The sequence below is a fragment of the Ictalurus punctatus genome, chromosome 11 (assembly GCF_001660625.3).
Source record: "Ictalurus punctatus breed USDA103 chromosome 11, Coco_2.0, whole genome shotgun sequence".
Lineage (NCBI taxonomy): Eukaryota > Metazoa > Chordata > Actinopteri > Siluriformes > Ictaluridae > Ictalurus > Ictalurus punctatus.
The window spans coordinates 24,738,699-24,996,198 of record NC_030426.2 but is presented as its reverse complement, the minus strand read 5'-3'; the positions used below and the strand labels follow the sequence as shown (position 1 = coordinate 24,996,198).

At 41.1% G+C, this 257,500-nt stretch overlaps 16 protein-coding genes and 2 long non-coding RNA genes across 26 annotated transcripts; 17 read left to right on the top strand and 1 right to left on the bottom strand.

Moving 5' to 3' along the window:
• Positions 1 to 25,275: 25,275 nt before the first annotated feature.
• ip6k2b (inositol hexakisphosphate kinase 2b) lies at positions 25,276 to 31,466 on the top strand. Its single transcript, XM_017480132.2, has 5 exons — positions 25,276 to 26,146; positions 28,783 to 28,996; positions 29,092 to 29,240; positions 29,673 to 29,848; positions 30,019 to 31,466. The coding sequence occupies exons 1-5, from the start codon at positions 25,867 to 25,869 to the stop codon at positions 30,544 to 30,546; spliced, it is 1,347 nt and encodes a 448-aa protein (XP_017335621.1). The 5' UTR covers positions 25,276 to 25,866; the 3' UTR covers positions 30,547 to 31,466.
• Positions 31,467 to 39,761: 8,295 nt separating this feature from the next.
• LOC108272045 (ghrelin) lies at positions 39,762 to 42,398 on the top strand. Its single transcript, XM_017480141.3, has 5 exons — positions 39,762 to 39,856; positions 40,397 to 40,580; positions 41,117 to 41,203; positions 42,080 to 42,191; positions 42,293 to 42,398. The coding sequence occupies exons 1-5, from the start codon at positions 39,777 to 39,779 to the stop codon at positions 42,304 to 42,306; spliced, it is 477 nt and encodes a 158-aa protein (XP_017335630.2). The 5' UTR covers positions 39,762 to 39,776; the 3' UTR covers positions 42,307 to 42,398.
• Positions 41,307 to 49,657, bottom strand: tatdn2 (TatD DNase domain containing 2). 5 transcript variants are annotated; one of them, XM_017480133.3, is made up of 7 exons: positions 49,231 to 49,657; positions 48,576 to 48,658; positions 47,112 to 47,432; positions 45,916 to 46,938; positions 44,353 to 44,480; positions 44,076 to 44,259; positions 41,307 to 43,040 (listed from the first exon to the last, which is right to left on the bottom strand). In XM_017480133.3, exons 3-7 carry the CDS (start codon positions 47,418 to 47,420, stop codon positions 42,900 to 42,902), a joined length of 1,785 nt encoding a protein of 594 aa, XP_017335622.1. In that variant the 5' UTR covers positions 47,421 to 47,432; positions 48,576 to 48,658; positions 49,231 to 49,657; the 3' UTR covers positions 41,307 to 42,899. The 5 variants fall into 5 exon arrangements, with proteins under 5 accessions (XP_017335622.1, XP_017335628.1, XP_017335626.1 ...); XM_017480139.3 differs by lacking the exon at positions 48,576 to 48,658 and having other exon boundaries at positions 47,112 to 47,928; XM_017480137.3 differs by lacking the exon at positions 48,576 to 48,658.
• A 1,985-nt stretch (positions 49,658 to 51,642) lies between these two features.
• sec61a1 (SEC61 translocon subunit alpha 1) lies at positions 51,643 to 61,358 on the top strand. Its single transcript, XM_017479914.3, has 12 exons — positions 51,643 to 51,799; positions 54,068 to 54,135; positions 54,237 to 54,302; positions 55,786 to 55,864; positions 56,120 to 56,251; positions 56,512 to 56,621; positions 58,048 to 58,201; positions 58,432 to 58,592; positions 58,681 to 58,878; positions 59,387 to 59,578; positions 59,683 to 59,759; positions 60,386 to 61,358. The coding sequence occupies exons 1-12, from the start codon at positions 51,793 to 51,795 to the stop codon at positions 60,570 to 60,572; spliced, it is 1,431 nt and encodes a 476-aa protein (XP_017335403.1). The 5' UTR covers positions 51,643 to 51,792; the 3' UTR covers positions 60,573 to 61,358.
• Positions 61,359 to 63,387: 2,029 nt separating this feature from the next.
• On the top strand, positions 63,388 to 79,515 carry uroc1 (urocanate hydratase 1). Of its 2 annotated transcripts, XM_017479915.3 has the most exons (19): positions 63,389 to 63,577; positions 64,704 to 64,834; positions 66,884 to 66,977; positions 67,363 to 67,422; positions 68,920 to 69,048; positions 69,134 to 69,195; positions 69,330 to 69,396; positions 70,005 to 70,148; positions 70,533 to 70,621; positions 71,880 to 71,942; positions 72,017 to 72,196; positions 72,791 to 72,888; positions 73,055 to 73,127; positions 76,769 to 76,958; positions 77,051 to 77,149; positions 77,547 to 77,646; positions 77,762 to 77,843; positions 78,594 to 78,693; positions 79,220 to 79,515. In XM_017479915.3, exons 1-19 carry the CDS (start codon positions 63,452 to 63,454, stop codon positions 79,358 to 79,360), a joined length of 2,028 nt encoding a protein of 675 aa, XP_017335404.1. In that variant the 5' UTR covers positions 63,389 to 63,451; the 3' UTR covers positions 79,361 to 79,515. The 2 variants fall into 2 exon arrangements, with proteins under 2 accessions (XP_047014324.1, XP_017335404.1); XM_047158368.2 differs by lacking the exons at positions 64,704 to 64,834; positions 66,884 to 66,977; positions 67,363 to 67,422 and having other exon boundaries at positions 63,388 to 63,577.
• A 1,378-nt stretch (positions 79,516 to 80,893) lies between these two features.
• On the top strand, positions 80,894 to 86,916 carry si:dkey-197j19.6 (actin nucleation-promoting factor WAS). 2 transcript variants are annotated; one of them, XM_017479916.3, is made up of 8 exons: positions 80,894 to 81,523; positions 82,065 to 82,214; positions 83,644 to 83,730; positions 84,152 to 84,239; positions 84,334 to 84,424; positions 85,215 to 85,452; positions 85,557 to 85,611; positions 86,396 to 86,916. In XM_017479916.3, the coding sequence occupies exons 1-8, from the start codon at positions 81,446 to 81,448 to the stop codon at positions 86,404 to 86,406; spliced, it is 798 nt and encodes a 265-aa protein (XP_017335405.2). In that variant the 5' UTR covers positions 80,894 to 81,445; the 3' UTR covers positions 86,407 to 86,916. The 2 variants fall into 2 exon arrangements, with proteins under 2 accessions (XP_017335405.2, XP_017335406.3); XM_017479917.3 differs by lacking the exon at positions 82,065 to 82,214 and having other exon boundaries at positions 80,895 to 81,523.
• A 7,983-nt stretch (positions 86,917 to 94,899) lies between these two features.
• On the top strand, positions 94,900 to 137,214 carry col28a2b (collagen, type XXVIII, alpha 2b). Its single transcript, XM_017479880.3, has 36 exons — positions 94,900 to 95,140; positions 96,986 to 97,165; positions 99,753 to 100,327; positions 110,032 to 110,052; positions 111,264 to 111,323; positions 112,447 to 112,500; positions 113,555 to 113,599; positions 113,711 to 113,737; positions 113,942 to 113,986; positions 114,111 to 114,155; positions 114,827 to 114,880; positions 116,803 to 116,871; positions 118,292 to 118,360; positions 118,480 to 118,548; positions 119,989 to 120,057; positions 122,280 to 122,348; positions 123,618 to 123,686; positions 123,986 to 124,054; positions 124,381 to 124,452; positions 124,861 to 124,929; positions 125,109 to 125,180; positions 125,271 to 125,339; positions 127,396 to 127,464; positions 129,032 to 129,100; positions 129,217 to 129,285; positions 129,363 to 129,431; positions 129,686 to 129,754; positions 130,097 to 130,165; positions 130,256 to 130,336; positions 131,428 to 131,463; positions 131,749 to 131,785; positions 131,888 to 132,445; positions 132,700 to 133,328; positions 134,377 to 134,554; positions 135,133 to 135,324; positions 135,408 to 137,214. Exons 2-36 carry the CDS (start codon positions 96,991 to 96,993, stop codon positions 135,410 to 135,412), a joined length of 3,996 nt encoding a protein of 1,331 aa, XP_017335369.2. The 5' UTR covers positions 94,900 to 95,140; positions 96,986 to 96,990; the 3' UTR covers positions 135,413 to 137,214.
• Positions 137,215 to 139,136: 1,922 nt separating this feature from the next.
• On the top strand, positions 139,137 to 147,360 carry klhl41b (kelch-like family member 41b). Its single transcript, XM_017479881.3, has 6 exons — positions 139,137 to 140,331; positions 142,071 to 142,228; positions 143,774 to 143,881; positions 144,557 to 144,742; positions 145,204 to 145,350; positions 146,505 to 147,360. The coding sequence occupies exons 1-6, from the start codon at positions 139,234 to 139,236 to the stop codon at positions 146,614 to 146,616; spliced, it is 1,809 nt and encodes a 602-aa protein (XP_017335370.1). The 5' UTR covers positions 139,137 to 139,233; the 3' UTR covers positions 146,617 to 147,360.
• A 3,123-nt stretch (positions 147,361 to 150,483) lies between these two features.
• On the top strand, positions 150,484 to 164,246 carry ppig (peptidylprolyl isomerase G (cyclophilin G)). Of its 3 annotated transcripts, none has more exons than XM_017479884.3 (13): positions 150,484 to 150,719; positions 154,011 to 154,075; positions 154,166 to 154,240; positions 154,874 to 154,981; positions 155,124 to 155,168; positions 155,633 to 155,720; positions 156,300 to 156,329; positions 156,451 to 156,590; positions 158,391 to 158,577; positions 158,758 to 158,988; positions 159,223 to 159,304; positions 160,630 to 160,781; positions 161,127 to 164,246. In XM_017479884.3, the coding sequence occupies exons 1-13, from the start codon at positions 150,586 to 150,588 to the stop codon at positions 162,088 to 162,090; spliced, it is 2,301 nt and encodes a 766-aa protein (XP_017335373.1). In that variant the 5' UTR covers positions 150,484 to 150,585; the 3' UTR covers positions 162,091 to 164,246. The 3 variants fall into 3 exon arrangements, with proteins under 3 accessions (XP_017335373.1, XP_017335371.2, XP_017335374.1); XM_017479882.2 differs by lacking the exon at positions 150,484 to 150,719 and adding an exon at positions 150,999 to 151,138; XM_017479885.3 differs by lacking the exon at positions 150,484 to 150,719 and adding an exon at positions 151,069 to 151,144.
• Positions 164,247 to 170,180: 5,934 nt separating this feature from the next.
• On the top strand, positions 170,181 to 173,242 carry LOC128628720 (circumsporozoite protein). The gene is made up of 4 exons (XM_053683766.1): positions 170,181 to 170,645; positions 170,782 to 170,886; positions 171,120 to 171,151; positions 171,262 to 173,242. The coding sequence occupies exons 1-4, from the start codon at positions 170,492 to 170,494 to the stop codon at positions 171,862 to 171,864; spliced, it is 894 nt and encodes a 297-aa protein (XP_053539741.1). The 5' UTR covers positions 170,181 to 170,491; the 3' UTR covers positions 171,865 to 173,242.
• Positions 173,243 to 174,854: 1,612 nt separating this feature from the next.
• LOC108271656 (CMRF35-like molecule 9) lies at positions 174,855 to 177,576 on the top strand. Its single transcript, XM_017479371.3, has 2 exons — positions 174,855 to 175,114; positions 177,194 to 177,576. Exons 1-2 carry the CDS (start codon positions 175,009 to 175,011, stop codon positions 177,574 to 177,576), a joined length of 489 nt encoding a protein of 162 aa, XP_017334860.3. The 5' UTR covers positions 174,855 to 175,008.
• A 5,632-nt stretch (positions 177,577 to 183,208) lies between these two features.
• On the top strand, positions 183,209 to 191,032 carry LOC108271657 (polymeric immunoglobulin receptor). Its single transcript, XM_017479373.3, has 6 exons — positions 183,209 to 183,521; positions 184,898 to 185,221; positions 185,378 to 185,719; positions 186,988 to 187,092; positions 189,846 to 189,877; positions 189,995 to 191,032. Exons 1-6 carry the CDS (start codon positions 183,416 to 183,418, stop codon positions 190,088 to 190,090), a joined length of 1,005 nt encoding a protein of 334 aa, XP_017334862.2. The 5' UTR covers positions 183,209 to 183,415; the 3' UTR covers positions 190,091 to 191,032.
• A 2,513-nt stretch (positions 191,033 to 193,545) lies between these two features.
• LOC108271658 (polymeric immunoglobulin receptor) lies at positions 193,546 to 204,531 on the top strand. The gene is made up of 6 exons (XM_017479374.3): positions 193,546 to 193,810; positions 194,040 to 194,363; positions 194,655 to 194,996; positions 200,981 to 201,085; positions 204,119 to 204,150; positions 204,255 to 204,531. The coding sequence occupies exons 1-6, from the start codon at positions 193,777 to 193,779 to the stop codon at positions 204,351 to 204,353; spliced, it is 936 nt and encodes a 311-aa protein (XP_017334863.2). The 5' UTR covers positions 193,546 to 193,776; the 3' UTR covers positions 204,354 to 204,531.
• Positions 204,532 to 211,529: 6,998 nt separating this feature from the next.
• Positions 211,530 to 213,024, top strand: LOC128634024 (uncharacterized). Its single transcript, XR_008397224.1, has 3 exons — positions 211,530 to 211,637; positions 211,885 to 211,916; positions 212,026 to 213,024. It is a non-coding gene; the product is annotated as an uncharacterized LOC128634024 (long non-coding RNA).
• A 6,291-nt stretch (positions 213,025 to 219,315) lies between these two features.
• On the top strand, positions 219,316 to 221,583 carry LOC128634023 (circumsporozoite protein). The gene is made up of 3 exons (XM_053683728.1): positions 219,316 to 219,415; positions 219,675 to 219,706; positions 219,819 to 221,583. The coding sequence occupies exons 2-3, from the start codon at positions 219,686 to 219,688 to the stop codon at positions 220,209 to 220,211; spliced, it is 414 nt and encodes a 137-aa protein (XP_053539703.1). The 5' UTR covers positions 219,316 to 219,415; positions 219,675 to 219,685; the 3' UTR covers positions 220,212 to 221,583.
• Positions 221,584 to 230,342: 8,759 nt separating this feature from the next.
• Positions 230,343 to 233,560, top strand: LOC108261833 (polymeric immunoglobulin receptor). The gene is made up of 3 exons (XM_053683547.1): positions 230,343 to 230,654; positions 232,413 to 232,757; positions 233,364 to 233,560. Exons 1-3 carry the CDS (start codon positions 230,552 to 230,554, stop codon positions 233,558 to 233,560), a joined length of 645 nt encoding a protein of 214 aa, XP_053539522.1. The 5' UTR covers positions 230,343 to 230,551.
• A 73-nt stretch (positions 233,561 to 233,633) lies between these two features.
• LOC128634022 (uncharacterized) lies at positions 233,634 to 235,584 on the top strand. Its single transcript, XR_008397223.1, has 3 exons — positions 233,634 to 233,746; positions 233,994 to 234,025; positions 234,138 to 235,584. It is a non-coding gene; the product is annotated as an uncharacterized LOC128634022 (long non-coding RNA).
• An 18,589-nt stretch (positions 235,585 to 254,173) lies between these two features.
• On the top strand, positions 254,174 to 256,622 carry LOC128628729 (CMRF35-like molecule 6). Its single transcript, XM_053683727.1, has 5 exons — positions 254,174 to 254,514; positions 254,682 to 254,783; positions 254,903 to 255,007; positions 255,259 to 255,290; positions 255,403 to 256,622. Exons 1-5 carry the CDS (start codon positions 254,388 to 254,390, stop codon positions 255,583 to 255,585), a joined length of 549 nt encoding a protein of 182 aa, XP_053539702.1. The 5' UTR covers positions 254,174 to 254,387; the 3' UTR covers positions 255,586 to 256,622.
• The last annotated feature ends 878 nt before the right edge of the window (positions 256,623 to 257,500 follow it).

Genomic DNA, 257,500 nt, shown 5'->3' with positions numbered 1-257,500 from the left:
TATATATATATACACACACACACACACATATATATATATATATATGTGTGTGTGTATATATACACACATATATATATATACACACACATCTATATATATATATATATATATATATATATATATATATATATATACACACACACACATGCACATAAATATATATATATATATACACACATACATATATATATATATATACATACATATATATATATATATATACACACACACACACACACACACATATATATATATATATATATACACATACATATACATATATATATATATATACACACATACATATACATATATATATATATATATATATATATATATATATATATATATAAGCAAATGTATGGAAAACAGGTTGTGATGTGAAGAGACAGGGAAAAGCTATTCAAAATACACTGAATCACTCATGGTTCACAGACGTGCAAGAATAATAAAAATATGTGGATTATGATTGCTGAGCTTCACATTCTTTATTATCTTAGAGATTCTCATTGCTCGGTCTCTTTCTAAGTGCATTTTGTTAATAATTAGCCGCCTCTAACCAGCAGCAGGCCACGTGTGCTGCCTTATCTCTGTGTTAATAACTGTATACGGAGTCATAATCTGTTCAGGAGTCAGTTTACTTAGTGCAAGGATGAATGTGCAAGCTAAACCATAATCACACGGGATCTGCCTGGGGTTATTACATGCATTCAAACCCGCCCTGCTACTAAATCTCAGTACAGCAGAAACATGTCATGATACATGGCTGGGTAAAGAACCGCATACACTCATGAGTGTGTATGCCTCAGTCTACTACTGCAAAACCCAACCAGAAAAAAAAAAGTGAAAACCATAATAAAAATTCATTGCATAAAAATAATAACGAAGAATTCTTGCTATATGTGTGACAAATCACATAACTTCAAACTTTTTCTGCTTCTACAGGAAGGAAATGTGCAGATGCTATTCCTAGAAATAGGTGTGTACTCAGTTTCCTGGAGGAACCTGAACCCTGTGGACCTTTAAATCTAACACGTGTGTGTGCAAGCACAAGAGACAACGAGGCACAGAGACAGAGTGTGTCACTGAAGTTAAATAAGACATGTCCAGTTCACATCAGTTTGCAAAATAGGCAGGATGAAGTCAGGTCTGGAAGAATAAAACATAAATAAACCGGAGAGTCCGGTACAGTTCTTTAATAAACACGGCCAAGAACTGCATACTTTTACAGACAAGATCTTATTTACACACCGCTAACTGCTTCAAGCAAAACTTATAAACTTACGTCAGTTCTGTGATTATATCTTCCTGCCAAAAACGAGCACATGGATGTGCAGAGAGCCTTGAAGATCAGATCGTAGCCTTGACGATTCTTAAGCTTGTGGCCAGAAAAGTGCACAAAATATATCAAGTGCTCTGTATCGTGTGGATGGATGAATTAGCCACGAATAGCACTACTGTGATGAGAATGACATCTCTGTGATACTGTATTATTTAAAAAATTGTACTAGGTTTCAGCTGTGAAGGCTGCGTTTGTTGTTAATAAGGATAAACCAACATGAAGACCAGAGAGCTGTCTATGGGAGAGAAGCAAGCCATTTTGAAGCTGAGGAAAGAGGGAAACTCTATCAGAGCCATTGCACAAGCATCGGGCATAGCCAATACAACAATCTGGAATGTCCTGAAAAAGAAAGAATCCCCTGGTGTACTAACAACCAGACATGGAACAGGTTGGCCAAGGAAAACAAATCAAACAACAACTGAAAGAAGCTGTAGTACAAGCCTGGAAAAGCAACACACGCAAAAGAATAATGCAACAGTTTGGTGATGTCAATGGGTCAGTGAATTTACTTTAAGGCTATCTGTTCCATTACTTTTGCTCACCTAAAAATTGGGTGGTTTGCCACAAAAGGTGCCATGTTCTAAGTTGTTTAACACGTCTAGATGCAAATATGAGGAAATCTGAAATTCTGATCTGTCGTCTCATATTCATCTTTTGATCTCAAAACCAAATGTCTTCAACGTATAGCGAAAATAAACGAATTAGCCTTGCTGTTCCAATATTTTCAGAGGGGACTGTATTTTAGTTCTATTACCAAGGCCAGCTTGGGTAAATGTCCTACAAGGGCTAAGCCCTCCGTCTCATTCAAGCACAAAGTACTCCGTTTCTGACATCCACATCATTACTGACTAGGCTGAAGTGGATTCTTTAAAAAAAATAAAATAAAATCAAAATTTGTGGAAGCAAAAGCACATACGATAAGAAACACAATTTTATGAAGAAGCGAGAAGCTGGGCTGGGCCTGATTTCTTTCTTGCCCAGACTATAGATTCCTGCAGCTTGTCCGTGCCAATCGTGTCAGGTGTTTACACAGAGTAACACACCCCCTCGATTTGAACACACTTTGTCCGATGAAAGTACAAATTACGCAATAGGACAGACGACAGAACCTTTTGGTTTGAACGAAAGGCTTATAACTGTTCCGTTCATCATGTTTGGTGTTCAGAGAAACAAGGCATGGACTCAGTAGAGCATTAAAGACTTGAAACACTTCTGTCTTTAAGTGTGTCTCATTCTTAGCATGCCACTGATGAGACCTTGATATACGATGCACGGCTTAACCCGAGCACTTTGATCATCAAGCGTTGGGCGGCTGTGGATCAGGTGGTAGAGCGGGTTGTCCACTAATCGTAGGGTCGGCGGTTCGATTCCCACACGACGGCCCACGTGACTCCACATACCGAAGTGTCCTTGGGCGAGACACTGAACCCCGAGTTGCTCCCGATGGCATGTTAGCGCCTTGCATGGCAGCTGTGCTACCGTGAATGAGAACCAGTGTTAAGCGCTTTATAAGTGCACACCATTTACCATTTTAACCGCTCTTGAAAAATCATGTGACTGCTAGACATCTCAGCTAGTCATAAATAACGAAAACAACAAACTGCATACAATCTCTATGCTTCGGAAATGAACAATCATAATGCTTACACTCAGCACTGTACTACGAAATCCATGACTCAGCAGGTTTGTGTGTGTGTGTGTACGAGTGTGCGGTGTTTCATATCAGTAATTCCACTAAGCTTCTCGCGTGAGCATTTTATTTAGCTTTATTGCGCAACATGCACAACCATTTTTTTTTTCTTTCTGAAAGGATGTCCTCAGTGTGCAGAACTGTTTATATGAATATACTACATGAAGTCAGCACTTAACGTGTGTTCTTTAGCGCTATAATGGTGTTTATGGTTACGTGGTGATTATCTGTCGGAGGGGTTGCTGATGTGGCCTTCCTACAGGTAAACACATCAATACACACACACACACTTACATTTATAGGCACAGGATACATAAACAGTAATCTTTCCAGAATATTCTGTTGATGTCTGAGTTCTACTTTCATCTGCTGGTAAAAACAAAACATGTCAAGACTGCTGACACACTGAAAGTGGGTAAGAGGTTAAATGTCCTCAAGGTGGGTAAAGTCTAAAGTTAGCCTGCCATATTACGCATATTTTCGCTGGAAAATGCTGTGTGGGGGAGAAATAAGTCCCTGATGACTTCACATTTATTTTTACCACTCCAGTGTCCTGAGGCAAGACTGTAGCTATAGAGTAAGGACGTTAAGGCAAGACATTAACAGGTAGAAACAAACAAACAAACAAAAAATTGGTTATGCCAATCATTTCTCATTAGATTTTGGATAAATTGCATCGATAACGTTTAGTAATAAAAATCTCATACCCGACAGAAAAAATCTGAAAACCTAGCAACTTTGATGAAGGATTTAAGCTCCACCCACTTCACATTATGACGTACACATACACCAATTTTCCCATGAACCACAGTTATTAGAGTGTGTATTTTGGAATAAACAACAACAACAACAGCAACAACAAAGTAATTTCCCTTTTACATTCAGAACCAAAAAGTTCTAGATTAGCTTCATTCATGAAATTCCTCGTCCTCATTCCCATCCCGTATTCAGTAGATTATAAAAGAGGAATTTCCCAAAATGTCAATTAGATCTTGGTGTTTTTCTTGTTTTTAAACAATGCATTATCATTTAGTGCTGGATGGTGCTCGTAAACAAACTATGAATCCCTACAAGTGTTACGAAGAAGCTGGCTGTTCTTGTTGTCGTAGACGTAGTCATTTTTTGTGAGACTTTGTGTGAGGGCAAAAGCGGTCCTATTATCAGTAGTGACAGTGTTGGACAAATCATAAATTCGTTAGCTAGCTCAAAGTAAACGCTCCAGTGTGCTTCCTAGTCCTATATTTTGGTTATCTGAGTCGGAAAACCTAACTCACCCAGCTACAAAGTGTTAGCTAACGATGTAATAATGTATGGAAGGCTAATTCGCTAGTCACGTGCGTGAATCCAGACATAAATCTTTTTAGAAACTCTCACACTTTGGAATTGACGTGGACATTCTTCTTTTTCTAAGAAAGTGGTGTGAAAAATGACACAGCGTGTTAGCAAAGTTAGCAAAATTTAGTGTTTCTTTTCACATCACACATAAAAGTCTAGATGGAACCTTTTTAGTAAAAGCCAGTGTGTGTAGTGCAGCAGGTGGCGGGATTCCGAGCAAAATAGAGTTACAGCACCTGGGTACAGTACGTTGTACGACTGTGAAACACATTTTGTTTAAATATACATACGAAATATAAACATTTGTTTGGAGAAAGTCAAAAGCGATTAAAGTTTTTTTTTTGTTGTTGCTTTGCGTGGGTGTTGAAGAAAGAAGAAAAAACTAGCTAGCATACTAGCCTACAGAATGAATTAAAAGCTAACAGACGACCAAATCTCTTTTTTGTCCGTTCTTGAGTACAAGGATGGTTGGATACCAAGGTAAATGCACGTAAATTATTGTTAACCATTATAAATAAAAATATTAACACACACACACACACACACACACACACACACACACACACACACACACACACACAACTAGACAGAAGACATGGTTAATGACGTGTGCGACAGACTACTAAAGTAAAATATGACATTGATGCTATACTGTCATTTACTGTCTGTCCTAATACGAGCCCTATAATTGATTACACACTTAGTATTACCTGACACACACACACACACACACACACACACACACACACACACACACACACACACAACCTTTGCTTATAGTTATTTCGAAGGGACTTTGCTCTTTCCTTGAGGACATGAGGTGAACAGAAACTGTGAGAGTAGGCCATGTAAGAAATGCACAGATGCTAATCTTACAGTCAGACAGAACTCGTGTTATTTAAGACTCCTCGACACTTCTTCCCATTCCATGACATTGTCAGGTCCTCATTTTAACATTGTTAGGGTGATTCCATGACTGTCCTGCCATTCAGTCCTTGTAACTATTAAAAATTTAACTTAAAAAATGACTTTCTTTTCTTCTTTAAATAATTTAATAAGTTGTGTTAGCCAATTTCGAGCAACAACATCTCATTTTTAGATTGATCGATGGATAGATAGATAGATAGATAGATAGATAGATAGATACAGTTTCCTCTGAAATTATCGGGACAGCAAGGCCAGTTTAACCCAAACACATTTGGGTTTGAGATCAAAAGATGAATATGAGACGATAGATCATAATTTCAGCTTTCATTTTTTTTTCCATATTTATATCTAAATGTGTTAAACAACTGAGAACATGACACCTTTGGTGGCAGACCACCCAATTTTGAGGCAAGCAAAAGTATTGGAACAGATAGTCTTAAAGTAAATTCAAGTTAATTACACTTAATATTTGGTTGCATGTCCTTTGCTTGCAATAACTGCATCAAGCCGGTGACGGACTGACATCACCAAACTGTTATTTTCTTCTTTTGCGTTGCTTTTCCTGGCTTGTACTGCAGCTTCTTTAAGTCGTTGGTTGTTTCGATGAGTTTCTCCCTTCAGTCTCCTCTTCAGGAGGTGAAATGCTGCTCAACTGGGTGGGTGATTGACTTGGTCAGCCGAAAAACCTTCCACTTTTCCCCTTGATAAAGTCCTTTGTTGAGTTTGTGTTGTGTTTTGTGTCATCATCTTGCTGCATGATAAAGTTCCTCCCAATTAGATTGGATGCATTTCTCTGTAATTTGCGAACAGAATGTTCCTGGAAATTTCTGAATTCTAACCATAACTCTAACCCTAATCAATGAAGATTAGTGAGCGTGTTCCAGAAAGAGCCATACACACCCAAGTCCCGACACTACCTCCACCATGTTTCACAGATGAACCTGTATGTGTTGGATCATGAGCAGATCCTTTCTTTCTCCACACTTTGGCCTTCCCATCACTTTGGTAGAGTTTAATCTTGGTTTGATGCTCCCAACACATGCTTCCCCGTAGGGAAGGTGTTCTCTTAGTGATGTGCTGTGTTTTTTTTTGGGTTTTTTTTTTTGCGCCAAACATATATTTGGTGTTATGGTCAAGTTTGGTTTCATCAGACAATAACACATTCCACATGGTTTCTGGAGATTGGATGTATTTTGTTTTTATTCATTTTTTGGTTAAAAAAAAGGCTTCTGTCTTGCCATTCTACCCCATCGCCCAGAGATACGAAGAATTTGCGAGATTGTTACCACATGTACTGAACAACCAGTAATTGCCAGAAATTGCTGCAGTTCTTTAAATGTTGCTGTAGGCCTCTTGGCAGCATCGCTGACCAGTTTTCTCTGGACATACCTAAAACATCATTGTATATTCCACTAATATGGCTAGCTTTTAATAGCGATCTGTCCCAACTTCTAAACAACCGCATCGCTATCATATCCCACATGTCCACCAGTCATTACATTACATTTACATTTAGCGGACGCTTTTATCCAAAGCGACTTACAAATGAGGAATTACAAGCAAAGCGATATATCAAGCGGAGAACAATACAAGTAGCGCTACCGTACAAGAGCTTTTAATTGAGTTCTAGTCCTGCGTGGTTCCCTAACTACTGGATGACCATGAACATGTTCTTCTGTTGTTTTTGAGCGAAATAAGCTTCAGCTAATTCTGTTAAATGACCTACCTGTTAGTGATGTTTCATTTCCAATATAATTTCCTCAAGAAAAAATTTGGAATGCGTTTTCCATTTTTTTTTTCCATATTACCCTTCATGCTAGATTATTCAAAAATATATATATATTTTTTTTGTACTGTGAGTTACAATGACTGATAGAAGTGATGGATCAGCAATTAAGACCCTGGGTTACTGATCAGAACGTCAGGGATTTCGAGCCCCAGCACCACCAGCCCTTGAGCAAGGCCCTTAACCCTGTCTTCTCCAGCGGTGCTGTATCGGGTCTGACCCTGTGCTCTGACCCCAAATTCCTAACAAGCTGGGGTACGTGAAGAGAAGAATTTCACTATACAGCGATGCACAGGTGACAAATAAAGGCTTTCTTCTCATTTCGTTCTTTCTATTTGTATACAAAAAGTTTAAAAACACACACGCAGCTGTACAGCTGCACAACTTTGAGACGAATCCTCCTCTGATGTGCCAGAGAACACAGTTAATAGAATTAAATGTTAAAACGGATTACATTTAAAGCACAAAGAAAGTACCTGAGCGCATTTCTCAGACTGCAAGAGAAAGCTGCTGAAATCTGACTCTGATAACAGAAGCACACAAGACTTATTTGTGGTGCTTGAGAAAGAGACTCCTGTCTGTTTGGAGCCAATGATGGAACATCTGCTTTGGCAAGCTCGGTCTTGACTGCTGGGTCGTTGAGTTCAGTCACTAATCGATCAGGTTTTGTGTGTTCTGGCGGGTATTATGGAAAAACGCCAACAGAGTCAAAGTGCAAAATCACAGTATAAAGTATATAGAGCTGCGCTGCTCTTCACATGTCTAATCTAGTGGATGTAAACAAGCATGCTGCAACTGGAATGATCTGAGACTGCTGGAACAAAACTTCACGGCTGAACCCGTATATTTTAAATGACACATCTGTTTAATTAAACCCATTACTGGGTTTTTCCTGGCTTGAAATGCCTCCATCGTTGTGCCTTCACGTTTAGATTTTGCAGATGAGGGCGACAGTCTGCCATGTTCTCATGAGTAGAATAGATTAAAATATACCTTTATTGTGACAAGTCGTCTATTGTCTCCATGAAAATATTTCCGAAATGTAGAAAATGAAATGTGGGTGTTCTGTAACAAGACAACCGTCCAAGACACAACGTATTTCAGACATTTTCTGCCCCAAAATACAATACAATACATTTCAGTATAATAATATTAATAATAATAATAATAATAATAATAATAATAATAATAATATGGACACCCATTGTTCCTTTTTAACATAAAGCAATACGTTTAAAATGCATAAGCAATACAGAAATAGATTTTGGTTTAACGTTGGCCTACAACAGTCTACAACAGCAACTGACTAGACTACCGGTCAAAAGTTTGTGGACACCCGACTGAAATGTTTCTCATGATGGTCATGATGGTTGAGCTGAAGGTGTGTGATTAAATGTTTGAAATCGGTGTCGTAGATACATACGCAATCGTCCCGACGTATTCGTTTCTTTCATTAGGAAACTAACATTTTATTTACAAATTATATTTTTTAAACGGACGACTCGGAGAGAAATATTTCCCGAAAAGCAGCCGATAAGAGTCCGGCGGTCGGTGTGAACTCCTTTTAATACTGCTTAAAAAGCATCTCGGGGAAATTCCTCAAGAAATCGCTCGAGAAAGCGCCAAGAATACATTTCTGGAAATTCTAGGCGAAAAGGGCGTCGACTTTGAAGATGCTAAAATATAAACATTTTTTACATTTATTTGGGATTTTTTTATTTCTTTTTATCACAACACGATTCCCATAGTTCCATCTGTGTTACTCCAGAGTTTTGATGACTTTATTATTATTACGAAATGTGAAAAAATTCAAATAAAGAATGAGTGTGTCTAAACTTTAGACCGGTAGTATATGTTCGTCCAGTGTCTGAAAGAAGCAGTCCATGAACATTGTTTACGTTGCCTTACGTCGTTTGTCTAACGTTAATAGTAACACATTATCATCTAGCTGTCTATCTCATTGCCGTATAACTTTATTTGAAGGAAAGCAGGAGACTGGATCAGCGAGTTCTGCCCGTTGTAGCTAGACCATTCAAATTTAAAATGGCATCACAAGACCAGAATATCCAAAACAACATTTTGGGTCGTTACCAAATTAACACGATAATAAAGCCAATAACCCAACTGAATTACCCAATATGTGTAACCCAGCGGCTTGTTTAAAATAAACATCCCGACTTTTTCTTAACAGTGCACCTAACGTCTAGGGGCGTGTCTGTCCGCGATGCAGGATAGACTGGTATGAAATAGACTGGTATTTGGAGCATTCCCTCTATGACTCCCTCTATCTTGATTAGAGCCCCAGTCCCAGCTGAAAAGAAGCAGCCCCATAACATGATGGTGCCACCACCATGCTTTACCGCTTTACCATGGGTATGGTGATGTGATAAGCTGTCTTGTGTGTGTACCAAACATATCTTTTAGAATTATGCCCAAAAAGTTCTAGATGTGAGTTCATCAGACCATAACACATTTTCCCCTCATGGTTTGGGGTTATTTACTGTAGGTAGGCTTGGATGGTTTTTCGTTTTGTCTGTTTGTTCGTTTGTTTTTTCATGAGAAAGGGCTTCAATCTAGAGATTGTTGTCACATGCAGGGAGTGAGCAGTACCTCCCAGGTATTCCCGCAGCTCCTTTAATGTTGCTGCAGGTCTCTTGGCAGCCTCCCTGATAAGTTTTCTTCTAGTCTTTTCCTCAATTTTTTGGAAGGACATCCTGTTCTTGGTGAAGTCAACCGGCGCGTCACATTTTCTTCAACGTTTTGGGAATTCTTCTGCACCCCTCTCCTGACTGATCCATTTCGACGGTGCGTTCCTGTACATGCTTTGCAAGCTCTTCGGCTTCAGCAGTCAGATGAAACCGAGAAGATGTCAAGATAATCTTACAGAAACATCTGATCTTTTGATCGGAATCGCTTCATCGATGTCAGGCGTATGATGATTACGCCTGAACATACACTTGAATGTGATTGGTTAATTCTGAACACGCATGCCCCGTTATACACTTATATACACTTGGTGTACACTTATGTAACCAGATCATGTTTCTTTTGCTTCCTTAAAACATTTCTATTTGTTTTTGTTTTTTTTACTCGACATTTGTTGATATGATTATATCTTGGTTTCATTCTTTACATCACAGAAACTTGCAGTTTAAAAAGGGGTGTGTAGACTTTTATATCGACTCTATCGACATAAGATACTTCTCATTCATGCATGCTGTATAAGATGGATTAACTCCCTAATTAGTGCTCTGTTTTGTAGCACACCCCCCTTTAAAACTCCTCTCTCATTCACCGCGTGTGTTAAAGACAGGGAGGAGGTGAGAGGCTGAGATTGATGTATTTAGTAGTGCAGGGAGAAAATTCCATGGTGTCTGTCGAAGTGAGCGTGTGAGTGTGTGAGTGCGTCGCTGGCTGACTCACCGTATGGACTGCAGTGGAAATTTACCGAATCCTCAAGCTTAGTGTGTGCTGCATTTTCTTTCTTTCTTTCTTTCTTTCCCCTGCCAAAAAAAACCCTCCCAAATAACAGAGAAAAAAAGGTTTCCTTGTGCTTACTGAGATTAAGCAAAGGTCCTCACAATGATAATAAGACAAATGTGTGTGTGTGGGTGTGTGTGAGACAGATAGATTCTGTCTTCGGGTAAGAATGAAGTTTTTTTGAGTCACAGTGGGATTGGGTCTGTGAGCAGAGTGCGAGCAGTGTGTTCTCTGCACAAACACACTGCTGTGAGACATTATTCAAGCATTCTTAGTCACATTATCCCACCTCTGGTGCTGATCTGTAAATCCAGCTAGTCTTCTTGTCCCTCTTTTGTGCTCGATCTGTTATTAGTGCACTGTGCTGTTCTTTGTCGCCTAATCCACGGTCTTAGTGCGTTAGTACCGGACATTATGTAACCCTGACCCCAAGACCCCGTCACACACACACTCTCTCACCAATACAGACATAACCATAACCCCACAGGCTTTCCACATCACCTCTGTGTGTGGTGTGTTATTTAGCCTGGATGAATAATCCTGCAGGTGTGTGTGTGTATTTATTTAAATACTATTCGAAGATCCCCATTTACATGTAGTCATTTACACTACATGTATCATAATGTTCTCTCTATCTGTGACATCCATCTTCTATACCGCTTATCCTTTTCAGGGTCACGGGGAACCTAGAGCCTATCCCAGGGAGCATGGGGCACACCCTGGACAGGGTGCCGATCCATCGCAGGGCACAATCACATACACATTCATACACCCATTCATACACTACGGACACTTTGGACACGCCGATCAGCCTACCATGCATGTGTTTGGACTGGGGGAGGAAACCGGAGCACCCAGAGGAAACCCCTGCAGGTGTGAGGCGAACATGCTAACCATGCTAGCCACCGTGCGCCCTTATCTGTGACACGTTATAGGATTATTTATTGTAATGCTTGTATGAAAAAAGGACGGTTTTATTCATCATACGTTACAGTAACAAATCTATTATGCCAAATTTCTACCATTTATTTATTTATTTTTTAAATTTCCAACAGCACTGTACGACAATCAGGTTAATTACGTGATCCTCCTTGCCAGGTTACAGTGAGTGTCAAACACGGGCATGTGGGTGGAGCTAGAAATATCGCAGATTATTGATTGGCCAAACACAAATAAAGTCCGCAGTCAAGCTAGTATTTTTGGCATAAAACAAAAAAAAGACTTTTGGGACACCTGGTAGATAAAAACAGTATTATGTGCTAGTTCTTACAGAACCGTACGACATTACGGTCTTCAGTCGGGTCAAAAATCTTCCAGTTGCGTACGATTCATGTAAAACCAAATAAGATCTCGACGTGCTGGTGTAGGTTTTTAATTTGTAGTTGGACAAGTGGATTCAACAGTCAGAAAAAGAACTTAGTATATTTCAACTTAATATTCTTCACGGTGGTGTGATTCACCTTAATGGGATCCCACTACACACATCAGCCGAGGGCCGATCTGTCTGTCTGTCTGTCTGTCTGTCTGTCTGTCTGTCTGTAGAACAGTTTTTACTAGGCGGACTAATTAGTGTACACGGATGACAGATTTTCAAAATCAGAAAGTCAATAAAATGCCGAGCTATAACTCTCCTGCTAGAAGTAACAGCCAGTGATTTGCAGAAGGAACAAACACAGTGTGATACATGCGGAACTTTGTTAGAAGAGGACGAGGATCGTGCACTTGTTCGTTTGCCTTAGTCTGCATTAAACGCACTTAACGAGCTCGTCATATGTTCTTACGTTATGTTAGCTACGACTTCCATGGAGTTCTGTTGGGAATCCAAGGCCTATGAAGTGAGTGTGTATATTGAATGGAAAATGTTTTGAGGTGGAGAAGCACTAAAATGTGTGTGTGTGTGTGTGTGTGTGTGTGTGTGTTAATATGTCTGTGTGAGAGTATATGTCACTAATGGCGCTGACAGTAGGTGCCATTATCGAATATATGCAGTGAGAAGTTATACTGCGGGAGTGTGTGTGTGTGTTAGTGTGTGTGTGTGTGTGTGTGTGTGTGTGTGTATAAAAAGTCGATTTTGCAGCCTCGGTGCCCTTGTGTCCTCAGTAGCAACAGAATTTCTGCTCTGTTCCTGAAAGTCTGCAGTCTGAATCATTACTGCACTCGCACGAAGTGCGTCAGCTCGAAGATTCACACTGACGTCAGGCGCCCATGCTGCAATGTCACTATAGTCACACACACACACACACACACACACACACACACACACACGTATACACACACACACACTCCCGCAGTATAACTTCTCACCACATATATTCAATAATGGCACCTACTGGCAGTGCCATTACTGACATATACTCTCACACAGACATATTAACACGCACACACACACACACACACACACACACACACACACACACACGGTTTTCTTACTATCCTTATGAGGACCTCCGATTGACATAATTAGCAGTACAAATAATTAATGTTAAGCTAAATCTATCTATCTATCTATCTATCTATCTATCTATCTACAGTATATATATATATATATATATATATATATATATATATATACTGTAGATAGATAGATAGATAGATAAAACTCTAGGCATAACCTCAGTAACCTTTTTAAAAAGTAAATATTTAATTTGTTTTATTTTTAAAATATATATATATATATATATATATATATATATATATATATATATATATATATATATAGATAGATAGATAGATAGATAAAACTCTATCCATAACCTCAGTAACCTTTTTTAAAAGTAAATATTTTGGCTGTTTAAATTTTAAATAAAAGCTTCAGTTTAAAAACTAAACAAAACCCAGTCATATATTCATATATATGTCATATATTCCTGTCCTTGTGGGGACATTTGGTCTCTACTCACAGAGACGCACGCGTAAATAATTAACCTTACATCTATTTAACGATATGAAGTCATATGATGAATTTGTGGAAAAAATGTACGTTTTTTTTTTTTTCCAGGTATTGTTTATTTTTATTGTTGCTTTTAATGTCATGTTTTAGACAATTCATTTATTAGCACGTGTTCATATTTCACATATAGGGACTTTTATTTATCACATACAGTATATGATGCGTTTACTTGAGTTCACATGCACAATCACACATTACTCGCATAATCGCACGTGGAAAGAAAAAACACGCACATTTTCCATCGAGGCGTGCTCATAGCTTGAAATCCTCTGCGATCTACAACATCTCCTACTCCTCACGTGAACGTCGCTTAACGTGTTTAATGCAGACGCGCTCGCATCTCGCCTCGGCGCTCTAAATATAGCAGTGCAGCACCGCGACGCCGTGAGACGCATTCAGATGCGATCGTTCCTCTCTAAACAGGATTCGACCGCAGAAGAAAGGAGAAGGACGGAAAACCGTAACGCTTACGGACATTTCACACGTGCCGACGGACATTTCACACGTGCTGACGTTTTTCCACTGTAATATGTGATCATGTGACAAACATATGACAAATAAAACCCCATGCCCTGCATATGAAAATCAAAATTGTGAAATATGAAGTGAATAAAAGCCACGTGTGTGTGTGTGTGTGTGTGTGTTACTGAAATAAATATTAATGAAAGCAACAGCGCAGCGGAAGTGGTGTACGACTAAGCGCATTCGATGTGTGAGAAACAAACGATCGACGGTGACACATCTCCCAAAATGAGTATTTAGTCTTGTTAATAACACGTACACGATGAAGGATGAGACATTCCTCTCCCGTGTGAATGGACGATGATGTCAGTGTGATGATGTCCATATGAATGATAAACACTGAAGGATTATCCCAGTGTTTCCGGGAAGTTCTTAACCCACGGTACGTGTAGTATGGGTCGTTATTACAGGTAGGAATTACTTTGAAGATAAGTGATGTGATGTGAGAGTATTCAAAAAAAAAAAATGAAAGAGCATTAAAGGTGTGAGGATGAGACAGACATGAGTGAAAATCTTTTCTACGTATACGCCAGCGTGTCAGGAAGTCGCTTGATGCCGGAGGACGCTATTTGCCTGTCTGAAAGGGGTGAGGGGTGTGAGATGTGAGCTGAAGGAAAGTGTAAACCGCACATTTTGTGTGAACGTACATGATACATGTGTGAACTATGCAATTTGTGCATTCAGTTCTGACTGTATGACAGACAGAAATATTATGGCGCGTGTGTGTGTGTGTGTGTGTGTGTGTGTATTTATTTTATTTGTGCCCGTCATCAATCTGTGTGTGGCTTCCATTGATAAAAAATCGTGTGAGTGATGTGGAAGAGGAAAGGGAGGAGAGCACGGTATGGCGTGGGACGAAGGGTCTAAGTCGGAGGGTCGTGATTTTAGACGCAGGATCGAAGCGTGTAGACGAAGCCCGCTTTATCAGGATTGATCAGAGCGCTAATCTTCTAAGCGTGTGATGAAAGACTGATTGGGGGGGGAGGGGGGGGAGCAATTTAACTAGGAACTGAAAAACAAAACACAAACCGACACGACACGACACGGAGAGAAACACAAAAGGTTCAAGAAAAATGCTAATGAGGGGTACTGTGAGGAGCCGGTGGAGACACTTGGACGACCATGAGAACAGAAAACAAAAACAGGAAAGATTGACCATATAAGGAAAGTGGTGCAGGGAAAAACGAGACATTTCGTGGTATAACATCAAATACAGTTTTCATTTCAGGTACATTAGGATGCACCGTATACACCAATCAGACATAACTTTAAAACCATCTGCCTAATATTGTGTAGATCCCCCTTGTGTCGCCAAAACAGCTCAGACCCTTTGAGGCACGGACTCCACAGGACCTCTGAAGGTGTGCCGTGGTGTCTGTCACCATTTCCTGTAAGTTGTCATGAGGGGCCTCACTGCATCGGACTTGCTTGTCCAGCACGTCCTGCAGATGCTTGATGAGATTGCGATCGGGGGAATTTGGAAGCCAAGTCAACCCCTTGAACTCTATTATCGTGTTCCTCAAACCATTCCTGAACAATCCAACTGAATTAGGGGAAACCCGTCGAGCCGTAGACCCCCTCGCCGGTTCACTGGTTGTCCTTCCTTGGACCACTTTTGGTAGGTATTAACCCCTGCATACCGGGAACACCCCACAAGACCTGCTGCTTTGGAGATGCTCTGACCCGGTCGTCTAGCCATCGCAATTTAACCCTCGTCAAAGTCGCTCAGATCCTTACGCTTCCAACGCATCGCCTTTGAGAGCGGACAGTTCACTTGCCGCCTAATCTGTCATCCCACCCCTTAACAAGTGCCACCGTAACGAGATCACCGATGTCATTCACGTCACCTGTCAGTGGTTTTAATCATATGGCTGATAGGTGTATGTAGGCTATTTGGCTATAAACGTAAGAATGCCCCAAAAACAATTCAGGTAGCTGATCTGAATCAACCGGAAAAGCTGTTGATGATTAAAACATGACATGGATATGAATCAAATAGCGTATATGGAAAGATTCAGCCTTTTTGCATGATTTGTGACATACTTGTACTGTATATTATGATTTACGTGCATATGATTTGTCTTGAGTCTCTTCGCTTGGGAGCGGGAGCAAAGAGCGACGGATTTAAAGAGTGAACTGAGGTTAAATTTAGATTGGAGCTCATGACAGACCTCATATTTACCTTCAGAGCTTTCATGCCAAAGACCTCGTATATATGTGTGTGTGTGTGTGTGTGTGTGTGTGTGTGTCTGCATGCGCCCCAGTGCTGATTCATCATTCCTGTTATGCGCTCCTTTAACTCTGTGGTGCGCCGGCGGTCCAGACCAGTTGGATTGTGGGTATATTCCGAGTGTAACATAATGTGCTCTTGACTTTTGGCTCGGAGCGAAGACTCCAGACTCTGGTTATGGATACTCGACTCCTATCCTGTTCTGCCTCATTAAAATATTCCTCGCTGTCACTTTCATGACCTCCTTTTAAAATGATTAGTAGAGGAGCAGTATATTTTAGGTCAGGTCATCTGTCGTGTGTATCATCCTGTTTTGTGATTTAAAAAAAACAAACAAACAACTTCATGTACTTTTACCATGTAGAGGCACGCGCTGCTTATTTACCATATGCTCCAGGGCCATTTTTATCTATTTACTACTACATTTTGAAATCTTGATGTCCTGGGGTTGACCGGCGATGTAACAGAACACATATATGCATACGTTTACACACATACGCCCACAAGACAACCCATGTCCAAGTCCAAGGATTTCCAAGAACACCAGGAACTTTTGAACATCTGTTAAAAACACATACTTTTCCAGCTGGCTCAACAGAACACGACACACACACACACACACACACACACACACACACACGCTGGCTTTTCTTTTCACCTCCTATGTATCCTCATGAACGTCTTTGTGTACACAGTTGCTTTTTAATGATCTTCCCATGACCTCTTGTCTGTCAAAATTCTTTGCTGAAGACACACACGTGGCCCATGGTTCTGCACGTGCTCAGAGTGTTTTCATAACTGCGGGGCATGTGTGGATCCAGTTAATGTACAGTTCCACAAAATGATTATCGAGCTGCCAGAGCTGTGAGATAAAGGGGTCACTGGAGACATATGAGGAAAATGCATGAGGCAGAGTGGCTTGTGACATTAGAGTAGGGCTGTAACCAAATACAAACACATTATTCAGAATAAACACACACACACACACACACACATACATATATATATATATATATATATATATATATATATATATATATATATATATAGGCACACTATTATTATTATTATTATTATTATTATTATAAAAAAGCATGCAAGAGGAAGGTTTTTACTTTCATATGGGTGAGTGGTCATACAGAGTGGCTTACAAAAGTATTCAAGCCCCCTGGAATCCATCAGACTTGTCTGCGTAACAAAAGATAAATACACACATTTTTCTTGTCGGGATTTGATTAAAAAATTAAGCGAATTAAGACTTGCAGAAATATTGGCCCCCCCCCACCACCCCACCACCCCCGACCACACCTAGATCCAAGGAGCTCGGAAAGAAAGATATTGCTTTTACAATGCCAGGCCATACCGCAAAAATAACAGCATCTCTACCGTAAAACTATCTGCCAGGAAGAACGGGCGTAACAGACGGAGAAAGAGATCGGCGTCGCGTTACTTCCATACGTAAAACAAAGAGACAAAAAAAAAAAAAAAAAAAAAGGAGACCGTGGTGAACCTCTGTAATGATGGGCAAGTATTATATTTGTGCAGTACTCACGTCGCCTTTCGGAATGAAGTATTCGCACATGCATATTAATATTTCATAAACAGTTAATAACCTGGTAGCGCTGCTATGGCGACTAGTTGCTAGCTACACCTGCAGAACACCCGACACTGTCAGAGCGAAGAAGAAAACTAGCATGGCTACTAAGCAAAAACTCTCTCCTCCATCTCCCTAGCCGTGGATCATCCCGCTTATACCAGTATGTCATTAATGTTTGCAGTGCAAAATTTGACTGGAAGGATAAAAATAACGGTTGGTTTTCGTTCGCTATTTTGAATTCTGCCGCTCGAAATCATACGCAGAGATTAAGTAGTGCGATACGATTACATTTATCTGAATGAACTATAATGCGCATGTGTGTATTACCTGCGTCTGTGCCGCATCTCTACTAATAAATACCGAAGCTGTGAGTTTAACTGTACGTTACTATGGTTACAGCTGTTTATAGGCAGTGCATTAATTTAATTAATTAAACTGACTGGAATTATACGGTTTTAGCGAACACCTTCCAGCCAATTAGAATCGAGTGTTCAGACAGAGCAGGATATGAGATAAAGATAAACTCATAACTTTATAATGATCCGAGAAACTCTTTTTTTTTTTTTTTTTTTTTTTGTGCAAAAATTTTGCTCAAACTGCATTGGCACTTGCAATTGGTCAATTTATAGGCTGAATCTATAGACTGTAAAACCGGCTACGTTCAATTAACTCCCAAAATTTGAGGAAACTAATGACCTTAAAGTTTTTACGTTATAAATAAATCCATTTCTTTTTAATTTCTTAAGGTAATTAGTTTCCTCAAAATTTTTGGAGTTAATTGAGCTGAGCCGGTTTTACTGTGTATCTGGACAAATAGGAAGTTTGTAGTTTGCGTGCAAGTTGTTGATCAAAGTGACTGAAATAGTAGTTTCCACAAGCTTCTTGTAGGAAGAATGTAGGAAGACACGCGCGCACACACACACACACACACACACACACACGTCAGTGGAAAAGCAGTGGGTGTGACTCTGTCACAAGGAGAGATAGACCTACTGTAACTGACACTATAGCTGTGACCCTACACCTTCTGAGGAAGTGAAGCAGAAGGAGCGTGTGTGTGTGTGTGTGTGTGTGTGTGTGTGTGTGTGTGTGTGTGTGTGTGTGTGTGTGTGTATCTGGAAGACAATGTCTCTGTGTCTGTGATTTTTACATGGCTTTTAGTTTTCATGCTTTATTTATTTAAACTGCCAGCTCATACTGTATGACGAAACCATGTGTGTTCTGTGTTGTGAGGGTGGGGGTTGGGGGGGGGGGGGGGGGGGGGGGGGGAGAACAAGAGAGGTGATGTGGGGTTTACGGAGGAATTGTGTTTGGTTTTCTGAGCATAATATTTGCACAAGAGTGAGAAAGTGTCAGCTGTGGTGTGACGGAGTAGGTTACTTGATATATTTATTGTGCAGTGATCATTTCCATCACAACACATGACCTTTTAGTTTTTTTTTGTAGCACGGCGCTGTTTGGATTCTGGATTCTGATTGGTCAGAAGGTGTTTATTAATTTTCTATAAAAGCTCAATAGTGGCAATAGCGCAAGTGCAAATTTAACGCTAGTAATTAAAGTTTTAACAAAGAAAAACGTGGAATTTTGGATAAGGCGACGTTTTATGTATCTATTTAACAGTTATGGATGTTAAACAGGCGACTGTTTAGCGCTGTGTAACAAAACCTTTTCTTTTAATAACACTTATTAAGCGTTCGGACGCTGAGTGAAGACACCAGTTGGTTGAGTTTAGCGAGCGGAATTTTCCCCCATTCATCCGTTATGCATTTCTTCAGCTGCGCAGCTGTACAGCGCCTTTATTGCCTTATTTTGCGCTTTATAATGCACCACACGTGCTCAATAGGAGATGGGTCAGGACTGCAGCGGACCACGCTCGCACCCGCACTCTCTGTTTACACGACCATGCGCTCGTAATCCGGGCAGAATGTGGTTTGTTGTTGTCCTGCTCTGGATGGCAGCGTATGTTGTTCCAAAATGTGTACATATCTTTCTGCATGAATGCTGCCCTCACAGATGTGCAAGTTACCCCTGCCATATGCACCGACACGCCCATATACCATGACAGACGTTGGATTATGGACCTGACGCTGATAACAGCTCGGACGGTCCTCTTCCTCTTTGGCCCGGAGAACACGACGGCTGTTTTATCCAGAAACTATTTGAAATGTCGACTCGTCGGACCACGAAACACGACTCCATTGTGCTACTGTCCATCTCAGATGAGACCGAGCCCAGATAACTGGGCGGAGTTTCTGTACAGTATTGATGTGCGGCTTCCGCTTTGCATAGTAAAGCCTTAACTCGCATCTGTGGATGCAGCGGCGGATGGTGTCAAGTGACAAAGCTTTACTGAAGTATTCCCGAGCCCATGTCGAGATTACAGACTCATGACGCTTTTTAAGACGGTGACATCTGAGGGATCGGAGATCACGCGTGTTCAGAAGTGGTTTGCGTCCTCGCCCTTTACGTACCGAGATTTAACCGGATTCCTTTCATCTTTTAATTAAGAAGAAGAAGCCTTTATTTGTCACATGTACATTACAGCACAGTGAAATTATTTTCTTCGCATATCCCGGCTTTTAGGAAGTTGGGATCAGAGCTACAGTGCCCCTGGAGCAGAGAGTGTTAAGGCACTTGCTTGGCAGTGCTGGGGCTTGAACCCCCGACCTTCTGATCAGTAATCTTATCAGCCTCAACCATTGAGCCACCACCTATATCGTGTAGAAGGTGAAATGCCCAAAATCCTACCGATGTGTCTTTGGGGAATGTTCTTCTCAAAGTGTCGGATTATTCTCTGACGCATCAGTTGGCAGATCGCCGAGCCTCGACCCGTCCTCGCTCTTGAAGGACTAGGCTTTTTTTGGAGGCTCCTTATATACTCTGATTAGACGATTACCCTACCTGTTTCACCTCACCTTCTTATTTCAACTTCTCACGTCGCTATCAGTCCTAAATCGCCCCTGTCCCAACTTTTGTGGAAAGTGTTGCATGCATCAATTTCAAAACAAACGTTTACCTTCAAAAAACTATGCAGTCGATTACGTAAAACATCAAATACCTCGTCTTTATATCGTTTTTTTTTTTTTTGTTTAAATACAAATCAAAGCACATTTACGAATCACTCCTCTTTGTTTTTATTAGCGTTTTCCATCCTGTCCCAACTTTTTCGGAATTGGGGTTGTCGACGCAGATGGAGCTCATTCGTAGGAAGAAATACAAGAAGGCTGAGGAATCTGAAAAAATGTAAATGGTTCAAACTAAGGTCGTTTCAGTGGTAACGGAATGCCGGAGCCCCGAGCCGATGGCCATTACGCTGAAAAATGACTTCCAGGAATAACACCACTGAGCTCAGTTCAACAACAGCAAAATCCCCGGAACAGCAACGATACTCTTCCTCATGCACAAACTCTCCGAGCTCTGCAATTAGACCCGAGTAGTGCAAGACGTTCAGATGACAGACAGAGAAACTCCCAGAATACAGTTTCCCATATGATGAATGGTTGGATCATCACGGCATGAAACGTATTTAAACGTACCACAATGCTTGGACAAACCCAGACATACGGTACGCTCACACTGGATATGGATATAATCAGCTGTGTATGTTGAACCATATCCTGGAAGGTGGTTTCTCCAAACGAGAACCTCATGTTGAAATGCCACAAGTTTGTTATTCTCCAGCGCCAGCATGTGATTTCGATCTGCATGTTTTCTGTAAACAGATGATGGAGGTGTACTCGTTTACGTGACCTACCGATTCTGAGACAAACACGGGAGTGTGAGAAAAAGGTTCTACCATAAACAAAAATGAGCTGAGGTGCGTTGTTTGGGTCTGGGTGTGTACGTACGCGTTTGTGCTTGTGTATGACGGGGTTTCCCAGTCGGTATCACTCTTCCTTATCTCCGATGACATCTGTTTTATATATTTTTCTCGTTCATGCCAGTTCATTACATAGTAGAATATAATCGTCATCGTCGGAAACGTTTAGCCATTTCCATGACAGTCGGCAGGCTGTATTTGGTCAGTGGTAAAAGAAGGATTTCACGGTCTACGATAGAACCAAATGACTAAGTAGCGTGTATGGTCTTGTCAAGGTCTGGTTCTTCTCAACGTTTCGTCTTATCACTTCTGTCTTTCTTATTAGGGACGAATCTAAATCTATATCAGGACATCGTAAAGCCGCTTTGTGACGACGCCCATTGTTAGAAGTATTATGTAAATAAAATTGAATTGGATTGTGGACCAGATGTGCTTTATATAATTCAAACAGCGTATGTTTGTCAATAACACACATGTAGTGGACACAATAAGCAGTGCCATTACTCCTCCTTATTCATCATGACCGAAGAGCATAGACGTCGCACCACATGACTTCCTGTATTCCTGTATGCGCTGCACGTGTGGCAAGTTGACAGAAGAAGAAAAAAGTGGAGCAACGATGTCAGAGACAACAAAAAGTGGTCAAGTCCAGCTAAACAAATATGTAACATTATAGACTCCATGTTAAATTTCCTGTTACTAAGCAACCAATGACTTAATGAATGAGTCATGTTGGAGATTCTGCAAACACAGGAAAAGATTCTCTGGTCTAACGGGGCCAAAGTTCAACTTTTTTGGCCTCGGTGCAAAGCGCTTACATGGAAATGCTACACTTGCTCATGAGCCGTCATCATGGTGAAGCACGGTGGTGATAGTATCACATTCTCGAGCTGCTTTTCATGCTTGAGGGCACGTTGGATGGAGCCAAATACAGGGCAACCCCTTGAAGACAAGCTGTTCCCGTCTGCAAGAGACTTGAGAATGGGTCAGGGGTTCACGTTTCAAAAGGACACCAAGCCTGAGCATAGTGCCAAAGCAATGCTAACCACAAGAATCTGAACGTGTTCGATTAGCCCAGACCTCAAGTTGAATGATAATCTATAGCAAGACTTGAAAATTGTCTCCATCCAATCTGACTGAGCAATTTTGAAAAGAAGAATCGGCAACAATTTCAGGATATTCGGGAAGATTTTCCGGAATAGAGACGCACGCCAGTCTAATCCCGATGTTTCCTAACGTTACAAAATGTAGAAACGTCTCAGGGGGTGAATATATTTGATCGCATCTCGCATAAGTAAAGGTTTTGTAAATATATATTCGCCGGAGGATTACACATCCGACGCCGATTACGATGCGAACGGGAAGTTCTGTCCGATGTTCTCCGATGTTTTTGGGGTCAAGCAAATGGTTGTGTGGCACCACATCACAACATTACCACAACATTTCAATAATAGGACAGGAGATGCGTTATATGTGGATTGACATAAACATTACCTGTTGTTACTGCGGTTTGTGTTTCCAGGAAACACACAACAAAATAACACGATACTATAGGTCAGCTTACACATGTAATTAAGCAGGTCTTTTCCTTTGTGTTTTGGGTCACTTTACACTTTAAAACAGAGTGCCATTACTCCTCCATATTCATCATGACCAAAGAGCATAGACGTCGCACCACATGACTTCCTGTATTCCTGTATGCGCTGCACGTGTGGAAAAAGTGGAGAAACGATGTCAGAGACAACAAAAAATGGTCAAGTCCATACTGGTCCATTTGTGCCAGTGAAAATATATAAACATGGTCTCAAAACATCCTTATCCTAGTGTCGATTAGCTGGAAGGGGAATTAGTAGTAGGGTGCGCACAAGCAGCAATTGTACCTGCGAGAAATACATACGGAACACAACACCACCCCGTCCGTGAGCATGGTGGACGCTCTAATCTGTTGTTCCTACATGCTCCTCTACCACGAGCACTTCATGAGCTGTTTATGTTGCAGAGAAGGCTCTTACGCAATATGACACACCCGTCAAGTTCTGATCAGGAAGAAAGGCAGACGTGCGTGAATCGACTGAGACATTGGTATCAAGGTAGAACAGCTATTTGTTCGATTTATTCAAGACATCTCTATTAAAGACAGATTCAAGTATAATGTCTGGGTTGTTGTCTACGTGTCCGTCCGTACAGGATTTCGCTTGTTTTTTTTTGTTTTTTTTTGTGACCGTTGTGGACAAAACTCGATTCTGCTGTCTTTTTTACAAGATCCGCGATGCAACTTGGAGAGTTTTTTGTGCTTTTTTTTTTTTTTGGAAAAACAATTTTGCGAAATTGCAATTGCGTTTTTTTTTTTTAAATATATATATAATTGTATTTGCGAAAATGTCTTTCACTGTGATGTTTGTGGGTAAACGAGACTTTTTAGCTGCACTCATGTGCGTCACACGTGAACCGAAGAGAGCTTTGGCCGAACACACGTCGTGATGACGTCACATGACACGAATCTCGACCCGAATCTGCGCGAGTTTATCGGATATTACGGATTTTCCTCTTTTTTTTTTTTCTTTTTTTTTGATTTTGCGGTAAATTTCAGCGATCCTGACAATCCTGGAGGGACTGATGTGCGTTTACGCTGATATGTTTAAGTTTGCGTGTGAAATCAATCGCGGTGTTTCCTCCATTTTACCGAAGCTGAGACGAATGAGTCCATCTTATCGATGAAGTATATTGTATAGCGTACAGTCACTGGCTGGATGAGAGAGAGAGAGAGAGAGAGAGGGAGAGAGAGAAAAAAAAGCCCTTGGTGATTTGTAAGTTTTTTTTTTTTGTCCTTCTTGGAAATATAATTAAAGTAAAAATATAAATACGGCGAAATTATAACTTAAGTATAGTAATGAAACAAAATGACTCAAGTTGTTGTCCACTCCTATGCCAAAAATTTCCACTTGGAAAGTTGAAGCTTCTCGACATCTATGCCTTCTTTTTAAATTCTAAGACGAGGGTATTAACTTAACATCTCCTTCATTCTATGCAAATCCGCGATACGTCAAAGTGAGACAGATCCGAGCACAATCGATCCGGTGTGTGTGTGTGGTCAGACGTTTCATCAGTTTCCCTCTGACACCATCAGTTCCTACATGTAACTCGTTCCCATTCACTCATCTTATCCTCGCGTACATGTACACGACCTCTCATTTAAACGTTTGTTTGTTTATTTATTTATTTATTTTATGGGACCTTTATTTAATCAGCGTAGTCACGTCGAGGGAAAAATGTGGTTTGAGGTTTTTATCTTACGCGCCGTTCTGTATCAACTCTAGATTCTGTTGAGTGTGAAACTCCCGGAAGATCGGCGGTTTCCAGCCCGTCTGGCACCGACACCCATGTCACAGTCACTGAGACTGAAACCCCTTTCCCCTTTCTGATGTTTGAGGTGAATTAATGACCCGAACTGTGTCTTCATACTTTTATGTATTGTGCTGCTGCGACATGATTGGCTGCTTGGATAACTGCATGCTTGTCCGGATGTACGCGGTGTTCCTACTAAAGTGGTTGGTGAGTCGTGTGCTTGAGCAGTTGTGTGATTATTTGAGTGTGTGTTTCAGGAGATTACAGCAGAGCTCGTGTCATGTGACTTACCATTACTGGAAATGCTGTCAGGAGAAAGAGAAATTAAGGCTAAGCGGTTGTACAGTAGGTGAAACTTTATGTCATTTGCCGCTCTCTCCCTCCTCTTTCTGTTTCCTGAGTAACGGGAAGCCTGTGCATGGAGAGAAACCATCTGAGAACAGCTGTGCACTTTCTCTTTCCTTCCTCTGCTTTGTTTGTGCTTTCCTCTCTCTCCCTCCTCCCGTTCCTCGCCTTTTGTTTGTTCAGTCTCCTTTTCTCTTCGAACCCCCACCCAACCTGACAACAGCTGCCTCGCTCTGACTGGCTGAAACCAGAGACGAGGGTGGAGCAATGTCAGTTGTTGTGCTATTTTTCCCTCTCTGCCTGGGACGGACTGCTCAGTCTCAGCAGAGCCAGTAAGACACACGGTGTAGAATTATTGTGTCCCACCGAACAGACACACAATCACCGCCTGCTGGACTTTCCTTTATTCGCTCCCTTAGTAAGAAGAATCTAGGAATTAAGGAATCTAGGAATTTTTGTTATTCCCCTATGCTCCGGTCTTTGTGCCGAGGAGATAAATGTGCGAGGACAGGAACAGGAACCCGTACCTGGAGATCGACGCATGTATTTGGAGGATGAGTCCGGCTTTAAAGGCGCTGATGGAGGGGTGTAGATACCCAGGGAAAGGCCAGAAGAAAGGTGGAGTGATGTTGGAACCGTTTGTTCATCAGGTCGGAGGCCATTCGTGTGTATTGCGATTTGGGGAGCAGACCATCTGTAAGCCGCTAATCCCTCGAGAACACCAGTTCTACAAGAGCCTGCCACCAGAAATCCGCAGATTTACACCTCAGTACAAAGGTAAATACACAACACACACACACACACACACACACACACCATTCAGGCCTGTAATAATGCTATGCTTTCACGCTCATTGTCCCTCTCTCTCTCTCTCTCTCTCTCTCTCTGTCTCTACTGGTCTTCCTCTTCCTTGCTTGTTTTGAATGTATATATGAGCCAAAAATGTATATGAATGAATGTTATTGCATCATGGTGCGATTCCTATTTACCCGAATGCATTCATTTTATTCTAAGCATACCCTCAAGATAGAAAATAAAAGCTAGAACACTAAGAATATACAATATTATTTTTTTAAAAATCGATATTATGACATATTATCACTAGGCCTATTATAAAATATCTAGTAAGAGTATACGTATATAGTGCTGTCTTAGTCATGTGAAAGGAAATGCTTAAAAGAAACGCACATCTTGAAAAACAACGACACGAACTGTTATCGTAAATAAAATCGAACTATGAACGATATTAAATATTTGGCGTGACCGACCTTCGCCTATAAAATGGCACCGCTGAGATTGACTGGCGTGTAGTTTTATAAAGAAATCGGCTGCAAAGGTTTTCCAGAATTTTGGAGAACCTGCCACAGTTCTTCTGGAGACTGGAGACCAAGAGTCACGCTTGCTTCTAAAAAACCAGAACAGCATCCGATTTGAATCTGAAATTTGTGTATAAGAATGACAGAAAATGTCTGTAACATTACATACTTAATTTTCTACTGACACAGTAATGCAGAAGACATAACACAAACCAGGGTGCCTATACTTATGCACAGTACTGTATACGTATATGTACTATCTATCTCTTTCTCTCTCTCTCTCTCTGTCTATATATATATATATATATACACACCTAGTACTGTGCATAAGTATAGGCACACATACACATTTTTATATATATGTGTGTGTGTCTATGTGTGTGTTTTTGTGCATATACAACTTTGGGATTCTTATAATACAGTCTTAGGAAGAAATGTTTAACCCTAGAACCCTTAAGGATTCTTTGGCTGTCCTTCTGGAAGAACCCTTCAAGGTTTGATGGATAGATGGAGGGATAGACGGTTGGTTAGATAGATAGATAAATATTCCCAATGCTTAGTTGTGGTGGCCCATATATTTAATTTATTAAGTTCCATATAGCAAAAGAAAACAGCAACATGCATGACAGAGATTTTTTTTTTATTATTATTATTATAAGTGAAAAAAAAAAAGAAGTGATATTTATGATAATGTCACCAAATATCAAATGTGGATACCATGGTGAAAATGTTGCACTTATGTAAATAATATTTACTTGTTATATCCTAACATCTTATAATAAACACACACACACACACACAGACTGATGCAAGATGCAGTACAGATGGAGGTTTGGGTTACACTGAAATATGGATCAATACTAGAAGCAGCTCTGATGAAGGAAATTCGGCCCTCGTACGGATTTGTGCCAAATGTTTCCAATGTGAGATCACATTCAGCATGACTTATTGATGCCATGATACACACACATATTCTGGCATCATTCCCGGTTATATGTGTGTGTGAGAGAGAGAGAGAGAGAGAGAGATGAACGGAAGGCGTCTTTAGGTCAGTGGCAATGTGTGTTGCCAGTGTCTTTGACCAACATACCGCCTAAAATAAGCCATGAACCTGACATGAACCTGGGAAGATGTAGTACACAACATGTTCTCTCTCTCTCTCTCTCTCTCTCTCTCTCTGTCTACACACCCACACAAACACAGTATTGTCGAAAACGATAATCACTCACCCACTCACACTCACACACTTACACACACAGGTTTGACTCAGCAGCTCAGCCTGCATGAGTGTGCTTGCTGAAAATCTGACATCACAGCTGGTGACATCATCAACCCATCAACCACCCTGCACACTGCAGGAAGCCTCGGGGTCCCAAAGAATGCACAGTGCACGGCTTACATATTTACACGTCTTTTGCTCTTTTGTGTTACGTAATGACTTCATTTAAAAAAAAAAGAAAGTCATCAGTAACGTAATCCAAGTATCGCAATATGAAAGTAATGTAATCTGATTACTTTTGGATTACTTCAAGGCCACATGTGTAAATAAAGTCAAGAGTAACATTGCATCCCAAAAGCTAGGGCGAACATGTTCTGTTATGTTCTGAACATATCAGATGCCACGAGTGTACCTTCTGAAATCATTCACTCGTTTGAATGGCCGTGTAATACGAAGCAATGCGATAATATGAAGTTAAACACGACCTTATATGGCCATGGGCGTTGTTGCGACTCAGGACAGCTGTCGTTTGCTGCTATTCTGAAGCGACTGTTCGACGCCGTACACGACAACGCTTCGCAGTACGCTAACGGTTGAGAGGCAGGAATTTGGCCAATAGTTGCTGCAAGGATTTTATAAAATCGACCAATCGGTGCGCAGGAAGGCGGGAATTACAGAGAGGGGGTAAAGCAATGGAATTGCTATGAACTATAATCAAGCAGCTGTGTATATCGTGTTATATCAAATTGTTAATTTCTTTGGTTATAAATGTAAACGAGTAAACTCGTCCTAGGGAAGATAATTAAGACAATGCAAGTGAAAAGATCTCGCTGTACTCACCTCATCTTTCTTTTTTTCTTCTTCTTCTTTGGCTGTAGGGGTGGTATCAGTGAGCTTCGAGGAGGATGAGGAAGGGAACCTGTGTTTGATAGCGTACCCTCTGCACAGCGATCCATCTGACCAGGAGAACACGGAACGCTTAGCCGACGGAGAACCCAAGAGCAAGGTGCTGAAGTGGAGTAAGAAGAAGCCGACAGCACTGCTAGAGAACGAGAGAACGAGACAGAGCCGCAAAGAGGACAAGAGCAAAAGGTGAGCTGTAAATATCGACTCTGATCGTCAGCGTCAATCGTGACCGTGAGCGAAAATGTCAGACTCTCACACTACTCTCTGATTCATCTCGGCAGTAATCGTGAGGATAAAGCAGAGGTGCTGTACTACAGCCTGGAGAAAGGAAACATGACACCTCAGATCAAACACAACCCCTGGAGTCTGCAGTGTCACCAGCAGCATCTGCAGAGGATGAAGGAGAACTCCAAACACCGAAACCAGCACAGTATCCTTTACGTGTTTCAAGAAATATGTACAGTCATCTAGAAACATCAGCGATAGGGCATCTGAGATAAATGAAACTGGGTTATAGTCAGCAGGCACAAATAAAAACAACTTACATCCATTTTCCATACTGAGATATCCCAGGGGGCTTTGGAGCACAAGGCAGGGGACTTGCCAACCCTCCACAGCGCACAACTGCACACACGCTCACACACTACGGGCGATTTAGAAATGCCAGTCAGCCTACAAGACATGTCTTTGGACTGGGGAGGGGTTGGACACACCAGAATACCCGGAGGAAACCCCCAAAGCACGGAGAGAACCTGCGAACGCCGCGCACACAGGGCGGAGCCAGGAATCGAAACCCGTTTCTTTTAAATGAGAACATTCAAATGAAAATGTCAAATTTCCTTTAACCCAAACCCCTTTCCAGAGTTCATTCTACTCGAGAACCTGACATGGCGCTATCGGGTTCCTTGTGTTCTTGATCTGAAAATGGGAACCCGGCAGCATGGTGATGACGCATCAGAAGAGAAGAAAGCCAACCAAATCCGCAAATGCCAGCAGAGCACGTCCTCTACAATAGGAGTGCGGCTCTGTGGGATGCAGGTAACTAGATGTTTCATACTAAGTATAAACTAGTAAAGGGCCGCTCTTACGCCGTGCATTCTCTTTCAGAATTCCACAATGATTTTAAATACGTTGTCCAAAAAGACACATTCCCCATGCTATAGTTTGTAATGGTCAGACTAATTTTTCCTCTCATTCTCCGTGTGTAGGTGTATCACAGTGTGACGGGGCAGCTGATGTTCATGAACAAGTACCACGGCCGGAAGTTGAGTCTGGCCGGCTTTAAAGAAGCCCTGTGCCAGTTCTTCAGCGACGGACGCGTTCTCCGCAGAGAACTCCTCTCTCCGGTTCTCCATCGGCTCAAGGAGATGCGAGCCGTCCTCGAAGCCTGCGAGAGCTACCGCTTTTTCTCATCCTCTCTCCTCATCATCTACGATGGCGCGCCAGCCCCTGCCAGATCCCGGCCCTCTCGTGGAGGAGAGGAGGAAGACGAGGACGAGGAGGACGAGGAGGAAGAAGGAGCGTACGGCGGCCGTTCCCAGCTTCGGGATTGCTCGAGCGGATCAGGATCGACCTCGCCGTTGGTGGACGTGAGGATGATCGATTTTGCTCACACGACGTGTCGCGATTATGGCGAGGATAGCGTCGTGCACGAAGGTGGAGACAGCGGCTACATCTTTGGCCTGCAAAACCTCATTAGCATTCTGTCGCAGCTTGAAGAGCACAGCACTGATTAAATGCGTCCATGATTAAACGTGTAATCGTGCACCGTACCCCGACCGCTATGCTAGGTTTATAGTGGTACCCTGATAAAGGTAACAGGGCTGAAGGCTACGTTCTGATCCCTCAGAGCTTTAATCATGCCCCGAAGATGAAGCACTACAGGGTCAAGGAAGGATGGAAGGTCAAATCCCAAATGGCCTTCAGGAGCTGATGGGACTGAACTGCTCACACTTTTGCTTGCTTTGTGTCGTTGTTGCAAAATCCAGTGTGGTCCCTCTCTCCTCCAGACATTTCTGCTTTCTCTCTGTCACGGAAGGACGGAGGCAGACCACCGTCCGGGGTCTGGAAAATGTCCTTATCTGCTCTCGCTCTGAAATAGAAGAGCTCTGAGTAGATTATGAAATCGAAACAAGAAAGACACACTGTTCACACACACATTCATACTTTGAATGAGATGTGGATTTGTAGCAAAGGTCTTTTTTTTTATATATAAATATATATATCATGTTAGCACAAAAAAAAGATAAGCCATTCTGACTCACAGTTCTCAGACATCGAGGTGCTTTAGAAATACCATCAAGACCAAGAGAGAGTTATTTATAAGAAAGGAAAGAAAGGGAAGAGACTCGTATTTAAAGGGAATAAGTACTTTAATGGACGGATTTCATCAGAGACACTTTAAAAAAAAAAAACCAACAAGTTGTTTATCTGCACACTTCATTCCATAGTTCACTAGATGTGATCTGAGATGCTATAAACGAACTTTATTTATTGATGAGCATACTTCTAAGATGAACCTGAAAGGATTATATGACATTCCATCCTACTGTACTGTCGTTATAATGTGATATTTATAAGAATCGATGCTGGTTTTCACTGTGCCCTGTCTCTGTTCAACACTATACAACAGAAATAAAGTCTTTGGTTGTACTAAGTACTAAACAGTGCTGTTCTTAATGCTAATAACCAAAGCTATTGGTGTGTGTGTGTGTGTGTGTGTGTGTGTGTGTACGTGCATGAGCCGTTTTAAACCGTGATGGTCCGTGATTGATCATAACTACACTTACATTTTCCCTGAAAATAATCAATGACCTGGCTTTATTCCATTCTCAATTCTGATTGGTCGTTTTTTTCTTCTTTCGCCAGCCATGGTCTGGACGATCTCTCTCAGGACTTGGTCCCCTTTTTGTCCTGTTGACTTGACTAATCCCACTTCTGACAACAATGTTGTGTTAAGCTCACACTTACAGGACAAATACAACCTTGGTTGTTAGCCATACAAAATGAAGAACAGCCACGGGAGTTGTAGATATGCAGATTAGAGCCTGTTCTAAGGGAGCGGAAGACATTAAACACCGAAAAGCAGACTACCAAAATGAATAAACTCAAGTTTGGCATGTTTTGACTGAGCGAAGTCTGGCACTTTAAGTATTCACACGGCTTTTTCATTGTGGAACTCGGTTCTTTAGAAATGTATATGTGTAAGTGTGTTTTCCCCTGAGTGTGTTTGTCTCCATACAGCCTCAGAAGAACAGCCTGTCGCTGTTCTGAATAACCCTCTGAGGATTACGCTCTCAAATCCCATATCGGAAAGAACACACACAGCACAACCGGGTCACAACCCGGCTTACCGTTCACTATTATCGTCAACTCCATAATTATTGGCACCCTTTCCTGAATGTTAGCAGAAATGAATGCGGGATACACTTCTAACGGGTAACGTTTTGAACTTTTCGACATGCATGTACACTCTACAGGCTTATTTTAACAGCACTGTTTCCTAAAAAAAAATTCAACGTTCCTTTAGTCATTCTTAAATGAACAGAACTGATATTTAGTCACTCATCAACTAGCAAGCTGGCTACATTAGTAGTACATTAGTAGCCAACTTGGCTAATACCCAAGTGCGCTATTTAGTACCCCTTCCTGTTCTTGTTTACACCGGGTGCACAGTGGCTTAGTGTTTAGCACGTTCGCCTCACACCTCCAGGGTCTGGGGTTCGATTGCCATGTGTGTGCGGAGTTCGCATGTTCTCCCCGTGCTGCGGGGGTTTCCTCCGGGTACTCCGGTTTCCAGTCCAAAAGACATGCGTGGTAGGCTGATTGGCGTGTCTAAAGTGTCCGTGGTGTGTGAGTGTGTATGTGATTGTGCCCTGCGATGGATTGGCACCCTGTCCAGGGTGTACCCCGCCTTGTTCCCAATGCTCCCTGGGATAGGCTCCAGGTTCCCCGTGACCCTGAAGAAGGAGTAAGTGGTAGAAGCTCATCTGAGTAATCTGTGTAGATTAGAATGCTAATTTGCCTGCGTGTTTGACCTATTCTTTTAAAGATGTCAACGATTTTGTCACCAAAGGATTCTTATGAAGACGAGTTTGTATATCCGTACGCTTGACTGTGGAAAAAAAGTAAGTATATTCGTTTGTGTTCATGCTCTTGAAGGCTGCCGATCATGCTAGCGCTAACTATATACATCGTCAAATGTTGCTGAGTAAGTGCTGCTGAAATTAGTAGGTTACTAGATTGATGGTCTGTCATTAGATGACTTTCTTCACGTGTTCAAGATAGCTGCAGACTGCAGACTGAGTGTTAATCAGAGTGGAAGCTTCCAAATAGGTCCTTGAGGATCTCAGTGTGCCAGGTGTGTCCCGATAAACACATAGCAACTGATGAAGAAACCAAAACAATCACAGATCCGCCTGAGATTTGAGCTAATGCTGCTACATGATGAGTATGTATGTATATGAAATGATGCACGAGCAACTACTAAAAATGATCTGCAAACATCTTAAAGATCTTAAACTTTAATCTTAAAGATCTATGAACATGCAAATGAAAATTTGTGACAGCTCAACACAACTGGAATTTCCGTCATCATATTCTCGGTGATTTAATTCACAGCAGCCAAACTTCAGTCAAAAACATGACGGCATCGCCATAGCAACCACGACTGGATTCATCACTAATAGTAGCTGAGGGAGCGTTCACACACGTTTTTCGTGTTTTGTGTACTTCTGTGCTTTTCGATGTTCATGTAGGGCTTAAAAAATTCTTTCCTTCATTGGACAGAAACGTGGCAATGGAAATAAGATAAACGAAGCTTTACCGAGTACATGTACCTGTCGAAATCTAAAAAAAATCAAAATAAAAAATCACCTGAGCGTGGAGAACATGGGCCTGGAACTAATGACATATTTAGACAATTATATAAATAACTTGTCATGTTGTGTATCGCATCCAGATTTCATTTTCTCTTTTTGTTTGTCTGTCCGAACCTCCATGTCTGCAGTGTAGCAGCTCTCCGCTTTAGCTCGGATTAGCAGCTCACATCTACAAAAAAAAAAAAAAAACACCGCAAGTTCGGTTCACTTCCTGCAGGTGAGTCGATTCCGAGTCGAATCATTTTGTCCCTAGCATACACCGGACCGAGGCCACCTCGTTCAGATGCTCTCGGAAAAGTTGTTTTGGTTCGCACACACTCTCACACACACACACACACACACACACACACACACGAGTGTGATTGCAGTGTTCTCACCTGTGTAAAGAACCACACAGAGGGTAGAACCCACCAGGAACCCACAGTGTACGTGAAAGCACTCGAAATTACAAGACTCTACAAGGCTTTCTGTACTGAGCAAAATGATCAAGTGTCAGGACACACGTGCTGCACGTGCAAGAGTGTGAATGTGTGCGTGTGTGTGTGTGTGTGTGTGAGAAAGAGAGAGAGAGAGTGTGAGAGAGAGTGGGTAAATCAGCACTTTCCCAGCTGCCGTACAATCCCATTTCCTCTCTTCTTGTTGCCATGGGAATAAGAACTACAATAGAGATGGATTGCTATGGCAACAGTGTCTGTATTTTTGAGACGGCTGCATAAAGGAATGCAGAAGATTCTGTTTAGCTTGAAAACACTGCCATGCTCCTGATGAACCTGATAAGTCATTTGCAGACATGTAGAGACAGGTGGAGTACTGTGCGTCTGTCTAATTACTCTGAAAGAGTATTTTCACACACACCCCATCCTCACCTCTGTCTCTCTCGTTCGGCTGACGCTACCTCCACCATGTTTCACAGATGAGCTTGTATGTGTTGGATCATGAGCAGATCCTTTGGCCTTTCCATCACTTTGGTAGAGGTTAATCTTGGTTCCAGAACTTTTGCGGCTCAGCTGTGTTTTTCTTTGTGAACTCGCATCTGGTTTTCCGATTCTTACCGCTCATGAGTGCTTTGCATGTTGTGGTACGGCCTCTATATCATATTTCTGCTCTGGAAGTCTTTTTCCGAACGGTGGATTGTGGTACCTTCATCCCGGCCCTGTAGACGTCGTTGGTGATGTCACCGACTGTCGTATTTTGGCTTTTCCTTCACAGCTCTCACGACGTTTCAGTCATCAGCTGCGTCGTTTTCCTTGGCCGACCCGTCGCGCTGTCTCTTGCTCAGTACGCCAGTGGTTTCTTTATTTTCAGGACATTTCACACTGTTGTCCTGGCTACACCCAGCGTTTGCGCAACGCCTTTCCAATCTTTTCTCCGCTTCAAAATGGCTTGCTTTCATCCCGTAGACAGCTCTCTGATCGACATGTTGGTTGAACCTTTTCAACAACAAAATGCGGCCTTTTGTCTACCGAGAGTAGATGTTCGGAGATATAAACAATCGATCTAACAGGACACACAAAAATGTGCTATGGTCTATGTCGTTTAACACGTCTACGTGTAAATACAGAGAAATAAAAGCTGAAATTCGAAACTCTCCTCTCATATTCATCTTTTGAGCGCATACCCGGATGTCTTCAGTGTACAGCGAAATAAATAAATAAATAAAAATGGATCGGCCTTGCTGTTCCAGTCGCGTCAGAGGGGACTGTAGCGTCTCTATTGTCCATTGATAGTTACATTTCTATTTACAAAGAGAAATTGAGAGGGCCAGACAGAGACTGTGTTCTCGGCTGTGACCGTGAACATGCCGTCCTCCTCCTCCTCCTCCTCGTACTGAACAAAGTTCACTGAAATGCTGACAGCGTTAAAGGTCAACGTATGTAGGACACACTGAAATCAACAAATATCTAAACCCATGCGCTTACTAAAAACTAAGATTAACACACATTTAGCAGGTTCTAAAACTCCGTTTTGGATCATAAATAAATAAAAAAAACACAATCCTCAAGTCAGTGGAATGAAAAGGTTTATACGGTGTGTATTCACTGGATCAGATGAGGGATTGATTTGGTCGTGGACTGCTCTTACTCATACACTCCAGCTTTGTTATATAACGCTGATGAACTTCACTAATAATGAGCGCTGCGAACACACACTAGGGGTTACACAGAGCAGGGTCGGAGAGCATGGACATTCAAAGTGGATGAAAGAAAAAGCGGCGAATCGCCTGCACACAGAGGAACGGGGGCGCGTGGGGTAGTACAGCGGGCGTGCAGAGAGGCTTCCGTGTGTGAGAGCACTTCAGCTCTGCGAGCACTGAGCACTGAGACATGCACGCTCAGAGAGATTCACTTCCTGTAAAGAAGAAACGCAGTGATACTGACAAGTGTAAGAGGAAAAAAGTTAGCTCAACGTCATTTTCCTCAGATAGACAGTTACATGGATAGATAGAAAGATAGATAGACAGATATACAGTTACACTGATAGATAGATAGATAGATAGATAGATAGACAGATAGATAGATAGATATACAGTTACACTGATAGATAGATAGACAGATAGATAGATAGATAGATAGATAGATAGATGGATAGATAGATATACAGTTACACTGATAGATAGATAGATAGATAGACAGATAGATAGATAGATAGATACACTGATAGATAGACAGATAGACAGACAGATAGACTGATAGATAGATAGATAGATAGATAGACTGATAGATAGATAGATAGACTGATAGGAGGCAGGAGGGCAGGACAGAGCATTCAAGAGCATTCAGTGTTGCAAAACAGCTTCAGATAACCTACATGAAGATTGCTGACAATACAGTGTGCGTGTGTGCATGCCTGCCTGTGTGTGTGTGTGTGTGTGTGTGTGTGTGTGTGTGTGTGTGTGTGTGTGTGTAGATGAAACCTTTTATCTGGTTTAATCTGCACTAAAGGTTGTTTACAAAGGCAGTGTGTGGATCATGTTTAAAAAGGATGGTATCTGTGTCAGGGGTGTGTGTGTGTGTGTATGTGTGTGTGTGTGTGAGTGTGTGTGTGTGTGTATGAGTGTGTGTGTGTACATGTGTTTGTGTGTGTGTGGATGCGTGTGTGTGTGTGTGTGTGTGTATGTGTGTGTGTGTGTGTTTGTGTGTGTGTGTGTGCGTGTGTATGTGTGTGTGTGTTTGTATGTGTGTGTGTATGTGTGTGTATATGTGTGTGTGTTTGTGTGTGTGTGTGTATGAGTGTGTGTGTGTGTTTGTGTGTGTGTGTGTGTGTGCATGTGCTTGTTTCATACCTCGAACACTCAGAGGCCAGTGAGTCAGTTTTAATGACAGTGACATCACTCTTTTCAGCCGCATGCCACATGACACATTTCAGGTGGGACAAGCAGACTGGCTGTGTTACAATCCTGAAGCGGTTTCACCACCGGTCCAAAGGCCATCGGCTTAACATAATGATGAGGAATTCCCTGGTATTTAAACCTGTCAGTAATTCACACCTCTGACATGATCAAACTTGTTGATGATAAGATGCCACTCGCTGAAATACGATGGTGTGAGTGGGTGTGAGACTGCCGAGAGACAAATAAAGCTACAGAAGATGTGGATACGTGACCTCACAGACCTTTTCTTTTCTTTTCGTATACACCTGTGAGAACACCTTCCGACCAATCGGATTGGAGAATTGTGGAGAGTATATTTAGAGTATATATTCACCCATTCACACACACTCACACACCAATGGTAGCAGAGCTGCCACGCAAGGTGCTAACCTGCCATCGAGAGCAACTCGGGGTTCAGAGTCTTACCCGAGGACACTTCGGTATGTGGACTCACGTGGGCCGGGAATCGCACCTCCGACCCTACGATTAGTGCACGACCCGCTCTACCACCTGATCCACAGGTGACATGACGTGCTTCCATGGTTTTACTTTGGTCCTTATGATAACTGTATTTATTGCATATTTAACTGCCGCAAATTTACTGTGGTCTCTTATGATAACTCCGGCTTGGTCGACTCTTATATCTCGATCATATTATCAGGGTTTTACGGTGGTACTTATGTCAGCTATAATGATAGTAATAGTGAAATTATGACAGACATACCATAATTATCAGAGTGTAACCACAGCTTGCAGTAGTATTCCATAGGAAAATGTATGGTTTTGTTTGCAGGTCAGAGTGGCGGTCATTGCTGACATGACAGTGGCTGACCACCACTCTCTACCACCACAGAATCTTCTTCTTCTTCTAGTTTTAAGGCGGTTGATAAATATAGTACACTTTATGGTCAAACGTCTGACCATCATACCCATATGTGCATGTTGGCCATCCCATCCATCCATCCATCCGTTTTCTATAGCGCTTGCTTATCATACAGGGGAACCTGGAGCCTATCCAAGGGAGCATTGGGTACAAGGCGGGGTACACCCTGGACAGGGTGCCAATCCATCGCAGGGCACAATCATACACACCCATACACACACTACAGACACGCCAATCAACCTACCGTGCATGTCTTTGGACTGGGGGAGGAAACCGGAGTACCCGGAGGAAACCCCCACAGCACGGGGAGAACATGCACACTCCACACACACACACACACACAGGGCAGTGGCGCGAATTGAACCCCCGACCCTGGTGGCGTGAGGCGAACGTCCTAACCACTAAGCCTGCGTGTGCCCTTGACCATCCTGTTCCAGATTTAATCCCCTTTGCTGTGATAATAAGCTCCACTCTTCTGCGAAAGGCTTTCCGCTAGATTTCTGCATGTGGCTGTGGGGATTTGTGTTCATTCAGCCACAAGAGCATTAGTAAGGTCAAGCACTGATATTGAGTGAGGAGGCCTGGAGGAGCAGCCAGCATTCCAGTTCGTCCCAAAAGTGGGATGACTTCTTTGGCCAAGGGGAACAGGGGTACCACGCTCAGCAAAGCAAGTGCCCAACTTCCAGAGTGTTAACTCGAAGCTATGATACTGAAGGGGTCACATGAGCTCACTGGAAACAACGATAACAACAACAAGCGAGGAGTCTTGGACAGAACTTATTGAGCAACCAATCAATGGGAACTCAAAACAGGTGTGCACAATGACAGGAAGTGGGTTAGACAGCAAAAGAAAAAGATGGCGTTCAAAAACAAGGATGAGGTTGCCCTCTGGTGGTCTGGAAAGGAATGGTCCGGGCAGCAAAAGAGCTTTGTTTTTGTCTGTTTCCTAGAACTAACACAAAACAGGTGAACACAGATAACAAACCAGTGGTAGAACACAGGGGCAGAGCCAGGGCAAGAAAAACAAAACACACGGGAACCAGGGTGCATAGAGGGGAATCCATGACCGATTTAAGCCACTTCAGTATGCGATTTCAAATCAGTTTTACATGGTTCAGAGCCGTAGATGTAAAACGTAATCCACAGTGATTCAGTCTCCATGTGGGGTTCTACCTAAACTTGTTATTTTCCTGCCTGCACTACATCTGTGTGTTTACCATAACGATCAGAGTCGATATGTGACTTCAGTCCAAATGAGCAACTTGAGCTCAATCCCGATGTTCTGCAGCGTTTTTTTTTTTTTTTTGCTTCTTTCTTTTACATAAAGCCTTTCATGAACATTATCCAACATTGCTTTATATTTATGGATGCAGCATTCACGCAACACTTATGAATGTCTTATGAGCGGAGTGCAAGAATTTCATAAGAACCGACTTCAAAACCATGAGACCTGACACACTTCTCACGTCTCCGTCAACGTGTGTACGCGCCGAGTGAGATGCTGAGATGCTGAGATGGTTCGGTTCCCAGACACCAGCACTTTGTTTGCGCTCAAACAAACGTCACTACGTTCCTCACGCCGTGTTTCAGGAAGTAATCTACTCACCTACACGTTTATCTCCTCATCCTGTTACTGCTAACACACACGTGGAATTTCACTGCGAAAACACCTGAAGAGCCGATATATCTTATCTTTAAACACACACACACGCACCTCAAATATTTAAACAACCCTGTTATTGCAGCGTTGGAAATATTCAGTGCATTAACAGATTGGGATTTTCTACAATGTTTGTTTTTCTACACACTCATCTTCTCGCTTTAGTCTCAGAGATGATCAGCTTCGGCATATATAAGAGGCCTGAGTGGATCAGACTTACTCATAACGCCATCCTGACATTACCTGCCTCTAGGTAAGACATCAAGCTTACAGACGTGTGTGTGTGTGTGTGTGATTTTATTCAGGATATAAAATTCAGTGTAGTACACAATGTTTCAGGAGAAACGGAAATATACAGCAGATGTCGTAAGGTCAGTTCAGTGCGCTACAATCTGTGTGGATACTTCTAGGTTGTTGGGCCGTATATATGTGTACACTGATATATATTTTCAGCGGTCGTGATATTAGACGTGAAGACTGAAATCTGATATTTATCAACAGCTCGACCGTGAAGCTATTAGTGTTGAGTAATGTGTTATATCACAACGTCTCATCGATGAGCGAAATAACAATGAAGTGGAGCAAATTATTACTCACACACACACACTTTAAGTCAGATGTACAGCCGGATCCATGATCTATGTCTGTATGGGGTCTGTATGTATTAGAACAGGGAAGTGCCTGATGCGCTTGTGGCTTATTTTGAATTACTTAAAAGGTTCTAATCCATGATGTTCGGATGATTTAAAAAAAAAAAAAAAACTTTATTAAATGCTGCTGGTTTTCTGCCCAGTTTTACTCCAGATCCTGAGAGAGAGAGAGAGAGAGAGAGAGAGAGAGAGAGAGAGAGAGAGATGCTCACCATGCTGGGTCACGGTCGTGTCGGTCACATGATGTTGCTCCTCTGCGCTTTTTCTTTGTGGGCTGAAACTGTGATGTGTGGCTCCAGCTTCCTCAGTCCAACCCAAAAACCACAGGTGAGTGTGTGTGTAGTCATGCTTTCATATCTTGCTAGGGACCAAATGTCCCCACAATAGTAATAGTAACAGATAGTGATATCTCACAGTTTTGACATTGTGGGGACATTTGGCTGGTCCCCAGTGAGAAAAACTGCAACTTTTATTGAAATAAAATGAAAAACTAAAAGGTTTTCTTTTGTTTAGTGAAGTTAAGGTTAGTGTTAGATTTAGATGAATCAATTCCAGAGTCAGTTAAAGTCAGTGACCGGTCCTCATAAGGACAGAAAGACAAACAGCTGAAGACTTGTTTGTGTGTTTATATCAGCAGTTCTATTTACAGATGATGAAGTGTGTTTCAGTCAGTTGGGATGGGATGGGATGTATGTGTGTGTGTGTGTGTGTGTGTGTGTGTGTGTGTGTGTGTGTGTGTGTGTGTGTGTGTGTGTGTGTGTGTGTGTGTGTGTGTGTGTGTGTGTGTGTGTGTGTGTGTGTGTGTGTGTGTGTGTGTGTGTGTGTGTGTGTGTGTGTGTGTGTGTGTGTGTGTGTGTGTTTAGAATCGTGGAGACCGAAAGCCACCTCGGGTGGGACGGAGGACTGCAGCTGAACTCGAGGCTCCTCTTCCTTCCGAGGAGAAGATCATGGTATGCGAACGTTCCGGCGAGAAATAAAAGGAAGAAGTAAATAAATGACGTTCTGCTTCCGTCAGCTGCACGAACCCTCAGCCTAATAAAAACACTGCGCGTGTAAACGTTCAAATCCGACATTTTATTCATCAATGAACCTTCAGTTCAGTCAATACAATACACATGCACCTCCACTCCACTGAGATAAAGCCAGCTGGAGAATGCGGTGTGAGTTAGGGAGCGTCTACAAAGTGACATGTTTGAAGAAGATGAAGAGATCAGTGCCGTGTGAACTAGGTGACAGTAATGATGCACCTCTGAGAACCTCTGGACTTTGGATGTAGAGTCAAATAATCACTCTTTACAACCACGGTGAGCAGAAGGTGGAATGAACGAGCTCTCTATGTACCATAGTGAATGACGGCTGTGTGAAAAAGTTTGCACCCCCATGGTTTTTGAATGGATGAAAGGAAAAGCGTATCTCTGTGTTGTAAACATGTACATCTGAATACAGATACAAATACGAGGCCACTGTTAGAAAGGTCCTCAGGACATCTAGAGACGCGCATCTGGACTGGGATCCCGACAAGTAAGTCCTGAGCGAGAGGGCAGATATGAATCTTTCGGGACAAACAAAGAGCGCATTCAGAGCTGTGTGAAGTATTTACAGCACTCACTCATTTATCCTTAGTAACCGCCTGATCAGGGTCACGTTAGATTCAACAAACTGCTAGTTTCTTTATATTAAAAAAAGAAAAAAAGGACTAAACTAAATTCGTTAGAAAATACCACGAGCGGAGACCAGACTTCTCAGACCGTGCGGACATTTGCGTTTCTTCCCCTGGGTTTAACCTCGTGAACTGATCAGTGGGAATTGTCCTTACGGCTGTGCAGGTGAGCGCACCGTTCCAGCTGGCCGTGTCTCTCAGTGACGCGGAATACGAGGATTATGGTCCTGTGCTACAGAGGATGTTACTGGATGTCCTGGGTGATCCGCCTACTTTGGGTGGGTTCTGATCTCTCTCTCACACACACACACACACACACACAAAAGAAGTAATACCGACAGGGTGAAGTCACACGTGCTTGTTTTTCCATTTGTTTCAGACGGCGCAAACTAACAGCATTTGAACTTAAATGATTCCTGATTCATAACCGCTCAAATTATTAAAACAAACTGTGAAATGTGAATAAAATGAAAATAAAACAACGACGTCAGTGTTCAGAGTTTCTTACGGTTCACAACACGTTTATGCGTACACACACACACACAAAAAAGAAATAAATAAAAGGATTTTTTTTTTGTCCTGCATTAGGTATGCATGTTAGCGAACTTCACTCTTTTTATTTTAAAGTTCTGTGTGCAGGGTTGCCAGGTTCTCTATAAACTCCCCCGAAAACACAGAGGAAAAACAACAAAAACAACAACAGACCGTTTTAAAAACCTTAAATGAAGAAACTAGCTAGATCCATTCCTAATCAGTTCTTCTAAAGCCAATGTTGTAAATCTGGGATGCGAGTAAATCCAAATCTAACTCGAAAATAAGTCGGCTATGATCAATCTACAATTTGAACAATTTTAATAAAAATAATAATAATAATAAAAAAAAGATGTATCAGTGAGTAGAACATTCTTACTTTAAACAAGCTTCGATAACCAGCCAAAACATTACCGTACACAGGTTATTAAGTTTAAGGGTGGAGGAGGAGGGGTTTACAGGCCGTAGATGTGTGTGGTGTTCTGGCGGACCGTTTGGATCACGGTGGAGAAGAGCTCTCCCTTCAGCACGCTGATTTCCTGTAAGGTGTGTATGCCCATCCCGGGGTGAGAGAACCTACACACAGACGGAGACACCTGCAGAGGGACAATCCAAATAACAGTAGAAACATCGGTGTCTCGCTGTTACAGGAAAATAACCAACGGCACGGTGGTGTGACGGAGCGGAGAAACGGATACCACCCTGGAGTTGATTATTTCCCTAGAACAACACATCCTTAAGTGTTTTATTCTTCTTGAAGAACACGTCATACTTTCTTTCTTTCTATTTTTTTTTTTTTATCCCAAATTGTTACAGAAAGACAAAATCTCTGGATTTGAACGTCCACGAGCGCGGAGATATACAGGAGCTTAAAATGTTCTCCAAGGAGGACTTGATCCGAGATCCAACCTTGTTACATGTTAAAGGAAATAAATAAATAAATAAATAAATAAATAAAAAAATAAATAAATAAATAAATAAAAGCCTCGGCGATGTTATTAAGTCCAGGTGGGGCTTCAATTACGCTATAAGGCCAAACGTTTGGAGACGTCTCACCGTCACACCCGTATGTATTCTCCAGCAGCTCATTCCAGATTTATTACCCCCTTTACTGTTACAACGCGCTCCACTCTTCTGGGAAGGCTTTCCAGTAGATTCCGGAGTGTGTGGCTGTGGGGATTTGTGACCGTTCGGCTATAAGACATTCTATACAATTGTGTGCTTCCATCTTTGAGGGAACAGTTTGGGAAAGAACCACATATGGGTGTGATTAATCAGATGTCCTAAAACGATCACTCAAAAAACAACAACAACAACAACAACAAAATAATCGCTACAACTACAGCGGTATCTTTAGTGCAGTCCATGTCCGTTGGAGTCTTTTGGACCTGGAATGATTAAATACTCTTTACATAATTTTAGATTCCGTCATTTTGCGGCTAAAACGAACGAACGAAGAAAAGCGGAAGCTTTCTTACTCTTTTCGGAATGAAAGATATACACGGACCGCACGTTATTCCATTTCATTAAATGCTACTAATCATAACGCAAAACTAGATCTGAATGTAAACGTTATCGTTCGGATCGATCCATCAGTGGGGGTATTAACGTGTTCTAAGGCTGTGCGAGACCTGTCTGGGTCGGAAGTAGGGTGCGTCGGTTTCCAGCAGGATTCGGTCCAGTGGAATCTTCCTCGCGGCGTCTCGGGCCTCCGCGGCGTTAGGGTTCGTCACCAACGCTGTGAAACCCACGCACAGGTTTGAGAATTCGCTCAGGAACGGCTCGATTACGGAGTAACTGTTGGTGAAACAGTGTCTGTAACACACAAACACAAGTCTGTCGCATCGGCGCGGCACGGAACCGACGACACGGGTGTGGGTTTTTTTAAAAAACTTTTTTTTTTTAAACCTGTGTATCTTGTAGTCTCGGGGAACACACTTCTTCATGATGTCCAGCAAGTCGTCATCAGCGTTCCGGCAGTGTATGACCACAGGCTTTCCCAAAGACACGGCCAGTCGCAGCTGCCGCTCGAACACCTGCGCACACAAAATCCAAGACAACTACTGTACAGCGTTTTCACTTCGGTTAATGTGTTGGTTTCTTCTATTCTTCAATAGAGAGAGAGAGAGAGAGAGATTTTAAATGCTGGACACTGAGGGTATAATCAGCTGAGGCAGATGTGACACACCCATTCGCCAGACAGAGAGAGACACATGAACTAACATGTCGTAGAGGTTTCAGAACGTTAAATACAACAAACTATAGGGAAAAACGTACGATGTGATTATCCATGGTGGAATAAAACACGTAAGGGTGCGCTGTTCTACATCAGGGTGGTAAGAGTAACTCCGCACCATGCCGACATTGATTACTTTCCTGAAAACGATATGTTTTGGATGGTGATTTTAATGTTCTGAGGTTTTAAATATTTCTAAGATAAGAAATATAATGTCACTACATGATGCAGAAATATTAGTTCATGCTTTCGTCACCTCTAGACTAGATTACTGTAATGTCTTACTGTCTGGATGTTCCAGCAGGAGCATAAACAAACTCCAGTTAGTCCAGAATGCAGCTGCTAGAGTCCTAACTAGAACCAGAAGATACGACACATCACCCCGATCTTATCCACACTGCATTGGCTCCCAGTGAAATCACGCATTGATAATAAAATACTATTATTGACCTATAAAGCACTAAACGGTCTCGCAACACAGTATCTAAGCGACCTTTCGGTTTTCTGTGATCCGCCACGCCTACTTAGATCAAAAGATGCAGGCTATTTGACGGTACCTCGGATAGCGAAGGCTACAGCAGGGGGAGGAGCTTTCTCTTATAGAGCCCCACAGTTATGGAACAGTCTTCCTATTAGTGTTCGGGACTCAGACACAGTCTCAGTGTTTAAGTCTAGGCTTAAAACGTATTAGTTTACTCAAGCCTACCCTGACTAGACTTTCTGTTACGCTAAGCACAGTCTTAATAATCTTTTCTCTCCCTCTCTCCTTCTGCCGAGCCTCACACGATTTTATGGAGATACTAGAGATCCTGATCCTCTCTGCTCTCCGGACCTGCCTGATCCGCTCGGATGTCCCGCCTCTGGATGGAGCTCTCATCTACTCCATGTCCAGATTGCTGGGACTACGGCTGCTTCTAAGGCCGTACAGACTTCATATAAATCACTAATGAACTTCCTCACACTATCCGTTGTTACCCAGATGAGGACGGGTTCCCTTCCGAGTCGGGTTCCTCTCAAGGTTTCTCCCTCTTCACATCTTAGGGAGTTTTTCCCTTGCCACCGGCTTGCTCGATTGGGATAAACTCGCGCTTTTAAAATCTGTATGGCGTGTTTATATGTTTCTGTAAAGCTGCTTTGAGACGATGTCTATTGTAAGAGCGCTATACAAATAAAATTGAATTGAATTAATATTAAAGTAATTAATTGTTATTTCAGCCATCATCATGCAGCATTACCTCTTTCTGTGTGCTGGGGTTGGCTGAATTCTTATGCGAGTAATCCAGACCGATTTCTCCAAACGCAACGGTCTTGGGGTGACGCATGGCTCTCATGATGCTTTGCTCGTGAACGGAGTTGTACTCCTTGGCGAAGTGAGGGTGGCATCCGAAAGCACCCCATACAAACTCCTCTTCGATAAGCCGTTCCCAGATGGCTTCCTTCTGCGTGATCCTCGGATTGCAGAAGTCGGTTATGCAGCCGTGAAATTCCGCAGGGAAACTGCGGCTGTATCTCTCCCGGAAGCTCCAGAAGCTTCCGCAGAAGCCCAGCTTCCCGTACAGCATATCCAGGTGACAGTGGGTGTCAATGAAGCCCAGTGAGTCGGAGTCTGACGGCCAGAGAGGCTCCGAGCCCGCTGACCTCCCGCGGATGATGGGGTCGTCGGGAAGGGGCGTCGTTAATCCGTAGCGCAAGTGCGCACAAGAGGACCGGTGTCTAAACAGTGGCGAGGACACACACAGCTCGCTCGGAGACGGGGAACAAGAGGCTGAAGATGAAGGACTTTGTCCGATCGGCTGCTTAGGACTGAGGTCCCGCCCCAGCGCCACGACTGGTTTACCGGGTGGATGCGCACTTCCGCCGACGGTGGAGTCGGCCTCCATCCACGTGCTCCAGTAGGAGGCGGTGGGCTGATGGGGTGCACTCTCCTCTTCCTCGGTGTCTAGAAAGACGTGTGGTGTGCGTGTGCGCTCCTCCGACCGGACACACGCAGGCGCCGGGTCCTCGCTGAACGAGCAGCTGCTGCGCTTTCTCTCCGGCGAGGGTTTAACAGCGAGGGTTTCTGTATGAGCCTTCCAGGGGCACGGCTTCTTGGTACCGTCCTCGGAGTGCGACGACTTCCTCGGTCTGTTTCCGAGAGCGGCACTCAGGGCTCGGAGGTAGATGACCTTTGAACCCTCCTCTGGAGTTCTGTCTTTTCGGTTCTCACCGGCAGTGGATGACGGCGACCGCAAAGGTGATTGACCTTCTGACTGCGGGTCCTGCCAAAAACATAAACGCACACAAATCCTAATTTTTTTAATCTATATCCAATATATTTTATTCCAGGATTACCACTTGCGTTTAAAAGGATATTATTTTCAAATCGTTCTAAAAAAAAGAAGGAAAAAAAAAAAAAAAAACACTAAAGGGGAGGAGCCTACGAACTGATTACCTTTGCATTCGTAAACAGTCTGCAGGGCCTGCTGGACAGAGGGTGGGTTTTCCGAGTGCTCGGTGTCGGTGACGGTGTGACGCGTTTCCCCTGAGGTGTGCCGAGTTGAATGTTCTCCAGTTCTCCCAGTCCCTCAGAGCTGGAGGAAGTGTTCAGGCTGGGACAGGAGTCTTTGGGCGATTCATCGGACGCCTCGTCGCCCCAGCGAGTGGGCTGAGCCAAACCCACGTCATTCTTCTGGAACTTCGTAGGCGAGACGAATGCCGTGTGTAGCCAACGGAACTTCACTTTCGTCCTATCGTCGGTCATGACGACGCTGAACTGGGCAGGACAGACAAAAGGAGCGCTTGTCTGAGAAATGCGCAAACCCACTACTCCGCATCGGATCTATGTATCCCTAATCGATTGCTTTTTTGGGGTGTTTTTTCCTCCGAAAGACTTGTCACGCTGTACGAGATGATCCTAATAAAATAACTCTGTAAAAACACACTGCCATGAGTTTACAGTGAAGATCCTCTGACGGTAGACCTGCGATTAAATAAAACGAATACGTTCTATTTACGCCGATAATCAGCAAACGTAGAACGTAAAGTCGGGTTTATGTTGTTGCCTCTGGAAGCAACAACAGCACAAGAATTGTGCACCAGGAGCTTCGTGAAACGGGTCTCCAAGGCCGAGCAGCTCCACACGAGCCTAAGACCACCGTGTGTAGTGGAGTGAAGCACCAAGATTGGACTCTGGAGCGGTTCTCTGGAGTGATGATGAAGTCTGATGGACGAATCTGGGTTTGGTGATGGTGTCAGAAGAACGCTTCCTGCTGGAATGTACATAAAGTGCGGAGGAGTAAAGTCTGAGGCTGTTTTTCAGGGTTTGGAAAACTCCATATTAATACCTATATAATGGTGTGGGACGTCCAACGAGCTCAGGTGTGATAATCAGGTGTCCGCATACTTTTGGCCAGATAGTGGATTTTGATATTGATTGCTAACGGCCACACACACACACACACACACACACACATTAAAAAAAACATTTCAGATTTAAACGCTGGAAATTGTCACGTAACGAAATTTTAGTCAAATAAAAGCCAGTTGGAACATTAAGAGTTGGAGTCGACTCTGTAAAGAGTCGATTCCCCAATTTGAGTCAAATCCACACAGAACAGTCCGAACATAAATTTAGTTAGATTTTGGTGCAACTTGTACCAAAAGTTAGCTACAAACTAGCTAAAGACAACTTGCTTGCACTGTATTTACTATGTATATACATATATTTTTAAAAATAAAATATACACTTTGACAGTTGAGCAACAGGAGATTTACCTCGCAACCGTAAATGAGACTTCAAAACTTCTCGCAATTTTGTTTAATAAACGTTACGTTTTGAATTTTTGACCACTCTACGTTAACTCAAATCTGTCCAGTTAAAGTAAATATAATTATCAATATGATCTTATATACATACCTTGAAGCGCTAACAGAAAACAGCGTTTGAAAACGTCTTCACGAGCAACACGGCAGGGAGTCGATTCCGTCAAAGAGTCGGTTCTCCAATTTGAGTCGAATCCACAAAGAAAATTGAATCACACCCAGTTCGTAGTACACACCAAGTAGAGTGGATATGACAGTTGCAACTTTAGCACCGTTTTATTGCAAAAACAAACAAAAAAGTTTAACAAACTCATTTTCAATGACGTGACGATTAAATAACTATCGTGGAATCGACTCTATTGGTTCACAATACTTCGATTCAGAATCGGAGTCAACTTTTTGCAATTTGGAATCAAACGACTGTTGGATAAACAGGAATTAATAAATAAATAAATAAAAATAAAAATCAGTCTCATGTTCAGGATGGTCAGGTAAAAAATGCAAATAATACTAGAGACCTTTCGCAGCTATATTTTAACATGGCTGGGTAAATAAACAACTATACATAACATTAGCTAACTAGCTAGCTAGTCATCGTCATGTGCGCAGATGCCTCTCACGTGCCAACCTCAAACTGAGCCTTAATATGTTTTTATAAGCTTGTATAAATCTTAAAATGTGTAGAAACTGTATTTGCGATGTCGTTCATGAGTGATAGGTCGTCGTTAGATTAGATAAAGAAGCCTTACCTATGCTCAGACAGACTTATAATTTAATTAACGGTCTCCTGACCTCATGACCTTTAGAGTTCAGAGGGTGATGCCGCGTTCACTGGCCTCAGAGATGAACTCATACAACGTCATAAAACGCGCAGCATTGCACGTTTTACAAGCGTTAACGTCACTAACTGGTGAAAAGCAAAAATTTCTCAACATTGTACCTGATATAAGTGCTTCCCAGACTCGATGATTGAATAGAGCAGAGTTAAGAATAATAGACTTCGCATTTTTACCCTGATCTAACTTATATTATAATAATTATAATAACAACGCTGATGAATTCTGGATTCTGATTCGTAAGAATTTATTGATGATGATTATAATTTAAAATATATTTATATATAAGATATATAAGAGCAGCTTAATTATATTTAGCGTCTATGGAAGGAATCTCCATCCGGGTCATATGCCGCGTTCACGACAACTGGGAACTCGGAAATTTCCAACTCACCACATTATAGCGTTCAGGCGAACTAAGCGGTCTGAATTCGGGAATAAACTGAATACTCACTGTAACCTGGCGATAAACTGGAAATAAAGCGCTGTTTAGTGGTTAATTTATTATTATTATTATTATTATTATTATTATTATTATTATTATTATTGTTGTTGTTGTTGTTGTTGTTGTTGTTGTTGTTGTGATAATTGATTGATGTGATAATTACATGAAAGTGCAGTTTGATCGAACTAATCTTGAAGAAACCGACTTAATTAATATTTCAAATCTCAACCTCCAAAGACAGCTTAATAACCTTAGACCACGCAGTAATTCCTTGTTCTTGTTATTATAAATTGCAATCTTTTGAACAATGAACAGACAAGGGCAATAACATTATCATCTAATCTAATCAAATGTTCTGAGAAACAAACAATACAAATAAAATAAGAGCAAGCTGTAAGAAATTCACATGTCTACAAACAAGTACAAAGAGTTACAAATTATTGAAAGTATAGATAGGCTAAGATAAGATAAAATGTTTATTGATCCCATACTGGGGAAATTCCCTCGCTACAGCAGTTCAATGACACACAACAAATAAGAAAATACACATTAAATAGGAATAGAACAGAAAAATGTATTTTATATATATGTACAGATGAATAAGAATACGAATATATACAGATGAGTAACACCTTGTTCATATACAGATAAGTGACAAATGGATTAAAAGATTTAAGGCTTTGAAATAATTTACAGGTTTTTCCCCCCGCTTTGTTGTTTTCTTGTTTCTTTCAACGTATGCAAGTAGTGACCTATTTCTATTTTTAAATGAGTAAAATTAGGGTTTTTTTTCACTCCCCATTTACATTTGTATGTGTAATGAGTATTTCACATGTACCAAATTTCGAAGTCACCAATGTTATCATAAAAACAAAGCATTTTCTTTGAGTTGTAATTCAGTGTTAGTACTATTTTTTAACAAAAAAAAAGAAGCTAGATCACACCAAAATAATTTTGTGCAAATACAAACATAAAATAAATGGACAATTCTCTCATTTCCCTCTTTACAGAAAACACATTTCCCTTGTTCTTGTTATTATTATAATTTTTTAAAATCTTTTTATTATTTTTATTTATTTATTTAATCATAGTAGCTACAACAACAACAAAAAACATATATCACGGGGGGGGGGGGGGGTATACAAGGTTAAACACTGAAAGCAATCTCTGTTTTTTCAAAAAATTTATATTTTATATATTTTTTATGCCTATCAAAGTTGAAACAAAGGAATTATAGTCTACCAGAAAAATTGACAGTAGCGGGATCTTACCCAAAAGTGTGCATTTGTGAACAAAAAATATGCCAAGTATCATGAACAGATTAACAAAGTACTGAATATGAGAATTTGAGTTGTGATAAAGAAAAATAATATTAAAGGTATTAATACATATTCTAACATTATTATTATTTTTTTTAAATACATTTTTTAGAGATAGGTAAAAAGCTCATTCCAAAAGGCTTCAACACAAACACAAACACATTCACTAAAAAAAGCTGTAGAACAGTCTCTTCTACATCACAGAAAGTGTATTTGTTTTGCATATATTTATTGAGTACAGTATTACAAGGGCCTTGTTCTTGTTAGTGCTTTTAACTCTTATGAGAGCCGCCATTTTGAATATTGAAGTGACGTCACGGAATCGCAGAAGCCGAGAAGGGGGGCGCGGAATTCCGAGTATAAATTACGAGTTAGAGAAGGTTGTTCAAACGGATCTATTTTATTTTATTTTATTTTATTGTACTTTACTTTACTTTACTAAAGTCGGAAACGTCCAATTTCCTACGTGATCATGGATTTAGCATACGGCGTTTTTATGGAAACGGTACAGCTGTTCTGATTGGTTGGTTTGCCCTTTCTAACATGGCCGACGCGTCGACGTATTGTTCTTGTTAGCAAGGGCGGCTAATATGGCTGACGTGTATTTCGAATCGGTATAGTGGTGACGTGTCTTTAAGGCGCTCTGCCGGCGCATCGACACCCGGGGCAGCACACAGATCCTGACCGAGGCTCACACCGACTAACATCACCATGGGAAGTGAGTACCATTTTAACATTATTTATTCAGCAGGCGAGTAATTTTTTTTAACGGATTAACCGACATTTGAACTAGCTAGCTAGCTTCAGCGTGTTATAGTGTAGCATATTCATTGATTTATACGCTAGCCAGTGAGCTAAAGTTCTCCAGCTAGTCTACCTCGGTGTCAGAATAGTTAGCTACTTCTCGCTAGCTCGTTAGCTGTAAGCGTCCTATTACACAGGTAGCTTTTCTTTTTCAGCGTTGCTTTTTAAATAAGGCTTCGCTTTGTTTCTCTTAGTGCTAATTACATGTTATTAAAACTGTTTTGTTCCCCGCATACAGCAGTAAGAACAGTCGCTAATGCTAGCTAGCTCAAATGCGTGTTTATGATGACGGCGCGTTAGCTCGAGCTGTAACCGCGGCTCGGTTTCATTCCCTCATTTCTACCGACAAATGACATTCATTTCACCCGCAGCAGGAGGGGGAAAGGTCTAAAACTATCGCGGGTTCACGGTATTAGTCCACCATTTAACAAAAGTGACTCAAATAAACATATAAACCGGCCTGATGGAATAAAAAAAACCCCAAGAGAAACCATTACAGAAATTGTAATGGTTTCCACTACAAATACCATTACAAACCATCAGCTAACCATTAAAACTGTTACCATTATTGATCCTTAATGTTACCCACTAGACATAACATGCCACCAATGGAAGACAACAGTTTACCAGTAGAGACCCACAGGGACCATTACAATTCCCATTAAAACCATTACAAAGTCTATGAGAGTTGGTTTCTTTTGTAGCATGGTGATTACAAATTCTTTGCCCATCCCTTGTGAAACTTACCAAAGCAACAGGTTCATTATTATTATTATTATTATTATTATTATTATTCAGAAATAACAGTTAATTTGTTCTAAGTCTGAAATGTTCGGGACGGCTGGTTGAGGCCATGGGACCTTTTGGGGGAGAAAGAATAAACAAAAAAATAATCTTGTCATAATGGAAAATTCTAACTTGAGGGTTTTTTTTGCTTTCTCAAAGAAAAGCGCGTGTCGTAATCATGATCACGTGTACATCATGTACTGTCTTGTCCCATGAAATCAAAATGGAAGTTTTGTGGCGTTTTAGTACGGCTATAAGGTCAGCCTTACGGTTATCTATAAGCTCCAAAACTATGACAGAATTCGCATTTAGATGTACGCATTCAAAATGATGTCTCTCTCTTCCACCGATACGGGTCGACCGTACTGATGGCGCTTCAGCTTCTCGCTAGGTTTTTATTTTTTTGTCCAATTAAATGCTTTCTAGGATCTGAAGTGTCCCGCCCCCGACGTTCTAAAAATCACAGAGAGAGATCATATCAACGAGCACGGGGTGTGAACTCGTCCTTGGTCGTTAGAGCGCTCGCGTCTTATTCGGTTTTTGGAGCGAGATGCGTTTCGGGGTCGAGTACGGTTTAGTCCGGGCTGCGAGGTAAAACTCTTGGCTATTTAAAAAGGGGGCGGAGTCGCTCAATGTCCCGCCCTGGCTTCCTGTTTCAATGGAAATTTACAATTATTTGGTATTTTTACAATTATTTTGGTAGGTATGTTTTCCATCAGGGGCTCTGTAGCCTCGGGTTTGGGATCATAAAAGTTGCACATTGCAGGTTTTTAAATTTCCTTTTGTGTGTGTCGGATATGAAGCTCTAGATCTGAAAGACTTTACAGTATTCAGTTCAGTCATCCTTAGTAACTGCCTGGTCAGGGTCCATGATTGCTCGATTTAGGGTATTAGATTGTGTGTGTATATATATATATTAGATATATTTAGAGAAATATTTAGTGAGAGATAGATGGATGGATATATAGTATAGGAAATAAAGCTAAATAAATCCGTTATAAAATATTCCTTCGGGCATCAGAAGATAGAGTTTCACCGAAGATACGGATTGTGTCGAGTCAATTTATTCGTATATCGTTTTTACATCCGGAAATCCAGACGTAGCTTCAGATCCCTCGGGTTTCAGTACACTTCGGGTTCCCGAAGTGTGATTCGAATTCGAGTCTGGGTTCAAGAGGTACAGTTTTGTCCACCAAGGGGACGAGAACCGCTGGAGTAAGGCACGTAATCGGGTAAAAGGGGGAAAAACTGAACACGTTTACTGTATTTGATGAAAATGCAAAATGGGAATTTTTATAAATATATATGAAGGATGTCTGTGACATGAATTTCTTACGATGCTTGTTACTCTGAAATAAAGTGCTTTTTCTAATAAACAGTGTTTTGATATTTTCAGTTAAGTTCTTAGAGGTCATCAAGCCGTTCTGTGCGGTTTTACCCGAGATCCAAAAACCAGAAAGGAAGGTTTGTACGTCGTTTCATTCAAAAGGAATGTACAAGATTATCCCGTCTTTGTCTCTTTCAGAAACGCATTCATTTGTCTGTCTTGTCTGTCTATCCTCCAGATCCAGTTCAGAGAAAAAGTTCTATGGACGGCCATCACCTTGTTCATCTTTCTCGTCTGCTGCCAGGTGTGGGTTTTATTTTTATTTTTTAAAGTAGCAACGAGTAACACTTAAGATTACGCAACGTTTAAACCCATCACTGTGTCCTTGGTGTCCATGGAAACGCCTCGATCCTTTCATTTACCAGTTACATTTTTTTTTTTTAAAGATAATGAGTCTTTATTGGTCACACATACATTAGACCACAGTGAAATTCTTTTCTTCACGCACGCCAGCATGTTAGGAAGTTGGGGTCAGTGCGCAGGGTCAGAAATGATACAGCGCCCCTGGAGCAGGGAGGGTTAAGGGCCTTGCTCAAGGGCCCAACAGTGGTAGCTTGGCAGTGCTGGGGCTTGAACCCCCGACCTTCCGACCAGAGCCTTAACCGCCAAGCCATCACTGCCCCATTTTTATATAAATATATATATATATATATATATATATATATATATATATATATATATATATATATATATATATATATATATATATATATATATATATATATAAAATATTTATTTATTTAAGATGCCATAACGCAGTCGTAAACCACAGCGCTGTAGAATTCTTGATTTCTGATTGGTCAGAAGGTGTTTGTTTGTTTTGTTTATTCGTTTAATTTTTCATAACCACAGCTGCAAATCGGCGTTTATATTCACACGCTCGTTTCTATAGTAACGCTCGTTCGCTGTACGCCGAACTCTCCACATAGACAGATAGCATTAAATTCATTTTTTTTTTAAAAAGTGAAGTTTTCGGTGAGGAGACTTTTATTTAACATGTATGGAAGGAGTCTCCAGTGTCAGTGATTTTATTTATGTTAAGCTGTAGCTTTTGTAGAAGTTTTCAGGACCGAGCCGTTTACCCGTTGTGGTTTCTCGGTCACATGACTGAAAGGTCGGTGAGGGAACGGATGTCTAAAGCTGCCCTAACCCAAGTGAGTAGGGTTGTCACGATACCATAAACATATCTTAACGAGACTATACCAGCTGAGGTATCACGACACTACGCGATATCGTGTCTACAAAATGAACCGAGTTTACAGATACAAGTGAGCACCGACAAGCTGCGTGTTCTTCTGAGTAACTTATTAACGAGGATGAATAAAGGGCTGTTGAACAATCAGAGTTGGCACGAGACCAATTCAGTGTCACGTATTTCATCTGTCGTTCCCCCGAGCAGTGAAATCATGCAAATGGAGCTTGTTGTCAGAAAATGTACTAAGAATGAACGCGACGTTAGGAATAAACAACTGAATTTGGAAACGAACTCGCTTACGATCAGACGCGGCGAATTTTAGTCTTTACACACAGCCGTTAACGAAACCTTAGCTCGCTTACGAGAATACAGGAAGTCTTTGAAGATTAAGGTAAAGAATTTTAAGGATGTTCTGTTAGCATGTTGGTGGTTAATTTATTTTCTTATAACAGGAGGATGTGTGTAGGGGTTTTAGTGTTTTGTCGTTTTAAAAGTCTCTCTCTCTCTCTCTCTCTCTCTCTGTCTCTTTTAGATCCCTCTGTTTGGGATCATGTCTTCAGACTCGGCAGATCCCTTCTACTGGATGAGAGTCATTCTGGCGTCCAACAGGGGTCAGTCTCCGTATGCCTGCTCATCGCTGTATCGTGTTACGATGCCGTTCTAACCAGCCGAGTTTCCAAAAGCACAGCAGCACAAAGATCGTATTTACTTACACGGGATTTCTCTTGTGTTATCGAGAGCTATTGTGGGACAGGAGATAAAGCCGGCTTATTCGTTTAGTAACGTTGAAAAGCTTTGTGTGTTCTGTCTCGGTGGAGTTCTCTCAAGGTTTAATAGTTGTTGTTGTTTAATATGATGTGTTACAGGTACTCTGATGGAGTTGGGAATCTCCCCCATCGTGACCTCTGGCCTTATCATGCAGCTGCTGGCTGGAGCGAAGATCATCGAGGTTGGAGACACACCTAAAGACAGGGCGCTGTTTAACGGAGCCCAGAAACGTACGCATGTGCCTTTTTTTTTTTTCCACCATAGAGCGCCACTCTATGGTGACTGGCTATAAGTTTAGGAAGCGCTTGATTCAATATGAGCAGAGGACAAACTTTAAACGTCAGCATCGCAGTCGATCATGTTCACGTAATCGTGGGCAGTCAGAATCCTAATCGAGATCGTTATTCGATTCAGTGTGCAGCCCTACTTTGAAGATTTGCTAGTACGAGCGTGTATAAACTTTTTGACCGGTTGCGTTGTGTGTTTCTAGTGTTCGGGATGATCATCACTATTGGCCAGGCGATCGTGTACGTGATGACCGGCATGTACGGAGACCCGTCAGAGATGGGAGCTGGGATCTGCCTCCTCATCATCATTCAGGTAAAGTACACCTGACACGTTATCTGACTTCTTTTGTGATTAGATACGCCCATGATCCGATTTCTTCTATTAGGGCCAAGCTGACTCATTTCAATAGTCACGGTTATTACGTTTCTCCACCGTGTGTGTGTGTGTGTGTATGATAGCAAGAGAGACGGCGGCCGACCGTTCGAAGAAAAATTCCCAAAATGGCCGCGATAAACGAGATCGCAGTAACATGTTACGTTCGCTGCAACTACAGCTGAACCGGAGGTTTTATTAGGTCGCCGAAACGAACAAGTAAAGCCACCATGTTTATTTACGTACATGCCTATATATCTGTTCGGTTTCTCAGTGAAAAGTCAGGTAGAGAACTTCTCAGCGTACACCGTTGGCAGAAGAAAATCGTGGCGATCCTATTAATCCGCATATCTCTGGATTACAAATTAAATTAAAATACAAGCGAATTATAGACACACTAGTGGGTTCGGGGACATTTTGCTAATAGGATTTAAATCCGATCACGGTCTGTATTTTCAGAAGAAGGTGACCCCACGCTTCCTGATACCGCTGTGCGCTCATGTCCGCTCGCCCTTGTGATCTGTTACACACAGTTTAAACACCATATTTCTCTGTCTAGTATTGTGCAGCTTCTTTAACTTCCATACGCAATCATGGTTAGTAATGGTTTCTCAAATCTATTCTGGTGCATTATATATTCGAATTGCAAAAAGTCGGTCTGGATTCACCCAAACGCAGAGATCTTACAGGAGGACGAAGTCATGTGCTATTTTATAACATCCACACACCCAACCCTTATTTTTACCTTTATTTTGCTTGATTGTTGCTCTGCTGCTGAAATCTGTATGACTCACAAGTGAAGTCCGTGAAGTATTAGCATGGTATTTGTAAATTTTTTTTGTTTTTAAACCATGGCTTCTATATTGCAGAACCAGGCTCTGTATCTTGTCTTATTAGTTTACACTAAATAATAATAATAATGATGATGATGATGATGATGATGATGAACTGCCTCTTGGTGTTATTTCATATACACGGCTGATTTCAGTTCATCATCCAATGTTAATATTCCCAGTATACACTGTTAATGCATCGCTGCCACCTAGTGGATGTATTTTAAACAGTAACAAATGTCAATTTGATTGAGTAATTGTTTAAAGATTGTTTTATATTTAGCAAGTGTGGTTTTTAAGAGCAGGTATTCAGGTAATCCTTGAGAAACACCAACGAGTATTCAAAGCCTTTAAAATGCTGTGAGGACCAGCTTTACTTTCTATACCTGTAATATTGCTGCACGATTAATCTCAGTTTCTTTGTTGTAGGATAGCTGAGATTAGCCCCCCCACCCCCAAAAAAAAAAACAACCCCAAAACAAGACTGTGGATCGAAAGCAGGTTCGAATGAGAGTGTGTGTGTTTTTGTGCAGCTGTTTGTGGCTGGTCTGATTGTGCTGCTGCTGGACGAGCTGCTTCAGAAAGGATACGGTTTGGGCTCGGGTATCTCCCTCTTCATCGCCACAAACATCTGTGAGACCATCGTCTGGAAAGCCTTCAGTCCAACGACAGTGAACACAGGCAGAGGTACACACTCTGAGTACAGGTCCTCATCGTACATTAATGGGATAGTGTTTGAGATAATTAGCTGAGGTGTAGTACTGCCTGTGAATCACCAACAGCCAATCAGAATCGAGAGTTCGACAGCGCTGTGGTATAACCATCAAATTTATGCGACGCAATACAACTTCACTTAAATGAACCCCAAAAATCAGGTAATCCCGTTTAAGCTAATCCTTTGTCGATTGTGTTCCCAGGCACCGAGTTTGAGGGCGCCATCATTGCTCTGTTCCACCTGCTGGCCACTCGGACCGATAAAGTACGCGCGCTGAGAGAGGCCTTCTACAGGCAGAACCTGCCCAACCTCATGAACCTCATCTCTACCGTCTTCGTCTTCGCCGTGGTCATATACTTCCAGGTGAGTGAGATGTACCCAAGACCAAGAACGTTCGAACGGGCTGAACGAGTGACGGAAATGACTAAACGGTCTTTCTCGGGCTTCTCAGGGCTTCAGAGTGGATCTGCCCATCAAGTCGGCACGCTACCGTGGCCAATACAACACCTATCCCATCAAGCTTTTCTACACCTCTAATATTCCCATCATCCTGCAGTCTGCGCTGGTGTCCAACCTCTACGTCATCTCGCAGATGCTCTCCACTCGCTTCAGCGGCAACTTCCTGGTTAACCTGCTGGGAACCTGGTCTGTAAGTTACATCTAGGGGAAAAACTTATTTGTTGTTCTTTAACGTACCCGTTTTGGTGCTCAGGTGGTTATAATATCATAGAGCAGCCATGAGAAACCGTTGCGTATTATTTGGGATACAGATGTTTATCAGTCCCTCTAGGATTTCACGATCGCAGAAATCAACGCAAAATCAAGCAAACTCCCCAAATATTCGGAGGAGCTTGCGATTTTTCAAAATTACCGCAGATTTCCTGCAGATTTGGACCCAAACACATCACAAGGCGCATTCAGCCAAAGCCCTCTTCAGTTCATGTGTGTGGAAGAAGAATTTGTTTGAAGTGTAATTTGATTGTTTAGTTTCTCATTAATGGGACATTAGATTACATGGAGAGGGCGGGGTTTATGACCTATTCTGCATCCAGCCACCTGGGGGCGATCGAAACGTTTTGGCTTCATTTTTCAGGACTTGTGCCACACTCGGACTCGGCTCACTGCCTCTGCTTTATAAACGTCTTTCTGTTTAATAGGACACCTCTACCGGTGGTCCGGCTCGCGCCTACCCCGTCGGAGGTCTGTGTTACTATCTCTCTCCTCCGGAATCGTTCGGCTCCGTGTTAGAGGATCCGGTACACACCGTCATCTACATCGTGTTCATGCTGGGCTCCTGCGCGTTCTTCTCCAAGACGTGGATCGAAGTGTCCGGATCATCCGCCAAAGACGTACGCTTTGCTTGTTTTAATCCTCACGTGTTGTCCGGAGCAATTCTGCTCCGTCACGCGGTCGTTTCGAAGAAGTGTGACGTGGTGACGTGTTTGCGTTTCAGGTGGCTAAACAGCTTAAGGAGCAGCAGATGGTGATGAGGGGACACAGAGAGACGTCCATGGTGCATGAGCTCAACAGGTCTGCTTCATTCATGTGTTTTTATTTCTTTCTTTTGTTTTTTCATTTATTTTCCACAATAATGCTGTAGAATTCTCGATTCTGATTGGTCCGAAGGTGTTGATGGACTTTCATCAGTAACAGCAGCTCTGTAAATCACAGCGTGTTTATTCCAGGTTATCGTTATCGGTGTCAGAGCTGTGCAACACTCGGAGTAGAGTATTCTGACATCTTTAGGACGCTTTGTGGTTTCTCTGCAAATTGAGAAGCTGCGATTTATTTGTTTGTTTGTTTGTTTGTTTGTCTTTTTGGCTTCGAGGGAGAATATAAAGAGAGGCCTATGAGGGCGCGACTGTTTTATAGCTGCTTTAAAATCAGCGAGAAGAAGAATTAACTTGTTCCACAGCATTAAATGTAACTATAAGTGGATAAAAAGTGTGAGATGAGAGAAAGTGAATAGGAAATGGGAAAATAATCAACTTTGATGTGGAAACAATACCGCTGCTGAATCACAACACGTCGCTGTTTGTTATTTTCCTATAACAGCATGACAGTGTTCTATTCCCTACTTGTATGTATATCGTGTATTGAGGATTCTTCAGAATCTAACCTTTCACGTGTGTGTGTGTTTGTGTGTGTGAGAGCAGGTACATCCCCACAGCTGCTGCATTCGGCGGCCTGTGCATCGGCGGTCTCTCGGTCATGGCCGATTTTTTGGGAGCGATCGGCTCAGGGACGGGGATCTTATTGGCCGTCACCATCATCTACCAGTATTTCGAGATCTTCGTTAAGGAGCAGAGCGAAGTCGGCAGCATCGGAGGGCTACTCTTCTAAACTTTCTGCTACATGGACACACACGTATGCTGAGACACACCCTAATCAAACACTTTTATTATTTTTATGAGTGTTATTACTATTATTTTATATCTTGTTTGGCACAGTGAGTTGAAGTGGTCCATTCTGAACAGCCAGGTTTGGCTTTGAGATGTTATTTGTTGGAGGAGAGAGAGAGAGAGAGAGAGAGAGCGCGAGAGATATTTATGAAAAACTCTGGAGCAGTCCGTGATGAATAAAGCTAGACTCTGTGAGCTCTGAAGATAGATGCTGGGTGTACCTTTATTTTATTTTATTTTTTTTTCCCTTTCTTCCCACCCTTGCTTGCTGCTCGACTCTATTCAGTCTAGTGATGGCAGTGCTCACTTCTCCGTCATGCCCAGTCTTTCATTTTAAAGGTGCAGTGTTGCGTGTTTACGCCACATTCTTTGTTCTTGGCTGCTGTCAGAATGACGCCACGGGAATCTTCACACTCGCAGGATTATTTGACACCCGGTTGTGACGTCAAATCCAACCATATGCATTTCGTGTAGAGCTTATTTTAAGGATGTCCAGGCTGGAAGCCATCTACGTATATAGTTCAATCGTCCACAGACAAATAGTTGTTTTTGTTTTTTTTCTGGATGTCTGTTCGACTTTGTGTCTGTATATATGATGAAATGTGCCACCATGTAACAAAAACCTTTTCTCTTTTTTTTTTTTCTTCCAATATGTAAAAAGAAATGCTAAAACATCCGTCTTTTGGAAAGAGTGCTCATTCTCAATAAAAACTCTTTTTTGTGTAAACATGTTTCTGTTCTCTCTCTCCCTTAAAGGTTCCCTGATCAGAAAGGGGTCCGAGTGTAATTTTACAGTTTACCATATGAGCAATAATCATGAATGATAATGAGCAGTAATTGGAGTTTGCCGCCGTGATCATAAAGACGCGCACCAATGACAGCAGAGCTTCCACCTGAGCCGCAGCCGTGCCGTCACGGTGTAGTCCTGTTGGCGTTCCTGGGATACGTTTCGGATCCGGCGCGTGCCTGAAAGCATTTAGTGAAGATGGAGGAAGTGAGATTTTATGAAAATAATCAGCAAGAGTTACTCGAAGAAAAACACTCATTGGCCAAAATGAAACAAACTTTGAGAATGGTTTAGAGCAGTGCATTTCAACGTGGGGGCCGCCAGGGGGCGCCCGGTGGGCCTTAACAATTTGGTGTGGGAAAAATAAATTCTCATTCAGACAACCCCACACACACACACAATCAATTCCTAATGTAAAGCTGTAAGATGTAATTATTAATATAAAATGATATATTAAAATAATAATAATTATTAATATTCAGAAGTCTGTATTTTTAATGTGTTTTTAAGACATTTGCAAAAGGGGGGGCCTCGGTCAAATGTTAACGCCATTTGGGGGGCCTCGCCATGGAAAAGTTTGGGAGCCCCTGGTTTAGAGAAATAAGTCATTTGAGTGCCAAAAGAGTCGACTCTTACTGGTGAGCTGAGTCAATTGATCTGACTCGCTGGAACTCCCATCACTACTCCCCCATCATCATCATCATCAACATGACTGTCAATCTGTTTGCAATAGATGACATTTTCAGTCCCATTTTCTGCCTGCCAGAGGATTTTCGTCATGTGATTATAAATTTGACTGTTCGCTGGTTTCTCTGCCAAACCCTGCACAATATTAACCTGTAAAACCGGCTGCTTTATTTCATTCTCCTGTGACCTGCACCGCAGTCTGAAGCGTGTATGTTCGGTTTACTTTGGAATCCCTATACAGCCGAATGCATCGTGATTAATAATGACAGGTAAGATCGTAAATTTGACTTTCATCTGGAATATCATCGTTATAGGCTGGAGAAGGATGTTGTGTTTAAGTGTGGGGATAGAATCAGGTTTAAAGAGTCAAAGGGCAAGTTTAGGAACGCAGTGAGAGATTCTAAACAGCTGTACTCTGAGACACAACGGCAGCAGTTCTCAGCCGATGACTCTGCTTCTGTCTGGAAAGGGCTCGGACAGATCACAAACTGCAAACCTAGAGCCCTCTACTCTGCTAACGACTTGCATCTGACCAACACCCTTTGAAAGACGTCGGGAAAGTCCTGATACCATCTGAGGTGTTCATATCTGCACACTTCACCGGCTCCCTCCCCCTCCTCCCCAACCACAAGTACGACACTCTCCATCCTGAGAGAGACAGAACCCCGGTAAAGCAGCTGGACCAGACTCCACCCTGAAGTACTTGCTGATCAGCTGTCTCCAGCGTTTACAGAGATCTTTAACACCTCACTGGAGATATGCCACGCGCCAGCCTGCTTCAAGACCTCCACTATCATCCCGTTCCCCAAAAAACCCAGGATCACAGGACTTAACGACTAAAGACCTGCCGCTCTGACATATGTGGTAATGAAGTCCTTTGAGCGCCTCGTGCCGTCCCACCTCAAACCCATCACAGACCCTCTTCAGTTTGCCTCCAGTACACCAATTCCTTGTACATGTAAACCACGGTACTTGGCAATAAAGGTGATTCTGATGATTTATTTATTTATTTATTTATTTATTTATTCCACTGCTTCTGCATGTGATAATGAAGTCCTTGAGTCTCGAATGACCTTTCCAATACAAGGTGACATGGGCTGTAATGAGGGGTCTGTGGGGGTTTTTTTTTTGCCGCATCGGTTTATCTTTAATCAATGATTACCTCGGGAACGTACCCTCGGTTTCTGATTAGATACAATCAGAGGTCAGAGCGTCCGACCGGCCAATAGTGTGAAGGGGAGGACTAGGAGGGAGAACCCCGGACGTGTTTATCTCTTTTTTTTTTTTAAGTCCGTATTGTACCACAGCTGCTCTCTGATTCCCTCTCAGCTCTACTTGCGGGTGCGATGACGAGTTTAAAGGAGCTTTGTAGAGGGTTACCTCTCGACCCGCTTCCGACCAACCGTGGCAGAGACCCAGATGTGCCTCATGCACCTGTCCGTACACCGAACCTCACCGCCGAGGAGAAACGAGTGAGTCATTCAATCGTTGACTGTTTTCCCTTTAATATACAGTAAATGTGTGATAAATGTGTACTGCGAATATAGAAGCGTATGTAGACCGGTTTAAGACGTTGTGCCTGTAAAATAGAGTTCGGTTCAATTCATCAATGGACGATGTATTTAATCTCTGGTTGTACTGTCGGTAATGTGACTGCCTCCATCACTAATCAGAGTGAACACGGTGCAGATCCCGAAAATGCTTTCGGAATTAGGAACCGTGCAGTGGGCTTAGGGTCCAAAGGACAGGACTCTGGGGCCTGCTTTCAAAATGTTCTAGTGTATTTGCAGCTCTGTCAATAATTATAGAAGATAAGAGTTGTAGTGTAGGGAAGGGGGGGGGTGGGGGGATTTCTTCAAACTCGGTGCAAAATGTCCGAACGCACTAGAGATTCCGACTCGGAGCATCTCACACCTTTTACAGTGTATTGCCGAGGTAACCGGATGCAGTTATATCATGCAGAATGGACAGATACGGATATGAATTACGGAGTGCAGTGTGTTTTTTTTAGGGTTTTTTTTTCCTCCAGGGCATGTGGTTGAGAAGGTCACATGGACGGGAGGTTTTTCCCGTCCACAGTGCATTCACAACGGTCATTCATTCATCTTTAGTGACTGCCTGGTCAGCAGTGCGGGGGTTTAAATTAGGCTGCTTACAGCGGGGGATACAAGTATCGGACGTGTCGACATTTTTTTCCGTAAATATATTTCCAATGAGGTTATTCACATGAAATTTTCACCAGACGTCGGTATTAACTCAAGAAATCCGGAAATATAAAGAATTCACAACGTTGAAGTCCGTAAATGAAAGTTATGTGTAATAAAGTGGAATGACACGGGAAAAAAGTACTGAACACGCTGTGTCTGATACAGTGTGCAGGTACAAACAAAAGTAATAACTGAATTGGATATTTAAAAAAAAAAAAAAAAAAAAAAAAAGAACTGTCTTGTGCACAAAAAAATGGACGAATAAACGATCGATATTAGGCCATGTCCACGTCAAATACAGACACGTCGGCCATAGCGGATAACGGGTTTTGTAACGTAATGGTTATCATGTAACACTGATCTGTCTCTTTCTGTTTACTCTCTGACCCAGCTTGCTCTGAGGAATGCTTTGAGATATTTTCCTCCGGCTCTTCATGAGAGTCTGGCTCCCGAATTTGCCGAGGAGCTCACGCAGTATGGACACATTTACATGTATCGGTTCTGCCCTACCCTACGCATGAGGTACACGCGCTGATTCATCTCCTCAGCTGTAAAGTAAACAGGTTTTCTGTTCTTTACTCAGTGCATGAAACATGTCTGCGTTATTGTCCATACAAACACACATCCACTACGTACCGTACACGACGGACGCAGTGGAGTGTTCCTTTAACTGATGCTTTGTGTGAGCTTTTGGATAAATTCATTTGATGCAGAACGTTAAGTGGTTGAATATAGTGTCTAACAATTCAAGAACATTAACTTAAAAGTGAATTTTCAATAAACCACTTCCATTTCTTTCTCTTTTTTTTTTTGGGGTACTTTGTGTTACATATGTTGTAACGCAACATTGGGTGTCTGAAAGGCGAGATATAAATCGACTACATAATAATAATACAAGGAAACTAATTAACTAAACAAACAAATAAATAAATAGGAATAATACATATATTGTATTGGTTCTATGTGTATTGACATGATTACGGGGCCAAGCACTGAGGTTGTGTAGGGACCCTATAGTCTTCTTCTTCTTCTTCTTCTTCTTCTTCTTCTTCGTGGGGTCCAAGCACCAAAGGTTGGGAGTTTTCTTCTTCTTCTTCTTCTTCTTCTTCTTCTTCTTCCTCTTCTTCTTCCTCTTCTTCTTCTTCTTGTTCTTCTTGTTCTTCGTGGGGTCCAAGCACCAAAGGTTGGGAGTTTTCTTCTTATTATTATTCTCCTTCTTCTTCTTCTTCTTCTTCTTCTTCTTCTTCTTCTTCTCCTTCTTCTACTTGGGGTCCAAGCACCAAAGATTGGGAGTTTTCCTCTTCTTCTTCTTCTTCTTCTTCTTCTTCTTGTTCTTGTTCTTGTTCTTCTTGGGGTCCAAGCACCAAAGATTGGGAGTTTTCTTCTTCTTCTTCTTCTTCTTCTTCTTGGGGTCCAAGCACAGATGGTTGGGAGTTTTCCCCTTCTTCTTCTTCTTGTTCTTCTTGTTCTTGTTCTTCTTGGGGTCCAAGCACCAAAGATTGGGAGTTTTCTTCTACTTCTTGTTCTTCTTGTTCTTCTTCTTGTTCTTCGTGGGCTCCAAGCACAGATGGTTGGGAGTTTCCCCCTTCTTCTTCTTCTTCTTCTTCTTCTTCTTCTTCTTCTTCTTCTTCCTTTTATTATTATTAGTAGTCCAAGTGCCAACGGTGCTGAAACCCTATTGTTTTATGTTCCGATTCTTAATCTTATTATTTACGTGGTTATTATGGTATTGTTTTCATTAGGATTGTTGTTGTTCTTCTTCTACTCTGTTAAATCTGACCGTGTAGACCAAACCATAGGTCCTACAGACATGAACCTTCATCAGTAGGTAGTACTCCCTCCCACTACTCAAGCAAGAGAGTGAACCCAACTGGCCTAATGGTGGCGCTATAGAGAAGCGTTAACCTGTCCTGGATCTAATTTCTAACATGCTTTAGAAAGAAAAAACCGTCTGTCGGCTAGTTTCTCCATTTGAAACATTTTTTTCGTCCCAGAATTGTTTCCCATTTCTAGTTGGAACAGTGCTCATCATCTCTGCCATCTTTTCCTTAAAAGGCAGCTCATGAGGAATTGAGGAATACACGATCGAGGTTGGTCAGCGGAAGTTAACGCGAAGGCTCGTCAGTGTTTATGGAATTGCAGTTTGCCTCGCCGACAATGGACTGGCATCCATCTCATTCGGGGTGTACTTCCAGGATAGACTCCAGAGCCACAATGACCCTGACCGACACGGTTTCTAGCTAAGCAGTCCCCAGTAGGGCCCGAATGAATCCAGGAATTTTTAAATATGAAAGGAATAAAACACTGAGCAGGCGGTTACAGGAAATGAATCACCGACGGGCTGGTGTGAAGACAAAGTGGAGTTACTCTTTACATGCTGACGCTGATTATTTTCCTAGAAATGTTCCATTCCTTTTATTCCGAAAGCAATTGTTAGCATTTTAATTCGTTAACGACAGACACATTGTACTTCTCATCAGTTTATATTTACATCTAACGTTGTGGAGCGAACGATTGAATGGATTCGAGTCATTTGGTATTGAAACCATTCTGTTTGTCCGTGTGTCGCAGGGCGTATCCTATCGATCAGTACCCCTGTAAGACCAGACACGCAGCAGCCATCATGCACATGATCATGAATAACCTGGATCCTTCTGTAGCACAGGTATTCAAAACTAACATTTATTAAGTTGCACTCATTTCAATGTAATACTTCATTACCCATGCCACCAGATGTACTAGTGCACATCATCTACATCAGATGTATGGTATGTATGGAGACTGATGAATGTCTCTTTACAGAGAACGTCTCCATATCGAGAATCGAGCGCTTTAAAAGATATCATCAAACATAGTACATTATGTCGAGCGTCCACCGTACATGTCACTGTGTCACTGACAAAAACCCTACTATGGAAGACCTACTGCACCCAAATATATAAATCTGTTACAGGATATTTTGCTGTGTAAATTAGTGCTTTGTCCTGTAGTCACGTGATCTATTCTGTAATCTGAATCAGCCACTCATTCACATCTGTGTCACGTCTCAGTTTCCACAGGAGCTTGTCACCTACGGAGGAAACGGACAAGTGTTAAGCAACTGGGCTCAGGTAATGTCTCTGTACACTAACTACATTAACTCCAAAGTTAACGCGCGCTAACTTCCCTATTCTGTGCACGAGCTAACAGACTAGCGAGGACAGGTTAAGGCTGTTCTTCTGATCTGAAAAGCAGTGTTCGCTTCTACATCAGGCCATCACTGGCTCTCAGGTATCACACGGAAACATGAGACATTGAGCAGACCCAGCTGGTGTAAATGGGCTAGGAGGCAAATGTCTTAGGAAGCAATAAGAGAAGCAATAAGAGAAGCAAGGCTGGGGCTGATTTTTTGTTAAACACAGTGTCCACGATCGCACAATCCCGGCAACAAGCAAAAGGAAATCCAATGCGAAAAGGGGAAAAGCAGAACGCAGACTAACAAACAGCGAGGGCGTGCACTTAGTGTCACGTTCATGAGTCTTTTATAGTGCATACAAATGAGGAAGAGTTGAGAAGTCGTGGAAGAGCTCCCTCTGGTGGCTTAGCGGAGAACTGCCTATGATGGATGAGACGAGCTGTCTATCTGCATCGAAGTGTGTTGAATAGATATGAGATTTTAGCCCTCTAGTCTAATATCATCACCACCAGCCGTCACTGCATATGAGCCAATCAGTCTACTTTGTGGTCTTATGCAGGTTGGTGCAAATGTTTGCACGCCCTTAGAAGAATTTATACTGACTAACCTTTTAGTCTGTTGTGTTTTATAGTTCCTGTATTATTTCAAGTTAAAAAAAAAAAAAATCGGTCAAATAATGTGTATTCAGATATTAAAACAGACCGTACAGGATCTCGCAGAGTTTTTTTCGTGGCCAAGAATGCTCGATTTTGCTGCGGCTTTTTTCAAAACTTGCGATACAAATTTTCGAGTTGGTTATAACGTTTTTAAAGTTTGTTTTTTTTTTGCGGAAAATCACACGAATTACATGAAATCGCGATCGGACGGAATTCTTTAGCGGTGACGTTTCTCGGTAAACGAGACGTTTTGGCTGTACTCATGTTCGACGCACGTGAACCGAAGAGGGCTTCGGGTGAATGCGAGTCGTGATGACGTCACGTGACGCCTCTCGGACCGAATCTGCGGAGAATCCGTGGTCGTCTTGAAAAATCGCAAGCTCCTCCGGAGCAAAATCACAAACAATCCAGGAGGGACTGGGAAACGGATGGGGCGGTTGTGGATCAGGTGGTAGAGCGGGTTGTGCACTAATCGTAGGGTCGGCGCTTCGATTCCCGGCCCACGTGACTCCACATACAGTAGTGTCCTTGGGCGAGACACTGAACCCTGAGTCGCTCCCGATGGCAAGTTATTAAAGAATAGTCAAAACATCAGTTCAAAAACTTCCAACCCCTATTCTGATGAACTTGTATCATCAACTAATGCCTTTATAACTACATCTAGCCACTTTTATATCCTCTTGGATCCTCTCTGTTCTAAAATGTGAGATTTTGGCCTGTGGGTGACTGTTGAAATGTTTTATTCTGTGTGTGTGTGTGTGTGTGTGTGTGTGTAGTTCTGGCTGGTGTGTCATTACCTAAGCACTATGACTGAAGAGCAGACTCTGGTGATGTACAGTGGTCACCCACTCGGCCTGTTTCCCAGCCTGCCCTCATCCCCACGCTGCGTCATCACTAACGGCATGGTAACACACACACACACACACACACACACACTCTTCACCTTACTCGGACTCTCACCGTTTGATTTTGACCATCGTTGTTTTGCAGGTCATCCCGAACTATTCCTCCAGGGAGAGCTATGAGAAGATGTTTGCTCTGGGAAACACCATGTGAGATACGTTCGCACTGGTCCATGTGTCTCACCACTATCCTCCTGACTGTAGAATTACACATTAATTATTAATCACGCATAAACTATTAGTAAAGGCTTATTTCAGTGTTTGCGGTGTGTGTGTGTGGTCAGGTATGGACAGATGACTGCAGGAAGTTATTGCTACATTGGTCCTCAGGGCATCGTTCATGGCACCATGGTAACAAACAGATCACGCAGCTTATTATTGTTCTTCCCTTCAAAGTCAAATGAATTGTCTACGCGATCGGCGTAAATGGTTCTTATATTGTTTAAAGATCTTTTATTATTATTATTATTATTATTATTATTATTATTATTATAATTTTTTTCATTTAGTACTGCCCTTCAGAAGCTACCTAAGATATTAACATGTTTCCCAGAAGACAAAATAATAACATTTTACACAGTATGTATTCGGTATATTAACTCCGATCTGTGCTTGTCGCCACGGTTACATTTAAATTGCTTACGCAAGATCAGACACGTCAACTTACACCTGTGATTACGATTAAGTCAGATATACTGATTAATAGGTATATATTAATGGGCTCGTTCTAATATGTTATCGTTTCTATAGTAACAGCTAATACTAAGACGCAAGCTTCCATGGAGGCTACAGCACATCCCATTCCTCGAGCTTTCATTTGAATTTACGATTTATGAGCCATTTATTTATGATTTATGACTCTTTTAAGGTCAGTGTGCATGAGTGCAAAGCTCTGAAACAGAATAACCTTTAACCTATGACTGATTTCGGTTTTGTCTGTGTTTCCCCGCGGTGTGTAGCTGACCGTGTTGAACGCAGGACGGCGTTACCTCGGCACGAGTGACCTGAGAGGTCGTGTGTTCGTGTCCTCCGGTTTAGGCGGTATGAGTGGAGCCCAGGCGAAAGCTGCGGTCATCGCCGGCTGTATCGGCGTTATCGCAGAGGTCAGACATTGATCAGACATTCCCAAGAGATCTGACTCGTACAGCTCAGCAGAAGGATCCTGGTCGTGTGCACGTCGTTTTCCTTTACGGATGAGTTGGACCCTTTCACGTCCAATATTTCATTCGAGCACGTAATGGAGCGGATTCAGTGCCACTCTGACCACTACAGCGCTCGGGCAGTGCTGGAAATGAGTGACATTCTTAAAATGAAATCATGCGGTCTAAAACCGGCTTTAGTGACGGGAACACACTAAAGGAGAACGTTGGTTTTTCATTAACAAGAGCGAGAAACGTTGATCTAAATGCCTTTAAAAAAAAAAAAGCCTTCAGAGTACTCCATCATCTGGAGAAGATATCTAACGCGACGTGTGTTTTTTCCTGAAGGTGGATGAAGCTCCTCTGAAGAAGAGGCATGAGCAGGGCTGGGTGATGGAGGTCACGAAGGACCTCGACTGCTGCGTCCAGCGCATCAGGTTCCACTCGCACCACGCACAATACTCCACTTGTATACACGGTCTCACAACCATCATCTCTTCTATTATGCAAACATACACCAAACGTCCTCTCACATAGCTTCATATAAAAAAAATAAATAAATAAAAACACAACTCCAGGAGTTTTAATCTAATCTCAACCGACTGCATCTGCATCTGGGTCACTATCAAGACAAAACTGTACTGAGAAAAACACCTGTATACTAAAAACAAGTTCAGTTGTGTTTAATACGACTCTAACGACTGTATAACACACATCGAACACTACAGTCGTTACTGGATTGGAACACTGAAGGAATGAAGATGATACAGATCTGAAAGCTCACCGAAGCCAAGGGAGTGTAATTGGCCGTGCTGTCTGGGTGGGAGGGGCATACTCTCTCTCCAGTGTCGCTCATAGGAACACTAGCCAATCGTGTGAGCTCATGTATGCGGAAGACTGTAGACAGCAGTTTGTCCTGAGAGTGTTTCGCGTCCCTGTGATCCCGCCATGTCTTAGAGGAAGCACGGGTTAGCCTTCATGCTTCACCTAATGGCTGGGTGTGAATTTGCAATTGACCAGATCTGCATATCCTTCCATCTGAAAAAGTAGTTCCGTCGTTGAACGGATAAACCGTACAGATTTTGTGCTTTATTTACAAACACTCTCGACTAAAGAATTCCTGCCGCTGCCCTGTGTGTATAGAGTTTGCACGTTCTCCCCGTGCTGCGGGGGTTTCCTCCGGGTACTCCGGTTTCCTCCCCCAGTCCAAACACATGCACGGTAGGCTGATTGGCGTGTCCGTAGTATATCAATGTGTGTGTGATTGTGCCCTGAGATGGATTGGCACCCTGTCCAGTGTGTACCCCGCCCTGTCCCCGATGCTCCCTGGGATATTCTCCAGGTTCCCTGTGGCCCTGTAGGATATATATATATATATATATATATATATATAAGCGGTATAGAAAATGGATGGATGGATGGATAGAAGTCAAAGGGCATTTTTTTTAACGCCTGGCTTTTATATGTAAAATTAGTAAGCCATTACACTGGAACAATAAAAGTGCGAGGATGAGACGGGCCTGAGAGAAAGCCGTCCTTATTCATGGTGTAATTAAACACAGGAGAGAAATGAAACATGCTGCCGGTATTTATGAGATGAAACACCGTCTACAACGTCTGACGAGTTCCCGAGTGTGAACACTACTCGTATAATGAGTGTGTGATGTGCGACTCAGCTTTTTTTTTTCCTCGCAGGGAGGCTAGGAGATCCAAGATGGCCCTGAGTTTGGGTTACCATGGCAACATTGTGGCATTGTGGTGAGTGTTAATTAATGGTCAGGTGCTGACCGTGTATGTGTCCGTGTGTTTGACCTGTGTGTGTGTGTGTTTAGGGAGCGTCTGTGGCAGGAGTACGAGCGCACAGGAGAATTGCTGGTGGATTTGGGTTCTGATCAGACGTCACTGCACAACCCGTTCAGTGGTGGTTATTACCCGGTCCAGCTCAGCTTTACGCAGGCCAACCAGCTCATGAACACCGACCCTCAGAGATTCAGAGCCACCGTACATGAAAGGTACACACACTTATACACACCACCCAGGAGAGCTGGTATTTTCTGGCTTGTCTGATTGGAGCAGATTTTGTACTGCTTGAATGGCCAAATATAGACTTTTTAAACATCTAATTCACATATTCACCTTTATGTGCTTTTCAGATCAGGTTTCTGATCTCAGTCTGACAAGTCAAATCAGATGTAGTGTTGGTCATCATTCTATAAAGAAATAACCGTTCTGTTCCCAGCTGTTTTTTAGCGGATAATCCAGGGGACTGATTAGATTCCACTGCACGTGGCTCAAACCGAATTTCTTATAAAACACTGGGGGGAAAAAAAAGAGAAAAGAATTGAATTATAGTATGATTCGCTGGTAAGAATCCCACTTAATAACAACGCAGAATGATGGAAAAGATGTGCAAGGAACATGCAGATTTTTAAATGAAATGCAGCTACGGTGAGATCTGTTTACACGTGATTCGCAAATGAGGAAATAAAGTGTGAAGAATTCCATAAAGTCGTTACGTACTATAACAGAATGAAGAAACTGGTCAGAAATCGGTGTGAAACTTGCTGCAGTGTTAACTCTGAACCCTGCTGCTGTTCTCTCTGAAGTCTCGGTAGACACGTCGCGGCCATTAATAAGCTCTCGGAGAAGGGAATGTTCTTCTGGGATTACGGCAATGCCTTTCTACTGGAGGCCAAACGAGCAGGTGAGTGTTATTACATGGTATTACAGAGTTTCCGGAATATGAGTCACCTCTTCTTTCTTTCTTTCTTTCTTTCTTTCTTTCTTTCTTTCTTTCTTTCTTTCTTTCTTTCTTTATCTGGATGTCTGTAAAGCTGCTTTGTGCCAATGTCTGTTGTTTTATGTGACAGGTGCTGAGGTAGAGAAGACTGGAGGAGGTGCTACAGAGTTTAAATATCCTTCATATGTCCAGCATATAATGGGGTGAATCACTAACATAGACACATTCATTAACACACCAGTGCAGCGTGGTGCAGGTACTAACCTAAATCCAGAACCATCAGTACTCTGGTCAAGTCTGATTCCTGTTATAGAACCCTCCTACTACTTCTACTATTAGTACTACTACTCCTACTTTTACTACTAATATGATTACTACTACTAGTATTATTACTATTACTACTACTTTTACTACTACTACTACTACTACTAGTATTATTATTACTACTACTACTACTACTACTTTTAATACTACTACTATTACTACAACTACTTTCACCACTACTACGATAACTACTACTTTTACTACTACTAAGATTACTACTACTACTACTTTTACTACTACTACTACTAATAATAATACTTTTATACTTTTACTACTACTCCTACTTTTAATACTACTACGATTACTACTACTACTACTACTATTACTACTACTAGTGTTATTACTACTACTACTACCACTACTACTACTACTACTACTACTAGTGTTATTATTACTACTACTACTACTTTTAATACTACTACGATTACTACTACTACTACTACTACTACTATTACTACTACTAGTAGTGTTATTATTACTACTACCACTACTACTACTACTACTACTACTAGTGTTATTATTACTACTACTACTACTACTACTACTTTTAATACTACTACGATTACTACTACTACTACTACTACTACTACTATTACTACTACTACTAGTGTTATTATTACTACTACTACTACTCCTACTTTTAATACTACTACTATTACTACTACTACTAGTGTTATTATTACTACTACTACTACTAGTGTTATTATTTCTACTACTACTACTACAAGTGTTATTATTACTACTCCTACTACTACTCCTACTTTTAATACTAATACGATTACTACTAGTAGTATTATTACTATTACTACTACTACTACTACAACTACTACGATTACTACTACTACTACTACTACTACTACTAGTGTTATTATTACTACTACTACCACTACTACTAGTGTTATTATTACTACTACTACTGCTACTACTCCTACTTTTAATACTACTACTATTACTACTACTACTAGTGTTATTACTACTACTACTACTACTACTTTTAATACTACTACGATTACTACTACTACTACTACTACTACTATTACTACTACTACTAGTGTTATTATTATTACTACTACTACTACCACTACTACTACTACTACTACTAGTGTTATTACCACTACTACTACTCCTACTCCTACTTTTAATACTACTACGATTACTACTACTACTAGTGTTATTATTACTACTACTACTACTACTACTACTACTACTTTTAATACTACTACAATTACTACTACTACTACTTGTATTATTACTACTCCTACTACTATTCCTACTTTTAATACTAATACGACTACTACTACTACTACTACTATTATTACTATTACTACTACTACTACTACAACTACTACTACGATTACTACTACTACTACTTTTAATACTACTACTATTACTACAACTACTTTCACCACTACTACGATAACTACTACTTTTACTACTACTAAGATTACTACTACTACTACTTTTACTACTACTACTACTAATAATAATACTTTTATACTTTTACTACTACTCCTACTTTTAATACTACTACGATTACTACTACTACTACTAGTGTTATTATTACTACTACTACTACTACTTTTAATACTACTACGATTACTACTACTACTACTATTACTACTACTAGTGTTATTACTACTACTACTACCACTACTACTACTACTACTGCTATTACTACTACTAGTGTTATTACTACTACTAGTACCACTACTACTACTACTACTACTTTTAATACTACTACGATTACTACTACTACTAGTGTTATAACTACTACTACTACTACTACTACTTTTAATACTACTACGATTACTACTACTACTACTACTATTACTACTACTAGTGTTATTACTACTACTACTACCACTACTACTACTACTATTACTACTACTAGTGTTATTACTACTACTACTACCACTACTACTACTACTACTACTAGTGTTATTATTACTACTACTACTACTTTTAATACTAATACGATTACTACTAGTAGTATTATTACTATTACTACTACTACTACTACAACTACTACGATTACTACTACTACTACTACTACTACTACTACTAATAATACTACTACTATTACTACTACTACTAGTGTTATTATTACTACTACTACTGCTACTACTCCTACTTTTAATACTACTACGATTACTACTACTACTACTACTACTACTACTACTATTACTACTACTACTAGTGTTATTATTACTACTACTACTACTACTACTACTACTTTTAATACTACTACAATTACTACTACTACTACTTGTATTATTACTACTCCTACTACTATTCCTACTTTTAATACTAATACGATTACTACTACTACTACTATTATTACTATTACTACTACTACTACTTTTAATACTACTACTATTACTACAACTACTTTCACCACTACTACGATAACTACTACTTTTACTACTACTACGATCACTACTACTACTACTACTAATAATACTTTTATACTTTTACTACTACTACGATTACTACTACTAGTAGTGTTATTATTACTATTACTACTACTACTACTACTACTACAATTACTACTACTACTACTGCTACTACTACCACTACTTTTACTACTACTCCTACTTTTAATACTACTACGATTACTGCTACTACTTTCACCACTACTACGATAACTACTACTACTACTACTACTAATAATACTTTTATACTTTTCCTACGATTACTACTACTACTATTACTACCACTAGTACTACTACTCCTATTACTGATACTACAATTATTACTACTACTAGAACTGCTGCTGCTACTTCTTGTACTACTACCGCCACTACTATCACTACAACTATATCACTACTGCTACTATTATTAATTCTTCTTCTAGTTCTACAACTGCTACTTTTACTACTACTGCTATTACTACTATTATTACTGCTACTACTATTATCTCCTCTACTACTACTACATTAAATCCTTTATGATAGGGAAACTCTCAGTTGCAGGGTTCTGTGTAGAAATTCCCTAAAATATAAAACTGTTAAGAGTTCTGGTAACACTTTACTATAAGGTGCACAAATAGGCATATATTTAATACTTAACTGATGCTTGGATTGTGCTGTTACAGGAAAATAATCAACAACAGGCTGGTTTGATGGAGCCGAGTTACTATTAACACCACAGAGTTGATTATTTTCCAATAACGGCATGTCCCGAAACGTTCTTCTAATACAGCAGAATGACACGTCATACTTCTTATCCATTTATAGTTACATGTTATGGAACATCACTTACATTATACCAGTTAGTGATGTATGGTTATTTATGGATTCCTTTGGGTTTATGTGAAGACACATAAAGCATCTGAGAAAAGGAACCTCCTGGACGTTTCATTGTTCTCAAGAGGAATTTAATCTGCTTCTTACTAAATTCAGACAATAACAGAATAAGGTCAGAATGTTACCAAAGCATGCCACGTTGTCTGATGGAAACGCAGCATTATTGTCACGCATAAACAGACTTGCTGAGTCTGATCTTTGTCCTCTGTGTGTAGCGATATCTTCTCTCTGGGTTTCGGGCCGTTCCGCTGGGTCTGTACCTCGGGAAACCCCGCTGATCTGGCGCAGACCGATGACATCGCCACTACTGTGCTGGAAGAGATCAGCGCCACTGTGACCGAGCGAGTTCGACAACAGTACATTGACAACATTCGCTGGATCCGTGAGGCTGGAAAACACAACATGGTAGAGTGAACGATACTGTACACACACACACACACACACACACACTCACCTTAATAAATGACGGTGTAAGTGTGGATTATTCCTCGGTGCAGGTGGTGGGCTCTCAGGCTCGTATTCTCTACTCAGACCAGAGAGGAAGAGTGTCCATCGCTTTGGCCATAAACCAGGCCATCGCAAAAGGCAGAGTCACGGTAAAGCTCAACACACACGCGCGCACACTCGCCTGAATGAGTGATTATACAGCTTAGGATAATAATGCGTAAGTATTCACCCCTTTGACCTTTGTCACAGTTTGTAGCGTTACAACATGAAAAGAAAGAAGAAAAAAAAACGCAGACATTTGTTCGTTGAGGAAGTAAATCCCTGATCTCCAGAACTTGATAACCTTGAAAGGTCCTTGATCTTCATGAAGCAGTCTGTTCTCTTCATAACAGACCCGAACAAACTGCATCATGACATACACTTCCAGTGAGGTCCATTTCAGTTCCAGATTGTATCACTAGAAAATGTAGGAGGGAAGGTGGCGGGGGGGTGAATACTTATGCAACTCACTGTAAGTGACATTACATTGAGGTTCTGTCTCTTCAGGCTCCTGTAGTGATCAGCAGAGATCATCATGATGTCAGTGGCACTGACAGCCCCTTCAGAGAGACCTCCAATATATACGATGGGTCTGCTTTCTGTGCAGGTACACACTGAAAGTCACTCTCTCTCTCACACACACACACACACACACACACACACACACACACACACACACACAAGACAAACTCCTCTCGAATGTGCGTGCTTGTGTTTTGTAGATATGGCTGTGCAGAACGTTATCGGTGACGCTTTCCGTGGTGCCACGTGGGTCGCTTTGCATAACGGAGGCGGTGTTGGATGGTACACACATACCACATTGTATTCTGTTATCCATTAACTCCGATAGATTACACGGGCTTGTTTCTGACTGTATCATTTATTGCCGATAACATCAGATAAAGTTCTCCAAAATGCAGTATTTAACCGCACAAGGCTGTTTCGCACTGGAAAAGTGCCGTACTTTAAAAATGTCACTTAGATCGTTAGATTTGTTATTAATAATATTTCAACAAAATTGCGTTTATGTCTCGGTATTTCGCCTAACGACGGCTGTTTACGTGCACGTCAGTATTCCGATATCGATCCGAATTTGGCGAGATTCGAATTAGTATTGGTGTAAACGCTTCGATACAATCCGATCGCCCGGTTCAAATTAAGACGATAACCTGATTGCCCAGATTCCTGGAATATTCCTGTTTTAATCCGAAATGTGTTGCATCATTCAGAAAATTCACTGAAAAGACATCTATGCGCACGCTCGGTTCGCAATGCATTGTGGGTGCTAACTGACGCTCAGCAGTCGGCTAGGTATTTAAGAATGGAAACTCCGAAGCGATATTCGGATGCCTTTACGCATATAAACGTCATATTCAGAATACGACTGCAATCCGATATATAGACCTTAATCCGAATATGATGTGCATGTAAACGTAGCTAATGTCTAAGGAAGATGAAGTAATTGAGTTGGGGCTTTGACCCTTACCCTTACAGTACGTTGGATAAATTAGGATGAAAAATATTGATAATCTGTTGATTTTTAACTTGATGCAGGGGCGAGGTAATGAACGGAGGCTTTGGATTGGTTCTGGATGGTTCTGAGGAGGCTGGAAAGAGAGCCCGGATGATGCTGAACTGGGACGTCTCTAACGGGGTAAGTGAATTTCTGATGTCCAGTCTGGAAGAATACGCACTGGAGTCCATATATGAAGTGCAATTATGAAGTGCAAAATAAGGCAACAAAGGCGCTGTACAGCTGCGCAGCTGAAGAAACGCATAACGGATGAATGGGGGAAAATTCCGCTCGCCAAACTCAACCAACTGGTGTCTTCACTCAGCGTCCGAACGCTTAATAAGTGTCATGAAAAGAAAACGTGATGATACACAGCGCGAAACAGTCGCCTGTCCCAACTTTTTTGCCGTGTGTTCCAGTCATCAGATTTGAAATGAGTGTATATTTTCCAAAATAAAATCAACTCGCAAAGTAAAACGTCAAATGACGTGTCAATGATGTGTTTTCCATACAGTTCGGCGTGAATCGAATTTCCACACGACTCTTTTTGATTGTTTTTTTTTGTTTGTTTTTTTTGCGCATTTTCGATACTGTCCCAACTTTTTCGGGAGTTAGGGCTGTACACTCGTGTAATTTAGTCGTGCTGTTGCTGTATGTTTTCGTGTAGGTGGCTCGGAGGTGCTGGTCTGGAAATTCCAATGCGTATGAGACGATTCGGCTTACCATGGAGGATCATGGAGACCTGAGAGTGACCATGCCTTATCGTGTGCAGGAGGAACATCTGCTGGACCGTACCCTGCAGGGATAGAGCTACACCGTAGAGTCGGCCTTCGTTTCACTTCCCTAATGGTGTTTAACCTCACAGACGACTTACCCTGCACGTTTCTCACCATTGGAATTGATCAGACGTACTTATCTAAACCCCTGAATGTGGCTGCCAATAAACGCTGGAATGTCAGTAAACGTTTACGCCTCGTGTGTATTTGCTGTCCACTTTACTCATGGATGAAATACGAATTGAAAAACACCTGAACCAAGCTCCATTTATGATCAAATCAAAAAATTAGCCCAGGCGATCTGCACACTGTAACCGTAGCGACGCGCAAGTTCTAGCTCGAATCAGCTAGGTAATTATCCTAGCTCGCTCTCTACGTAAGATTTTATCACTCATGCATTGTAGGCTGATTGGCATCTCTAAGTCGTCTGAATGGGTGTGTGTGAGTTTGTGAACCGCGATGGATTGGTACCCCGTCCATCCAGGGTGTCCCCCGCCTTGCTCCCGAGTCCCCTGGGGTATTCTCCAGGCTTCCTCCGGAGCTGTGTAGGATAATCGGTACAGATCGTGGATGGATGTACCAGCTCCCTAGGTCAGTAGGTCCTGAATCAGTATATCATGTATATGAGTTGGGGCACTGGTAAGGACCATGGCTCACGACACACATTAGGACACCGATAACTCGATTTTCTGGCAACATGACTACGGACTCGCGTCGTAAAACGTCACCTAAAATTAAAAACGCAAGAGGTTTTATACAGTATGTCATACAAAGTGGTTAGCGTAATCACACACATTTCTGTCATAATATGTCAAGCAGGATCGCGGGCAAGCTAATTAAACACTTAAAAGTCGCTAGACTCAAACAAACAAAGCGTATGTCGAACGTCAAATCAAATCAAGTAATCATTTGAGAGCTACAACGACAACAACGAGCGACTTATATTTGTAGACGAAGCTGGCTCGGGGTTCGTCCCGCGTTTTGTTTGGAGCCGAGAGGCTTCAGGAGACACGGGGGAACGCCGTGAGCGTCTGCGTTCTCTGGTTTTTACGGTGCATTGTGGGATTTTTCAGGGCGCGAACGTTCCAGTGCACTGGAAGGATTCTGCGATCGAGACAGCCCTCAAAATGGCCGACTTCCTGATCCGCGCCCCGACTACTGAACTAGGGGGCCGGTTGAGGCGCACCCCGTGTATGACTAGACTGAAAAAGCTCCACTATACGAAGTAAAATGGAGCACAAAACTAAACTACACATTCCTATTTCACAAACAAACAAACAAACAAACAAAAATACACACCACTGCCACCATTGTAACCGAACATTCTTCATCCTCGCACACCTAAAAGTGACTTTCCCTGTTCCCTTTACTTTCAAGTGCAAAATAAGAGTTCTGTTTGCATTAGGAAGCAGTGAAAAGTGTGTGTGTGTGTGTGTGTGTGTGTGTGTGTGTGTGTGTGTGTGTGTGTGTGTGTGTGTGTGTGTGTGTTGGAAACAACTGCAGATTTTTGCTGAGCCTGATGATTTGCATTAGGAAGCTGAGCACCGTGTGTGTGTGTGTGTGTGTGTGTGTGTGTGTGTCCAGGCCCTTATTTCTGCAAGACAAGGAACCAGCTGGCAAATCTTACAATTCTTGAAACATATGGTCATCGTTTGCCTCGTTTCAACCCGGCTTATGTAAATGAAAGCAACGTAGATGCACTGAAGTATGGACAAGAAGTGATCAGGTGGAGGACAGAGAGAAAGAGCACACACACACACACACACACACACACACACACACACACACACATAGGAAATGCAAAATGCCTTAAATAACAAACATTTGTCACTTCAGAAAGTCCAAGTGCAGGTCAGTCTGCAGGTTTCAGAGTTAGTTGTGGGTGTATGGGGTGGGCCGGGGTGGGCCCGGGTGGGCCTGAATTGTTGATCCAGTCCTAGACTGTGTGTGTGTATCTGTGTTGTGTGCATGGTGCCTTTTTTTGCGTGCATGGTGCCTGATTTGCATTAGGAACAGAGCACTATGTGTTGGTGTGTGTGTGTGTGTGTGTGTGTGTGTGTGTGTGTGTGTTATACACAGAAACAGAGCGCAGTCTGAGAAGGAAGGTCGGTAGAGAGATGTCTCGGGTGTTAAGTTCTCTCCTGTCGATCCGTGAGAACGGCCTCGTCTTTAACCTGCTCGGCTCCGACTGCAGCGTGAGTGTTTCCACTCCTTCTCTCTTTTTATTCACGTGCTTCCTCTCCTGTTCTGTTCTTACTGTAAGTCTTTCTCTCAGAACCAGCGTCTGGCACGTGCTCACCTGCTCTTGTGATTTCACGACGGCATTTGCTTAAAAAGCAGGCTGCTTAAGGTGCTCTTTCTAAGGTTGAGAGTTCGGAAAGGAAGCTAAGAAATCCCGAAGATGTCGGAAAAGCCGAAATTTACGGCTTCAGCTCTGACGGCTGACACCGGAGACTCCTTCGGTAAACAGACTGTAGGAACGCTAGCGCATTAGAAAGAACACACCTGAGATTTGCAGAGCTGCTGTTATAGAAAATTAATCAACGTCTGCCAAACAGAATGGAGAATTAAACGGCGCTGTGCTACAGTATAAAGCTGGATAAAGTGACGGTGTTTGTTTAGAAGCTCATTTGTTTGGGGGTTGTGTTTATTTCCTGTATTACTGATTTTACTGGCAAAAACAACAGGACAGTATTCGTGTGTGTGTGTGTGTGTGTGTGTGTGCGTGTGTTTTAGGCGTCAGCTTGTGCCGTGGTGCAGTTATACCTGGCAACTACGGCTGGTAAAGGAAAAACATCCGAATGGCAGTTTCACAGTTGTGGAGTGGTCTGTCTGGTGCAGGATAAAAAATTACATTCAACATTTATACGGCTCTTTTGTGTGAAGGTTTTTACACACACACACACACATACACACACACACACACACCACACAAGGCTCTGATTTACTAAGGTGTGCGTAATTTGATAGAGATTCAGGTTTTTTCACCCCAGCAAAATAATACAGTTTTGTGTGTTTCTACTTAAAAGTACTAAAAGGGCGGAGTCACTGCAAATATTTCTATTTTCCCCCAATTTCATTTATTTGTGGACACCTGAGAATAAAAGTCTCATTGTTATGATTCAGTTCGTCAGTAAATCTTTAAAAATATGAAGACTTTTGTTTAACTTTGTATAACAGCTGTATAGCGGCTGTGGATCAGGTGGTAGAGCGGGTCGTCCGCTGATCGTAGGGTCGGAGGTGCGATTCCCGGCCCACGTGATTCCACATACCGAAGTGTCCTCGGGTAAGACTCTGAACCCCGAGTTGCTCCCGATGGCAAGTTAGCGCCTTGCACGGTAACTCTGCTACCATTGGTGTGTGAGTGTGAATGGGTGAATGAGACACGGTGTAAAGCGCTTTGGATAAAGGCGCTCTATAAGTGCAGACCATTTAACATAACGTACTCATTTGTTTTGAATAGTTTTATTCCTTCGCGAATCTGCGTATCATCTGGTTTGAAATTTAAAAAGGAAAAAAAGAAAAGGAAAATGACATTTTTTTTATTTTTCCATTCTTAACAGTAAAACAGGAAATACAAAGAAGGGGAAAAAAGCAGCTTTTTAAACTTTCATCACACAAGGGTCGCCAGCAGGGGGCGATATGATATGCGTCGTGTTCATTCGATTTTCGTTTCAAACTGAACGTGGGAAAACAAGGAAACAGCTTTTTATCGGTTTTTGGGTTTGGCACCAAATTTCTTTTCTTTTCTTTCACAAGTCATCTATTCTCCAGACTATGTACCCAGACTAAGATGCGCACTCTGGAGTTCTGTTTTCATAAACGATACGATTAAAAACGCCATCAACATACGCACAAAGATATCTGTGGTGGTGAAAATATTCTGAAATTGCGGCGCCTGGAACATCCGGCTGTCACGTTGTCCTTCTTTCCAGTCGCGGTCATCTTGCGACGCTTAAAGGGTACTTAGTGATCCGCGTTAGCAGCACGTCGGGTAATAACGGCGGTCTTTACGTGATCGAAACGAAAAGGCTGGACAAAACTTTACACTCGGTTTATATTCCTCACATAACTCAAGCACGTTATTTAAACCCTTATTCTCTCTGAAACACCTGCGAGGCGCTCTCTACCTGCACGGACAACATGTCGGAGATCGTTTTTGGGATCTTAGTAAATCAGGACCATGTTCTAGTTTACAGATCTACATTCAGTCACATTCTCAGCCTTAAAGAAATGTTATTTGTATTGTTTTGATATTCGCTCTGTTTAAAGGGAGTGTGGAAAGATCACAATATTTCTGTGTTTCTCTCTGCAGAGGGCCAAGCTGCTCTGGGAACAGGAGCTGTATACATCGTTCACGTATTCCACACCCTGCGCCTTTTTCCACACTTTCCCCGGTGATGTCAGTGACCCGAATCTGAATTTCACCTCCGCTCAGTTGTCTTCCTATATACAGTATCTCCGTTTTTAAAATGGAATATTCAACACTTAAACTGAATCTTTATCCCATTGTGTCGGTACTGCTTGGGGGTGGGGGGGTGGGTGGAAGGGCTTCGGGCGCCGATACTCTTACTGGTATCGAGTACGCTTATATACTCTTACTCGTAATAATACGCCGAGCGCAACGTCTGTGTTACCGCTTTGTGATGTAACTCAGGTGTACGTCATCGTCCAGACGCAATGTCTCCGCTTGTACAGTATAACATCTCAAACATGACGCTCAGCGGGAGTTCACTGTTAAAAGACATACACGCACTTGTACTTGCTCTGAGAAATAAATAAGTAAAAATGGCGTCAGTGCATCCTTATTCGCCCCTGTGTAGGAATGTTGGGCGGGGCTGAACTTTTCCGATGAGGACGAGGCGAGCCGGTTCAACACAGCTGTACAGAACTGCATCAGCGGCACTAAAGGTTTGCACACACACACACACACACACTCTTCAGATGGTTATGGAGCTGTCAGCTTTGCTTCGACTCTGATCAGCACTGTTATTGTGTTGTGCAGCGCGTCCCGTGTTCGTCCGGACTCACAGTCTGGACTCGGCCTCCGGATGGCTGCTGAAGAACAAACTGAGCACCTGTCTGTCTCTCAGCCGGTAAGGAGCTCACCATCATCCATCCATGGGTGGGTGATTCTATTGAGCGAAATACTCGAAACCGTCTAGTAGCTACGATGAAACCTCCGTGACCCTGCGCAGGCAGTTACTAAGGATGAATGAATCAGTGCTGTAAAGGCGTCGTGCAGCGACCGACGCTCATATAAAGGAGTTTGTTTAGGGTTAGGGTTAGGGTTAGGGTTACCCTAACCCTAACCCTTTTCACGTGTGACATTTTTATCACCGGATCGCAGTCCTGACGCACACCTCTAGTTTCAAATAAATGCCCTATGTGGAAAACGTTCTGGAAACCCCCCCCCCCCCCCCCCCCCCCAAAAAAAAAAACCAACAAATCGTGCACTTCCTATTTATCTTCCTATATATCTTCCTGTATATCTGTTTTTCGAATCAGTTTGAAAACACTTTACCTGTTCATCCCAAAATAATAATAATAATAATAATAATAATAATAATAATAATAATATAGTCCTCTCCAAAACTATTGGAACAGCAAGGCCAATTCATTTGTTTGTCGTGAGACATTCGTGTTTGAGAGCGAAAGATGAATACGAGAAGAGAGTTGAGAATTCACTGCACTGTATATGTAGACGTATGAAACGACATAGCACATTATGGATCAGACCACCCGATTTGTAGGCGAGCAAAAATATCGGAACACGGGACTGACAGGTGTTTGTTGTTAGATATCTCTGAACATCTTTAGGGTTTAACCTTGTGTTTCACCTACAAACTGCTCCTTTAATGACGTGACTATGGTACACTTGTTCAGGTCTGCGTCCCCTAAAGCTCCACCGCCTGTAGAGTCAGACGAGACCAGTACTCTTTCTCTGGCACAGAAGAAAGGACCCCTGCCACCCATCCCTTATAACAGCGACGCAGAGACGTCTGTTCCATCTCACCAGGATCATCTTAAACAGAGGCATTCGATTCCACGCCCTCCGTCGTACCCAGCCCCCAACCTGAACATGAATCCAGCAGGAGTGAAGAAAAGTGCCAGCTTTTCACCGGTGAGTAAAAAAACAATAACAACTCTATCAGTATGTTTGTAGCTCTAAATGCTTTAAATGACTCTATGTATCAATATGTGTTTGTCATGTTTAATACATTATAGGGAGGAAATTATGCTTTTACCGTCTCGAAACAGGAAAGAAGCTTGCATTTTACTGGTAAGCACCTTCCACTCTCTCTCGCTCTCACCCTCTCTCTCTCTCTCTCTCTTGCTCTCTCTCTCGCTCTCTCGCTCTCTCTATCTCTCGCTCTCTCTCGCTCTCTCTCTCTCTCGCGCGCTCTCTCGCTCTCTCTCTCTCTATCTCTCGCTCTCTCTCGCTCTCACCCTCTCTATCTCTCCCTCTCTCTCGCGCTCTCGCTCTCTCGCTCTCTCTCTCGCTCTCTCTCTCTCTATCTCTCTCTCTCTCTCGCTCTCTCTCTATCTCTCGCTCTCTCTCGCTCTCACCCTCTCTATCTCTCGCTCTCTCTCGCTCTCTCTCTCTCTCGCACTCTCACCCTCTCTCTCTCTCGCTCTCTCTCTCTCTCTCTCTCTCTCTCTCGCTCTCTCTCTCTCTCTCTCTCTCTCTCTCTCTCTCTCGCTCTTTCTCTCTTGCTCTTCCTTCTCTCCCCTTCTCCTTACTCTCTCTCTCTCTTGCGCTCTCTCTCTCACACTTTCTCTTGCTCTCTCTCTCTTTCTCTCTCACTCTCTCTATCACTCTCTCTCTTTCTCTCGCGCTCTCTCTCTCTCTCTCTCTTCCTTCTCTCCCCTCCTTCTTGCTCTCTCTCACTCTCTCTCTCTCTCTCTCTCGCTCTTCCTTCTCTCCCCCGTCCTGGCTCTCTCTCTCCCTCTCTCTCTCACACTCTCTCTCTCGCTCTCTCTCACTCTCTCTCTCTGTCATACACACACACATTCATCATTTAAAAAAAAAAACACTTACAGTTTTTTCTAAATTATTCTTGTAGATAACATATGAGCAGAAGCTTACGATGAAGTTGATGCACCGAAGATGATTTTCCCTGCTGCTGAAAATTTACAACGAAGCACTTTGTAATAATTGGCCAGATTTCGACCTGCATTTGTTATATATATATATATATATAATATATATATAAAAAAATTCATTTCTTACTCCATTATGTGTTGACATTTTAACTGAATATTCTTTCTTCTGTTGAAAAAATCCAACACATAGTCCAACACATCACACTTCAGTGACATCACCATCCTCTTTTCCTCTGAAAACAGGGTTGAATGTATATTACAGGCCTATTCGTGATGCCGAACCTGAATTACAGTCAGACTGTGTTTTGTTTTGGATGTTCATGGACACATGCAGATGTGCATAATACCTGTTTTTGCTTTCATCTCCTTTTAGTATTACTTTTAAATAAAAAAATTGCTTTGCCTTTCTATTTTATTCTCTCACTTTTTTTTTTTTGAGTGACTTTAATAATCCAAAGTAAATAAAAGTCAAATGTATATAGTTCTCTTATTGAGGTGCGTTTTATTCCTTATATACAGTATATCACACATCCTCAGCTCTGTACTATGTTCTTGGGGTGAAAGGTCATTTATCTAATAGTGATGGCCTCTAAACTGTCCGTTAACGCTCAGCTCTTCACTCAATACCATCATCTTCTCTCTGCCTGTTAGCTGTACCTAAAGCATGCTACGGGATGCTTGTTCTTACACAGAATTTGGAAGTAAAAAAGAATTTAAAAAAAACCCCAAATGTTGATCGCTGAAAAGTACAGATCAAAATCTGAAATCCGCTTTGATAAAGAAATATAATATAACCTGTATAGTTGAATAATATAACTTGATAAAGAAATATTTACCTTTATACCATAGCGCTGTTGAATTCTCGCATCCGATTGGTCAGAAGCTCATTCACAGGGACTTGTACCTCAGACTCTTAACATAATGTAAGCCTAATAGTAAACAAATATGACATTTTTTTGTTAATTAACAAAAACAAACATAACTGTGATATGATGAAGTTTATTTCAACTTTTTCCACATTTATTTAACATTTATGGAAGGAGTCTCCAGCGTCAGCACATCAGAGGTAAAGCTGTAATTTCAACTTTTCTCCCATCTTCATAGTTCAGGTCACATTTAGAGACTAAATTTCTCTGTGAATGATCCCCATCCTTAACAAATTATAAGTTAACGATGTGCTTTTTATCTCGGTGCTCTAATTCTAATAAAACACTATGGAGATACAGCTCAGTAACTCATAAAACTGAACCGTTAAAGTGTTGTTGTTGTTGTTTTTTTTATTTAATAAATTACTACATATTTTAAATAAATAAATAAATAAATAAATAAAGTGAAAAGAAGCATAAACATTTCTCCCAGGGCCGAAGGGGATCGAGTCTGTAGCGATTATTTGTAAGTAAGCGACATTAACTGTGCAGTGCCTGAGCACACTGTAAAGTTCACCCCTGAACGTGACAGGATAGTCCGACTTCTGAACTTCTGAAACTTCTGAAATTCTGAAATCTTCCCATTTAAATCAAAAGCTCAGGGTGGTTTGGAAACCCGGGACAAAAAATAAATAAAAATAAAATAATAATAATAATAATAATAATATTATTATTATTATTATTATTATTATTATTATTATTATTAATAATAATAATAATTTTAACAAAATTCTAATTTCACTTTAAGGAAAGAATCTCACAAATCATTTTCTTTTATTTACCAACAATAATATTTTATTATCATATTAGTTTTGTTATATCTCACATTTATTAGGTAATCTGGGAAAATCCAACATGCAGTATAGCCCAATGCCAAATTCCTAGGAACATCATATACTTACTACTAACATAATGCAGTGTTGAACCTATGTAGATGGATGGATGGGTGGGTGGGTGGATTGGTGGATGGAAGGATGGATGGTTGGATGGGTGGGTGGATGGAAGGATGGATGGTTGGATGGGTGGATGGAATGATGGATGGTTGGGTGGATGGAAGGATGGATGGTTGGATGGATGGGTGGATGGAAGGATGGATGGTTGGATGGGTGGGTGGATGGAAGGATGGATGGTTGGATGGGTGTATGGAAGGATGGATGGTTGGATGTGTGGGTGGAAGGATGGATGGATGGATGGAAGGATGGATGGTTGGATGGGTGGATGGATGGAAGGGTGGATGGATGGAAGGATGGATGGTTGGATGGGTGGATGGATGGGTGGATGGAAGGATGGATGGTTGGATGGGTGTATGGAAGGATGGATGGTTGGATGTGTGGGTGGAAGGATGGAAGGATGGATGGTTGGATGGGTGGATGGATGGAAGGGTGGATGGATGGAAGGATGGATGGTTGGATGGGTGGATGGATGGGTGGATGGAAGGATGGATGGATGGTTGGATGGAAGGATGGAAGGATGGATGGATGGTTGGAAGGATGGATGGTTGGATGTGTGGGTGGAAGGATGGGTGGAAGGATGGGTGGATGGATGGATGGATGGACACTACATGGTCAAAAGAATGTTGACACCTGCCCATCACGCCCATATGTGGCTCTTCCCCAAACTGTTCCCACAAAGATGGAAGCACACAATTGTGTAGAACATCTTTGCATGCTGTAGCATTCTAATTTCACTTCCACTGCAAATAAGAGGCCTAAACCTGTTCCAGCATGACGATGCCCCTGTGCACAAAGCGAGCTCCACGAGGGCACGATGTGATAAGGTTGGACTGGAGTCGTGACCTCAACCCCACTGAGCACCTTTGAAATGAACCGGAATGCCGACTGCACTCCAGACCTCCTCATCATCCATCAGTGCCTGACCTCCCTACCGCTCTTGTGGAATGTGTGAATGAACACAAATCCCCACAGCCATGCTCCAAAATCTAGTGGAAAGCCTTCCCAGTATAGTGGAGCTTATTATAACAGCAAAGGGGGAGTACATCTGTAATGGGTGTGATGATCAAGCGTCCACACACTTTTGGCCATATAGTGCATGTAAAGATATTTTTGAAAAACAAAGTTTTTACCTTGCCATTTCTTCAAAATAACTGTCCACACCAACAGTGTTTCTGAAAGATGTCCTTCCACATGAAACCGCAAAAACAATCTCAAAACACTCCAATGAGCACTCCAGCCCAGTGGTAATATTTCACAAACTGTTCTATCAAACACCCGAAGAATAAAAATAAAAAACTGAAAGGGGTCAGAATGAACTGACTCTGATGTAAGGTCTGATTAATATGCATTTCAGACAGAAATAATACGTTCATGTGGAATATAATTCAGGTTTAAATGGCATGTTCATTTTCACATTTTCTTTGCTTCTTCTTCATTGTTTTTATTTAGTGATGTAAATCCAGTGTTCGGTATATCTGTGGCTGTGTCACTGAGAACACCAGAACTGAAGCTGTACTGTATTTCACATATTTCCGCTCATGCTGTGAGCTCTTGTACTCCGTGTGGATTCACTTTTCTTGCAGGTTCGTGTTATCTCCATGCTAAAACATCTGATTCAATTCAGGAAAGGTTTGATCATTAATCAGGGAGAACAGCAAACATCTGAGAGCGGTGGATTCCCCCATTGTGTCTGATGGATCGTTCAATATGTCCTTATAGCTCCATGCCCAGCTAAGATGTCCATGCGGGCTCCATATGGCTTAGTGATGGGATGAGACTTGGGCCCCCATTAGTCTGCCCACATGGGGCCCATAAAGATTTATCCATGGCCTCTACATGTGTGTCAGCATACCTCATGTGGGCCACTAGTGGGGCCTAGGTGGGCTACAAGTGAGGCCCACCATCCCCTGGCCCCACATTCATAACCCTTGTTATCCCTTATATGGGTAATGATGTGGTCAGTTTCAGCGCCCTTATAGGTAAGATTCACAGTAAAACTGGCCCATGGATATTTTGTGGTGTTTTAATTAATTAATTAATTAATTGATTAATTGATTGGATTTCCCCCCGATTTGTTCACCTGATAAAATCATCTAGCTCTTCCCTATTATATAACGACTACCAACTGGGGACAAGGATGTATCTCAGCAACCCAGAGCCAGCTCCAGATGGGCAGGACTAGCTCCAAATGGGCTACATATGGAATAAATGGGGTAGGGTTAGCTTTAGGGAAGCTAGCCCATAGAATTATACGCTACCGAGACGCCCCACCCATTTGGAGCTATGGATGGCATCACTGGGATTTAAAATTTGTGATATCCTGATGATTTCAAAATGTGCATTATTAATATAATAAACGTGAATAGAAAAAGATTCGAGAGCGTTTATGAATTAAGAGGAAACCAAAAACAATTCTTCAGCTATGACACAACATTATTAATGAGATAAAACAAGATTATAATAATAAAAACGTACAGATCCCTCTTATACAAATATAAACTGCGGGAAATAAGTATTGAACGCATCAACATATTTTTCAGTAAATATATTTTCCAATGAGGCTATTCACATGAAATTTTCACCAGACTTTGGTATTAACTCAAGAAATCCAGATAATGGCTCCAGTGGTGCTTACTGGAAGATTTCGGGAGTTTTGAAATACGTCTGTATCCGATTCCATCGATATGTTTCGCGACAATAAGGTTGTGAAGGTCTTGGGAGAGCTCTTTGCTTTTACCCATCATGAGATGTTTCTTGTGTGACACCTTGGTAACGAAAAGCCTTTTTATAGACCATCAATGTACTAACAAAGCTGATATTAATTTGCACAGATAGCGGGTGTAATTACTTACGGATCTCAGCCGGTTCCTTGCCTTACCATGTCTTGGAGAACTGCTTTTCCTTAGCGTGTTCGAGACTTTTTTCCCGTGTCATTCCACTTTATTACACACAACTTTATTCATGGACTTGAACGTTGTGAATTCTTTATATTTCCGGATTTCTTGAGTTAATTCTGATGTCTGGTGAAAATTTCATGTGAATAGCCTCATTGGAAAATATATTTCCTGAAAAAAATGTCGACGCGTTCGATACTCATCCCCGTACACATGATATACTATTTATATCACAGCACTGCTGAATTTCCAAGTGTGATTGTTCAGAAGGAGTTGATGAATTTTCTATAAAAGCCGCTCTAACAAAAGTGCAGCTGCAAATCGTAGGTTTAATGCACTTGTTATACTATATTATCGTTTCTATAGTAACAACTAACGCTTATAGAAACTTACAGTGGACACTCCACATAAGCTAAACCTAATAATAAACAGCTTTTTACAGTGTTAGTGTTGTTTGTAGCCCTGTGATGTCTTTTTGCCTAGTTTTATACAGAACACATTGTCATACAATGTCCAAAAAAAACAAACATTATAAGCTATAAGCTACAGGTTTAGCATTGTGCCGAAAGCTATACGCGTCCCCTTCTTTTAAAACTCTGCACATGACCTGATGTGTGCTATCTATCAGGTAGCGTGAGACCGTGCGATGTGTTTGCTGTGAGTGATGTCGCGCTCGGCGAGATCAGATTCCCTCCAGGAGCGCTGATAATTTCTCTCTGTCAGGAATTCAGTAGCATCTTGCTGGGTAAAAAGGTGGAAATGTGACAGCTCTGTTCATCACACATACAGTTTACACACTAGCAGAGCTCCGAGTGGATTACAGACATTTGAAAGGATTATTTATGATGGATTGTGTGTGCTGGGACTTGGCTTCCGTCCAGAACTCACTCAACTTCGCAGCGGTAAGTCGCTTTACACTCTGAGATTAGGTAGATTCTTTTCATTGTGTAGGTCTGATCTAAAGTGCATGCTAACTCTATGTGTGTGTGTGTGTGTGTGTGTGTGCATTACAGGTTAAAACATCAGTGTGTTGCTGAATCATGTCGGAAATTCACCCACGGCATTCTTGAGTGACGGCTCATCTGCATCGGCCTTCAAAGCGGCGTTCACAGTCGAACGAGACAAAACCCGAGGGCTGAAAATTATAGAACAGTCCGCTGATAAGCAACTGTATAGATACTTAACATTAACCTCTTATGTAAAAGCTTTAAGGTGTTTATTTGTGCAAAATTCACATGCAGATAATTCCATTCAATTCAATTCAATTTGATCTGTGTGGCGCTTTTAACGATGGACGTCGTCTCAAAGCAGCTTTACAGAAACATATAAACACAGGATGGAGATTTTAAGTGTGTGGATTTATCTCTATTGGGCGAGACGGTGGTGACGGTGATGAGGAAAAACTCCCTGAGACGATACGAGGAAGAAACCTTGAGAGGAACCGGACTCAGAAGGGAACCCGTCCTCATCTGGGGAACGACGGAGAGTGTGAGAGTAAAGGAAAGTTCATTATGGTGTTTATATGAAGTCTGTTTGTTGAACTAGTCCACCGTTCACTAAAGGAGACCTGGGTGTAAAACTGCATGTGGTGATCGCAGTCCCGAGGACATCGCAGCAACCGTAGTCCCAGCAACCACAGCGAGAGGTCCAAAACCATTCCCATGGTACTTCAAGCGGTACCATCGTCAGCGATCTCCAGACTGTAGTCTCCAGTTGATGAGAGCTCCAATCAGAGTTAGGGCATCAGGATGGATCAGGCAGGTCCGGAGAACAGAAAGCAGAAATAATAATAACAGACCCTTACGCTCATCATTTTTTTTGTTTAATGATTTAGAATCAGACTATAAAAACACGGATAACGCACACAAAAGCGCACCAGCTGATTTACTATCAAGCTCTTCGGAGGATTGGACATCCTTTTCCATCATATCTTGTCCGATTTTGCACGTTTGTGGCCGTTTCTACCTAAAAGTGCTAAATACAAGGCAGCGTCAAAGCCTGAAAGTCTTACTCTTCCATGTAAATGTGTACAGCTGAAGGGCATGTATAAAATTTGCAAAAAAAAACAAACAAAAAAACAGTTTCTGGCAGTTGAGAACAAAATATATACATTAAAATAGTTCTGAATAATGAAAACATTTACTGTAAAGTTTTCGGCTAATGCTTTAATGTCTCTAAACGATCAGAAAATATTTAGTATTGTATTGTAAAGTTAGTATTATCGTGTTAGAAACGTTCATACTATACATTATAAATATTCATATTACAGTAGGTATGGACTTCATGTTCACACCTCATTTAAACACATCACATTTAGCTTATTATTAGAGTGTCATTGAGGTCATTGAGTGTCATTAATAACAAATAGCATGTGCGAAATCCTCATTTAAATAGTGTTTCCTTATAATTCACATTCGTATTGATGTAATTCATGCAATTATTCCTAAGTCAGCCATTATCCTATTGCACACTTGTACTGTACGCGCATGTCCAGTGTGCATGAATGGTCATGTGACATGCGTTTTCTCCGTGCAACCCTGCCATGCACACCGTTGTTGTTCAGTGTTCTCCTGATGGTGGACTCATGAACATTAACCAATGTGAGAGAGGACTTTAATTGCTTAGAAGTTACTCTGGGTTCCTTTGTGACCTCGCAGACTATTAGACGTCTTGCTCTTGGAGTGATCTTTGCTGGTCTCCACTCGTGTAGAGGGTAACGACGGTCTTGAATTCCCTCCATTTCTACACGATCTGTCTGACTGCGGATCGGTGGAGTCCAAACTCTTTAGAGATGCTTTTGTGACCTTTTCCAACCCGATGAACATCAACATCTCTTTATTCGAGGTCCTCAGAAATCTCCTCTGTTCGTACCATGATAGACTTCCACAAACACGTGCTGTGAAGATCAGACTCTGATAGATCCGCGTTCTTTAAATATAACACTCACACACACCTGATCGTCATCCCATTGATTGAAAACACCTGACTCTGATATCACCTTCAAATTAAACTGCTAATCCTAGACATTCACATACTTTTGCCTCTCACGGATGCCATATTAGGTCACTTTCCTCACTAAATTAACGTCTCGTTTGTTTAACTGGGTTCTCCTTACCTACTTGTCAGACTTGTGTGAAAATCAGATGACGTTTTGGGTCATATTTAATCAAAATATAGAACATTCTAAAGGGTTCACACACTTTCAAGCGCCACTGTACATGTAGAGGAAGGTGCGGCTTCTTGCGGTGGAATTGCAATAGAAACACTGAAGGCATTTTCTCCTTTTACGAATCACCAGACTTGAAGATGCCCGAAAAATGTCATGTAAAGGGTTTAACCAGGCCGCCACACATTAGTACTCAGTATATAGGATCTTAATAATACATCAGTGACAAATCACTTGGCATTTCCGTTTATTTAGGTAGTTAGTTTAGTAACATTTACACTTAACACTAGTACTTAAAGATGTTTATTTACGGCTTAAGCCCTTCATGACAAATGACGTAAACTTACACTATTTTTCTTATGTACATCTGATTTTAGGACATCACGAGAAGTAACTCTGTAGAGTAGCTCAGTGTTGTGTACTACTGCTAAACTGGAGGCTATACACTGACGTGTAATTACTTGTTAGCGTCACGGCACAAAAAAATGAATAAAGATAGAAATACTCCTAGGCTGGTGTCTTGGCTGATGAACTGCATTTAATATCTGCGAGGTAAACTGGGTACATTTCATTTTGGCTGAACCATATCTTTAAAGGGAGGAGCTGTTTCGTGTGAAAGCAGATGTGCACACGCTCGCATACACACACTGAACATCTGACTCTCGCGCTCTGAGGCTCGCGGTGTCTCTTTCTCTCCGTCACTGCGAGATGTTCAGTGTTTTATAGTGTCTGGGTCAGTGGAATCGTCGTGGTGAGTACAGAGAAGGTGAGTGTACCACTGGATGACTGGTAGATATTAAAGTCATGTTTTCTTTTCTCTACATGTAGTTATGTGGAAAAACAATGATGAGTTAAGGCTTATTCATCAGTTATATCATCTTAAACCGTATTAATCACCGGTTTCTGAAGTATCACGGTATTTACAGTGAAAGTAATTAGAAAGCTACGGTATAGCTTTAAACAGAGGATAAAGTAGGATTTATAAGGTGGGGAAACTCGACTTATTTAATGGACGCCGATAAAGATTTAAGTACTATTACACCGATTTATGTGCTGTTACACCGAATCATCCTTATTTGATATGATATGATTTACATTCGCATCAATTTATCAATGAAACAGCTCTGACCCACTTACTGCTCATAGAAACCAAGATATGTGACATTAAAGGGTTCGTTCTTAAAACGAAACGGGCCAAAAAAAAGTTGGGTCTTTAATTTTGATTCGATCAAAATCTGGTCATTCAGTTACACCAAAACTTGCAAAAAATAAAATAAAATAAAATAAAATAAAATAAAATAAATACATTTAAAAAATAATTTTAGCTTTTAATTTTAAAATAAACCTTGTTAAATAATTAATAAGTAAATTAAAGGGTTCGTTCTTAAACCGAAACGGGCCAAAAAAAAAGTTGGGTCTTTAATTTTGATTCGATCAAAATCTGGTCATTCAGTTACACCAAAACTTGTAAAAAAAAAAAATAAATAAAAAAATAAAAAAATAAATAAATAAATAAATAAATAAAAAATAATTTTAACTTTTAATTTTAAAACAAACCTTGTAAAATAATTAATAAGCAAATTAAATTAAAACGATACGACTGCATTAACTCTGTTTCTCTGAAATCCACATTTAACATGGATTAAAATGTAATGTTTGTATCTGAGGTCATTTAAATATCTGAGATATCAGCTCGTCGTCTATCCCGTTATACAGAGTGTAGAAAACAAAGTAAAACTGTTGCTCGAAGTACAGTTTTAATCCTAGTTTTCACTAAAAGAGAAGAAGAATGTAATTAAAGCTAATTGGGTTTTTTATCCCAAGTTAAGATTGAATCCTAAGAACGTATAAAGATCTTAATTTTTTTTTTTACCAGTGTTTTAGTTGAAGTTATTGTTCGGTTAAGATTTGATCCTAGTTCAAACGAAACTTTGATCTTTTTGTAAAATTAATCCAGTCCTGCTTGCTGCGATTCCTCCATACTGCGTTAGTTCTTACAGTATTGAACTTTATAGCTAATATATAGCTGTATGAACTGTTCGAGTGTCCATTTGAATGTTATGACATGCCAATTAACATAGCAGGACAATACAGTTACAATACCAACACTCTCACCAGTCCTAGCTAGTAACAGCTACGGATTATCCTAGCTTGCTCTCTAGATTAGATTTATTATTATCGGTAATGCGGATGAAATAAAGATTTGTAGAACTCTGGCGATGAGGAGGTTGTTTGTCTTCGCTGTAGCTTTGGAGGCGGAAAATCGAGATAATTTGGGCTGCTTGTTCGACGTGACTGTATGCATCCACAGTTAAAGTGGGACGTCAGGTCTTGGACCGGTACCAGCGAGTGTCGATCATTTTAGCCATATTGCAATGATATACTATTTACAACGGGAAAAAAAAATTTGATCCGACAAATTCGGACACTTCGTCCTCCATGTTTGTTTTTCTTGCGTCCTGATTGGTCAGGAAGTGAAAAAGTACTACTTGGCGCTTTTCTCAAAAGTTGGACGAGCTGCTGTAACCAAAAAGTGCTGCCAGCAGTGCTTTTTATGGGTTTGTGCGCTGGTAAATAATTAGTGTGAAAGCATATGTGTGTGTGTGTGTAGGTGCAATGCGGCTGCATGTGAGCTGGATGGTGCTGCTGCTCGGGCTGCAGTGTGCTTGGGCTCAGCAGGACGATTACGAAGAAGACTATGATGAAGAAGAACAGGAAGAGAGGAACAGCAGGAGAAAAGCCAAAAGCAAACTGATCACACCGAACCTCGCACCAAAAAACAACGCTCCGTGTGAGAAATTACACCTGTACACATCATATTAACTGAATTTATACCACAATGCTCCTGAACTCTGGAATCTGAGCCTCTGAACAAGACCCTCTAATGTTTTTATCTCCCTTAGCGCTCTATCCCAGTTGCGCTGTTCTGAATAGAAATATGGATGGATAATAATATCGTGGAATAGTATAGCGTAGTGTAAAACCGTGTATAGTGTAGGATAAGCGGGCATAATTTTAAAGCTCATTTGCCTGTCACCTCCAGGGTTGGAGGTTTGAATCTCGACTCCACCCTGTGTGCTGAGAGCTTGCGTGGTCTCCTCGTACTTCAGGGGTCCACTGGGATAGGCTCCAGGCGACCATGCGTAGGATAAGCGGGACGGATAGTGTAGGATAGTACAGCACCTTTCATTTCTAATCCCGTGTAATTATGGCGTTACGCATAACCTCAGCATTATTCTCATTAATCTGTGGAATTTTGAGCCTGGAAGATGTGATCTTATCTCGTCGTTCTGTCTTTGTGCTTTATGAACTTAATTCCCATTTGCTGTCCCAAGGCAAGTTTCCTTTATGTCATGTGCCATGTGCTCTGTCTTTCTGTCTCCCTCAACCATAAATGTGATTTATAGGAGCCTGTAGCGGATTTAGACCTCTTGCCTAAGGGGTTATGGTATACATCTCACCACAGCCTGGAAAAGAGTGTGAGGAGTCATTGCTTTAGCACCGAGCTTTGAACTTTGGTTGAGTTCACTGGGTTGTGTTTAACTCCACCTGTTCACGGCAATGTCTTTTTTCTTCGTCACTGTCTCAAATCCCTACATGTTTACGAGGCGCTGCCGAATTTGCGTTTTATTGCTTGTGCAATGGCCATCTCCATGTGCCCGATCTTTACTTAGATGTACATAGACGTGTGTGTGTGTGTGTCACATGTTTATTTAGCAACTCAATATATCAGCAATGATCCTTGTATACTGCAAAAACCTAATATTCACATCGAAATGAAAATAATTTGATTGTAATTAACAGACGACAATGCGTGCTCCACTATCGATATGGCGTTTTCAGCTGACTAGTTTGCTTTACTTTCTAATCCACTACAGGCTGTACATGCCCAAGCCACATGATATATCTGAAGCGATAAATCAGAACAGTTTCTCCTCCATCTTGACTTGACATCTTGAGTATTTTATAGAAACCAGATGATCAATCGAGTGCCATGACTCCCGTCCTCGTTCCCTCATTCCTATTGGTTATCGGACTATCACTTCGCTTCTCATTCGCACAACTCTGTCGAATTCGACGTAATCGCATTACCTGGCCCCGCCCATTTTACTTTTCTAACGGTTGCTATGTTTTCTGTCTAGCGGTGGGAATCACTAGGGACCTCCCAGTTTAATTCAACTTTGATCCAGGGTGCCATGATGTGATCATAAATCAATTGTTGACGTCTTTTGATTGATTTAATATTTTTTTTGTCTTCCAGTTTCTTATTAATCACTCAATTGCCAGCATTTCAGCAGAACTAAATAACGTGACACATACTATCATGGACTGGGGTCATTGGTATTTATAGCTGTATCTTTCAGCCCTGGGGTTAGTTGTCTTTAGTGTTTATTTTGTCCTAGATTTTAAGAGCCAATCCGGTTCCAATATGCAAATTCAGCACTAGAGGATAGAGATACAGATATGAATCTTTGTAGCACTAAACTCAGACAGATAGTGGTATTTTATTACACCCTACATTGTTGGAACCTTTGAAGGTATATGCTTGCCTAAGCATGCACAAAATGGCATGGTCCAGACAAAGCAAGTAAGCAATGTCTTTGCAATGTCATGCAAGAACACTGTCTTGAAGTGCTTGCCTAGGCAGCACAAAGTGGCAGTGGTCCAAAGCTATTCGCATGCCCTCTACCAAGGAAGAATTATACCAGCAACAACACAAAGAGGTGGCATGGTGGTGCAGCGGGAAGTGTTTTCGCTTCATAATCCACAGTTAGATCCTGATCTCAGGTTACTGCCTGTGTAGAATTTCATATGTTCTCCATGTGTCCAAATGGGTTTCTTCTGGGTTCACCAGTTTCCTCCCAAAACATGCTAGCAGGTGGAATTGGTATGCTAAATTGCCCCAAGGTCTGAATGTGTAATGGACTGGTGTCCCAGCCTCACACCCAGTGTTCCCAGGATACACTTCGGATCCATCGGGACACTGATCAAGATAAAGCCGTTACTGGAGATGAATGAATGAAAGTTCTTGATGAGTTCTTTGCTTGAATTCTCTTTCTTATTTCAGTTTTCCACAGGGAAAAACTGTTGAATGCGTTAAAGAGAGATTTAACCATTTCCTCCTCCTCCTCCTCCTCCTCCAAGGAATGGTTTATTCCTCTTCCAAACTTATTGCCTTTTCTGAACATAATGTGGACTTTACCTTTAAAACTGTCTCTCATGTCCTCTGAATGTACTTCAGTTCAAGTCTCATGTGATCATAATGAGTTTCCTGATCTCTTAGGTTTAATTGGAACTTCATTATTTAATAGACCTGATGAGCGGTTTCATGTCTTCAAGATCTTCAAGACTGCACTGTTATGCTTTTTTTCCCTCAGCACTCACAAATGAGGACTGCAGCCTTGAGCTGGCATTTTTGCTGGACAGCTCCGAAAGTGCCAAGGACAACCACGGCCAAGAGAAACGCTTAGTCACTGAAGTGGTCGAGCGCATAGAGAACATGCGCCTCCAGAGTGGGCGCAGCCTGAGTTTTAGATCTGCACTCCTTCAATACAGCAGCCATGTGATACCTGAGCAGACCTTCAACCAGTGGAGGGGCGTGGCCAACTTCAAAACCAACATCGCTCCCATTCCCTACATCGGGCAAGGCACGTACGTGACGTACGCCATCACAAACCTCACACGCCTCTACCTGAACGAATCAGGAACTGGAAGTGTCAAAGTGGCTGTGCTGCTCTATGATGGAGAGTCCCATCCAAAAAATCCAGACTTATTTTCTGCTGTGGCTGATGCCAAGAACCAAGGGGTTCGATTTTTTGCCATCGGTGTCACACCCGCTGCCAGAGAGACCTCCAAAATGGCACAGCTGAGGGTGCTGGCCAGTTCTCCACCAACCCGCTATTTACACAACCTGCAGGATAAAGACATCGTAAAGAAGATCATTAAAGAGCTGGTGAGTCCTCAATCTGAGAAGTTCGAACCCTTATGTTCTCTTTAATGCATGTTCTTTCCCATGGATCCAGGTCATCACTGCAGAATTGATGGTTTATTGGTTGTTATATTTCTTTTATACACTCGAATATATGATGATTTCATCTCACTGATGATGACAATTTGCCAACGATAACAATTTGATATTTAACATCATACTTATGTATCCATTTATAGTGTCAGAAAAGTTTAAGTTACAGCTACAGTTGCAATAAAAACGATTGGAACCCCAGTGCAAATCAGGTTTACTGTCAACATTTACAGACTTTCAGCTGTTTTCAATGAACAAACTCAAACAAAAGCAATTGAAATAGTTCAACACAACGAAGTGGTTTCAGGTTCAAGTGTTTTCCCCAACTTCAACTGAAAATGCAACTTATAATGACTTCTCCAGTTTCAAAATTATTCACCCCCTTCATGGTAAGCATCTTCAGTACTTAGTAGAGCACGCTTTTGCTGTTATGACCCGAGATGCAGAGCTTCTGGTAGCGTTCCTGAGGAATCCTCTGCCGTTCCTCATGAGCGATGGCGTCCAGGTCGGTAATGTTCTTGGGTTTGCGTGCTGCGACCGCCTTCTTCAAATCCCACTAGAGATTTTCTATGGGGTTCAAGTCAGGTGACTGTGACGGCCCTGTAGAATCTTCCAGGACTTCTTCTGTAACCAAGCCTTGGTGGAATTTGAGGTGTGCTTGGGATCGTTATCCTGTTGGAAGGTCCAGTGACGACCAAGCTTCAGCTTCTTCTCCTAGGATTTCCTGATACTTCAATGAATCCATCTCGCTTTCACACGCTGCAGGTTTCCAGTGCCAGAGGATGCAAAGCAGCCGCAGAGCATCACCGACCCTCCACCATGCTCGACTGTGGACAGAGTGTTCTTTCTTCATTCTTCTTCCTCCAGACGTACCGCTGATCCATCGTGCTGAAAAGTTCCAGTGTTGTTTCATCGCTCCACAGAACAGAATCCCAAAACTTCTGTGGATTATTTATATGATTCTGAGCGACTTTTCTTGTGCTTTTGGGTCAGTAGCGGTGAACGTCTTGGAGTTCTGGCATGGAAACCTTCTGAGTTTAGTACACGCCTTACTGTGCTCACTGAAACCTCAGTGCCTGTTACACCAAGTCTTGCTGCAGGTCTTTTGCAATCACTCGAGGGTTTTGCACAACCTGCCTTCCCAGAAATCTGCTTGCAGCCATCGATAGCTCCCTTTTTCTTCCTCGTCCAGGTATTTCATACACTTTCTACCCCTAGCCAGTTCAGGTATTTCATGTGTTCCAGCTCAAGCACACCTGCTGCAACTAATGAAGCCCTTGAAAACACCTGTTTTGCTTTTTTGTGCTGTTGTGAGGGATTCTATTCAGGGGGTTGAATCAGTTTCAAACAGGAGAAATCATTACAAGTTGCGTTTTCAGTTGAATTTGGGGAAACCGCTTGAAGCATTCGTCGTGTCGAACTATTTCAGTCGCTTTTGTTTGATTTGTTCTGGAAGTCTGTAAATGTTGACAATAAACCTGACTTGCAGTGGGGGTTGAATAATTTTGATTGCAACTGTATGTCTCTGACTGTCACAAAGCACCGATCCTGAAGACTCCATCCGTAAATTGAAATAAACGTCTTCTTACAGAAAGCTTCATAACATAAACAAATACACATATAATGTTAGATAAGGAAACCTTAATATAATGTGCAAAATATTTCATTCAAGAGACCAGTCCGTTAATTACAACCATAACAACTTTGTTCATAGTCGTCATAGCGTTTTAGTGTCAGTGGTATGGGATATAATGGAAGTTGATTGGTCTTCCATTGAATGGACTTGGCTGACTGAATACATTCGGGCTGGGAAACATTGTATTTTCCACCAATTACTTCTTCAAAATGCTCCATTTTCTCTCAAACAGAATTTTAAGGGGTTTCACCAACAAAGAGAACAAACATTGTTGTAAAACTTGTGTCGTGAGTAAATCATGGTACTCTGGCGAATGTCTTCCAGATACTCAGTAGTGCACAAAGCGCAGGTTTGTTTTGAACCGAACGCCAAAGTTGACTTTACTTTGGGCCATTTGTAAGAACTTTCCGTACTGCCGCACCATCAGAGGCATCGCTGTTAACACAGCTGCTGTACTTCCCGCTTCCTGCTGTCACGAGGGAGCCGAAACGACACTCGAAAACATCTGCATATTTTATATCTGTTTTCTCACTTTGAACTGGAGGCATTTTTACTTTCTTTGGATTGGATAACGACGAGGATATAAAAGTGAGTTGTTATACAACATCTGTTCTAACACAGTATATTATAACCACAGTGATTGTTTGAAGGTGTTGAGTCATTTTCTATAACAGCAGATCTGTCCGTAATTCCAGCTACGAATCACAGATATATATTACTGTGCTCGTTTTACTACGTTGTCGTTTCTATAGTAACGGCTGATTCGCAGGGGCGTGTACGTACGCTCACTACATAATCTAAACCTGATAATAAATTGATTTTTTTTTTTTAAAAAAAAACCCTGTATTTATTTAACAAAGAAAATGTTAAATCTCGTGGTTGTTCTGGGGAAGTTTTCTGTACGGAGACATTTATCGAACATTTATGGAAGGAGTCTCCAATGTCAGTCTGTCTTCTCGTTTCTTGGTAACAAGACGAGCTGCTTTTTTTTTGTGTGTGTGTTGTCAACTTCATAAGAGGAAAAAAAGAGAGACTGGTGTGGGAACAATGTAGAATCTATCCACATTTATTGGTTAGTCTTAAATCTTCGTTGTGTCGAATGAATTGTTGCGCGTTGTACGGGGAATCAGACGGTTTCAACTTTCACTCTATGTACAGCGTCAATCGTGTCGAATCCTCTCCATCTCTCGGGGTTATATAGTGCTTGTGCTGTGGATATATTAACACATTCTCATCCTCAGGACATGGAGACGCTTACAGTCACTTTTCAGAATTGTTCGGGGGAGGGGGGGGGGGGGGTGCACAGGGGAGGATTGCTAATCCACCTCTGGTTTAAGTGAACAAACTACGGCGCAGACGTCTGCCATTTAATCAACAAAATGTCAAGCACGACGGTGATGATAACAATAACGACATACCGGTTCACGGTGCTTCATTGAGAAACACATTCCCCTTTCAAAACTGTCGAATATTAACTGCTGTGTACTTCTGTACTGTGTGACTCTTTATATTACGGTTCCTTTAAGAAACATTACTCACTGCATTGGTTATTATGATCTTCAGCAGTAATAAATAGTAATAAACAGTACTTTGATAGCAAAGTAATTTACACACTTATTAATTGGTGTTTGTTTCAATCGTAATGAAATTATACTTGCATTGTCAGTTATTTCCAAAAAATTTTAAAAAATGTAAATCCATATCAATAGATTAATTTATAACCTGCAGTGTCATTGATCACAGCCTGAAAGTCATAGGGACACCGATTACGTCTGTCCAATACGGCTGAAGGGCAAGTATTAAATTTGTATAATACTTGTATTACGATTTTTTCCCGCTTGAAGGCGAAATTAAACCAAAATCAGAACCACGTCTAGCATCTCAAAGTAACGAGAAAGTTTTTCAAAGTTACAGCTTAGTATTTCCGAGGTAAAACGGCTTTCGTATTAGATATTCACCGCGTGTTCACACCTCCAATACTGACAGGATTTAAAGATACTGTGAACATTTTTTACACTCACCTTATAAGCAAACACGCTCATTTTTTTGCATTTATATAATATAAACATATGTTTTTTCCCTCCCCTCACTGCTTTTAATCAACCTTATAGCTGGCACACAGTTACACATACAGTACGTTCAGCAGGACTGATCAGATTGCACACGCAAATTAGCTGATTTATTCGAGATCCCACTACATCAGGGTTAAAAAGTGTCTGAGACGCATTATATAGCGTTTCAGTTACATGTGGTTTAGATTTCCTTGGAATTTTAGTAGTGTTGTATCTATGTCCATGTCTGGCTTTTATGTAGAGACAAAAAAAACCCCCAATGGAGTAAAAGGGAAAATCTTGAAAGTGGATCTTTAGAACACCTAAAAGGCATCGTTAATCACCTGGGTAACTCGGGTGATTCTGGTGAATGGTGTACAGTGTTAGTACAGTACATTAGGAGTTAGGGGTGTTTGTGGGTGGAAACAAGAGTGTATGATGTGTCTGTCAGCATGTTTAATAGGACTGTGTGCACGCCCGTGTGTATTTCACTCATTAACTGCTCGATGAAGACCATTTTTGAGCTCGCTTGTTGTAGACCCTTACGGACATCTTACTCTTTCGATGGAACTCCTGCAGTGTAAATGGAGAGCAGTCTATTTTTGTGTCTGGAAGTAGCGGCGTTCCCCCAGAGGAAATTCTTGTCTGAAGTGAGTTATGCAGCCTTTAGATTGAAACTCTTTGTTGTGGTGAGTTGCCCTTAATATTTCTGAGCTCATACAACACTCACAATCACACACACACACACACACACACAAACACACATGCTGAGGAAACCATCACTGAACAACTGCTGGCCAGAACTTTCCAGTTAAAAAACAAAAAAAAACAAAACAAAAAAAAAAGAGCAGGATGTGGGTCTGATTTCAGCCTTAGATGAATGTGAAATAATAAATGGTGGATGGATTAGTTATGAACACCGACGACGTTTACACGAACAGCAGTAATGTAATTATTGACCTTATTCTGAATAAGACAATATTCTGATTCAGGTGTTTACATGAGTGGCTTTTAGAATATTCCTTTCATGTTCCTGTTTTACGTGTTATAGAACGTAGAGCGATTAACAGCACACGTCATTACGTCACCGCGCCACGGTGTCCGACGTTCCCTGCAGAATTTCACGTATCGACGTACAGTCGGTCTTCGTTATGGGACCGCATAGAGTTTTGGTGTTTTTATTTTAAATTTTACAAAAGGTTCAAGTGCGGTTAATTATTAGTCGTGCTGTACGTGCTAATAGACGACTGCTTGAAGCCGTGGGCTGCGTCCCAAACCGCGTACTTACCGTCTGTATAGTAGCTGAGATATGTGTATTTCTCCTACTATATAGCAGGTAAGTACGCAGTTTGGGACGCAGCCGTGCTCTCTTGTTCGCCGTCAGACGGTCGAGCGCTGCCGTGTGTGTACGTGTCCTGTCGCACAATGCGGTGAAAACTCTCACACGACGTTAATAGCGTGATTAAGGTGTGTACACGTCTGTAACGCACGTCGATAACGCGACTAAACCAGGAATACTCCACACGTCTTAATTCCATCTGTGTTTACTTCGAGTGTGACTTTAATGGGATTAAGGTTATCGATAATCTCTGTCTACATGCGAGTTTCTTAATCAGAGTATCGTCTTAATCGGGTTCACATCGGATTCTCGTTCTCCATGTAAACGTACCGACTATTATTTATGCGTTTATTTATTTTATGGCATGCTGGCATGTTGTATTTTAACGCTCCAGGGGAAATAATGTAAGTATTAATACTATTGATTAATTAATAACAAGCTTGGAGGTCGAATAAAGTTCAACAGAGTTTGATAAAAAAATGGCAGAAGAGCATAGAGTCGTGAAAAGTCAGGGATTTATGCTTTCTATTAACCGATGTTAACCGCCACATTCACTCAAATCATTTTTGATGTCACCTAAACTGCCTTCACAATTCTAGAAAGAAACAGCCAGGTATACAGTACATAGACAAATTAACCAAGGAGGAACACAGAGCAGGACATGGGCGGAGACGGGAGGATAACAGCTCATCACGTTGGGAGTGGGAATTCGGGACAACTGTTTAATGTGTGTCTACGGCCTCGATCGGTCTGTGTTTTCACTGACGGACAAGCGGCGGTTCCTAAAGTTTAGAGTGGTGGGACGTAGTGAGAACGGCGTCTCACTACAATTCCCAGAATCCACCTCGACATGGACAAAGCAGGACTACACACTGTGAGGTCTTCCACGCACTCCGTAAACCGCCGTTAAATATTATAAACATGCTTCGATTAATGAGTTCGGGGTCACCCGTCCAGGGTGTCCTCCGCCTCGTGCCCGGAGTTCCCTGGGATAGGCTCCGAGCTCAACGCAGGCCTTTGTACGATAAGCGATACAGACGGGTGTTTTATTTTGACCTGAATTTGGTCTGATTGATATCGGGTCTCACGTGCATACAGTACAAAGCAGAGAAAGACTAGAGGGCACACCACGTTAGAAAGGTAAAGAACACCAGCACTGATCCGACTGCTCAGAACTGTTGTGATGGGCGTGGCCTAATATTCTAATATGCATGCATGCCTGATTGACCTCAAATGCTAAATCTAAACTGTAAACGTCGGCACATTTGTATAGGTATCGGATATTTATTCAGACCTCGTGCTGCATATCGTGCTCTATATGCAATCACGTATATAGAGCAGGCGTCTGCAAACCGTTATTGGGTTCTAGCTTGAACGTGTTCTTCACTTTGTTGTGCTTTGCCGCGTCCTTGTTCGAGTTAGGCACATGAGGAACTGTACTGAGGCCATGAGAGAGAGAGAGAGAGAGAGAGAGAGAGAGAGAAGCGGATGTCTTACTCATCTTTTATAGAAGCTCTGTAACTTTTTACTGCTGCTGTTTCTGATTTTCTGACATGCTGAAACACTCAAAATATGAGAAAACCTGAAGCGAATCTCTATATAAATTTTCTCATTCCATGTGGATTACATCTGCTTGGAGTTTGCACTTTTTCCTTCGTATCCAAGTCTGGATCCTGTCACAAATGCTACAATTCATAGCTAGCTCGTGTCGCTAGGCATTTCAGCTCAACTTCTCAATTCTCAAGTGCACAAGTGACCGTGTGTATTACCCATAATACACTTGGTTTACAAATCTAAACTACAGATGAATATGGAAAGAAATGAAATCTAAGGTTAACACTCTTATCTGTAAAACAATAAACAAATAATAAGATTAGCTAGCGGTTATCTGTGTTGATCAGATTTAGCATGTCCGTGTCACTGATTTGTCTACAGTTGAGTTATTTTACAGCACATGCTAGTTGGCCAATTAGCACAGTACACCATTACAAACCACACTCTAATGTTAACAGTGACCTGATGACTAGCGTGGCGTCTTCTATCGAAAGCTAGCATACGGTATAAGACACGGCCAGAAGGTACCGCCTCGACATTTGAGCGTTTGAGTCAGAAAATTGCAGGTGCTTTAAATAGCTAAGCAAATGCTGCTGTGGAATTCGGCGAAAGGCGAGTGTGTTTCAGGGCCAAGCTTTATTTATTGTGTTCTGAGTAAATCTAAGAAACGCAGAGACCTGATGAGGCATGATTTGCTGCTTTTAGTATCCGCACAGTGAGTTCATACACACCGAGTGTTTAACCCACGGTAAACTGAATCGGCTTCAGAGGTTAATCCATGACATGACGAGACTAGACGGAGAGAGAACAAGGTGTTTAAAGGTATTTAAAAAACTCTGTGTGTGTGTGTGTGTGTGAGTCAGGCTCAACTGTCTACGATGAACTTGTGAACTTTTATGTCATCAGTGCTTATGATATTTATAATTTTTTTTTTTTTTTTAATTTCCATTCTTGAGCTTTCACACACCAAATCACGTCGGAGTTTGTTCTGTTAAACCACAGAAGGCAATTTAGGATAAAGGACCGTCTGAGGAGGCGTTTAATTAGAAATACACACTTTTTCGTAGGCGATGCACCGCGTTGGTGTAGGCAAAGTTTTCGTCCACATCTGTATTCAGACCTCAGACATCACTACAGACACGTGCACGCTTCTGAAGCCTATTCTTCTCGCATGACGTCACCTCCAGCGCCTCTGTCTGAACGTATGATGGAATTGCAATGTGTCACACTGAAATGTGTCTTTTCATGTCTTCGATTCATATAACGTCCATGAATCTCCCCCCTCCACCCCCCACCCCCCCCATGATAAATTACCAAATGATAGATTTATGAACTTAGGAAACAATTTTAAGTGAGTTGTGAGTGCTCAGTCAGCTTATCCTTCAAACCATGGGTATGTTTTCTGTACTGGAGTTGCACATTCAATTCAGAAAAAAAAAAAAAAAAACTGGCATTATTTTATTCATCTGACAAAACAAAATAGCGAATTAAAAGTATAATGACTGCACACGCTAGATGATTTATTTATTTATTTTTTACATTACATCTTGTACACAATTAACTGTTGGCTCATTATAATTTAAACAATTTAATGATAATTTTTGGGGCCTGTCCGTTCCTTTACTGCTACTCTATACTTGCTACTTGTATTTATTTTTTTAAACCCCACCTTAGCTTCACTCTTTCTGCTGATTTATTTCTAGATTATTCTACAAAATAATCAGATGTTCTGGATCAAGTGCTATTTTATTTACAATCTGCTGTAGATTATGTTTTTTTAAAAATTTTTTTTTTATTTAAATCAACCAAATCTGAAGTGATTAATGTGATTAACGTGCTAATTTCCACTAAAAGTACAACCCCAATCCCAAAAAAGTTGGGACGCTGTGTAAAATGTACATAAATGTGAATAAAACCAGAACTCATAAACCCGTATGTTATTCACAATAGAACATAGAAAACATAATAAATGTTGAAACTGAGGAAATGTACCGTTTTAAGAATCGAATAAGGTCGTTTTGAATTTCATGGCCGCAACACGTCTCAAAAAAGTTGGGACGGGGAAACAAAAGGCTGGAAAAGTAAGTGTTAGTAAAAAAAATTGCAACTAATTAGGTTATTTGGCAACAGGTCAGTGAGATGAATGGGTATAAAAGGAGTATCTTTTTATTTTTTGATTTCCATTACAGAATCATGTCTGTTTTTAATGCAGTGCCGCCTGAGGGCCCGAAGATCACGGGCATGCGATATTGATTTTCACCCTTGTTCCTTGTGCACAGAGATTTCTCCAGATTCTCGGAATCTTTCGATGATATTACGTACCGTAGATGACGAGATATTCACAGTCTTCGCAATTTTACCTTGAGGAACGTTGTTCTGAAATTGTTCCACAAATCGTAGACGCAGTTTATCGCAGATTGGTGAACCTCTGCCCATCTTTACTTCCGAAAGACTCCGCCTCTCTAAGATCCTCTTTTTATACCCAGTCATCTCACTGACCTGTTCCCAATCAACCTCCAGCTGTTCCTTTTTACTAACACTTACTTTTCCAGCATTTTGTTTCCCCGTCCCAACTTTTTTGAGACGTGTTGCGGCCATGGAATTCAAAACGACCTTATTCGATTCTTAAAACGGTACATTTCCTCAGTTTAAACAGTTGAGATGTTTTCTCTGTTCTATTGTGAATAACATACGGGTTTATGAGATTTGCAAATCATCAAGTTCTTTTTTTTTTTTTTTTAACATTTTACACAGCGTCCCAACTTTTTTTGGAATTGGGCTTGTACTTGTTTAGCTAATATTTATCTCTTTGTAAAAAAAAAACAACAAAAAACTCCAAAATCATGCGCATACGCTCTTTACACATAAATTGTTGTCGTCTGGAGACGATGGGTTCCCTTTAGAGTTTGGTTGAAAACAAATTCCCAAAACAAGAGGGAACTTAATGGCAGAAATTAAGGTAGTTGTAGATCTTGAATGTAACACTGGGGCTTGTGGAGATTTTCATGATGAAACTGGATTAATATTATTTTCCTTTTTCCCTTTCCTATTCTAGACGGCGTTGGCAGATGAGGCGGTGAGTGTGCATTTAAAAAAACAAACACTTATTGAGTCATTAACTCTTTTTATCAGAGGCCAAAAAGTGGAATTGTTTTGGGCATGCCCGTGTTCAGCGTTGAATTTATTTGTGATGTCACACTCTACAGTACTTGTTGATGTCATATATGAAAGTCGACACTCAGGACTTTGCAGGTTTTCAGAAGTATTTCTATTTTACCTAGCCTACTAATGTTCTAATTCTATTGTGGCAATTGTAGACAGTCTTTCACTATCAAAAAAGATTTAATCCCTGTGTACACTAGTGCGTTTTAAAACGAAAACGGTCCTCGTCCACGCCGGCGTTTCCGCCGCGTTTCAGAAGCGATCTCCGTCCACGCTACACGACCGAAAACACATGTCACGTGACCATTCATGCACACTGGGCATGCGCATACAGTATAAGTGTAAACAGGAAGTCGGTTGCTAGTCCGAACTGGCGTTCCGTGTAGGGCTTACGCCGCTGGAAATGAGATTCGCTGGCGATCGCACTAATCGTAGCTCGCCTCTTGCGCATGTAGCAGCTGCAGCGTTATAAAATACAGAATTGAACCGCACGACGGCGGCTAAGAATGACGACAAAGCCAGAAAAGCTTACGGTTCAGTCTCCGTGTAGTTGCGGATACGATCGAGGTAGCGTAACGGTCATGTGGTAGGGGCTTGATGAATCAGGGGAGAATATGTGACGATCCAGAAGACCCAATCAGGGAGCGGATGTAGGCGGAGCCACACCTTCGTTTTCAAAAGTCTTCGTTTTCGAGGATGGAAAACGCCGGAGTAGTGTAGACGACAGGCGTAACCGTAGCAACAGTTGTGCATTTTAAAACGAAAACGCACTAGTGGAAACAGGGCCTCAGTTGTGCTGTCTGTTTTATCCCTGTACCACTGTTATTGTGACAGAGGTGTGAATTCTTTGGCCAGCAGGGGGCTCAAACGCCTCCCCTTTCCCATCACCCCGCTCACTTGCAACTGAACACAGAGCCGTGGTACTCTACACACAGAAACCCAACAGTGTCTTGACTCATCTTATAACAGGCTTGCAGCCATAAAATAATTCATTTGTTTGTACTGATTGAAAAATGTCTGATTAATCAGCTGAATGGAACGCAAGCTTCCTGCTAGACCTCCCTCTATGGATCATATTTTTTTATGCATATGTGTTTGTGCGTGTGTGTGTGTGTGTGTTTACAGTGTCCGTCGGAAAAGAAATGTGTGTGTGAGAAAGGAGAGAGAGGACCAAGTGGGCCAGCTGTAAGTAAATACACCCCACTCCATGATAAATCATTTCTATCCTGATAGGCATGGTCTCTTCCGAGATGACTCCGCCTCCGTTCCTAACCCTAACCCTAACCCTAGACGTTCACAGGGCATGAGGGTCACTGAATGGTTTGATGAAGATGAAAATGATGGCATTCGTAGTCACCAGATCTCAAACCAATCGAAGAGATCTTTGAGCGATGTGTTAGACCAAAATCCTCTCGACACCGACACAGAAACTCGTCTAACGTTTATCTCATACAGCCTATTTTTTAAGGGTGCCAATAATTCTGGAGCTGACTATAAAACACACTCTCTCTTAGAGGATGAGAGCTGAGAGTGAAGAGGAGTGTACCGTGTGTGTTTTTAGGTCGATTGAACGCTAGACGTGCCGTGAAGAGCACTGCAGTAGCTGAACCGTGAGATGATTCGGGTCGATAAGACGACTGTTTGTGGAGGATTTGGTTTCTATTCACATCTCTCCTTTTACATCTCTCCAGAGCACAGTATTCAGGATAATTGGGTGGTGAGATGTCGTTCACTTCAAGCGAGGAGAATCCAGCGATAATTAGCCTGCAAGCTAAAACACATTCACTGAATTCCTTCTCTTTCTGAGGGGCATTTATTTATTCACAGAGCCCTATCGGGGGCGGGGTGGGGGGGCGAAGGTTGGTGGTGCAAAAACATTACTGCCTGTTGTGTAAGTCATATCTGTTGATATAGATTAGTACTCTCTAATTAAAGTAATACTTGAGCCTAATTTCTATCCAGTGCATCTGTAGCGTGTGTGATTATTCTGAATGAATGGACAAAGGTGTTCATGGTAGTAGAGCGGCTTGTCCAGTAATCGTAGTGTTGGCGGTTCGATTCCCGGCCCGCGTGACTCCACATGCCGAAGTGTCCTTGGGAAAGACACCGAACCCCGAGTTGCTCCCGATGGCAAGCTAGCACCTTGCATGGCAGCTCTGCTACCACTGGTGTGTGTGTGAGTGTGTGAATGAGAACCAGTGTAAAGCGCTTTGTAGAACCACTAAGGTTAAAAACGTGCTATATAAGTGCAGACCATTTAAAGTGCAAATCATTTATCTCTACTTTACTCTCTCTCTCTGTATGGCAGGGCAAAAGGGGTCGACCAGGGGACGACGGAAGCCCGGGGCCGAAAGGTCAGAAGGTCAGAAAAACATTTCCATTCTTATTCTAAAATGCAGAGGTGCTAACGTTCACATTTGGACTAACCATGAATAAAATTCCCCCGCCCGAAAACGACACGAAAGATGTACTGTACTTGTATTCGTGGTTACGCTGTGTCTGTCATTTAATATGTTATTTCCGTATGTATCACATACTTATATGCATACATGCTGTGATTTTCTTTTTTGATTTTTATTTATTGAGTATTTTGTGTTCCAGTTTGCGCAGACAAGATGTCTGATTTATCATCTTATTATTTATTATACTCCATATACAGTTTATTAGAGTATAATGTTTTTCATTATCTTATACTTTAATGTTATTCTCCTATTTGCACGTCATAGTTTAGACTCCTGACTGAATGTTTTAACCGAAAGGACCGAAAGATTAAGTGGTGTTCGTTTTCGAAGTGAATAAAAAAACAGTAGCTCGTTATGTAGGATTTTCTTAGGCAGTGTGTGTCACGTTCCGGAGAGTAAGGAAGGATCGGACGGATCGGACAGGCAGAGAAATCCAAATCATGATACAGAAGCATGGTCAAAACAGGCAATGGGTCAGGCGATCTACAAACACGCATAAACTGGGCTAGGCTAGAATTCAGAACGAGAAACAAAGTCAATGAACATGAAACGAGAACGAGAACAAAGAACAAGCGCTTGGTAACGAGAATTCACTCAATACGACGCACTGTGCACAGACACATGAGGGGTTTATATAACGAACGTAATCATGGGTTAAACACATGACAGCTGAAAACAATGAGGACACACATTCGGAAAACACCCGATGACAATACAGGGGCTGAGACGGAACATAACCCTAACAAAAGCACGTGTCCAACGTAAACAAAGTCAGTGTCATCGAAGAGCTTCGGTTTTCCGAGCATGCTGCAATATTGCAGCGCTGACTCAAGGGGAAATCGTAACAGTGTGTTAGACAGTGTGTCAGAGTTCCTCGTTCGCAGTAGGCCTAGTGACAGAAATCCTCGACAGGTACTATAACGTGATTAAAATCTGACTTCCTGCTTCCTGTAGGGTGAGAGCGGATATCAAGGGCTGCCAGGGCAAAATGGCTCTGAGGTCAGTCTCCAATTTATTTATTTATTTATTTATTTATTTATTTATTTATTTATTTTAAATCTGATTTGCATGACAGTATGTAACATGGTGGATAATTCCTTGTGTCATCAGGGCAAACCAGGAAGTAGAGGAGAAAAGGTAAGAATCATGACGATGTTGATTACTGAGAACGTTTCAGTTTTGTTCAATTCACTTATTGTCATGAAAATATAACGGTACCGTTCTGTCCCTGATGACCCGCTGTGTTCTGTGCAACTCCTGACCCTTTTGTCTTTCCACATTTGCATATGTTTTTACACCTTTAGTAAATAATGGCCTGTTTTTTGTTTTTTTTTTTGCCAGGGAGGGAGAGGAGAATGCGGGATGCCTGGTGTCAAAGGAGACAGAGTGAATACGCGACTCCTCACACACACACACACACACACACACACACACACACACACACACACCATGCACTGGACAACTCTTATTGATTTTGATACAGATCTTCTGTATGATTTGTTCCTAACAGGGTCCTGAAGGTCCTGTGGGCATCAGTGGAATCAGAGGAGTGCAGGTTTGTTGTTTATATGTTGTTATTTATCGTTTCCTACAGTTATCAAGCTCTACATTACTTCCTTTAGGTTAACTTATGAATAAATAATAATACACTTAATATTGTGCTGTTATTAGAACTTACCCTTGTTTATTATGTTTCCCATGTGTCCTCTTCTGAGTACGTTTTTTAGATTCATTAAATAATGACACGTTGTACTTTTTATGCATTTATAGTTACTTTTAATGTTGTGCAGAACAAGTTAATTCCTGTTATCACTTACATTATAGCAGCTATAAACATTTGTTCCATCACTATCCACCACTAGAATAAGAGAAAAACATGCAGCTCGTCACGAGTAAAACAACAACAACAACAACAACAACAAAAACACACAAAGCCCAAACTCCTCTGTCTAAAAACTTTCCCGTGTCAGAAACGTAACATTACGGCTTTACCTCCAGCTGTTAAAAAGCACTGACACTGGAGACTCCTTCCATAAATATAAAAATAAATGTTTCCTCACAGAAACTTTCAGAAGTATCTAAAGACCTCTCGAACTATAACCATGTCTCAACTATGAACAGAAAGGTGGATCAGAAGAACATCATGGCAGTGTGTCAGCCATTTTGTCTGATATGTATAAGTGTGTGTTCTTATGGTTGTTGTTGTTGTTTGTTTTTTTAACTTAGGGTTTGCCTGGACCTAATGGCGACACTGGACCCCAGGGACCACCAGGACACAAAGTAAGCCAGATACACACATCTCTCGCACAACGTTTTAATCCTAACAAAGCAGCATTCTCATCAGTGGAGAATTATGGTCAAATTACAGCTCAGATTTGTAAGATGTGCTAAACCTGCTACTTTAATGCACATAGACTAAAACATAGTACAGTGTAGACTGTGCCTAGTGCACTAAATACAACAAGGCCCATATATTTTAGATCCAGAGTCTAGTGTCTGAGTCTAGTTCACTACATGGAGTCTAATGGGTTTTCGAGACTGCACCTAGTACACTACCCACTACATCATGTAGATTATGATGACAGTGTCTAGTGCACTACATCGGCTGAGACTAGTCTACTATAGAGTGTCTAGTGCACTACATCGGCTGAGACTAGTCTACTATAGAGTGTCTAGTGCACTACATCGGCTGAGACTAGTCTACTATAGAGTGTCTAGTGCACTACATCGGCTGAGACTAGTCTACTATAAAGTGTCTAGTGCACTACATCGGCTGAGACTAGTCTACTATAGAGTGTCTAGTGCACTACATCGGCTGAGACTAGTCTACTATATAGTGTCTAGTGCACTACATCAGCTGAGACTAGTCTACTATAAAGTGTCTAGTGCACTACATCGGCTGAGACTAGTCTACTATAGAGTGTCTAGTGCACTACATCGGCTGAGACTAGTCTACTATAGAGTGTCTAGTGCACTACATCGGCTGAGACTAGTCTACTATAGAGTCTCTAGTGCACTACATCGGCTGAGACTAGTCTACTATAGAGTGTCTAGTGCACTACATCAGCTGAGACTAGTCTACTATATAGTGTCTAGTGCACTACATCGGCTGAGACTAGTCTACTATAGAGTCTCTAGTGCACTACATCGGCTGAGACTAGTCTACTATAGAGTGTCTAGTGCACTACATCAGCTGAGACTAGTCTACTATAGAGTGTCTAGTGCACTACATCGGCTGAGACTAGTCTACTATAGAGTGTCTAGTGCACTACATCGGCTGAGACTAATCTCAGCATGTGTTTCTGTCAGACTGACACTCTTTAACACTGTTTAAGTGATATTACACAACCTTCAGTAGAGAGTGTGCTTGTAATATTAGTGTTCGACTTTGATATGTACCCTCCAGCTCTGCACAAATCCACTGCCAGTCCAGCAGCTGCCAGTGCCAACACATAATCATTTCTCTGGAATGTTCTCAGACTCACCGGGTGCAACGGTGTTCACTTACCCTACCAGGCCAAAGTTTGTGCGCCCCTGCTCATAGAGATCTTAATTTTGACCATTTTTACAATTTTAAAATAATAATAAAAACACTAACAATAACAATATAAAATAACAAAAATTGAATAATAATGGTAAAAATGATGCAATTATTCAGTAAGAAAACTTTTAAACAAATAAAAAAAATATATATATATTTTTATAATTCTTAAAAATATTCCCACTGAAGCTTCTGCATTTTCATGATGGAGCTTCACCCAGGAAGATTTTCTTAAACGTCATAAATGGCCCCCACGTTCATTTTAATTCTGAAATATACTCACACATTGCCATTAGCTTCATTATTTACGCTACATGCCTTTTGACTGGTCATGTGACTGGCACATATTTTTAGTCTCATTCTTTGTAGTGCCCTATATATAGTGCACTACTATTATAGAGCTTATTAAAGTAAATATTCTAAGTCCAGTGCACTATGTTGACCAAGCCTAGAAAATCACATAGACTTAGTCAAATGTACGGCACTTAGACAAGTTATGCTAGTGCAATATATAGTACGGACTGAGCCTAGCGCACTAACTTGTCCGTGCCTTGTGCACTATATACACTGAGCCTAATATCGGTGATAAAGTGTAAGGATCAGTAATGTCTGTTACCACAACCCAGCAAATGTCTCTGTGTCTGTCTGTCTGTGTGTTCAGGGAGAGAGGGGCTTTCCTGGACCACCTGGACTTCAGGGTGAAACTGGAATAGGTATTGCTGGACCAAAGGTAAGGTATGGTACAAAACAAAAGCATAATTGTAGGATTGGACTCAACTAACTGACTGTGAGAAATATCCGGGTCTGCTCCAGCACCCTGTAGTCGCACCCTGTAGTAGCACCCTGTAGTAGCACCCTGTAGTTGCACCACGTAGTAGCACCACGTAGTAGTACCTTGTAGTATCACCCTATAGTTACACCCTGTAGTCACACCCTGTAGTAGCACCCTGTAGTCGCACCCTGTAGTCGCACCCTGTAGTAGCACCACGTAGTATCACCTTGTAGTCACACCCTGTAGTAGCACCCTGTAGTAGCACCCTGTAATCGCACCCTGTAGTAGCACCACGTAGTATCACCTTGTAGTCACACCTTCTAGTCACACCCTGTAGTAGCACCCTGTAGTAGCACCACGTAGTATCACCTTGTAGTCACACCCTGTAGTTGCACCCTGTAGTAGCACCCTGTAGTCGCACCCTGTAGTCGCACCCTGTAATCGCACCCTGTAGTAGCACCACGTAGTATCACCTTGTAGTCACACCCTGTAGTAGCATCCTGCAGTAGTACCACGTAGTATCACCTTGTAGTCACACCCTGTATAGCACCATGTAGTAATACCCTGTAGTCACACCCTGTAGTCACACCCTGTAGTCACACCCTGTAGTCGCACCCTGTAATCGCACCCTGTAGTAGCACCATGTAGTAATACCATGTAGTAATACCCTGTAGTCACACCCTGTAGTCACACCCTGTAGTCACACCCTGTAGTAATACCATGTAGTCACACCCTGTAGTAGCATCCTGCAGTAGTACCATGTAGTATCACCTTGTAGTCACACCCTGTAGTCACACCCTGTAGTCACACCCTGTAGTCGCACCCTGTATAGTACCCTGTAGTCACACCCTGTAGTCGCACCCTGTATAGTACCCTGTAGTCGCACCCTGTATAGCACCCTATAGCCGAGAGATTGCGTGTTTAAATTGCAACAACGCCTCAGCTGTCAATGGCTTAGAGTCTGAAAGAATTGCTGACCTTTTCAAGTTATGAAATGAGAAACTCCAGTTTAGAGGTGGAATTGTTTCTAGATTATTCCTTATCAAGCCTGTATGTAAATGTTTTATCTGCAACTGAAGTAAAAAAAAAAAAGGCCATAGTCTAAAAAAATAGAGAGATTCTACATGTGAATTTATTCCTTTAGTCCAGCCTTGTGTATTTTTATCTCATCAGATATGATGTTGAATGTTTGACTACATAAACTAAGCCAAGTTTTCACACTTCCATTCAAAAGTGTTTAATCACCAGTCCTATTTTATTCAACCGTCAGCATTTTACTCCCTGAAGGCATTTAAATGCTTTAATCAGAATTGAGAGAAAACAATAAGTTGTGTGTGTGTGTGTGTGTGTGTGTGTGTGTGTGTGTGTGTGTGTGTAGGGTGAGATGGGACTTCAAGGCAGAGCTGGACCTCCTGGACCTCCAGGACTCGGAGAACCTGGCCTACCAGTAAACACACACACACACACACTATTTATCTGTTTGATTGTGTGTTTGTTTGGGTATTCATTTAATAATAGACTTTTTGTTGATTGGTTCTGTGTGTGTGTGGGTGTGTGTGAGTGTAGGGTCCTCAGGGGCCACAGGGAGTGCAGGGAGAGAGAGGACCTCCAGGAGAAGGATTACCTGGGCCAAAGGTACGAACATTATGTGAACATTTACATGAGGAAAGTTACGTGTATTCAGAGGCAGGTCACGCAGTAGCTTCTTGGGGCGCCACAGTCCGAGTATGTAAATTACCTGCGAAAATTCCGAATAACAAGCTTTACTCAAACACAGTATTACCGAATAAGATGTAAAACAAACTATTGATTCATTTTATGGCCGGAATAGCACCCTACATCCTATCCACACACGGCAGCGCTCAACCGTTTGACGGCAAACAAGAGAGCACGGCTGCGTCCCAAACCGCGTTCTTACCTGCTACAGTATATAGTAGGAGAAATACACATATCTCAGCTGCTATATAGTAGGTAAGTACGCGGTTTGGGACGCAGCCCACGGCTTCAAGCGGTCGTCTATTAGCGCGTACAGCACGACAAATAATTAACCGCACTTGAAGCGTACGTAAAATTAAAAATAAAAACACCCAAAACTGTATACGGTTCCATCACGAAGACGAACTATACGTCGATACGCGAAATTCTGCAGGGGACGACGTGGCGTGGCGCGGGGACGTAATGACGTGTGACGTTAATCCATCTATGTTCTATATCATGTAGCACAGGAACATGAAAGGAGTATTCTAAAAGCCACTCATGTAAACACCTTAATCAGAATATTATACGTCTTATTCAGAATAAGGTCGATAATGAGATTGCTGCTGTCCGTGTAAACGTCGTCAGTGACAAGGCGGTGTGATGAAGCAGAGTTGCTGTTACTACCCTGCGGTTCATTATTTTCCAAAAGCAGCACACCCCTTTATGTTTTATTTCTTTCCTACCACAGCAGTTTACAATCATTACAATTTGTATGCGTTAAATAATGACGTCATACTTTACATCCGTTTATAGTTACATTTAATGTCTCTCTCTCTCTCTCTCTCTCTCTCTCTCTCTCTCTCTCTTCAATTTAATAAGACGAAAGACAAAAAAAAAAAAAAAACACAGCTTGCCATATTACTGAGAAACCGGAAAATGCAAACTCCTCTGTCCTGAAGCCTTTCCCGTGGTGGAAAACTTACTGACTGCTGACAAAGTCTTACTGTTACAAAGAGCCGACACTGGACACTCCTTCTCTGAACGTTTGACGAATGTCTCCTCGCAGAAAAATTCACCACGTCGACAATTATAAGATTTTCTTTGAAAAATAACAACAGGTGTTTTAGTTCCAGATATTGTTCGCTATATTATACAGTAAGTGGAGCACGTATTAGAATGAGCGCATTCATATAAACCTGGGATTTGAGCGCTGCCTTTAGAGAAAACTCATCCACGCCTTCTGACCAATCAGATTTGAGGATTTTGCATTGCTGTCGTAAGTCAGTTAACAATCACAGAGAAGACAAAGAGGTGTGATTATAGAGATGCAGTGACACTGACATTATGAAACATTATAGTCCTTATTTATTTTCACAGGGAGAGAGAGGACCGGAGGGCCCGAAGGGGCCGAGAGGACCAGTTGGACCTGGAATTAAAGGAGACAAGGTAACAACATGAGAAAACTTTATTGTTTTTACTCAGGACACGTTTGAGACAGAGATTATACATGTCTTTCATTAAACCTCTTTGATGTACGAGTTGGTTAGTTTGAGATTTTGACATTTTGCCCTCTGAGGTGTAAAAACGCTCCTCACTAATGAGCATTCTGGCGAGTCCATACACATTCAAGAGAAATTCGAGGCTGTGTCTCAAACCACAAGTTTCCCATATATATATATATATATATATATATATATATATATATATATATATATATATATATATATATATATATTTACAACTGTAAGAATTTGTCATAGATACATTTATATAGCACATTTCATACACTTTCGACGAAGCCAATGTGCTTTACATAGGAGAAAAGATAATAACATGAATGAAAAGATAAGAACATTGAATAAAAACGTATATAGTGTAAATGAAATACAATAGATTTAAATATGAATGAGTATAATTATTCTCATGAAGACAAACTAAACGTACATTGCTAGAAATGAAGTGCAGCACGGATAAAATGCAAGTTTTAAAACTCGCTGCTGGGCACAAGAAAGTTTTCACTTGAATCTGGGGCACATTTCAGATCTTCTGGGAGTTGGTTCTAGTTGTCTGTAGCGTAAACGCTCAACTCTGCTTCACCGTGTTGGTTTGGTTTATATACTCTACTGGCTGACGCATACTCGTGAATCTCGGGATCTGAGAGACATACTAGTTTTAAGTTCTCTAAGCATCTCAGGAACGTATTCTGGACCTAATCCACTTGGTAATCCACTTTCCAGTCTATCGTGTGAATAACCCGTAGCGAGTGTAAAGGTTTTACGACCGGAGCGATGTGCTCTGTTCTCTTTAATCCGGTTAAAACTCTTGCAGCGGCATTTTGAGTGCGCTCTAGCTGTTTAATGGTCATTTTGAGAGGTGTGGTTTAAAGATCGTTACTGCAATCTAACCTGCCGGAGATTTTGTTAAAAAAAAAAACCAAAGCATGGATGAGTTTCTCGAGGACGTGTTGTGGCGTTAAACCTTTGAATCTGACTAGGTTTTGAATCCTCCTTTGACATGGATAGTCGAATGCCAAGTCGAACGCCAATCTAGTCGAATGCCAAGATTTCCGAGTCGGTCTTTAGATTTTAGAGCCCAGGATTGAAAGTGTGCGCTAATTTAGAGTCGTTCTTCCTTGTTGCTGAGATGATATTCTCCCTGAGATGATATGAGGAAGAAACCTTGAGAGGAACCGGACTCAGAAGGGAACCCGTCCTCATCTGGGGAACGACGGAGAGTGTGAGAGTAAAAGAAAGTCCATGATGGTTTTTATATGAAGTCTGTTTGTTGAACTCGTTGACTAATAATACCAGTGATACCACTAGTAATAATAGAAGTGAACTTGTTGCGAGTCTGCTTGGTCTCTAAGATATGAAAGTCAAAGGTAGCAAGATTTTATTTATTTATTTATTTATTTATTTTGACATATTTAACTTTGCTCTAGCTTTCTAAAAGACAGCAAAAGATTGTCGTGACCGGATTTGTATTTATCTGGCATTGCATCCTGGTTAATTACAGACCATGACATGTAAGTATAAAGAGATAAAAACTACAGTACAATAACAAATAACACATTGTTAGTATTGCCAAATTGCTGTGGTATAAGTGGAATAAAAAAGGAACATGCTAGAAAATTCAGAGTGGTAGCTCATTGTTGATTATTTTCCTATAACAGCATATCCATAAACCACCAAGTGATTTCATTCCTTACTTCTTTAACTGGATTCTCACTTAAAGTTGCACCAAATGACTAGACCCTTATTCACAGCAGATTTCAGCTCTGGAGGCACTTTTCTGTAACAGTTCATTAGCGTCATCAGGTCGCGAGAGACAAAAATCATTTTCTCTGCCAGTGTCTCGCTGGGTGTAGGACAGAGCAAGCCGTGGCACGTCTGATTATCCAACCGGCGGCTACGAGCAGTTACAACAACGTGCAGCCAGTGTGGAGGGCTTTTTGCACTGAGGTTTATGATGAGAGGATTCTTCATGAATGAATTGATGATATTAGAATTATTAGTAGTATCGTGTCATTACGTCTAGCGTTTTAATAAGTAACCTTAATAAAGGCAATGTTAGAATAAACAAAGGGTTCGTGACAGGATGTCACAGTGATACGTATTATTATTAGTGGACAATTTCACATAAATCGTTTGTGTGTGTGTGTGTTTTAGGGTGATTATGGACCTTCTGGGTTACCTGGACCGACTGGGCTTCCTGGATTAGGTGTACAAGGAGAAAAGGTGCTGAAAATAGAAGAATGATTTGAATAAAATACATATGTTTTCCCCATATACTAATCCTTATATACTGTAGAGTCAGAATTATTGCAGTGCATTCCATTACAATCGATGCAGGCGTACTGAAAACGATTAATATTGTTGCTGTGGATTATACGAGCAGGTAATGCATGGGAACAGAATTCAATGGCTTAGTGATGAACACCAAAAAAAAAAAAAAAAAAAATGTAATTGAAACTTATTTTACTACTGGATATTTAAATATATAACGTAATATTCGAAAAAATACAGTACTGTGTAAAAATCTTAGGCATCCTACTTTTTTTTTTTTTTTTTTTAGTACAAATTATGTTATAGATATTTCTTTTATGAATTCAGCAATATTGGAGTCCGTACAAAAAAAACATTTTGGATTTCCAAACATTAACACCCCCCCCTCACCTATCCACCACCCCCATAAAAAAAATCATCTTACAAAGTTTTTTTAAAAAAAATTTGTCAGTAAAGAAAGCGACATTGCGTAAGAGACCATTTTTTTTCCAGACAAGAACACAACAAAGGCTGCTGGAGAACCGTGTCAGATTCTCCAAGACGCTCAGTCAAACGTACCGGCTCATTTCCTTATAAAACTGCACAGATTCTAGCGTTATACAATTAAATAAAAGTACCTTTTCCTCTTATTTAAGAAAAAAAAAAAGAGCAAAGGGTCGTCACACCAAGTACTGGCTTTGTTTAGTTGATTTACTGCCTGTTGTCGTATTTTTCTTTTAAGTAGAAAGATTTCATCCCATTACTTTTGAAGTCATCTTTACTTTACTTTATGTGCTTAAGATTTTCACACAGTACTGTATATCAAACTCAATCTTATATATATATATATATATATATATATATATATATATATATATATATATATATATGTTTAGATTTTTGGCAATTTTGGCTTAATTATAATGAAACATTATGATGAAACATTATCGTGCTATCATAAGAAGGTTCTACATACAAAGCATTCAATTGTTTGTTTCTATAATACCTGTAGTATATGCTTGCTATAATTGTACTGGACAGATAAAGCACATGTCACAGGATAAAAAAAAAATAAACAACAACAATGGGCATTTTTATTAAAGGACATTTGAGACACATTCTTGACGTGTTTTAGATTAGATTATAGTCGTAAAATACCTACTGCACAAAGCGATCATAATTAATGGACAATTTTAGATGGGAGAAAAAGAAAAAAAAAAAGGACGTCATTTTTGGTTTTAGGGAGTTGAGGGACCACGTGGACCCCCAGGATTCAGAGGCCCACCAGGAGAAGGTTATCCAGGACCAAAGGTAAGAAAAATCCCATTAATTAGGACGCATTCGTTTAAGGAAACGTATATTGAGCAATGTTATGGATGCCTTTTTGGGAAATTTACATTTGATAGACACGCTCGTCTAAAGGTTTAACAGTTTAACAGCGAAAAGTGTCTCTTGGTCTGTTTGTAATGCAAGATTATGTACGAGAAATATCAATCAAACAGCACAGTAAGTTACCTGAAAAGGAAATACATCTGAACACCATTAAACGATCAGCCATGCATGGATATTTAACAATCGGAAGAGTTTCTATCGGTGCGTTTTGCTCACAGGGTGATCACGGATTACCGGGAGAAGTCGGAGCACCAGGAGTAAGTGGAGTTGGAGAACCAGGACCGAAGGTCAGCCTCTAACGTTGGGTTTTATTTGAACGCGCACATGACGTTCATCCCATCAGTCCTTTAAGATATTTCATTCTAAATGTTACAGGATGTTACTGGAACAACTTTTCTGCATCCGGTATACGGTCCAAAAGTCTAGACAATACGCATGATATTTTTTCAATCACAGACACCCAAAAGAGCTCAGTCCTAAAATCTGGTTTCTCCAGCTTTCATTCAGAATAAACAAATCTGTTCGGTATAATGAAGTAGAAAGTTAGTGGATTACTAAGACTTTTGAACATGACTGTATACACTGTGTTGAACTGTGCTTTTCTTCTCTGCAGGGCGAACCAGGGGCTCCGGGGTTATCCGGGTTACCGGGGTTACCTGGAGAGGACGGCGCTCCTGGTCAAAAGGTAGTAGTCCTAGACTAAATGTCCATCATCCGTTATGTCATAGAAATATCACTCTTAAAAAGATTGTTTTTTTCTTTATATAACAGGGTTGAGGTCAAAGTATCGTGGATTTAAGGATAAGTTAATGATGATGAGTTTTTATTGATCACGTGTACGTTACAGCACAGTGAAATTCTATTCTTCACATACCCCAGCATGTCAGGAAGTTGGGGTTAGAGCACAGGGTCAGATATGATACAGCGCCCCCTGGAGCAGAGAGGGTTAAGGGCCTTGCTCAGGGGCCCAACAGTGGCAGCTTGGCAGTGCTGGGGCTTGAGTCCCCGACCTTCCGATCAGTAACCCAGAGCCTTAACCTCCAAGCCTAGAACTAGCCTAAAACTAGAATGTGTGTGTGTGTGTGTGTGTTAGGGGGAGCCTGGTGTTCCAGGTTCGAGAGGGCCGGAGGGAGTGCCAGGTGTTGGAACACAGGGAGAAAAGGTAAACTCTCCTCTTCTTCTTCTTCTTCTTCTACTTCTTCTTCTTCTTCTTCTTCTTCTTCTTCCTGTTACTCTTATTTTAACAGTTCTCACTGATTCTCCTTTCTAAATCAGTCAGGTCCAAAACTGTTTTTCAGTTGTTGGATAAAAAAAAAAAAAGTGTGTTATACTTTTGGACAGGGAGATCAGGGCCAGAGAGGAGTGCGTGGATTAGCAGGACCTCCGGGAACCACAGGACCATCAGGAGCAAAGGTGAGCTTTGGAAAAAATGTAACTGTCACACATAAGTTCCGAAATGTGTGAAGTAACACCAGTTGAGGGTCGTGTTTTGTCCTCCTCTAGGGTGAACCAGGAGCACCGGGACGTCTTGGCTTACCAGGACCTCCAGGACGTGCAGTGATCGGAACGAAGGTACAACTGATGCGTTATGCTACATGTAATACGTGCACTGATATGTGTACTGCAAGACACATCATGTCAAATAGTATAGTCTTGAAGTTTTGCACTTTACACTCTGGAGTGCTGTGAAAAAGTATGTGCCCCCATCCTGATTCCTTTTGTTTTTGTGCAGGTCTCATACTAAATTGGTTCAGATTTGTTCAAACAAAATCTAAGATAAAACAAAGGCAACCTGAGTAAACACAAAAGACAGTTTTTAAATGATATTTATTGAAGCAAAAATGTTATCCAATACCAACTGGACCTGTGTGAAAATGTATTTGCCCCCATAGGTACTAATTCCACAAATCTATGAAAGTGCATTGATAACGGGGTTCAGCTGGACTAGACACAACCAGACCTGATTACTGCAAACCCTGTTCAATCACATCAGCACTTAAATAGAACTTTTTCAACAGTATGAAGTTGGTTAAAAGATCTTACCCAGTAACACACTACGCCAACGTTGAAAGAAATTCCAGAGATGATGAGGAAGAAGGTGATTGAAATACATCAGTCTGGGAAGGGTTACAAAGATATTTCAGAGGCTCTGCGACTCCAAAGAACCACAGCGAGAGCCGTTATCTCCAAATGGAGGAACTCGGCACGGTAGTGAACCTTCCCAGAAGTGTCCAACCTTCCGAAATTCCTCCAAGAGCACAGCGACGACTCATCCAGGAAGTCAAAAAAAGACCCAAGGACAACATCAAAGGACCTACAGGACTCTCTTGCATCAACAACGGTCACTGTTCATCACTCCACTATCAGAAAGACACTGAGCAAAAATGGCGTCCGTGGAAGAGTGGCGAGGTGAAAACCACTGATAACCCAGAAGAACATTAAGGCTCGTTTGAATTTTGCCAAAACACAACTTGATGAGCCTCAAACCTTTTGGGAGAATGTTCTGTGGACTGATGAGTCAAAAGTGGAACTGTTTGGAAGACAGGAGTCCCTTTACATCTCAAGGTTCAAGGTTTCTTTATCAGTACCCGAGTGTAAAAGGGTTGTGCAGTCAGGAGATTCAGCAATCCATAGTTAAGACAAATTCCTAAAACATCAAAACTTACTTCAAAAAACATGTTCTGTTATAATATCAAACGGGTAAAAATATAAAGACTCCTTAGAATATCATAACAAATTACCTCCACACACACACACACACACACACACACACACACCCTTAAAAGCTTAAAGTACCCTGCATAGCGAAATGCATCATCTCAGTTCAACTATTTTATTTAGTAGTACAATGGCTGCAGGTACAAAAGAATTTCTGTACCATTTCGTTCTCCACCTAGGCGTGAACGAAGAGGCCGAAGCGCAGTATCTAAAGGATGGGAACAGTCTTTAATAATAGAGCTCGCCTTACGCTGCAGCTGAGTGGAGTAAAGACCTGATTTCAAAGAATTTCTGTTTTTCAGAGACAGATTACCAAACCACGACACAAAGGAGAATGACGAGATCGATTCAATAAAAGCCCGATAAAAAAAGAGTTATCAGTGTGAAACCAGGACAGTTTTCTGAGACAAAACACACACTGATGTCCTTTTTTTTACATATGTCTCGCTGTTCAATTTGGCGCCATGATACAGCGCCCCCTGGAGCAGAGAGGGTCAAGGGCCTTGCTCAAGGGCCCAACAGTGGCAGCTTAATAGATCTATGAAAGCAAATGAGGATGAAATATTAAAATTCCAATAAAAATACACACCTTGTGCTAAATCTATGCTGTTTGTTTTCACACAGACAAAATGATTAAAAAATCAATTTAAAAAAATGAAAAAGGCATAAGGTTGCACAGGGGTTACGTTTAAGGGGGGAATTAGTTTTTCACATGTGTGATAGGTGTTGGGTGACTTTTTTTGGGGGGCTTCAATAAAAAATAAATAAATAAATAAATAAATAAAAACTTGTTTCATTTGAAAATCTAAAACTATTTTGTATGAGATAAACACAAAAACAGAAGAAATCGGGACGGGGCGAATACCTTTTCACAGCACTGTATTACAGACATGTTTTAATGTTGTTTCAGGGTGATGCAGGTCCACCAGGTCCTCCAGGACAATTGGGGGAGACAGGACATGGACTTCCTGGACCTAAGGTATTACATATTGATGGGTGAATAGAAATAGAGCGTGCAGTTTTAGATAGGGAGGATGCAAGTACAGCGCTTATTTGGGAATAAATGTAGGACATGATCATAGTCTTAAAGGTAGGCAAAAGGATCCAAAACAAATGGACTAACAATCGGAAAAGAAGTCAATCTGTAAATAATCCAATATCAGAATCCCCCCCCGCCCACCCACCCACCCAAAAATAAAATAAATATTATATAGGCTTAGAAATGTAATCAGAAAGAAGCAAGACTTCGCAATGAGCCAATGACATCCAAGAGTATCAAACAGTGAATACAGGAGGATGAGGCTTCATATTCAGGTGATGGAGACCTCTGTTACTGTGGGGTGGAATTCTCAAGGAATACTCAAAATCCAGTCGTATCTGCTTAAATAACAATAATAAACAAACAAAATAACCCCAGTAGAAAACAATGTGAATTATGAGCATTACAGTCACCTGTGCTGCAGTACTTCATTACTGCTTGAACCCTGCGGTACTTACAGAGACTCTTTGGATTTGTGTGTGCGTCAGATATATTGTGTATTGTAAACAATAATAGTGTAAATGACATTATGTGTGGAATGTAGGCAGTGAAAAGAACACGTAAACAAAGTTTTAGTTGCTATTTGTTCCCAATCGCCAAGTGTGTGTGAACGGGCGCTAAATATAATGTCAGTTACAGGTGACAAACAAAAAACTGTCACAATTCAGAAAAAAAAAAAAAAAAACCCCGTTCTGATTATTCTGACATATTTACATGTATGATAATAGTTGTTTTCATTTTGGCTCCAAATGCAGAAATTTGCTTATGCCAATTTAATACCTGCCCTTCTGTTGTATTCATTTACAATCTCTGTCCTCTAAGTGACTTTGAACAGCGCTATCAAGTGTGCGTGTGTTTCGGATTAAATAAACACGATCGTTAATGCACGTCGCATGAAAAAATAAACATGCCGAATGCTAAAAAAAAAAAAAAAAAACGATAGCCGAACACAAGGTCTCAAATTTCAAACAGTACTTATGTACTATTCTAAACAGTTTTTCATTCTTATAAATGACCAATATTCCTGTAATGGCTAACGCGTGAATCTCAAGCACTTATCACGTAACATCTAAAACTATAGGTGTTTCACGCACAAATATTCTGGATCTTGTAGATACTACGCGAATACTTTCAAAAGGCAAATCATAAGAAGTCAGTCGACAAGGTAAAAGTTCAAACATGGAAACAGCAATCACAGAATACGAGGTTCAGAACTTACAGAACTGTCAAAGTTGGCAAGACTTCACACTCGCTGAATGTTTGAACTGGTTTGTGTATATAGTTTGTAATCAGGAAGTATTTAATGGATGATTCAGGAAAGGGGGACCTCTGCTGGCGGGGAAGCGTAATGTCCGGATGGTTGAACGTGACAATAACAGAAGTGTTGGATATCACATTTAATACCACATCTACGTTTGTACTCATATTTAAACTATAACCCAAGCCAAAATCCAAAAACTATCATCTGTGTCTGACTTCATTGCCTCTGGCTTTTTTTGTGTCTCAGGGTGATCGTGGAGATGTGGGTCCTCCTGGTCCATTTGGGCCGATGGGAGATGGCTACCCTGGTCCCCCGGTAAACATTTCTAACTCTGAGCTTTGTGAACACTTTATCAGCATGAAACATTTGTGATTAGTTCTTACTAATAAAGTTTATCAGCAAGAATTATTCCATTTTTGCTTTTATCACAGGGTCCACCCGGGCTTCCCGGGCTTCCTGGAGAACCTGGTCCAGAGGGTTTTGGTCTCCCGGGACCAAAGGTATCGCTTTTTACAACAATGCAATTAAAGTTAGTGTGTTTAGAGTGTAGATATATAAGTGTGTTTGTCTTTTGTAGGGTGATATTGGGTTTAGAGGTTTGCCAGGACCACCTGGACCACAAGGAGAGGGACTGCAAGGACCACCGGTAAGTCACATTAACACACACCCCTAGTGGTATGATGAGGTGAAGAGGTATTGTGCAACTTTATACAGTGGTGTTTTGCCCCCAATAGACAACAGTGTTCAAATGGACAGTGGGGTTTTTGGGGTGTTTTTTTTTTGCAGCTCATACATTTAGTAATTGCAGCCATATTGACTTAGCTAGGCTTTAACCGTTACAACCATGGCAACCAACCAACCAAATCAAAGCCAGTGTGTATTTATCTTGGAAATCTTTAGGGCAACACAGGAAGACCGGGACCTATTGGTCCACCAGGACCCCCAGGGCAGGGGATACAAGGACCGAAGGTAACATACGCACAAACGCAAGCAAACATACACATTTACGTATATAGTGGAACGTGTTGCACGAGTGTAACAGGTACCACAGTGGTTTTAAGGTTTTAAACACCTCAGTGATTAAAACAGTTTCACCAACCAAAAATCTCCGGCTAACGCTGGTGCTGTGGTCAGAAGGATGCTTAACACACACTATGGATGAATAAAATGAGTTCTAGTATCTAACTGTATACGTACACCTACATCGGTGGAACAATAGGAGTTTAAGGTGATTAAAAACATCAGCGATGCTGCTGTGCCTGCATTTTTCTTCGCCTGTTTTTACAGCGCTGTGTTTTAATGTTGTTTCAGGGTGAGTTTGGAGCTCAGGGCTTGGTTGGGCCAAGAGGACCACCCGGAGAGGGTCTCCCAGGGTCAAAGGTCGGAGTTTAACACTGTCACATGTAGAAAATATATAAAAGGAGTGTTATTCATTTTCTAAATGTGTCTCTGTTTCTTTCTTTTCTCTAGGGCGATCGTGGTGCTCAAGGGGATAGAGGCCAGAAAGGGGTCAAAGGTGACAGTGGGGATCCTGGACCATCAGGCCAGCCAGTAAGTCCCATGACGTTATAATGTATTCTCAACTGGTTAGATTTTCGGTGGACAGTACATCGATTATCTCACTAATAGTTGATCCTTAATGATCATGAATACATTATTTAAAGCTACAGGATATATGACTCTCTTGTGGAAGAGTGCTGTTTGCGGAAATAAAATCCTAGGCTGTGTCCCAAACCACACAACGCCCACTAAGTAGTATGCCTAAACAGTAATGACACCAATGGTGTACTGACACTATTTAGTATGGTAGTATGCATATTGGAACATGGCCCAACTATTCATGACTCATTAATGGCCAGCAGCGTTCTGATAATTAAATAACTTTATTGTGCACATCAATGTGAAGGTCATTTTGAGTACCAGATGAAAGAGTAAAACCTCTCCAACAGCCAGTTAGCTCCGCCCCCCCCCCCCGCCCCCCCTTAATGTACCTTCTTGAGCATCAGTGAACGTTCGCACCTTTTGTAATAGTCGTGTACGAGTCCCTCAGTCATCCTCAGAGTGAAACGATGGATCTCAGCATCATACAGCCGCTGTTGGAAATGGGTCAAATACGCAGAAGATGCTGGAAAAGTAAAGAATGTGCAGGACCTGGAGGATTTTTTCTGAAGAACAGCGGGAGGTTTAACCGCTCAGGACAAACAAGGGACTCGTGAACAACTCTCACAGAACGTAAAAACATTATGTCGAGGATCATCCAGGTAACGACACACCGGATTAATAATCAAGGGCGTGCAAACTTTTGAACGGGGTCATTTTTATAAATTCAGTTGTGTGAAATAGTTTAATCAGGACGGGACTAAATAAACAACAACATGGGATTTTTATGATCCGTCTTATTTTGTTAACAGTATTAAGATTTAGCAGATACTGATGGGGTCAGTATTAACTGGGGTCAGTATGGGGTCTCAAATGAATGAGCCACAAGCGGAGCTACAAGGACAGTGTAAGCTATGAGGAAAGAGAAGCTTACTGTTTAGTCTACGTTTTGGCGTCGTTTACAAACTACACACTGGTTTTGGAGGCTGATTTCAGACCTGACTGTGGAGTTTCCGTGTAAATGAAATGATTCTGTCTTTCAGGGCCGACAGGGAGTGAAAGGAGAGTCAGGTCTGACGGTGAGATTACCTCTCTTCTCCTTCACTCACAACACTTGATACTGGTTTTATGACTCTTAATAACTTTGTAGGGGGTTCAAGATCCACCAAACCACTCGCCTCCTCAATTACACAGATGCAGAAACACCAGATTCACTAAGAAAAACTATATTTATGATTAACATACTGGACAAATGTCAAAGGTCTTCTCACAGAAAACTTGTTTCGCTTTGATAACTAACACATTTTGGTTTAATTTGGCGTAAAATGACACTGTATTGATGGTTCCTTGTGCTCATTTTTCAGCGAGAAGACATTATCAGAATGATACGAGAAATATGCGGTAAGATTCTGCTGCCTCTTCATGCGCTTTTCGGTTTGTAGTCAAGAGGATATGTTCTGCTAAAAATGTTTCACACTAACATTACACACACACAACCTTCAGGATGCGGGATTAAATGTAAAGAGCGTCCAATGGAGCTGGTGTTCGTGATTGACAGCTCGGAGAGTGTCGGCCCTGAGAACTTTGAGATTGTGAAGGACTTTGTGACGGCACTGGTAGAGCGAGTGACGGTGGGAAACGGTGCCACACGAGTCGGCCTCGTGCTCTACAGCCTGGAGGCTCGATTGGAGTTCGACCTCGCCAGATACGCCGTGAAGCGTGACGTCAAACATGCCGTGCGCAGGATGACCTACATGGGCGAGGGCACTTACACAGGCACGGCCATCCGCAAAGCCACACGTGAGGCCTTCCGCAGCGCTCGTTCCGGGGTCGCCAAGGTCATCGTGGTCATCACAGATGGACAAACGGACGAGCGTGACTCTGTTAAGCTGGAAATCGCAGTACGGGAGGCGCACGCTGCTAACATTGAGATGTTTGCTCTGGGCATTGTTAATGCCAGTGATCCGGCACAGGCCGAGTTTCTCCGGGAGCTTGATCTCATCGCCTCGGACCCTGATAGCGAGCATGTCTTTCAGATAGATGACTTTAACACCCTACCAGGTAATGCATGTTTTATTACCTCAATTAAATACATTCATACCACAGTGCTGTTGAATTCTCAATGCTGATACCCCTGATATCTGAATTAGAAAATTCTAATTCAAACATGCAGTTGCAATGATAAATTCACGTAATGCAAATATCTTAGTATTGTTTTAACACGTTTCCAGAAGGGACGAAACATGCGTATGTTTGTGAGTGTTTATGACGTCTGATTGTACTAATGTCAGACGTTTGCCATTTTCCTCTCTCAGCTCTGGAATCCAAACTGGTCAGCCAGTTCTGTGAGGATGCGAATGGCGACATCTTCAACCGCATTAACGGCAATGGATACAATAACCATCTCAATCGCATCAATGGTCTCCTGTACGAGTTTGATAACAGTGGAAACCGCATCAGCAATGGTGGATATTATCACGGAAACAATGTAGACCCTACACACACAAGGACACACTCTGGAACACATTCTGGAACGCACTCTGGGACTTATACACACACTGGGACACACACCGGTACTCACGGTGGGACACAGACCGGTCCTCACAGTGGAACACACACCGGTACTCACAGTGGGGGACACACCGGTACTCACAGTGGGACACACACTGGTATTCACAGTGGGGGACACACCGGTACTCACAGTGGAACACACACTGGTACTCACAGTGGGACACACACCGGTACTGACATTGGGACAAACACCGGTACTGACAGTGGGACACACACCGGTACTGACAGTGGGACACACACCGGTACTGACAGTGGGACACACACCGGTACTCACAGTGGGACACTCACCGGTACTCACAGTGGGACACACACCGTCTCAGTCAGTCATGGAGGTGGAAGAGGGGACAGTCTTCCAGTACCTGTCACTCCAGGGGTGAGTGTCTTTTACAAATCTAAGTCTGTTCAGGTGTTCATCAGCTTGTTAATAGTAAAGGTACTTGTGTTTCAGTTATTCAGAAAACGTTTTAAAGTCAGATTCTTTCATTTTTTTTCATTCATTCACTTTTCTTCCGCTTTTCCTGCTGGGGGTTGCCATGGCAACAGGCTGAGAAGGACTGCCCAGACTTTACTAGCCCCAGTCACGAATTGCAGCTCTTCCTGGGGGATCCCCAGATGTTCCCAAGCCAACTATGAGATATTATCTCTACAGCTAGTCCTGGGTCAGCCCTAAGGTCTCTGTCCACCGGGTTAAGCAGGGTTAAGCAGGTCCACTGGGTTAAGAAGTTAAGAAGTTCCTCAAAATGCTTCTTCTATCTCTCAACAATATCCCCAGCAGAGGTCAACATTGCTCCATACCTGTTTAGCAGAGCTTACATGATCTCATTTTGCTAAGGCACTGAATGTCTTTGCGGCAACCTAAAAGCTTTTTTCCATGACCTCTCCACAATCCTCCAATGCTTGAGTTCTTGCTTTTGCCGCAGCTCTTCTGGCTATCCTATACTTCTCAAATAAATCAGAAGGACCCTCCTGGGTTAACCTGTTTAGCTGATCGACTGTAATGCTAGTTGGTCGGTTAGCTATTTCACTGTAATGCTAGTTCATGGTTTAGCCTGTTTATTGTAATGCTAGTTCATGGTTTAGCCTGTTTATTGTAATGCTAGTTCATGGTTTAGCCTGTTTATTGTAATGCTAGTTCATGGTTTAGCCTGTTTATTGTAATGCTAGTTCATGGTTTAGCCTGTTTATTGTAATGCTAGCTCATGGTTTAGCCTGTTTATTGTGATGCTAGTTCATGGTTTAATCTGTTTGTTATAGCGATAGTTGATAATGTTAGGGGTTTTTTTTTTTTTTTTTTTTAATTATTATTATTACTACTGATACAAGTAAACTGTGTTCTCTGCATTTTATATTATCTGTCATTTTAAATATGACAGGGCACATGGATTCCGTTCCAATGGTCACAAATTTATCTTTGTAATCAGGTACCTCACACCATAGATATTCACACACATGGCAGCTCAGAGCACAGCAACAGGGGAGATGTTCCATCACACAATAGACCATCTACACATGGCAGGCCTTCGTCATCGTCATCAACTGTCATCACGTCATCCACTTCGGTGCATTATGTCCCTGCCCCACGACTTCCTTTACCTAAAGGTTAACACACACACACACACACACACACACACACACACACACACACACACACCCCCTTCTGTAGTGTTCATTACTCAGCAACACCTTTGCCCAAGGCCAGTGAAAGGTGGTGCAATTAAGTGTACAATAATTAAGAAATAAAACACTTGGGGGCATTCTGTTACAGGAAAATAATCAACGACAGGGTGATGTGATGAAACTGAGTTATTTATTTCCTGTAACAGCATTTCCCAGTGTGTTTTATTCTTCTTATACTACCACAGTTTTTAATACCAGAAATATTAAAGAATGACACATCATATATTTTTAAAATATATTTCCCGTTACTTTTAATTCTGTAGAAATATTATTATTATCACTTACTTTATAGCGGCAAGAAACAGTCACTCGCTCACCAGCTTGTCTTCTTCCTCTCTCTCGAAGTTAATAAGATATGAAAAGCTGCTTGACATTGTACAGAGAAATTGGAACTCCACTGCATGGAAGACTTTCCCATAAGTCTTGGCTGATTTGCTTTGAAAGAGGGGTTTTGTGTTGCTTTATGTGATAACAAGGTGTGTGTGTGTGTTCATTGTCAGAAATTGTGCCTCTGGACCCGCGCTGTGAGCTGATCCTGGATCAGGGTACGTGTCGTGATTATAACATCCGCTGGTACTATGACCGCACCGCCAATGCATGTGCGCAGTTCTGGTATGGAGGTTGTCACGGCAACCGCAATCGCTTTGACACCGAGGACGAGTGCAAGAAGACCTGTGTGATCCCACGAACAGGTGCACACACACACACACACACACACACACTTATTTAGAACTAAATAAGGCTTAACGATCATCCCTGTTTTTTTCCCCCGCAGGATGAGGAGCATTGAGGATGCTGATGCCATGACATTGACCTTTATTGACTGTTATAAATATCTGCAATACCTCATCTGTGTAAATGGCTTAAATAGGTTTCCTTTTTCAAAGCTCCACAGCAGTGATTTGTCCTGTAAATACTTTATGTCCTTAAGTACTGGACTTACTGTATTAAACAGTTTTTACTGCAGCACCTGTAAATACAGGTCAGGTGCACCATCAGAGTGAACCATCAGAACTGTGTTTATTGCATCAAAAATCCATCGTAAAATTTCATTTGGTTGACAATTATTGTTTAAAGTGCACCTATTGTGGTTTTGAAACGTGCCTAATTTTGTTTTAAAGGTCTCATACGATAGATTTACACGCATCCGAGGTCAAAAAACACTTTAACGTGCTCATCATTTAAACTGCAGCGTTACCTTTTTTACCCAGTGTCACAAACGACTCCTTCAATGATCCGTTCCTAAATGATTCATTCTAAACTCTTTCTTTCAGAGAGCATACTCTGCTCTGATTGGTCAGACATCCCAGTCTGTCGTGATTGGTCTAGCGCTGTCAGCGTGCAGGTGATGAAGACCAGAGGCGGGGCTTTTTGTTATAAACCTACGTAGGTTTGTACAGGAAGTAAAGTCTGGAATCAATAACGAGTCGTTTCAGCCGTTCAGAATCGGTCACATCTTTTGGGAGTCGATAATGCCGTTGGTCGTGCGTGTCGATTTTTGAAACTTTGCAGGCTTTTTACGTTCACAAACAGCTACGTATATAACACACTACATGAAAGGGAATATTTGAAAAAAGCATAATTGGTGCACTTTAAGACTTTTTATTTTTATTTTTTCAACTTGTAGCACAGCGTTGTTCTACAAGAATTCTCGATTCTGATTGGTCAGAAGGTCGAAATCACAGGTTTAGATGAACGCGCTCGGTCTGATACATTCTTATGTCGTTTCTATATCACACAGGGATCTTGTATGGTATACGCTACACATAAACAGATTTTTTTTTTTTTTTAAACGGCGTAGAATGTGCTGTTATTTAACAAAGAAAGATGTTTCATCAGTTATATAGTTTTCTGTGAGGAGACGTTTATTTTAACGTTTATGGAAGGAGTCTCCAGTGTGAGTGACACTTTGTAATAGTTAGAGGTAAAGCTGTAAATTTAGGTCTTCAGGAAAGAAGAAGAAGAAGAAGTTTTAGCTTACAGTATAAGAGGAATAAAACGTTTTGGAATGTGCTGTTATAAGAAAATTTTCAAATTTGGGGTGAACTGAACTTCATCACTCATACTGTTGCTTATTATTATTATTATTATTATTATTATTATAATTATAATAATTATTATTATTATTAACAGGCCACAAGTGTTTCTATTCCTTACATAAGTAGTATATTAAGTTGGTATGTGTTATCTGTTATCGTCACGGCTTTCGGTCAAAAAGGACACTGATTTAAGACTGGTGAAGACTGATGGAATTTTGGAAATATCTAACTTGATAAAAATGTTAACGGTGTGTGTTAACTGACTCGGATGTCTGGATTTTTGCGAAACGACAGGGATATTTATAGTTCTTCTGTTTAATGCATTACGGCCTGTGTGTTATGATCGTTAGAATAGCTGTGAACAAGCCGTGTTTCATAATCCGCACTGCCAACGTAACATCTAACTTCCACATATGTGTTTAAGCTATACTTTTTTTTTTATTTTATTTTATTTTTTGTCAATATGCCTTTAATGTTGTTTGTAATATTCTAGTTTCACGCAGCAAACTTTTGTAATAAAAAGGTTTACAATCTTTATCCTGATCCTGATCATTGTTGTCGTTTGTCAGCATGTACTGTCCAGTGTTGTTTTTTTTTTTGTTTTTTTTTTTTTTTTAGCTCCAATGAGAAACAATAGTGCTTTATATATAATTTCTAAATTATATATAGGCTAACTCTACTCGCTATGTGAAATAACCAGAGGTGTCAGAGATCTCTGCTACTTCCGTCCAAGCTTTATTTATTTGTATATGTCTCTGTACACGTTTACGGAGGGGTCGTGTATGAGAGAATGACATGAAAACACGGTTATACGTTTCCTTCGATTTGTACACAGTCAATGGGAAGCAATCGCACGGAGGAAGTAGTGAGTGTGAATGAATGGTCGATAATGCGATTGAAGTAGGATTACTCCACATGTCTTAATTCGATTCGACTTTAGTCGGATTAAGGTCATCAATAATCGCTGTTTACATGGAAGTTTCTTAATCAGAGTATCGTCTTAATCGGGTTCATATCGGATTCTCGTCGTCCGTGTAAACGAACTGATTATCTGAGCTGTGTGTATGAGTGAGAGACCGCCACCCCCCCACCACCACCACCTCTGTCTTAGACTGGCTTCGGTTACACCGTCTTCCCACCCCCCAACACACACACACACGTTTGTCTTACAGCCCAATGCAGCTAATTATCACTATGCCTAAATCTCGCCCTAAAACCTTAACCTCAGTAACCGAAACAGGGAAAAGGGCAATTTTCCTCATCAGGACACGCCAAAGGCCAAACTGCCAGATATTTCTATCCTTGTGGGGATATTTGGTCCCCATCGAGATATAAAAACATGCCCACACATACTCACAAACCTTCTTGTGGTGAGGTCGGTGTTAATTTTAGTTCTGTCTCTAGCGTAGCACACAGTCCTCTCGGTCTAAGAACAATCTGTAGGCACAACAGCCGTTCACACGTCCTTATTTCACAAACATGGGTTCAAGACAGGGTATTATAATTTCCGTTTTAAGTCTGAACTATAAAATGTGTACAAAGAAATATAAATAAATACAAAATGTCCTTTCTGTATGATTCACTTGAATGATTTGTCATTTATTGCCCATTGTTTAATTTCCATGCTTTCTTAGCATAACTGTAGATTTATGGTTTATATACTATATCAATTTATATATACTGTATATAAAGATAGGTGACAAATTAAAGAACAACAACAAAAAAAAAACAGTGGACTAGTTCAACAAACAGACTTCATATAAACACCATAATGAACTTTCTTTTACTTTCACACTCTCCGTCGTTACCCAGATGAGGACGGGTTCCCTTCTGAGTCCGGTTCCTCTCAAGGTTTCTTCCTCATATCGTCTCAGGGAGTTTTTCCTCACTACGTCACCACCGTCTCGCTCGATAGAGATAAATGCACACACTTAAAATCTCCATCCTGTGTTTATATGTTTCTGTAAAGCTGCTTTGAGACAATAACCATTGTTAAAAGTGCAATACAAATCAAATTGAATTGAATTGGAATTGAATTAATTTAACATTAAGGTCATTAAGGTAAGTCTGCTAAGTGGAGCTGTAAGTATCCTGTGGCGTCGCAGCTGAAAGCTGTCACCTGTTGCAGCAGCCGTTTCTCATCACTGTCACTCTGACCTGAGACATGTTAGCATTCAGACACACACACACACACACACACACAAATAAAATGCATATTTACACCACAAACTGCTCACAAAACCATCGCTGTGTCCAAACTCATACGGTATCTCTGAGCTATAGGAATAAAGCTTTGGTCATTGTGTATTGAATCCCTGGGAATCTCTGTGGAGCCTGTTTTAGGTGACAGCTGCAGTTCTGAGGTGCTGTCACATTTGGCCGAGGGGGGTAGAACAGAGGGAGGGTGCAGGTTAAATTTAGAACGAGCAGATTAAATATCAGCCCCTTCAGACCGGCAAGCTTTTCGCCACCCTGTCCTTTTCCGGTCGGGACGGCGTGGCAAGCAGGAGTGCAGCCACCTTCTCCTCTCCTTTTCTCTTTTTCTCCTTGTCCACTTTGAGAATGGATCCGAAAGCCCTGCAGGAAGAGCTGCGTCTGTTCCAGAGCACTCTGCTCCAGGATGGCTTGAAGGAGCTCCTGAACGAGAACAAGTTTGTGGACTGCACTCTTAAGGTAGGAGATCGCTGCTTCCCATGCCACCGCCTCATTCTGGCCGCATGCAGCCCGTACTTCAGGGACATCTTCTTCTCTGAGGACGGCAAGGTCAAAGAAGACCTCAAAGAAGTGTCCTTGGACGACGTGGACCCCAACATCCTGGACATGATCATCAAGTACCTTTACTCAGCCGAGATTGAGCTCACAGACGGAAACGTTCAGGAGATTTTCGCGCTCGCAAACCGTTTCCAGATCCCATCCGTGTTCACCGTGTGTGTAAACTACCTCCAGAAGAAGCTCTCCCTGTCTAACTGCCTTGCCATCTTCAGACTCGGACTGGTCCTCAATGTACCGAGGTTGGCCGTAGCTGCCCGCGACTACAGCGCCGACCGCTTCGAGAGCCTCGCCAAGGAGGAGGAGTTCCTTCAGCTGGCACCACACGAGCTCTTCGCCTTGATCGGTAGCGACGTCCTGAATGTCGCGAAGGAGGAAACGGTGTTCGAGGCAGTCTTGAAATGGGTGCGCAGTGACAAAGAGAAGCGAGCTAAGGCGCTTGTAGATGCGTTCGAGTGTATCCGTTTCCGTCTGCTGCCTGAAAAGTACTTCAAGGAGAAGGTGGAAACCGATGACATCATCAAGGCCGATCCCGAGCTCCAGAAGAAACTGCAGGTCATCCGAGACGCCTTCAAGGGAAAACTTCCCGAGAGGAAAAAGAAGGAGATGAAGGAAGGAGAAGAGGAGGATGAAGAAGAGCTTCTACCAGGTTACCTGAATGATAATAAGAGATTGGGGATGTACAGGCGCAATCTGATCCTCATGGTCAATGATACGGCGGCAGTAGCGTACGACGTCGGAGAAAACGAGTGCTTCCTCGCTGCTATGGCTGAGCAAGTGCCAAAAAACCATGTGAGCATTTGCACCAAGAAAAACGAGCTCTACGTCATCGGCGGCCTGTTTGTTGACGAGGACAACAAAGAGAATCCTCTTCAGTGCTACTTCTATCAGGTAGTTAATAAATCAATCACCACTGAATAAAACGGATGGTTAATAGTATTCACCTCTCAACGTCCAATTTAGTTTGGTTCCAATCTAGCTAACTAAAATGAACCACTAGCTAACTTATTTACGGTTCGCTAGGCGACTAATATTAGCCGCTAATTATCTGAGGTTTACTTTTACAACCATTATTTCACTAGCAATTATCTGCTTAGCTAACAATATTTAACTAACTAAGATCAATCACTAGCTATTTTAATTAACCTTATCTAGCTTACTGACATCAGCGACTAGCTAACCGAAGTTATCTAGCTAATTAATAGTACCCGCTAGCTATCTTAACTGACATTACCTTTTAGCTAGCTAAGCTATTTTTTTAGGTAGGTAACTAATATAATATTAACCACAATACCAAACAAAATACCAACTTGTAGTTAGATATCATGGCTAACGTGATCTAACTAACTAACATTAACTAACTGTAGTTAGTTAATAACATTAATAACTTGCCAACTCAGCTAGCTAAGCAACATTCACTGACATATCGAGTTGTAGATAGCTGTAGTCGTGCCTTTACTTCCTGTTATTGTCGTTGTAGTCACTGAATAATATGCTGTAAATGAATAATTGCATAGAATCCAAGGAAATGATTAAATTCTTTTTATTTTTTTTTAAATCAAATGGTAGTAAAAGATATTTCATTCGGCTAATAACTACGTAGCATAAAATCAAAAAGAGCAACTGGTACATTTTAAAGCTATATCATGTGTATACAGTAATGAAATGGCCAACCTGACTTTATAGTGAATTAATAATACGCTAAACGCTATTTGTGACCATTTTTTGATACCTAGGTTTATTCCTAGTCAATACGATGTATTATGTCTCAAAGGTCACATGACAAAATGTGAAATGTATTTGCAATTGTGATTTTTTCCCCCCTGTTAAGCCACAAATCTCATTTGATAATTGAAAGTAAGCCTCATTGCCCAATAATTTCTAAATCGCTAAGCAATAGCCTATATTTATAAGGCACGATCTTCCGTCAAACATCATCACAGCACATGTCTAGTGATAAATGCTATAATGTTTTGTAATTCGTCCTGCTACGGTATGACTCCACTACTAATAATACTGATACTCAGTGTTATAACTATAGCATTGTAGTTATTAACAGACCAACCTCTGCTTTTTTAGCGCTAAAATGCTAGTGAAGATTTGTACAACAGTAATGACGCAGTAGTCTGGGTGTAGCAAAATTAGACATTACACTCAGTGACCTGGGTTGACCTTAGTGCTGTGATATTAAACTGAATATCGCAGTCAGCTAATAATAAACTAGAGTGACGTTTTTACAGGATTCTCGCGTTTAAAATGGATTCAACATTACTAAAAGGGGATTGTGTTATTATACAGCATATTACAGGCGATTAATGATGCGTTTTAAAAAGCACTCAACACATCAAAGGGTAAATTACACATAAAAGGGACAATACTCGGTTTACATGCGATCGCAAAATAGTCTAATTCGCACGTAAATAAAAGGGAGTCATCTGAAAATGTGAAAAGATCAGAGCAATGTGAATAGAGCACAAACGCAGTGGTAGTGTTATTTACAGGAGGTCTGAAGAGGCTTTAAATAATCACTATACTCCGAAGGGAAAACTGCACCTTCTTTTAAGCTGAAATCTACAATAAGATGTTAAATATTAAGCCTGTGATTATCATGGCTTGTGTTTATTGTGTAGCTGGATGCACTCGCAGCTGATTGGTTGGCGCTGCCCCCCATGCCGAGTCCCCGCTGTCTTTTCGGCTTAGGGGAAAATGGGAATCTGATTTTTGCTATTGCTGGAAAAGATCTGCAGACCAACGAGTCGCTCGACTCGGTCATGTGTTACGACGCTGAGTGAGTTCCTGAGATTTATTCTTTATATAATTTATATAAACACCACAAAGTTCAGTGTGTTCAAGCATACATCCAGCTAACATACACTCTACAGACAGACAGACAGATAGACAGAGAGACAGGTAGATAGATAGATAGATAGATAGATAGATAGATAGATAGATAGATAGATAGACAGATAGATAGATAGATAGATAGATAGGTAGATAGATAGATAGACAGATAGATAGATAGATAGATAGATAGGTAGATAGATAGATAGACAGGCAGAAACAAACAGACAGATAGATAGATAGACACAAACAGACAGACAGACAGATAGATAGATAGATAGATAGATAGATAGATAGATAGATAGATAGATAGATAGATAGACAGGCAGACACAGATAGATAGATAGATAGATAGATAGATAGACAGGCAGAAACAAACAGACAGATAGACAGGTAGATAGATAGACACAAACAGACAGACAGACAGACAGACAGACAGATAGATAGATAGATAGATAGATAGACAGGCAGAGTCAGACAGACAGATAGATAGATAGATAGATAGATAGATAGATAGATAGATAGATAGATAGATAGACAGGCAGAAACAAATAGACAGATAGACACAAACAGACAGACAGACAGACAGAGATAGATAGATAGATAGATAGATAGACAGGCAGAGTCAGACAGATAGATAGATAGATAGATAGATAGATAGATAGATAGATAGACAGGCAGAAAAAAACAGACAGACAGATAGATAGATAGATAGATAGATAGATAGATAGATAGATAGATAGATAGGCAGAAACAAACAGACAGATAGATAGATAGACACAAACAGACAGACAGATAGACAGACAGATAGATAGATAGATAGATAGACAGGTAGAGTCAGACAGATAGATAGATAGATAGATAGATAGATAGATAGGTAGATAGGTAGGTAGATAGATAGACAGGCAGAAACAAACAGACAGATAGATAGATAGACACAAACAGACAGACAGATAGACAGACAGATAGATAGATAGATAGATAGACAGGTAGAGTCAGACAGATAGATAGATAGATAGATAGATAGATAGATAGACAGGCAGAGTCAGACAGATAGATAGATAGATAGATAGATAGATAGATAGATAGATAGATAGATAGACAGATAGACAGGCAGACACAGATAGATAGATAGATAGATAGATAGATAGATAGATAGATAGATAGATAGATAGATAGATAGATAGATAGATAGACAGGCAGACACAGATAGATAGACAGGCAGAAAAAAACAGACAGACAGATAGATAGATAGATAGATAGATAGATAGATAGATAGATAGATAATTTAATATTATTTATTTAATAATAACTAAAAATTTAGACAGACAGACAAATACTGACAGAAAAATATAGATAGACATAAATATATACAGACATGGAAACAGGCAATAACATATACAAACCAACAGACAGAAGAATAAACAGACAGACAGACAGACAGGGAGATGTGACAAGGCAAAGTTAAACACACATTGGTCTCTCTTTACAGGAAGATGAAATGGAGTGAGACAAAGAAACTTCCCCTGCGCATCCATGGCCACTCAGTGGTGTCACACAACGGCCTGGTCTACTGCATCGGGGGCAAGACAGATGACAAGTGAGTCTGTCTGTGTGTGTGTGTGTGTGTGTGTGTGTGTGTGTGTGTGTGTGTGTGTGTGTGTGTGTGTGTGAGTTCAGCTTGTCACAAAACTGAAAAAAAGCAAAGCACAATCTCACCATGTGACATCATCACAACACGCATTCAGTCACGTGTGTCGAACATGAGTACAGCTAAAAGTTCTCATTTACCAACAAACATCACTGCGAAAGGCCGTGCAGAACAATTTAGTGCCACTGCAATTTCGCCACGTCGAGTATTTTTACAAAAAAATAAAGCACAAAAAATTCCCCAAGTCGCATGGCAAATTTCGGGGAAAAAAAAATCTGCAGCAACATCAAACATCTTTGGTCGCAACAATCGCAAAAACACTCCAGAAAATCCTGTACAGCCTGGGTTACAAAATCTCCAACATCTCAACACACTTTTGTCATATATTGGTGCCACATATATATACTTTGTCATATATAGGCAGAGAAAATGTGATGTGTATGTCCACCATGCAAGTTAATACATACTTTCCATTTGCCTTGACATTCAGAATCAGATCCCCGTCATATCGCCGCTATAGCACACGAATCGAATGAACTGCTCTGTGGTGTAACCCAACGATAATGGAGAGTGATTTATGATGTTTACACTCATGATGTCGCTTTCTGTCTCTTTGTCTTTCAGTAAAGCTTTAAACAAGATGTTCATGTATAACCACAAGCAGTCTGAATGGAGGGAGCTCTCCGGAATGAAGACCCCCAGAGCCATGTTCGGTGCTGTGGTGCACAACGGCAAAATTATCGTCACCGGAGGAGTTAACGAGGAGGGACTGACCGCCAATTCTGAGATCTACGACTTCACGACTAACAAGTACATGAGACGTGATCGCAGGACACTTTTCATAAAGAGTAGGGGTATGACCCCAATGTCCTGGCGAAATTCCCCCATTGGTCCATCTCTATCACGGCCCCCTAATAATCTCCATCCCTGAATTAACTACTCTCCACTCCACTAATAGCGGGTGTGTGGTGGGCGTTCTGGCGCAATATGGCTGCCGTCGCATCATCCATGTGGAAGCTACACATTAGTGGTGGTTGACGACACCCCCCCCTCCCCCCAAATACTATGTAAAGCGCTTTGAGTGACTAGAAAAGCGCTATATAACTGTAACTGTGACATGATTATAACCGTTGTCGATGTTAAAGTAGATATATATTGATTAGCGATAGCTGATGGGACAGAAATCCCCTGCTATACATGACAGTACTGTAAATATACGTTAGTAAGAAATAAATGTTACTAGGGTGTATCTTGTTTTGTTCTTTTCATAGATGGGACACGTTCACGGAGTTCCCGCAGGAACGCAGCTCTGTGAACCTGCTGAGCAGCGGTGGGAATCTCTACGCCGTCGGAGGCTTCGCCATCGTAGAGCTGGAGAACAAAGAAGTCGGACCTTCTGAGATCACCGACGTGTGGCAGTAAGTTTTTCTGAAGATACACTTTGGAGTTATTCTAATGGGACAGGATTTGACCGTTTATTTTTAACGGCATTAAATAAACCGGCGTTACGAAATGAAATTGCGAAAGATATGGGCGTTCCACATTACGATGTGCTCGTTTAAATATCAACCCCCCCCCCCCCCCCCCCCGTCTCACGCCTCAATTTCGTGACAGTTTGAATACCTCAGAATTACGTAAACGTCACAAACTTACAGTTTTCACGCGCAAAAGCATTTTGCGACGTACAACCCTAATTCCGAGAAAGTCGGGACGCTGTGTAAAATGTAAATAAATGTAAATGAAAACAGAGCGTGATCGTTTGGAAAACCTCATAAACCCATATGTTATTCACAATAGAACATAGAAAATATATCAAATGTTTAAACTGAGGAAATGTACCGTTTTAAGAAGAAAATAAGGTCATTTAGAATTCGATGGCTGCAAAACGTAATCAAAAAAGTTGGGACGGGGGCAACAAAATGCTGGAAAAGTAAGTGTTAGCAAAAAGGAACAGCTGGAGGTTAATTGGGAACAGGTCAGTGAGATGATTGGGTATAAAAAGAGGATATTAGAGAGGCGGAGTCTTTCAGAAGTAAAGATAGGCAGAGGTTCACCAATCTGCGAAAAACTGCGTCTACGATTTGTGGAACAATTTCGGAATAATAACCCTCAATGTAAAATTGTGATGGCTATGAATATCTCATCGTCTACAGCACATAATATCATCAAAAGGTTCCAAGAATCTGGCGAAATCTCTGCGTGCAAGGGACGAGGGTGAAAATCAATATCGCATGCCCGTGATCTTCGGGCTCTCAGGCGGTACTGCATTAAACACAGGCCTGATTCTGTAATGGAAATCACTGCATGGGCTCAGAAACACCTCCAGAACTCATCGTCTGTGAACACAGTTCGCCGTGCCTCCCACAAACGCTGGTTAAAGCTCTATCATGAAAAGAAGATGTGAACGTGATCCAGAAACGCTACGGTCTTCTCTGTTTGTATAAGATGACAAACAGGATGCAACCATGAAAACCACGACTAATGTTCAGGGATGAGCGTGCATGCCAAATAGAACTGAAATCTAGTGTTTGTACATTAAATCATTCTTGTGTGCGTGTGTGTGTGTGCTCAGATACGAGGAGGACAAAAAGCAGTGGAATGGCATGTTAAGAGAGATGCGCTATGCGTCCGGAGCCTCGTGCGTAGCGATGTGCCTCAACGCTGCCAGGATGCCCAAACTCTAAACACAGCCTCTGTTCAAGTATCACTTCCTGTTCAGATGCCATTTGACCCCAGTGCCCAGCGCTGTGCATGGGGTCATGGGGCATCGTCATGATTATTCGGTTACTCAAGAAGAAACAAAACAATTGGGTAACAAATGCGTGTGTTTATGTAGGTTTGACCATGACTTTGTCTCAAATTGCATACTTTTACCGTGATTATTGTGAAGAATCTCAGTGAGATGTAACGCACTATTAATATCTGGATGAATGAGCCTCAGAGACATGAAGCATGGACTGTTGGAAGGTTTTTTTTGCACCCGTGAGTCACATCCTGCGTTACGTACAAGAGGGAGTGAAGCCTTCAGAGGCTATTCCTGTTTGAACTTGTCAACAGAGTAAGGTTTCTAGCGGCCATTTTGGATTGTTAAATGGACAGTTGTTGCCGTGGAGGATTTTCTGACATGATGTGACGTTAGTGTACTTGAGATGTTACTGCTCTACAAACATCCAGGCACTAGGTAATCGAATACGTAGTGCATAGTGTAAGAATGGAGTCCATAGTATGCAATTTGAGACAGAGCCCATGCTTGAATTTAGTATAAATGTAGGATATTCAGCTTTATAATACTTCATTCAGATCTAAAGCTTTTTTTTTTTAAATAACATAATAATACTAAATAATGTAAACAAAGGCATGGCCAGGTTCTACAGCTTTTGACTTCTTCTTTTTTTGTAAACTGAACAATTAAACATTTTTAAAACACACATCTGGTGTCCTCAACAAATCATTGCAGTTGGGCAGTAAAATCTCTCTTTACATGGTACAGTAAGATGAATAAAGTGTTTCATTTATGGCCAGATGACTCCTCTTCAAGATAATTCAAATGAGGAAATACCACACCAGCGTCGATTATTTTCCGCTAACAGCATGACACTGAGTGTTTTATCCCTTACATAATAGACATTCACTTGTAATGATAAAACGAACAAACTAACAAACAACAAAGAAGTATTTTCTTGGTACATAAGGAATAATACAAAATAATTGTGTAATTTTTTATTTAGGTTATCAAGCACGGCCATAATAACTTGTTCCTCCGGTTTCCTCCCCCAGTCCAAAGACATGCATGGTAGGCTGATTGAGATGTCCAAAGTGTCCGTAGTGTATGAATGGGTGTGTGAGTATGTATATGAGTGTGCCTTGTGATGGATTGGCACCCTGTCCAGGGTGTACCCCGCCTTGTGCCCCATGCTCCCTGGGATAGGCTCTAGGTTCCCCGTGACCCTGTAAGTATAAGCGGTATAGTATATGGATAGATGGATGGATGGATGGATGGATGGATATGTACAAGAGCTCTCAAATGGTGGTGTAGCGAGGGGCGTGGCCTCAAATGGCTGCATTTTTTAGCGAGGTGTGTTCGGTTGCCTAGGCGACAATAACCTTTGCTTTGACATTTATTGTAAATTTGACATTTGACATTTATTGTAAAGTGTTTAAATTGTTTTCATGACGTTCCTGTTAATATGCGAACTTCAGCTAGCTAGGTTGCGCCCAATCACAAGGAATAAATAATTAATTTAAAGGTTTTCCTAAAACGGGATAAAAACGGAGGGTTATATCTCGGAAGTATACCACGTGCTGTGATTTAAAAAAATCTCTGGAGGAAGACTGCATAAGCATTAAATCTATATATAAACGTTAAATTTATATGCCTTCCTGTTTGTTTATATATATATATATATATATATATATATATATATATATATATATATATATATATATATAAAACTTTTTTTTTAATTGAAAACTGAGCAAGTAACAAACATAGCACAGCATACAATAGTACAAAACAAAGTTTGGCATTAATTGGTAACAAGGGACCCAAAAATTATATTGTAATATTTTAAACATGTTTATGACTTTTTGTTTCTTTTTAACAATTTCAGAGAAGATATAAAACAATCAAATTCCACTATATACATAAACATACATAAACATACTTTTGTTTATGTATATAAAATGTTGCCATTAGTATAAATAAATTCACAATGTATTCAAGACCTTTGCTAACGTTGTTTTCATAATACACAATGATATCCTTTAATGTAAAATAGTATTTAATCTTTACTGAATTAAAGGTAAATTCTGCCAATTCTCTCCATGGATAATTTTACATTGAAAAAACAAATGCGTCACCAACTCTTTCTCATTTTACAAAAAGAGCATAAATCATCAATATCAGCGTATTAGTTTATGTTTTATTGATACATAGTGTTGGAGTGATGACTTCATTTGTACGCCAAAACCCGGAAACGAGTTAGCATTTTAGCACTTCCGGTTCCATCATCCTGAAGTCAATGTGTTTTATTGAATGGGATTTTGGTTAAACGCCTGAAATAAGGTCTGTGGTGAACACAAGCTCAAAATATTTTCACGTTTTATTCTACGACATAAATTGCACTAGTAATACCCCACTCATGATTTTTAAAAGCTTTTACACGTATTCAAAAAGGCGGTTGCTAAAGTATTGCTAAACGGCACTAAAGACGTTGTCGCGGACATTAAACGTCATCACGACGAACAGGAAAAAACTTTGCAGATAAACTAGTACAGGTATGCTGTGCACAAATCCCCAAAAAATCTGGATGAAGATTCATTCACAGAGTAAATCCGTATTATGGAAAAATAATTTTTTAAATCAAGTTTGGAAAAGTTGTCGGAAGCTTGTGATGGTGACGTAGAGGTCGAGCGACCGTGGTGTAATTCATTTATAGCACACGGTTAACTGTTTATTTCTGGCGATTGTATTTAGGCTTCAAACTTCATAAAATTTGTGTTCATTTGTTAAAAAAAAATTCTTGGTGGGCAAAACGTGTTAGGATTGTAAACTATTGTCGATCACAATGGTGTTTTTTTTTTTTGTTTGTTTGTTTTGCGCCATAATCCAAAAGCCTATGGGAAAATCCTACTGGGATTTTGTCGAAGGAATCAGTGTCATGTTAATTTCCGGGTTCCGGTACAAAATGACGTCATCCTTCACGGCGCCTTCTTTTTTTTTGTAAAAATTTGTTTGTTTGTTTATTTACTTATATTATTAATGAAATAACACTAGGGGAATACAAAGTCATACAAAAACACTTGAATCTATAAAACAGTAAAATCAAAATTATGCATCTCATATCAAAAATCAACCGTACATCTAATACATCAAGCATCAACAGCCGAGATCTCTTAACAGCTTTACGATTGTTTTGTACTGACATTAGAGAGTCATACAAAAAATCTTCAAGTCCGTGGAAAATAGTCTACCAATTGGTACAGTTAACATATACTTTGCTTTATGTATATATTTCCCAGATAAAATAAGAATTTTAATTATATTGTTCATTTCCAATAAACCAGTATCACACTCCATAAACAAAACCGTTATATCAGTTATAGTGACAAACTTGTAAAACAACTAAAAAAAATTAAACAAATTGGGGACCAGAATAATTTGGTATGACAACACCTGAGAAATAAATGTAAGATTGTGCCTGATTCCTCTTTATAAAAACAGCATAACTGCGAAAACCCTACTAATAAAATCATTAAATGGATAATATGTATTATTATCCCTTATAAGATCTATAAGTGAGTTTCTTTGATTTTATTTGGAATTACATATTTATTTATACCTGACCACAGATTCTGGGAAAAGAAAAAAAAAAAAAAAAAAAAAAGGAAAGATAATCCTGTTTCCACTTCACCACTGCTTTAGGTGAATTCCGGTTGATTTGATCACAGGAAACCAAGAAATATTATATATTACATATAAAAAATATATATATATACACAGCAGCGACTACTAATGGGAGTGAAGACAATTGAGCATGTGATCCATAGCCTCTCGTGCTCGCTAGCAGAAGGAGCGAGGATCTGAGGCTGAGGCGCGCGGCTCCAGCACGCGGGAACGAGCAGCGCCAAACCGGACACTTCACCCAGGAAACATGGAGGCCGCGGCCGAGGAGATGCGGCCCGGTTCCCGGATTCCGATCACCACCGAACAGATAGTGAATGACACACTGGTGGTGACGCACCGAGACAGGAGCTACACCGGGATTTTACTTGATATCAACAAAAAGTGAGCGTGTCTCATTATTATTATTATTATTATTATTATTATTATTGCTTTAACTGCGCTAACGCCATAAGCTAATCAAATCGGCGCATGCGCTTTCATATACACTGCTGGATTTTGTATATAAACGCTCTCCCTCCAGAATGTTTCATTTTAGCGGCAAGAAAACTAATTTGTTGTCAAAAAGTGGAATGCCATTTGCGCCACCCACTGATAATCGTTACTATGACAACCAGAAGTAGGAACGCCTACTGTCGGACTTCATCATTGTACAGCGACTGCACGCCAGTGCGCGGAGGTTCTTACCCACAATGCACCGCGGTCCTAGAGGGCGCCATCTTTGTAACACCGTGTTGGAAGCAGAAGCTTATAACTCGCCTGCCATTTGTGTTTGGTTTTTATGTTTGGAAGCGTTTTAGCATGTAAGTGTGAGTTTCCCCCGCTAGTTATTATTATTATTATTATTATTATTATTATTATTATTATTTTGTCGTTAGATAGTAAATAACGCGCGCAGTGTTTCTGATGTGTTTTCAATCGCTCGCTCATCCGCGCGCGCACAGCCCTGATTCAGGAACTTGTAGCTAATCTATGGCGTTTTAGGCGCGTGTGGTGTTTCCCCCACACCTGTATTCCGGAGTGGGAGGAATAATGATTTGTCCGAATACGGGTGGGGAAAAATATCGCATGCTAGCCAGGTTGTTAGCTAGGTCAGCGATTAAAGCGTTAAAATGTCTGACCTGTTACTTAATTGTTAATAATGAAAGTTGGTAAGAGAGTCTAAACTTTGACGTGTGAAATCTTTTACGTGAACTGTTAGAGGAATCTTGGAATATGTGAGGAATTATATAGACGATGTTAGCTAGTTATGCTAACTAATGCGTTTGAATAAACTAGCTGCTTAGCAGGCTAATGCAGTGCAGTAGCTTATTATTAAAGAGTTCTGGTATTAAGTTAGTTTTATTGTATGTTGCAATGAAGTATTACATAAAAGCGAATTTCCACACAGAAGAAAAGCGAAAAACGAATGCATGCTGTATTTAACCCTAACTTTATTGTTGTTAGGATCAGTATGACGAGATGATGATGATGATGATGATGATTATTATTATTATTATTATTATCTCACAATGTGCACTTTTATGTCGAAAACCCCATTGTCTCAGGATATTGACACCTATGATTTATTGTCAAAGTCTGATTCATTATCTCAGAATGTTTTGTGTATGCCAAAATACTTATTTATCATGTAGAAATATTCTTCCAAATGCCAAATATATATATATATTTTTTACATTATTATGTAACATTTATCATAATTTGGTTAACAGGAGTTAGCCCCTGACCTTTGATCCCATCTTCAGACTGAAGAGCATTTTAAAATGTCAGAGTTTTGTCTTATTTGCTTTAAGTGAAGTGGGGGGGCTGCTGATGAGGAAACCTGTTTTGCGGACGCTCCACAGCGTTAAATCTGACAAAATAATTAACAATTATAACGCGTTGTTCCTTAAGGCGAGACACTACACGGCAAAAAAAAAAAAAAGCATTTCTGTGCACGCTGGTCAATTTTCAGATTTTGGTATCTTTTGCTTCTATAACACGTCTAATTTAACACTGTTACCATAAAAATGACAAAAGTTCACATTAAAACGTTTTTATTTGTAGGCGTTTGGCGTTGAGCTGTCAATTTCGCCTAACTTTGTCATAAGTTTGCGTTAAGCCTCTGGTATACGTCGTTTTTTAAAAAATGTGTGCGCACAGTCGTATAGTCCCGTAGCCTTTCAAAGTATACTCCGTTTGACATGTAGACATACACAGGAGGTCGACGCATGTGCATTACAACAACTTGCACTACCCCTCCTGGCATACAGAGCAGTAAAGACAGTGATTGGGCAATCTCTCGCCACGATTAGCACACGTATACAAGTCCTTATACACTTTAAGGCTAGAATTATACAAATGCTGGTACTTTCTAACCTGCACTCGTTTCCATCTCTTCTGATTTTTCTTCAACTATCTTGAGAATCACCGGTCCTGGGCCACTGCTGCCAACTTGTGCAACAACTAAATAATGCAAAAGAATTAAATGCTCATGTGCGACCTGTGCGGTTAGAAAAATTGGGCGGCACGTGTACAGTACGCACGTACTCTGCCGATGAAATTTGCGTCACGCATACTGTACGCCGTTCCTAGCGAACGTGTAATAAGTGAAGCACCAGTGTTACGGGTGTTGCACGGTGTTCGGTCGCACACTGATTACATCACTTGCCCACCGCGGCACCACCCACACTGTCGTTTCGCTTTTTTTTTTAATAGTAATAAAAATCTTTCGTTCAGTTAAAGAACAGACGCTACAATTAAAAACTGAACACGTCTGCTCAATTCAGTTTGACCCGGATGACTCGGAGTTGCAGTCGGATCAGCAGGAGTCAGATTTCGTTCGTCACGTGACGAGGGTGGAGCGAGCTGACTGACATCCCACCGTTCATGCAATCGCTGCTAATTTGAAAGTGAAATCCGCACGGCCGTTCATAAGCGGTTTAAAAGTGGGAAAATTTCCTCAGCGTCACGTCCCTGGTTGGCATTTCTCAACCAGATATATCGCAGTGAAACAGCGAGATCATTGGAAAGTCTATTCCCCTCTAGCGTCATGATAGCTGGTCTAAATACGGTCATTTCCTTTCTAGAGCTCGCCAGTATTGAGAAACTACAACCTGATCTAAAGCAGGAGACAGAATTTCATCAGCTGAGGAAGGTTAAAGTTCATTTCTGGCGAGTCTGAAGGTCGTTACCGAAGGATCTGTTCACGCCATGTTTATTGCTTAATTTACACCCCATTTTGCATGAAAAAACATGGCGATAATCAAGTTTTATTATGAGTTTTAAGAGTTTATAAATGAAGGAAAAGATCGTATGTATGTAATTTTATTGGTGAATTTCATATCATCTTCACTTGCTCTCCTGCCGCGTCTCGCCTTAATAAATAAAAATTGTAACGTTGGCAAATTGCTGTGGTATAAGCGTAATAAAACACTTCAAGACTCGCTGTTATGGGAAAGGAATCAAGTTCAGGGTGAAGAGTTTTCCTGTAAGAGCATGTCCCGAAGTGTTTTATTAGTCTTTATGTGGTGATTTTTCAGATGAGAGATCAGAATAAAAGTGCTGTTTACATCCACTGCTCGCTTAAAGGTAAACAGTTACAGGGTTGAGAAGGAAATATATGCAAGACTGATTTAATATTCATGAATGTATTTTTTTTTTTTTATTATCTCTCTCTCTCTTTCTCTGTGCCAGAACGATGGGGGTGAAGGTGCCACGTCCGCGCTGCTTCTTCGACATCGGCATCGGAAATACACTCGGTGAGAACTCCGCCCTAACGAGCGTAACGCTCTAACAAGTTTCTGTGATCGATTTATCCTTTAGCTCACTAACCCGCGTTGTGTTTTCAGTCGGCCGCGTGGTGTTTGAGCTTTTCTCCGACGCGTGTCCCAAGACGTGCGAAAACTTCCGCTGTCTCTGCACAGGTCGGTATGACGAGTGTTAACGATGATGTGTAATGATATGATGTAATCGATCACTATATAAATATCTCGCAGTACCCTTTTTTTTAATCTTATCTGGTTATCTTCTTACAATTAAAAAAATGTATATTTTTTTTTAATATTTTTTTTTTTATAATTACCGAGAGATTAGACGCAGCTGATTTGGATAAAACAAAATCGCACCGTTTTTAAAATGTAAAATTTGACACATTTTTAAAACCCTTTTAGTTTTAAGTAATACAGTTTTCTAGACAGGAAATTAAAGTACCCATTAAAGATCTTTTAATTTTTAAAAAATTTTATATTTTTTTAATATAAATGTTTTGATGGAGTTTTCTTTGCACTCCTGTATATCGTGATGCATATTGTGCATTGTAGAATTGTCTGTAAGAATTGTGAATATATTTTTCTCCCATATATATATAAATAAAGAAGTAAATGTGACACTTTTTTTCACTTTTTATATATATATATATATATATATATATATATATATATATATATATATATATATATATATATATATATATATATATATACATATAAAAATAAAGAAGTAAATGTGACACTTTTTTTCACTTTTTTTTTTTTTTTTTTTTTTTTTTTTTTTTAAAGGTGAGAAGGGGATTGGGAAGACGACGCAGAAGCCTTTGCACTATAAGGGCTGTCTGATCCACAGGATAGTGAAGGATTTCATGATCCAAGGAGGAGACTTTAGTGAAGGTGTGGCGTTTTAAATATTGTAATATTACACACGGTTCGCTGTTGTCTCTGCACTTTAGTTCACATGTGCTCATAAATCCTGGTCTCGTTGCCGTAAGTTACACGTGCACTTTTTTTTGTTTTGTTCTGTTCTGTTCTTTAGGGAATGGCAGAGGTGGTGAATCCATATATGGAGGATTCTTTGAAGGTATTTCTTTTCTCTCATGTATATCTTTTCCATTAGGCTGATTGTCTCATTATTCTTATAGCCAATAAATCTTAACAGTATAACTGGACCGGTGGTTTAATCTATACCACAGCGTTGTCGAATACTCGGTTCTGATTGGTCATTTTCTATAACGTCGGCTGTAAGAATAGTGCAGCTGGACATCACGGGTTTAAAGGGGTGAAACACCTGAGGATGTGCTGATGATCAGCTTCACGGTGGTCTCAGCTTCATCACCCTGTCGCTGATGTATGTTCCTGGAACATCACATCCTCGGGTTTTTAAATATTTTATTATTATTCCTTATAAGGCAGAAAGCCGGTCGATCTCACTAAAGCATTAAAGTTGATCTTTACACTTCTCCGTTGTAGTTTACAGTATTTATAGTTGTTTTATTGACTTCTTTGAATTCGTGGTAATTCAGAGATGACCTCTGTGTCTTACAGACGAGAGCTTCTCCATGAAACATAACAAGGAGTTCCTGCTGTCAATGGCGAACCGAGGCAAAGACACCAACGGCTCACAGTTCTTCATGTGAGTCAGGAGACCGTCAGTGGGCCATCGATCCGAGAGTCAATGCTTCATCGCGTGTTGTTTAAAAATGCTCCAGGTTGCATCGATATTACAGGTGCATTTCCACCGAGGTTCACGGCGAGCGCAGCGTATACTGTATATACTTTATATAATGTATACCGGCACAAATACAGAGCGAACCAAGCGCTATTTTGATTGATTTATTTCTTTATTTATATCACAACATAATTCCCATAGTTCCATCTGTGTTACTCCAGAGTTTTAATGACTGTGTTGTTCGTCTAAAATGTGGAAGAATCAAAATAATGAATGAGTGTGTCTAAACTTTCGACTGGTAGTGTATATAATAAGAAATAAAACAAGCCCTGATTCCTCAGGTGGAAATGCATCTTTTTTTTTTTTTTTTTTTCCGGTTAATACGGAGGGACTGTTTTCCAGCTACTGGCGTGTCCGAGGTTTAATTGTGAATTACCAATGATCATGTGATGATTGAACAGGAGATGTGCATTAATCATTGTTTTTGTGTTTATTAGATTTGTATTTACATTCTGCCTCACTGTTTTGTGTCCCTGACCATAGAACTACAAAACCTACACCTCATCTGGATGGGTAAGGATGTGTGTGTGTGAGATAGTGAGAGATTTATATAGCAGTGTAGAGATGTCTGTAAATACTCTAATCCTAACCCTGAGTACAACATGCTAATTTGATCTCGTCTCTCTGCGTGCAGAATTCATGTGGTGTTTGGTCAGGTGATCTCGGGCCAGGAGGTGATCCGGACCATCGAGAGTCAGAAGACGGACACCAACAGCCGACCGTATGCGGAGGTCAAGGTGCTCAACTGCGGAGAGCTCATCCCCAAATCCAAAGGTTCCTGACTAAGTTTTCATGAGTTACGACCTTTTAATTAAATGTAGAATCATTGGAAGCCCCGCCCCATTTACCCTCATCTCGCATTAGTGATGTATTTTCCCCCAGTGCTTTCGTCTCGACTTGTTTCCATCTTGAGAATTGTGGAAGATTTATGTGAATTAAAATCCGGAAACGTTCGGCCAAAAATGGCGACAGAAGACACTAAAATGGTTTCCATCTACGCTTTGTTATTAATTTGGAGAAAGTAAGTGCGCATGTAAACTTTTCTGGTGTCTACTGTATATCTAAACCTATTCCCTCAAGTTCCTGGCGGTTCCTGTAAAAACCCTGTATACAGTACTGTGCAAAAGTTTGACAAACTTTTAGTATTTTTTTTAGTACAAACTTTGTTATAGAATTTATTTATTTATTTATTTTACTTTTATCACTTGTGCATTATCGAGGCAGTACAAAAATATTTTAGATTCAAAGCATTAGTTTTTCAGTAAAGAAAGCAGCGTAGTAAGTGGTATGAGACTAGAACGGCGACAACTAATCGATAATAATCGTTTATGGAAATCGTTGTTGAGGAATCTCATTATGGATTCGTCGGTCTGAGCGCAGCACGGGGGAGATTTACTCATTAGGTTACTTCTGTCCCGAAAACACGCTTCGGAGAATAAATACTAAATCTGTGCCCCAAATGACGTACTGTACACTTACACTATGCACTACGTATTCTACCGTCTAGTGTGTGAATATTAGAAAGGTAATATCTTCTCAAATAGGTTTTTTTTTAATAACCGGAAGTACAAGCCGCTTCCTAGTCGACGGCGCATGACGTCATACACACGTAGCGTGACTCTGCTTGCTTCAGTTTACTGTTTGTCATCATTACCTTTTATTATATTTATTATTTTTATTTTATTATTGACTATTATATTATATAATAGTCAATACTATTATATAATATAAACTAATATATTGGATGCACAAAAAGCCAGAATTAAACTACAGTCCTTTATGAATTATATGAATAATATTCTCGTGTGTGTGTGTTGGTTTCTTTTCAGTCTTATATAATTGGACAAACAGTTGTGTAAAGTTTTAGTGTGAAGTTTATTTTAAATAAACGAAGAGAATGGTACGGAAAGTCGTCCCCCCCCCCCCCCCCCCAAAAAAAAATAAAGTAATTGGCCAACTAATTGATTATGAAAATAATTTAGTTGCAGCCCTATAAGAGAGATTTTTCAGACAAAAAAAAACACAATGAATCCTGCTGGATTTCGCTGCATAAATAAGAAGTGAGTGCAACAGTCAAAGTCTCCAGAAGAACCGTGTCTGGTTCTGCAAGATGCTCACTAGTTTTAGTGCTCACTACATTTCCTTATAAAACTGTATTATTATTATTATTATATATTTTTAAAGCAAAAGGTCACCACACCAAATATCGACTTTTTCATTTATTTCTCTTTATCGCTCTTTATAGACTTTTGCACAGTACTGTACATGCACTCCAATTTCTACTTTAGGTGATTTATCAAAGACCATCGAAAATGCTGCGTTTCTAGAACCCCCACCCCCTTCCTCAATCAGAATAGAGAATTCAAGAAGCATCAATTACGTTTACAACGCTGCTGAGACCGGGATTATCCGCAGCAGAATTAATACCAGTAGCCACAGCTAGAAGTTGTCCTCACAGGCAATTTACAAGATTGCTGTATCTCGTCATTAGATTAAACCCGTGTTGAACTGTCAGTAGTTTCAGGTATTATCCCTGCGCGTGTATAAAATTCTGTTGGTCTTTGGTTGTGCTAGCCAAGAAGGAGAAAAAGAAGAAGCAGCAGTCGTCCAGCGAGAGCAGCGACGACTCCTCGTCCTCCTCGGACTCTTCTGAGGAATCCGAGGCGTCTGACAAGGAGGACAAGAAGCACAAGAAGAAACATAAGAAGGAGCAGAAGAAGAAGAAGAAGGAGCAGAAACATAAGAAGAAAAAAGAGAAGGGGTCCGTATGCGACGTTTATTTATTCTCCTTTGGAGGAGTTATTAATGTATTTATTTATTGATTAAGCACGTCACACACAGATTGAGTCAGCTTTAACGATTACAAAGATCCTCAGTGTTGTTCAGCCACAGGAGTCATTCACTGAAGTTGTATTTTAACTGCTACTTCATCTGTCTTTAGGTCCAATGATGAGGAAGAAGCCAAGGAGACGGAGCCTCAGCAGCCCGTTTCGTCGATCCGTCCAGAGGAAGTCCCGCCCGTCCCGGAGAACCGCTTCCTGATGAGACGCAGTCCACAGCCTCAGCCTAAAGAGGAGCAGGGGAAGGACAAACAGAAGGAGAATTCTGGGAAAGAGCGGCAAAGGGAACGGGAGAGGGACAGAGAACGAGACCGAGAGAGAGACAGGGAGAGGTGTGTTACAAAAATATAAATAATTTAAAAAAAAAAAAATTATTTAGTTGGTGACTTTCTCTTTTTTTAGACCTAGAATCATGTATGAGAATTTTGTATGTATGTATCACTTGGTATGAGATGTCTGTCGGGCCTCTGTCTTTCTCCGAGTCTTTCTCGGTGGCAGTGTGTGATGCCGCGGTCTCAGCTCTAGCTCTTGGTGCTGTTGTTTAAATAACAGACGCTGTGTTTCAGACCCACGATGAACTCACGACCAAATCGCACGCGTCTGGTGATGACCCGATCCGGCCGGAGAATTAAAGGAAGAGGACCCAGGGTGAGAATCTGTTTGTGTGCGCGTGCGTGTGTGTTGAGTCTGTAACGAACAGCCTGGGGATGTGTGAATTTCATTATTTTATTACTATGGTGGAAAACCTAATCTACCATTTATGAAATGAGTTCTAAGGGTGGAAAGTTTAGAAACAAAAACAAATCCTTGTATACAATTATTTATACCACAACGCTGTTGAATTCTCGATTCTGATTGGCTGGCAGTTGTTCTGAGCTGTGCTATTATTATTATTATTATTATTAATTTTATTATTTTTTTTAGTTTGTGCGCAGCAAATGTAGTTCCATTTCAGGCCTTGACCGCATTACAGTTCCAGATCACTTCGCCAAGTTAACTGAAATAACGAAAAAGTTTGACTACTGTCTACCACAGCACACACATCGCTGATAACATACAAAAAACTTTACCGGGAACGTGTAAGGAATAATTGACTTATTAGGAAAAAGAACGCACACCCGAGGCGGTAATGTGGCCACGAGGTGAAGCGGTGGCTTGAGCCATTGATATGCAGTTATTGCAGAGAGAGAGTGCATGTGGGATAAGACAGTGAGCAAGTATCAATATTTATTTATTTATTCGTTGTATTTTTTGCAGTAATAAAAAAAAACAAAAACCCACCATATGGACAAGTAGGCTTAGTGTGACTTATTTATTTATTTGTTCTATTTTTATATTATCGGCATGAGACGGGACAAACAGTTCTCTCTCTAATAACTGCACATCAGTGGCTCGAGCCTCTGTTACTAGATCTAAAATGATGTTTTGGAATTAAAATCGAGGCTTGAGACGAGATGCGTAATAAATTAGTTCCACTCCCACGAGCGTTTTAAGGACAAAAAACCTGAGAATCTTGAAATAAAGCATCTGAACAATGTCTCGAGGTTTGGGAATGTGGTATAAGCGGAGTAATTGACTCCAGTACGTTGAATTATTACTTCATTATGTGTGATTTACTTGATGTTCACACTGGAGTTCGATTAAATATGGACAATATTGCCGTTTTTTGGTCACAACTGATGGCTGAGAGACTTTGAGCGTTCCCAACCGAGTAAAAACAAAGCACTGAATTAAAAAACCTCATGAGTGACTCTAAAGAAATTTCTAGTATGTTGAATCAAATGTTTCTTTGCCAATATTCCAACTTGTCTATTGTTGGGACCAAGTACGAAAGCAGTGTAACGTGTTTATAGTTAGATGTTTTGAATAAGTGAAACTTTGATTGTTGCTTTTATAAGTGGACTGTTTTGTACTTTATGCCCGAACTAATTCAGTCCATCTCCCTCCCTTTCCTTTCATCCTTCCCCGTATAGCGCTATCGGACTCCGTCGCGCTCTCGCTCTCGTTCCTGGGATCGTTTCCGGCGCAGCGAGACTCCTCCACACTGGAGACTGGAGATGCAGAGGACCCAGAAGGCCAAACCTAATACACATACCACACAGGAGCGCTGGATCAAAGGAGACAAGTACGACCGGGTTCTAAACACACTATGGCTTATAAACAGATGTGTTTAACTGATAATAAAATGATTTTAAAATGATCAGGCTGTTTGAAACGTTCCGAAAGCCCGTGATGGGCACGAGCAATCGCAAGTCACTCCTTTACTAATGCATTGCATGTGATATCATGTGACTTCAGCGTGGATTGTATTGGCTTTAGTGCATCATCTCATGCCTAGCTCTTGCCCAGTACGATGATCTCGACCATCAGTTGCTATCATCTTTTGACGATGAGATTTCAGCGCAGTCTGGAAAAAAATGGCATCCTTTATTATTAACTATAATAATTAACGTGTGTTTGTCTCTTCCAGAGGGGATGCGTCTCAGGAGAAGACTGAAACCACAGAGCAGCCGGAGAAAGAGAAAGCTGACCCCGAGCAGCCGCGAGAGAGGAAGGACTCTGAGCGAGAGAAGAAAGGCACCAAGAGGAACAAGTCAAGCAGCCCAGATAAAGGACGAGAGAAGAGCGGAAGACAGCGCTCCAAGAGCCAGGAGAGGGACAAGCGGAAAAAATCAGACGGAGAAGCGGAAAAGAGAAAGGGGCGCAGTCGCAGCAAGAGCAAGGAGAAGAAAGGAGAGGAGGATCAGAAACGCAGCAGAACAGATGACAAAAGCGGCCAATCGAGCAGCAAGGACAGGAAAGACAAAGACGCAAGAAAGGACGGAGAGGACGGCAAGAGCAAGGAGCGACCTAAGCAGTCCGAGAGAGACGCGAGGGACAAGAGGGATGACTCCAAGAAGACAAAGAACGGAGAGACTCGGCGTGAAGGATCACGAAGCCGCGAAAGAGAGCGCGACGTCAGGAGGCGGTCCAGGTCCCGGTCCAGGTCCCGTTCCAGATCAAGAGGCCGTGGCAAGCGAGACAGGTCACGCAATAGGGGACAGTTCAAGCGACGAAGCAGCAGCCGGGACAGGAAGTCGCGTCGATCGAAAAGCAGGGATCAAAGAGACCGTGGCCGAGAGCACGGGCGAGACCGCGAGGACGGGGAGAGGAAGAAGAGCGACGCTAAATCCGACGACTCGAAGGGCAAAGAGAGCCGAGCGAGAGACCAGAGCTCTAAAGAGTGGTCCAGTCAAAAACGCCGGAGCAGAGAGAGAAGCGCCAAACGGAGACGTGCGAAAAGCAGCAGCTCGGACAGCGACGCGGACAAGCGCAGAAAACAAGGGAAGAGCGAGAGCCCCAAACCCAGAGAGCGAGCGAAAGACAAATCACGCAGCCCCAAGAAGGATCACAAGAATGAGAAAAAGGACTCGAGCGACAGTGACAGTGACTGATTCTCCCATGACCTCCACATCCTCCGAACACCTCATCCAGTCTTGAGAACTACTGACACACCGATCCCACGTGTCACCTTCCAACACCATCACGAGGTCCGAGCTCAGAGCGCCGGCTGATATCACACTCATCCAAGACGGACTTTATTCTTTTTCTTTTCTTTTTAAAACTCGACCGTTTGGAAAACTTGGGTTTCTCTTCATCCCAAATGTAGCTTCGCAAAGATATGTTTGATTTTTCTGGCGTTTGCTTCTGTGTAGCTAGCAAGTTTATTAATTAGCTAGCAAGTAAAAACTTCAGTCCCATGCTTTGGCTGCCTGGAAACCGAACCGAATCAGCTTTAAAAAAAAAAAAAAAAAAAAAGAGGTGGGTAACCAAAAACAAACACACAAAAGCAGAGAGCTATTCAGCTAGTTAACTAATACAGACACGAACGTGTGTAAATTCTCCCAAAGAGGCCAACGGCATCATCCTTCTCCAACAAAATGTCCGAGGTAGCACAGCGTGTTTGCGTCTTCGGTTAAGAATCTACTAGGCCGTTGGCCGACGTCTCGACTTTTAGCCGCGGTGTTCTGTCCTCGCGTCACAAGTAAAAAAAAAACCACACACACAGGGTTTGTGAAAAGCCCGGACCCAACGAGAGTAATATGTAACATATACTTTAATTTTGTATTTATGATAAACATCCTATGCTGTATACGTTCACCCTTACACTCTATGCATTTTCTCAGCAGCTGTATCATATTCTTGCGGATTTTGCTCAGCATAATTGGACTAACATATTTGCTCAGGATATTCCTGTCGGTTCCGGACTTTTCGAACTCCCTGTGTATTCGCTGTGATGTGATAAAGGATGCTAGCCAGAGTCTATTTATTTTTCCTAGATGTCTTTAATCATGAGGCGACCGACTTGTACTGCTGTAGTAGCAGGAGAGTTAAATTGAACGACGGCTTTACGCTGCACCTTTTCTCCTTTTCGTTTCGTCAGCGTTTACGCATACCTACACGTCGATGTCACTCGTGCATGCAAATTAACCCAACCGGCGTAGTCCAGCAGGTGTGGGATTCAGGAGAAGTCGTACCCACTCTAGTTACAACAGCGAGGTCTGTCACAACACCGTGAATTACATCGGGGTTGGTTTTTTTTTTCTTTCTCCACCCCTCCCCCTGGTTGTTGTGAGAGAGAGAAGAAAAGAAGCACTGCCAACTGCGTACCTACTGAGCCTACGTGTCCCCTGGACAACTGTGAATAAAAACCCAAACAGCCAGGACACCCATACATCTTCCTACTGATTAATTCGCCTCTTATTTTATATAACTCCGCTTAATACGTTGATAGAGATGCTCTGTCCCTGCTATTTTACACAGTTGTTTGTTTTAGAATGAAGTTAGTCGGCTTGACGATGCCGTTTCATTGACGCACATGTAGATATGAGGGTGTATTCATGCAAAAGACTGGAATTGCATGTTAGTTACGTAGCTCCAGAAAATAAAGAAGCAAACATCAGACCCAAACACATCCTGGTTGATTCGACTACATTTGGGACTTTTTGCGTTTTAAGAACGGTAGCTGTATCGATAAATCTATCTCTGCTTTGGATTTAAACCGTTCTCTCCGAAGAGCCGATCTCGTCTCGAATGAAACAGGACTTCATTGTCATTTCAACGAGTGGGCTGAATTCGATGTCTGATCTCGGTCTTCAAAAATAAACCAGTCGTGATTTTGTACCAGACATGACGACGCTCAGCCACGTCGGCCTTTCGCAGGCAAGACCGGACGTCCCTGGATTAGCCTTTTTAAACGATTAGCGACGTGCGTGAAGAACCAAGAGGCCGTGATTCAGAGGCCGGTGGTTCCTGAAGTAAACCGGTGGTTGTCTGTCTGTTGTTTTCTCTTCTTTCCTCCACGCTGTTTGCAGGAGCTGTATTTCAAGCTGGATTTAATTTTAGCTAGTGTAAAATGATGGATGGATTGATGATTGTGCTTTTCCTTAAGTCCTTCATGAGCTATGTCGCTGTTCTGCTCGGTGTTCAGTGTGAGAGACAGGATGGGAATTTCGATTTTTGGAGTTTTATATGGGGTTTTATGTTTGTAATAACGTCCACATGCGAGTGTCGGTCCTGTTTGGAAAATTAAACCCGATTCTGAAAATAATTTAAGTCGTGTGTCCTTTTTTTTGTGTGTTTTTATATTATTTTTTAAATTATAAGTGGTATTCTTGAATATTATTTATTTTTTTTATTTTAAGTGATATTTATATTTGTGAAAGCGTGATGATTCATCCATAGTATTCTGATCTAATGAAGCCCAAAGGGGAGGGGGGTGGGGGGATTATCAGATCTCTGTGACTTTAACCGTAGCACTGGTGCTTTCTCCTAGCAACAGTCTCTAGAATTTGCATGTGGTATAAAAAAACATCCCGTTAGTGGAGGGTCTGCAGACTGAAACACCTTGTTGATGGAGATCAGCGGAGAATGATCAGACTGGGTTGAGCTGACAGGAAGTCTATAGTAACTCCAATAATAACTCTCTACATTTACTGCGTTTGGCAGATGCTCTTCTCCAGATCTCATTTATACAACTGAGCAGTTGAGGGTTAAGGGCCTTGCCTTTAACCACTGAGCCACTGCTGCACCAAACACTCTATTGTAGTGTTATGATCCAGAGCAACTTACATTTATCTCATTAATACAATGGGGCAGTTGAGGGTTAAAGGAGTAGCAGTGATGGGATTTGAACTCATGACCATCTGATCAGTAGTCCAACAGCTTAACCACTGAGCTACTACTGACCTTCCCGCTCCACAAAGGGACAAACCGTGGTGAGGAGAAAAGCATCTCAGAACATACATCTGAACTCTTGAGGTGGATGAGCTACAACAGCAGAAGACCTCATCAGTTCCACTCCTGTCAGCCAAGACGAGGAATCTGGGGTTGTCATGCGCACAGACCGTTGAAATGAAAAGTCTGGAAATGTTGTTGTTTTTCCCATCATTCAGTGTACACTCTAGAGATTGCTGTCTGGTTAAATCTCAGGAGATCAGCAGGTTCTAAAAAACTCGAACCAGCTCATCTTGCACCAACCACCATGCCCAGGTTAAGGTCACAGAGATCACACTTTTTCCCCATTCTGGTGTTTTGATATGAACAGTAACTCAAGCTCTTGACCAGAAGGATTTTCTGCATTGCACTGCTGCAGCATGATTGGTTGATTGGATAAATAACTGCATAAATGAGCAAGTGTACAGGTGTTCCTAATAAAGTGGATGGTGAGTGTACAATATACAGTGTACTGTACATTTATCTTCAGTAACCTCTTTATCCTGGTCAGGGTTGCGATGGATCCCAATCCAGGGAACACTACAATATACACCGATCAGCCATAACATTAAAACCATGGACAGGTGGTATAACATTGTATAAATAGAGAATAACATTTGATTAATTCATTACAGTGGCGCCGCTCAAAGCCTGGGATATATTAGGCACCAAGTAAACATTCAGTTCACTCTGACAGACTGCTCAGAGTGCCCACGCTGACCCCAGATGAAAGCACCTACAATGGCCATGTGAGCATGAGAACGGGAGAAGGTGGCCTGGTCTGATGAATCTCGTTATGTTTTACATCATGTGGACGGCCGTGTGTGTGTATATCACTTAGTGTCAAATTGTGCGTAGACACTGCCGTGGTTCAGATTCCTTCCTGCATGCCCCTGTTTTTAAACAGACTTTATGTTTATGCACATACACTATTTCCACTTTTTGGACAACTTGTGGTGCAGTGAAGTGATGAATCCTCTGCAAGTCTCAATACAACAGCCTTCACAAATTAGCGTGATGTTTGAATTCGTCGGAAACGGAGTGTCGATCTTTTCTCACGCACTTCACACACAAATTTGTGAGAAATGAGCTTTCTCACGGTGGCAGAAGGAGAAGTGGGCATTGCTTCAATTTATGGTTAAGACATTGGATTAAGACACAGAGCGGGACGGAGACAGTAAACAGTGTTTAAGATCTTTAGTGTGCATGAACTGATCTGTGTGCATGAACTCAGGATGAAGATCCTCCTCATCTTCACCCTCTGTCTGATCTCAGGTAAAGAAATGCACTTCAGAATAATCCTCACTGTCAGCAGCAGTGTTACAGGAAGGAAGGTTTTGCTCAGATGGATGTTTGGTGTTTTGTTAGATGGAGGAGACTCCAAGGAAGTAACAGGATATTCAGGAGGAGGAGTCCTTATCAAGTGCAAGTATGATACAGAATACACACAAAAACAAAAATATTTCTGTAAGGGTTCAGGGCCATCCTGTTCTGACCAAATAAAGTCAGGAGCTAAAAACGAGTGGATAAATTCAGGAAGATTCTCACTGTTTGATGACCCCAAATCAGCAGAGTTCAGTGTGATGATCAGAGAGCTCACTGTACAGGACTCTGGGACGTACCAGTGTGGAGTTGATTTCCCCTCGGTGATAGACATTTACACACCGGTGGAACTGAAGGTAAAGAAAGGTGAGTCTCCCATCACTGCCTTCTGTTTATCTTGCTGGATATTCAGCATCAGTAGTATTTGCTGCATTGACAGGACAGTAGGAAGTGATCAAATTGTTATATAATGCTATTTACACTCTCTGAGCACTTTATTAGGAACACCCGTACACCTATTAATTCATGCAATTATCTAATCAGCCAATCGTATAGTAGCAGTGCAATGCATATAGTCATGCAGATACGGGCCAGCAGCTTCGGGTAATGTTCACACAAACCATCAGAATCGGGGATTAATATGATCTCAGTGATTTTGACTGTGACGTGGTTGTTGGTGCCAGATGGGCTGGTTTGAGTATTTCTATAACTGCCCCCTAGAGTTTACTCAGAACGGTGCAATAAAGAAAAAACATCCAGTGAGCAGCAGTTCTGCAGACGGAAACACCTTGTTGATGAGAGAGGTCAACAGACAATGGCCAGACTGGTTTGAGATGACAGAAAGACTACAGTAATTCAAATAACCGTGTTGAGCAGAGTTCCACTCCTGTCAGCCAAGAACAGAGAGCACTGTTAAATGCTCAATTCTGATTAGTCAAAATGTGTTACCTAATTTTCTACAATAGTAGCTCTGACATTAATACTGACCCAAGGCAAATTGCAAGTTTCATTTCGATAGTTACGTCTATATCTCACTCAGTCGATAGTTTGTCACAGGGTGCTATGGTGGATGTTCTAACCCAAAAAATAAAGAGTTTAAAAAAAACTTCTGTAACAAAGATCTATAATCACTGATATGGTGAATCTTTCTGTAAGGAGAGAGAGAGAAAAAGGAGAGGCTGGTGAGGGACTGTCTGTTCCTAGTCCTAACAGGAATTAAATTGTGTAATGGATGTTCCCCAATATTAATTATACAGTTCTACAGTTCCCAGCAGCCACTGCAGCACACTGCATCATCATCACATGACCACCTGCACCTGATTTTCATTCACTTAACGAGCACCTATGTGTATATAGCCACAGCTTGCACTACACTCCTAGTCTTGCGTTTGTGTTTCGTTGCTGTCGTTTCTGTTCATGGTCTTTGTTACTGTTTGATTCTTGCCTTAGTGTTTTGCTTCCTGTTCGTAGTTCTTTTTTTGTGTTTTGTTGAAAACTGAAAATTTGCACTTGCATCCGTCTCCAAATCGTGACAGAACGCAAGACCTCAACATGGATGCAGCAGAATTTTTCAGAGTCCAAGAGGCCCTATATGAAAGGGAAAAGCTGAGGTGGGAGAAGGAGGGAAAATTCTCCCTAATTCAAGTCAACGGGAATGGCTCGATATGATGTACTCCATCATGGGGTATGTCAAGGCGAAGCCTTCCAACCAGGCTGGAACCATCTCCCACCCTCTCTCTCCCACTGTGGATCTAGTCCAGCCTGCTGTATCAACAGAGTACGTTGTTCAGCCTCCTTGCTTGTCTGAGGATGCTGCTCAGCATCCCTGTTCAGCTGGAGATGTTGCTCCGCCTCCCGGTGCTGCCAAGAGCTCCACTTTTCTTTCCTGCTCTGCCTCAGACGTCACTACGCCAGGCTACACTTCGGACATTGCTCTGCCTTGCTGGTCGGCTGAGGACGTAGCTCCGCCTTCCTGCTCGGCTGAGGACGTCGCTCTTTTTCTTTGTTTAGTGTAGTGTGTCACTCTGCCTTCCTGCTCCACGAAGGACATCGCTCCCCCCTCTGGCCCCGTGGAGAACTTCGCTCCCTCCTCTGGCCTCGTGGAGAACTTTGCTCCTCCCTCTGGCCTCGCAGAAAGCATCGCTTCCCCTTCTAGCTCTCTCGTTAACGTCGCTCCCCCCTCGGGGTCCACCTTGAGCTTTGTTCCCCTTGCCGGCTGCGTGGTGGCTATCGCTCCACGCCCAAGCCAGGCTGGGTATAATGTGTCATCTCTGTGGTACAGAAGAGACCGTCCCACGTCTATACGTACCCCAGTGAGCACGCCAAGCGTCCTCTTTATGGTCCTCTGAGAAATGACCTTCAATGGAACTTTGGAACACTTGGGGACCTCTGGTCTGGGTATCCAGGACCCTCTCCCGGGCTGGGAGGGGGACCTGCATAAGAGGGGTTCTGTCATGGATATCCCAGAAGGGACTCTGGACTACAGTTTCCAACAGCCACTGCACCACACAGCATCATCACATGACCACCTGATTCCCATTCACCGAGCACCTATGTGTGTTTAGCCACAGTTTGCTCTGCACTGTCTTTGTGTTGTTTCTGGCGTTTCTGTTCATGGCCTTTGATTATGTTTGATTCTTGCCTTAGTGTTTTGCTTCCTGTTTGTAGTTCTTGTTTTGTTTTGGTATTCATTAAAACTGAAAATCTGCACTTGCATCCGTCTCCGCCTACAAATCGTGACAGTAACTATAAAGGGTTGATCAAAAGTGTGATGTGTTTTTCTTGGAATATGATGAATAAAATACTTTATTCCATACAGTTATTGGAAAATAATCTACTTTGGGGTTGATTTATTTGTTATAACAGCACACCCTTGAGAATTTGATTAATTACTTATATACACATATCTTGTAAGCATGATTTGAACTTGCTTTTAACAGGGTCCTCGGTCTCTAGAGAAGTGACTGCATATGCCGGGACAAGAAGCAACATCAAGTGTAGCTATGACGATGAGTACAAAGAGAAACCCAAATCTTTCTGTAAGATGGGAACACACCAGTGGTGTTTTAATGAAATAACAACAAAACTAAACAGTGAATGGTCACATGATGGCAGATTCTCAATTCATGACAACAGAAGTGCAGGATTCTTCAGTGTGTTTATCAGAGAGCTGATTACGGGGGACACTGGAACATACGCGTGTGCTGTTGTTGTGTCTGATGAAACGGAGTTCTACACTGTACTGACGCTGAACGTAACACAAGGTGAGTCGCTAATAAAATGCTGTGATCCTGTTTAAGCACGAACCTATAACTGCAAGTTTTACGAATCAGAGTTATAGTGTAGATCAATTTCATACTAGTTTTGCTATGGAATGATTTGAATGGGTCTGTGTTCTTTATTTATCGTTTGCTCCATCAGTTTAATCTGCTCTGATCGTCTCTAATAATGCAATATCACTCAAACAGAATGTATTATATTCCTGACACTTAACATGTTGATTTGTTAAATATGAGATGATGCATGTATCATATATAATCTGATCTGATTGGTTGTGATTTGCAGATCTGTCCAATGAGAAGTCCATTAGTAAGACTGTGCATGTAGGAGGAGATTTGACTGTCAGCTGTAAATACCCACAATCCCACAGGAATGACAATAAGTTTCTCTGCAAAAGGTCTGCACGTGCTGCTTGTTCTTATAGTGCAACTGTTAAAGAAAGTAGAAAATATGTAAAGGAGGGGAAATTCTCCTTGTATGATGACAGAGAAACACAAATGTTGACTGTGAGTATTAGAAATGTAACTGAGCAGGACTCTGGTGAATACTGGTGTGGAGCTGAAGCAGCCTGGAAATCTGATCATGGATACAAGGTTTATTTCACACAGATCGACCTGACAGTTACTGGTGAGTTTGTATGAGTAAAGCTGCTATTCTGTAATTTCAGACCATTCTGACAGCTTGATTTATCTTAGAATGTATTTTATATTCTTGCTCTATTGGAAGAGAGGTTTTGCTTCTTATTGAAATACATTTGCTTACTTCAAGCATTTATTCATCAACAGAAAAAGAAAATGAATTCATTCATCTTCACAGAGTCACATCCTCATTGACACTTAACAGTAATGTAGTGTAGCCATTCCACTTCTCAGCATGTTTGTGGGAGTGGGAGAAAACCAGAGAATATTTTGTCACTTAACACCAAATTTTTACTCTCAACACTTTTATACATAAGAGCCCTGTACTGCTTTCAGGCATATGCTGGATCTACATACGACTCCTTTATCATCCAAACTATCTATATGTTTCTGTGCTTTAGATCCACGTGTCCCTGTTTCAGCATCAGTGCCAACAAAATATTCATTATCATCTTTACCAACATTATTGTCTATGCCAACTTCTCTTAAAAGAGGTGATTATACTTTCTTGCACCTCACACCCACAGTCTAACTACATGACTATGATGTGACTATGATGATCAGGTTTTTCTGAATGATCAGTGTGTAGTTTAATGTGATCGTCTGACTGATCTCGTATTTCTCTTCCAGGATTTCCAGCTTTCACTGTGATCACTGTGTCTGTAATTCTGCTGCTGCTTCTGACTGGAGTCATATTCCTCATTGTGATTCTACATAAGAGACGCAGGACACAAAGTACACACACACACACACACACACACACACACACACACACACACACACACACACCACCATAGAAAATGAGGCTGGACTGCTACGTGACTGATTCTCCTCCCAGTTAGTGTTATAGTCATATAATCAATAACACGTCAGACTCACGTCAAAAGGGTTTCAGTCATACATGTGGTGTCTGTACTTATAAAGATTAAAGTAACACTTGTTCTTTTACTTCCCTCATCTTCCTGCAGGTCCAGGAACAATGACTCCAACTTACAGAGAGGTGAGTACAAATTAACAGTAAAACAACTCATTGACTCCATTAATTAATGACAAAACATTTCAAGTTTTTACAACTTCTAAAACTTCTCTTTTTTATTATTATAATTTCAGACAAATGGAGATTATGAAAATGACCCAAATGTGCTCCATTTCCAGTCAAGACAAATGACCAACCAATCAGATTCGGTCTATGAAAGTCTGAACCCCGACACCAACCAATCAGATTCGGTTTACCAAAGTCTGAACCCCAACACCAACCAATCAGATTCAGTCTATCAAAGTCTGAACCCCAACACCAACCAATCAGATTCAGTCTATCAAAGTCTGAACCCCAACACCAACCAATCAGATTCAGTCTACCAAAGTCTGAACCCCAACAACAACCAATCAGATTCAGTCTATCAAAGTCTGAACCCCAACACCAACCAATCAGATTCGGCCTACCAAAGTCTGAACCCCAACACCAACCAATCAGATTCACTCTACCAAAGTCTGAACCCCAACACCAACCAATCAGATTCGGTTTACCAAAGTCTGAACCCCAACACCAACCAATCAGATTCAGTCTATCAAAGTCTGAACCCCAACACCAACCAATCAGATTCGGCCTACCAAAGTCTGAACCCCAACACCAACCAATCAGATTCACTCTACCAAAGTCTGAACCCCAACACCAACCAATCAGATTCGGTCTACCAAAGTCTCAAGTGTTAAACCGACCAGCTGGACACAGTTGGAGTCAGAAATTGCCCTCTAACCAATGAGATTGTTGCTGCCAGATTCTCTATTAAACTGGACTGGCCTCTCATTTGAAAATTATTCTAGTTTCAAACTAAATTGTGGAATAACCTGTCAAGATCAGATAATGTAAATGAATAGTTTTTCAAAAAGCCAGTTTATCGCTGTTCAGAAGTTTGCTATATGCTTGGAAACCAGCACATGGAAGTGCTGAGAGCCTTCATCCTCATCCTGAAATGTGGTCAAATAAAGTGTATAAAAGATGCCATTTCATATGTTAGATATCATGTGTTCTGTGATTAACTGATGCTGAAAGTTTGTGGTTGTGAGTTTGTTTTGAGAGTCAGGATTTGAGTTGTTCACAAAATTACACACACCTCCTTCAAGTTACATTTCTGATGTGTAATGATTTTCATAACCTCCATGACACAGGGTTAGAGGTTAGTTAGAAGTTTCAGCTCAATAGCCACGCTCAACAATCAACAGTGAACATTTTTTATTATTTATTGTTATTTTTATCATGAATCATCATTTATCATTCCCTACTTTAATCACTTTTAATCATTTTATATAATAATTTTCCATATTAATGCTGTAATGATGCATTTGCCTCCTAATGTTTTTAGAACTTTGGGTTGAGTAAGCTTAGCCACACACTGATTTTTACTGATTTACTGATTTACTTATAATAACTGTGTTTGTTATGTGTTGCTCAGCAGATTATCATTTCTAGACATGGGTGTGTTTGAGTTCCCAGGCACAGAGAGTTTGTAAGTGTTAGTGGATGCTGCTGATTTGGATGATGAGACCATGAAAGGGTCATGTCTTTGTATTTGGAACTTCAGTAAAATCCATCTCCGTCTGTATGTTTTATGTCTTCAGACTAAAAAGGCGGAGATCATCCCATTATTTAACTTTCCACTCACAAAAATATATTTTGATATTTAAAATTGTAATTAAATTCAAGTTGGCACTATATACACTTTATATGTCGACTTGTTTTTGAGTTATTATTAGTTATTTTAATTAAACACATTAAATTCATGTGACCAGTCAAACAGGTTAATAACTATAAGAAAATCAATAATACATACAAACTTATGTAATGGTGATAATTTAGATAATGCTGGCTTCTTGGTTGTGTTATTCACTAATGTGACTAAAATTACTTCTAACATCTGTTGTGAGTTGTAAACATGTGTATGTGTATTTACTTTTGTATATGCTCAAGAAATGTCCTTTAAATAAAATAAACAAATAAAAATAAATAAAATGACTTCCTGGACTTTTAGATTCACTGACGAGGGCCACTCGAGTATCATCTAGACCGATCACATACCGCACTCTCATCCGGGTATCTTTGTTGTACATTGTTGTTTCAGAGGCCGGTGATTCCTGAAGTAAACCGGTGGTTGTCTGTCTGTTGTTTTCTCTTCTTTCCTCCACACTGTTTGCAGGAGCTGTATTTCAAGCTGGATTTAATTTTAGCTAGTGTAAAATGATGGATGGATTGATGATTGTGCTTTTCCTTAAGTCCTTCATGAGCTATGTCGCTGTTCTGCTCGGTGTTCAGTGTGAGAGACAGGATGGGAATTTCGATTTTTGGAGTTTTATATGGGGTTTTATGTTTGTAATAACGTCCACATGCGAGTGTCGGTCCTGTTTGGAAAATTAAACCCGATTCTGAAAATAATTTAAGTCGTGTGTCCTTTTTTTTGTGTGTTTTTTTTAATATTATTTTTTAATTATAAGTGGTATTTATATTTGTGAAAGCGTGATGATTTGAGTGTCTAATTTATTTTGTGCAGGAGTGCTGGTTTACTGTTCTCCCTGCTTCAAGACTCCGGGATCAATCTGTGCACCGCAGGAATGTAGGTTTTTTATCCTAGTGCAAATCAGAAAATATGAATTTAATTGCCAGAGATGTACTATGCATCTTATGAATTTCTTCATAAGAAGTTCAAGCTGGTGGAGGCAGTGTGGTGCTCTGGGTAATGTTCTGCTGGGAAACCTTGTGTCCTGGTGTTCATGTGGATGTTACGTATACACATATCACCAACATAAACACTGTTGCAGACGATGTACACCCTTTCATGGCAAAGGTATTCCCTAACGTCAGTGGCCTCTTTCAGCAGGATAATACGCCCTGACACACTGCAAACCTTGCTCAGGAACAGTTTGAGGAACATGACAAAGTTCATGATGTTGACCTGGCCTCCAAATTCCCCAGATCTCAATCCAGACAAGCAAGTCTGATCCATAGAAGTAATCTTTGGGGATAAATGAAGATTCATATGCATTCAAAGAATTTAGATTTTTTTTTTTTTTACTTATTTGGTTCATTTATAATAATACTGTATACGTACAAATGTGTCACAGTGTCAAATTGTGCGTAGACACTGCCGTGGTTCAGATTCCTTCCTGCATGCCCCTGTTTTTAAACAGACTTTATGTTTATGCACATACACTATTTCCACTTTTTGGACAACTTGTGGTGCAGTGAAGTGATGAATCCTCTGCAAGTCTCAATACAACAGCCTTCACAACTTAGCGTGATGTTTGAATTCGTCGGAAACGGAGTGTCGATCTTTTCTCACGCACTTCACACAGAAATTTGCTGAGATGAGCTTTCTCACAGTGGCAGAAGGGGAAGTGGGCATTGCTTCAATTTATGGTTAAGACATTGGATTAAGACACAGAGCGGGACGGAGACAGTTAACAGTGTTTAAGATCTTTAGTGTGCATGAACTGATCTGTGTGCATGAACTCAGGATGAAGATCCTCCTCATCTTCACCCTCTGTCTGATCTCAGGTAAAGAAATGCACTTCAGAATAATCCTCACTATCAGCAGCAGTGTTACATGAAGGAAGGTTTTGCTCAGATGGATGTTTGGTGTTTTGTTAGATGGAGGAGCCTCCAAGGAAGTAACAGGATATTCAGGAGGAGGAGTCCTTATCAAGTGCAATTATGATGCAAAATACACAGAAAACCAAAAATATTTCTGTAAGGGTTTAACAGTAGGCTGTTCTTATCAAATAACGTCAGAAGCTAAAAACAAGTGGATAAATTCAGGAAGATTCTCACTGTTTGATGACACCAAATCAGCAGAGTTCAGTGTGATGATCAGAGAGCTCACTGTACAGGACTCTGGGACGTACCAGTGTGGAGTTGATATACCCTCGTTGATAGACATTTACACACCGGTGGAACTGAAGGTAAAGAAAGGTGAGTCTCCCACCGCTGCCTTCTGTTTATTTTCATATAATACATTTAGCATCAGTAGAATTAGCTACACTGTATAATATCCATTTATCTTCTATACCATGGGATCACGGGGGAACCTGGAGCCTTTCCCAGGGAGCATCGGGGACAAGGCGGGGTACACCCTGGACAGGGTGCCAATCCATCGCAGGGCACAATCACATACACACTCACACACCCACTCATACACTACGGACACTTTGGACACGCCAATCACCCTACCATGCATGTGTTTGGACTGGGGAAGGAAACCCCCACAACACGGGGAGAACATGCAAACTCCGCATACACAGGACATGCTAACCACTAAGCCACCGTGTGCCCACTGTATAATATATATATATGCGTGTGTATATTGTATATTTATACAAGATCACTGTTTAATCCTCAATTCTAATTGGTCAGAATGTGTTAACTCATTTTCTCTAACAGCAGCTCTGACATGAATGTTTGTGGCGAGACAAATCAGATTAAGTTTAGATTAATTCACGTGTACTATGCTCAAATTTCTATAGTCATTTCTCTAACCCACTCATCATTCTACATAATATAAGCCTAATAATAAGCATGTTTTTTTTTTTTTTTTTTTTTTTTTTTTTTTTAAAGCATCATAATTGATATGGTGAATTTTTCTGTAAATGTTTTTTTTTTTTTAATGTCAATGGAATGAGTCTCCAGTGTAAGCGCTTTATAACAGTTGGAGGTAAAGCTGTAGCTTTAAATTTGCACAGGAGCTTACGCTGTGTGGTTTCTCGGAGTAACTCCTAGCTATGCTAAGTGTTCACTTAGTTGATCAAATCTCGTAAAACATGTAGGCGGGGCTATAAACTACTTGCTTTTGAAAGGACTTAATATTAAAAATCTGGCAAAATGTTTAAGACAGTGTCTCCATGTACGCATTTATAATCTGTACGTGACTACCTTTGACTATATACGTAAATGGGTGGATGTCGTATCAGGGAATAGTGTTCGGTCATTTTTTCCAAGTTCAGTTGACTTTGATATCGACCCAATAAATTTCCTCACGATATATGCATTTTACAGGAATTATTTGTTGACATAGGGGCATGATGGTGAGGTGTCCACAAACTTTTGGCCATATAGAGTAGCTTGGTAAAGTTATCCAGTCACTCTTTTTGAATTTTTTACCCCTTAGTTCCATCCATCCATCCATCTCCTATACCACTTATCCTCTTCAGGGTCACGGGGAACCTGGAGCCTACCCCAGGGAACCTCGGGCACAAGGCCGGGTCCACCCTGGACCGGGCCCCTTAGTTCCAGTGAAGGGAAATTATAATGCTACAGCATGCAAAGATATCATCAATTGTGCCTAATTGTAAAACTTTTTCGCAACAGTTTGGGGAAGACACACATATGGGTATGATGGTCAGGTGTCCAGAAACTTTTGTGCATACACAGTAGTGTACAAAATGTCCGATTTATACTCGAGTGCAGTGGATGTAAAAGTCTACACACCCCTGTTAAAATGTCAGGTTTTTGTGATGTAAAAAAAAATAAATGAAACCAAGATAAATCATGTCAGGACTTTTTCTACCTAAAGTTAAAACACATTTATACACACAATGCACCTAGACCCTATTTGTCTCACTTCCAAAAATCGAATCACTTCACATGCTGGTTACAATGATAACGCCATAAAAATCCTACGAACATTCAACCGCTCCTTCTTGAGATATCTTGTAGCACTCTGTACCAAGAATCTTATACAAATGGCCAGGCGACCCAAAAACATAAACATAAACATACAGAAGTACACGCACAAAATTAATGTGGGATTTTCCTTCCAAACACATGGAACAGCTGTAGGTAGTAAATGTTTTGTTTTCCACACAAATAGATTCATCACACACCTTTTAGAGATGAACTCGGCGTCTTCATTTGACTCCGTCTACACCCATATATCCTAAATTCTCCTAGATTCAACTTCAGCGTTGATTATTTTCCTATAACAGCACACTCCTAAGTGTTCTATTGCTGACTTGCGTACATTGTAAGCATGATTTTTATTTTCGTGTTTAACAGGTGTTGTGGGAGCTAGAGACGTGACTGCATATGCAGGGGCGAGAAGCAACATCAAGTGTAGATATGAGGACGGGTACAAATACAAGAAGAAATCTTTCTGTAAGATGGAGCCAGATCGGTGGGGTTTTAAACATATAAGTACACATCCAAACAGTGAATGGTCACATGATGGCAGATTCTCAATTCATGACAACAGAAGTGCAGGATTCTTCAGTGTGTTTCTCAGAGAGCTGATTACGGAGGATGCTGGAACATACGCGTGTGCTGTTGTTTTGGAGGATGAAACGGAGATCTACACTGTACTGACGCTGAATGTAACAGAAGGTGAGCTGCTGATACAATGCTATGATCCTGTTTATACATGTAACTTTAGGTTTTACTAATCACATGTAACATAGTGATCAGTTTTACACTAGTTTATGTTTTGATGGAGTTATACTATATAAAGTCACCGTGTTGATTTGTCAGAATGTTGTATGATGAACGTATTATATATATATATATATATATATATATATATATATATATATATATATATATATATATATATATATATATATATATAATAATCTGATCTGATTGGTTGTGATTTGCAGATCTGTCCTATGAGAAGTCCATCAGTAAGACTGTCCATGTAGGAGGAGATTTGACGGTCGGCTGTAAATACCCAGAATTCCTAAGGAATGCCTCAAAGTTTCTCTGCAAGAGGCCTAGATTGGCTGCTTGTTTATATAATACAACTGTTCTAGAAAGTAGAAAGTATGTAAACGAGGGGAAATTCTCCCTGTATGATGACCGAGAAAGACAGATGTTCACTGTGAGTATCAAACATGCGACTGAGCAGGACTCCGAGGAATACTGGTGTGGAGCTGAAGTAGACTGGAAATCTGATCATGGATACAAGGTTTATTTCACACGGATCGACCTGACCGTTTCTGGTGAGTCATGATGAGCGGTTCAAGATGTTGGGCTACTGATCGGAAGGTCGTGAGTTCAAATCGTCACTGTTGGGCCCTCGAGCAAGGCCCTTAACAGCTCAGATATTTAAATATATGTCACTCTGGAAATGGGCGTCTGCCAAATGTAATAAATATGAGTGACGCTGACATTCTGAAATTTCAAGCACACATTACATGAACCATTTTGGTAGTTTGATAGCAGAATCAAACTAAAATTTATTAGTATAAAATAATGTAAGATAATTTAAGGTTATTAGGCATATTTCTGGATACATTTGAAACGGTCTTGTTCTACTGGGAGATACCTTTTGGTTATTAATGAAATAGATTTGCTTGTTTTTAAGCATTTATTCGCCTTTAGAATATTTCAAGATCGAAATGAGTACATTATGTCAGCTTAAAAATCTTAGAATTGTATTTCTAGACACACAGAAAGCACCATCGAAATATCTTACACAATATCTCTCTCTATGGGAATGTTCTCATGGTTCCTGTCCTAAAACATGTACACATTCAACACACATCCAGAACCTGTACTGTTTTTACACATACACTCGATACACACATAGCACAATGTAGTCACTTATAATCTAAGAAAATGAATGGCCTACACTGACTTCTCCTCCAACAAGACACTATACACATCACAGCTATAGTCCAAAGAAATGGCTTTGATGAATATGATCACATGTCTTGCAGTGTTCTGTATGTAATTTCATTATGGCTGGATCACTGCTCATACGTCTCTCTTCCAGGATTTCCAGTTTCCTCTGTGATTGCTGTGTGTTTAAGTCTGCTGGTGCTCCTGATTGGAATCCCATGCCTCATTGTGATGCTCCAAAAGAGATGCAAGTACACACACACACACACACACACCACCCACATATATGAGTAATATCATCTCATGTGTGTACCTGCATACTAAGATGTACAGTATCCTGTCCTGGATGAGTGTATCCTGAGTGTTTACTTGCTGGGAATTGCTAGCTTGGAGTGTTGTGTAATTGCTAGCTTAGCTTGTTAGTTTACATGCTGTATTGTCGAAGATAGCTAGACCGTTGTTGTTCTGTCAACTCAGAACTGGATCAACCAACTCCTGGACTTGTGGCTAATGATTCCAATGGTGCATATAGCCTGAACTGACACGGACTTACGCTCCTGCAGACAGTGCGCAAATTGAACGAATGGGCGAATTAACTGCAAATGATCAGACCCTGTGCAGTACAAAACCAGAAAAAAAAAATGATTTGAGCTTCTCTTTGAGCATATGGATGACCACAAGTAGTGATAAAGAATAAAGTAACATGTTATTTTTATTGTCTTATTTCCATGCAGGCCCAGAAACAATGACGCCAGCTTTCAGAGGGGTGGGTAAAGAGAGATATAGCGAAACTACCCTGTAACATGATTAGCACCATTAATAAATTTGACAAAAAAAAAAAAAATCAAGCTTTTAAAAACTTTTAAAACATCCAATTTTTCTTAATTTCAGACCAATGGAGATCATGAAAATAACCCAGATGTGCTTCCTCTTCAATCAAGACAAAACATCAGTCTACCAGAGACTCCCTACCAGGGTCTGAACCGCAACACCTTCCAATCAGATTCAACCTATCAAAGTCTCATGCGTTAAACCTAACAACCAGATTCCGACTACCAAAGTCTCAAATAAGGCTGATGGCTTTTCCATTAACCTGGATTGGTCTTGATTCAAAATCCAATGAGTTTAATTTTTTTTTTTTTTTTGCAAATTTGCTTCCATTCCAATCAAGAAAAATTGTCAGTCCATCAAAATTTGCTCATCAGTCTAGTCTTTTGCTCAAGAATGTGGTCAAGAACATATTTTTGCCAAGATTATTTGCCATAAAACAAGATCTTGAAGAGAAATACTCGTGGAGTATTTTAAATAAGCCCAAAGTGGCAGCCCTGTCATTAACCGGCATTTCTACTCCTTGTGTTCCACTGAAAATGTTCATACAGTGAGCACAGGGCAGAAAAAACAAATCTGCCTATGAGGATGTGTATTACTGCCTGTTGCAGTTCCCATTTTTGGCCATTAGGTGTAATAATAATATGGAAGCATTATGCATTTTTAATTCTTGTATTGTACATTTAATCATCATTTAGCATTTCCTCCTTTAATCATTAAATCACATTTAATCTTTTCTATAGAACTATTTTCCATATTAATGCTGTAGTAATGCATTCTCCACCTAACGTTTTTAGAGCTTTGGGATGAGTAAGCTTAGCAACACTTTTTTTTTTTAACTGATTTATTTATTTCTGATTTCATGATTATTATTACTATATATGATGTCTCTCATCTTTAGTTTGATTATCATCGTTGCATTAGTCACAAGGGGTGGGGGGTGTAGACTGTAATATTTTGAGTACTGTATAGATGTGGTTGGAGAGTGGGTTTGTAATAGAGGTACTGAAAAGTGAATTGTATGATGACACCACAAAGGGTTAATGTCTGTATGTTCAGTGTTGTGAAAAAGTATTCGCCCCATCTTGATTTGTTCTGTTTTTGTGTATATTTCAAAATAAATAGCTTTAGATTTTTAGAACATTTTATGGCTAAGGCAACCTGAGTAATCACAATACAGTTTATATTTATTTATTTTATTTACGCAAAAAAAATATCATAATAATTATCCAACACGTAACACCCACGTGAAAAACTAAACTGCCCCCTCAAAGTTAAATTCTGGTTATGCCACCTTTATCAGCAATAACTGCAAACAAACGCGTCCGATAACTGGAGATCAGTCTTTCACAGCGCTGTGGTGGAACTTTGGCCCATTCTTCTTTGAAGAACCGCTTTAGTTCAGCCACATTGTAGGGTTTTCGAGCACGAACTATCTGTTTAAAGTTCTGTCACAGCATCTCAATTGGTACAAATCAGGACTTTGACTGGGCCACTCCAAAACTTTCATTTAACATTTTTTGAGCCATTCAGAGGTGGACTTACTCCTATGCTTTGGATCATTGTCTTGCTGCATGACCCAGAACTTAGGGACTGAAGACCCCTGTCTTCCAAACAGTTCCACTTTCACCTCATCAATCCACAGAACATTCCCCAAAAGGTTTGAAGACCATCAAGGTGTTTTTTGGCAAAATTCTTCTGGGTTATCAGTGGTTTTCACCTCTCCACTCTTCCACGGAGGCCATTTTTGCTCAGTGTCTTTCTGATAGTGGAGTCATGAGCAGTGACCTTTATTGATGCAAGAGAGGCCTGTAGGTCCATTGATGTTGTCCTTGGGTCTTTTGTGACTTCCTGGATGAGTCGTTGCTGTGCTCTTGGAGGAATTTTGGACGGTCGGACAACTCTGGGAAGGTTCACAACCGTGCCGAGTTCTTCCATTTGGAGATAATGACTCTCACTGTGATCCCTTGGAGTCCCAGAGCCTCTGAAATAGCTTTGTAACCCTTCCCAGACTGATATATTTCAATCACCTTCTTCCTCATTATCTCTAGTATTTCTCTCAACCTGGGCAGAGTGTGTTACTTTGTAAGACCTTTTAACCAACTTCATGCTGTTGAAAAAGTTCTATTTAAGTGCTGATTTGATTGATCAGGCCTGGTTGTGTCTAGTCCAGCTGAACCCCATTATCAATGCAGTTTCATAGAATTGGAGAATTAGAAACTATGGGGGCAAACATTATAAATAACATTTACATAACATTTATATTTAAAACACTTTATTTGATATTAGATTTTGTTTTCATTTCTGAAAATAATTAGTATGAGATGTACACAAAAACAGAAGAAATCAGGAATCGGGCAAATACTTTTTCACAGCACTGTATTCGAAGCTTCAATAAAATTCCCCTCTGTCCCTAAGTTCTGTGGCGGTCTGCATCTCTTTTCTGAAGGCAAAAAGAGCAGAAGAAACTAACAAACTAACATGTGCACTGCATCTAGAGGTTCTATCACTTTAGTTACATTTCAACGTATATTTCTTTTGTGTATAGTAGTATTCGGTCTTGATGTCCCTGTTACACTCACGTGGTCTAGTGTACTCAAGAGCCTTGTGCTTCCCTCCTTCTTCTAGCCAGCAGCAGCAGCATCAGACCAACTCACAGGAAACCCTACAACACTTTTGATCCCTGCTGTAATGAAGGGAAGTCAGATAAGTAAGGAATAAACTACAACAGGGCATGTTATAGGAAAATAATCAATGATGGGGCACAACATTTTGTATTATTCTTACAAAACGGACAGTGATTATTTTCCCATATGTTAATAAGACAGGACAAAATGGAAAGTGCAAACACCTCTCTTCTGACCAATCAGAATCAAGAATCAAAACAGTGCTATGATACTGTCTATTAATCAGTACTGCGCTGTTCATTCTTTTCAGCAGGCACACTGTAGGGCATTTACACCACGTTACACTTCAGATGATTTGAAATTCCAAGAGAATTTCACTCTGTAAACTTTTTATTTTACTTATTCGGTTATTTTATAATATTGTATAGGTGTAAATGGCACGACATTGCTAAATGACGCTTAGACACTACTGTTGTTCAGATTACTTCCTGGATTCCCCTGTTTCTGTAAGTGTATACAAGTTCCCTGTATATGTATTGTGCAAACACTATTTCCATATTTTGAGCTTTTTAGAAATACATGTGGTGCAATTTGAATCCTAGCGCTGAATCCTAGACAAGTCACAACACATTCACACAATAAAGTCAAGCGTGCACTTTTCTCACTTTTCTGCACTTTTCTCGCATACTTCACACTTAAAATTGCTGAGAAATTTTCTCTCAAAGTCAAAAGGGGAAGTGGTCATTGCTTAAACTTTTGTTCGAGACAGAGAGGGACAGTGACAGTGTGTAACACGACAGGAGCTTTAATATCTTTCTGAAGTGGAGTTGGTGTGGAGATCTGGGAGTGTGAACTCAGGATGAAGATCCTCCTCATCTTCACCCTCTGTCTGATCTCAGGTAAAGAAATGCACTTCAGAATAATCCTCACTGTCAGCAGCAGTGTTACAGGAAGGAAGGTTTTGCTCAGATGGATGTTTGGTGTTTTGTTAGATGGAGGAGACTCCAAGAAAGTAACAGGATATTCAGGAGGAGGAGTCCTTATTAAGTGCAAGTATGATACAGAATACACAGAAAACCAAAAATATTTCTGTAAGGGTTCAGGGCCATCCTGTTCTGACCAAATAAAGACAGGAGCTAAAAACGAGTGGATAAATTCAGGAAGATTCTCACTGTTTGATGACCCCAAATCAGCAGAGTTCAGTGTGATGATCAGAGAGCTCACTGTACAGGACTCTGGGACGTACCAGTGTGGAATTGATTTACCCAGTGTGAAAGACATTTACACACCGGTGGAACTGAAGGTAAAGAAAGGTGAGTCTCCCACCGCTGCCTTCTGTTTATCTTGCTGGATATTCAGCATCAGTAGTATTTGCTGCATTGACAGGACAGTAGGAAGTGATCAAATTGTTATATAATGCTATTTACACTCTCTGAGCACTTTATTAGGAACACCCGTACACCTATTAATTCATGCAATTATCTAATCAGCCAATCGTATAGTAGCAGTGCAATGCATATAGTCATGCAGATACGGGCCAGCAGCTTCGGGTAATGTTCACACAAACCATCAGAATCGGGGATTAATATGATCTCAGTGATTTTGACTGTGACGTGGTTGTTGGTGCCAGATGGGCTGGTTTGAGTATTTCTATAACTGCCCCCTAGAGTTTACTCAGAACGGTGCAATAAAGAAAAAACATCCAGTGAGCAGCAGTTCTGCAGACGGAAACACCTTGTTGATGAGAGAGGTCAACAGAGAATGCCAGACTGGTTTGAGATGACAGAAAGACTACAGTTATTGAAATAACCGTGTTGAGCAGAGTTCCACTCCTGTCAGCCAAGAACAGAGAGCACTGTTAAATGCTCAATTCTGATTAGTCAAAATGTGTTACCTAATTTTCTACAATGGTAGCTCTGACATTAATACTGACCCAAGGCAAATTGCAAGTTTCATTTCGATAGTTACGTCTATATCTCACTCAGTCGATAATTTGTCACAGGGTGCTATGGTGGATGTTCTAACCCAAAAAATAAAGAGTTTAAAAAAAAACTTCTGTAACAAAGATCTATAATCACTGATATGGTGAATCTTTCTGTACGGAGAGAGAGAGAAAAAGGAGCGGCTGGTGAGGGACTGTCTGTTCCTAGTCCTAACAGGAATTAAATTGTGTAATGGATGTTCCCCAATATTAATTATACAGTTCTACAGTTCCCAGCAGCCACTGCAGCACACAGCATCATCATCACATGACCACTCGCACCTGATTTTCATTCACTTAACGAGCACCTATGTGTATATAGCCACAGCTTGCACTACACTCCTAGTCTTGCGTTCGTGTTTCGTTGCTGTCGTTTCTGTTCATGGTCTTTGATTATGTTTGATTCTTGCCTTAGTGTTTTGCTTCCTGTTTGTAGTTCTTGTTTTGTTTTAGTATTCATTAAAACTGAAAATCTGCACTTGCATCCGTCTCCGCCTACAAATCGTGACAGTAACTATAAAGGGTTGATCAAAAGTGTGATGTGTTTTTCTTGGAATATGATGAATAAAATACTTTATTCCATACAGTTATTGGAAAATAATCTACTTTGGGGTTGATTTATTTGTTATAACAGCACACCCTTGAGAATTTGATTAATTACTTATATACACTTATCTTGTAAGCATGATTTGAACTTGCTTTTAACAGGGTCCTCGGTCTCTAGAGAAGTGATTGCATATGCCGGGACAAGAAGCAACATCAAGTGTAGCTATGACCATGAGTACAAAAAGAAACCTAAAGCTTTCTGTAAGATGGGAACACACCAGTGGTGTTTTAATCCAATAAAAACAAAACTACACAGTGAATGGTCACATGATGGCAGATTCTCAATTCATGACAACAGAAGTGCTGGATTCTTCAGTGTGTTTATCAGAGAGCTGATTACAGGGGACACTGGAACATACGCGTGTGCTGTTGTTGTGTCTAATGAAACGGAGTTCTACACTGTACTGACGCTGAACGTAACACAAGGTGAGTCGCTAATAAAATGCTGTGATCCTGTTTAAGCACGAACCTATAACTGCAAGTTTTACGAATCAGAATTTTAGTGCATAACATGTTGATTTGTTAAATATGATACGATGCATGTATCATATATAAACTGATCCGATTGGTTGTGATTTGCAGATCTGTCCAATGAGAAGTCCATCAGTAAGACTGTCCATGTAGGAGGAGATTTGACTGTCAGTTGTAAATACCCAGAATCCCACAGGAATGACAATAAGTTTCTCTGCAAAAGGTCTGCACGTGCTGCTTGTTCTTATAGTGCAACTGTTAAAGAAAGTAGAAAATATATAAATAATGGGAAATTCTCCCTGTATGATGACAGAGAAACACAAATGTTCACTGTGAGTATTAGAAATGTAACTGAGCAGGACTCTGGTGAATACTGGTGTGGAGCTGAAGCAGCCTGGACATCTGATCATGGATACAAGGTTTATTTCACACAGATCAACCTGACAGTTACTGGTGAGTTTGTATGAGTGATGCTGACATTCTGTAATTTGATACACACATTACTGTACATAAACCTTTTTGGCAGCTGGATAGCAGAATTGATGTAGCATTTCTCATTATGGGATAATATAAGATTATTAGGCCTATTTTTGGTGCTATTCTATAAGGAAATAAATTATCTTATTTGAAGACTTTATTTGCCAATAAAATACATAATTTCTTTTTTTTTTTTTTTTTTTTTTTATAAGCCAGAGCTGAAAAGTCTGCCCTCTGCTTTACACATGCCTTTTGACTTTTCAGACATATTACCAGCACCTCAGAAATATCTCACCTAATCTTTCTATGGGGATTTCCTCAGCTAATGGCAGTCAATGTTTCTGAAGATCCTAAAATCCTAAAAAAAAATATATATATATATATATATATATATATATATATATATATATATATATATATATATATATATATATATATATATATATATATATATATTAAATACATAAAGCACATGTACTGTTTTTAGCCACACGTGCATGCATGTGCTGTATTAATTTATAATGTAATAAACTAAATGATAAATGATTCATCCATTAGACCCAATATCATCTCAGCCTACATCAACTTCTCCTCCAACAGTTCACTAGGCTTAAATGCATATCACACCTAGGTGTAACTACATGTTTTTGATTAATCTCATCAGATATGTTGAAATGTTCAGCATGTAAACTATACGGCCAAACCTATGTAGATATCTGATCATCATATGCATATTTGAGCCTTCCCCCATCTATTGTCACAAACTTGGAAGCACAGAATTGGCTCGAATGTCTTTGCAGACTTTACGGTTAAGATTTCACTTCACTGGAACTAAGAGGCCCAAACCTGTCGAAGCACGACTATGCCCCATTCATAAAGACATGGTTTGCCATGGTTAGTATGGAGGATCTTAAATGGGCTGCAAGCAGCCATGACCTCAACTCCACTGAACACCTTTGGGAGAAATTGTAACACCAACTGTGTGCCAGGTCTTCTCGACCAACATCAGTGCCCTACCTCACTAATGCTCTTGTGGCTGAATGGACAAATCCCCAAAGATACGTTCCAGAGAAAAGTCTTCCTAAATGAGTTAAGGTTATTATAACAGCTAAGAGAGGAGACTAAATCTGGAATGGGATGTTCAACAAGAGCATATGTCTATGCTGCTCAGGTGTCCACATACTTTTGGCCATTTCGTGTAGTTTTAATGTGACTGAATGACTGATCATGCGTTTCTCTTCCAGGATTTCCAGTCATCACTGTGGTCATTGTGTCTGTGATTCTGCTGGCGCTTCTGGGTGGAATCTCATTCCTCATTGTGACCCTTCGAAAGAGATGCAAGCTGCAAGGTACGCACGCACGCTCACACACACACACACACACACACACACACACACACACACACACACACACACACACACACACACACCATCCACTTGTGGTTCTATTCCACTTATTCTAAACTCCGGGATATCTTCACGTGTGCACACACATGCCAAGACCTTCAACACTCCTGACATGATGATGAAGTATTTGGCATAAATACCTGACTCTCATGTCACTTCTTCTCCTTTTCACTGCTCGCTGAGTCCATGCTGAACCACATGTAGATTCTGGAGCTATCCTGTGCAGCCATTACTTTGGGTGTACTACAGATTTTCTGTGCTCCAAAGCTAATATAAACACTAGTTCCCTTGTGATTGCATCCTGTCAAAGCAGTGACTTACACTGACTTGCTATCTTAGCGTGTTTGCCTTGACACCAGTGTCCATAGTGTCCAAGATTCTTATAAGGTTGTTGTTTAGCTGCATGCTCCATTTTACAGGACAGGAGCATGTGTGTCCCTCACACAATCAGAGCTATCAGTACTAACAGTGTGTCCCCCCATCCGAACCACTGAGCTCTTCACCTGGTGCTACAGGAAAGGAGCATGTGTGTCTCCAGTTTTCCTCATGCCACCTGAGCTATCAGAACATGTCGCTTCCTCCTTTGACCTTACACTGCTGACTGCGATCCTTGCCAAGCCATTCTCTCTACTAGAGAGACGGGATGAGAGGATAGAAGCATGTGTGTAGGATTAGAAACTGGTTCAATCTGTAACACCAAACATGTTCTTCTGCTGACTGAAATTTTGATGCTTTGCAATTGGTATCAAATGTAAAGTACCCACCGAGTCTCTCTTGTCCATCCTCCTGAATTTTTTAATTTGTGCCACAGCATGGCAAATGTTTGCTTCCTACCTGAAGGGATAGACATATGAGGTGATATGGAGGGGATCCACATGTGCTTCATGCAGACTCTTCACTGGTGTCCCACAAGGCTCAGTGCTGGGTCCTGTTGTGTTCTCCCTCTATAACCACTCTCTTTGTGAAGTAATACCTTCAGAATTCAGAATATCTGGCAGACGTCTCATCTCATAGAGTCATTTCTGTTTTCATTAGAGATTTAACTTTAAGTCTATAATATCAAAGTTATTGACTGTTCATTGATTGAGACTTGAGAGTATACTGTTTTTAGCAATTGTGGTCTTTAGGCTATCCAAGGAAGAATATCCACAGCCATCTCTTTGGTGTCCATGTGGTACCATCCACAGCAATCTCATGGTGATCTTTAGGCTATCCATGTGGGCCATGTTCAGCAGCAGCATGTGATTTTCAGGTGGAAGAGTAGAAATAGGGCATCAGGTAGCCTTCTCCCAGAGAGAGAAAATGCTGATTATTAGATATGCTCTTGTCGTGTAGTGCTTTAAGAGGATGTACTTTGTGTGCAGAGTGCAAACAGAGACTCTGGCAGGACTAGCTATGACAGCATAACTAAAAGGGAGAACCAGAAGTTCAAATATGAGGGCACCCGGGGACATAAAGCGTCTAGCCTTATGTCCTATTAAAGGCTTGACTAAACAAATAGATTTTCAGTCAAGACCTAAAGATTGAGACTATGTCCCAAACACTAACTGGAAAGCTGTTCCATAACTGTGGTCTTTTGTAAGCGAAGTAGTCCTGATGTAGACATTATTGGTACCAAGAAAGAGCCTGCACTTTTCGACTGAAGCAGGTGAGATCATTCAGTGCTATTTAGGTCATTACTTTATTTTAAATTCAATGCAAAATTTTACTGCGAGCCAGTGCAGTGTCGCTTAGATAGATGTGATATAGTCATATCTTCTGGTTCTAGTAAGGACTCTGACTGCTGCATTCTGGACTAACTGGGCTTTGTTTATGCACCTACTGGAACATCCAGGCAGCAAAGCATTACAATTGTCCAGCCTAGAGGTAACGGATGCATGGACTATTTTTTTTGGCATCATGTTACATTATATTTCTTATCTTTGCAATATTTCTGAGATGAAAAAAGGCTATTGTCGTAATATTTTCTACATGAGCTTTAAATGAGAGACTTAATGCTGTCTCAAAGATGACATATTGTGCAACTGACAATGTGTGGGAGATGGAAAAGAAAGAACCTGGAATTAAGAGCGCAGCGCCACACAAACATCTGAACTCTGAACCTGGACATACAGGACGCACAGACAAAAGGAACACAGAAGAAAAAACACAGCACAGGCACCAGGCCACAGAGCATAGCAATTACCAAAATGTTTATATAAGACAGTTATCCATCCATTCATCCATCCATCCATTTTCTGTACCGCTTATCATTACTGGGTCATGTCGAACCTGGAGCCTATCCCAGGGAGCATGGGGCCCAAGGTGGAGGACACCCTGGACGGGGTGCCAATCCATCGCAGGGCACTCTCACACACACATTCATACACTACGGACACATTTGGACATGCCAATCAGCCTACAATGCATGTTTTTGGACCGGGGGAGGAAACCAGAGTACCTGAGGGAACCCCCGAAGCACTGGGAGAACATGCGAAGAGTGGCAGGAATTGAAACCTCAACCCTGGAGCTGTGAGGCAAACGCGCTAAACATGAAGTCACCGTCAAATTCTTCACCCAGTTACTTGTACAGCTACTGCTACTCAGATTTCCTACATAACATTACTCATGTTAAAAAGGTTTCAGTCATATATGTGGTGTCTGAATTCATTAAGATTAAAGTAACACTCTTTCTTTTTATTGTCCTCTCCCTGTAGGCCAAGAAAGAATTACAGAAATTTCCAGAGCGGTGCGTAAAAGTGAAGGCAAAACCACTGATTCGCATGATTTCCTCTATTAATTAATCTGACCAAACATTTCAGGCTTTTAATACTTCTAAGACCTACTATTTGTTTTGTCATTTCAGACTAATGGAGATGAACATGAACCAGACTTTGTCTATGAGAGTGGGAACGCCAACATCTACCAATTAGATCCAATCTATGAAAATCTCGATTATTAAACTGACCAACCTGATTCAGTCTACCAGAGTCTAAAATCCCACTCTAGCCAGTGAACTTAAGGCTAATACATAGCCTCTCTATTACACTGTACTCGACTGGTCTTGATCCAAAAGCCAATAAGATTCATTGCTAGGTTATATTTGGAACATTTTATTATGAAAATCACCCAAATGTGCTTCCTCTGTGATGAAGAAAAAATGGCAATCCATCAAAAATTTGCTCAGCAGTATAGACTTGTGCTAAAGAGTGTAGTACTTTTTTTTAGACAGTAAAAGTATCCAAGATCTGCTACTTACACTTAAAGTCCATCTGAGTGGCATTGCAGACAACCAACCACCGACCTGCAAACAGCACCATCTGCAAACATGGAGATCTTCTTTAAATAGTGGTGTAAACTGTTTTTGTTTTTTTTCCAAACCAGTGAATAGATCTTCAAAAAGGCTGTTGTTTAAGAGAGCTCAGGTGCACCAGAGCAGGGTTAGAGATTGTTTCAGCTCAATAGTTATGCTCAGCAATTACCAGTGAACATTTATTATTATTTTTTATTTTTTATTTTTACTGAACATCAGTGATTTCCTAGTTTTATCATGTAATTACATATATTAATTATTAATTTTTATGTAATCCTTTTCCATATTAATGTGCTGATGATGCAGTTGCCTCCATATGTTTTTAGATCACTGGGGGGAGAAAGCTTAGCAACAATTGTTTAAAACTGATTTACTGATTTACATCTATATGCATTTAAAGCTTCAATAAAATTCACCTCCACCCCTCCATCTCAAGTTTTGTAGCTGCCTGTATCTGTTTTCCATCTGTTCATCCATCCATTTTCTATACCGCTTATCCTTTTCAGGGTCACGGGGAACCTGGAGCCTATCCCAGGGAGCATCGGGCACAAGGCGGGGTACACCCTGGACAGGGTGCCAATCCATCGCAGGGCACAATCACATACACACTCACACACCCATTCATACACTACGGACACTTTGGACATGCCAATCAGTCTACCATGCATGTCTTTGGACTGAGGGAGGAAACCGGAGTACCCGGAGGAAACCCCCGCAGCACGGGGAGAACGAGCAAACTCCACACACACAGGGCCACGGTGGGAATCGAACCCCCGACCCTGCAGATGTGAGATGAACATGCTAACCACTAAGCCACCGTGCGCCCCGTATCTGTTTTCTGAAGACTGAAAGTGGAGAAGATGCCACATTTCTGAAAATATATCCACACTGGGAAAAAAAGTGATATGAGGTCGTTCAGTTTTAAAAGAGCATTTAACATATAGATTACATTAAAAAAAAGAAAGTTTCCCATAAAAATCTGATGTAGTTGCTTACACTAAATATACTAAAAGGGCAAGGTGGTGGCTCAATAGTTAAGGCTCTGGGTTACTGATCAGAAGGGTGGAGTTCAAGCCCCGGCACTGCCTCACTGCTACTGTTGGGCCTTTGAGCAAGGCCTTTAACCCTCTCTGTTCCAGGGGTGCCATGTTATGGCTCTGACCCCAGCTTCCTAACAGGCTGGGATATACAAATAAAAGAATTTCACTGTGCTGTAATGTATATGTGACAACATGAAGGCTTCTTTTCTAAATTTAATGTAAACAAGTGTTCAGAAACTTGTTAACATGATATATATTGAACATAATCAGTTCACATAGTCATTACATTATGAAATCGTGTATGCAGGCTGAGCATGCAGGCTTTGAGTTTATTTAGGATTTGAAATGACATGATCAAATCATGCTGGATGTATGAAAACAAATTATGTTAAGTACAATTTCATTGTAATTGTTAGATCCTTGTCCATGCATCCTTCCATTCTTCACTACTCAGAGATGATGGTCTACTGACCACTGGCTCCACCCACTTACTGGCTTCTGAACATCACATGTTCCTAGACTGCATAACTGCTGTAATGACCTTAACGATCGTTTTATGACAGAAATCATAGAACAATCTGCTCAACTTTAGACTTAAGGAATAACACACGAAAGATCATGAAATAATTGATTCCAGGGTGGTGTGATATTGTCACCACTTTGAAGGCCAAATCACTACACAAAGACTAAACACAAATGTCTTCTATTGTGTTTTGATCACATTATTTATGCTTACTTGGATGTCATCAAATACTGTAGACTGTCCACTCACACTCTTGTGCGCTTACAGTAGTGCTTCCCTCCCGTGTTTCTCACATTATCATGTAGAATCTAGTGGCTTAGACCCACTGAGGCAAATTTGTCCGAGAAGAAAATAGGGTAGACTGCACCGTACAAACAAACAGCAGAAGGCGCACTGCTGCCATCTGCTGTTCGGTCTGAGTCTCACAGTTGTGCCACATATTCTACTCTGACTAAAACAGTGCGCCCCTAGCGAATAATTTAAGGAATAGCATTTTATTAAAGATTTCCAGTTCGTGTCTTTTATGCATTTTTTTAAGCAAGGAATAAAATACAATGGGGTGTGACGTAATTTCACACACCGACACTGATTATTTTACTATAACAGCAATGGTGAAAAGTGTTTAATTCCTTTCGTAACACAACAAAAGCACATCATGTATTTTAAAAAAAAATCTGTTTATAGGTGCATTTAATATTGTGAATAATGTTATCACTCATATCATATTGTAGTATATAATGTAATGTATATACATTCATTCATCTTCAGTAACCACTTTGTCCTGGTTATATAATTATAAATATTATATCATAAGTAATCTTTGGAAAGAATGAAGATTCATATGTAATAACAATAAAAAACGTATTATCTTTTTTATTTGAACATTTTTAAAAACCGTAATTAACAGTTAATTAATAATACTGTACAAATAGTGTCACAGAGCCAAATGCTGAACAGACGCTACTGTTGTTCAGACTACGTCTTTGAATCCCATGTTTTTGTTAATATAACTGTATATGTACTGTATGTGCATACACTATTTCCATATTTTTGAAGAGTTAACTCTTGTAATTTGAAATGTTCAAGCCACATCACGTTTACAAATGAACAAAGCCAAGCCTAGCAGTTTGAAGTCAATTTAAAGTGTCTCTGTTGCACTGCTCACACGCACTTCACACTTTTTTTTGGGTTTTCTGAGTCGTTTGCAGTTTTTTCACAGGGTCAAAAAAGGATGTGGTTAGTGCACAGTGCAGACAGAACATTCACAGAGCGAGTCAGAGACAATAACAGTGTGTAACACGACAGGAGCTTTAATATCTTTCTGAAGTGGAGTTGGTGCGGAGATCTGGGAGTGTGAACTCAGGATGAAGATCCTCCTCATCTTCACCCTCTGTCTGATCTCAGGTAAAGAAATGCACTTCAGAATAATCCTCACTATCAGCAGCAGTGTTACATGAAGGAAGGTTTTGCTCAGATGGATGTTTGGTGTTTTGTTAGATGGAGGAGCCTCCAAGGAAGTAACAGGATATTCAGGAGGGGGAGTCCTTATCAAGTGCAAGTATGATACAAAATACAGAGAAAACCAAAAATATTTCTGTAAGGGTTCAGGGCTATCCTGTTCTGACCAGAGAGGAGCTAAAGACGAGTGGATAAATTCAGGAAGATTCTCACTGTTTGATGACACCAAATCAGCAGTGTTCAGTGTGATAATCAGAGAGCTCACTGTAGAGGACACTGGGACGTACCAGTGTGGAGTTGATAGAAATTCACAGATGGATACAACAGTGCACCTGAAAGTAAAGGAAGGTGAGTCTCCCACCGCTGCCTTCTGTTTATCTTCCTGAACATTCAGTATCAGTAGCATTAGCTACACTGAACGTATGAACAATCGGAAGTGAGCAAATTGTTCTTTAATGCTTATTTATACCAGAGCACTGTTGAATGCTCAATTCTGAATGGTCTGAATATGTTAACTAATGTTCTATAACAGCAGCTGACTGTAGGGCAAATCACAATTTAAACTTTCTTTTAACAGGGTCCTCGGTCTCTAGAGAAGTGACTGCATATGCCAGGACAAGAAGCAACATCAAGTGTAGCTATGACGATGAGTACAAAGAGAAACCTAAAGCTTTCTGTAAGATCGAAACACATCAGTGTTGTTTTAATCAAATAAGTACAGAACCGAACAGGTTATGGTCACATAATGGCAGATTCTCAATTCATGACAACAGAAGTGCGGGATTCTTCAGTGTGTTTATCAGAGAGCTGATTACGGGGGACACTGGAACATACGCATGTGCTGTTGTTGTGTCTAATGAAACAGAGTTCTACACCGTACTGACGCTGAATGTCATAGAAGGTGAGTTGCTAATACACACGTTGTATCCTCTTTATACATGACATATAACCTTTTAAGCAATCAGAGTAACATACTGATACATTTCATACTAAGTCATTAAAGGATGATTTGAATAGGTCTGTGTTCTTTATTTGTCGTTTGCTTTATGAGTTTAATCAGCTCTAATCATCTGTAATAGTGCAATATCACTAGAAAAGAATGTATTATATTCCTGACAGCTATCATGATGATTTGTCATTGTGATATGAAATGTGATGTATAAAAACTGATCTGATTGGTTGTGATTTGCAGATCTGTCCAATGAGAAGTCCATCAGTAAGACTGTGCATGTAGGAGGAGATTTGACTGTCAACTGTAAATACCCAGAATCCCACAGGAATGACAATAAGTTTCTCTGCAAAAGGCCTAAAACTGCTGCTTGTTCTTATAGTTCAACTGTTAAAAAAAGTAGAACATATATAAATGAGGGGAAAATCTCCATGTATGATGACAGAGAAACACAGATGTTTACTGTACGTATTAAACATGTGAGTGAGCAGGACTCTGGTGAATACTGGTGTGGAGCTGAAGTAAACTGGACATCTAATCGTGGATACAAGGTTTATTTCACACAGATCGACCTAATAGTTACTGGTGAGTTTGTATGATTGATACTGACATTCTGTAATTGATAATATTGGATAAAACGGTTTGTACTGTTTACAATTGAATACTTAAATGTAATCAATATTTATTTTAAAAATGTTTTTTCATGTTTGGAAATGTTTTCATAGCCCAAAAGGAAAAAAAAAATATATATATATTTTTAAATATCAACCTCATCCAACAGGTCACTGTGCTTAAATGCATATCACACCTATAGTCTAAATACGTGATTTTGATTAATGACAGCTCAAAGTCCATTCAAGTCAAGTCAGGTGGCTTTATTGTCATTTCAGCCATATACAGTTGGTACAGTGTCATGTCACAGCAAACCATGGCTACATTTCCCATCCTGCACTGCGGCCTACAAACTTGGCAGACATGGACTGCAGTTCCCAGAACACCCACATTCATTCTATTCATACACCTGCATCCAATCTCACACACAGTCACATCACAGTATAAAGAGACTGTTTGTTCACAATAGCTTTGTGAAGTATTGAGTGTTCTCACCTTACCAAGCATTTGTACCAGTTTCCTTGTTTTGTTTTATGTTCATTGATCTTGTCTCTTGCTCCTCGTTGACGATTCTTGCCTTTCCTAGTTCATGCCTGTTTATAGATCGCCTGACCTTTTGCCTGGTTCTTGACTATGCTATTGTATCATGATTTGGATTTGTCTGCCTGCCTCTTTATTAAAAGCTCTTATCTACACTTGCATCCGCCCTCACCTTCATAACATTTAACACGTGACATACAGTACACAGTGAAACAAAACAGTGTTCCTCCAGGACCACAGTCCTACAGAAAAACAATACACAAACTACATGAGACGAATAATCGCACCAACTGTTGTCTCCTTCTCACCAAGCTGCTTGGCACTGGTCTTGTAGCCCATTCCAGACTTGTGTAGGTCTACAGTCTTGTCCCTGACATCCTTGGAGAGCTCTTTGGTCTTGGCCATGGTGGAGAGTTTGGAATCTGATTGATTGATTGCTTCAGTGGACAGGTGTCTTTTATACAGGTAACAAACTGATATTAGGAGCACTCCCTTTAAGAGTGTGCTCCTAATCTCAGCTTGTTACCTGTATAAAAGACACCTGGGAGCCAGAAATCTTTCTGATTGAGAGGGGGTCAAATACTTTTTTCACTCATTAAAATGCAAATTAATTTATAAAATTTTTGACATGCGTTTTTCTGGATTTTTTTGTTGTTATTCTGTCTCTCACTGTTCAAATACAACTACCATTAAAATTATAGACTGATCATTTCTTTGTCAGTGGGCAAACGTACAAAATCAGCAGGGGATCAAATACTTTTTTCCGTCACTGTAGACCTTGTGGATCCGAATTATGGATTGTGGGACTACCCGAGGCAGCTACAATGTCTCAACTGTAATAAGCTTGAGATACCTGGATCATCTTGCTGCTCTCAGAATGTTTCAATGGCCGCAGGCGTTCCCTCCAATGGCTCCACAAGAAAGCAAGTGCAGAGCTCCAACCTGAGACCCACGAGGGGGTCTCACCTGCCAAGCTCCAGCCAGAGGTCAACATGGCATCCGCCTCCCCAGAGCTCCAACCTGAGACCCACGAGGTGGTTTCACCTGGCGACCTCCTCCCCAGAGCTCCAGCTGGAGGTCAACGGGGTGACCTCATTTCCAGAATTCCAACAGGAGACCCGTGAGACGGTCTCATCTCCAGAACTCCAACATGAGACCCATGAGGTGGTCTCATCCCCAGAGCTCCAGCATGAGACCCACGAGGCGGTCTCATCCCCAGAGCTCCAGCATGAGACCCACGAGGCGGTCTCATCCCCAGAGATCCAGCATGAGACCCACGAGGCGGTCTCATCTCCAGAGCTCCAGCATAAAGTCAAGTTCTTGCTAGAGGTCAATGAGGTGACCTCCCAAGCTATGCACCTGTCCAAGGACGAAGTGACGACCTCTCAAGCCAAGTTCCTGTCCGAGGTCAAAGAGACGGCCTCCCAAGCAAGTTTCTGTCCGAGGTCGAAGAGATGGCCTCCCAAGACACGTTCCTGTGTGAGGTTGACAAGGCGACCTTCCACGCCAAGTTCCAGTCTGAAACTGACGTCACGACCAACCAGGTTCTCCTCATGCCTGAAACTGACTTCATGACCAACCAGGTTCGGCTCACGCCTGAAACTGACTTCATGACCAACCAACATCACGACCACGACACGGCCTCATCCCCAGAGCTCCAGCATGAGACCCAGAAGGCAGTCTCATCTCCAGAGCTCCAGCATTAAGTCAAGTTCTTGCTAGAGGTCAATGAGGGGACCTCCCAAGCTATGCTCCTGTCCAAGGTCGAAGTGACGACCTCTCAAGCCAACTTACTGTCCGAGGTCGAAGAGACGACCTCTCAAGCCAAGTTCCTGTCCGAGGACAAAGAGATGACCTCTCCATCCAACTTCTTGTCTGAGGTTGAAAAGAGGGCCTCTCATGACAATTTCTGTCCGAGGACAAAGAGATGACCTCTCCATCCAACTTCTTGTCTGAGGTTGAAAAGAGGGCCTCTCATGACAATTTCTGTCCGAGGTCGAAGAGATGGCCTCCTAAGTCAAGTTTCTGTCTGAGGTTGAAGAGACGGCCTCCCAAGCCAAGTTTCTGTCCGAGGTCGAAGAGATGGTCTCTCATGCCAAGTTCCTGTGTGAGGTCGACAAGGCGGCCTTCCACTTCAAGTTCCAGTCTGAAACCTACATCATGACCAACCAGGTTCTCCTCATGCCTAAAACCGACGTCACGACCAACCAGGTTCTGCTCACGCCTGAAACTGACTTCATGATCAACCAGGTTCTGCTCACAGATGAAGCCGACATAATGACCAACAAGGTTCTGCTCACGCCTGAAACCAACGTCACAACCAACCAGGCTCTGCTCATGCCTGATGCTGACATCACGACCAACCAGGTTCTGCTTACACCTGAAGCCGACATCACAACCAACCAGGTTCTGCTCACGCCTGAAGCCGACATCACAACCAACCAGGTTCTGCTCACGCCTGAAGCCGACATCACAACCAACCAGGTTCTGCTCACGCCTGAAGCCGACATCACAACCAACCAGGTTCTGTTCACGCCTGAAGCCGACATCACGACCAACCAGGCTCTGTTCACGCCTGAAGCCGACTTCACGACCGACCAGGTTCTGCTCACGTCTGATACCGACGTTATGACCAACCAAGTTCTGCTGTCTGCAGTCTGCTGACATGGCCAACCAAGTTCTGCTCATGCCCAAGTCTGCTGACACACCCAACCAAGTTCTGCTCATGCCCGAGTCTGCTGACATGCTCAACCAAGTTCTGCTCATGCCCGAGTCTACTGACATGCCCAACCAAGTTCTGCTCATGCCCGAGTCTGCTGACACGGCCAACCAAGTTCTGCTCATGCCCAAGTCTGCTGACACGGCCAACCAAGTTCTGCTCATGCCCGAGTCTGCTGACACGGCCAACCAAGTTCTGCTCATGCCCGAGTCTGCTGACACGGCCAACCAAGTTCTGCTCATGCCCGAGTCTGCTGACACGCCCAACCAAGTTCTGCTCATGCCCGAGTCTACTGACACGCCCAACCAAGTTCTGCTCATGCCCGAGTCTGCTGACACAGCCAACCAAGTTCTGCTCATGCCCAAGTCTGCTGACACAGCCAAGCAAGTTCAGCCTGCAGAGTCGATGGAGGACGATGCTCTGTCTTCCTGCTCTGCTGAGAACGTCGCTCCACAATCAAGAAAGGCCGACAAGATGACCCAAGTCAAGCACCTGTCTAAAGCTGACGACACAACTTCCCAAGCCTGGGTCTTGCCTAAGGACCCCGGCAAACCAGCCCAAGACTCATGTCTGCTCCTTGGCCCTCGAGGAACCTGCTACTTGCCGGACAATGCCTGCATTGGAACCTGAGGGGCTGTGAAGGCATTTTTCCCAGAGGACCAGGACCGCCAGGGGAGGGAGAGTATTTTGGTGTTTTGGGAGAAGCACCCTTGAGGGGGGTTGTTATGTCACAGCAAACCAGTGACTAAATTTCCCATCCTGTACTGTGGCCTACAAACATGGCCGACATGGACTGCAATTCCCAGAACATTCATTCATTCTAATCGTGCACACCTGCATCCAATCTCACACACAATCACACCACAGTATAAAGAGACTGTTTGTTCACAATAGCTTTGCGAAGTATTGAGTGTTCTCACCTTACCAAGCATTTGTACCCTCATTTTTGTTTCCTCATTTTGTTTTATGTTTATCGATCTTGCTTGTTGTTCCTCGTTGACGATTCTTGCCTTGCCTAGTTCATGTCTGTTTACAGATCGCCTGACCTATTATCTGTTTCTTGACTACGCTATTGTCTCTTGATTTGGATTTGTCTGCCTGCCTCTCTTTATTAAAAGCTCTTATCTGCACTTGCATTCGTCCTCACCTCCATAACATTTAACACGTGACATACAGTACACAGTGAAACGAAACAGTGTTCCTCCAGGACCACAGTCCTACAGAAAAACAATACACAAACTACATGAGACGACACAGAACTAAATAAGACCTGCACATTTATCCATAAAATGCATGTGTAAACATGTGCACAGTACAGTATCTACTGAAACATGACACAGTAAGAGACAGTGTAGTGCTGACCAGTACACAGTTCTAGTGTGGATGTGTCGGATATAACTGGAAAAAGAATAACAATATAATAAAAATGCTGTGAATGTAAACATGACATATTATTACATAGTATTCATAGCAGCCAGGTAGAGAGTATAAAGGTGACAAGAAATTAAATACGATATTTTTTATAAATACAGTAGCAGCAAAAATGCAGATAGTCAGTAGAGAAATGTACAAAAATTGTAGGGGGAGTGGGATGGTGTTCAGTTCAGTGTGTGTGTGCGCATGTTTGTTGTTAGTCCAGCCTCTGAGTATTGAGGACTCTGATGGCTTGGGAAAAGAGCCACCAGTGAGGGCCCGGATGCTTGGGCATCTTTTGCCAGATGGCAGGAGGGTGAAGAGTTTGGGTGAGGGGTGCGTGGAGTCATCCAAAATGCTGCTGGCTTTGCAGATGCAGTGTGTGGTGTAAATGTCTATGATGGAGGGAAGAGAAACCCTGATGATTTTCTCAGCTGTCCTCACTATCCGCTGCAGGGTCTTGTGATCTGATACAGTGCAATTCCTAAACCAGGCAGTAATGCAGCTGCTCAGGATACTCTCAAAAGTTCCTCTGTAGAATGTGGTGAGGACAAGGAGTATGGGCTTTTTTCAGCCTCCGCAGAAAGTAGAGGTGCTGCTGAGCTTTCTTAGTTATGGAGTTGGTGTTGAGGGACCAGGTGAGGTTCTCTGCCAGGTGAACACCAAGGAATTTGCTAATCTTGACAATCTCCATGGAGGAGCTGTCGATTCTTAGCGGAGACTGGTCGCTCCGTGTTCTCCTGAAGTTTATGTTTTGTCCACGTTCAGAGACGGGTTGTTGGCTCTGCACCAGTCCGTTAGCCGCTGCACCACCTCTCTGTATGCTGACTCATCGTTGTTGAGACCCACCATGATCGTGTCATCGGTGAGCCAGAGTGAACAGCGGTGGACTGAGCACACAGCCCTGGCGGGCTCCCGTGCTCAGTGCGGTGGTGTTGGAGATGCTGTTCCCAAGCCGGACTAACTGAGGTCTGAGGTGGTGGCAATGACATCATCTGTTGAGTGGTTGGGACGATATGTGAATTGCAGGGGGTCCAATGAGGGGGCAGCAGGGTCTTGATGTACCTCATAATAAGCCTCTTGAAGCACTTCATAATGATGGGTGTGAGTGCAACAATACTGTAGTCATTGAGGCAGGACACTGAAGTCTTCTTTGGCACGGGGACAATGGTGCTGGTCTTGAAGCACGTTGGAACAACGGCACTGCTCAGGGAGATGTTGAAGATCTGATACTTCTGAATGATGAGCATGTGAGTGGATAACTGATCATGTATTTCTCTTCCAGTATTTCCAGTTTCCAATGTGATAACCGTGACTGTGAGTCTGCTTGTGCTTCTGATTGGAATCATATTCCTCATTGTGACTCTACATGAGAGACGCAAACTGCAAGGTACACAAACAGACACACACACACACACACACACACACACACACACACACACACACACACACACACACACACACACCCCACCCATTTGTGTTTCCATTTCACTCATTCTAACTGCCAGGAAGTCCTCTCATGTGTGCACACAAATGCAGAGACATTCAACAATCACAGATGATTCTCACCTCCTGAATGGGTAAATCCCGACAGTCACATTCCAATAGCTAGTGCAAAGCCTTCCCAGAAGACTGGCAATTATTATAACAGTAAAGTGTAAATAAATCTGGATTGAAATGTTCAAAAAGCACATATAAATCTATTGATCAGGTGTCCACAAACCTTTGGCCATATAGTGTACCTTAATGCCATGTAACTTTGTTCCCTTTTCTTTACTCGACAAGCCCATGCAGGACTGCATGTAGATTTTGGAGCATGTAGATTTGTGACATAATATCTTATACAAATACCTTCATGTCATTTCACTTCTTTTTTTCTCTATTCATTGAGTCCATGCGGAATTGCATGTAGATTTTGGAGAATGTAGATTTCCGCCAAAGCTCTGAAAAACTCCAGTTCTCTGGTAAGAGTATCCTGTCAGAGAATTGACTTCCTGTGAATTGCAACGCTTAGAATATTGTCTAGTTGCAAGCTTAGCTTTTTAGCCTACACATAACAGTGTCCTAGATAGGTAGACTGTTGTGGCTCAACTGCTTGCTCTGCTTCACAGGCATGTGTGTCCCTCACTAAACCAGTGCTATTGGCACAAACTGGGTGCTTGGCCCTCTATCTCCCTTTTGCTGCTCCAACTTCCAAATTAACATTGGAAGTCAGAATTACATTGCTAGTTGTTTTACTAGGGTAAAATGTTATGGTCTGAGGTACACTGCCCCAGTGCCAATTGCAGATGTACTGATGTCTTGCTAATGAAAGCTAATATGACCACACATCTGACATGCACTGGTAATCCGTTGTTAATCTTCCAACAATGATTGGAGTGGTAGAGGCCAGTCCCTCCACTATGGAGTTAATGGAAGTTTAGCTTCTGATAGTAGGGCACATGATAATGAGTCTTTTATTGGTCACATATACATTAAAGCACAGTGAAATTCTTTTTTCTTTGCACATCCCAGCATGTTATGAGCTTGGGGTCGGAGTGCAGGGTCAGCCATGATATGGTGGGTTGAGGGCCTTGCTCAAGGGCCCAACAGTGGCAGCTTGGCAGTTCTGGGGCTTGAACCCCTGACCTTCTGATTAGTAGACCAGTGCATGGTGGTGTTGGGGATTGAACCGCAGACCTTTTGATCAGCAACCCAGAGCCTTAACCATCAAGCCACCACTTCCCCCACCACCATGTGAGATAGGGAGATAGGGAGATAGGAAAGCTCTCCTCCAGTCTGTTTATGTTTGATGTCTTACATGGCTGGCACAATCCAAACTACCATGCTCTTTGGGCCTGTCACCAGAAACGCCCTGGAGAAGAGAGTTTTGGAAGAAGTTTTGGAATCACCAAGCCAACAGAGCAAAGTAAACTAGCCATGCATCATCAATAGGTTACCAACAAAATTAATGCTCCAATGCTTTCAGGCCTTGTCAGAGTTGCCAGCATATGAAATGACATACCCAAGGCCAGAGTAAATGCCTGGATGCCTCTGGCTCAGAGTCTGCCAATGAAGGGCAATGGCTGCTGGTGGTATATTTCACGGCTGTAACAACACCCATTGGCCAGAAACTAGGCCAATGAATCCTGATAGCTATGTCACAGAGGTAAAAATTCCAGTTCCACAATTTATTGCTCGGCTGTATCGTGCTCAATAATTTTTTTAGACACCAAAAAAGTTGCTGCTCTGACCAAAGAAGGACTTTGGGCGTGATCCAAAAAATGACCCCACCACTCTGAAAAAGCAGATCTATTTGTTTCTTCTTGTTCAGACATGCATGGTACCTTCCATCCTATACTATATCTTAGATTAGTGGAGTGACTATCAGGTACATAACTCACTGGGGTGGCAGAAGGTGAAAATTTGCATTGAAGCTTTTCAAGTGGACTCACAATGGGGCAGTGGACACACTGCCAGCTCATAGGATCATAACAGCATTTATGAAAGGAGGGATTAAGCACCACCCCTTGAGGTTACAGGGGTGAAACATTACACTAGATATGAATCCAACAGGTAATCAGTGAGTAGGTTTCAAGACGTGTCATGGCGTGAAGGTTTTTATATCAAACACTATGTCACTGTCACTGTGTTGAAGGCCTCGGCATGCATTTGCACACACACAAGAGGTTACCCATGTGTTAGACACTGCCCCTGGAGATTATCCAGTTTTCATAGAACCACAGTTACATCTGTTAATGGCATTTACATCTGTATTATCAGACATTAGTCTAGGGTCGTGGCAATAACAGGAAGAGTGTGTGTAAAATGTTATTTTTAGTTGTATATATAAAAACACATTAGCGAATTTTTCACAATTTACAGCAGATAAATGTATGAACAATTTTTGCATAGTCACCGGTATATGACACCAGGCAAGCAGAGGGCAAAATACCAAACACAACCAGCAGGCTACCTGTATCACCAAAAGCTAACTTACCTACAAAATCAAAGGAAGCAAACGGCAGCCTGGCAATATCTACAAAAAGAAATATGTACTTTGGCAAGTCTAAGTCTTACGGCCAATGACGAGATTTGGGTAACACTACAAGAAGTCAAGATGAAAAAGAAAGAACCTGGAATTAAGAGTGCAGTGGCACACAAACATCTGAACTCTGAACCTGGACATACAGGACACACAGACAAAAGGAACACAGAAGAAAAAACACAGCACAGGCACCAGGCCACAGAGAATAGCAATTACCAAAATGTTTAACTTAGACAGTTATGTAGGACTGATTCATGTCCAATTCACCCAGTTTTACTGCTCAGATTTACTAAATAACATCGCTCATGTCAAAAGGGTTTCAGTCGTATATGTGGCGTCTGTTCTTATAAAGATTAAAGTAACACTTGCACTTTTTATCTCCTCATCTCCCTCTAGGCCCAGGAACAATCACACCAACTTTCAGCAGGGTGTGTACAAAGTTCCTTTCCACTGTATAAAATTTTTATGTATTTTTTTTTTTTTTGCTGCTTTTAACAAAACTTCTAAGACCACTTTTTTTTTCCTTTTTCAGACTAATGAAGATAATATCAGTGAACCAGAATCTGTCTATGAGATTATGTACCCCAACATCTCCCAATTAGAGCCAGTTTATGAAAATCTCAGTGTGTAATCTGTCTACCAGTGTAACATCCAGTCCAGATTATTCCCTGCCAGAATGCCAGAGGATGCCCTCTTCTGAATATTGAGTGACCTTCGGTTGTGTTGTTCACCTTTTGTCACCACAGTGTTATTAAAAGCACATGAAATTGAACCTAGTGGCTAAGCCTTACAGTTTGCCTGCAAACCCGCGGGGGGGGGGGGGGGGGGGGTTGTTGTTATGAGCTGTGTTTTTGGATATCATTTCTGTGTTTTGGCCTTATCTTGCCTAGATTTCTGCCTTTTGCCTTGCCCTTGTGGTTTTGAAGTTTATTTATACTTTTGTAAATTTGACTCTTCCTGATATCTCGCTTTTGATTGTGTTTTTGGAACCGTGTATGCCTCTGCTGTCTCTTATGATAATGACCCTGCCTGTTTTGTCTACATGTTTTGTATTAATAAACCTTGTGCAAATGGATCCTTATTCTGTATGCCTGAGCCCTTCATTACCACCAGGGTCTAAAATCCCACTCTAGCCATTGACCTTATGTCATATCACAGCAAACCAGTGACTACATTTCCCATACTGCACGCTGGCCTACAAACATGGCCACCATGGACTGCAATTCCCAGAACACTCACACACAGAACATTCATTCTAATCACACACACCTGCATCCAATCTCACACACACTCACAGCCCCAGTATAAAAGAGACATTTAGACAGCGCGAAGTATTACGTGAGTTTTCTGTATACCAAGTGTTTGTTATCGGGTTCATGGGTTCTTGTTTTGATCTTGTTCTCACTCTCGTTCTTGATTCTGGTTTTGCCTCATTCATTCCTGGTTGCCAATCGCCTGACCCTTTGCCTGTTTTTTGACCAGTCTATTATCTGATGTTTTGGATTTGTCTGCCTGCCTCTCTTTAAGTAAAGCTCTTATCTGCACTTGTGTCCATCCTAGTGTCCTTTACGTTTATTACGTGACAGAATACTTCGCCTACAACATGGAAACAGCAGGAGAGCATTACGCCGGGATCTCTATACCAGACTTTGATTCTGTGCGTTTACCCCAGTGGTACCCCCTGGGAGTACCAGCTTCCTGGTATGTCCTGAAGGTTATATACTCCAAGTATATAAGTTTTATTTTACAAGCCTGGAGGACCCCAAGCCCAGAGAGGAGCAGTGGCTGGGATTCATGCTGTCTCGACTTATTGGCCTAGCTTGCAGTTGGGCCGAGTTCCTGATTTCTAGGGGGGCTGGTTAGCTTAGCTATATAAGCCAGTTGGTTAAACTTTTAGTTCAGGTGTTCAGACGTCCAGGGCACAAACTTAACCTTGAAATTTTTTGATAAAGGCCCAGTCTAATGGATGAACCCTCTCAGACATTCACCTCATATTACGAGAGGGAGCTGGCCGACAGGAGGGTTTCTACAGCTCAGCTTCAGCCTCCAGCCGACAGTCAGTGGTCAGAGTGACAAAGACTTGCAAGACTGAGGGCTGCTGTAAAGAAGCCCAGCTCAATGTCCAACATCCAGGAAACTTCTGATCCATGGATTATATTTCTGCTCTCAGGGATGTTTCAAGAGCAGCTGGTATGCTCATAAACAGCTCCACAAGAGAGCACCTGCGGAGCTCCAGCTGGAGGTCAACGTGGCGACCTCATCTTCAGAACTCCAACCTGAGACCCACGAGGTAGTCTCAACTGCAGAGCCCATGCCGGAGGTCAACGTGGCGACCTCCTCTCCAGAGCTCCAGCTCGAGACCTATGAGGTGGTCTCAACTGCCGAGCTCCAGCCAGAGGTCAACATGGCGGCCTCATCCCCAGAGGTCCAGCATGAGACCGATGAGGGGGTCTCACCTGCCGAGCTCCAGCTGGAGGTGAACATGGCGACCTCATCCTCAGAACTTCAGCATGATACCCACGAGGCGGTCTCATCCCCAGACTTTCAACCTGAGACCCACAAGGTTGTCTCATCTCCAGAGCACCAGCATAAAGTCAAGTTCCTGCTAGAGGTCAACGAGGTGACCTCCCAAGCCATGTTCACGTCTGAGATGGAAGAGGCGACCTTTCAAGCCCAGTTCCTGTCACATGTTGAAGACACAGCCAACCCAGACAGTTCCTGTCTGAGGTCGAAGAGACGACCTCTCAAGACAAGTTCATGTCTGAGATCGAAGAGGCGATCTTTCAAGCCAAGTTCCTGTCCAAAATTGAAGAGGTGACCGCTCAAGCCAAGTTCTTATCCGAGGTTGAAGAGGCGACCTTTCAAGCCAAGTTCCTGTCCGAGGTCGAAGAGGTGACCTCTCAAGCCAAGTTCTTGTCTGAGGTCGAAGAAGCGAAGTCCCAAGACATGTTCCTATATGAGGTCAACGTAGTGACCTCCAACACCAAGTTCCTGCCTGAGATAGACTATGTGAACTTCCATGCCAAGTTCCAGTCTGAAACCAAAGTCACGAACAACCAGGTTCAGCTCACACCTGAAACCAACGTCACGGCCAACCAAGTTATGCTCATGCCTGAGTCAGCTGACATGATCAACCAAGTTCTGTTCATGCTTGAGTCTGCTGACATGGACAACCAAGTTCTACTCAAGCAGACATCATGACTAACCAAGTTCAGCCTCCAGGTTGATGGAGAACAACGCTCAGACTCTCTGAGTGACTGAGGACGCCACTCAGCATCCCTATACAGCTGAGGATGCCACTCAGCCACCCTGTTCTACTGAGGAAGTTTCTCCGCCTCCCGTTGCAGCCAAGAGCTCCGTTTTGCTTCCCTGTACAGCCATGGATGCCTCTACGCCAAGGTTCTATTTGGACGTCGCTCCATTTTCCCATGCCACTGAGGATGTCGCTCCGCCTTCCTGCCTCACTGAGGACATCGCTCCACACTCAAGGAGTGTCGATAACTACACAAACAAAAACATTGACAAACACAAATGCAAAGAAGTAATAAAAATGTGCGTATATTAACCTTATCTGGTGTGTGCGTGTGTTTATTGGAGATGGTACCAGTTCCTGGGTGTTCGCCTAAACAAAGTGGATTGGTCCATAAACACAGATGTCCTGTATAATAAAGTCGTCTCCACTTGCTGAGGAGACTGAGGTCTTTTGGTGTAACTAGGAGCGTTACTGCAGGTGCTTCATCCCTACAGCAGTCAGACTCTTCAATACAAAAAACAACATAACGTAGCACTGCTAGCTGTTTTTACATCATCAGCCAACATGTTCACAATAATTCTGCAATATTTATTCTGCATTTATTCACTTATTAATATTTGTTGTTCAACCTCTACTGTTAACTGTGCAATAATCCATTCATCATTTATCTGTATATAAACGAGGTGTTACTCATCTGTATATATTCATATTTGTATTCATCTGTACATACATTGAGGTGTTCATAGTGTACATATTACCATTATTATTTTTTTTTACTACTATTATTCTTATTTTTCTATTCCTGTTGTCTGTAACGAGGGAATTCCCCCAATGTGGGATCCATAACATTTTATTATCTTATCTTAAACTGTGGGGTGAAGTGACGATGAGGGAAACGATGGGAATGGCTGTGTGTGTGTGTGTGTGTGTGTGTGTGTGTGTGTGTGTATGTGTGAGAGAGAGAGAGTGAGAGAGAGAGTGAGAGAGAGAGTGAGAGTGTGTGTGTGTGTGTGTGTGTGTGTGTGTGTGTGTGTGTGTGTGTGTGTGTGTGTGTGTGTGTGAGAGAGAGAGAGTGAGAGAGAGAGAGAGAGTGTGTGTGTGTGAGAGAGGATGTGTGTGAAAATGTGTATGAAGGAGTATGAGTGCTGCCCCAGCCGGTGATGGAGTCCTCTGCCACACTAACATTACTCATATGGTCTGCTGCTGCTGCTGCTGCTGTTGTTGTTGTTGTTGTTGTTGTTGTTGTTGTTTTTGTTGTTGTTGTTGGAGTACTGCAATTTCAGTCCAGAATGTTTCATGAATGTTTGAAGTTCATTACAGTAGAACAGTGAGTCAGGCCTGTAACTGTAAAAGTGTATTTAAAATAGCTTTTTTGATCTTTGCGTTTGTGGAGATGTCCATGTTTTTTGTTTTTTTTATCACTTTGCACGTCAAACGTCCCGAGGTGGGAAATGACATTATTACAACTTGCAAATGAACACTTAGAAGGCACCATGACTGCAGCATTAGCAATGTGATATGTGAGATGCACTATAGGCCAACTACAATAACCTAAATTAATTAAACATTTTCTGCTTAAAAAAAAAACAAAACTTTTTATCCCAGTTTTTTTTTTTAAATGTTTTTTATTATTATTATTTTTTATGAGGTGTCCCAATGTCTCTCTTTATCCTGGTAATTGTCATAGTAGATCTAGACCCTACACTAGGATATACGGCATATCTCAATTATAAAATGCAGCATGAATATTATATGTCTTTTTTTTTTTTTTTTTTTTAGAAAGCATTAAGATTCATGTGAACTAACCTTGAAATAATTTAGATTTTTAAGACAACTTGAGCATAATTTTAAATTTTTTATTTTATTTATTTACTTATTTATTACTCATTTGGTTAATTTATAATACTGTATATGCACAAATGGTCACAGAGCGAAATGATGCGTAGACACTAATAAAGTTCAGATTACTTTTTGGATTACCATGTTTTTATAATTAGTCTCTATATTTATGCACATACACGATTTTCTATTTGAATGATTCATGAATCCTACACAAGCAACAACACATTTACAAATTAACAGTCAAGTCTCTGTTGCATTGTGCTCAGACGCTTCACATGTAAATTTGCTGAGAAGTTATCTCACAGACCAGAAAAGGATGTGGTCAGTGCACAGTCACAGAGCGGGACAGAGACAGTAACAGTGTGCAACACAACAGGAGCGTTAATATCTTTCTGAAGTGGAGTTGGTGTGGAGATCTGGGAGTGTGAACTCAGGATGAAGATCCTCCTCATCTTCACCCTCTGTCTGATCTCAGGTAAAGAAATGCACTTCAGAATAATCCTCACTATCAGCAGCAGTGTTACAGGAAGGAAGGTTTTGCTCAGATGGATGTTTGGTGTTTTGTTAGATGGAGGAGATTCCAAGGAAGTAACAGGATATTCAGGAGGAGGAGTCCTTATCAAGTGCAATTATGATACAAAATACACACAAAAACAAAAATATTTCTGTAAGGGTCCCAAGACATCCTGTTCTTACCAAGTAAGGACAGAAGCTAAAAACGAGTGGATACATTCAGGAAGATTCTCACTGTTTGATGACACCAAATTAGCAAAGATCAGGGTGAAGATCAGAGAGCTCACTGTAGAGGACACTGCGATGTACCAGTGTGGAGTTGATATAATGGGAAAAGACATTTACATACCGGTGGAACTGAAGGTAAAGGAAGGTGAGTCTCCCACCGCTGTCTTCTGTTTATCTTCCTGAACATTTAGCATCATTAGCATTATCTATACTGAAAGTACAAACAGTAGGATTTTCTATATGCTATATAACGCTTATTTATAATTATATTACAGTGGTGTTGAATGCTCAGTACTGATTGGTGTTGATTCATTTTCTATAACAGCAGCTCTGACATTAGTGCTGACTGAAAATCTCAGGTTTATTCGAATGAGCTCAATCTAATACATTATTGTTTCTATAGTAACAGCTACTTCACAGGGACTTTTACCACATAATGTACCACATTAATGGATATGAAAACATATTATTTAATAACAAAAATATATTTTCCTTGAATGTGGTTAGTTTTTCTGCGAAAGGCTGAACGTTTAATGAATGTTTATTCAACAGTTAAACAGAGCAGATTGAACTCTTCACTTTTTCAGTAACATGACGAGCTGCAATATGATGTCAGGTCCACCATGGACAATCTCCCCAGAGGGCACGCGTGTTTTTGAACTTCTTATTTAGGTTTATTTCCTGTGTTTGTGCTCACCTGATGTGTATATATACATATACACATATAAACTGATCTGATTGGTTGTGCTTTGCAGATCTGTCCTATGAGAAGTCCATCAGTAAGACTGTCCATGTAGGAGGAGATTTGAATATCAGCTGTAAATACCCAGAATCCCTCAGGAGTGACTCCAAGTTTCTCTGCAAGACGAGGCTGCAACGTGCTGCTTGTTTTTATAAATTATCTGTTAAAGAAAGTAGAAAATATGTAAATGAGGGGAAATTCTCCTTGTATGATGACGGAGAAACACAAACGTTGACTGTGAGTATTAGAAATGTAACTGAGCAGGACTCTGGTGAATACTGGTGTGGAGCTGAAGCAGCCTGGACATCTGATCATGGATACAAGGTTCATTTCACACAGATCGACCTGACAGTTGCTGGTGAGTTTGTATGAGTAAAGCTGCTTTTCTGTAATTTCAGACCATTCTGACAGCTTGATTTATCTTAGAATGTATTTTATATTCTTGCTCTATTGGAAGAGAGGTTTTGCTTCTTATTGAAATACATTTGCTTACTTCAAGCATTTATTCATCAACAGAAAAAGAAAATGAATTCATTCATCTTCACAGAGTCACATCCTCATTGACACTTAACAGTAATGTAGTGTAGCCATTCCACTTCTCAGCATGTTTGTGTGAGTGGGAGAAAACCAGAGAACCCGGAGGAATCACAGAACAGAACATGTAAAAACTTCATGTAGACAGTAACCCAAGCTGTAGACTTACTGAAAAACATCTGCTGTACTCACAGAGACCAGGATGCTCATAATGAATCCCACTATCAGGCTACACCCAGAGGTGGAGGGTTCTCTTATGAGTCTGGTTCCTCTCAATGTCCTCATTACTTATAATATTTTGTCACTTAACACCAAATTTTTACTCTCAACACTTTTATACATAAGAGCCCTGTACTGCTTTCAGGCATATGCTGGATCTACATACGACTCCTTTATCATCCAAACTATCTATATGTTTCTGTGCTTTAGATCCACGTGTCCCTGTTTCAGCATCAGTGCCAACAATATATTCATTAACATCTTTACCAACATCACCATCATCATCATCATCATCATCATCGCTTCTACTTCTCCCAAATAAGCACAACTCCTGGTCTACTCCAGCTTCTCCTCCAGCAGGTGATTCTGCTCAGATCATCATCACCCCCAGAGTCTAACTACATGACTTTGATGAATCTGATCCCTTATGAATGATCAGCATGTAGGTTAAAGTGACGGTCTGTTTGTTTCTCTTCCAGGATTTCCAGCTTCCACTGTGATCACTGTGTCTGTAATTCTGCTGCTGCTTCTGATTGGAGTCATATTCCTCATTGTGATTCTACATAAGAGACGCAGGACGCAAAGTACACACACACACACACACATGCACACACACACACACACACACACACACACACACACACACACACACCACCATAGAAAATGATGTTGGACTGCTACGTGACTGATTCTCCTCCCAGTTAGTGTTACAGTCATATAATCAATAACACGTCAGACTCACGTCAAAAGGGTTTCAGTCATACATGTGGTGTCTGTACTTATAAAGATTAAACTAACACTTGTTCTTTTACTTCCCTCATCTTCCCGCAGGCCCAGGAACAATGACACCAACTTACAGAGAGGTGAGTACAAATTAACAGTAAAACAACTCATTTACTCCATTAATTAATTTGACAAAACATTTCAAGTTTTTACAACTTCTAAAACTTCTCTTTTTTATTATAATTTCAGACAAATGGAGATTATGAAAATGACCCAAATGTGCTCCATTTCCAGTCAAGACAAATGACCAACCAATCAGATTCGGTCTATCAAAGTCTGAACCCCGACACCAACCAATCAGATTCGGTCTACCAAAGTCTGAACCCCAACACCAACCAATCAGATTCGGTCTATCAAAGTGTGAACCCCAACACCAACCAATCAGATTCAGTCTATCAAAGTCTGAACCCCAACACCAACCAATCAGATTCAGTCTACCAAAGTCTCAAGTGTTAAACCGACCAGTTGGACACAGTTGGAGTCAGAAATTGCCCTCTAACCAATGAGATTGTTGCTGCCAGATTCTCTATTAAACTGGACTGGCCTCTCATTTGAAAATTATTCTAGTTTCAAACTAAACTGTGGAATAACCTGTCAAGATCAGATAATGTAAATGAATAGTTTTTCAAAAAGCCAGTTTATCGCTGTTCAGAAGTTTGCTATATGCTTGGAAACCAGCACATGGAAGTGCTGAGAGTCTTCATCCTCATCCTGAAATGTGGTCAAATAAAGTGTATAAAAGATGCCATTTCATATGTTAGATATCATGTGTTCTGTGATTAACTGATGCTGAAAGTTTGTGCTTCTGGATTTGTTTTGAGAGTCAGGATTTGAGTTGTTCACAAAATTACACACACTTCCTTCAAGTTACATTTCTGATGTGTAATGATTTTCATAACCTCCATGACACAGGGTTAGAGGTTAGTTAGAAGTTTCAGCTCAATAGCCACGCTCAACAATCAACAGCGAACATTTATTATTATTTATTGTTATTTTTATCATGAATCATCATTTATCATTCCCTACTTTAATCACTTTTAATCATTTTATATAATCATTTTCCATATTAATGCTGTAATGATGCATTTGCCTCCTAATGTTTCTGGACCTTTGGGATGAGTAAGCTTAGCCACACACTGATTTTTACTGATTTACTGATTTACTTGTAATTTCATGATTATAATGACTATTCTCTGTCTTCCTTCTTTCCACTTTGATTATTAAACATTTAATTAATCCTAAAGGGGAGTGTAGAATATTATGTATTTTAAACTCCACTCAATGCTTCCTGTGTGTTGTACGTTTACTCCTTTACATTTTGAGTACTGCATCGATAATGGACTGTGGTTGCTATGCGTTACTTGGTAGGTTCTATTTTCTAGACTTGGGACACTTTGAGTTTCCAGCCACAGAGGGTTTGTAAGAAAGAGAGTCAAAGGTTACAGGTGTTTTGGATGATGATTAATGATTAAATGAATAAATGAATAAATTCTGTCTCCATCCCTCCACTTTTGTGGCTGCCTGCATCTCTTTATGAAGAAAAAACTTCACTATGAAATTCTGTGCTTCAGGTCTTTCTCCTGGTCAAAACATCACACTTCCAAAAACTTGACAAATGAAACAAAAGCAGCAGCAGCTGGAATGGGAAATGTTATGTGATCATGGACTTTGTAATGTTGTAATTCTGTTCTTATTCCCTTCACATTAAGAACAAAAAGCAGTTAGACAGATTCAGGGATATTTCTGGGGGATATAAGAACATATTCTGATACAGTTTCATTGTAATTGTTAGATCCTTGGCTACGCACCCTTCTACTCTTCAGTACTCACAGACAATGGTCTACTTACCCCTGGCTCCGCCCACTTACAGGCTTCTTAACATGACATGAACCTGGACTATTTCAGTACTGACCTGAACAATTGCTGCTCCAAAGCACTTATAGTGGTCATGCACGTTACACACGCACAATGTGATTCGAGCCTTCTCTTGAGTTTTGGTCACATTTATTCTTACATGGATGTAGTGCTTCCCTCCTGTGTGTCTCACATTATCCTCTAGATGGCAGCAGCAGCATCAGACCAACTCACAATAAACACTAACTCTATTGATCACTGCTGTAACTCTCCACCTGTGGACTCAGAGCTGTGTTTTAAATGAAGATAAATCAGATAAGCAAGAAATAAACCCCAACAGGACATGCTGTGAGAGGAAAATTATCAACAATGCAAAGCGGAGTTTTGCATCCTGAAGACTAATATTTTCCTGTGACAGCATTTCTTAAAGTATTTAATTTCTTTTATACCACAACAATTTTCCAAACGTTGACATTTTGTTAGATTTATTATAGAACAACACGCTTTTATCTCTTTACACTGTAGTTACATTTAATAATAATATCCATTTACAGTTACATTTAATAATAATAACCATTTACAGTTACATTTAATAATAAGATGCTATAATGTATCTTATGACGTTATAAGATACTATAATGATGATTGTTCAGATTCCTTCATGAACTGCTGTTTTTTGTAACTAGATTATATGTTTACACGTACGATATTTCCTCATATTTAAAAATGTAAAAATGCATGACGTGTGCTGTGATATGAAGTGGTGAAGCTTACGCAAGTCAACACACACTTACAAATTTACAAAGTCAAGCGTGACAGTTTGAATTCTTTTGAAAGTGTCTCTGCTGCATTTTGCTCACACCCTTCACACACACGTTTGGTGTGAGCAGTTTCCTCACAGAGACAGAAGCGGAAGTGGACGTGGCTTCACTTTCTGGTTAAGACAAAGATCTGGGTGTGTCAGAGACTGTGACAGACTTTTAAGCGAGCCTTTGAAAGAACAGGAGCTTTAATATCTTTCTGAAGTGGAGTTGGTGTGGAGATCTGGGAGTGTGAACTCAGGATGAAGATCTTCCTCATCTTCACCCTCTGTCTGATCTCAGGTAAAGAAATGCACTTCAGAATAATCCTCACTATCAGCAGCAGTGTTACATGAAGGAAGGTTTTGCTCAGATGGATGTTTGGTGTTTTGTTAGATGGAGGAGCCTCCAAGGAAGTAACAGGATATTCAGGAGGAGGAGTCCTTATCAAGTGCAAGTATGATACAGAATACACACAAAAACAAAAATATTTCTGTAAGGGTTCATGGCCAGGCTGTTCTGATCAAATAATGACAGGAGCTAAAAACGAGTGGATAAATTCAGGAAGATTCTCACTGTTTGATGACACCAAATCAGCAGAGTTCAGTGTGATGATCAGAGAGCTCTCTGTAGAGGACACTGGGACGTACCAGTGTGGAGTTGATATATCCTGGGGAAATGACATTTATACACCTGTGGAACTGAAGGTAAAGGAAGGTGAGTCTCCCACCGCTGCCTTCTGTTTATCTTCCTGAACATTTAGCATCATTAGCATTATCTACACTGAAAGTACAAACAGTAGGATTTTCTATATGCTATATAATGCTTATTTATAATTATATTACAGTGGTGTTGAATGCTCAGTACTGATTGGTGTTGATTCATTTTCTATAACAGCAGCTCTGACATTAGTGCTGACTGAAAATCTCAGGTTTATGCGAATGAGCTCAATCTTTTTTTTTGAACTTCTTATTTAGTTTTAGTTCCTGTGTTTGTGCTCACCTCAGGTGTATTTCTCCTGATTAGTTTCTCTATTTAAGTTCTGTGTTTTCTCTCCTTAGTTGCTTGGCGTTTATGTTTTCCCCTGTCATAGTTTTATCTTAATTTTGGTTGGTTTTGCTAGGTTCAATTCAATTCAGTTCAATTTTATTTGTATAGCGCTTTTTACAATAGACATTGTCTCAAAGCAGCTTTACAGAAATATCAACGCGGTATATAGATATTAAAGGTGTGAATTTATCCCAACTGAGCAAGCCAGTGGCGATGTGGCGACGGTGGCAAGGAAAAACTCCCTAAGATGTTTTAAGAGGAAGAAACCTTGAGAGGAACCCGACTCAGAAGGGAACCCGTCCTCATCTGGGTAACAACAGATAGTGTGAAAAAGTTCATTATGGATTCATATGAAGTCTGTATGGCGTTAGGAGCAGCCGTAGTCCCAGCAGTCTGGAATTAGAGAAGATTTGAGCTCCATCCAGAGGCAGAAAGGATCTGGATCTCTAGTATCTCCATAAATTCGTGTGGGGCTCGGCGAAAGGAGAGAGGGAGAAAAAAGATTATTATGACTGCGAAATAGTAAAATAGAATCTAGTCAGGGTAGGCTTGAGTAAACAAATACGTTTTAAGCCTGGACTTAAACACTGAGACTGTGTCTGAGTCCCGAACACTAATAGGAAGACTGTTCCATAACTGTGGGGCTCTATAAGAGAAAGCTCTTCCCCCTGCTGTAGCCTTCACTATTCGAGGTACCGTCAAATAGCCTCCATCTTTTGATCTAAGTAGGCGTTGCGGATCACAGAAAACCAAAAGGTCGCTTAGATATTGTGGCGCGAGACCGTTTAGTGCTTTATAGGTTAATAAAAGTATTTTATAGTTAATGCGAGATTTTACTGGGAGCCAATGCAGTATTGATAATATCGCTGTGATGTGGTCGTACCTTTTAGTTCTAGTTAGGACTCTAGCAGCTGCATTCTGGACTAATTGGAGCTTATTTATGTTCCTACTGGAACATCCAGACAGTAAGGCATTACAGTAATCTAATCTAGAGGTGACGAATGCATGAACTAGTATTTCCGCATCATGTAGTGACAATATGTTTCTTATTTTAGAAATATTTCTGAGATGAAAGAAAGCTATCCTAGTAATATTATCTACATGAGAATCAAATGATAGACTGGAGTCAATAATCACTCCAAGGTCTTTAACTGCTGTACATGATGAAACAGAAAGACCATCCAGAGTAACCATGTGATCAGAAAGATTACTTCTAGCTACACGTGGGCCTAATAAAAGTATTTCTGTTTTATCAGAATTAAGTAAAAGGAAGTTAGTTAACATCCAACGTCTAATGTCCTTTACACAATCCTCAACTTTACTAAGCTTCTGTCTGTCCTCTGGCTTCGCCGAAACATACAACTGTGTATCATCAGCATAACAGTGGAAGCTAATTCCATGCTTACGAATAATTTGTCCTAGGTCTTCTTTCTTTTTCTGTCTTCTGGTTGTTTGTTAGTTGTTTATTTAATAACGCTCATCTGCACTCGCATCCACATCCCTGGATTTGGTACATATGTATTTCGGGTTTGTTTTGTTTTGGGGGAGAAAATAAGAGGCTGGTGATGGAACGACTGTTTATCTCATAAATTTAATAATAATAATGTCAAGTTTCAAGGTAGAGACGGATGCAAATGCAGAATTTACAGTTTTAATAAAGAAACAAACAAAGTGCAAAAGACAAAATGGCATGGACACCAAATGCATGGACAAAGAAAGGCTAACGTGAGATAAAGAGTGCAATGCAAACTGTGACTATATACAAGAGTGCTAATTACCAGGAAGGTGAATCAGGTGTAGGTGGTCATGTGACTGTGGTGCAATGGCTGTTGGGAAGTGGAGTTCAGTGTTCCCTTACTGATTTCATGACTACTACTACTACTACTACTACTTCTAATAATAATAATAATAATAATAATAATAATAATAATAATAATAATAATAATAAAACATTTAGTGGTGTCGTTGGCAAATACTTAGCTCCAATGGTGATTATTTTCATTAAAAATACACCCCCATGTGTTTTATTTCTTACTTATGTACGTTGTAACCATGATATGAACTTGCTTTTAACAGGGGGCTCGGTCTCTAGAGAAGTGAGTGCATATGCAGGGGGAGGAATCAACATCAAGTGCAGATATGAGGATGAATATAAAGACAAACCCAAATCTTTCTGTAAGATGGGATCACATCCGTGGAGTTTTAATCCAATAACAACAAAACTAAACAGTGAATGGTCACATGATGGCAGATTCTCAATTCAGGACAGCAGAAGTGCAGGATTCTTCAGTGTGTTTATCAGAGAGCTGATTACGGAGGACACTGGAACATACGCGTGTGCTGTTGTTGTGTCTGATGAAATACAGATCTACACTGTAGGGAAGCTGAAAGTAACAGAAGATGAAGAGATTTAATTATGTGTTTTATCAGAAGAAACATCAGATTTATATGTAAATTTACTGTATAACTGTCTAAGTGTTGTTAATCAGAGCTAGGACACATATACACATATAAACTGATCTGATTGGTTGTGATTTGCAGATCTGTCCTATGAGAAGTCCATCAGTAAGACTGTCCATGTAGGAGGAGATTTGAATGTCAGCTGTAAATACCCACAATCCCTCAGGAGTGACCCCAAGTTTCTCTGCAAGACGAGGCTGCAACGTGCTGCTTGTTTTTATAAATTATCTGTTAAAGAAAGTAGAAAATATGTAAATGAGGGGAAATTCTCCTTGTATGATGACGGAGAAACACAAATGTTGACTGTGAGTATTAGAAATGTAACTGAGCAGGACTCTGGTGAATACTGGTGTGGAGCTGAAGCAGCCTGGACATCTGATCATGGATACAAGGTTCATTTCACACAGATCGACCTGACAGTTGCTGGTGAGTTTGTATGAGTAAAGCTGCTATTCTGTAATTTCAGACCATTCTGACAGCTTGATTTATCTTAGAATGTATTTTATATTCTTGCTCTATTGGAAGAGAGGTTTTGCTTCTTACTGAAATACATTTGCTTACGTCAAGCATTTATTCATCGACAGAAAAAGAAAATGAATTCATTCATCTTCACAGAGTCACATCCTCATTGACACTTAACAGTAATGTAGTGTAGCCATTCCACTTCTCAGCATGTTTGTGGGAGTGGGAGAAAACCAGAGAACCCGGAGGAATCACAGAACAGAACATGTAAAAACTTCATGTAGACAGTAACCCGAGCTGTAGACTTACTGAAAAACATCTGCTGTACTCACAGAGACCAGGATGCTCATAATGAATCCCACTATCAGGCTACACCCAGAGGTGGATGGGTTCTCTTATGAGTCTGGTTCCTCTCAATGTCCTCATTACTTATAATATTTTGTCACTTAACACCAAATTTTTACTCTCAACACTTTTATACATAAGAGCCCTGTACTGCTTTCAGGCATATGCTGGATCTACATACGACTCCTTTATCATCCAAACTATCTATATGTTTCTGTGCTTTAGATCCACGTGTCCCTGTTTCAGCATCAGTGCCAACAATATATTCATTAACATCTTTACCAACATCACCATCATCATCATCATCATCATCATCATCATCATCGCTTCTACTTCTCCCAAATAAGCACAACTCCTGGTCTACTCCAGCTTCTCCTCCAGCAGGTGATTCTGCTCAGATCCTCATCACCCCCAGAGTCTAGCTACATGACTTTGATGAATCTGATCCCTTATGAATGATCAGCATGTAGGTTAAAGTGACGGTCTGTTTGTTTCTCTTCCAGGATTTCCAGCTTCCACTGTGATCACTGTGTCTGTAATTCTGCTGCTGCTTCTGACTGGAGTCATATTCCTCATTGTGATTCTACATAGGAGACGCAGGACGCAAAGTACACACACGCACACACACATGCACACACACACACACACACACACACACACACACACACACACACACACACACACACACCACCATAGAAAATGATGTTGGACTGCTACGTGACTGATTCTCCTCCCAGTTAGTGTTACAGTCATATAATCAATAACACGTCAGACTCACGTCAAAAGGGTTTCAGTCATACATGTGGTGTCTGTACTTATAAAGATTAAAGTAATACTTGTTCTTTTTCTTTCCTCATCTTCCTGCAGGCCCAGGAACAATGACACCAACTTACAGAGAGGTGAGTACAAATTAACAGTAAAACAACTCATTGACTCCGTTAATTAATTTGACAAAACATTTCAAGTTTTTACAACTTCAAAAACTTCTCTTTTTTATTATTATAATTTCAGACAAATGGAGATTATGAAAATGACCCAAATGTGCTCCATTTCCAGTCAAGACAAATGACCAACCAATCAGATTCAGTCTACCAAAGTCTGAACCCCAACACCAACCAATCAGATTCAGTCTATCAAAGTCTGAACCCCAACACCAACCAATCAGATTCAGTCTACCAAAGTCTGAACCCCAACACCAACCAATCAGATTCAGTCTACCAAAGTCTGAACCCCAACACCAACCAATCAGATTCAGTCTATCAAAGTCTGAACCCCAACACCAACCAATCAGATTCGGTCTACCAAAGTCTGAACCCCAACACCAACCAATCAGATTCAGTCTACCAAAGTCTGAACCCCAACACCAACCAATCAGATTCAGTCTACCAAAGTCTCAAGTGTTAAACCGACCAGTTGGACACAGTTGGAGTCAGAAATTGCCCTCTAACCAATGAGATTGTTGCTGCCAGATTCTCTATTAAACTGGACTGGCCTCTCATTTGAAAATTATTCTAGTTTCAAACTAAATTGTGGAATAACCTGTCAAGATCAGATAATGTAAATGAATAGTTTTTCAAAAAGCCAGTTTATCGCTGTTCAGAAGTTTGCTATATGCTTGGAAACCAGCACATGGAAGTGCTGAGAGCCTTCATCCTCATCCTGAAATGTGGTCAAATAAAGTGTATAAAAGATGCCATTTCATATGTTAGATATCATGTGTTCTGTGATTAACTGATGCTGAAAGTTTGTGCTTCTGGATTTGTTTTGAGAGTCAGGATTTGAGTTGTTCACAAAATTACACACACTTCCTTCAAGTTACATTTCTGATGTGTAATGATTTTCATAACCTCCATGACACAGGGTTAGAGGTTAGTTAGAAGTTTCAGCTCAATAGCCACGCTCAACAATCAACAGTGAACATTTATTATTATTTATTGTTATTTTTATCATGAATCATCATTTATCATTCCCTACTTTAATCACTTTTAATCATTTTATATAATAATTTTCAAATGATGCATTTGCCTCCTAATGTTTTTAGAACTTTGGGATGAGTAAGCTTAGCCACACACTGATTTTTACTGATTTACTTGTAATTTCATGATTATAATGACTATTCTCTGTCTTTTTTATTTTCACTTTGATTATTAAACATTTAATTAATCCTAAAGGGGAGTGTAGAATATTATGTATTTTAAACTCCACTCAATGCTTCCTGTGTGTTGTACGTTTACTCCTTTACATTTTGAGTACTGCATCGATAATGGACTGTGGTTGCTATGCGTTACTTGGTAGGTTCTATTTTCTAGACTTAGGTCACTTTGAGTTTCCAGCCACAGAGGGTTTGTAAGAAAGAGAGTCAAAGGTTACAGGTGTTTTGGATGATGATTAATGATTAAATGAATAAATGAATAAATTCTGTCTCCATCCCTCCACTTTTGTGGCTGCCTGCATCTCTTTATGAAGAAAAAACTTCACTATGAAATTCTGTGCTTCAGGTCTTTCTCCTGGTCAAAATAACACACTTCCAAAAACTTGACAAATGAAACAAAAGCAGCAGCAGCTGGAATGGGAAATGTTATGCGATCATGGACTTTGTAATGTTGTAATTCTGTTCTTATTCCCTTCACATTAAGAACAAAAAGCAGTTAGACAGATTCAGGGATATTTCTGGGGGATATAAGAACATATTCTGATACAGTTTCATTGTAATTGTTAGATCCTTGGCTACACACCCTTCTACTCTTCAGTACTCACAGACAATGGTCTACTTACCCCTGGCTCCGCCCACTTACAGGCTTCCTAACATGACATGAACCTGGACTATTTCAGTACTGACCTGAACAATTGCTGCTCCAAAGCACTTATAGTGGTCATGCACGTTACACACGCACAATGTGATTCGAGCCTTCTCTTGAGTTTTGGTCACATTTTTATTCTTACATGGATGTAGTGCTTCCCCCCTGTGTGTCTCACATTATCCTCTAGATGGCAGCAGCAGCATCAGACCAACTCACAATAAACACTTTAACTCTATTGATCACTGCTGTAACTCTCCACCTGTGGACTCAGAGCTGTGTTTTAAATGAAGATAAATCAGATAAGCAAGAAATAAACCCCAACAGGACATGCTGTGAGAGGAAAATTATCAACAATGCAAAGCGGAGTTACTCTTACCACCCTGAAGACTAATATTTTCCTGTGACAGCATTTCTTAAAGTATTTAATTTCTTCTATACCACAACAATTTTCCAAACGCTGACATTTTGTTAGATTTATTATAGAACAACACGCTTTTATCTCTTTACACTGTAGTTACATTTAATAATAATAACCATTTACAGTTACATTTAATAATAATAACCATTTACAGTTACATTTAATAATAAGATGCTATAATGTATCTTATGACGCTATAAGATACTATAATGATGATTTTTTAGATTCCTTCATGAACTGCTGTTTTTTGTAGCTAGATTATATGTTTACACGTACGATATTTCCTCATATTTAAAAATGTAAAAATGCATGACGTGTGCTGTGATATGAAGTGGTGAAGCTTACGCAAGTCAACACACACTTACAAATTTACAAAGTCAAGTGTGACAGTTTGAATTCATTTGAAAGTGTCTCTGCTGCATTTTGCTCACACCCTTCACACACACGTTTGGTGTGAGCAGTTTCCTCACAGAGACAGAAGCGGAAGTGGACGTGGCTTCACTTTCTGGTTACGACAGATCTGGGTGTGTCAGAGACTGTGACAGACTTTTAAGCGAGCCTTTGAAAGAACAGGAGCTTTAATATCTTTCTGAAGTGGAGTTGGTGTGGAGATCTGGGAGTGTGAACTCAGGATGAAGATCCTCCTCATCTTCACCCTCTGTCTGATCTCAGGTAAAGAAATGCACTTCAGAATAATCCTCACTATCAGCAGCAGTGTTACATGAAGGAAGGTTTTGCTCAGATGGATGTTTGGTGTTTTGTTAGATGGAGGAGACTCCAAGGAAGTAACAGGATATTCACGAGGAGGAGTCCTTATCAAGTGCAAGTATGATACAGAATACAGAGAAAACCAAAAATTTTTCTGTAAGGGTTCAGTACCAGGCTGTTCTGACCAAATAAAGACAGGAGCTAAAAACAAGTGGATAAATTCAGGAAGATTCTCACTGATTGATGACACCAAATCAGCAGAGTTCAGTGTGATGATCAGAGAGCTCACTGTAGAGGACACTGGGACGTACCAGTGTGCAGTTGATATAATGGGAAATGACATTTACACACCTGTGGAACTGAAAGTAAAGGAAGGTGAGTCTCCCACCGCTGCCTTCTGTTTATCTTCCTGAACATTTAGCATCATTAGCATTATCTACACTGAAAGTACAAACAGTAGGATTTTCTATATGCTATATAATGCTTATTTATAATTATATTACAGTGGTGTTGAATGCTCAGTACTGATTGGTGTTGATTCATTTTCTATAACAGCAGCTCTGACATTAGTGCTGACTGAAAATCTCAGGTTTATGCGAATGAGCTCAATCTAATACATTATTGTTTCTATAGTAACAGCTAGTTCACAGGGACTTTTACCACATGATGTACCACTTTAATAGATGTGAAAACACATTATTTAATACCAAAAATATATTTTCCTTGATATAGTTAGTTTTTCTGCGAAAGGCTGAATGTTTAATGAATGTTTATTCAACAGTTAAACAGAGCAGATTGAACTCTTCACTTTTTCAGTAACATGACGAGCTGCATTATGATGTCAGGTCCACCATGGACAATCTCCCCAGAGGGCACGCGTGTTTTTGAACTTCTTATTTAGTTTTAGTTCCTGTGTTTGTGCTCACCTCAGGTGTATTTCTCCTGATTAGTTTCTCTATTTAAGTTCTGTGTTTTCTCTCCTTAGTTGCTTGGCGTTTATGTTTTCCCCTGTCATAGTTTTATCTTAATTTTGGTTGGTTTTGCTAGGTTCAATTCAATTCAGTTCAATTTTATTTGTATAGCGCTTTTTACAATAGACATTGTCTCAAAGCAGCTTTACAGAAATATCAACGCGGTATATAGATATTAAAGGTGCGAATTTATCCCAACTGAGCAAGCCGGTGGCGACGGTGGCAAGGAAGAACTCCCTAAGATGTTTTAAGAGGAAGAAACCTTGAGAGGAACCCGACTCAGAAGGGAACCCGTCCTCATCTGGGTAACAACAGATAGTGTGAAAAAGTTCATTATGGGTTTATATGAAGTCTGTACGGCGTTAGGAGCAGCCGTAGTCCCAGCAGTCTGGAATTAGAGAAGATTTGAGCTCCATCCAGAGGCAGAAAGGATCTGGATCTCTAGTATCTCCATGAATTCGTGTGGGGCTCAGCGAAAGGAGAGAGGGAGAGAAAAGATTATTATGACTGCGAAGTAGTAGAACAGAATCTAGTCAGGGTAGGCTTGAGTAAACAAATACGTTTTAAGCTTAGACTTAAACACTGAGACTGTGTCTGTGTCCCGAACACTAATAGGAAGACTGTTCCATAACTGTGGGGCTCTATAAGAGAAAGCTCTTCCCGCTGCTGTAGCCTTCACTATTCGAGGTACCGTCAAACAGCCTCCATCTTTTGATCTAAGTAGGCGTGGCGGATCACAGAAAACCAAAAGGTCGCTTAGATATTGTGGCGCGAGACCGTTTAGTGCTTTATAGGTTAATAAAAGTATTTTATAGTTAATGCGAGATTTCACTGGGAGCCAATGCAGTGTTGATAATATCGCTGTGATATGGTCGTACCTTTTAGTTCTAGTTAGGACTCTAGCAGCTGCATTCTGGACTAATTGGAGCTTATTTATGTTCCTACTGGAACATCCAGACAGTACGGCATTACAGTAATCTAATCTAGAGGTGATGAATGCATGAACTAGTATTTCCGCATCATGTAGTGGCAATATGTTTCTTATTTTAGAAATATTTCTGAGATGAAAGAAGGCTATCCTAGTAATATTATCTACATGAGAATCAAATGATAGACTGGAGTCAATAATCACTCCAAGGTCTTTAACTGTTGTACATGATGAAACAGAAAGACCATCCAGAGTAACCATGTGATCAGAAAGATTACTTCTAGCTACACGTGGGCCTAATAAAAGTATTTCTGTTTTATCAGAATTAAGTAAAAGGAAGTTAGTTAACATCCAACGTCTAATGTCCTTTACACAATCCTCAACTTTACTAAGCTGCTGTCTGTCCTCTGGCTTCGCTGAAACATACAACTGTGTATCATTAGCATAACAGTGGAAGCTAATTCCATGCTTACGAATAATTTGCCCTAGGTCTTCTTTCTTTTTCTGTCTTCTGGTTGTTTGTTAGTTGTTTATTTAATAACGCTCATCTGCACTCGCATCCACATCCCTGGATTTGGTACATATGTATTTCGGGTTTATTTTGTTTTGGGGGAGAAAATAAGAGGCTGGTGATGGAACGACTGTTTATTTCAGAAATTTAATAATAACAATGTCACATTTCAAGGTAGAGACGGATGCAAATGCAGAATTTACAGTTTTAATAAAGAAACAAACAAAGTGCAAAAGACAAAATGGCATGGACACCAAACACATGGACAAAGAAAGGCTAACGTGAGATAAAGAGTGCAATGCAAACTGTGACTATATACAAGAGTGCTAATTACCAGGAAGATGAATCAGGTGCAGGTGGTCATGTGACTCTGGTGCAATGGCTTTTGGGAAGTGAAGTTCAGTGTTCCCTTACTGATTTCATGACAAATAATAATAATAATAATAATAATAATAATAATAATAATAATAAAACACAGTGGTGTCGTTGACAAATACTTAGCTCCAATGGTGATTATTTTCATTAAAAACACGCCCCCATGTGTTTTATTTCTTACTTATGTACGTTGTAACCATGATATGAACTTGCTTTTAACAGGGGGCTCGGTCTCTAGAGAAGTGAGTGCATATGCAGGGGGAGGAATCAACATCAAGTGCAGATATGAGGATGAATATAAAGACAAACCCAAATCTTTCTGTAAGATGGGAACACATCCGTGGTGTTTTAATCGAATAACAACAAAACTACACAGTGAATGGTCACATGATGGCAGATTCTCAATTCAGGACAGCAGAAGTGCAGGATTCTTCAGTGTGTTTATCAGAGAGCTGATTACGGAGGACACTGGAACATACGCGTGTGCTGTTGTTGTGTCTGATGAAATACAGATCTACACTGTAGTGAAGCTGAAAGTAACAGAAGGTGAGGATCTTTAATTATGTGTTTTATCAGAAGAAACATCAGATTTATATGTAAATTTACTGTATAACTGTCTAAGTGTTGTTAATCAGAGCTAGGACACATATACACATATAAACTGATCTGATTGGTTGTGATTTGCAGATCTGTCCTATGAGAAGTCCATCAGTAAGACTGTCCATGTAGGAGGAGATTTGAATATCAGCTGTAAATACCCAGAATCCCTCAGGAGTGACCCCAAGTTTCTCTGCAAGACGAGGCTGCAACGTGCTGTTTGTTCTTATAAAGAATCTGTTAAAGAAAGTAGAAAATATGTAAACATGGGGAAATTCTCCGTGTATGATGACAGAGAAACACAAATGTTGACTGTGAGTATTAGAAGTGTAACTGAGCAGGACTCTGGTGAATACTGGTGTGGAGCTGAAGCAGCCTGGACATCTGATCATGGATACAGGGTTTATTTCACACAGATCGACCTGACAGTTACTGGTGAGTTTGTAGAGACATGGAGACACGTTGTCTCAGTCAGTATTTCTGAAGTTCCACACATAGAGAATGTACACTGTATTGTGTTGCATCTGTGCTGCTGTCAGTCATTTACTAGATTCACTCACTTAATGTCTTTCATTATCTAACTAAACTTTTCACTGCTTTAGAGCCACATGTCCCAGTTTCAACCTCGATACCAACACAACCTTCATCATCATCATCATCATCATTATCACCATCTGAGCCTCCTCCATCTTCTTTTCTAGCAGGTGATTCTGCTCAGATCCTCATCACCCCCAGAGTCTAACTACATGACTTTGATGAATCTGATCCCTTATGAATGATCAGCATGTAGGTTAAAGTGACGGTCTGTTTGTTTCTCTTCCAGGATTTCCAGCTTTCACTGTGATCACTGTGTCTGTAATTCTGCTGCTGCTTCTGATTGGAGTCATATTCCTCATTGTGATTCTACATAACAGACGCAGGACGCAAAGTACACACACACACACACACACACACACACACACACACACACACACACACACACACACACACCACCATAGAAAATGATGTTGGACTGCTACGTGACTGATTCTCCTCCCAGATAGTGTTATAGTCATATAATCAATAACACGTCGGACTCACGACAAAAGGGTTTCAGTCATACATGTGGTGTCTGTACTTATAAAGATTAAATTAACACTTGTTCTTTTTCTTCCCTCATCTTCCTGCAGGTCCAGGAACAATGACACCAGCTTACAGAGAGGTGAGTACAAATTAACAGTAAAACAACTCATTGACTCCATTAATTAATTTGACAAAACATTTCAAGTTTTTACAACTTCTAAAACTTCTCTTTTTTATTATTATAATTTCAGACAAATGGAGATTATGAAAATGACCCAAATGTGCTCCATTTCCAGTCAAGACAAATGACCAACCAATCAGATTCAGTCTACCAAAGTCTGAACCCCAACACCAACCAATCAGATTCAGTCTACCAAAGTCTGAACCCCAACACCAACCAATCAGATTCAGTCTACCAAAGTCTGAACCCCAACACCAACCAATCAGATTCGGTCTATCAAAGTCTGAACCCCAACACCAACCAATCAGATTCGGCCTACCAAAGTCTGAACCCCAACACCAACCAATCAGATTCAGTCTACCAAAGTCTCAAGTGTTAAACCGACCAGCTGGACACAGTTGGAGTCAGAAATTGCCCTCTAACCAATGAGATTGTTGCTGCCAGATTCTCTATTAAACTGGACTGGCCTCTCATTTGAAAATTATTCTAGTTTCAAACTAAATTGTGGAATAACCTGTCAAGATCAGATAATGTAAATGAATAGTTTTTCAAAAAGCCAGTTTATCGCTGTTCAGAAGTTTGCTATATGCTTGGAAACCAGCACATGGAAGTGCTGAGAGCCTTCATCCTCATCCTGAAATGTGGTCAAATAAAGTGTATAAAAGATGCCATTTCATATGTTAGATATCATGTGTTCTGTGATTAACTGATGCTGAAAGTTTGTGCTTCTGGGTTTGTTTTGAGAGTCAGGATTTGAGTTGTTCACAAAATTACACACACTTCCTTCAAGTTACATTTCTGATGTGTAATGATTTTCATAACCTCCATGACACAGGGTTAGAGGTTAGTTTGAAGTTTCAGCTCAATAGCCACGCTCAACAATCAACAGTGAACATTTATTATTATTTATTGTTATTTTTATCATGAATCATCATTTATTACTACTTTAATCACTTTTAATCATTTTATATAATAATTTTCCATATTAATGCTGTAATGATGCATTTGCCTCCTAATGTTTTTAGAACTTTGGGATGAGTAAGCTTAGCCACACACTGATTTTTACTGATTTGCTGATTTACTTGTAATTTCATGATTATAATGACTATTCTCTGTCTTCCTTCTTTTCACTTTATTAAACATTTAATTAATCCTAAAGGGGAGTGTAGAATATTATGTATTTTAAACTCCACTCAATGCTTCCTGTGTGTTGTACGTTTACTCCTTTACATTTTGAGTACTGCATCGATAATGGACTGTGGTTGCTATGTGTTACTTGGTAGGTTCTATTTTCTAGACTTAGGACACTTTGAGTTTCCAGCCACAGAGGGTTTGTAAGAAAGGGAGTCAAAGGTTACAGGTGTTTTGGATGATGAGACCATGAAGGGGTCAAATGAATAAATGAATAAATTCTGTCTCCATCCCTCCACTTTTGTGGCTGCCTGCATCTCTTTATGAAGAAAAAACTTCACTATGAAATTCTGTGCTTCAGGTCTTTCTCCTGGTCAAAACAACACACTTCCAAAAACTTGACAAATGAAACAAAAGCAGCAGCAGCTGGAATGGGAAATGTTATGCGATCATGGACTTTGTAATGTTGTAATTCTGTTCTTATTCTCTTCACATTAAGAACAAAAAGCAGTTAGACAGATTCAGGGATATTTCTGGGGGATATAAGAACATATTCTGATACAGTTCATTGTAATTGTTAGATCCTTGGCTACACACCCTTCCACACTTCAGTACTCACAGACAATGGTCTACTTACCCCTGGCTCCGCCCACTTACAGGCTTCTTAACATGACATGAACCTGGACTATTTCAGTACTGACCTGAACAATTGCTGCTCCAAAGCACTTATAGTGGTCATGCACGTTACACACACACAATGTGATTCGAGCCTTCTCTTGAGTTTTGGTCACATTTTTATTCTTACATGGATGTAGTGCTTCCCTCCTGTGTGTCTCACATTATCCTCTAGATGGCAGCAGCAGCATCAGACCAACTCACAATAAACACTTTAACTCTATTGATCACTGCTGTAACTCCACCTGTGGACTCAGAGCTGTGTTTTAAATGAAGATAAATCAGATAAGCAAGAAATAAACCCCAACAGGACATGCTGTGAGAGGAAAATTATCAACAATGCAAAGCGGAGTTACTCTTACCACCCTGAAGACTAATATTTTCCTGTGACAACATTTATTAAAGTATTTAATTTATTTTATACCACAACAATTTTCCAAACATTGACATTTTGTTAGATTTATTATAGAACAACACGCTTTTATCTCTTTACACTGTAGTTACATTTAATAATAATAACCATTTACAGTTACATTTAATAATAATATCCATTTACAGTTACATTTAATAATAAGATGCTATAATGTATCTTATGACGCTATAAGATACTATAATGATGATTGTTTAGATTCCTTCATGAACTGCTGTTTTTTGTAACTAGATTATATGTTTACACGTACGATATTTCCTCATTTTTAAAAATGTAAAAATGCATGACGTGTGCTGTGATATGAAGTGGTGAAGCTTACGCAAGTCAACACACACTTATACATTTACAAAGTCAAGTGTGACAGTTTGAATTCATTTGAAAGTGTCTCTGCTGCATTTTGCTCACACACTTCACACACATGTTTGTTGTGAGCAGTTTCCTCACAGAGACAGAAGCGGAAGTGGATGTGGCTTCACTTTCTGGTTAAGACAAAGATCTGGGTGGGTCAGAGACTGTGACAGACTTTGAAGCGAGCCTTTGAAAGAACAGGAGATTTAATATCTCTCTGAAGTGGAGTTGGTGTGGAGATCTGGGAGTGTGAACTCAGGATGAAGATCCTCCTCATCTTCACCCTCTGTCTGATCTCAGGTAAAGAAATGCACTTCAGAATAATCCTCACTGTCAGCAGCAGTGTTACAGGAAGGAAGGTTTTGCTCAGATGGATGTTTGGTGTTTTGTTAGATGGAGGAGCCTCCAAGAACATAACAGGATATTCAGGAGGAGGAGTCCTTATCAAGTGCAAGTATCATACAGAATACACAGAAAACCGAAAATTTTACTGTAAGGGTTCATGGCTATCCTGTTCTTACCAAATAAAGACAGGAGCTAAAAACGAGTGGATAAATTCAGGAAGATTCTCACTGATTGATGACACCAAATCAGCAGAGTTCAGTGTGATGATCAGAGAGCTCACTGTAGAGGACACTGGGACGTACCAGTGTGGAGTTCATAAATTTGGAAAAGACATTTACATACCGGTGAAACTGAAGGTAAAGGAAGGTGAGTCTCCCACCGCTGCCTTCTGTTTATCTTCCTGAACATTTAGCATCATTAGCATTATCTACACTGAAAGTACAAACAGTAGGATTTTCTATATGCTATATAATGCTTATTTATAATTATATTACAGTGGTGTTGAATGCTCAGTACTGATTGGTGTTGATTCATTTTCTATAACAGCAGCTCTGACATTAGTGCTGACTGAAAATCTCAGGTTTATGCGAATGAGCTCAATCTAATACATTATTGTTTCTATAGTAACAGCTAGTTCACAGGGACTTTTACCACATAATGTACCACATTAATAGATGTGAAAACACATTATTTAATAACAAAAATATATTTTCCTTGATATGGTTAGTTTTTCTGTGAAAGGCTGAACGTTTAATAAATGTTTATTGAACAGTTAAACAGAGCAGATTGAACTCTTCACTTTTTCAGTAACATGACGAGCTGCATTATGATGTCAGGTCCACCATGGACGGTCTCCCCAGAGGGCACGCGTGTTTTTGAACTTCTTATTTAGTTTTAGTTCCTGTGTTTGTGCTCATCTCAGGTGTATTTCTCCTGATTAGTTTCTGTATTTAAGTTCTGTGTTTTCTCTCCTTAGTTGCTTGGCGTTTATGTTTTCCCCTGTCATAGCCTTGTCTTAATTTTGGTTGGTTTTGCTAGGTCTTGGTTCTTTTTCTGTCTTCTGGTTGTTTGTTAGTTGTTTATTTAATAACGCTCATCTGCACTCCCATCCGTCTCCCTGGATTTTGTACATATGTATTTTGGGTTTGTTTTGTTTTGGGGGAGAAAATAAGAGGCTGGTGATGGAACGACTGTTTATCTCATAAATTTAATAATAATAATGTCACGTTTCAAGGTAGAGACGGATGCAAATGCAGAATTTACAGTTTTAATAAAGAAACAAACAAAGTGCAAAAGACAAAATGGCATGGACTCCAAACACATGGACAAAGAAAGGCTAACGTGAGATAAAGAGTGCAATGCAAACTGTGACTATATACAAGAGTGCTAATTACCAGGAAGGTGAATCAGGTGCAGGTGGTCATGTGACTCTGGTGCAATGGCTGTTGGGAAGTGTAGTTCAGTGTTCCCTTACTGATTTCATGTCAAATAATAATAATAATAATAATAATAATAATAATAATAATAATAAAACACTTAGTGGTGTCGTTGGCAAATACTTAGCTCCAATGGTGATTATTTTCATTAAAAACACGCCCCCATGTGTTTTATTTCTTACTTATGTACGTTGTAACCATGATATGAACTTGCTTTTAACAGGGGGCTCGGTCTCTAGAGAAGTGAGTGCATATGCAGGGGGAGGAATCAACATCAAGTGCAGATATGAGGATGAATATAAAGACAAACCCAAATCTTTCTGTAAGATGGGATCACATCAGTGGAGTTTTAATCAAATAACAACAAAACTACACAGTGAATGGTCACATGATGGCAGATTCTCAATTCAGGACAGCAGAAGTGCAGGACTCTTCAGTGTGTTTATCAGAGAGCTGATTACGGAGGACACTGGAACATACGCGTGTGCTGTTGTTGTGTCTGATGAAATACAGATTTACACTGTAGTGAAGCTGAAAGTAACAGAAGATGAGGATCTTTAATTATGTGTTTTATCAGAAGAAACATCAGATTTATATGTAAATTTACTGTATAACTGTCTAAGTGTTGTTAATCAGAGCTAGGACACATATACACATATAAACTGATCTGATTGGTTGTGATTTGCAGATCTGTCCTATGAGAAGTCCATCAGTAAGACTGCCCATGTAGGAGGAGATATGATTGTCAGCTGTAAATACCCAGAATCCCTCAGGAGTGACTCCAAGTTTCTCTGCAAGACGAGGCTGCAACGTGCTGCTTGTTCTTATAAAGAATCTGTTAAAGAAAGTAGAAAATATGTAAATGAGGGGAAATTCTCCCTGTATGATGACAGAGAAACACAAATGTTGACTGTGAGTATTAGAAGTGTAACTGAGCAGGACTCTGGTGAATACTGGTGTGGAGCTGAAGCAGCCTGGACATCTGATCATGGATACAAGGTTTATTTCACACAGATCGACCTGACAGTTGCTGGTGAGTTTGTATGAGTAAAGCTGCTATTCTGTAATTTCAGACCATTCTGACAGCTTGATATATCTTAGAATGTATTTTATATTCTTGCTCTATTGGAAGAGAGGTTTTGCTTCTTACTGAAATACATTTGCTTACTTCAAGCATTTATTCATCAACAGAAAAAGAAAATGAATTCATTCATCTTCACAGAGTCACATCCTCATTGACACTTAACAGTAATGTAGTGTAGCCATTCCACTTCTCAGCATGTTTGTGGGAGTGGGAGAAAACCAGAGAACCCGGAGGAATCACAGAACAGAACATGTAAAAACTTCATGTAGACAGTAACCCGAGCTGTAGACTTACTGAAAAACATCTGCTGTACTCACAGAGACCAGGATGCTCATAATGAATCCCACTATCAGGCTACACCCAGAGGTGGATGGGTTCTCTTATGAGTCTGGTTCCTCTCAATGTCCTCATTACTTATAATATTTTGTCACTTAACACCAAATTTTTACTCTCAACACTTTTATAGATAAAAGCCCTGTACTGCTTTCAGGCATATGCTGGATCTACATACGACTCCTTTATCATCCAAACTATCTATATGTTTCTGTGCTTTAGATCCACGTGTCCCTGTTTCAGCATCAGTGCCAACAAAATATTCATTAACATCTTTACCAACATCATCATCACCATCATCATCATCATCATCATCATCCACGCTACTACTTCTCCCAAATAAGCACAACTCCTGGCCTACTCCAGCTTCTCCTCCAGCAGGTGATTCTGCTCAGATCCTCATCACCCCCAGAGTCTAACTACATGACTTTGATGAATCTGATCCCTTATGAATGATCAGCATGTAGGTTAAAGTGACGGTCTGTTTGTTTCTCTTCCAGGATTTCCAGCTTCCACTGTGATCACTGTGTCTGTAATTCTGCTGCTGCTTCTGATTGGAGTCATATTCCTCATTGTGATTCTACATAAGAGACACAGGACGCAAAGTACACACACACACACACACACACACACACGCACACACGCACACACACACACACACGCACACACACACCACCATAGAAAATGAGGCTGGACTGCTACATGAGTGATTCTCCTCCCAGTTAGTGTTATAGTCATATAATCAATAACACGTCAAACTCACGTCAAAAGGGTTTCAGTCATACATGTGGTGTCTGTACTTATAAAGATTAAACTAACACTTGTTCTTTTTCTTTCCTCATCTTCCTGCAGGTCCAGGAACAATGACACCAACTTACAGAGAGGTGAGTACAAATTAACAGTAAAACAACTCATTGACTCCATTAAGTAATTTGACAAAACATTTAAAGTTTTTACAACTTCTAAAACATCTCTTTTTTATTATTATAATTTCAGACAAATGGAGATTATGAAAATGACCCAAATGTGCTCCATTTCCAGTCAAGACAAATGACCAACCAATCAGATTCAGTCTATCAAAGTCTGAACCCCAACACCAACCAATCAGATTCGGTCTACCAAAGTCTGAACCCCAACACCAACCAGTCAGATTCGGTCTACCAAAGTCTGAACCCCAACACCAACCAATCAGATTCGGTCTATCAAAGTCTGAAACCCAACACCAACCAATCAGATTCAGTCTACCAAAGTCTCAAGTGTTAAACGGGCCAGTTGGACACAGTTGGAGTCAGAAATTGCCCTCTAACCAATGAGATTGTTGCTGCCAGATTCTCTATTAAACTGGACTGGCCTCTCATTTGAAAATTATTCTAGTTTCAAACTAAATTGTGGAATAACCTGTCAAGATCAGATGACGTAAATGAATAGTTTTTCAAAAAGCCAGTTTATCGCTGTTCAGAAGTTTGCTATATGCTTGGAAACCAGCACATGGAAGTGCTGAGAGTCTTCATCCTCATCCTGAAATGTGGTCAAATAAAGTGTATAAAAGATGCCATTTCATATGTTAGATATCATGTGTTCTGTGATTAACTGATGCTGAAAGTTTGTGGTTGTGAGTTTGTTTTGAGAGTCAGGATTTGAGTTGTTCACAAAATTACACACACCTCCTTCAAGTTACATTTCTGATGTGTAATGATTTTCATAACCTCCATGACACAGGGTTAGAGGTTAGTTAGAAGTTTCAGCTCAATAGCCACGCTCAACAATCAACAGTGAACATTTATTATTATTTATTGTTATTTTTATCATGAATCATCATTTATCATTCCCTACTTTAATCACTTTTAATCATTTTATACAATAATTTTCCATATTAATGCTGTAATGATGCATTTGCCTCCTAATGTTTTTGGACCTTTGGGATGAGTAAGCTTAGCCACACACTGATTTTTACAGATTTACTGATTTACTTGTAATTTCATGATTATAATTACTATTCTCTGTCTTTTTTATTTTCACTTTGATTATTAAACAATTAATTAATCCTAAAGGGGAGTGTAGAATATTATGTATTATAAACTCCACTCAATGCTTCCTGTGTGTTGTACGTTTACTCCTTTACATTTTGAGTACTGCATCGATAATGGACTGTGGTTGTGTTGGCTCGAATTTAGCCTATTACCCCAAAACATTTAAAATTCAACTTAGAAGCCAATACTCACATCTACCTCTGAGACCAGTTGGAGATAGAAAAAATACACCAGCCATGAGTGAGAAGAAGCAAGGGTCCAGCTTTATTGTTTCATTCCACCACACGAGATCCACACCGATGAGAATTCTCAGAAGTGATCCCCCTACCCTGAGCTTAAGCTCCAGTATTTATACTGTATTTACACACTAGATAACCCATAGGTTTCCAGAAAAGGCCTATTTCACTTACCCATAGAATTGAAACCAGGGGTTTTAATTTACACATAAAATCAGAACCCAGGCATTTCCAACAACCCAGGAAACAAAAACCCAGAGTTTCTAGCTACCTAGGTTGTCAAAAACCAGGATTCTCATTTACCTAGGGGGTCAAAAACCAGGATTCTCATTTACCTAGGCAGTCAGAAACCAGGATTCTCAATTCCCTAGGTAAAAAAAATGACGTAGACAAGACGACTAAACAACCGGGAGGGACCTTGGTCTTATCGTTATATCGAGGGGGGGGGGCAGTTTGACCCACCCTTATAACTGGCTCTCTTCATGGTTCTCTAAAAATTACGACCTTCCTTGCGAGACGACAATCTTCCCCGCCTAAATCATGAGTAAGTGATTAACTGAGTTCCCCTAATCATTTATTACTACTACTACTGCCGTACGTATGAGTACACTACAGTAACTAACTACTTGATCTACACGACCCTATCTTTCTCAACTAGGCCTGTCAGCCCACAGTTTTGTATTTGTCGGGACCTGCAGATTCTTGCTTCCCCTCAAAAACCAAACCACAGTCTTTCGCAGTCAGGGGTGGGCGAAAAAACCTCTTACGAGGAAAAATTCCCACCCTGCCAGCACTATGTGCTCAGCAGCACCATTATACTTTTCTGTGCCTGATTGCGTCACACTTTTTTGCCCATCACATTACATTTCATGTCACATATCACAGCATTTTATAACACTCGGCATAACAGTCTCTATCGGCAGTATCCCTCTGTATTCCAGTTGTCTTCGGCTCAAGCACTTTACGTACTGTAGAGAACCACCCTTTGGGGAGAGGTTAGGCTAGCACTTACACCCAGGGTATGGATCATCACATCTTCTTCTCACCCCTCAGGGTTCAGTAGATCTGCAACACAAATGAACATATAGAAAACACCAATAGGTCCCGTTTGTCTCGGATAGGCCCATTACCTTGCCACTACCTTGTACAAACGGGTCCTTGCGCCCCCTTTCCCATCAGTCCAGGCTTATGTCCCGTCTCATGTTCTCGTAGACGCTGGTGTTGCTGCTGTCACTGCTCATTGACCCCTGTCTGTCGCTGCTGTCGCTGCTCATTGTCTCCCGTCGCATGGTCTCAATCACCACCCCCCGTTGAGGCGGTAACGCCTCACCCTTAACAACATACTGGCCAGAAAAGGAGGCTGAGGACATCACCATCCGCCGTGCGCAGGGGATCACACAGCAGGCCACCAGAGCCATAAGGAGAAGGAGGACGAACAGGGACGCTCCCAAGCGGGTCAGGGCAGCAGTCCAATCTCCAGAAAGAAACCAGGAGAGCCACGGCGGGAGGCGGAGACTAGACCCAAAGCCGGAGTTAGCCGCTTGCTCCGTCTGGAGGGCTTGTAGTTGGCCCAGGACCTTGGAGAGGGCTCCCTCAGAACCAGTGTGCAAAGGGATTGCAGCACAGCACTCGGGACCAATCATTGTACAGACACCTTCCTCCGGGGCCCGCATCTGGTCCAGGACAAAACGGTTCTGAGCAGCCATGAGGGAAGTGGCATGGAGCTGATCACGGACCAGTCCGAGAGCACTCAGCAAGTAGTTAATGAAGCGTTGCTCGTTGTACCACATGTAATTAATCCATGCCACGTTGCGGTTGATCTGCACGGCCGGGAGCAAAATAGACGCTACACCACTGCCAACGACCTCCATGGCTCTGTAGCGAGCAGGAACGCCAACGGGGGTACCCCCAAAGTCAAGATGGACGGTCTCATCAGCAGCCCAGTCAGAATAGTTCGCTGCATCAGCGTCACGGACATACTGAGTCCATAGGGCCACGTCGCGGCGTGAACGGGACCGGCCGGAAGACGGTCGGTCAGCCACCAACAAAACACGGGTCTTACCATCCAACCTAACCGGGGCGCAGCATCCCTGCCACTCCGCAGGCAAGGTCTGGCGTACAAGTTGGCCCCCGCAAAACCAGAACACATCCGCAAGGGGAACAGTACCACCACTAAGATCAGGTAGGGGAATTACCACGTTGGGGGTGCATGGGGGTGAATCACAAACAGAGGGGGTTTCAATTTGCAAATCATTAGCGAACAGGGAGACATTACATCGGGCAGACACATTTCCCACAGGATATACGCCAACAGAGGAGCAGAGGCAGATGGGAAAGAACGAGGGCAGAGACGGTTGGACGCGGACAAAAGTCGACACTTGGGTGGTTACAGGGTGAAACAGGCATGAGGAGCTTGCATTGTGCATCCACGGTGGGCCAAAATCAGCAGAAAGGGCCCCAAGGAGGCACACAGTAGGACACAAAAAATCAACAGAATAGGGGTTGGTGAGGCATTCTGTGAGGTTCCCCATAGGCAGCATAAAATGGGGGTTGAGGCTACGATCATGACATACGAGACACGAGCGATCTGTCACAGATCGAGCAGTGTGGACCATCCATGCCATATACATGTTACTCTGCTCCTCCGTGAGCGAGGTGTTAGCGGTAGAGATTGAATAATATTGTAATTTCATTAATTTATGTGCGATCGGAGTTGACATCGGGGCAATGAGGAGGGGGTGGAGAGCCCGGGATGCGAAGGGTGACCCTGTACTATCATGGTAAGAACATGCCGTAGCCGAGCAAAGGAACGGTAGCCACAGGGGGCCAATCGTGGGCAGCTCGAAGGAGCACCTACTCGTCCGTGCCCTACCAGTAATTCTAAGATGTCCTACGCGAATCTCCACAGACCGAGCTGGGGAGAAAGTGAATGAGGCCAAATAGGGACTTCTCTCAATCAGGGACTCTTCATGGGCGAGTCTAAGGAGAGCTAACGCGCACATCGAGCTACGGGAACCTATAGTTGAGCCAGGGGCCGTCCAGGATCGAACACGCCTAATACGAGGATAGAGGGCTGTGCGGGAAGGAGCAGCCGCTTGTGGGCGTAATGTATGATAGGAATCCAGGGCATTCCTTTTAAACATTGGGTCGTAGAAAAAGAAAAAGAGTGCTATTAGCCCTGCTGTAAAAATCAGTTTACCCACATACGTGCTACTATTCTGTGGAGCTTGTTCCACCGGTCCCCTCCGGAACCGGGGGTAGGGGAGTGCGCAAGGATTCATGCGGAGACTGACGTTCAGGAGTAAGAGACTGTAGCGTATCTGAGTTGATTAGGCTCAGAGGCAAAGCGGGGTCGTCAAGGTCCTGACAGAGAGTGGCAAATGTAGACAGAAAATCCTCCGTTGCTGGGGTTACAACTTCCTGTGGGCAGGTAACTACACCCGTCACTTCTACTCGGGGCGTGAGAACGGTGAGGCTACTGGCATCAGACTGAGACAGTCTATCTAGTTTTTCCACAGCTCGCCGCTGATTCTGGGCTCGAGTGCCGTAGGCAGGGCTCAGGGATGCACCCGAATCACTGTCACTATCAGTGAACACCACTGCCCCAGTGGGCTTCCTTGTACTGACTAGTCTTGAGGTCGATGGTTGTTCGTCGGTAGTGTCTTGCAGTAGCGGTCCCTTACCTGGTTCGGCGCTGCTGCAGTGGTTCAAGTGATACTAGTAATTCCTCCCCTCTACTTTCACAGCCGCGGGGGTTGCAGCGACCACGGTGAATGGTCCTTCCCGACGTCCCGCAAGGGGGCTCTTTCTCTTGAAAACACTATATGTATACCTGGTCCCCCGGTGCCACTAGGCGCACGTCCTCCCGTACCTCGCTCTCTCCATGGACTGCCTCACGAACCTGTGAATACAAATGTCTATGGATTTTGGTGAGGGTTCGCACATAATCCTGCATTTCGTCCTCCAATTGTGCCAAAGACGGCCCTGTGTATGGACCTCGGGTGAATGCCATAGGCATTGGGCGCCCAGTAAGCATTTCATGAGGTGTCAAGTGCGTCATACGATTGGTCTGAGAACGCATCTTCATCAAGGCCAGTGGTAAGGCCTGTACCCAGTTCAGGCGAGAGCTCTCGCATATTTTTGCCAGTTTATTAACTAGGGTACCGTTCACTCGTTCTACCATGCCCTGGGATTGAGGATGATACACACAGCCTAGCTTATGATCTATCCCCAAGGCAGATGCCGCATTGTCAATGACGTTATTCACAAAGTGGGTACCGTTGTCCGAACTCAGAAAATCTGGAATACCGAACCGGGGAATGACTTCGCGACATAAAAATTTAGCCGCGGTCCTCGCATCTTCCTTGGAAGTTGCAGCTGCCTCCACCCACCTGCTGAAGCGGTCTACTATTACTAGAATGTAGCGCTTCCCTTCTTTCCGGTTGTCTGCTCCCATGTCTACATAATCCATCATTATATGCCGGAATGGCCCGTCGGCGGGGGAATATGTCCTAAAGGAGCAGTGAAGTTCTTTCGCACATTGTTCTTGATACACACTTCACATCTATTCAACACATAGTCCACCATACTGGCCAGAAATGGGGACCACCATTCCTGACGGATTTTTCGGATAGTTTCGGTTCTATGGGCATGATCCAAGCCATGGGCTTCTTTGATCAAGAGCGGGAGGTAACTGGCTGGGGCTATACACAATCCTTCTATGCTGCGCCACAATCCAGTACCCGCCTCTTTTCTTGCCCCCCGTTTTATCCACGCCGATACTTCAGCCACACCTGCGGTGTTCTGCAGCTCCACCAAGTGGGCCACATTGTCTACCTGCGGATGCCGCATCGGACTTTCTCCAGGCTGAGTTAGGGCCATCATCTGCCCCGGCCCTACGGCAGCTTTCTTAGCTGCCTCATCCGCCAGTGAGTTCCCTTTAGTGATAAAGGAGTCATCGGTCCTATGTGCCCTGCATTTCACTACAGCTAATTTTGCGGGCAATGTCATAGCATATAGTAAATCTGAAATCGCTTCCCCGTGGGTCACGGCGGTCCCATCTGCCCGCTGGAATCCCCTTTGAGCCCAGATTGGTCCAAACACATGGCAGACTCCATGAGCATAGGCTGAGTCCGTATATATATTGCAACTCTCATTACGGCCCAAATTACATGCAGCTGTCAACACCCATAGTTCAGCTAGCTGGGCCGAGCAGGGTTGGGGGAGCGGAACACTCATCACTACCTCAAACGTCGCCGGGTTTCGTCGTGCTTCTACTACTGCCAACCCAGCCTTATTGCCCGTATCAGTACGATAACAGGAACCGTCCACAAAATACGTATGCTTAGCATTATCAATAGGGCAGTTCTCCAAATCTGAACACGCTTTCAAAAATATCTCTGATACCGCTACGCACTCATGGGGTACACCATCTATCGGGGTTACCAGTTTATCGGCCGGATTCACCGTGGTGCACCATTCTATGGTGAGCTCCGGGGCTGACAGAATGGAGTCATATCCTGTTCGACGGGAGTTCGTTATCACAAAGGTCTGACTCGTTAGGAGAGCATGCAGTGCATGGGTCGTATATAATGTAACTGGGTGCCCCATGGTGATTGAGGACGCTTTCTGATATGCAAATGCGGCCGCTGCCAAAGACCGATAACAGGGGGGCATCCCTTTTTCCACGTTATCGAGAGCCGTGCTGTAATAGGAGATGGCCTGTTTTCCCATCCCTTGTTGCTGCTGAGTTAGGACGGCCGATGCGTACCCCTTTCTTTCGGATACATAGAGGTGAAAAGGTTTGCTATAATCTGGGTTAGCCAATGCAGGAGCGGTCATTAAGGCCATTTTAATATCTGCGAGTGCAGCTAGAGCTTCAGGAGTCCAGACGAGGGGGGCATTTGGCTGTGATTGGTCTGCTGCCTTAATCATATCCCGTAATGGTTGGACCCTTAGCGCGAACTCACATATCCATGGGCGACTGAACCCCGCCATTCCTAGAAATGCCAACATCTGTCGCACGGTGGTTGGCTGTGGGGCCTTGCGTATGGCCTCTACATGCTTTGGCGCTATAGTACGGCTTTCTCCCTCTAACACACGACCTAGGTATTCCACCTTTTGTCTACAAAATTGCAACTTTTCTTTACTTACTTTGTGGCCATTTTCGGCCAACATTCTTAGAACCTTTAGAGAGTCGTGCTGGCATTGCTCTTTAGACGCACTACAAATCAAAAGGTCGTCGACATATTGCAAGATGGTGCTACGGCACTCCAGGGCTGAGAGGTCTTGAGCCAGTACCTGATTAAATATGGATGGGCTCTCACAGTATCCCTGCGGAAGTCTAGTGTATGTGTACTGCTGCCCTTCGTATGTGAAAGCAAACAAATGCTGTGAGTCTGGGTGTAGTGGCACGCTAAAAAATGCTGAGCATAAATCTATGACAGTATACCATTTGGTCCCTTCTGGAATGTTCGACAATAGGGTGTGTGGGTCTGGCACTACTGGTGTTTCCGGTATCACAATTTGGTTAATAGCACGCAAATCATGTACTAGCCTCCACTTCTCTGAGTCAGGTTTTCTAACTGGAAAAATGGGGGTATTGCACTGACTTCGCGTGGAGATTAGAACTCCGGCCTCTACCAATCCGTGTATTGTGGGCCGTATGCCTTCTCTAGCTTGCACTGACAACGGATACTGTTTCTGGTAGGGCAACCTTGCATTCTCTTTTACCTTAATCTGAGCTAGGTTGGCGGATTTAACCAACCCTACGTCGGTCGGATGTTTTGTCCATAGCTGTTCTGGAATAGTTTTCAGTATTTCCTCATTGTCCTGATCTTTTGCTGCCTTAACTGCCATTTGTAAACCACTCCGGTCCGTGTTCGTGCATATGCAGACACTAGTGGCCACGGCGGTATCAACTGCTGTTACTGAGATTCGCACAAACTTTCCATCAGACGACTTGTGCAATAATGGATTGGTAGTTGGCTTCCACTCTTTTACTTCTTTTGCCTGCCCTATCATTGGCTCTACCTCTTCCCGTTCCAGGCCTTTGGTGACCATGAGTGTGACATGGGGCGCTGTCCCTTCCAGCTGATACCAGTTAGCGATTCTATCTGGGAGCTTTATAATAGCCGCCACTCCCTGTGGGCCGCTTATTATTTCCATGGTTTTAATGTCCATTACTTGTCCCTGTTCCATGTCCTCCCAAAGCTGAGCATATTCCTGGTCTCGTCCACCGTCATCATTTTTAATAGTGCAATATAAAGGGGCCTCCACTTCTGTGCAATCGGGCCGCATGTACTGTAACCATGGTTTCCATTCTGCGTATCTGTGCCAGAGTTCCGAGTTAGCTGGATCGGACATCTCTAGCCAGTATACCATCCTCACATTACGGGCGGTGCTAGGTGGCTCGTGCAACAGTAGGAATTGTGTGGATATTGATTTGGGGAACATCACCCAAATCCCAGTCGCTTCGCACTGTATCTGAGCTCCCAACTTACACAGGGCATCACGTCCCAGTAGGTTAACAGGCGCTCCTGGCGAATATAACAGGGGTGCTTGTATTGTCACACCATCCAGAGATAGTTCTTGAGGCTCGGTGAATCGTAAGGTCTGTATTTTTCCTGAGAAGCCCATAGTTTAAATAGCCTTCTTTCCCTATACTTGAATATGTAGCTCCAGTGTCGATCATAAAAGGCGCTTGCAAGGTGTTTCCGATCGTCACTGTAACAGTTGGCTCTTGTTCTGGATGCAGTGTGGTGACGGACTGCATGAGCTCCCCCCCGGGCTTCTCTCGGCCTCCTCAACTCTGGCTGGGTCCCGGCTCCCCATAGGGGCCATACATGGGGCCACCTTGGGGTACTGGGGGTAGCGGTTGACACCGAGGTGGCATTCCATAGCTCTCCAGCGCTCTCGGTCCAAGCACCTGACCTCTTCTTTCAGCCCTATCCACGCGGTCTCCCCAAGTTGGTCGTGGGACACGTGGACAATTTCTCCTGAAGTGGCTAGGATCACCGCATCCCCAACACCCTTCAGTTGCCATATCTGGTCTTGGCAAAACTCGACCCCGTCCGTATCCTCGTCCCCTCCCCCAGGCAGGTGGCATTCCCGGGTGCATGGGGGCCCTCATATGATATATGTAATCCATCTGGTCGGGGTGCAGCATAGTAGTTATGTGTGGGACTTGCTGTTGTGGGTGGGCCTGGTATCCATTGGCCAACAGCATAGGGTCAGCCTGTGCTGGGGCTGACGCTTGTGGATGGGGCACCATCACTGCCGCTTGTTTAATGTGCTCCCTCCTCCGTTCCTTCTCTTCCTGTTTAGTCCTGGTCAGTTCGCCGAGCTGTGCTTTATAGAGTTGGCTCATTAGGGTTTCAATGGCATCTTTAGCTTCTTTTTTCAGCTTCCTGTGTTGCTCCACGTGATGGGTCACATGTGCCAGAAATGAAGCCCATTCCATTGCGTTGAGCCCCACCACTTCCTCTAATTTCTTCTGTACCTCCCCAGGGAGAGCCTTCTTCAATAGCAGTTTGAACAGTCCCACACTTGCCACTGAATCGTCCCATTTGGCACCCGTTTCATCCCTCCATTTATCTTGAAACTTTTGTATGAAGGTTATCACGTTTTCTTCGTCTTTCAGTTTTATATTTTCAAGCTTCCCAGGGTCCATCTTAGCCGGAAACATACTCCTCACAGCATCCCATATTTCTTGTCGGTATAGGCCAAACGGGATGGCATCAGCCTTGGGGTCGTCTATCAAATCCCTGTGTTCTGCCCCATCGAAAATTTCTTCAGCCCGTCCCTTGCCCACTGTTTGGCAGAGAATCGCTTTGATATCGCCTATCGCCAGGTGCTGTCCTGATGTTTTTTCCTCAAACTGTGTAATCGATTTCTGCCCCCCTTCACACATGTTGGGTAATCGTTGGATCAGGCCCGTTAGGTCCATGAAACTCCAGGGTGCATAATGTAGGGCTTTTCCTTTAACCATGAGGGGCATCATCTGAGTAAGGCTGGGCTCCGACTGGGAGCGGGCATGCGCCAAGCACGCTGTGACACCAGGTTCGAATCTCACTGGGGGCCTCAACATTTATTCCCCTCTCTATCCAGCCCTGGAGTCTAATCTATCTATCTTTTATCTAATCCTTTTCCAGCGGTATTAGGGGTCCCCACCAATGCAGCCGCCACTAGACTGCTAGTCTAGTCTAGTAGCCGGTATCTGGGGTCTGAGGCCTCATTTTCCACCTGCTTTCTATCCCAGCCCTGGAGTCCCACAACAATTTTGTAGTCTTTGGAGTCCACACAACATTGACATTTTGTTAGATTTATTATAGAACAACACGCTTTTATCTCTATACACTGTAGTTACATTTAATAATAATAACCATTTACAGTTACATTTAATAATAATATTCATTTACAGTTACACTTAATAATAAGATGCTATAATGTATCTTATGACGCTATAAGATACTATAATGATGATTGTTCAGATTCCTTCATGAACTCCTGTTTTTTGTAACTAGATTATATGTTTACACATACAATATTTCCTCATATTTAAAAATGTAAAAATGCATGACGTGTGCTGTGATATGAAGTGGTGAAGCTTACGCAAGTCAACACACACTTACAAATTTACAAAGTCAAGTGTGACAGTTTGAATTCATTTGAAAGTGTCTCTGCTGCATTTTGCTCACACCCTTCACACACACGTTTGTTGTGAGCAGTTTCCTCACAGAGACAGAAGCGGAAGTGGACGTGGTTTCACTTTCTGGTTACGACAGATCTGGGTGGGTCAGAGATTGTGACAGACTTTTAAGCGAGCCTTTAAAAGAACAGAAGCTTTAATATCTTTCTGAAGTGGAGTTGGTGTGGAGATCTGGGAGTGTGAACTCAGGATGAAGATCCTCCTCATCTTCACCCTTTGTCTGATCTCAGGTAAAGAAATGCACTTCAGAATAATCCTCACTATCAGCAGCAGTGTTACATGAAGGAAGGTTTTGCTCAGATGGATGTTTGGTGTTTTGTTAGATGGAGAAGCCTCCAAGGAAGTAAAAGGATATTCAGGAGGAGGAGTCCTTATCAAGTGCAATTATGATACAGAATACACACAAAAACAAAAATATTTCTGTAAGGGTTCAGTACGAGGCTGTTCTGACCAAATAAAGACAGGAGCTAAAAACGAATGGATAAATTCAGGAAGATTCTCACTGTTTGATGACACCAAATCAGCAGAGTTCAGTGTGATGATCAGAGAGCTCACTGTAGAGGACACTGGGACGTACCAGTGTGGAGTTGATAAACTGGGAATAGACATTTACACACCTGTGGAACTGAAGGTAAAGGAAGGTGAGTCTCCCACCGCTGCCTTCTGTTTATCTTCCTGAACATTTAGCATCATTAGCATTATCTACACTGAAAGTACAAACAGTAGGATTTTCTATATGCTATATAATGCTTATTTATAATTATATTACAGTGGTGTTGAATGCTCAGTACTGATTGGTGTTGATTCATTTTCTATAACAGCAGCTCTGACATTAGTGCTGACTGAAAATCTCAGGTTTATGCGAATGAGCTCAATCTAATACATTATTGTTTCTATAGTAACAGCTAGTTCACAGGGACTTTTACCACATGATGTACCACATAAATGGATGTGAAAACACATTATTTAATAACAAAAATATATTTTCCTTGATATGGTTAGTTTTTCTGCGAAAGGCTGAATGTTTAATGAATGTTTATTGAACAGTTAAACAGAGCAGATTGAACTCTTCACTTTTTCAGTAACATGACGAGCTGCATTATGATGTCAGGTCCACCATGGACGGTCTCCCCAGAGGGCACGCGTGTTTTTGAACTTCTTATTTAGTTTTATTTCCTGTGTTTGTGCTCACCTCAGGTGTATTTCTCCTGATTAGTTTCTCTATTTAAGTTCTGTGTTTTCTCTCCTTAGTTGCTTGGCATTTATGTTTTCCCCTGTCATAGCCTTGTCTTAATTTTGGTTGGTTTTGCTAGGTCTTGGTTCTTTTTCTGTCTTCTGGTTGTTTGTTAGTTGTTTATTTAATAACGCTCATCTGCACTCGCATCCACATCCCTGGATTTTGTACATATGTATTTCGGGTTTGTTTTGTTTTTGGGGAGAAAATAAGAGGCTGGTGATGGAACGACTGTTTATCTCATAAATTTAATAATAATAATGTCATGTTTCAAGGTAGAGACAGATGCAAATGCAGAATTTACAGTTTTAATAAAGAAACAAACAAAGTGTAAAAGACAAAATGGCATGGACACCAAACACATGGACAAAGAAAGACTAACGTGAGATAAAGAGTGCAATGCAAACTGTGACTATATACAAGAGTGCTAATTTCCAGGAAGGTGAATCAGGTGCAGGTGGTCATGTGACTCTGGTGCAATGGCTTTTGGGAAGTGAAGTTCAGTGTTCCCTTACTGATTTCATGACAAATAATAATAATAATAATAATAATAATAATAATAATAATAATAATAAAACACTTAGTGGTGTCGTTGACAAATACTTAGCTCCAATGGTGATTATTTTCATTAAAAACACGCCCCCATGTGTTTTATTTCTTACTTATGTACGTTGTAACCATGATATGAACTTGCTTTTAACAGGGGGTTCGGTCTCAAGAGAAGTGAGTGCATATGCAGGGGGAGGAATCAACATCAAGTGCAGATATGAGGATGAATATAAAGACAAACCCAAATCTTTCTGTAAGATGGGAACACATCAGTGGTGTTTTAATCGAATAACAACAAAACTACACAGTGAATGGTCACATGATGGCAGATTCTCAATTCAGGACAGCAGAAGTGCAGCATTCTTCAGTGTGTTTATCAGAGAGCTGATTACGGAGGACACAGGAACATACGCGTGTGCTTTTGTTGTGTCTGATGAAATACAGATCTACACTGTAGTGAAGCTGAAAGTAACAGAAGATGAGGAGATTTAATTATTTGTTTTATCAGAAGAAACATCAGATTTATATGTAAATTTACTGTATAACTGTCTAAGTGTTGTTAATCAGAGCTAGGACACATATACACATATAAACTGATCTGATTGGTTGTGATTTGCAGATCTGTCCTATGAGAAGTCCATCAGTAAGACTGTCCATGTAGGAGGAGATTTGAATACCAGCTGTAAATACCCAGAATCCCTCAGGAGTGACTCCAAGTTTCTCTGCAAGACGAGGCTGCAACGTGCTGCTTGTTCTTATAAATTATCTGTTAAAGAAAGTAGAAAATATGTAAATGAGGGGAAATTCTCCTTGCATGATGACGGAGAAACACAAATGTTGACTGTGAGTATTAGAAATGTAACTGAGCAGGACTCTGGTGAATACTGGTGTGGAGCTGAAGCAGCCTGGACATCTGATCATGGATACAAGGTTTATTTCACACAGATCGACCTGACAGTTGCTGGTGAGTTTGTATGAGTAAAGCTGCTATTCTGTAATTTCAGACCATTCTGACAGATTGATTTATCTTAGAATGTATTTTATATTCTTGCTCTATTGGAAGAGAGGTTTTGCTTCTTACTGAAATACATTTGCTTACTTCAAGCATTTATTCATCAACAGAAAAAGAAAATGAATTCATTCATCTTCACAGAGTCACATCCTCATTGACACTTAACAGTAATGTAGTGTAGCCATTCCACTTCTCAGCATGTTTGTGGGAGTGGGAGAAAACCAGAGAACCCGGAGGAATCACAGAACAGAACATGTAGAAACTTCATGTAGACAGTAACCCGAGCTGTAGACTTACTGAAAAACATCTGCTGTACTCACAGAGACCAGGATGCTCATAATGAATCCCACTATCAGGCTACACCCAGAGGTGGAGGGTTCTCTTATGAGTCTGGTTCCTCTCAATGTCCTCATTACTTATAATATTTTGTCACTTAACACCAAATTTTTACTCTCAACACTTTTATACATAAGAGCCCTGTACTGCTTTCAGGCATATGCTGGATCTACATACGACTCCTTTATCATCCAAACTATCTATATGTTTCTGTGCTTTAGATCCACGTGTCCCTGTTTCAGCATCAGTGCCAACAAAATATTCATTAACATCTTTACCAACATCATCACCATCATCATCATCATCATCATCATCATCCACGCTACTACTTCTCCTAAATAAGCATAACTCCTGGCCTACTCCAGCTTCTCCTCCAGCAGGTGATTCTGCTCAGATCCTCATCACCCCCAGAGTCTAACTACATGACTTTGATGAATCTGATCCCTTATGAATGATCAGCATGTAGGTTAAAGTGACGGTCTGTTTGTTTCTCTTCCAGGATTTCCAGCTTCCACTGTGATCACTGTGTCTGTAATTCTGCTGCTGCTTCTGACTGGAGTCATATTCCTCATTGTGATTCTACATAAGAGACGCGGGACGCAAAGTACACACACACACACACACACACACACACACACACACACACACACACACACCACCATAGAAAATGATGTTGGACTGCTACGTGACTGATTCTCCTCCCAGTTAGTGTTATAGTCATATAATCAATAACACGTCAGACTCACGTCAAAAGGGTTTCAGTCATACATGTGGTGTCTGTACTTATAAAGATTAAAGTAACACTTGTTCTTTTTCTTTCCTCATCTTCCTGCAGGTCCAGGAACAATGACACCAACTTACAGAGAGGTGAGTACAAATTAACAGTAAAACAACTCATTGACTCCATTAAGTAATTTGACAAAACATTTCAAGGTTTTACAACTTCTAAAACTTCTCTTTTTTATTATTATAATTTCAGACAAATGGAGATTATGAAAATGACCCAAATGTGCTCCATTTCCAGTCAAGACAAATGACCAACCAATCAGATTCGGTCTATCAAAGTCTGAACCCCAACACCAACCAATCAGATTCAGTCTACCAAAGTCTGAACCCCAACACCAACCAATCAGATTCGGTCTATCAAAGTCTGAAACCCAACACCAACCAATCAGATTCAGTCTACCAAAGTCTGAACCCAACACCAACCAATCAGATTCAGTCTACCAAAGTCTCAAGTGTTAAACGGGCCAGTTGGACACAGTTGGAGTCAGAAATTGCCCTCTAACCAATGAGATTGTTGCTGCCAGATTCTCTATTAAACTGGACTGGCCTCTCATTTGAAAATTATTCTAGTTTCAAACTAAACTGTGGAATAACCTGTCAAGATCAGATGACGTAAATGAATAGTTTTTCAAAAAGCCAGTTTATCGCTGTTCAGAAGTTTGCTATATGCTTGGAAACCAGCACATGGAAGTGCTGAGAGCCTTCATCCTCATCCTGAAATGTGGTCAAATAAAGTGTATAAAAGATGCCATTTCATATGTTAGATATCATGTGTTCTGTGATTAACTGATGCTGAAAATTTGTGGTTGTGAGTTTGTTTTGAGAGTCAGGATTTGAGTTGTTCACAAAATTACACACACCTCCTTCAAGTTACATTTCTGATGTGTAATGATTTTCATAACCTCCATGACACAGGGTTAGAGGTTAGTTAGAAGTTTCAGCTCAATAGCCACGCTCAACAATCAACAGCGAACATTTATTATTATTTATTGTTATTTTTATCATGAATCATCATTTATCATTCCCTACTTTAATCACTTTTAATCATTTTATATAATCATTTTCCATATTAATGCTGTAATGATGCATTTGCCTCCTAATGTTTCTGGACCTTTGGGATGAGTAAGCTTAGCCACACACTGATTTTTACTGATTTACTGATTTACTTGTAATTTCATGATTATAATGACTATTCTCTGTCTTCCTTCTTTTCACTTTGATTATTAAACATTTAATTAATCCTAAAGGGGAGTGTAGAATATTATGTATTTTAAACTCCACTCAATGCTTCCTGTGTGTTGTACGTTTACTCCTTTACATTTTGAGTACTGCATCGATAATGGACTGTGGTTGCTATGCGTTACTTGGTAGGATCTATTTTCTAGACTTGGGACACTTTGAGTTTCCAGCCACAGAGGGTTTGTAAGAAAGAGAGTCAAAGGTTACAGGTGTTTTGGATGATGATTAATGATTAAATGAATAAATGAATAAATTCTGTCTCCATCCCTCCACTTTTGTGGCTGCCTGCATCTCTTTATGAAGAAAAAACTTCACTATGAAATTCTGTGCTTCAGGTCTTTCTCCTGGTCAAAATAACACACTTCCAAAAACTTGACAAATGAAACAAAAGCAGCAGCAGCTGGAATGGGAAATGTTATGCGATCATGGACTTTGTAATGTTGGAATTCTGTTCTTATTCCCTTCACATTAAGAACAAAAAGCAGTTAGACAGATTCAGGGATATTTCTGGGGGATATAAGAACATATTCGGATACAGTTTCATTGTAATTGTTAGATCCTTGGCTACGCACCCTTCTACTCTTCAGTACTCACAGACAATGGTCTGCTTACCCCTGGCTCCGCCCACTTACAGGCTTCTTAACATGACATGAACCTGGACTATTTCAGTACTGACCTGAACAATTGCTGCTCCAAAGCACTTATAGTGGTCATGCACGTTACACACGCACAATGTGATTCGAGCCTTCTCTTGAGTTTTGGTCACATTTTTATTCTTACATGGATGTAGTGCTTCCCTCCTGTGTGTCTCACATTATCCTCTAGATGGCAGCAGCAGCATCAGACCAACTCACAATAAACACTTTAACTCTATTGATCACTGCTGTAACTCTCCACCTGTGGACTCAGAGCTGTGTTTTAAATGAAGATAAATCAGAAAAGCAAGAAATAAACCCCAACAGGACATGCTGTGAGAGGAAAATTATCAACAATGCAAAGCGGTTACTCTTACCACCCTGAAGACTAATTTTTTCCTGTGACAGCATTTATTAAAGTATTTAATTTATTTTATACCACAACAATTTTCCAAACGCTGACATTTTGTTAGATTTATTATAGAACAACACGCTTTTATCTCTTTACACTGTAGTTACATTCAATAATAATAACCATTTACAGTTACATTTAATAATAATAACCATTTACAGTTACATTTAATAATAAGATGCTATAATGTATCTTATGACGCTATAAGATACTATAATGATGATTTTTTAGATTCCTTCATGAACTGCTGTTTTTTGTAGCTAGATTATATGTTTACACGTACGATATTTCCTCATATTTAAAAATGTAAAAATGCGTGACGTGTGCTGTGATATGAAGTGGTGAAGCTTACGCAAGTCAACACACACTTATACATTTACAAAGTCAAGTGTGACAGTTTGAATTCATTTGAAAGTGTCTCTGCTGCATTTTGCTCACACACTTCACACACACGTTTGTTGTGAGCAGTTTCCTCACAGAGACAGAAGCGGAAGTGGACGTGGTTTCACTTTCTGGTTACGACAGATCTGGGTGGGTCAGAGACTGTGACAGACTTTTAAGCGAGCCTTTGAAAGAACAGGAGCTTTAATATCTTTCTGAAGTGGAGTTGGTGTGGAGATCTGGGAGTGTGAACTCAGGATGAAGATCTTCCTCATCTTCACCCTCTGTCTGATCTCAGGTAAAGAAATGCACTTCAGAATAATCCTCACTATCAGCAGCAGTGTTACAGGAAGGAAGGTTTTGCTCAGATGGATGTTTGGTGTTTTGTTAGATGGAGGAGCCTCCAAGGAAGTAACAGGATATTCAGGAGGAGGAGTGCTTATCAAGTGCAAGTATCATACAGAATACACACAAAAACAAAAATATTTCTGTAAGGGTTCATGGCCAGGCTGTTCTAATCAAATAATGACAGGAGCTAAAAACGAGTGGATAAATTCAGGAAGATTCTCACTGTTTGATGACACCAAATCAGCAGAGTTCAGTGTGATGATCAGAGAGCTCACTGTAGAGGACACTGGGACGTACCAGTGTGGAGTTGATATATCCTGGGGAAATGACATTTACACACCTGTGGAACTGAAGGTAAAGGAAGGTGAGTCTCCCACCGCTGCCTTCTGTTTATCTTCCTGAACATTTAGCATCATTAGCATTACCTACACTGAAAGTACAAACAGTAGGATTTTCTATATGCTATATAATGCTTATTTATAATTATATTACAGTGGTGTTGAATGCTCAGTACTGATTGGTGTTGATTCATTTTCTATAACAGCAGCTCTGACATTAGTGCTGACTGAAAATCTCAGGTTTATGCGAATGAGCTCAATCTAGTACATTATTGTTTCTATAGTAACAGCTAGTTCACAGGGACTTTTACCACATAATGTACCACATTAATAGATGTGAAAACACATTATTTAATAACAAAAATATATTTTCCTTGATATGGTTAGTTTTTCTGCGAAAGGCTGAATGTTTAATGAATGTTTATTCAGCAGTTAAACAGAGCAGATTGAACTCCTCACTTTTTCAGTAACATGACGAGCTGCATTATGATGTCAGGTCCACCATGGACGGTCTCCGCAGAGGGCACGCGTGTTTTTGAACTTCTTATTTAGTTTTAGTTCCTGTGTTTGTGCTCACCTCAGGTGTATTTCTCCTGATTAGTTTCTCTATTTAAGTTCTGTGTTTTCTCTCCTTAGTTGCTTGGTGTTTATGTTTTCCCCTGTCATAGCCTTGTCTTAATTTTGGTTGGTTTTGCTAGGTCTTGGTTCTTTTTCTGTCTTCTGGTTGTTTGTTAGTTGTTTATTTAATAACGCTCATCTGCACTCACAACCGTCTCCCTGGATTTTGTACATATGTATTTTGGGTTTGTTTTGTTTTGGGGGAGAAAATAAGAGGCTGGTGATGGAACGACTGTTTATCTCATAAATTTAATAATAATAATGTCACGTTTCAAGGTAGAGACGGATGCAAATGCAGAATTTACAGTTTTAATAAAGAAACAAACAAAGTGCAAAACACAAAATGGCATGGACACCAAACACATGGACAAAGAAAGGCTAACGTGAGATAAAGAGGGCAATGCAAACTGTGACTATATACAAGAGTGCTAATTACCAGGAAGATGAATCAGGTGCAGGTGGTCATGTGACTCTGGTGCAATGGCTGTTGGGAAGTGTAGTTCAGTGTTCCCTTACTGATTTCATGACAAATAATAATAATAATAATAATAATAATAATAATAATAATAATAAAACACTTAGTGGTGTCGTTGACAAATACTTAGCTCCAATGGTGATTATTTTCATTAAAAACACGCCCCCATGTGTTTTATTTCTTACTTATGTACGTTGTAACCGTGATATGAACTTGCTTTTAACAGGGGGCTCGGTCTCTAGAGAAGTGAGTGCATATGCAGGGGGAGGAATCAACATCAAGTGCAGATATGAGGATGAATATAAAGACAAACCCAAATCTTTCTGTAAGATGGGAACACATCAGTGGTGTTTTAATCCAATAACAACAAAACTACACAGTGAATGGTCACATGATGGCAGATTCTCAATTCAGGACAGCAGAAGTGCAGGATTCTTCAGTGTGTTTATCAGAGAGCTGATTACGCAGGACACAGGAACATACGCGTGTGCTGTTGATGTGTCTGATGAAATACAGATCTACACTGTAGTGAAGCTGAAAGTAACAGAAGATGAGGAGATTTAATTATGTGTTTTATCAGAAGAAACATCAGATTTATATGTAAATTTACTGTATAACTGTCTAAGTGTTGTTAATCAGAGCTAGGACACATATACACATATAAACTGATCTGATGGTTGTGATTTGCAGATCTGTCCTATGAGAAGTCCATCAGTAAGACTGTCCATGTAGGAGGAGATGTGATTGTCAGCTGTAAATACCCAGAATCCCTCAGGAGTGACTCCAAGTTTCTCTGCAAGACGAGGCTGCAACGTGCTGCTTGTTCTTATAAAGAATCTGTTAAAGAAAGTAGAAAATATGTAAATGAGGGGAAATTCTCCCTGTACGATGACAGAGCAAAACAATTGATGACTGTGAGTATTAGAAATGTAACTGAGCAGGACTCTGGTGAATACTGGTGTGGAGCTGAAGCAGCCTGGACATCTGATCATGGAGACAAGGTTTATTTCACACAGATCGACCTGACAGTTACTGGTGAGTTTGTAGAGACATGGAGACATGTTGTCTCAGTCAGTATTTCTGAAGTTCCACACATAGAGAATGTACACTGTATTGTGTTGCATCTGTGCTGCTATCAGTCATTTACTAGATTCACTCACTTAATGTCTTTCATTATCTAACTAAACTTTTCACTGCTTTAGATCCACATGTCCCAGTTTCAACCTCGATAGCAACACAACCTTCATCATCATCATCATCATCATTATCACCATCTGAGCCTCCTCCATCTTCTCTTCTAGCAGGTGATTCTGCTCAGATCCTCATCACCCCCAGAGTCTAACTACATGACTTTGATGAATCTGATCCCTTATGAATGATCAGCATGTAGGTTAAAGTGACGGTCTGTTTGTTTCTCTTCCAGGATTTCCAGCTTCCACTGTGATCACTGTGTCTGTAATTCTGCTGCTGCTTCTGATTGGAGTCATATTCCTCATTGTGATTCTACATAAGAGACACAGGACGCAAAGTACACACTCACACACACACACACACACACACACACACACACACACACACACACACACACACAAACCACCACCACCATAGAAAATGATGTTGGACTGCTACGTGACTGATTCTCCTCCCAGTTAGTGTTATAGTCATATAATCAATAACACATCAGACTCATGTCAAAAGGGTTTCAGTCATACATGTGGTGTCTGTACTTATAAAGATTAAACTAACACTTGTTCTTTTTCTTTCCTCATCTTCCTGCAGGCCCAGGAACAATGACACCAACTTACAGAGAGGTGAGTACAAATTAACAGTAAAACAACTCATTGACTCCATTAATTAATTTGACAAAACATTTCAAGTTTTTACAACTTCTAAAACTTCTCTTTTTTATTATTATAATTTCAGACAAATGGAGATTATGAAAATGACCCAAATGTGCTCCATTTCCAGTCAAGACAAATGACCAACCAATCAGATTCAGTCTACCAAAGTCTGAACCCCAACACCAACCAATCAGATTCAGTCTATCAAAGTCTGAACCCAAACACCAACCAATCAGATTCAGTCTATCAAAGTCTCAAGTGTTAAACTGACCAGTTGGACACAGTTGGAGTCAGAAATTGCCCTCTAACCAATGAGATTGTTGCTGCCAGATTCTCTATTAAACTGGACTGGCCTCTCATTTGAAAATTATTCTAGTTTCAAACTAAATTGTGGAATAACCTGTCAAGATCAGATGACGTAAATGAATAGTTTTTCAAAAAGCCAGTTTATCGCTGTTCAGAAGTTTGCTATATGCTTGGAAACCAGCACATGGAAGTGCTGAGAGCCTTCATCCTCATCCTGAAATGTGGTCAAAGAAAGTGTATAAAAGATGCCATTTCATATGTTAGATATCATGTGTTCTGTGATTAACTGATGCTGAAAGTTTGTGGTTGTGAGTTTGTTTTGAGAGTCAGGATTTGAGTTGTTCACAAAATTACACACACCTCCTTCAAGTTACATTTCTGATGTGTAATGATTTTCATAACCTCCATGACACAGGGTTAGAGGTTAGTTTGAAGTTTCAGCTCAATAGCCACGCTCAACAATCAACAGCGAACATTTATTATTATTTATTGTTATTTTTATCATGAATCATCATTTATCATTCCCTACTTTAATCACTTTTAATCATTTTATATAATCATTTTCAAATGATGCATTTGCCTCCTAATGTTTTTAGAACTTTGGGATGAGTAAGCTTAGCCACACACTGATTTTTACTGATTTACTTGTAATTTCATGATTATAATTACTATTCTCTGTCTTTTTTATTTTCACTTTGATTATTAAACATTTAATTAATCCTAAAGGGGAGTGTAGAATATTATGTATTTTAAACTCCACTCAATGCTTCCTGTGTGTTGTACGTTTACTCCTTTACATTTTGAGTACTGCATCGATAATGGACTGTGGTTGCTATGCGTTACTTGGTAGGTTCTATTTTCTAGACTTAGGTCACTTTGAGTTTCCAGCCACAGAGTGTTTGTAAGAAAGAGAGTCAAAGGTTACAGGTGTTTTGGATGATGATTAATGATTAAATGAATAAATGAATAAATTCTGTCTCCATCCCTCCACTTTTGTGGCTGCCTGCATCTCTTTATGAAGAAAAAACTTCACTATGAAATTCTGTGCTTCAGGTCTTTCTCCTGGTCAAAACAACACACTTCCAAAAACTTGACAAATGAAACAAAAGCAGCAGCAGCTGGAATGGGAAATGTTATGCGATCATGGACTTTGTAATGTTGTAATTCTGTTCTTATTCCCTTCACATTAAGAACAAAAAGCAGTTAGACAGATTCAGGGATATTTCTGGGGGATATAAGAACATATTCTGATACAGTTTCATTGTAATTGTTAGATCCTTGGCTACACACCCTTCTACTCTTCAGTACTCACAGAAAATGGTCTACTTACCCCTGGCTCCGCCCACTTACAGGCTTCTTAACATGACATGAACCTGGACTATTTCAGTACTGACCTGAACAATTGCTGCTCCAAAGCACTTATAGTGGTCATGCACGTTACACACGCACAATGTGATTCGAGCCTTCTCTTGAGTTTTGGTCACATTTTTATTCTTACATGGATGTAGTGCTTCCCTCCTGTGTGTCTCACATTATCCTCTAGATGGCAGCAGCAGCATCAGACCAACTCACAATAAACACTTTAACTCTATTGATCACTGCTGTAACTCTCCACCTGTGGACTCAGAGCTGTGTTTTAAATGAAGATAAATCAGATAAGCAAGAAATAAACCCCAACAGGACATGCTGTGAGAGGAAAACTATCAACAATGCAAAGCGGAGTTACTCTTACCACCCTGAAGACTAATATTTTCCTGTGACAGCATTTATTAAAGTATTTAATTTCTTTTATACCACAACAATTTTCCAAACGCTGACATTTTGTTAGATTTATTATAGAACAACACGCTTTTATCTCTTTACACTGTAGTTAC

Excerpts from the sequence above, each read along its gene's own strand:
- ip6k2b (XM_017480132.2), top strand. The coding sequence starts at position 25,867 with ATGTGCGAGGACAGGAACAGGAACCCGTACCTGGAGATCGACGCATGT. Across the intron at positions 28,997-29,091 it reads AAAGAGGACAAGAGCAAAAG|TAATCGTGAGGATAAAGCAG; the intron begins GTGAGCTGTAAA and ends TCATCTCGGCAG. Across the intron at positions 29,849-30,018 it reads TGCGGCTCTGTGGGATGCAG|GTGTATCACAGTGTGACGGG; the intron begins GTAACTAGATGT and ends CTCCGTGTGTAG.
- LOC108272045 (XM_017480141.3), top strand. The coding sequence starts at position 39,777 with ATGATCAGCTTCGGCATATATAAGAGGCCTGAGTGGATCAGACTTACT. Across the intron at positions 40,581-41,116 it reads GTCCAACCCAAAAACCACAG|AATCGTGGAGACCGAAAGCC; the intron begins GTGAGTGTGTGT and ends GTGTGTGTTTAG. Across the intron at positions 41,204-42,079 it reads CTTCCGAGGAGAAGATCATG|GTGAGCGCACCGTTCCAGCT; the intron begins GTATGCGAACGT and ends ACGGCTGTGCAG.
- tatdn2 (XM_017480133.3), bottom strand. The coding sequence starts at position 47,420 with ATGACCGACGATAGGACGAAAGTGAAGTTCCGTTGGCTACACACGGCA. Across the intron at positions 44,481-45,915 it reads ACCCCAGCACACAGAAAGAG|GTGTTCGAGCGGCAGCTGCG; the intron begins GTAATGCTGCAT and ends TTGTGTGCGCAG. Across the intron at positions 43,041-44,075 it reads CCTACTTCCGACCCAGACAG|GTGTCTCCGTCTGTGTGTAG; the intron begins GTCTCGCACAGC and ends GTCCCTCTGCAG.
- sec61a1 (XM_017479914.3), top strand. Across the intron at positions 58,593-58,680 it reads CCGTGGTCATATACTTCCAG|GGCTTCAGAGTGGATCTGCC; the intron begins GTGAGTGAGATG and ends CGGGCTTCTCAG. Across the intron at positions 59,760-60,385 it reads ATGGTGCATGAGCTCAACAG|GTACATCCCCACAGCTGCTG; the intron begins GTCTGCTTCATT and ends GTGTGAGAGCAG.
- uroc1 (XM_017479915.3), top strand. The coding sequence starts at position 63,452 with ATGACGAGTTTAAAGGAGCTTTGTAGAGGGTTACCTCTCGACCCGCTT. Across the intron at positions 67,423-68,919 it reads TGTTAAGCAACTGGGCTCAG|TTCTGGCTGGTGTGTCATTA; the intron begins GTAATGTCTCTG and ends GTGTGTGTGTAG. Across the intron at positions 72,889-73,054 it reads ACTGGAGGCCAAACGAGCAG|GTGCTGAGGTAGAGAAGACT; the intron begins GTGAGTGTTATT and ends TTTATGTGACAG.
- si:dkey-197j19.6 (XM_017479916.3), top strand. The coding sequence starts at position 81,446 with ATGTCTCGGGTGTTAAGTTCTCTCCTGTCGATCCGTGAGAACGGCCTC. Across the intron at positions 81,524-82,064 it reads TGCTCGGCTCCGACTGCAGC|GCGTCAGCTTGTGCCGTGGT; the intron begins GTGAGTGTTTCC and ends CGTGTGTTTTAG. Across the intron at positions 85,453-85,556 it reads AAAGTGCCAGCTTTTCACCG|GGAGGAAATTATGCTTTTAC; the intron begins GTGAGTAAAAAA and ends AATACATTATAG.
- col28a2b (XM_017479880.3), top strand. The coding sequence starts at position 96,991 with ATGCGGCTGCATGTGAGCTGGATGGTGCTGCTGCTCGGGCTGCAGTGT. Across the intron at positions 125,340-127,395 it reads GTGCAGTGATCGGAACGAAG|GGTGATGCAGGTCCACCAGG; the intron begins GTACAACTGATG and ends ATGTTGTTTCAG. Across the intron at positions 129,101-129,216 it reads ATGGCTACCCTGGTCCCCCG|GGTCCACCCGGGCTTCCCGG; the intron begins GTAAACATTTCT and ends CTTTTATCACAG.
- klhl41b (XM_017479881.3), top strand. The coding sequence starts at position 139,234 with ATGGATCCGAAAGCCCTGCAGGAAGAGCTGCGTCTGTTCCAGAGCACT. Across the intron at positions 140,332-142,070 it reads TTCAGTGCTACTTCTATCAG|CTGGATGCACTCGCAGCTGA; the intron begins GTAGTTAATAAA and ends TTTATTGTGTAG. Across the intron at positions 144,743-145,203 it reads TACGACTTCACGACTAACAA|ATGGGACACGTTCACGGAGT; the intron begins GTACATGAGACG and ends TTCTTTTCATAG.
- ppig (XM_017479884.3), top strand. The coding sequence starts at position 150,586 with ATGGAGGCCGCGGCCGAGGAGATGCGGCCCGGTTCCCGGATTCCGATC. Across the intron at positions 150,720-154,010 it reads TTACTTGATATCAACAAAAA|AACGATGGGGGTGAAGGTGC; the intron begins GTGAGCGTGTCT and ends TCTCTGTGCCAG. Across the intron at positions 155,721-156,299 it reads AACGGCTCACAGTTCTTCAT|AACTACAAAACCTACACCTC; the intron begins GTGAGTCAGGAG and ends CCCTGACCATAG.
- LOC128628720 (XM_053683766.1), top strand. The coding sequence starts at position 170,492 with ATGCTGGATCTACATACGACTCCTTTATCATCCAAACTATCTATATGT. Across the intron at positions 170,646-170,781 it reads GCCAACTTCTCTTAAAAGAG|GATTTCCAGCTTTCACTGTG; the intron begins GTGATTATACTT and ends TTTCTCTTCCAG. Across the intron at positions 170,887-171,119 it reads TAAGAGACGCAGGACACAAA|GTCCAGGAACAATGACTCCA; the intron begins GTACACACACAC and ends ATCTTCCTGCAG.
- LOC108271656 (XM_017479371.3), top strand. The coding sequence starts at position 175,009 with ATGATCAGAGAGCTCACTGTACAGGACTCTGGGACGTACCAGTGTGGA. Across the intron at positions 175,115-177,193 it reads GGAACTGAAGGTAAAGAAAG|GTGTTGTGGGAGCTAGAGAC; the intron begins GTGAGTCTCCCA and ends CGTGTTTAACAG.
- LOC108271657 (XM_017479373.3), top strand. The coding sequence starts at position 183,416 with ATGATCAGAGAGCTCACTGTACAGGACTCTGGGACGTACCAGTGTGGA. Across the intron at positions 183,522-184,897 it reads GGAACTGAAGGTAAAGAAAG|GGTCCTCGGTCTCTAGAGAA; the intron begins GTGAGTCTCCCA and ends TGCTTTTAACAG. Across the intron at positions 185,720-186,987 it reads GATCAACCTGACAGTTACTG|GATTTCCAGTCATCACTGTG; the intron begins GTGAGTTTGTAT and ends TTTCTCTTCCAG.
- LOC108271658 (XM_017479374.3), top strand. The coding sequence starts at position 193,777 with ATGGATACAACAGTGCACCTGAAAGTAAAGGAAG. Across the intron at positions 194,364-194,654 it reads GACGCTGAATGTCATAGAAG|ATCTGTCCAATGAGAAGTCC; the intron begins GTGAGTTGCTAA and ends TGTGATTTGCAG. Across the intron at positions 201,086-204,118 it reads TGAGAGACGCAAACTGCAAG|GCCCAGGAACAATCACACCA; the intron begins GTACACAAACAG and ends ATCTCCCTCTAG.
- LOC128634023 (XM_053683728.1), top strand. The coding sequence starts at position 219,686 with ATGACACCAACTTACAGAGAG. Across the intron at positions 219,707-219,818 it reads TGACACCAACTTACAGAGAG|ACAAATGGAGATTATGAAAA; the intron begins GTGAGTACAAAT and ends TTATAATTTCAG.
- LOC108261833 (XM_053683547.1), top strand. The coding sequence starts at position 230,552 with ATGATCAGAGAGCTCACTGTAGAGGACACTGGGACGTACCAGTGTGGA. Across the intron at positions 230,655-232,412 it reads GAAACTGAAGGTAAAGGAAG|ATCTGTCCTATGAGAAGTCC; the intron begins GTGAGTCTCCCA and ends TGTGATTTGCAG. Across the intron at positions 232,758-233,363 it reads GATCGACCTGACAGTTGCTG|ATCCACGTGTCCCTGTTTCA; the intron begins GTGAGTTTGTAT and ends TCTGTGCTTTAG.
- LOC128628729 (XM_053683727.1), top strand. The coding sequence starts at position 254,388 with ATGACTGTGAGTATTAGAAATGTAACTGAGCAGGACTCTGGTGAATAC. Across the intron at positions 254,784-254,902 it reads TCCATCTTCTCTTCTAGCAG|GATTTCCAGCTTCCACTGTG; the intron begins GTGATTCTGCTC and ends TTTCTCTTCCAG. Across the intron at positions 255,291-255,402 it reads TGACACCAACTTACAGAGAG|ACAAATGGAGATTATGAAAA; the intron begins GTGAGTACAAAT and ends TTATAATTTCAG.